At 41.2% G+C, this 288,358-nt stretch overlaps 1 protein-coding gene across 2 annotated transcripts; it reads left to right on the top strand.

Moving 5' to 3' along the window:
• Positions 1-114,524: 114,524 nt before the first annotated feature.
• Positions 114,525-267,732, top strand: STAC (SH3 and cysteine rich domain). 2 transcript variants are annotated; one of them, XM_036091329.2, is made up of 11 exons: positions 114,525-114,875; positions 174,206-174,452; positions 209,472-209,572; positions 211,169-211,250; positions 212,343-212,458; positions 225,015-225,093; positions 235,704-235,768; positions 237,628-237,716; positions 252,592-252,643; positions 252,746-252,883; positions 265,506-267,732. In XM_036091329.2, the coding sequence occupies exons 1-11, from the start codon at positions 114,765-114,767 to the stop codon at positions 265,602-265,604; spliced, it is 1,179 nt and encodes a 392-aa protein (XP_035947222.1). In that variant the 5' UTR covers positions 114,525-114,764; the 3' UTR covers positions 265,605-267,732. The 2 variants fall into 2 exon arrangements, with proteins under 2 accessions (XP_035947222.1, XP_035947221.1); XM_036091328.2 differs by having other exon boundaries at positions 174,173-174,452.
• Positions 267,733-288,358: the final 20,626 nt, after the last annotated feature.

Raw genomic sequence — 288,358 nt, 5'->3', positions numbered from 1 at the left:
TCTTTTTAAAGTTACATATATCACTTTATTTTTTAAAAAAATGCCTGCCCACCTGATAAACCAAAAAAAGGAGGCATACACCCTTTTCTTTGAATTTGCACTTTTGTGAGAACTACATTACTAAAATATTTTGAATTTGTACTACGTTAAATTGTGAATTTCAAGCTTTTTTCATGTTAATTTGTCATTTATTTTCTTTTGCAAACTGCTCGCATCTTTTGCTCAATGTTTGGTCTCTTATTAGTATTGTTGTTTTGTTGTTATTTGAAGGTTCTTCATGTAGTAAGGGAATGGATGGCTTGCAATGTGTATATCATTATGAGCTCTATGTGACCTTAAGAAGGATATTTACTATCTTAAGCTTCACCTTCTTCACCAGAAAAACTGGTGGGTAATAATAGCATCAACGGCCTTGAAAAGATTTCTTTTTAAGGACTATATAAGTACATAGGTGACATGTACATCACAAATATTTTCCCATTTTTCATAAACTTTGAGTACCAATTAAATGTAATAAGGGCTCATGTAGTTGATCAAAACAACAACAATAACAACAAAAAACACCATTTCTGCTACTAAACAAGTTAGCGGTCAGCCGTTAGTCAAAGCACCATGAATCCCCCTTCCTCCTATTTCATCTGTCACTTCATGTTATTGACTTCAGCTCTTCAACATCTTTCAGGGTGGTTCTTTCCTTTCCATCCCCAGGGTCACTGCCTGCATTCAGGCCTCCATCTTTCCTGCAGAATATGCTAATGGCTTCCTGACCAGTCTCTCTGCGTCCCCTTCCTTACTCTCCAATCAGTTCAACTTCCCACCACTAGATGGATCATTCTAACTGCAGCTCTGATTATGCCAACCCTCCTATTTCCCTCAGAGTGGATTCTGTTCATTTTATCAGATCACAAAAGACAACCAACATTTGATCCCTAGTTTCCCTCTGAAGCATCATCTCTTAATGGTTCCCAATTGGACCATAATATTTCAAAAGTTCTAAAATGCTAGCTGTTTCCTAAATGATCCATGACATTTATGTCATGTGACCCTGCATAAACTCCCAGTTCTCATCCCATCATAGTACCTGCATAATTGCACCTGTATCATTTATTCATTTATCCATCCAGCTCACTACTCTAGGATCTACTAATGAGCAAAGACTATGTCTTTAGATCATTATCCCCTGAGCCCAAATGATCAAACATGAATGAGTAAATGAGTAGAATAAAAGGAAAGAATGTAAGACTGTCATGTTTCTCAGCAACATTCTCAGGATGATTTTAATAGGAAATGAATACAAGTTAAGATTAAATTTTCTGGAGAGAAGAGATGAATCGCAGTAAACTCTACCCTCTATAGCAATGCAGAAACATCCCTTTCTAGATGGTTGATATATAGGTAGGTAGGTAGGTAGGTAGACGATAGATAGATACAGACTAACAGAGAGACAGAGAGAGATTTATTTCATACAGTAGGAAACAGACCAGTGCTTTAATTCATATGACCATTTCTGTAAGGGATTCAAATGTCCTAAGCTTAAGGGTACTTGAAGAATATATTTTCTTTGACAGTCCTTTGTTATTATTCTCACAAGACTGATTCATCCCTTCAACTTTCAAACTGCTCTTAAATCAGGACTATGAGGTTGAAGGAAAACAATCTATATTCTTTTGTAAGTAGTTGTAGAATGCACATTATCAATGGTCTCATAGCTGCTTTGGGAAGGACAGAGCTCATCACTTCTCATGCTGCCTAAAGTCTCTATTTTAGAGCTTATATAATTGAGGATTAGCTCACATAGTACAAATTCACCAAAAAGCTTAAACTGAGATCACATCTATGTAGCCCATAGAGAGATGACTTAAGGTTCTCTTCTCTTGTTAATTATATAGAGGTTCTGGAGACCTGATCCTGAGAAAAATGACTAGAGCCCAATCTACAAATGTAGATCTGCTTCTCCTAGGAATATAAATTACATGTGCATGGTATATTTATAATATGGATTTTTTTCCTAATGTTATTTACTCTATAATGTTATTTCTAATGATATTTTTTCTAATGTTATTTCTAATCCTAATATGGATTTTTTTTCTAAAATGCTATATAGCATTTTTTCTAATGCTCTAATGAGCATTTTTTGTCAGTGACCAAGTCATACTTATCTGAACCTCCCCTTCAATATCCGCTATACCACTTTTCACCTACTTGGTTCTCAGCAGATGTGGGTTTAAATTGATCCTTAAAACTTTTTATGAACCAGGAATCCAGGAAGCATCTGATTTTTTTACATTAAATATTCTAAGGGATAGCGGTCCCTGTCCCCAGTTTTATCTACATTCTTTAGATGTTCATTTGCAACAGACATTTGCTTCCAATTTGCTGCATGATGGATAGTGACAGCTGTACATAAAACAGCTCAGAGACCATGAGGGAAAAGGGGAGCATCCATTACCTCCAGTTGGTGCACATTACTGTCATTATCCTGCATTTGAGCATGAGCTGCAATCATAGCTTGTCAAAAAGTATGAAATATCCCCTATTTCCTTTAGTACCACTAGTTTCTTGTGACTCATGGTGTCATTTAACTAAGTTGGTGACATCTGTGTCTGTGCTGCCATAAAATATGTAGTTGGTGATACCCCTCATCTTTTTGGACTGAACATATTTATTTGTGTAATTATTGGTGAATATTCTCTGTGTGTGCATGTGTGTGTAAAGGCTTACATTTATATGCAACAGTCAGTACATGAGAGCAGCCATATGAAGAATGCTGAGAGTTTAGAAATAAACACCAAAATAAAAAAATCAGCATGTAATGGATCAAAGCAGAAATATGGAAAGTTACCTTAAAGAGATAAAATGATTCCAAGGCGTGCAAGATTTGACATCATCCTGAATGAAGTAGAAATACATCTAAACATGAATGGTCCAAGAGGAAGCAACTGGCTAGGCTAAGAAATAGTGGAGAAAACAGGAAAGTTAGGGAGACAAATATTGTCAGTGACCATCAAGCCCTCTCTAGGCAAGTGGGTACCCTGGAGAAATGATACAAAATGTCTACTTAGTATAAAGTGCTTCAGTCCCAGAGACCATAAATCTTGCTCACACACCATACTTACCAAACAATCTTCCAATTGCAAAACTGTTTTTCAAGATATCTCCACACCAGGAGAAAAGAAACCTTGGATTGAGAACATGAGTAGCCCCAACACTGCACATGGATCACACACATGCACATACACTTACTCATACACTCACAGAATAAGGTGGCCTGCTAGTTTATAGATGCACGTCCTGTGTATGTGTATGAGTTTACTTGGTATATACGTCTTGGTGTTTACTTCTCCAGAAGTCAGATCAGTTCTGAGATACTGAAAAGCCTGAGCACATACGAAGAGATGAACAAAAAGGTCAGAGTGGTGAGAGAATGGAAAATATTGTCAGAAGAAGATTGAGGCCATGGCTTGAGGGTTTCAGGATGGATAGATAAGAAAATAAAAATAGGAGATGTGAAGTACAAGTTAGAGGGGCCAGAGGATTAGGTGAGGTCAAAGGGTAGAGGACAAGGGAAACTCAGTGAACAGGCTAAAATGACTGGAAATTGTGATCAGAAACTGGAAAATCTAGATTTATGATTTAGAAGCAAAGGAACAGATTTCAGTGATTGTGAGGTTCAGGATTTGGCTATAGGAGATCATTAAATATGAACTCAAGATGGTGTCTGAGTCATTCAAGCATTTGACATCTAGCATCATGGCAGGAAGAGCATTAGACAGAAAGTCTATGAATTAGATGCCAAATTCCTCAAAAACCAAAGGCCAAATATTTTACCCACATAGCTACCTTATGTCTTCATATTTTGTTCATTCTCTTCCCACTTGATGGAATGCCATCCCTACTCCACATTGCCCTACCACATTTTCAGGCAGAACTCATATATTTCCCCTGGAATATTAATTCTTGCTGTATCCTCCCTACAATATGAGTTAATTTTTTTTTTATTTGACAGAGAGAGACACAGCGAGAGAGGGAACACAAGCAGGGGGAGTGGGAGAGGGAGAAGCAGGCCTCCCGCGGAGCAGGGAGCCTGATGCAGGGCTCGATCCCAGGACCCTGGGACCATGACCTGAGCCGAAGGCAGACACTTAACGACTGAGCCACCCAGGCGCCCCAATATGAGTTAATTTTTAATGCAATACATATAATTCAATGGTCAAATCTGTAAATGCTCATTGAATGAAGGAAACAGGAAGCAGCATAATCATGAGGATCATTCTACAATATAATCCAGGAAATTTATTAAAAATTTTTTCTGGCAGTATTAAAAGAACCAGGAGAAAGAGACAATACAGAGATTAAGAAAAATGATATTTTTTTAAAAATTGGGAAATATATTTGTCAACATGGAAGGCTTTAGTGATGTGGATGAGTGCAATATTGGTGGAACTGTCAGGGCAGGAATGTGAGTCCTCTGGATTGCAAAGGAGAGAAGACAGCTGAAAATAAGTCACTGTCCAGGGTACTTAACTTAGACACAGGGTTGTAACTGTAGGACTATTCCTAACAATTTCAAGTTTTTGATGCAATGGTAAATGGCATTTTTAAATTTCACTTTCAGATCATTTGCTGCTAGGATAAGGAAATACAGTTAACTTTTCTATAATCATCTTATCTCCTGCAAACTTACTAACCTTATTTATTTGTTCTGGTAGCTCTTTAGTAGATATGGTAGGCCTTCCTATACAATCATGTTGTCTTCAAATAAAAATAATTTTACTTCTCCCTTTCCAATCTGCATGCATTTCATTTAATTCTTAATGCACATTGCACAAGCTAGAATCTCCAATACAGTGTTGAATAAAAGTAGTGAAAGAAGACATTTCTGCTTTGTTCTTTACCCTGGAAGGAAAGCATTAAGTCTCCCAACATTATATATGATGGTAGCTATAGGCATTTTGTAGATGCCCTTTATCAAGTTAAGGACATTTTCTTCTCCTCTTGGCTTGATGAGAGTTTTTATCCAGAATGGATTATGGATTTTGCCAAATGCTTGTTCTCTATTGAGATGACCATATGTTTGTTTTTTCAGTCTCTTGATATAGTGACTTATATTGATTGGTTTTAAAATGTTTGATTATTAGCCTTGCATTCCTGGGAGAAAACTCACTTAGGATACAATTTCCTTTTTATATATTGTTTAATTTACTAAATTTTTGTTAAGAATTTGTACTCTGTGTTAATGAGAGATATTAGTATTTAGCCTTCTCTCCATGTAACATATTTGCCTGACTTTGTTATCAGGAAAATACTGGCCTTGTGGAATGAGTTGCAAAGTAGTCTCTCCTCTTAAATTTTATAAAAGAAGTTTTTTGAATTATTATTATTCCCTTTTTTCAGTGTTTGGTAGAATTCACCAGTGAAGCCGTGTGGGTCTGGAGTTCAATTTCCCTAATAGATATAGAGGTACTGAAGTTACCTGTTCCACTTGAAAGAGTTTCGGCCATCTGTGTCTTTCAAGGAATCTGTCGATTTCATTTACATTGCCAAATTTAATGCCATAAATTTTGTTCGTAATATTCGCCCATTATTCTTTCAATATCTATACATACAATCTGTTGTGATGTCACCTCTTTCATTCCTGACATTGATAATTTATGTACATTTTTTCCTTGATCAGTCTGAATACAAGTTTATCCATTTTAATGATCTCAAAACTCCAGGTTTTTGGTTTCATTGATTTTCACTATTGTTTTTCTTTTTTGTATTTCATTGTTTTCCGTTATTGTTTTCATTTTTTCCTTCCATTTTTTCCATCCTTTCCTTCCTTTTGCATCTAATTTGCTCTTCTTTTCCTGCTTTCTTAAGCTGAAAGCTGGGGTGGCTGAGTCGAGACCTCTTTTCTAATCTTAACACTTAATGCTATAAATCTCTCTCCAAATACTGCTCTAGCTGCATACCACACATTTTGATACGTTGTTTCCATTTTCATGTAGTACAAAATGATTTTTCATCTCCTTCTTGAGTTTGTTTGACCCATAGTTAACTTAGAAATATCTTTTTTTATTATTCAAGAGTAATTTTATTTTATTTTTATTTTTTTAACTTAAATTCAATTAGCTAACGTATAGTTCATCATTAGTTTTTGATGTAGTGTCCAATGATTCATTAGTTGTATATAACACCCAGTGCTCATCACATCACGTGCCCTCCTTAATACCTATCATCAAGTTACCCCACCACCCCACCCACCTCCCTTTCTGCAACCCTTAGTTTTTTTTCCCGGAGTCAAGAGTCTCATATGGTTTGTCTCCCTCTCTTATTTCTTCCCCTTCAGTTTTCCCTCCCTTCCCCTATTGTCTTCTGTACTATTCCTTATGTTCCACATATGAGTGAAACCATATAATTGTCTTTCTCTGATTGACTTATTTCACTTAGCATAATGCCCTCCAGTTCCATCCATGTCAATGAGTGGATATAGAAATATCTTTTATACCCTTCTAGATATTAGGGACTTCCTAGAGACCTTTCTGCTACTGCTAACTTAACTCTCCTTGTTTGCTTTGAATCTTTTTAAATTCATGAGACTTGTCTCATAACCCAAAATGTGGCTGTCTTAGTAAATATTCCATGTGGACTTCAAAACTTTGGGTACTTCTCTTGTTGGATGGAGTATTTATAAGTGTGAATTAGGTCCAGTGGGTTGACCATGTTGTTCTTATCTTCCATATACTTACTGATTTTCAATCTACTTGTGCTAACAATTTCTGAGAAAACGAGTTAAAAATCTCTGAAAACAATTGTCAATTTGTATATTTCTCCTTTCACTTATATCAGTTTTTGCTTAATGTATTTTGTAGGTTTTTATTAGGTACATAACAGTTTAGGATTATGATTCTTTTTTTCCATGGTAATATATTTTGTTCAAAAATATACTTTGTATCATTTAAATATAGCCACTCCAGCTTCCTTTGATTCCTATCAGCATTGACTATATTTTTCCAATGTTTTAATTTTAACATATTTTTCTCATTACATTTAAAGTAAATTTCTTATTAGCATCATATGGTAGGGGCTTGCTGTTTTACCCAATCTGACAATTTTTAACTTTCAATTGTGGTGTACAGACCATTTACACTTAGTGTTATTACTGATATTTATTTGTATTTAAATCCACCATTATTTGTTTCCTATTTGCCCCATCTGTTTTTTGTTCCTCTTTCTCTTCTTTTGTACTCATTGTTTTTATTATTTGATTTATCTCTTTTATTGGCTTATTTGCTATATGTATGTTTTTTAATTTGACAGAGAGAGATACAGAGAGAGATACAGCGAGAAAGGGAACACAAGCAGGGGGAGTGGAGAGGGAGAAGCAGGCTTCCTGCCGAGCAGGGAGCCCGATGTGGGGCTCGATCTCAGGACCCTGGGATCATGACCTGAGCCGAAGGCAGCCGCTTGACTGACTGAGCCACCCAGGCGCCCCTGCTATATTTATTTTTTAAGGTATTTCTGTAGGTTTATACTACATATCTTCAACCTATCACCTTCTATCTTCAAATAATATTATACCATTTCACATATAGTACAATAACCTTAAGACAGTTTACTTCTATTTCTCTCCTCCTGGCCTTTGTCCTATTTTGGGGATACATTTTACTTCTGCTTATGGTATTAATCCCCACATTACATTGTTATTATTGTTGCTTTTAACAGTCAATTATCTTTTCTAGTGATTCAAAAATGAGAAAGACCTTTTTTATCTCTATATTTACATACATTGTTTCCATTCTGGTGCTCTTCATTCCCTTATGTGGATTCAGACTTCCATTTGGTATTGTTTTTCCTTTTCCTTTTGTCTAAAGGACTTCCTTTAACATTTCATGTAGTGCAGGTCTATAGATGATAAATTCAGATTTCTATGTCTGAAAAAGTCTGGCTCACCTTTATTGTCAAAAGATATTTTCACTTGGCTGGGTGTTATATGTAAATGATGAATCAATAAATTCAACCCCTGAAACCAGTATTATACATGTTAACTAAGTAGAATTTCAATAAAAACTTGAAACAAAGAATTTTTTATTTTATTTTTTTTTTATTTTATTATGTTATGTTAGTCACCGTACAATACATCATTAGTTTTTTTATGTGGTGATCCACAATCCATTGTTTTCGTATAACACCTAGTGCTCCTCCTTTCCTTTCACATTTTTCTCTCTCAGTTTAAAGATGTGCTTTACCATTTTCTTGCTTGCTTTATTTCTAATGAGGAGTCTGCTTTCATTCTTATCTGTATTTCTCTGTATTAATATGTTATTTTCTCCTCTGTTTTTTTAAGATTTTCACTTTAATTCTGCTTTTAAGAAATTAAATTAAGAAGCATCTTAGTGTGACTCTTCATGTTGATATTTGGGTTATTTGAGATTCTGTGAGTTTATACTTTCTATCAAATTGTTTTAAAAATGACAGTTATTTCTCTTTTTTATTCAAGTATAATTAACACACAGTATTATATTAGTTTCAGGTGTACAATATAATGATTCAACAATTCTACACATTATTCATTCTCATCACAAAAGCACTCTTAATCTCCTTCACGTATTTCATCCACCCCTCCACTCATCTCTCTGGCAACCACAAATTTGTTCTCTATATATAAGGGTCTGTCTCTTTTTTTCCCTCTGTTCATTTGTTTTGTTTCTTAAATTCCACATATGAATGAAATCGTGTGGTATCTGTCATTCTCTGACTGACTTATTTCACTTAGCATTATATCCTCTAGATCCAACTATGGTGTTGCAAATGGCAAGATTTCCTTCTTTTTATGACTGAGTAGTATTACATTATATATATTTTTGAGTAATGTTTTTCTACTCCTCCCACCTTCATCCTTCAGGACTCTAATTAAGTGCATATAAGGCTGCTTGAAGTGTTTCCACAGCTCACTATTTGGGCTCTGTTCATTTTTTCCAGTTTCTTTTTTTCTTTCTGCTTCATTTCAGGGAACTTGTATTCCTGTCTTTGATTCATTAGTATTGTCTTCTGTAATGTCTAATCTGCTGTTTTCCCCATTCAGAGTATTTTTCCTCACAGGCACTGTATTTTTTATCACTAGAAATTTGACATTGTTCTCTTTTATATTTTCCTTTGCCTCTACTTAAGTTCAATAATTTTTCTACCTTCCTGAACATATTAAATATAATAATTGCTTTAATATACGTGTCTACTATTTCAATCAATAGTGTCATTTCTGCATCTATTTCTATAGATTAATTTTCTCTCCATGATGAATGATTTTTTTTTTCCTGCTTCTTGACATGCTTGGTAATTTTTCATTGATGTCAGACAATGTAAATTTTACTTTGTTGAGTGCTAGACATTTTTGAATTCCTGTAAATATTCTTGATCTTTATTCAGGGACACAGTTATTTGAAAACAGTTTGGTCCTTCAAGACTTATTTTAAAGTTTTGTTAGCCAGGATCAGAGTGGCCTTTATCCTGGGGCTATCCTTTCAGCATTACTGAGGCAATAGCCTTCTGAGTACTCCACACCATGAATTATGAGGTTCCTGGGTAGGAATATGAACTCTTCTGGCCCTGTGTGAGCTCCTGAGATTTTTCCTTCTGCTTCTTTTGGATGGCTCCTTCCCTGACTTTAGGCAGTTGCCTCACATCCATGTACTGATTAGAACTCAGTTGAGGACTAAAGGGGGTCCCTGAGTAAATCTCTGTAACTGTTTCTCTGTGTTTCTCTTTCTGTTCTGCAAACTAAATATTCTGGCCTCATTGGACTCCAAATGAAGATGATAAATGAAGGGATCTTTACATCCCCTCACTCAGGAAGAGTTCTAGGTTCCATGTGGGTTTCCTCTCTTAGTAGCAGGGAAATTCTGTCCAGTCACTAAGCTCAAGTCAATCAAAGAGCTCCCCTACTTTTTTTTCTCATTCTCATTTATTCTCAGGAATCACTGCCCTGCTCTGCCTTATGTCCTTTCAGCAACAAAAAGTGCCTGAAAACATGACTTTGTATATTTTGTTTGAACTTTCAGTTGTTTCAGGCACAAGGGGTAAATCAAATTCCTGCTTTTTGATTTGCTGAAAGTAGAAGTTTAAATATAGTATTTTAAAGTAACTTAAGACATTTTTCCTTTGGATTATGTTTCAGGTACGATTTCAGAACTAATGTAGCATTACAATTTAGCTAAATATCAAGTTTTTTCTGTTGGTCTGATTGAGTAGTCTATCACATCAAACAATCTTTGACCCACTTTGTATAGGGAAGGGTGGGTATGGTTATTCTCAAATAGGGATGCACCTTGACCCCTCTTCTCCACCCCATCCCCCAATGAAAGCTACATTACTGCTCTTTCACCTTACAGAGCACATGCAGAAAATCCTTATCAAGACTTTGAGAACAAAAAGACTATCACAAATACATCTACAGACTTTGGTTAACTGTTTCCTCGGTGTCTAGCACCATGTTGGACCTTGTCGAGTATAGAAGCAACTGACCTATTCCCTACACTCTAGTGACCTAGACTCCAGCAAGGATGTTAAACTAGCCTGTAAGGAAAAGCAACTGAATGGTAATCATAAGTGCTGAATATAAATCTAATAGTTCATAAAAAGAAGCAAACAGGTTGAATGATGATGAGCAAATAGTGTTGGTAGTAGACGGAACTTAGAGACAAATGGGTGGGAAAAAATGGGCTTATAGAAGGAGATAAAAGAGGTGTGAGCAAATCTGAGGGAGGAGCCTGCATACTTCACTGGGGATACTGCAAGGCCTGCCAGGATGAGACCCTAGAGAGCATGTGACAGGGAAGGTCACTCCTTCAAGGCCAGCCATGCTCCATCACATGGAGTCAGATCATTATTTTCCAAGCCTATCTTTCATTGCCACAATCTCCACCAAGATCTTTTCACAAAATAGAGGTTGGGTCCTTCCCACATCTACGCATGCACTTGCTCATAGACTGTAGTGGGTGTGGGTGGCACCCTATCCAGGCACCTTATCTGGGCACACACTGCTGGCCATGTGAGTGTTGGCTGTTAGTGGCTCCCAGCTGACCCTTTCTCAGGCAGGACTGCCTTCCCAGGGGACTGCATTTTCTTCTACCCTTTTCCTTCTGCCTCAGGCAGCCAGAGGCCAATGATTAACTGGCATAAGGTTACAAAAGTCAGGCTCCTTTATCTCAGATTGAGCCTAGTTTGGGGTGCAATTTGAACTCCCCAAAGGTCAGTCCAAAGCTGGTCTTTAGCCAAGACTACATCCTTGCTTGGTTCCTTCTCCTGCCCTATATTTCCCTCTCTTACTGGTTTCTTCTGGAAGGTTCCTCCCAATAACCACTTGTAGATGAACCCGCTTATCAATATCTTCCTCCTGAGAGCCCAACCTAAGACATATATGGATATACATTTTATAAACAAGTGGGTGTTTCTGTGTGAAAACTGAGAATTCCACAATATATCCTGACCTTTTAATTAGTATTTTTGTCAAACTCTGGTTGATGATACCCAAATCAGCCCTAATATCTTCCTCGCCACTCATGGAAGTGCCTCGGGCTCCTTATAAAATCATTCCTGGCCACAGGCTCCATGTCCTGGTCAAGTCTCCAAATCTACCTCTGTGTCCCTTAGGTTTGGGTCCAGTTCTCACCCATTCTCCCACCTTTAGTTGGGGCATCATGATTTCTGTTGTCTCTTGTGTTATGAACCCACATTGCCCTCAAATTCTCTATTTTCAGATCCCTTTATATATCTAGATATTAGCCTAGATCAGAGGTCTGGATTACCTTCTTGACCAAGTAAGGGTTCCAGAATTTTTTTTTCTCCTCAAGCCTTGGTTCTGGGTTTCCTACTCCTAGTCCTGAGTCCTAGAGCCAAGCTGCAGCCTTAGTGCCCTGCTTGTGCCCTGGCAGGGGCAGGCTCAGAGTCCTCAGCCTGCCCATTTGCTGGCTATGCCAGCACCTGGAATTAGAGTCTCAGGTCTTGATTGGGTCGGTGGCCCAGTGATCCTCTCCCAAATTCTCACATGGCAGAATCACAGCATGTTAATTGTAACCCACAGCCTCTCTGAAATCAACTTTCTTGCCACTATCCAGCTCAGGAAATGTCTCTGGGCACCCAGAAGCCAAGCCCCAGTAAGTAAAGTTCTCACTTGATCAGGCAGTCAACAGGTGACCTAGTTTGATTCAGTCATTCCCCCTTGGGATGAGGTGATCTTTTTCCATTTGACTCCGGTTTCTGGCCTTGCCTTCCTTCTTAGATCCATACATCCTTTTGTGTCCACCTCTCCAGACCTCCCCAGAAATAACACATTCTATGGAAGTAGACAGAATGGTTTCTTTTCCCTTGTCTTCACCACTTTTTCCCTTTTCTTCTGCTTTGCCCACTCACAAAATCCCCCTGCCCCTATTCTGTGAAGCTACCAGCAGAGTCTACATGGTTTCTCTTTCAGTCCCAATAATTCACTTACATTTTTCTGGTTGGAGATTCACTGGATACTCCTGAAATTATCCTTTAACTTCTTTTTTAAACTTTGTCTCAAAAATAAAAATTCTTGAAAATCAGGCAAAGGAATATAGACTAAAATTCTAAACTACATAACATTTAAGAGCATGAGTTCTGGACCCAAATGGGCAGAGTTTTTACCCCACCTCTTTTACATCCCAGTTCTGGGCCTCAGTTTCCTCATCTGCAAAATGGGGATAATAGAACCTTCTTCAAAAGAGCATTGTATGAGTAAATTGATAGATTAGATGTAAATCATTTAGAACATGAGCCAGAAATATAGTAAGTCATCACGAAATGATATATAAAGCTATTTTTATTTTGACTTTCTTTTGTGTTTTTCAGAGCTATGCATGTAGTCCTTACTCAAAAACTGATCTTCTGGAGAGAGAAGATGGCAGAGTAGGAGAATCCTGAGCTCACCTCCTCCCACAGATACAAGAAATAATAACTAGATGTCATGCAACTCACTCTGAATATGACCTGAGACTGGCAAAGCATATATTCTATAACTAAAGACATAAAGAGAAGGCCACATTGAGAAAGGTAGAAGAGGAAGAGGCACAGTGAGGAAATAAGCCCCCAGTGTGGCTGGGACCCACAAGTGGGAGGTATACCACAGGCATGGAGGTACACCCTAAGAAGCAAGGAGTTCAAGCCCCAAATCAGGCACCCCTGGCCCTGGAGATCTGCACCAAAAGATAAGCCCCCATAACATCTGGTTTGAAAATCAGAGGGTCTTGGCTCCAGGAGAGTTGAAGGGCTATAGGAAACTGAGTCTCCACTCTTAAAGGGCCAGCACACTATATCACTCAGTCCGAGGCCCAGCATGGAAGCAGCAGTTTGAAAAGTACCTGGGGTGCATGCAAAGAAGATTTAGTTACTAATTTTAGGAAGTGTGCCAGAGGGACAGGGATCTGCAGGAGCTTTCTCTGGGAATGAAGCTGCTACTAGGTACCATTTTTTCTTGCCCTCTTCAGCCTAGCTGGCTGAACACTTTGGGAAACCAGTTCTGACACTTTCCATCTACCTTGATAGTACTGGGACCCCTGCCCTGCCCAATTTGCCTGCCCCAGGAGGCACCCCTCCAAAGTGGCTCCTGCCCCCACCACACACAGCAGGCAGCTTTGGCCAAGATCTGTGCTCCCCAGAGCAAGCCCTACCCTGGGCAAAGGGGAAAGCAGTCCCACCCACCAGCATGCCCACAGTAGTTATAGCCCAGCCTCTCAGTCAGCAATGCCAGGGTCAAGCCCTGTCCATCAGTGTACCTGCAACTGTTGAGGCTGGTCATTGCAGACAACCAAGATAAAGTCTATCCCCCCTAGTACACCCAAAGCAACTGTAGCCAATCAGCTGCAATCTCAATCAGCTGCAGTAGGGGCAAGGCTTGCCCATCAATGTGCCCATAGCAGCCACAGCCCAGCCAGAACACAAGGGAACATGCAACCCATGCAGGCAACACCCCTGAAGCACCAGGTTCTGGTGACCAGGGGACATCGCACACAGGGCACCACAGGGCCTCTTCTACACAAGGCCACTACTTTCATCACCAGAAGACATAGGTTACCTACCTAATATATAGAAACAAACACAGAGAGTCAGATAAAATGAGGAGACACAGGAGTATGATCCAAACAAAAGACTAAGACAGAACCCCAGAAAAAGACCTAATCTAAATGGAGATAAGCAATATGTTAGATAAAAGAGTTCAAGTTAATAGTCATAAAGATACTCACTACAGTTGAGAGAGGAGTGGATTAATTCAGTGAGACCTTTAACAAAGAAATAGAAAAAAAAATTAAAAGAACTATTAAGATCTAAAGAATACAATAACTGAAATGAAAAATACACTAGAGTGCATCAACAGCAGATTAGAGGATGCAGAAAAACAATTTAGCAATCTGGAAGAAAGGGTAGTGAAAGCAAGCAAGCTAAACAGCAAAAAAAAATAATAATATTTTTTTAAATGAGGCTAGGTTAAAGAACCTCTGCAACAACATCAAGTATACTAACATTACATCATAGGGCTTTTAGAAGAGAGAAAGGGACAAAAAAAATATGTGAAGAAAGAGTAGGTGAAAACTTCTGTAACCTGGGGAAGGAAACAGACATCTATGTCCAGGACCCACAAAGAACCCCAGACAAGATGAACCCAAGAAGGTCCACACCAAGATACATAAGAATTAAAACAGAAAATAAATAGATGATAGATGATAGATAGATAGATAGATAGATAGATAGATAGATTGATAGATAGATGATAGAGAGATAAGTAAGTAAATATTCTTAAAAGCAGCAAGAGAAAAGCAAACAATTGCATACAAGGGAAACCCCATATGCTATCAACTGATTTTTCAACAGAAACTCTGCAAGCCAGAGAAGTGGCATGATATATCCAAACTTCTGAAAGGAAAAAAACCTACAACCAAGAATACTCTAACCCAACAAAGTTGTATCATTCAGCATTGAAAGAGAGATAAATAATTTCCCAAACAAACAAAAGTTAAAGGAGTTCATCACTACTAAACCAGCCTTACAATAAATGCTAAAGAGACCTCTTTAAATGGAAAAGAAAAGGCCATAACTAGAAGAAAATTATGAAAAGAAAATACTTCACTGGTAAAAGCAAACATAGAATAAAGGTAGTAAATGAATCACTTATAAAGCTAGCATAAAGGTTAAAAGACAAAAGTAGTAAAATCAATTGCATCTACCAAAATTAGTCAAGGAATTCACAAAAAAAGATATAAAATATGACATCACATATATAAAACATGGAGTAGGGAGTAAAAATGTAGTGCTTTCAGAATGTACTTGAACATAAGTAACCATCAAATTAATATAGATTTCTGTATACATAGGATGTTATGAACCTCATGGTAACCACAAACCAAAACCCTATAATATATACAAAAAATTAAAATAAAATAAAATAAAATAAAGATAAATCTGAGCATAATACTAAAGAAAGTCATCAAATCACAAAGGAAGAGAGTAAGAGAAGGGAAAAGGAACAGAGAAGAACTACAAAAACAACCAGAAAACAATGAGCAAAATGGCAATAACTACATACTTATCAATAATTATTTAAAATGTAAATGGTATAAATATTCTGATCAAAAGACATAGGGTAACTGAATATATAGAAAAGACCTATCTATATGTTGCTTATGAGAGACCTAAGGACTCACTTGCAGACTGAAAGTGAAGGAATGGAAAAAAATATCTCATGCAAATGGAAACAAAAAAAAGCTAGGGTAGAGATACTTACATCAGACAAAACAGACTATAAAACAAAGACTGTAAGAAGAAACAAAAAAAAGGAGGCATTACATGATGATAAAAGGATCAATCCAACAAGAAGCTATAGCAATTGTAAATATCTATGCATGCAACATGGAAACATGTAAATATATGAAACAAATATTAAGGGAGAAATTGACAATAATACAATAGTAGTAGGGAACATTAACACCCCAGTTACATAAATGGATAGATCATCCAGATGGAAAATCAACAAGAGGACAGCAGCTTTGAACAATACATTAGACTAGATGGACTTAAGAGATATACACAGAACATGCCATCCAAAACCAGTGGAATACGCACTCTTTTCAAGAGCACATAGGATATTTTCCAATATCGATCATGTTAGGCCACAAAATAGGCTCAATAAATATAAGATTATAATCATATCAAGCATCTTTTCCAATCACAACACTATAAAATTAGAAATCATTCATGTTAGAAAAAAAAAAACAGAAAGAAACACAAGCCACATGCTAGTAAAAAACCAGTGAGTCCATGAAGAAATCAAAGATGAAATCAAAAAATGCCTTACAACAAATGAAAATGGAAACACAATGGTTTAAAATTCTTGGGATACAGAGAAAGCAGTTCTGAGAGGGAAGATTATAGCAATACAGGGCTACCTCAAGAAACAAGAAAACAATAATATAAACTTACACCTAAAGGAACTAGAAAAAGAAAAACAAACAAAACCTAAAACCAGCAGAAGGAAGGAAATAATAAAGATTAGATCAGAAATAAATGAAATAGAAACTTTTTTAAAAAGTAGAAAGTATCAATGAAACTAACAGCTTGTTATTTGAAAAGACAAAATTTATAAAACTTTAGCCAGATTAGCCAAGAAAAAAAGAGAGAACTCAAATAAATAAAATAAGAAATGAAAGAGAAGTTACAACTGACACCATAGAAATACAAAGGATTATGAGAGACTACTACAAAGAATCATATGCCAACAAGCCGGACAACCAGGAAGAAATGGATAAATTCCTAGGAACAAATAATCTTCCAATACTGAATCAGGAAGAAATAGAAAATATGAACAGACTGATTACTAGTAACAAAATTGAATCAGAAATCAAAAACTCCCAACAAACAAAATTTCTGGACCAGATGACTTCACTGGTGAATTCTACCAAACATTTAAAGAAGAATTAAAACCTGGTTTGCAGGGAGGAAATAAGATGGTGGAGTAGTAGAGGGACCCAATGCTTGCCTCATCCCTGGAACACAGCTAGAGAAATATCAAATTATTCTGAACACCCAAAAAACCAATCTGAGGACTGACAGAACAAACTGCATAACTAAAGAGAGAAAAGAGGCCACCTCATGGAAGGTGGGAGCTGAGGATACATGATTTGGGGGAGAAAAGAATAGTCAGCACTGTAGAGGAGAGGGAGCCCTGATCATGTGGAGAGCAGCAGGAGAAGAGAGAGAAAGGGGGAGAGAGGGAAGGAGAGAGAGAGAGAAAGAGAGAGCAGTGCACAGGGGATTACACAAGAGAAACACTTCCCCAAAACCATTGACTGGGAAAACAAGAGAGGCTAATTATCATGAGTTTTTATAATCAGTGGAGCTCAAAGGCTTAAGTTTTAGAAGTCTGCACCATGATGAAGCAGAGCCCAGAAGGCAGAGGGGTGCTCCTGTGGAGAAGGAGAGCAGAGGCCCAGGAGTGGACAGCATGGTCTGAGGGTACTCTGGGATGCACTGGGAGAGACGGTTCCCTTTCTTGGAGTGCTTTGGGAGAAGGGGCATTGCTTCTCAGGGGACAAAAGAGCCAGCAGGCACCATTGTGCTGCCCCATTCATTAGCATAAAAGCAGAGACGCCTGCTGAGGGCAGCTAACCTAGACACCAGCTTTTTGCTGCCCTTTACTCCAAACTCCAAGCTGTGGTGTGCATTCATGCAACTACCCTTCTGGGACAAACCAACACCAGCCCCAGTGTGGTGAGACCCTCCCCCAGGGAGTCCCTAACTGCAGAGTTAGAAGACTTAAAAACTAGTCAGGCCAAAATAAAAAATGCTATAACCAAGATGCAAAACTGACTGGATGTAATGACCACAAGGATGGAAGAAGCAAAAGAATGAATAAGTGATATAAAAGATAAAACTATGGAAAATAATCAAGCTGAAAAGAAAATACTGGATCACAAAGGTAGACTTAGGAAACTCAGTGATCCATAAAATATAATAATATTTGTATCACGGAGTCCCAGAAGAAGAGAGAAAAAATGGGGCAGAAGTTTGATTTGAGCAAATTATAGTTGAAAACTTCCCTAATCTGAGGAAGGAAACAGACATCCAAATCCAGGAGGCACAGAGAATCCCATCAAAATCAACATAACCAGGCCAACACTAAGACGTATGGTAGTAAAACTGCAATATACAGAGATAAAGGAAGGGAAAAGAAACCCCTAACTTACAAGGGAAGACAAATAAGGTTAGCAGCAGATCTATCCACAGAAATTTTGCAGGCCAGAAGAGAGTGGCATGATGTAGTCAACATGCTGAATAGGAAAAATATGCAGTCAAGAATACTTTATCCAGCAAGGCTGTCATTCAGAATAGAAGGAGAGATAAAGAGTTTCCCAGGCAAACAAAAACTAAAAGAGTTTGTGACCATTAAGCCAGCCCTGCAAGAAATATTAAAGGGGACTCTTTGAGTGGGAAAGAAAGACCAAAAGTGAAAAAGACTAGAAAGCAACAGAAAAAAATCTCCAGAAACAACTTTACAGGTAATTCAATGGCACTTAATTCATATCTATCAGTAATCACTCTGAATGTAAATGGACTAAATATTCCAATCAAAAGACATAGTGTTTCAGAATGGATAAAAAAATAGGTCCCATCTATATGCTGCCTACAAGAGATTCATTTTAAACCTAAAGACACTGGCATATTAAAAATGAGGGGATGGAGAACAATTTATCACGCTAATGGATGTCAAAAGAAAGCCAGCATGGCCATACTTATATCAGACAAACTACATTTTAAACCAAAGACTGTAACAAGAGATGAAGAACGACACTATATCATAATATATAATAAAGGGGGCTACCCAACAAGAATATCTAACAATTGTAAATATTTAGGCCCCCAACTTGGGAGTACCCAAATACATAAATCAATTAATAAATAGCATAAAGAAACTCATTGATAATAATACAATAATAGTAGGGGACTTTATCACCCAACTTACAACAATGGACAGATCATCTAAGCAGAAAATCAACAAGGAAATAATGGTTTGAATGACACACAGGACCAGATGGACTTAACAGATATATTCAGAACATTTCATCCAAAAGAGGCAGAATATACATTCTTTTTGAGCACACATGGAACATTCTCCAGAATAGATCACATACTAGATCACAAACCAGACCTCAACAAATACAAAAAGATTGAAATGATACCATGCATATTTTCAGACCACAATGCTATGAAACTTGAAGTCAACCACAAGAAAAAATTTGGTAAGACCACAAATATGAGGTTAAAGAACATCCTACTAAAGAATGAATGGATTAACCGGGAAATTAAAGAAGAAATTAAAAAAATACAAGGAAGCTAATGAAAATGAAAACATGACAATCCAAAACCTTTGGCATGCAGCAAAAGCAGTCATAAGAGGGAAATATATAGCAATACAGGCCTGAAACCTAAAGGAGCTAGAAAAGAAACAGCAAATGAAGCCTACAGCCAGGCTAAGAAAGGAAATAATGAAGATTAGAGCAGAAATAAACAAAATAGAAACAAAGAAACAAAAAACAACAACAACAACAACAAAAACCAGTAGAACAGATCAATGAAACTAGGAGCTGATTCTTTGAAAGAATTAATAAAATTTATAAATCCCTAGCCAGACTTACCAAAAAGAAAAGACCCAAATAAATAAAATCATGAATGAGAGAGGAGAGATCACAACCAACACCATAGAAATACAAACAATTATAAGAGAATATTATAAAAATTATATGACAACAAATTGGGCAATCTGGAAGAAACCCATCACCAGCAAAAAAATTCAATCACTAATCAAAAATCTCCCAACAAAAAAAAGTCCAGGACCAGATGGCTTCCCAGGAAAATTCCACCAAACATTTAAAGAGAGGTTAACACCTACTCTTCTCAAACTGTTCCAAAACATAGAAATGGAAGGAAAACTTCCAAACTCATTCTATGAGGCCAGCATTATCTTGATTCCAAAACCAGACAAAGATCCCACTGAAAAGGAGAATTACAGGCCAAAATCCCTGATGAATATGGATGCAAAAATTCTCGACATGATTCTTGCAAATCAAATCCAACAGTACATTAAAAGAATTATTCACCACAATCAAATGGAATTTATTCCTGGGCTGTAATGGTGGTTCAATATTTGCAAATCAATCAATGTGATATACCACATTAATAAAAGAAAGGATAAGAACCATATGATCCTGTCAATAGATGCAGAAAAAAAACATTTGACAAAATACAGCTTCCATTTTTGATAAAAAAACCTCAACAAAGTAGGGATAGAAGGAACATATCTCAACATCATAAAGGCCATATATGAAAGACCCCCAGCTAATATCATCCTGAATGGGGAAAAAATGAGAGTTTTTCCTCTATGGTCAGGAACAAGACAGGGATGTCTACTCTCACCAGTGTTATTTAACAAAGTACTGGAAATCCTAGTCTCAGCAATCAGACCACAAAAAGAAATAAAGGCATCCAAATCAGCAAGGACGAAGTCAAACTTTCACTATTCTCAAACAACATGATCTTCTATCTAGAAAACCTGAAAGATTCCACCAAAGAATTACTAGAACTCATACACAAATTCAGCAATCGTAGGATACAAAATCAATGTATAGAAATCTGTTGCATGTCTATACACCACTAATGAAGCAGTAGAAATAGAAATCAAGGAATCAATCCCATTTATTGATGGGAAAAACCATAAGAGAGCCAGGGAAAAATCCAACCAAAGAGGTAAAAGATCTGTACTCTGAAAACTATAGAACACTTAAGAAAGAAATTGAAGAGGACACAAAAAAATGGGAAAACATTCCATGCCCATGATTGGAAGTAAAAATATTTTTTAAATGTCTGTACTATCCAAAGCAATCTATACATTTTATGCAATCCCCATCAAAATACCACCAGCATTTTTCAGAGCTAGAACAAATAATCCTAAAATTTGTATGGAACCACAAAAGACCCCAAATAGCCAAAGTAATCTTGAAAAAGAAAAGCAAAGGGGTGCCTGGGTGGCTCAGTCAGTTGAGCATCTGCCTTTGACTCAGGTGTGTATACACACACACACACACACACACAGCTCAGGTGTGTGTGTATGTGTGTATATATATATTTACACATACACACACATACACACACACACAATGGAATATACTCAGCCATCCGAAAGATCAAAATCTTGCCATGTGCAACAATGTGGATGAAGCTAGAATATATTATTCTAAGCAAAATAAGTCAGTCAGAGAAAGACAAATACCATATGATCACTCATGTGTGGAATTTAAGAAACAAAGCAAATGGACATAGGGGAAGGAAGAAAAAAAAGAGAGGGAAGCAAACCATAAGAGACTATTAACTATAGAGAACAAACTGAGGGTTGATGGAGGGGAGATGGGTGGGAGATGGGTATTAAGGAGGGCACCTGTTGTGGTGAGTGTTGGGTGTTATATGTTAGTGATGAATCACTAAATTCTACTTCTGAAACCAATATTACACTACATGTTAACTAAGTAGAATTTAAATAAAAACCTGAAACAAACAAACAAAAAGATTTAAAACCTATTCTTCTCAAACTATTCCAAAAAATAGGCAAATAAGGAATGCTTCCAAATTAATTCTATGAGGCCAGCATTACCCTGATACCAAAACCAAGCAGACACTACAAAAAAAGGAAATTACAGACAAATATCCCTGATGAATATAGATGCAAAAATCCTTAACAAAATATTAGCAAACTGAATTCTATTTTTTTTATTTGTATGTATTTATTTTTTTAAGTAGGCTCCATACCCAGCATGGAGGCCAATACAGGGGTTTAACTCACGACCTTGAGATAAAGACCTGAGTTGAGACCCAGAGTCAGACACTCAACTGACTGAGCCTCCCAAGGCACCCCAGTAAACTGAATTCTAAAACAAACTAATCACCATGATTAGTGGGATTTATTCCAGGGATGCAAGGATAGTTCAATATCCACAAATCAATCAACCATAAATATCACATTAACAAAACGAAAAACAAAAATCATATGATAATAGATAGAGAAAAAGCATGTGACAAAATTTGACATCCATACATAAACAAAATGGGTATAGAGGGAACACATCTCAACATAATAAAAGGCCATATGAGACAAATCTATGGCTAACATCATACCAAATGTGAAAAAATGAAAGCTTTTCCTCTAAGATCAGAAACAAGACAAGGATATCTACTTTTGCCACTTTTATTCAACATAGTACTGAAAATCCTAGCCACAGCAATCATACTAGAAATAAAAGGCATCCAAAATGGAAAGGAAAAACTAAAACCATAACTATTTGCAGACATGATCATATATAAAGAAAACCCTAAAGACTCCATCAAAAAAAGCCTCTTAGAATCAATAAATGAAATCAGTAAAGTTGCAGGATACAAAATAAATATGCAGAAATCTGTTGTCTTTCTATGCACAAATAATGAAAACTAGTAGAAAGAAAACAATCCCATTTACAATAGCATTGAAAAGAATAAAATATTTAGAAATAAATTTAACCAAGGTGGTAAATGTACTCTGTAAGCTATAAGACACAGGTGAAAAAAAAAAAAAAACTGAAGACATCACAAATAAATGGAAGGATATACCATACTCATGAATTGGAAGAATTAATATCATTAAAATGTCCATACTACACAAAGCAATGTACAGATTCAATGAAATCCCTATCAAAATACCAAAAATACTTTTAACAGAACAAGAACAAAAACCCTAAAATTTGTATGGAACCACAAAAGACCCTAAATAGCCAAAGCAATCTGGAGAAAGAACAAAGCTAAAAGGTATCATAATCCCAGATTTCAAACTATACTATAAAATTATAGTAACTAAAGAGTAATGGTACTGGCACAAAAATAGACATATAGAGCAATGGAAGACAATAGAGAACCCAAAAATAAACCCATAACTATATGGTTAATTAATTAATCTATGACAAAGAAGGCAAGAATATATAATAGGTAAAAGTCTCTTCAACAAATGGTGTTGGGACAACTGGACGGCTAGATGCAAAACAATGAAACTAGAGCACTTTCTTACACCATAAATAAAATTAAACTAAACTGGATTAAAGACCTAAATGTCAGACCTGAAAACTCCTAAAAGAAAACATGGATCTATAATCTCTTTGACTTAACAATATTTTGTCTTGGCAATATTTTTCTGGATATGTCTCCTCAGGCAAGGGAAATAAAAATAAACTATTGGAACAACATCAAACCAGAAAGTGAAGGAAACAATCAACAAAATGAAAAGAAACTCATCAAATGGGAGAATATATTTGCAAATGATACATACAATATACAAAATATATAAATAACTCATACAACTCAACACCAATATAATAATAATAATAATAAGAATTCAATTTAAAAATGGGCAGATGACCTGAACATTTTTCTAGTGTAGAAATACAGATGATTAAAAGACACATGACAGGATGCTCAGTATCACTAATCATCAGGGAAATGCAAATCAAAACCACACTGAGGTGTTACCTAACACCAGTCAGAATGACTATTATAAAAAAAGACAAGAAATAGCAAGTTTTGGCAAGGATGTTGAGAAAAGGGAATTCTTGGGTACTGTTGGTGAGATTGTAAATTGGTGCAGCTACTGCGGAAGACAGTATGGATGTTCCTCAAAAAAATAAAAGTAGAACTACCATATGATCCAGTAATTTCACTACTGGGTATTTACCAAAAGAAAATGAAAACACTAATTCAAAAAGATATATGCACCCCTATGTTTACTGCAGCATTATTTACAATAACCAAGATATGGAAGAAACCTAAATGTCCATCAACAGATGAATGGATAAGAAGATGTGAGATATATATATACATATATATATAGTGTGATATATATATGATATGTGATATATATATGATACACACACACAATGGAATATTACTCAGCCATAAAAAAGAATAAAATCTTGCCATTTGCAACAACATGGATAGACCTAGAAAGTATTATGCTAAGAGAGATAATTCAGAGAAAGGTCACAGGATTTCACTCATATGTGGGATCTAAAAAACAAAACAAATGAACAAACAAAAGAAACAGACTTATAAATAGAGAGGACAAATTGGTAGTTGCCAGAGGGGAGGGGGATGGAGGGATGGGTGAAATAGGTGAAGGGGATTAAGAGATACAAACTTCCAGTTATAAAATAAATAAGTTATGGGGATGAAAAGTACAACATAGGGAATATAGTTAATAATATTGTAATAATTTTGTATGGTGACAGATGGTGACTACTCCTGTGGTAAACAATGCATAATGTATAGAATTATTGAATCACTATGCTGTACACCTGAAACTAATACGTCATTTGTCACCTATATTTCAATTAAAAATAAAAAAGCTGGGGGCTTCTAGGTGGCGCAGTTGGTTAGGTGTCTAATCCTCCTTTTGGCTCAGGTTGTGATCTCAGGGATGTGAGATCGAGCCCCGCTTGGGGTCCACTCAGCATGGAGTCTGCTAAGACTCTCTCTTCCTCTGCCCCACCCCTCCCCCCGCCCCACACTCCTCTCCCACCCTCTAATAAATAAGATCTTTTTTAAAAATTAAAAAAAAAAACTGATCTTCCTTCCTTTATAAATTAATTCAGCAATAAAGAATGATTGTCTGTTTCATCCAAAACAACCTGCTATGATTTAGAGATTAAGCAAGATGAGTAAAAAGGCAGGTCTGACCTTTGTCCTCAGGTTACAACCTTGGTGGGGAGGAATTACAGGCAGATATGAAAGAGATCTTTCCACACAATAAGATAAGTGAAAACACAGATTTGCAATTAATTCATGGGAACACAAGCCTAACCTCAGGAAAGGCTTCATCACAGAGAGGGAGGGGGGAGAAAAGGAAATCATAAAGCAGGATCCTCAGGGCTCTAACTTTCCCAAGATGAAATGCAAATCTACTGTTTTTAATTTCAAGTATGTTGTAATAGGCAGGGCCAAAGGCAGCAGAACCTATTAAAAGTTTTAGGTATTTATTCCAACTGAAAGAACTACAGTTGGCCTCCTGAGTTAAATAACTCACCAGCTCTGGTTATTGCCATAGTCCTCGTTCCATAACTACTCAGCTTTTAATTTGTGTGCAAAGCCCAGGAGGGCACGAGGAGCAGCTGTTCCCTGAGACAGGAGTCCTTAAAGAGAAACAGATCAGATAACAGCAGAGACTGGCAGAATGCTGCCCTTCTCCAGGGAAGGCACGAAGCCTGTAATCTGCTACCTCGTCGATGTTGAAGAACTCAGACATACCCTAGTGACCGCAAAGTAGCCATTGTGTCCAAAGGTAAGAGTACAGGACGCCTCCAAGGACGCAGGGTGCAGGAAGGGCAGACCTCCAAAGATAAAAGTTATGCCTCCCAAATTAGGACAGAACTCTTGAATCTGGAAATGAGGACACATAAGAAAGATACGTTCCTCTCAATTTCAATCCCCTCCTCTTACGGAAAATCATACATCTCTGAGGAGTTGCGTAGCAGGAGAAAAACAAAGGCATCAGTATGCAGCAAACAGGATGCATGTAACACAAACCCTTAGACCCAATATGTCCCCATCATCCCCTGCCCAGGGTTTGGGTCCACTTGCCTTTGGAAAAGTACTTTTTTCCTATTTCTGGATATGGATTAGCCGGCTCATCTCTGGGGCACACATTTAAGATAACCCACAAATGAAAAACTGTAAGTCAAGAAGAAAAGCATGGCACATGGTTTGTTCTCATTGAAAATAAAAATGAACTTTGATCTATCTAAGCTTCAACAAAATATTTTTCTTGTCTTTAAATACTTGCTCCCTCACCCAATTAAAATAGAAATTGATAGGCAAAGCACTGAATCACAGCAACATTTCAGGGCTTTCACTAGTATGAAAAGTAAGATTTATCTGGCCAGTGATGTAATTCCCATGCTTAGTTTCCACTGCAGAAAGAAACAGGGCAAAAGGCTCACAGCTGAGATAGACTTTAGATCAGAGGCTTAAAAACAACCCTCCCATAGGAACTATTTTCTGGAGGCCACTGCTAAAATAAAATGAAGTGTTGTTATTTTTCAAATCTGCAAAAGAAACATAATTACTTTTTTTATCTTAATTATTTTCCTGTTATAAACTTTCTTTTAATGCTGATACCTGATACCATAAGTACTATAATTAGCATACAATGGTGTCTGCTTCTGAATAAATTTGTGTATATGGTTATGTTAATCTATTGATATTCCATGTTTTACTTCAAAGAGCTCCCAGATGTTCTGTCCCCTGATCAAATGTGATTTCTCAATTTGTTAGGAATCAGAAAGGGCTGCCGTACTAACAGATGAATCACTGGGGTTTTTTTTAGAGACAAAATACTCTTGTGCTAGCACTAATTGCTAGCACCTACTTAGCGTTTATTAAATGCCAGGCTGAGTGGTTGAATCTTCAGAGAAGCTAATATTAGTTTTTCCAGGGAAAAACCGAGGTTCAAGAAGTTCAATCACATGTTTAGAGTCACATTGCTGGGAAGTGCCTGAGCCTACATTCAGAGCCAAGGTTTTCTGGCCCCAGAGCCTTGACTCAGAGCCACACTGTGAGAAGCAGAACAATAATTACTACTGATGGTATGATCATCAGGATCCAGCCTCCGGACTGTCGGTCTTACTCACTGTTGAAACTCCATCACCTAACTCAATGCCAGACATGTAGTGTTTATTGAAGAAAATAATAATCTCAAGGTTTTAGCACTCAGAAAATCAGGAAATAGCCTGTGAGTCAGGCCACTAATACTGGAGGCCAGAGTTAGAACTGTGTGACTCAGAATTGCTTTACTTCCATTAGGGAGTTTGACCAACAGGACATGAGTAACATCCAAGGTAGATTTCCTCACAATTCGGGGACTATGTTTTTACTTTGTAACCCCCTTATAAGTAAAGACATCGATTCTTGGTCTTACCTTCCACAAAGGAACACCACTGTCTTGGATTAGGCTCTCCAGAAACAGAACCCATGACAGGAATTCAGATACAAATGATTTATTAGGAAGAACTCTTAGGAGAAATCTTAAGAGAAGGAAGGAGGACGATAGAGGGGCAGGAAAGAAACTGAGTACAGATGTATTCTCTGGAAATTATAGATTTGACCTGTTCCACAGGGAGCTGTAGAACATAAATATACTGCAGAAACACCCCTGCTTAAAGTTGGGGGTGAGGATGCTGGCTTTTGCACATCCGTATCAGTTAGGTATTGATGATGGTCAGCCCCAGGAGAAGAAATGCATAATCTCCTGTTCGAGGTGCTCCCAGTCTTCAGAGAAGAGGCAGCTGTGAGCCTTTAACAGCCAACACTACTGGAAATTGTGGGAGTGGGTTGTGGTTAAGGGAAGTTTGGCTGGGCACCCACAGTGTCTACTACAACTGTTCTGGAGACTTGATCTCTCACTGGATTCCTGTCCACAAAAGAACAAACATTACTGATTCGATGAAATACAAGTCCCTATCTATGCCAGGTCCTTGTTTTATGCTGAGCTTACAAAAATGAACAAGCCACTGTCCGTCCTATACACAGCTAATGGCGATACTATGTCTAAGTCGGATAGTTAAGAAGTACATATACACACAGGAGAACTTAAGGAGTACCATAAGGAAAATTAATCAGGCCAAGGTGAGAGAGTGACTTGTAGGGCCGTGACTGCTTTGGAATGGGTGATCAGGAAAGCCCTTCCTGTGGAGGGGTCATTTGAGCAGAGACTGAATTGAACAAGAGAAGGAAATAAGCCACCTGAAGATCCCCAGGCACAACTTTCCTGGCAAAGGGAACAGCAGGTGCAAAGTCTCTATGTTGGAAACAAGCTTGTCAGCATCTAAACATTGAGTAGAAAAGAAGCAACCAAAGCACAGGGAGAAAAATCTAGCATGAGCCCTAACATGCAAGTGGAAACTAGAGGAATGACCACAGTCAGTCAACACAGAAGAAGACTATGTATCAGTGAGAATTTTCTACAAAAGATGCTAAAAATAAAAAGATGAACAAGCCGTGGCGTCTGGCCTCAACGAGGCCACAACTTAATCCTGAGTTATATACACATATAACCAAAGATTCTAATTCACATGGCAAGTGTTGTGGGTTATGAATACACAAAGAGAAAAACTGGATTCTGCCTGAATATGGCAGTAAACACCCCCAGAGGGGATGGAGAATTTGAGTAGGGCCTCGAAGCAGGAGTAGGAGCTCACCCGAAGGAGAAACAGGGGATGTGACATTCCAGGAAAGAAAATAGTATGAGCAAAGGTACTAATATGTAGGGTCTGGAATATCTAACTTATACATATTATAGGCACTGGCAGGAAGACAGGGCAGGGAGAAGGTGCAGGAAGATCTGCCAATTTACCTGGAAAAGCAAACTCAAGCAGCTCTAAAGCAATTACCTATTCTATTATTTTCCTTTAAGTAAACAGCCCCAGAAAATATTAGCTTAAACTTGGCTCCCCAAGACAGCATTTCTCAAGTGTGTTGCATAAACCACCTTTTTAGAATCACCTCAAGTGTTTTTCAAAATGCAGTTCCCTGGACTCCCGCCCCCTTCAGCTTTTCTTAAAAAGAGAATTTCTGGGTTATAGTCTTTATCCAGATGGTATGGAAGTACTTTCTACAATTTAAACATGTCTTCACAGATAAAAATGAAATTGTGTCACCAATTCCGTTTATTTATAAGATGGACATATATTTGCTTTCCACCATATTCTACAACAGCAGTAAAAATTTTAGCCATTGTAAGAGCTGGGAGGAGAGAAAAATTGCTAAAGCCTGCGGCTGGGAGAAGTCAGCACCGTATATATTTCACTTACCCCCTCACAACCGCCCCCTGAGCTCTGGATTGCAATTACTCCTATTTGACACCGAGACTAAGAAAGATGAAGGGACCTGCCCAGGTTACAATGAAAACAAACACCTGCAGGAATTACAGGGCAGGGGGAGCCCGCCCCTGGAAATCTTTCCGAGGGGGGCTGCTTTAAAGTGGGACATTCAGTCCCCATTTGGACTAATTCCCCAGCCATCCAGGTTCCCAGGTGCCTCTTGCTGGAAGTACTGCTGCCAGTCAGCCAGCCCCCCACCCCCAGCAAGGCAGTCCACTTGCCCCCAGTTCTGCCATTAGGTTCAAGAGGTGCATTAGAGTAAGAGAAAGTTTGGAATTGGGACTAGCTGCCTGACAGTGTCTCCAGCTTCTCTAGCAATCAAGGCTCCCAGGTGTCCCTTATGGAGGATAGCCCAGCTGGTCAGCCAGGCCCCACCCCGGCAAGGCAGTCCACTTTCCTCCCACCCTGCCTTCAGCCTCTGTGTAACTTTGGGCCGGGAATTAGGCAGATGCTTTGTACTCCCAAGATCTGGCTAATGGGGACCAGCATCTCCAGTCACCTCTCTTGTTCCAGATCCCTCTCTTCTCTGACCTGCAAGGCCCGCGCATGAGCACGAGGCACCCAGTAGGATGGAGCTTCTTCCTCTCATCAAGCATCCTAAAGGTGGGAAATACTCCAAACACAGAAAAAGAATTAAGACACTGAGGGTCACATAAATACAAAGAAAGAACTGGTGATTGCCAGAGGGGAGGAGAGGTGAAGGAGGGGCAAAATCGGCATAGGCTTCCAGTTATGAAATGAATAAGTCAGGGGATTGAAAGGTACAGCACAGGGAATATACTCAATGGTATTGTAATAGCGTTGTATGGTGACAGATGGTGACACTTGTGGTGGGCACAGCATTAACATATAGACTTGCCAATTGTATACCTGAAACTAACATAACATTGTGTGTCAACCATACTTCAGTTAAAAATTTTAAAAGACACTGAGGGTCAAAAACAATTCACCCAAGTGTATTAAGATGTCACCTTCACTACTCTTCAGGGAAAACAAACTAAATAACAATGGAATATTAATGAACAATGAAATATTAACTACCAATGAGATGTTTTTTGTGCATTGTATTGGCAACAAATTTGATATGAATAGAGGGAAGTGAAGATAAATGAGCTATCGCACATGGTGCTGGTGGGCAATGTAAAGGAAGAAGGCGGTTGGACAGGACCTATCAAAATATAATATGTACCTACCCCTTGACATGGAAATTCTATTTCGATCTTGCAGAAAGACTACCACATCAATGGCTACTTAAATTCGGGGCCCAGTGCAAAAGGAAAATGCAGGAACCTTGTTTAAATATGATTAAGAATTTCAAGATAGTGACAGCAGAGCACTAGACCACAGAGAGACCTCTTCTGAGCATGCAGCCCTATGCAAAGGCGTAGATCTCAAGTCTATGAAAGCGTCCTGGCTATTGCACACGCATGAAATTACATAGTCAAGGATGTTCACTGTAGACTTGTGTGTAAAAGAAAAAAAAATGGAAACATCTTGAATGTCCATCAAAAAGGGAATATTTAAATTAATTTTGGAATGTCCACATAATTATGTTTCCATTAAAAAGAATGAGATATATATAACCTACTAACATGGAATTATTTTCTAGCCATGCTGCTAAATAAACATGTGCCTCCCCAAAACAGGTATCATATAATACTGTTTACAAGGAAAAAATAGAGAGATGTGTTCATGAACATCAATAAAGTGCAAGGAAAGAGGCTGGATGGGCACACATAACTACTCACAAGGTTGTCCATGAAAGATCAGGGACAGAGTGCAAGGATGTCTGTGTTCTATTCATCAGTATCATTGGCATTAAGAATGTGATTGGATACTAAATGTTTTTAACAGAAAAATTACCAGATAATTGGGGGGAATAGAGCTAGAAAAGTTGAGCAAGTAAAAGCAGAAAAATAAAGCAAAAAAAAAAGGCATTAAAAACAAAAAGTATAAAATTAAATAATAAGAAATCTAAAGATGTTGGAAGACAAAGATTCTCAGATAATGAAACCAACAACCATTATTCGTAACTTAAAAAAGGAGAAAAATTAGAAATAAATACCAGGCAAAAATAAATACATTTAAACAGGTAACAATGTTTGTAGGGATCAAATATAACTCAAAGCAAAAATTATTAGATGGATGTGACAAAGAATTATTTTATAATGAAAAGGTTACAAACCTCTAAGAAATACATAGATGTCATTAAGTTTTATGTTTCAAATATCCTGCCTTTGAACTATATAATGCAAAATTATTAGAAATATGAGAAAACTTTTCAAAGCAGCAGGATATCTTATGCAACTCTCTAGATTTCTGATGTAGATCAAATAAACATAAAGACAGACATACAGTAAAATCTTTGCAGTGAGAATGCACAGAGATAGCATAATACAATGGTGAAAACGTGATCCCACGGCCTGCAGCAGAATCTAGAATCTGCCACTTACCGGGTGTGAAACCTGGAGCAAATACTTATTCTACCTCTCAGGTTTTTCATCAAGTAAATCTATCCAGAAAGAAAAACAAGTATATAGATATATATTGATAGTAATGCTTAATTTAAACTGTATAATGTGCTATAATCATTAATTTAGAATTTTTGGTTAAATGTGTGAATTTTGAGGACAATATACATTATCAAAATTAACTGCAAAGTATAAGGCTGACCATTTACTGTAGGAAGAATTAGAAGATTTATCTCCCATAAAGAGCAGGCCTCAATGATTTGTGAATCCTTCAAACTATTCAAGGGTAAATGTGAAAGCTATTCGAAAGTAAGTGGACAGGGGATGGAAAGTTTTGAAATGCATATTTACAAATAAACTGATATGAAAACTTGACAAAGATATTTTAAAAAAACACATTTTACTTTCAAATGTTATCATAAAATTTCCCGAGGGGATTAAGAGTACACTTATCAGGATGAACACTGAGTAATGTATAAAATTGTTGAATCACTGTATTATACACCTGAAACTATTATAACCCTGTATGTTAATTATACTGGAATTAAAATAAATAAAAATAAATAAATACCTGATATATATTTTACAGATACTTTTCTAAATAAAAGAAATAAGTGACATAATAACACAAATTTCCTAATTAATTTAGGTAAATACATTCTAGCAGTATCTTAAAAGTCTAAAACCCCCATTACAGGTACAATTTATCCCAAGAAGCAAGCATAATTCAAATATTTAAACCCACTAATTTTATCACCAACTAGTATTTAATGTAAGACAAATCAAAATGACAATGGTGTTATTGTACTAAATTTGACCCAACAAATTGGTAAAAATTTAAAAGAACTGTAATATAGCGGACACTTGGGTGGCTCAGTAGGTTAAGCGTCTGCCTTCGGCTCAGGTCATGATCCCAGGGTCCTGGGATGGAGTCCTGCATCGGGCTCCTTGCTCAGCGGGAAGTCTGCTTCTACCTCTGCCTGCCATTCCCCCTGCTTATGCACTCGCTTGCTCGCTCTCTCTCTGACAAATAAATAGATAAAATATTTAAAAAAAAAAAAAAGAACTGTAATACATGATCAGATGGCATTTAAAACCAATGTACAAAAAAAAAAAAACAACGTACAAGTTCCTCTTAATCTAAACAATAAAGGATTACTCAAATTAAGCACATGAAAGAGGGAAATGGTGTTTGTAAAGATACCTGAGTGAAAGAGCACACAGCACTTGAGTGACTGCTGGAGACTCCCTGTGCCTGGGTTCCTGAGAACAAAAGGGGAAGAGATGAGACATGAGGTTGGCCAGGTAAGCAGGGCGGGGCCAGGCAGGAGGGCAGAGCTGATAGCAGATACTTCCCATGCCCAGCTTTCCAGGCACAACCCACAGTGGGATTTTGTATTTCTTTCTGTGTTAATGTTAAGGTAGGTTAACTGAACGTTTGAAGTTTGGTGCACAGTATGATTTTCCATTTTGTTTCAGTTTTTCACTGAACATCTTTACAATATACCCTGTCTCTGGTCATTGCACTTAAATGTTGTTTCTCGTTTCTGTTTTGCATGAAAGCCTTAATAAGTTATGAGCCGAAGTAGATGTGCCAAAGCCAAATCACCACTCGGCATAAATCGTGTCTGGAGTTAATTTTCCTAACTTGTTTTTGCAAGATTACTTGATGTTGGTATCAGCGTTTTATAAATATATAGATAGATGTATATAAAAGTATGCATGCAAATATATATAAATAGATGACCAGATACCAGATAAATGTGTACATGGAGTCAGCTCCATGAACATTCTTTAATGCACTGACGTTTATATCAGCCAGTTGCCATAGTTGTATGTGCCATAGTAAGCTCAGTTAGGCACAGCAGATTTTTTATGCTAGGTTGCACAAGTCATTTGTCAGATTACATTTACTCTTTCTTTATGTGATAGCCTTTCTTGCTTAGGGATGTCCCAGTGTTTGGAAAACAGGTGACTCAAAGGACCATTCCGGAAATAAAATGTGGGCTGCAGGTAACTGGCAATAAAGAAGTTGAAATTGGCAATTAAAAAACAAGAAACGAAGCACTTGTGTACCAGAATTTTAATGAGTTTTAACCTGTGGCTGCTGTGGCCCTAATGCAAATAGCAACCTGACTCCTACTGGTGAGGAATTAGAAAAATTAAAGCCTTGCAAACCAGAATTTGACTCTGAGGAGCACACCAAGCTTCCATTTATGAATACAGCGGTGTTCACAATGCAGTATTTCAGAACATACAGAATTCAGGGGGGGAAACTAATATTTTTCTTTCCTCCTTTGAGAGCCTTCTTTGACAATAAAGTTTTAAAAGTATTTAGTGATTAAATTCTTAAAACATTTCCAGCAGTTCACCCAGAAGATCTTTGCTTTCCTAATCACACTGACCGTTCCCGTATCATTCTCACTGCTTATTTATTGAGTCATATTATTATATTTTGTTTAATTTATAATCCATAGGTGAGAATTTCCTAACCAGGGGTCTATGGATTCCTGAAGGAGACTGTGGGTACATACTCAGGGGTTAAATATTTCAGTGATATTTTTTATTGAAGTATAATCAACATACAATATTCTATTCATTTCAGGAGTTCAATGTATGGATTCAACAATTCTATACATTACTCAGTGCTCACTCCAAGTGTAGTCACCATCTATCATAATATAACATTATTACAATATGATTGACTATATTCCCTATGCTGTACTTTTCCTCTCCATAACTTACTTATTTTATAACTGGTAATTTGTACCTCTTAATCCCTTTTATCTATTTCACCCTCCTCCCACCCACCTCCCCTCTGGCAACCAGTTTGTTCTCTGTATTTAAATCTGTCTGGGTTTTTGTTTGTTTTGTTTTTGTAGATTCCACATATAAATGAAATCATATAGTATTTGCCTCTCTCTGTCTGACTTATTTCACTTATCATAACACCCTTTCGGGAACATCCATGTTGTCAAAAATGGTAAGATCTCATTCTTTTTTATGGCTGAATTATACATATATCACATCTTCTTTATCCATTCATCTATTGATGGACATTTAGGTTACTTCTATATCTTAGATATTGTAAATAATGCTGCTATAAACACAGGGATGCATATATCTTGTCAAATTAATGTTTTCATTTTCTTGGGTAAATCCCCAGTAGTTGAATTACTAGATTATATGGTCATTCTATGTCTAATTTTTTGAGGAACCTCCATACTGTTTTCCACCATGGCTGCACCAATTTACATTCCCACCAACGGTGCACAAGTTCTTTTTTCTCCACATCCTCACCAACACTTGTTAGTTCTTGGCTTTTTGATAACAGCCATTCTGACTGGTATGAGGTGATATCTCATTGTGGTTTTGATTTTCACTTCCCTGATGATTAGTGATGTTGAACATCATTTCATGTGTCTGTTGGCCATTTGTCCTATGGAAAAATGTCTATTTGGATCCTCTGCCCATTTTTTAATTGGATTGTTTGCATTTTTGATGTTGAGTTGTATGAGTTCTTTATATACTTTGGATATTAACCCCTTACCAGATATATCATTTGCAAATATCTTCTCCCATTCACTAGGTTGCTTTTTTGTTTTGTTGATTGTTTCATTTGCTATGCAAAAGCTTTGTACTTTGGTGAAGTCCCCATAGTTTATTTTTGCTTTTGTTTCCCTCCAGAAAAGAGTTGCTATGGCTAATGTCAAAGAGATTGCTGCGTATGTTTTCTTCTAGGAGTTTAATGGTTTCAGGTCTCACATTTAGGTCTTTAGTCCATTCTGAGTTTATTTTTGTGTATGGTGTAAGAAAGTGGTCCAGTTTCATTCTTTTGCATGTAGCTGTCAGTTTTCCCAACACCATTTATTGAAGAGACTGTCTTTTCCCCCACTGTATATTCTTGCCTCCTTTGTCACAGATCAATTGACCATATTGGTGTGGGTTTATTTCTGGGCTCTCTATCCTGTTCTATTGATCTACATGTCTACTTTTATGCCAGACCATACTGTTTTGATTACTACAGCTTTATAGTATGTCTTGAAACCTGGGGTTGCAGTACCTCCATCTCTGTTCTTCTTTTCTGAGATTGGTTAGGTTATTTGGTTCATACAAATTTTAGGATTATTCGTTCTAGTTCTATGAAAAATACTATTGGTATTTTTATAAGGATTGCATTGAATCTGTAGATTGTTTTGTGTACTTGGACATTTTAACAGTATTAATTCTGCCAGTCAATGAGCATGGTATATCTTTCCATTTGACTCATCAAGAAAAAGACAGAGAGGACTCAAATAAATAAAATCAGAAATGAAGGAGGGTAAATAACAACCAACATCACAGAAATACAAAGGATTATGAGACTATTATGAAAAATTACAGGGGCACCTGGGTGGCTCAGTTGGTTAAGCATCTGCCTTTGGCTCAGGTCATGATCTCAGAGTCCTGGGATGGAGCCCCATGTCGGGCTCCATGCTCAACGGGGAGTCTGCTCCTCCCTCTCTCTCTGCCCCTCTCTATCCCTTGCTCTCTCTCTCTGTCTCAAATTTAAAAAAAAATCCTAAAAAAAAGAAAGAAAAGAAAAATTACAAGTAACAAATTGGACAACCTAGAAAAAAATGGATACATTTCTAGAAACATAAGTTGTTCTTTGAATACTATCTTAATAACAATCCATCAAAAAAAGGAGTAGAGGCAGACATAATTTGCAAAAGATGCTTTCAAGTTGCATGGAGTCAGATAGTAAGATGGCAAACTGTGAGGGGGTGATCATTCCAGTTACTTGTGGAAGAATGGAGTCATAACTCAGCCCACAAGAAGGAGAGAAAGCTAAACTGGAAGGAAAAAAAAAAAGACAACCACAGCAAGGCAGCCCAAGTTCATTCTGTGTGTGTCCATGCGGTTTCTACAAAACCATGTTTCCTATCATTTTAAATCAGTGTTGTTAACTTCATTTTAATTTACAGAGATTTTTACTTGCAAATTTAATTTGGTTTTTATATGAATAACGCCATAACTTTAAGAAGTATCCAAAACTTTCAAGATTTCTACTTGTTTATACTTATGCAGATAACATAATAAAACCATTTTAAATCAACCTGAGAGGTCTGAAATGCTTTCTTTTCCTTGGAAGGGGTCTCTGCACTCTTTGGGTTTAGAAGCCCTGCTCCTCTACCAGTGCCTGGGTGGCTCAGTCGGTTAAGCATCTGCCTTAGGCTCAGCTCATGATCCCAGAGTCTTGGGATTGAGTCCCACTTTGGGCTCCTTGCTCAGCAGGGAGTCTTCTTCTGCCCCTCCTCCCCGCTTGTGTACTCTCTCTCTCTCTTACATAAAAATCTTTAAAAAAAAAAAGAAGAAGAAGAAGAAGTCCTGCTCCTCTAGATGTGTCTTGCTACTTCAATTAGATCTGGAGCTTCTCAAGAACAAGCCCTTATTTCTGCCTTGATATCCTCCAGGTCAACAGTTGTGCACATGCTTGTTAAATTAGCAAGGAATGAATGAGACATGTTCTTAAAATCTTGTTTCATGATCTTGTGCATGTGAATGCTACTTCCTGGGACCCAAATTCTTACTTATGGGATGTTATGCCTTCCCATCATGTTCCACCAGTAGGAACATCTATGCTTGTCTTAGCAAATGTAGAGGTGAGACAAAATTCAGAATAAATTATCTCAAATGCATTATCCAGGTTTTTTTTAATCAATTAAATTTGTCCCCCATAGAAAACTGACTTATTAAAAGATCTAATTTGCCACATATATCGATTTCATGGGAGTAAAATTTTGAAAGTCAAAAAAACATGATCTTATATGCTTTGGTTTTTCTGGAAAAAAACTTGAACTGTGTCCTACTTGGCTTTACTATAATGACCCCAACTCCCAAAGGAAGGACTATATTTTGAAGTAGCACAACCTCTGATTCCAAAGTCCTGACACAAAATGAAATTTCCATGTGGAAAACTGAAAACCACCAATTAAGCACAGGCACAGAATAAAAATAACTTTTCAATCTCAGATATCATGCTGTAATGGAATATGCTAAAAAAAATTTCCAGAAAGTGAAATCAAAGTATTAGTTACTAAAATCTTAAGATGATGATATATGATGTAATATATAAAACTTTAAATCATGAGATCGAGTAGCCCCACTTATCAAGCCTAATTGGGGAATTTTGAATAAATTTCTGCAATTACAAATTTATCCACATTATACCCTGAGACATCAATAAAATACTCTGAAACAAATATTTTAATGAAATCAGAAGCCCACCACTCTATATAAACCTGCTGATGTGAAATAAACTATGATAAATAAGCCCTTTCTCAGTACCTAAACTCTGGTTCAAAAATTCTGGGTCTACTGATCAGAAATTTAAGTATGATTTTTTGTCTTGTTTTGTTTTGGGGTTTTTTTGTTTTTGTTTCTGTTGTGCTATTTAACTTAGTAGTATATTATAATAAATGTATAATTTATTTTATTAAATGTAACATATTCAAGGGCGCCTGGGTGGCTCAGTCAGTTGAGTGTCTGCCTTTGGCTCAGGTCATGACCCCAGGGTCCTGGGATCGAGTCCTGCATCGGGCTCCCTGCTCAGCAGGGAGCCTGCTTCTCCCTCTCCCTCTGCTCCCCTGCTCCCGCTCTCTTGCTCACTATCTCAAATACATGAATCAAATCTTTAAATAAATAAATAAATAAATATAACATATTCATCCTAAACATTCAGATAATACAGGAATAGATCACGTGAAGGTCATAGTTCCATCTTTTTCTTCTCTCGAATCCACTTTCTGGAGTTTAGCACTATTTACAGTTTGCCTTCTTCTAGCCAGACAACTGAGCGCAAATGGAAATTACTGTTGTAAAAATGGGATTGTATTATATGCAGCAGTTAGGGTCACAGCATGAAACAGATAACACCTTCAAATGGTGAGTAGAGTTTAACAACCAAATTAGGCATGAAGTTGTAGCAGTAGGGATGCAGGGAGGGTGCAGGAATCTGGGGCTTTACCAGTGGCACGGTCGCCACCCTGGGATGGAGTGAGCTGGTTGCAGACTGAAGACAGAAAGGGTACACAGAGAGGGCTGCCCCACAGGATTCTGAGTCATGGGACCCAGCCAGCTTGCAGGGAGGGGGTCAGGGATATAAACTCTGTCCTCTGCTCCTTCCCTCTACCCTTTCTGAGCGCCAGCAGAACCAGGGGACAAGAACATAGTTAGAGATCTCCAGCAGGTCTGGCCCCAAGCCCTGTAGTAGCCAGGAGGAGGGCAGGGCCTGTGGGGGCAGGCCAGCATGTTCTGCAATTCTTGGTTCTCATGATTGATAAGCAGGGGACATTTTTCCATATCCCTTCTATGAATGTTCCTCAGTCTTTCTTCGCTGTTATGAAGAATTCCGTTCTGTGGACTTATTCCAGCAGCCACTTAGGGATGGGCACTGGGCTCCTGGGTTGCACCAGTTCAAACAAAGTTGCAGGATCCATCCACATACGGCTATGTCTACAGACAGGTGGGAGAAGTCTGTGGCAAGGAGCTGCTGAGGCAAAGGGTCTGCTGCTTTCTGGAGAAACTAAGAAGTTTCCTCCCCTCCTCTTTTAGAGACTAGAGCTCCCAGAAAGCCGGTGTGCAGGAAACAGTGCAGCAAACTGCTGGTGGCATGTTGCACCCAATGCGGAAGAATGGCAGATCGAGCCAGAGGCAGGACAAGACACCACCCACCACCCACCAGGCCAGGCATCCCGGACACCGAGTTTTCATGGTACTCCTCTCTTCAGAGCAGTAGGACCCTCCTCAAAAGCTGTGTATAGGAAGTTCATTTTTTAACACTTTGCATGTGTAAAAATGCTTTTATGACTGGGTACAGAATTCTAAGTGGGAAACACTTTTTTCCCAGTGTATTAAAGGGATTGATCCAATTTAATCTGTTTTCCAGCCATGCTAACATCAAGTTAAGGTCTAATTCTTAAACATTTCTTTGTAATTTTCCCCTCCTAATTCCTAATTTTATAAACCATATCTTCTCACACATTATTGAGAACTAAGAGTAGATATTATCCAAATTTTTCTTTTAGTATAAGTGATTTTCACACGTTCAGTTTTTGTTTGCATATCTAGGGAACGTCCTCCCTTCTGCTATGTAAGAGAATCTCCCCACTAAGCCTCGTGTTAACTTTGTATTTGCATCCTCAGATTGGATGATGAGAGCTCTGATCAGGCCCTGCATTTCCCAGCACACGGTGTGTGTGTTTCCCGTGGTTCCTATCACCGTATTCCTGGGTGTTGCCAGAATCAGCTCTACTGGGAGCTCAGGGCAAGTCCTCAACAGGGCTCCTAACAAACGTGCAACACCACGTTGACCCATACCTAGGGCAGCTCTGCTGGCCCAAGTCTTCCCCTTCATGGCTTCTGGCTATTAGGAAGTTGACTTATTTTGAGATAATTACAAAAATCATGTGCAGAAAGCAGTATAGGGAGGTCTGAAATCCCCTTACCACACAGTTGCCAGGGGGCTTCCCGACACCTCCTCGCTGCTGCTGACTTGCTTCTCAGGAGCCACCGGTTACTCTCCACTTTCTCCCCTGCAGCTGCACGGCTTTCCTGAGGGCTGTCACCTCTGCAACACGTATTAAAGAGCACTGCTGGGCAGGAAGTGTGGAAGGACCACACGCCTGGGATGGCTCAGGGTGCTGCTTGGGGATGGGGAGGACGTTCTGTCCGGATGTCCGCTCAGCAGCATAGACCCTGGGTCTCTAACGTGAGGACATACCTGCGGGTGAGGTAAAGTCCTTCTCACTTTCCCTTGCCTTGACATGTTGCTCATTTAGAGATGTTTAGGAATGAGCAAACTTCCCACATTTCACAGTTCCTTTAGGAAACTTTTACAAGAAAATGGCCTATTGCCAAACAATATCCTTTATCACCTGTGCCATTACAATGTTTTATCTGTGTGTGTCTCTGTGTTTTCATGGATATTTCAATGCAAAGATCATTAGAAAGCTAAATCTGCTAAAGATTGCAAGTGAGGCATTCAGAGCTTTAGGGATTATTTGTTGCTTTTTATCATCCATTCCTCTGGGGCCAATAACCATGAACTAGATAAAGAGGAAATGCAATTATTTTTGTGCTTCTGTGTTGAAGAAACAAGCCTCTCCCATGGCCTTTCTGTTGGCTCAGTGAATCTTCTCTGACAATGCTCCTGGCATTAGGGAGTTTTATTTCTCCAAATGCCACAAATGGAAGGTTTTCCACTTCAGGCCATCTGCAACCCTTTGCCATGAGAGCCTCTCCCTTGTATACCTCAGGAGGAATGTCTCCAGGCATGGGTGGGAGCACCCTCAGAAGGATACGGGTAGGAGCATCCATCCATGATTCTGGCAAGAGCTGACCACGCACAAGGCCCCCCTGATGTCCTTTCCTTCTGCCTCCTGTCCTTTTCCCACAGTGCAGGGCAAGGACAGTAGACAGAGGTAGTACTAGAAGGGGAGGATGCCATTTCCAACATCCAAGATGAAAACAGGCCTCCAAACAAATTATATGTTGGAATGTGTTGTATTTAGCTGGAAAAAAATAGAAAAAAAATTATTATAATGGCAACATAGGTACAGATTATCAGTTTTAACATTTTCTTGTTCATTTGTAGTCCTTCCAAATGTGCTGACACAATTTTGAGAGTACTATTAAGGTTAGCTCATTCTTTCGTATTTTGCATTATTCAGTAAAATATTACATTTTAGGCAATTTTTCATGAAGCTATGTCATCTTTATGAGGATTGATTTAAATGTCAGCACAATAATTCACTAAGAGCCTGTTTCATGGACAATATCCTATTTGCCCTTGTTTGGGGATATTCAATTTTGTTTTATTTTCATGCATTAGAATAGCACCATAAATGATATACTCATGTGTGAGTAACATTCTTACAGTTTTTAAAATTTTTTTAGGTTCCCAGAAGCAAAACTTTCAGGTCAAAGGACTGAACATTTTTATAACTACCAAAATGGATTGTCAAATTGCTTGCTAATGCTGTTCATGTTCTCAAACTTTGCGGGGTCATTTCAGCTAACACCAAGTGCTTATTTTTTCCATGAGTGAATATTTAAAGAGACATATCTTCTTTGTCCTTGGCCCAGTGTTTGGTTCATTACTTGTTTGGACAACTACCATTGTTCAGATTTTCATCTCTTTGAAGTGATCCTGTCACAAGGAGAATTTGTTCTGGAAGCATGAGGTTCTTGCAAATACCGTGGGGACTGCTCACGCATTTCTGCCTTCATAAGTTTGGTTTTGCTTACATAACATGGAAGGGCTATGCAATCATGCAAGGTGGAATGGCTAACCATTCTGGGTACACCATGCTGGGTGCACGGGGAGTGGCTCCCTGGGCCATAGCCACTCTGCAAGGGACTCGCACCTGCTAGACTTGTGCATCCCAACCCTGGTTTTATGACCTTTTGTAGTCCCTTAACTTCCATTGAGCCTCAATATCATACCCTAGAAAATAAAGGTGGTTTGGAAAATCAAGCAAGAAACTACTGTCAAATAGACACGCAGTGAATTATGCTTCTCCCCTTTTGTTGTCAGGGAATGGTACTACTTGAAGGAATTATATATAAAGTATTTCAAATGCTCACACCCTCCCCTCCTGGTTATGTAGTAAATAAACTCCATGCTTCACCCTTAAAATCCAGATGCATGTATCCATGTCTTCCCTCCCCTTATTTCCTACCACCTGCCCCTCCCTCCTGCACACCCCAGCAGCACTGGTCTGCTCTCAGTACCTAGAACATGCCAGGCTTATCCTAGTCTGAGGGCCTCTGCACTTAGTATCTCCTGCACAAACACTGCTTACTGCCCACCTCTCTTGTCATAATGCAGGCGTCGGCCGGAAGTCCCCACAGCCTTCTCTGTCTGCCCTGGCTGCAGCCCCTTTCTTCGCCTAGGTAATCTCTACCTCGCTACTCGATTTTCATATCTTTGTAGACCCTATCACTTCCCAAAATTATGTCACTCACAGAGTTGTTTACTTGCTTGTCACAGAAACTTCGTTTACTGCCAAATGCCCAAGCCTAAAGCGCTGCCTGGCACGCAGCAGGTGCTCATCAGCTATTTCTCGCTTGGGAGCCCAGTTGTAACTCATGTGTTGCATCGTGAGCAACAAAAATTGTTGACCTTGCCAAATAATTTTTTTTATTCCTCACCAAGAAATTATATGTGGCAGTGCACTTAATCAGTGTATAGCCCTGGTCAAACTTTAGCTCTTGCATCAGGCATTCCAGATTCCTGCTCCTCTAAGATGAACCCCGTCTCCACACTGCAGATCATTGACACCAGAGAGAATGCTGACATTTACAGTGACCTCCTCTGAAGAGGGAGTGGTGATTTTTTTTTTTCTCATGAAGTCTGCAAGACTTTTAAATAGCTACACCTTCCCATAATTGTTGAGGGAGAAGCCATGGAATTCATGGGGCTTCTTTCTTGGGGACTTACTTTGAGATTAATCAAAGCTCTACTTCCGTTTGGTTTTTCGCTGATGCCTTCCCATCTCCTTTGCCATTACAACAGCCTGCAAAAATAGCCTGCACATAAATTATGCATCAAGTCTTTAAATATCCTGGTCTTTTTCCTTTCTTGCCCCTCCTCCACCCAAGGAGAAAGACTGCAATGCTTTTATGAAGTACCTGTTGTTTCTGCTGTTAGACCTTTTTTCATTATGCTAGATCATTTTCTTTTCTGAAAGAAATCGATGTTTGATGAGAATCTTTCTCCAAACAATACACACTAATGAAATGCATTTTTAAAATTCAATGTAGGAAGCGAAAAAAAATCATTATGGGAATTTGGTAAAGGATTGGCATATCATATGGGGGCATAGGGCAAAGTGGGTGCAAAGAGGACTTTCCTTTTATTAGTCATGTTTTAGGTCTTATATTTTAATATATGAAAATATAACAAAAAGTTAGATTTTTGAATTTTGAACAGTCGGTGTATAGGTATATTTTTATACTAAGTTTTTCCAAGTAATAAATTTTTACAAAGAAAAAAGTGAGTATTTTCACTCCATATCTCTCTTTATTAAAGTAGGAAGGTGGGAAGATCCACAGACCAACAATTTGAAAGCATGAGACAAATGAATTGGAGTTACTCTACTAGGGGAGCTCACACACATTAAGAATTTGCTATGTCCCTGGGGCTAAGCCAGGTGTTAGGAACATGACAGAGGAAGTTCTCTGCACATCAGTAAGGCAGAAGGGTCCTGATACAGGAGACAGAGAGAGGAGAGCATAATATTTCAAAGGGTGTAATTCTGGAACAAGAAACCCTACTCTCGAGGTTTAGGCACACGTCTCTGCCATTGCTCTAGATAAAGCCCAGAAGCACAGTTTGTGACACCAGAGGCCTCATCCTTGGTTTTTGTCTTAAGATGTTTTCTAATTATAAGATTTTTAAACAGCTACATAAACTGAATTGCAGCGCCTAAATGTGATCTTTAAAAATTACGGGAAGGACATACATGGGAACACAAAAGTTCAAATTGGAATCAAGCAGGAAAAAGACATAACCTGTGGATGCAATTACATGACTGAGTGCATTTTAAAATATACCCTAAATGAGATTTTCAAAGTCAATGAAAACCATTCAAATAGATACTTAGTGCTTTCTTATTTTGGAACTAAATGATCTCAATGGCAAAATTAAACAGAGGACTGTTATGGGTATGAAGAAATCATATTCTCTACATTTATGTGTGTATATACATATAGATGAGCATCTGTGTGTGTGTTTAACTTAGCTAAACTCAGAAATGTGGTTCAGAGACTTGTTACGTGGACTTTTAGCATAGCAAACAGCAATAAACTGACTTACTAGAAGGGAAAACAATAGGCCACATTTTCAAGTGCCCTCTCATCAGAATGAGAGATTTCTAATGAAATTCAGGGGGTCTAAACCCAAACATCCCACACTGCTGCCTTTTCTCAGCACGGTTATGCTGCATCATGGCTTCTAGAAGGAATCTGATGAGAATACCAGACCCAGAACCAGAGTGGTCAGTTAGCTCCAGGCAGGGGTGTGGCCTGGCTGGCTCTTCTCTTTCAGATCCGCATGAACCTCACCTCACTAAACCTCGCTGAGAGTAGTGCTGCTACATGCCAATCCTTGCTGACATGCCCTCCTGGGTGTCCGCTGTGCCCATCCTTCTAGACACTCAGGCTCCTTCGGCTGATTCTCAGCTCTCTCTTTCTCTCCTTTATCATGATTTGTCTTTGACAATTGGCTGATTCATAGGATCTATTTTTCTAGAGCAGATTTCTTTCCTAACTCTAGATCCACATTTCTAATTGTCCAGAGCTGGGGGTACCACTTTGAGAGGGGCGTGGTGGTCAGAGGTGATAATAAGCAAAGGCAGAGAGATCTGGGGGTCCAGCCTGTCCTTGCTATACACCTGCTCTGGGTCCAGCTCAGCTTCCCAGCGCTGGCCCACAGCCCAGCAGTGGCCCCAAGCCCATCACGGGGTCCCGGACTTCAGCCCACAGAGCTGATGCTTCCACAGAGGTGGCTGTTTCCATAGAGGCAGGCTCCACAAACTTCTTCACAAGTGTATCATTTCTCAAAATTTCCAGCAAACTCTGGTCCATATATGCTGGTGTCTCAGGCTGACTTGGTGCCTGTCTTTCTCACCTTACCACCCCTGTTTCCAGACCTTCACTTACACCTGCCAGATTCATGGAAGTTCTCATTCTCCTATGAATCACCTTCTTCCCGTGATACTTGTAGTGGCTCTCAGTTCCTGACCAAACCCTGAAGGATACACCAATTCCAACATGCTCGTCCTTCTTTCCTCATCTGACCAACATGTCCTTTCTGTTTAAAGACCCATCACACTCTTTCCTTCCCCTCACATCCAATCAGGCACAAACCCTCTCTATGGTCCCTTAGGTTTGTTCTTTCCTCTTCCTCTCCATTGCCACCTCCTCAGTTCAAACCTTCATTATCTCTCACCTGTCATTTCTTATCTGCTCAGCCCCCTCAAGGGGACACGGTCTGTTTCATACCCCTCTCACCTTAAATCCAGAAGCATGACCAGTACCATCTCACTCCCCAATGCCACTTGTACGTGAAACAGCTGCCCCTCTTGTTTTTAGGCACTCGGGTAATTTATCTCCATCACTCCTGCTCTGAACAAACCTCTGGTCAGCCACTCCATCAGCTGAAGGGTCTGTCACCTATTATACAGCACCCTCTCTCCCCCACATCCTGTCACCACCCTGGGTGACTTCAATGTCCACCGGGATGGCCTATGCAAGCATCCACCTCAGTTCCTTGAGTGACCCAATTCCAGCGATCTCCCTTCCACTTCCTCTTCAGCTGCACATCCCCTTGGCCAGAGTCTGGACTCCTGCTTTAAGTCTTCAATTATGATACCTCAGTCTTTCAGCTCCATCACTCAGTTCCTAAGGTTTCCAGAGTTCCGTAAACTCACTACACTATCATTTGTACAGTTCCTCCCTCTTTCTCAAGCTCTAGCTGCCCTCACTTACCTCCCTGTCAAGATTGCCTCCCACTTCAGACACCGTCTCACACATGTCCGTAATTCCCTTAACCCCTGCCCATGGGTCACATATCCCAGTACAACCCTGGTCTCCCTCTCAATGTCTACACACAGCAGAGGGATGCTACAGAAAACTCATGGGGACTGTGGTTTCCAAACTCGAATTTCCCAAACCAAAGATACCGACACCCTCATTCCGTGATTCCCTTCTGCTCCACGTCCCACTCCTGCTCCTGTAACCACCTCCACTGTCAAGTCTCCCACCTCAACACCTACCTTCTCACTATCTACTGCTCAAAGAAACTCAAATACAAAGCCCTTCAGTTCCCTGTCAACCTGCTACAAACTCAGGCAAGCACTGAGCTGGGCACTGAGAGTAAAAGGAGGTTAGGTAGGGCTTTGGGTGTGTGGACTGTGGTAGGGTCTCACAGTGGAGGAAGCACGGGCTCAAGCTCTGCTCTGCTGCATGCCCTGCCCCAACTCCTGAACAACTTTGAACTGGAGAACGGTTATGGATAATGCTGACCTCTTAGGGTACTTGAATGAATTACGTTAAATGAAACAACATAGGTATCTGCCTATCTCCATAGTGCTTATTAAACATGGTCGCCCTAGTCTTGCTGTGGAGGAATGCATAGGTCCATGTGGGTGACAGAGCCAAGCAAACCACCACCTGCGACGTGAGAAGTGCCTCTCAGAGGTGTGACCCACAATGATGGGAATTCAGGGATGGGAGTTACATGAGGGATCCCGCATATTTTTACTTTTATATCCCTAAACCTATGCATACATATGCATGGTGCTTCGAGTTTGAGAGAGAATTCTGGGAAAGGGAAGAGAGGGCTGCAGTTCAAAGATTTGCAGGAGTTTTTATATGATTCAGTTCAGGGAGTCTCAGCATACTTTCCTCAAGCAAGCATAACGTGATTAATGTAGCTTATTATTGGAGGAAGAGCTCTCCTGACACAACTGTTCGGCCCCCTCAGATCCTGAAAGTTGCCCTGCAGGAATCCCATCTTGGCTGGTAATTCATGAAGAAGAAATGCATTTATAAGTGGCAGCCTTGTTTATGAAGAATTCTCTCTGTCTGACTGAAGACAGTACCGCTCTACTTTATTAAACATTTTGTGAAGCATGACAGATGTTTTTAGAGGGACTGATACAAACCCTGTCTTTCTGATTGTCTGGCTTCTCTCAGAGTCCCGGGTGCCTCGGCTTGCCCAGTTCACACCTCTGATGGTGGCCTCCAATGGATCTCTGCAGGACAGGCTCTGTTCGAGGTACAGATGGTGACCAGAAGCTAGTTCTGCCCTCAGGCACTATACAGTCATTGTCCAGTTTGATGGATTGCATTTTTAATCAATTTCCAACATCTTACTTGGAACCTCACTAAAACTGATTGAAATCTATAAAACGTAACAAAGAATAGTGGTTCTGATTGGAGCCAGGGAGTAAGACCAGAAGCTGCCCTCTGTGGAGCAAAATTAGAAGGAAACAGGTCTGATGAGTGAGGGTTAAGATGCTGCCTGAATTTCAGAGAAAAAAAACACTGAAGAGCCCTCAGCATGGTTCCCCAAATTAAGATGTTGACAGGAAATAATCAAGTCAATCTTACTCCCTGCATCCCTTCCTGCAGATAGTGTCCCGTCTCCCCAAGTACACCTCCAGAGGAGGGGAGGTGGGGGAGCTGCTCTACCATGTGAAAGCTCTCCATTCACCCCTCTTCCACTTCTAAAGTTTGAAGGTTTATTGTATTTTCACTTTACTTGCCAATCTCCTTCGATCCATGTATGACCCTTGGATTCAAACTCTGCTCTGTGGAGACACAGTCTTTCCACAAACGTCAGTTTGTACTCCATCCACTGCCCCAGAACATCACAGGCCCTCCCACGAAAGCCCTAGCCTTCTCTGAGGCCACCGTCATCCCACCTAGGGTGACCACCACCCAAATTGCAGGGACTTCTGTGGTCTTTCAACTAAACATCTCACATTCTGGGAACTTGGACCTTTAACTTCTCTTCCACAGTGTGGACCAGGGAAGTGGGGATAGAACTCTCTCTCCTCCTTTCTCTGCCCCTGTTATCACTCCACTCTCTTACCTCACTATCCGGGATACCCAGCAGGAGCTCTCCAGTCCTGATCATTAGGAAGAGCTAATAATATCTACAACATCTGCCTTCTGTCCTGCAGAAATCCCCATGGCAGAGAAGCACCAACTCCGGTTACCGTTAGATAACCAACAAAGAAAGGAAACCATAAGAAGAATAGTCTAACTAATTAACTTACCATATACCCAAATCATCCAGCACAATGCCTGGGCCATGGTAAACAGTAACAACTATTACTTTTCCTGTGTGCCAGATGCAATCAAAGCAAAATAACACTCGGATCTCACCCTCAAGGGCCTCACACTGAGGTGAGAGAGATAGGCAAAAAGGGGATGAGTATGTGCGCTTTAACTTATATCTGACTCAAAGTATTAAAAACTTTATCTGGCCTGGTATGTGCAAGATGGACCACAGTTTTTTTGGAGTCGGGAAAAATTAATGGAAGAAGGGCAGAAGGTCTGCAGGATATGGGAGGAGGCCACTTGCGGCAATCTGTGAAGAAGTGTGTTCCTCCGCCCATGTATGTTCATATTTTATGGTTTCTCCTCAGGGATCGCTCCTGCTTACGTCGTTTCTGACAGACTTCTAAATCTTCCTTTGTGGTTAAAATGAAATCTTCTGCCTGTCTGGAAATGAAACGGGAGGTTATTTCTCTAGACGCTCGTTTTATTGATCTCAGAATGTGTTGTAGGGTTTGGGGACATCTCATCATCTATAGTTAATGGGGACAAGGTTTTTAAAGTGGCTTGTTCTCTTGCACTTTTCTAATTAGGTCAATAAACAAATACACTTAAGAAATGCTATCTCTGCAAGCTTTTGTTAGCAGTGCATCTAGAGATTGCCCTGGAGACCCTCACTTTAATTAGATTCCGTAGGGGGTCCAAACACTTTCATTGTCTTTAGGATTTTTTGGTGTCCCACTTGAGGCATGAGTTGAGGAAACAGTGGTTAACACAAACTCCAAAATGCAGCATATAACAATACAGATTTATTTTTTATCATTTGGACAATATCTTCACCAAAGCTCTGCTTGCTGCTCTACTTTTCAAATATTTATTTCTCAAGTTTAGGGAATTCTGTCCTGTTTGTCACAACTTTGTTGATAAGAGTAAAAATTGACAATAGCCTAGATGTGAAGCCACAGACTATGGGTAGTTCATCCATAGGCTACAGTACAGCCATTCAACATACAGACCTGGGCACACACCAACACAAGAATCAACTGGTAGAACGATACGTATATTACAGCCCTATTTTTAAAAATAAGGATAGACTATTAACAGGGATAGTATTTTTGTATCTGAATTATGGAAATCTGATGATTTTTTCATATCTGAGTATTCTATTTTCTGCATACTGGTGAATTACCGGTATGTGAGTAAGTGGCATAACTAAAACTAAATAAAATAAATTTGAAGATAGAAATGATTTTCTGTTATAGTGGAGAATTTTTACTGACTCCAGTGCCCCGTGGACCTGGAAAGTGACTCAACATGGCAGGAGGTGCTGGAATCAGAGCACAGCAGATCCAATGGGACCCTGGAGACCCAGCTGCACTCCCTCTCTCATGGTGAAGAGCTAAAGCCCCAGCAGCCAAATGTCTTGCTCGAAACCCTACCGTTCATTAGTGCAGTAACTGGGTTTCCTGACTCACATTTGAACTGCTTTCACATGGCTCACAATCTTAATGAGAACTGCTCACAGAAGCCCATCAGCTTCTTGCCTCACACACAGTTAGATGCTTTGAAGAATACAGAATAAATTTTCAATGCTCACAAATAAAAGGGTGGAAAATTTTAGAAATCCATGGCATCAGCCAGGTTTGGCTGGGTAGACTGACGTGTCTGGGGTTGGGCTGGGATGGCTGGGATGACTGGCTCCCTCTGTCCACACAGTCTCATCCTCCAGCAGGATTATTTGAAAATTTATTCTGTATTCTTCAAAGCATCCAACTGTGTGTGAGGCAAGAAGCTGATGGGCTTCTGTGAGCAGTTCTCATTAAGATTGTGAGCCATGTGAAAGCAGTTCAAATGTGAGTCAGAAAACCCAGTTACTGCACTAATGAACGGTAGGGTTTCGAGCAAGACATTATGATAATTGAGTCCCAGAGTTGGAATTTGGACTTGGGCAAAACAAGGCCAAAATGAGGCTCTTAGCCGTAATTCTTCACCACTCAACTCAAAGAGCAGCAATTCCAAGTTATTTCTATACCCAAGCCAAACATACCAAGCATCTTCCTTCGAGCCTCTTCGGCAGTATACGGTTCTTCTGTGATAGTCCTTATCTTACCTTACTAGGTAGTAAAGTCGTGTTTCTACTTTGATCCCCAATTCTTATGTTTAAGCTACTTGAGGACAGGGCAGTACCACTTCTCCACCACTGCATCTCCCAAAGCATCAGCACAGCAAGCACACGGAAATGCATTTGCTACACTTGAAGACATGTTTTTTTATTCGAGTATAGTTGATACACAATGTTACATTAGTTTCAGGTGTACAACATAGTGATTTCACAAGTTTATACATGATGCTATCTATGTTCACCACAAGTGTAGCTACCATCAGTCCCAATATATCACTATCATTATATATTATATATATCACTATATATATATAGTATATATGTATTATATATATCATTGCCTATATTCCTTATGCCATGCCTTTTATTCCTGTTACTTATTCATTCCATACCTGGAAGCTTATACCTCCTACTCCCCTTCACCCATTTTGCCTAACCCCCTCTCTTCCTCCCCTCTGGCAACCACCAGTTTGTTTCCTGTATTTATAGGTTTGATTCGGCTTTTTTTTCTTTATTCATTTTTTTTTTCAGATTCCTCTTATGAGTAAAACCATATGGTATTTGTTTTTCTTAGTCTGACTTATTTCACTTAGCATAATACCCTCTAGGGCCATCCATGTTGTCTCAAATGGCACAATCTCATCTTTCTTATGGCTGCATAATATTCCTGTGCGTGTGTGTGTGTGTGTGTGTGTGTACACCACATCCTTCTTATCCATTCATCTATCTTGGCTATTGTAAATAACTGCAATAAACATAGGGGCACATATATCTTTTTGAATTAGTTTTTTTGTTTTCTTTGGGTAAATACCCTATTGTGGAACTACTGGATCATATGGTATTTCTATTTTTAATTTTTAATTTTTTTGAGAAGTCTCCATACTGTTTTCCAGAGTGGCTGCACCAGTTCACATTCCCACCAACCAGTGTGCATGTATTCCTTTTTCTCCAAGTCTTCATCAACACTTGTAATTTTTTGTATTTTTTATTTTAGCCATTCTGATAGGTGTGAGGTGATATCTCATTGTGGTTTTGATTTGCATTTCCTTGATGATGCGTGATGTTGAGCATTTTTTCATGTTCCTCTTGGCCATCTGTATGCCTTCTTTGGAAAAGCATCTATTCAGGTCCTTTGCCCATTTTTTTGATCAGATTGTTTGGTTTTTTTGGGTGTTGAGTTTTATAAGTTCATATATATATATAGAGAGAGAGAGAGAGAGAAAGAGAGGGAGAAGATATTAACTCCTTATTGGATATATCATTTGCAAACATCTTCTCCGATTCAGTAGGTTGTCTTTTTGTTTTGTTGATGGTTTCCTTTGCTATGTGAAAGCTTTTTATTTTGAAGTCGTCTCAATATAGTTTATTTTTGCTTTTGTTTTCCTTGCCTTAGGAGACATATCTAAAAAAATGTTGCTGCTTTAAGACATTTGCATTTATATTTATAGCTGAATTTATTCTGTAGTTTTTCTTCTATTTTGCTATCTTTGGCAGGCTTTTTAAACAATGTATATATGCTTTATAAAGATAATTTGGAAACTCCTTTTTTTTTTTTTTTTTGTTCCATGAAATAATTTAAATATCTTTGGAATGATTTCCTCCTTAAAAGTATAGTAATATTCTCCTCTGAAACCATCTACACCTTATAGGGAGGCAGCCTTTGACACCTTTCTCTATCTTTCTATAATAATAAACTTGTTCAAATTTTCTGTTTCTACTGGGGTTTGTTTCAGAAATTCATATTTTTCTAGACAATCATCTTCTTTCAGGCTCTCAAATTTATTGAATAGATATGAGCATAATAGTTTCCAATGATTCTTTTCATTTATTTCCCTTGTATCTGTGTTTATTTCCCCATTATTATTGCTAATTTTAGATATTTGTGCACTAATGGTTGTCAGTTTTTTTTTCCAGAAGCATCAAATCTTGCACTTACATATTAGCTTTGCCATGTTTCCATTTAATGCAATACTATTGTGCAACATTATAAAATATAATACTCATACCTAAAGGTGAAATGTCATGAAATAATGTATACCATCATGAATTATCATTCAATTAAAATTTATGTACCCATCACTTAAGTCAAGAAATCGAACATTTCCAGAAACCCAGAGCCCCCAGACATGACCCTTCCAATTTCAACATTATCCCTCCCCCCTTAGAACTAAAGACACTGACTTTTGTGCTAATCATTCTTTGCTTTTTTTATAATTTTAGCAACTATGTTGGCAATCTCAAAATTTTAATTTAGCTTGGCCTATTTTGGCATTTCATATAGATGGAATCACACAGTATGTATGCTTAGATTATTTCATATAGCTGTGTATAACCAAAGACTGTTAATTTTATTGCTAAATAATATTTCATTGTATGAATATACCTTTTTTGCTTATTTTTTTATCTTTTAATGAGATGAGTAACCTTTCTAACTTTTTACTGTTATAAACAATCTTGTGAAATGTAGTCTTCTAACTGTACCCTAATGCATACCTCACAAAAATGTCCTTAACCCTTGGGTCCATGGATAGAATTCAGAGAGTCCATAAACTTGAATGCGGAAAAAAAATTACATCATTATTTTCACTAACTTCAATCTGAAAATCAGCATTTTCTTCCATTACAAATGTAGACAAAAGAAAAACAATACTTATACCTGTAACTTTGTCACAGGTAACTTTGTCACTGACAGAAATAACAGATATTTTATATCACACTATGGTTGCAGGTATCTAGAAATATTTGTGCTCATCACTATTTTGAAATTATGGTAGTTATTAAACCTACTAGCTATTGTTATATAATATGTTAATAAAGATGGAGAATTTTTACTATAGCACAAATTTGTTGTTTTAATATTTGACAGTTGTTTTCTGATATAATTATTTTCCTTTGTAAATTCTATGTATTTTACATATTTAAAAAAATTTTAAGTTACTATGATAAAGGATCCCTAGGCTTCACCAGACTGCCAAAGGGTACAGTCTGGTACTCCAGGGAATGTAAGTAAGGAAAATGGAGTTTGCGTATCAGTTAGGGATGAATTAGGCTAAGCTCTAGTAAGAAACAATACCCAAATATCAGTAGTTTAAACAGCAAATGTTTATTTCTCACACATTCTACATCTCGTTGTATCTATCTTAGGGAGCTAGGGACCTCACTGAGCAAAGTAGAAGGCTAGAGTTTCCATCCTCTTAAGAATGACTGGTTGCTGTGGCAAGGAAAATGGAAATGGCAAATTATGCATTTGACCTTAAGGCATTCACAGAAAAAGGAGTAATACATTTGCTTTTCCTCACATTTCATTGGCTAAAGCAAATTACATGACCAAACCTAACTTAAATGGGGTGGAAACAAAGAATTCTATCAAGTGTCCAAAAGGAGGAAAAACTAAAAGTATTGGTAAATAGCTTTATTGGCTATCTGACTACACAAATCTTCAATTTTATTATATAATGCTCAACATGTTTCAAAAGAAGTTTGTCAATGTACAGTCCCATTTGTACTGTATAGAAATTCATCTTGCTTAATATGTCCTCAACAATACTTGGTACTGTCATGTTTTGTTTTGTTTTGTTTTTTTAATTTTGGTCATTCAAGTTGTTTTAAAGTTTCTTTTCATAGACCTTTTTTCAAATGAGTATTAGCCCTTTGGATATCCTGTTTTTTTTTTAAAATGCCTTTTCAAATCCTTGCCCATTTTTTTAAATTACATTGTCTGTCTTTTTATTTTTATTTTTTCTCACATTTATTTAACTTACATTTTATCTTTTCCTATTGTCTTGTCCTCTGTTCCTTATATCTTTTGTCTCTTTGTGCTTACAGAGACATTTGCTTTGCTGATTTTTTTAATTCATGAAGATAAATTTTATTATAATTTTCTTCTCTACCAGTGTAATATAAATATTTTTTATTTGTAAATTTTCCCCATCCCTTCAATCATCTGTTGTGGTAGTTGTTTTTATTTTGTAGTATTTTGTGAAAGACTTATTTTGGGTCTTTTTTATTCATTGCTCACATGTGGATGAGATCAATTCTTCCTGGACCAGCTAAAAACAGTCAGTTGATTGAAAAGGTCATGTTACTGATGTTTAGGAGTTCTATGAAACAGGGTTTTGTGGTGCAAGTATAAATTTTATACTGGTTCTTCCCAGACCACCAAGATTGACACCTGTGATCCCACTGTGAACCTCTCTTTTTAAAATTGCCTCCTGAACAGACAGTTTCCTACCTAAGAGCTCAATTGTTTCAAATTTTGTACCAGTGGAAATCTAGGGATGCTCCTGCTGCCAGATCATGCACCCAGTGCTTGTTGTTACAAACAAGGGATTGTTAGTTTTGTACTTAAAGTCCTCGCACACACATAGGGAAGTGTTCTGATTTGGCTTTTACTGAGCACTCTCTTTGAATCTTCCCACACCTCTGTTATGCTATAATTGTTTAGCTCATTTGTGGTGCAAGGTTTTAGGTGTATTTTAGTTCCATTAAGGACTGAGGTTATCCTTCTATTTCTTATTGTCCTAACTTTTATGAATACACAATGGACAAACAATACCAACTTCATATCATCATTTTTAAGCCAGAAATGCATCAAAGGTTTAAAAATGAGTGATATGCTCAAATTTGCAATTTTTCGGAGGGAGGGAGAAGAAGAGAGAGAATCTCAAGCAGGTCCCATGCCCAGGGTGAAGCCACATGCAGGGCTCAGTCTCACAACTCTGAGATCATGACCTGAGCCCAAATCAAGAGTCAGAGGCTTAAGGGACTGAGCCACACAGGTGCCCCTCAAATTTGCATTTTAATATTATTCACAAGGAGGCACATGAAGAATGAAGACAAAGTAATGGCCAGTTAAGAATCAGTGTCAGTACTCATGTCAATTGATAATAATTTGTGGAGCAGGGCTATCACAGACAGCAATATTTAGATTGAAGAATCAATAGAAATTGAGGGACAGTTTATGTGGGACAGAAAAATTGAAAGGAAAAAAATTCTCATGCTCAAGGAATATTAGAAGAATCTAGATTTTTTTTCCTTGTATTTAGATCAGAGCTCAGTGTATATTTCCACGTATACTCTATAGTCCTCTAAAACGTGTATATTTACTGATAAGAAGATGTCAATACTAGCTAGGACCTGAGATATTCCAATAAAGACAATAATATGAGTTAAAACCATGATGCTGAAAGAGGTGTTACTTCTGTAATAGGGAACCCTTCTGTGGATTTCCTTCATCAGAACTCCTGAAAGATCAATGACTTTCCCTCCATCTCTGGAATACTCCAACCTCTGACAGTCTAACTACTTAAGTGAATCTAACCTTCATACTTACACTACATTAACATTTACATGTACTGACATTCCATTTAAAACATAAAGTTTTATCCCATTTCATAAAGATAGATGAATGCACAGATACACCAATGGGAAATAGATCAAAGAGTTCTATAAATGAAAAGTGTGGACCATGGTTATTTTAAAATTAGTAGGATTAATTCTGACTCTGAAAATGATGGAGTAAAAGGTCCAGATATACACTGCTGCCTGAAACAACTGAAAATTAAAAATAAATACACAAACAAAATAAATAAAATAACAGTTTTCAAGTCACTTCTCAGGCAACATAAAACAGTGATCCTTAAAAGATGGAAAACAAATTAGCTGAACCTCACAATGGCCCCAGTTTACAACCTTGAGAAAGTTTCTAGTCTGTGGTGCAGAGGGGAATCCAGGCAGAGCCTAACAGGTTCCCTAAATTGAAGGGATGGACCTGATATTCTGGAGAGATCAAGGCAACTAGAGTTTGCAGGACAGACCCACGAAAAGAGAGCTGCACAGAGACAACTTGAAAATCTTACAAAGATCCTGCCCCTATTCAGCAGAGATCACCACATGCATGTGAAGAAACTACCAGAAGCCAGGGAAGAACCATCAGAGAGGATTGCAGGAGAACCAGTCTCCAAACCCAAGGCTGAGAAGAGTCTGCCATAGCCCAGAGTAAAAAAGTTCATAAATTACAGAGCAGCAGGCAGAGTACACAGAGTGGTGGTAGGGAACAATTAGTCCTACATTAAATGCTGCTCTAGTCCCAATCCCACCTAACAAATCATAAAAATAAGACAGAAAAAGATCAAACTGTTTCTACAATAACTATGTCCCAGGACAAAGCTTAAGAATATTTACAGAAGTATAAAAACAAACATCCAGTACATGACAAGGTAAAATTCAGAGTGGCTCACATCAATTCTAAGATTACCAGGTGTGCAAAAACAAACAAATGAATAAAACAGGAAAATATGACTCAAATGAGGAGAAAAATTAACCAATCACAACTTAAAACTGACAAAGATATTAGAAATAGCAGAAATGGAGATTAAAATTATTCTAACTGAATTCCAGGTGTGCAAAAATGTAAAAAGATACATAAAAAATATGAAAAGGTCCATATCAAATTTCTAGAGATGAAAAGTATAATGACCAAGATGAAAAAAAAATATTTTGAATGGGTTTAATGGGAGATTAGATATTGCAGGGAAAAAAAGATTAGTGAAGTCTAAGACATAGCAATAGAAACTAATCAAAAGGAAATACAGACAGAACATCAAAAACTGAAAATACCTTCAGTAAGTTCTGTGGTCACTTCAAGCAATATGATATATATGGAAGGAAAGGACAGAGGAAACAAGAAAATTATTTGAACTGATTTTTCCAAATACGATGAAAGCTATAAAGATTTAAGAAACTCAATAAACTCCAAACACAAGAACATGAAGAAATCATAATCAAATTGCTAAGAACCAGTGACAAAGAGAAAAAAGAGGCCAGAACAAAAAAGCACATTATACACAGAGAAAGAAAGAGAAGACACGTTTCTCATTGGGAACTGCTATGAAGATCAATAGCTCCCCAAAGATTTCCATACCCTTATCTCTGAAACCCATGAATATATCCCTTTATAGTGACAAAAGAGGCTTTGCAGATGTGATTAAGGTTAAGATCTTGAGATGGTGAGAATATCCTGGTTTATCCAGGTGGCCCCAATCTAATTGCATGAATTCTTACAATCAGAGAAACCTTCCTGGCTATAATTGGAGGTATGAAGTGAAGACTTTACCTCCATTGCTAGTTTTGAAGGGAAGGAGGGAGACCACAAACCAAGGAATGCAGTGACTTCTAGAAGCTAAGAAAAGAGCTCTCAGTTCAGAGCCAGCAAGAAAACAGTAACCTTGACCCCACTAACTACCACAAAGAACTTAATTTTACAAACAACCCAAAAGAGCAATAAACTCCTTCCTAGAGCCTCCAGAAAGTAACACAATTTGCTGACACCTTGATTTCAGCTCAGTGAGACCACCAGACTTATGACTAACTGACAGAACTATAAAATTAGTTTGTGTTGTTTGAAGTCCAGACATTATGCTATTTGTTACGACAACAATATGAAACTGATACACAAACAGTACAAGTGAGAAGAGAGGGGAGCATTATATTCAAAGTAATAAAAGAGAGAAAACACTATCGACAGAGATTAATTCAATACCCAACAAAATGTGTCAAAAATGAACATGAAACAGATATATTCAGAGCATTCCATTCTAAAGCAACAGAATACATATTCTTCTCGACTGCACATGGAACATTCTCCAGAAGAGATCACATACTGCGTCACAAATCAGGTCTCAACCTATACAAAAAGATTGAGATTATACCATGCATATTTTCAGACCACAATGCTGTGAAACTTGAACTCAATCACAAGAGGAAATTTGGAAAGAACTCAAATACTTGAAGGTTAAAGAGCATCCTACTAAGGAATGCATGGGTCAACCAGGAAATTAAGAAGAATTTTAAAAATTCTTGGAAACAAATGAAAATGAAAACACAACTGTTCAAAATCTTTGATATGAGCAAAGGCGGTCCTAAGAGGGAAGTACATAGCAATACAAGCCTTTCTCAAAACATTAGAAAAGTCTCAAATACACAAGCTAACCTTAAACCTAAAGGAGATGGAGAAAAAACAGCAAATAAAGCCTAAACCAAGCAAAAGAAGAGAAATAATAAAGATGAGAGCAGAAATCAATGAAACAGAAACCAAAAGAACAGTAGAACAGAACAACGAAACTAGGATGTGGTTCTTTGAAAGAATTAATAAGATTGATAAACACCTGGCCAGACTTATCAAAAGGAATAGAGAAAGGACCCAAATAAATAAAATGATGAATGAAAGAGAAGAGATCACAACCAACACAATAGAAATACAAACAACTATAAGAACATATTATGAGCAACTATATGCCAACAAATTAGGCAATCTGGAAGAAATGGATGCATTCCTAGAGATGTATAAACTACCAAAACTGTAACAGGAAGAAATAGAAAACCTGAACAGACCCATAACCAGAAAAGAAATTGAAGCAGTAATCAAAAATCTCCCCAACCTCACCAACACTTGTTTCCTGTCTTGTTAATTTTTGCCATCCTAACTGGTGTAAGGTGGTATCTCACTGTGGTTTTGATTTGTATTTCCCTGATGGCCAGTGATGTTGAACATTTTACCATATGTCTGTTAGCCATTTGTATGTCTTCCTTGGAGACATTCCTTCCTTCCTTCCTTACATTCAGTGCAATCCCTATCAAAATACCATCAGCTTTTTTCACAGAGCTGGAACAAACAATCCTAAAATTTATATGGAACCAGAAAAGACCCTGAATAGCCAAAGGAATGTTAAAAAAGCAAACCAAAGCTGGTGGCATCACAATGCCAGACTTCAAGCTCTATTACAAAGCTGTAATCATCAAGACGGTATGATACTGGCACAAAAACAGACACATAGATCAATGGAACAGAATAGAGACCCCAGAAATGGACCCTCAACTCTATGATCAACTAATCTTCAACAAAGCAGGAAAGAACATCCCATGGAAAAAAGATAGTCTCATCAAGAAACGGTGGTGGGAAAACTGGACAGGCACATGCAGAAGAATGAAACTAGACCATTTTCTTACACAATACACAAAAATAGACTCCAAGTGGATGAAAGACCTCAATGTGAGACAGAAGTCCATCAAAATCCTAGAGGAGTACATGAGCAGCAACCTCTGTGACCTCAGCCGCAGCAGGTTCTTGGTAGACACGTCTCCAAAGGCAAGGAAACAAAAGCAAAAATGAATTTTTGGGACTTCATCAAGATAAAAAGCTTTTGTACAGCAAAGGAAACTGTTGACAAAACCAAAAGACAATCGACAGAATGGGAGAAGATATTTGCAAATGTTTTATCAGATAAAGGGCTAGTATCCAAAATCTATAAAGAACTTATCAATCTTGACAACAAGAACAAATAATCTAATCAAGAAATGGGCAGAAATCATAAACAGAAATTTCTCCAAAGAAGACATACAGATGGCCAACAAACACATGAAAAAATTCTCAACATCACTTGGCATCAGGGAAATACAAATCAAAACCACAATGAGATACCACCTCATTGGCTAAAATTAACCACTCAGGAACCAACAGATGTTGGTGAGGATGCGGAGAAAGGGAAACCCTCTTACATTCTCAGTGGGAATGCAAGCTGGTACAGCCACTATGGAAAACAGTATGGAGGTTCCTCAAAAAGTTGAAAATAGAGCTACTCTATGACCCAGCAGTTGTACTACTAGGGATACAAATGTAGTGATCTGAAGGGGCACCTACACCCCAGTGTTTATAGCAGCAATGTCCACAATAGCCAAACCATGGAAAGAGCCCAGATGTCCATCAACAAATGAATGGATAAAGAAGATGTGGTACATATATACAATGGAACACTACTCAGCCAACAAAAAAATGAAATCTTGCCATTGATGGCAATGATGTGGGTGGAACTAGAGGGTATCATGCTAAGCAAAATAAGTCAGAGAAAGACAATTATCATATGATCTCACTGATATGTGGAATTTAAGAAATAAAACAGGATCAGGGGAAGAGAGGAAAAAATAAAACAAGATGAAATCAGAGAGGGAGACAAATCATAAGAGACTCTTAATCATGGGAAACTGAGGGTTGCTGGAGGGGAGGGGGATGGGAGGATGGGGTAACTTGGTGATGAATATTAAGGAGGGCATGTGATGTAGTGAGCACTGGGTATTATATAAGACTCATGAATCACTGACCTCTACCTCTGAAACTAATAATACATTGTATGTTAATTAATTGAATTTAAATAAAACAATAAAAATTTTTAAAAAAACATGAAATAACATCTACTTCAGATATACAAAAACTGAATTCATCATAAGCAGACTTGTGTTGCAAGAAATGTTAACATAGGTTCTTTTGATTGAAATTTTAAGCCAGCCAAGAGAAGTGAAAAGCATCAGAAATGGTAACTACCTGAGTAACTATGTAAGAATATTTTTCCATTATTTAAATCTCTTTAAAATAAAATTGATTGCATAAACAAAAATAACATTTATGTTATTTATTATATTGTACATATAACATAAGCACAAGTAAAATATCTGACAATGATAACATAAAAGCCAGGAGAGAGAAAATGGAAGTAAATTCCTATAAGCTTCTTATTTAATATGTGAAGTGATATGATATCACTTGAAGATAGACTGTGAATTCCACATATAAGTGAAATCATATGGTATTTGTCTGTCTCTGACTTGTTTCCGCTTAGCATAATCCATCCACATGGTTACAAATGGCAAAATTTCATTATTTTTGATGGCTGGGTAATATTCCACTTATATATATGTGATATATATATAAATATATGGACATAAATTATATTTTATATATAAGATATATACATATATATATTATATATAACTATATTTTATGTATATAATTTATATATATAATACCACATCTTCTTTATGCATTCATCAGTCAATGGACATGGACATTTGGGCTCTTTCCATAATTTGGCTATTGTTGGTAATAATTAGGGTGTATGTACCCCTTTGAATGAGTATTTTTATATTTTTGGGTAAATACCCAGTAGTGCAATTGCTAGATTGTAGGATAGCTCTATTTTTAGCTTCTTGAGGAAACTCCATACTGTTTTCCAGAGTGGCTGCACCAGCTTGCATTCCCACCAACAGTGTAAGAGGGTTCCCCTTTCTCTGCATCCTCACCAACATCTGTCATTTCCTGTGTTGTTGATTTTAGCCATTCTGACTGGTGTGAGGTGGTATCTCATTGTGGTTTTGATTTGTATTTCCCTGATGATGTGTGAAGTTGGGCATCTTTTCCCATGTCAGTTGGCCATCTGCATGTCTTCTTTGGAAAATGTCTATTCATGTCTTCTGCCCATTTTTTTAACTGGATTATTTATTTTTTGGGTGTTGAGTTTTATAAATTCTGTATATGTTTTGGATACTAACCATTTATCAGATTTCTTATTTGTAAATATCTTCTCCCATTCCATAGGCTGCCTTTTAGTTTTGTTGATTGTTTCCTTCACTGTGCAGAGCTTTTTATTTTGATTTGTTAAGTGTTGAATCACTAAACTCTACACCTAAAACTAATATTACACTGTATGCTAACCAACTGGAATTTAAATAAAAACTTTAAAAAAAAGAAGGTAGACTGTGATGTTAAGAGGTATACTAGGACCCTAAAGCAATAAACAAAACAAAGCAAAAAGTTTTAAGTAATCAATCAACTCAGATAAAATGGAATCATAAAAGGTAGTCAATTGATCCAAAAGAAGGCAAAAAAAAACCCAAAAAAAGGGGGGAAAGGGGAACAAAGAGCAGATGAGACCAAAAAAAAGCAAAATGATAGTTTTGCACTTAATCATATCAATAATCACATTAAATGCAAATGATCTAAATACCCAATTAAAAGCCAGATATTGTCAGATTGGATTAAAAATCAAGATCTAGTTAATAATATATGTTGTGTATTTGAAAGTTGTGAAGAGAGTAGATCTTAAAATGTCTTATCACAAGAAAAAAAAAACTGTAATCATGTAAGGTGAGGGATGTTAACTAGACTTACTATGGTGCTCATTTTGTTTTTTATATACAAAATCATGTTGTACACCTAAAGCTACTATAATGTTATATGTCAATTATATCTTAATAAAAAAAATAATTTAAAAAAATCAAGATGTGGGGCGCCTGGGTGGCTCAGTCAGTTAAGCGGCTGACTCTTGATTTTGGCTCAGGTCATGATCTCAGGGTGTGAGATCCAGGTGAGGAGGGCTCCCCATTCAGGTGGGAGTCTGCATGAGATTCTCTCCTCCTTCTGCCCCTCCTTCTGCTCACATTCTCTCTCTCTCTCAAATAAATAAATCTTTTTTTAAAAATCAAGATGTAATGATATACTGTTTACAAGACACACTAAATATAAAGACACAAATGGGTGAAAATTAGAATGAAAAAGATATGCCATTTTAACACCAATTGAAAGAAAGTAAGAATAACTATTTTAATATCAAAGGGGATTTCAGAGAAAAAAAAAAAAGAATGTTACCAGAGATAAACAATGTAAAACCAAAAGCTGGCTCCGTGAGATCAATAAAACTGATTAAGTATCTAACCAGACTAATCAGAAGTAAAAAGAAAACACACATTACCCCTTTCAGGAATGAGAGAAGTGATATCACTACAGATACTAAAGATACTATCCATGGCCGGTTGCCAACGCTAAGATTGGCCCCCACCCCATACACACAGTCCCCGCTCGGGGAAGTAAGAAGTACCATGCCTTGAGGCTGGACATGGGGAACTTCTGTTGGGGTCCCAGTGTTGTGCGCATGACGTATTACTGATGTTGTTTACAACGCATCCAACAGTGAACTGCTCCATACTGAGCCCCCGGTGAAGGACTGTATCAGGCTCACTGACAGCACACCACACTAACAACAACGGGATAAGTTCCACTGTGCACACTGCCCCGGGCCACAAGAAGAGGGCCAAGCTGACTCCCAGCTTCTTGCAGGCATCGTGGCAAGATCAGGCCAGTGTGGCTGAGCAGATGGCAATCAGCTAGAGGGCTCTCGGAGCTAGAGTTCCATCTGAGGAAAAATCCAAACCTGGAAAGAATAAATCTTCCTCCCTCCTATCTTTGGTCATGTAATAAAGGTGTTTATTGCTCAAAACCAAACAAACAAACAAACAAAAAGATGCAATAGATAATGTGAATAGTCTAATATCAAAGAAACTGATTTGTAGTTAAAAATCTTCCTGCAAAGCAAATTCCTAGGTCCCTGGCTTCATTTATATCTCTACAAAATATTTAATGAAGAAATAGTACCAATTCTACCCAAACTCTTCCAGGAAATTAATCAGGAGAGTAATTACCCAAATGCCAATCAACTGTTACTAATTGTTATATAGTTACACAGTGAAATATTACACAACAATGAAAACAGAGGATCTACAATGATATGCAACATACTAATAATTCTTACAAACAATGTGTTGTGAAAGAAAATAGACTTCACACGAAGTGTGAATATATGTGTGTCATGGTTCAGTTCAGTAAGTACAAATACAGCCAATGCTCCTCTGTGCTGTTAGGAATCAGGAGAGTGTTACACTTGGGAGGTATACCGTATCACCTGGAAGAAAGCACAAGAAGACGTACTTCCTAGGGTCCTGGCAATATTCTACATCTCATGATCTGGTACCAGCTGAATGGGTGTGTTCATTTTGTGAAACTTGGATAAGGGAGACACTTAACAATAAATACATACACTTCTATGCATGTACATATGTTCAATTAAAAGTTTTTTAAATGGTAGATTTGCACATCCTTTTTTAGTTTCAGATTTTCTCTGTTGAATTGTGAGCATGTTTTCATTTTTCTAAGTATAAGGCAACAGATTTTATATCTTTCATGCTGTACAGAGAAGTGGGTCTTGCTTGAAAAAAAGCAACATTTCCCTCACTATCTCTGTAACTAGATGATCTCTCACTCCACAAGCAACACACAGAAAATTCTGTAACTTTAGTATTTTTTTCTTTTTCAATTTTATGGATAGTTTTATTTTCTTGCTTTGGCTCTGCAAGAGTTTGCTGCCACACAGCTGTGCTAAATCAAAGAGAACCTGCCTTATCTGCTCGGTAAACACAGACAAAACCAACACGGCTGATGTCCAAGTGTCACAGAGGGTGTTGTGAGTAAGAAATTTAAATCTAAAAATATGAAATAATAAAATGGCACATGAAATTCTTCCTATGGTTGATTGAAGACAAAAAATAATAATTGTGTTTTCAAACAAACGTTCAACTGTGGCCATACATATTTTAGCTGACTTACTTTGGATTTAGGTGGTGGTTTTGATGAAGAGGTGTTTGGGTCCTTTGCGGATTCTCAGCTTGACTCCCAAGGAGAACTACTGTGGCCACAGCCACCTCACTTCCACAGTCCCAAATCACATCTAGGTTCTATTCCAATACAAATGAGACTGAAAAGGTACAGAGAATAAAGCAAGATCAATGTATATAACTATGTGGCTTAGTGCTTAAATTCAGTGATCGATAAGCCCTACTATTTGTGTCTGAGCATTAAGGGCTTTAAGTAAATAGGTAGAATTATAGAAATACAATGTTGACTTCATTCTAGAAAGTTTGCTCTTTCATTTTGACATTACCATATTTTCTTAATATTATGTAATTGAAGTTTTAATTATATATTGGACAAAAGATTATGCCTGAGTCTTCATTCTTAGCCCCTTTACAATAATTCATAGGAAATACATGTTTGATCTTAGGATTTCCCTGTATTTTGCTATACTTTGCAGATGGTACTAAGATCTGCATTAGGTGTTCCTATATAATTTCTGGATTTTATAATTAATTGGGGTTTTCCTTGTTCTCCAGTTCATAACCCATTTTTTTATAAATGTCCTATAAACCATTGAAAAAATCAATTTTCTTTTAGTAGACAGCAGAATTTTGTGTTTGTATTGTGCGTGCATTTACCTCCTTTTTTTAAGATTTTATTTTTTTATGAGAAAGAGAGAGCATGAGCAGGGGGAGCAGCAGAGAGGGGGTGGGGGAAAAGCAAGCTCCCCAAGGAGCAGGGAGCCCGACACAGGACTAGATCCCGGGACTGGAGATCATGACCTGAGCTGAAGGCAGACGCTTAACCAACTGAGCCACCCCTGCCCCCTGCATTTACCTCTTTAAAACAATTATATAAGCCTTACTGAGTTTGTCTATCTTTCTATCATAGATATTTGTGCTAATGTCCAAAATGGCAATGGTGGTTTTGTTAATTTATCATTTTAATATGATGACTTTTATTTCATGTGTTGATATATTGTCATTTTACATAGAAGACTTAATCCTGTTTTCGTATTATTGTGGATTTGAATATCTGAACACCATATATAAAGGTACAGTTTTGGGGCGCCTGGGTGGCTCAGATGGTTAAGCGTCTGCCTTCGGCTCAGGTCATGATCCCAGGGTCCTGGGATCGAGTCCCACATCGGGCTCCCTGCTCCTTGGGAGCCTGCTTCTCCCTCTGCCTCTCTCTCTCTCTGTGTCTCTCGTGAATAAATAAATAAAAATCTTTAATAAAAAAAAAATAAATAAAAAATAAAAAAAATAAATAAAGGTACAGTTTTGAAAATAAAATTCTAATTTGACTAAGATTTAAAAGGTGAAACCTAGTTTTAACATATTTATATGGAAATAGTTAAAGGTAATTTTACTTCATTTTAGTCCTCCTTATTTATATAGACATTTTATTTATTTAGCAAGTCAAAGTAAACTTTACTTGATGACATAGACTCAAAATATATAAAGTAAAAATTAACAGCTCCACTAGGAGAGACTAACAAATTTGCTGTCATAATGGGAGATTTTAAGATAAGTTTCTCAATAAATAACATATCAAGAAAACCAAAAAACAAACGAAAATTTAAGTAGACAGTTTGAACAGCAATGTTGATAAGATTAGTCAACAGACATAGAAAATTGGATGCTACACATTTTTTTTCCATACAATTTACAATGATAGACTGCTTTATACCACAAGACAAATCTCAGTGAAAATGTATGGCATTGGAACTGATATGTTCTCCAATCACCAAACAATTAAATTTGACAATAATTTTTAAAAGGGTAATGAGAAAAAAGTACACACACACACACACATATTTGAAATTAAGAAACATTTCGGGCGCCTGGGTGGCTCAGTTGTTTAAGCGACTGCCTTCGGCTCAGGTCATGATCCTGGAGTCCCGGGATCGAGTCCCGCATCAGGCTCCCTGCTCAGCGGGGAGTCTGCTTCTCCCTCTGACTCTCCCCTTCTCATGCTCTCTCTCTATCACTCTCTCTCTCAATAAATAAATAAAAATCTTTAAAAAAATATTTAAAAAAATGAAATTAAGAAACATTTCTAAAAAATGGCTTAAAGAAATTAATATAAAAATTAGAAAATATTAGGATGAAGAATATAATTCAAATACTACATACCAAAATGTGGAAGAGACATAAAGCTTACTTTAAAAAAAAGAAAATATGAAAATTAGAAATTTACTAGTGTAATTAACAATGTATTTTTTGAAAAGAAAATATAGACCATTTCAATAGATGCAGGAAAAGCATTTCCAAAACGAGACATATATTCATGATTTTTAAATTTTTTGAAAAATAAGGATCAAAGAAAAAAAACCATATGCTATGGGCCGAATTGTGTGCCCCAAAATTCATGTTGAAGCCCTAACTCCTGCTCCCTCAGAATGTGAATATTTGGAGATAGAGCCTTTAAGGAGGTGATCAAATCGAAATGAGGATGTTAGGATAGGCTAGATCCAATCTGATCAGGGTCCTTTTAAAAAGAGGAAATTTGGACACAAGAGGAGACATCAGGGATGCTTGCACACAGAGGATGGCCGTGGGGGCACAGGGAGAAGGCAGCCATCTGCAAGCAGAATGCAACCCTGCTGGCATCTTGACCTGACTTCTGACCTATGACGAAATAAATTTCTGTCGTGGAAGCCACCCAGCCTGTAGTATTTGGTTATGGTAGCCCAAGAAAACTAAAACACCATGTGTTTAAAAAACAAAATAGAACAAATACCTTCCTTTATTTTGAAATATCCAAAGCATTCCCTTTCAGATTAGGAACAAGGCAAGGATAACTGCCATCAACCATTTTACTCTGTATTTTATCCAAAGTCCTAGTCAATGTCATAAAGAAAGAAACAAAATGGGCAATGATCAGAAGAGAAGACACAATGCTGACACTATTACAGAGGATAAGAGTTGCGTATTTGAAAAACTCAAATTCAAGCAAGTTATTAGAATAAATAAGAGATTTTAGCAGGACTGTTTAGCAAGAAAACAATGCCACATTTTATATGCAACTAACAATTGCATGTAATTTTATGTAATTAAAATGTAATTTTAAAACACAAATGTATCAAAAATATACTGTACTTAGGAAAAATACCATTAAAACTGTTAATTTTCAGAGACAATTATAAAACTTCAATGAAAGTCATCAAAGAAGAACTAAATAAACAGTGAGGTATACTTTGGTTCTGGATAAGAAAAATCAATGCCATAAAGAGGTCAATACCCCAAACTGTCTAATGGAGTTGATACAATTCTAATCAAAATCCCAATGCCCTGCCCCCACCCTCAGGTACTCAATAAGCTATTGCAAAATTTATAAGGAAAAACAAGAAGCAAGAACACTCAAGACATTTTGCAGAAGAGCAAGGAGGAAGACTTGCCTTATTTAAAATCAAGACGGATTTTAAAGCTATAATAATTGGGGCACCTGGGTTGCTCAGTTGGTTGAGTGTCTGCCTTGATTTCAGTTCAGGTCATGATCTCAGGGTCCTGGGATCAAGCCCTGCATCAGGCTCCATGCTCGGCAGGGAGTCTGCCTGAAGATTCTCTCTCTCCCTCCGCCCCTCTCCCCAGTTATTTACTCTCTCTCATTCTCGAACAAATAAATAAATCTTAAAAACAAATTAAAGCTATAAAAATTAAGACAATATGCTAAAAGTTTGTCCATCTTGATAAATGGGCAAATAGAACAGTATAACAAATAACAGGAGAGAATTGAAAGCCCATACATAGATTCACATATGTGGAAGCTTCCCATAATGCACGGTGAGCATTTCTGACCAGTGGGGAAATTATTGATTTCTTAATGGCCATGGGATAATTAGATATCTATGCAAAAATTAGAAAGTGGATTCTTTCCTGAGGAAAAAAAGAAGAAGAAGAAAGAAAATGGATCCTAATCATGGCACTTAAAAACACCTCCAAGTGGTTTAAATATATAAATACAAAAGTAAAATATGTTAAACTTACAGAGGTCTCTGGGGAGAAAGGGGCTTAAGATATAAAAAAGGAACAAATCACAATGAAAAAACTTATAAAATCAACTGCATTAAAAATAAGATTTTCTATATAATTGTTGGTTGACAATCTGGCCCCCATACACATAGGGCAGGGAGAGATGAAGAGGCAGGCTACTGCAGATCAGGAGGTGGCAGGTTTAACAAGCAAGGGAAATTACAAGGCCAGTAGATCTCTGCACCCACTGCCAGAATCCTAAAGGTTTACATAGAGGTCTTAATGGGACTCAGCCATATATACCATGTAAATGGTCTCGAAAACACCTTACACTATCAAGGCTATGACCTGGGACAGCTCCTGGTGTGGAAAAGGTAGGCATGGCATACATGCCAAGGACAGGGGAGGAGGTGAGGAGCCTGTGAATATCAAGGTCCAGCTCATGGGTCAACCGGGGGTCCCATCTTCTTGACCTCTTCCAACAATATTAGAAAAGGCAGAATATGTTTGCAAAACCAGAAATTGATAAAGGAATAGTATCATTATTAGAAAAATGTAAGAAAAAAATCAGTCACCTCAGAAGGAAAAATGTGTGGAAGAACAGATGAGGAAATTCAAGTGGCCAATAAACATATGATAAAAAAAGTTTTAGTTCATTAGTTCTTGAGGAAATGTAAATTAAAACCACAATATGATACAATTTCACTCTATCTCACTGGAAAAAAATTTAAAGTGCACTTATAAAAACTACTAACAGGGGCGCCTGGGTGGCACAGTCAGTTAAGCGTCTGCCTTCGGCTCAGGTCATGATCCCGGAGTCCCGGGATTGAGTCCCGCATCGGGCTCCCTGCTCAGCGGGGAGTCTGCTTCTCCCTCTGCCTCTGCTCCTCCCTCCTCTTGTGCTCTCTCTCTCTCAAATAAATAAATAAAATCTTTTAAAAAGCAAAACAAAAAAACTGTTGACATTCCCCATATCTTCAAACACAATTACAACCAGCTACATATACTATTAAAACTCCTAAAAACATTCATTGAGTGAGATGTACGGGAACGTTCAAAGCAGAAAAAAAAACTGGAAATCATCCAAGTGTCTATCAAGAGCAAAATGGATTAACAAATTGTGGTATATATGAAAATGAATGAACTATATCTACATGCATCAATACAGATGACACTTTAGAAAGTCAAGTAAACAAATGCACATCATAGAGGATGTATCTGGTTTTGTTCCATGTATATAAAGTACAACAGCAGGCAAAGACTGAGCAATATTTAGCTTAAAGATACAAACACATGTGTTAAAACCATAAAGAAAACAAGGGGATGAATAACACAACATTTAAGAAATTGTTAACTTGAGACAGGGGAGTAGGATAAGATTAGGGAGGGACATACATGATCTAAAGTTCTAACATTCTATTCCTTAATCTGGGTCATGAGTACACAGATATTCATCTTATTCTCTAAAAAATATATCATTATACAAATTATGAAAAAAGTTAAAGACCAACTGCCAACATTTACCAGGCACAGAGAATTTAGGAATTTAAATACACTCAATCTTTTAAGGAAAAGACAATGCAAACAAAATTTTTTCCAGAGTATCCAAAGAGTAAAAAAAGCTTCCAAAATATTTTTTAACCAAGCTTATTTGAATACCAACCTGTAAAAGGTAGACTAAAACATAACAACATAGAAACCCAACCAAATTCACGACTATTGGTACAACATATTCATTAAAATATCAGCAAACAAGGGGTGCCTGGGTGGCTCAGTTGGTTAAGCGTCTGTCTTCGGCTCAGGTCATGATCTCAGGGTCCTGGGATCAAGCCCCTTATCGGGCTCTCTGCTCAGCAGGGAGTCTGCTTCTCCCTCTCACTCTCACTCTGTGTGTGCACTCTCTCTCCACCCCCCCGCCCCGCACCCCTGCAAGAAAACCAACTAGCAAGTATCCATAGACAAAATAGCATTGTGAAACTCCCAGGACCTAGGAGTATGGCTGGAGCACTTTCTGGATAACTTTAATTTAAAGTGCTCACCTGCCATGGAGAAAGAGAAACAAACTAAAAACAGGCAATGTGTATCTGCTAACAAATTACAGCTATCATTATTTTAATACATTTGTTTTTTAACTTTTAAACTAGAGTTGTAAGTGAATTATGCACCACCATTACATTATTCATGAATGGAACTTTGACAATACATCTTCCATTATCAGTGAGTTTTATACATTTATATGTTTTCACAATGTCCATCAGCATCCTTTTATTTCAGCCTGAAGAATGCCCTTTCACATTTCTTATAAAGAAATTAAAACAATTTGTATGTGAATTTCATGATATAGAATTTTCATATATATAAGAGTTTTTCATTTGATCCTCCTTGTGTTTTCTAGGTATAGCAACTACTTCTCCAGGACTATCCGGTAGACATCTGTTATGGGCAACAAAAGTAAGCCATATATATAATTCAAAATTTCCTATATGTTGTACATATTATTCTATTCTAATTTTTAATTTACTTTGGTCTGTATATCATTCTTTTGTTCCTTATATAGTTGCTATCTGTTTTGTAATTTCCTAGACTGCCAACATTTTATCTTTGTCTTTCTAAAAGAACGTATTTTGGATACATTTTTTGTGTCATTTGCTTCATTGATTTGATGATTTGTATTTGTTAAGTTCCCTTTCTATTTTTTTCTTTAGTTTGCTTTTTTTATCCCCGTCACCAAATCCTTTCAGCAACCTTCCATTTTTATTACTTTCTAGAGAATGCATTAAGTATCCTGAACATGACTTTGGCATATTTCCTGTCGTGCACTTGATGGGCTCCTTCATCTGAAAAAAACTGCCTTCCTTCAGCTTCATGGCAACATCCTCTCCTCCTCTTCCTCTCCCTCCTCCTCTGACTCCTGGCTCTTCTTCTTGCTATTTCCATCCCTCAGCTACTGCTCTCTCCTCCTCTATGTCTGTTTTCATTAGATATTAGATCTTGTCTATTTGTCCTCCAAGCCTTTTAATATTTGTCTCTTCTGTTCCATCTTTTTATGGGGTGGCTCTATATTCTCTGATATTTCTCAAACTTGAGTAAAAACCATCTCTCTTAAGGTGACAATACTCAGGAAACACCAAGCACATACCCAGACACAGTTTAAGAAGCAGTCTGTTTTTAGGTCGATAACTCAATTGTCCATCATATGCATTTAGCCTTTGAGTTTTTTTTTCAATTTGTTGTAATCCCATGTCTCCATTTTCATAGTAGCCTCATTGGATTGTTTCATGGAGGCTCTACCTTCTCGATGTGCTCTCAAGATTCCATTTGGAATGTTTTTTAGGACTATTAAGTAGCAACCTCACAAGTTTCATATAATAAGGAATTTTGAAAAACAACTTTAAAAAGAAATGTTGAACACCAAACAGGGAGATAGAAGTGTGGCTTCAGGGACAACCAAACAGAGAGTCTCCCGCGCCCTCTACGCGATTTTGTCTTGTTTTCTCAAAGCCACATCGGCAGCCTGGCTTTCTTGCTATTAGGTGTAAACACAAGTCCTAAGCCTTACAAAATATAGGTAAGATGAAAGGAAGAACAAATGCAACAAAATAATAACCAGAGGGGAGAGATTAAAAAGAAACAAAACTGTCAACTGAAAATAAAACAGGAAATTAAAATAATTGGAAGAGAATTTAAAAAACAACAAATATGTAAGCCTAATTGCAAAAATAATATTAATAAAACTAGAATAACAGATAAAAAGCTGATCAGGTAAAAGCATATGATAAGAAAGTGAAATCAACAGAAGATAAAAATAGGTTCCAGAATATTAATTAAGAAATAGAAAATTAAAAGTTAAGGCTTAAGAAGCAAAGGGAAATGTAATATTTTTTAAATGAAAATGAAAATACAAGATGTCAGGGGTCCCCAAAACCATGCTCAGGCTTCATGATTCCCTAGAATGATTCATGGGACTCAGAAAAGCTGTTGTAGTCATGGTTATGGTTGATTATGGTGAAAGGACACAGAATAAAATCAGCAAAGGGAAATGTACATAAAGTCCAGGAAAAACCAGGAGCAATCTTCCAGTTGTTCTCTCCCAGTGGAGTTACAGCGATAGGCCTAATTCCACCAGCAACAGTGTATGAGGACGGGTGCAAAGGTGTCTAGGATTTTTACCGGGACTCAGCATGCAGCACCTGCATGACTGACCTTAGCGATCCTGTGAGTACCAAGGCCTCGGGCATACAACTACACTCTCATCAGGCAGAATATCCCAAGGGCTCAGAGCTCATTCTCCCAGGAACCAGCCACTGGCCAGTCCTGAAAACAGGTCTTTCTTGGGAATGTGCAAGGCTGGAGCAACCCAGGCCTGACCAGTTACCCCTTTCCTGCAGAGGAGGGTAGAAAAAAAAATACAAGAAAATGGGAAAGAAGCAGAAAGATTAAAAACCTAAGAGTTAGAAGAATTAGGTGATAAATCTAAAAAAAAAAATCAACATCTCAGAAACTGCATCTATTAAAGCATGACAAGATTCTCAGTTGAAATAATAATACAGGAAAACAAAGGAAAGAAGTGAGGGACATCAGTTATAGGCAAGCAAAGCGCTTCTTGCTTCCACCTCTCTCCAACCTCACATGCCCAGCAATGTCCTAAATTCTACTAGCACCCATCAAGGTGAACCCCCTGGTCAAAGAAGCCACCCTCTCCAGAGGCTCAGCCAGCAACCACTAGCCCATGCCCTGTGGTCCTGTCTTATGCTCAGGTGCCCACCGGCTACTAGGAATGTTGCCAGCTATGCTGTGCTTGGAAGTTAGGCAGCACATTCGTGTAGGCATCTTGGATGGCAAGCATATGGCTTGCTCCTTCACTAATCACCTTAGTTACATCTCGGCCATCTCCTCATAGTGCATCACCTGCTAGTCCACCCGTCTCCCCCCGCGCCATGTATCTACATATTGCAGAAACGCAGATTGCCCATTTAAGACAACAAAAAGCCTAATGAACATCATGTCACAGTAAATAGCAGATGTCTAAAAGCTTCCATGTTAACCTGTAGGAACAGGACAACAGAGAGAAAGAGTGCCACAGGCTTTTGAGAGCATGTAATACTCCACTGCAAAGTGAAAAATGCATTTGCTGAAAGCAAACTGTCACCACTTATGAAAAGCTATCAGGGCTCCGAGTCCAATTAAAGAGGAAAAAAATCAATAGTGATTCACTTCCTTGTTAGAAGAATTGATTTTCCTGATAAGGTTCACAATATTCTTAGAGTTTGTCTTAATCATTTTCTGGCAGAATGGCACAGCTCCAACTCTCCCCAAATTTATAGTTAAATTGAGATCAGTGCTTTAGCAATGCATGGAGTTACAAATCAATCTCATCAAAGAGGACAACACATCCTTCGGACAGAAGGTAAGCAAAATACCAGCCAGTCATCCTGCTCTTGCCAAATATTCAGTTGTTTATTTTATCTTTTTTAAGAATCTAGGTAAGGACCACCAGCTCCCATTTTCCATCAGACTTTAATATCAAAATAGATACCTGGTTTCATTTTTCTTGTTCTGATAAATAAAACTCTGCCCTTGGGTTTAGAAGAGCTAAGTCTGCAATCCAGCTCCATCTCTTGCTGGCCACATGACCTTGAGAAAATCATTTCATTTCCCTGAACTGCTTCTCCATCTTTGAAGAAGAGGTTGGATTTGACAGTGTGTGTGCTGGATATATATGTGGCTATAAAACGGTTACACGTTTTCCCCACTGTCCAAAAGCAGAGCATTCCTATGAAATCTTTCATAAGCTGAAATAGCATAAAGCAGAGTATCCCTTGGTTTTTTAAAGTTCACTTCACTTTTACAAAAGATCTATACTAGTACAGGAACAGCTTTTTTCACAAAAGTAAAAATCCTTTTCGGATTTCTTTTGGTTAGAGAAACGGGTACCAATGTACCTGTATGTGTAATTTAACATTACATACAATTAAGCATTACATGTCGCATGCACTGGGCTAATGTATCAACTCATTGAACCCTTCCAACCACCCCATGAAAAGGCTATTGTAATTCTTTTTTATAGACAAGGGCACAGGGGCTTAGAGAGGTTTAGGTACTTTGCCCAATCTTAACCCTCATCCAGGGTGATATGAAACACAAGCTCTTGACCATGAGGCTCCTAAAACAGGACTCTAGAAACACCCCCTCCTATATTCTCCTTTTGGCAATTTACGTTTCACATTAGCTTATGAAAGTTTCTGGGGAGTCCTGAAGCAAAGGACCAGTTTATCCCAGCATTTCTCAAGTAACTGGATTACAGAACTTGCTTTTTCATGTACGGTCTAGCAACATCCCAAAGTATAGAGGAAAGGATACGGGACTAAGAATCAGAAAATATTTCAGTTCCAATCCTAAACATAAGCTACTAAATATATCACTTTCAAATTGCTTAAACTTTATGGATTCCTGTCTCACATTTAGGTCTTTCATCCATTTTGAGTTTATCTTTGTGTATGGTGTAAGAGAATGGTCGAGTTTCATTCTTCTGCATGTGGCTGTCCAATTTTCCCAGCACCATTTATTGAAGAGACTGTACTATATGTTGGCTAATTGAATTTAAATTTTAAAAAAATGCTTAAACTTTATAAGCCTGGGATTTCATTATTAAATCAGTGGAACGCCTACCTTAGGAAAGCTGTACATAAATCAGATAGGATGCCATATGGGGAAGCTTTTTTTGTAAATAATATACTACACAGATCCTAGGGGATAGTATCATTAATTCAGTTTTTTGAACATGAAATGTGAGGAATGGTTTCCCAAGTAACACTTGTTACTCAGTCATTCATAAAACTTTTTTTTATAAGATCCATTTCTTTCTTTGTCTTTTATTTTTGTAACCATCTAGTCCACTCCAAAACATCCAAACAGCAAAATAATTGAATCTCATCAAAGGCCTTTTTCTCTTACACTCATTTGACATGAATCTCTATTCAATCTTGATAGTTTAAATGACTGCCCTAAAAAATTAATTCTATAAAACCCACAAGTGCTATTTGAGACTAAGTTCTAAAGTAAGCACATAGAGGTGATGGGCATTAAGGAGGGTACATGGTATGATGAGCACCGGGTGTTATATGCAACTGATGGATTGTTGAGCACTGCATCTGAAACTAGTGACGTACTACAGGTTGGCGAATTGAATTTAAATTTTTTTAAAAAGTAAGCCCATACATAAACCTGGTATTTTCCAACAAATTGATTTACACATTACCTGTGGATGGCAAACTGTTCCAGCAGCTCAGCACATCACATTTTTTACTCCTGTTGCTCATTACTTGTTTTTTTTCCCCCTATTGTTGCCATCATGTTTTATATCTCCTATACATCGTCTAAAATACTGCTATTTCACTATGGGGTAATACAACAAAATTGAGAATTCAGCATGAGAAAAATCTGGACTCAAGGAGTTTAATGTTCAAAGTACCATCAAGCATTCCGTGTGTGTGTGTGTCTGCGTGTCTGTGTGTATGAATTAGGGTCCACAGGCCAAACCAAATCCTGCCATCCTCCTAGTTTTGCACAGCCTGGGAGTTAAGAGTAGTTTTTACATGTTTCAGTGGTTGAAAGGGGAAAAAGGAAATACGTTGTGGTAAGTGAAAATCATATGAAACTCAAATTTTAGTGTCCTTAAGTTTCCCCAGAGCGAAGCACACCTTCCAGTGTAACAGCAGTTGAGTAGTTGGAACAGAGAGCTGAAGGTTTACAAAGCCTGAAATATTGACTATTCCGCCCTTTACAAAAAAGTTTGCCAGCCTCTGCCTTATGCTCGGGTTTTTCATCCAATGCGGTTTAGCTGAGAAACTGTAGTTACTCCACGGAGCAGACATCTGGGGACAGATCTGGGGGAATAAGCTTAGTTAGCTTTTTAACTTAACTCACAATGTAGGCAGTATAAGTTAGCATAAATCTCAGGGCTTGGGCCTGGACCTGCACCTTGACTCTGGTTTTCTCAGTTGTCTGTCTTAGGATATTGCCATTTGAATATCCCCATTCTCAATTTCCTTATCTATAAAGTCAGACTCATGAATTTAGCCCAGGACCTCCCACAAAGCAGTCTTCCGATAAATGTCAGGTTCCTCTCTCAGGTCCCAGCAAGCGCTACAGGGGACACATTACAAATGGACCCCAGCAATTCATTTTGTGGTCCAGACCACACAACAATTTAAAACTAAGGAGCAGACCAGCCCCCAGCCTGCTTCCTGCAGCTTATTCACAGCACTTTTCAGGTCTAGATCTTTTTCAGATCATTTAGCTTCGCCCTTCCTTCTTGGAAACAATTACTGAGCTGCATGGGCTTCTCTCTGGAAATGGGCGTAAATCTGGACCTCCAGCCAGCACCCTCCGACAGCCCAGCTCAGAGCAAGAACCGTGGACAACACTGGTGTACATCCCTACAAGTGGGGGGAAAGGTGGGAGGTGGGCACAGCTGGAAAATTGGGCCCCTAAGTGCTTAAACTAGTCAAATGAGATGAACACTCTGTCTCTGCCCCAACCTGCTCAGTGCTGAAGACAAAAGAACGCAAGGTGACACCTGAGAGCTTGAGGGCAGTAGGGGTGGTTAGAACAACAGTGGGGGGCCCTGTCCACTGGGGTTTGAGGGGGTCTTTCTTCCAATCTTTGACCCAAACTGAGTCCCCTGTCTGGAAGGAGTATACCTGAGACCCTAAGGAGGCTGGGGCCCTCTCAATGGTGTACTTTTGTAATTTATTTAGGGTGGCCCCCAGGGTCTGAAGCTGCTCCTTTATTTTTTATCTCCAACCTGATGTAAGTTTCCTGGAAGGCTCCCCAGGCATGGGGGAGGCCGTCCATATATTAATTCCAAAGGGGAGAAACCTAGTGTCCCAGGCGTGTAGCGGGCATGCAGGAGAGCTAAGGGTAGCAGATCCGGCCATGGGAGATTAGTCTCCTGACAAAACTTTGCTAAGGTTCCCTTGAGGGTGTGATTCATTCGTTCTACTTTCCCTGAGCTTTGGGGCGGGTAAGTGGTGTGGAGCCTCCAGGTGATGTTGAGAGATTTGGTCAAGACCTGTACAATGTTACAAATGCAGGTCCATTGTCACTATGGATTGTTAATGGCAGGCCAAACCGGGTCATGATCTCCCGCAAGAGGACTTTAGCTACTTCTCAGCTCTGCTCCGTCCTGGTCAAGAAGGCTTCAACCCACCCAGAGTTGTGCATACTATTTGACGTTAAGTTCTTGCCCCAGGGTGAGTTTGTCTGCCTCCTTGATGAGTAGGACTGTGGCTGCCAGCACCCTGAGGCACACTGGCCATCCCACTGCCACGGGATCTAGCTTCTTTGACAGGTATGTAACTGGCCATTGCCAGGGCCCAACAGTCTGGGTGAGTACCCCGAGCACTATTTTTTACAAAGAGATTGAAGGGTTTTTCTATCTGGTAGGCCCAGGGCTGGAGGCCACCCCAGCACGGTCTTTATCTCTGTGAGGGAGGCTTCTGCTTCCTCAGTCCAGGCAGGGAGTTCTTGATCTGGTCCCCCTAAGAGATCATAGAGGGGTCTTATTATTGCCAAGAACCGAGGGATCCAGATGCTGCAGAATCCTGCTGCCCCCAGGAATTCTCATAGGCCCTTTTTTTTGTCTGGGGCTGTGGCAGGGAGATGATGACTTTCTTTCTCTCCGGCCCTAGTTCTCTCTTCCCTTGGGTGAGGAGGAAACCATAGCAACCTGTTGTTGGCAGATTTGTGCTTTCTTCCATGAGACTCGGTATCCCGAGTCTGACAGGAGCTGTAGGAGGGTCTTTGTGCCTTTTGTTCAGTCTTCTTGTCTGTCACTGGTGAGGAGGAGGTCATCCACATACTGGAGGAGGGTTCATCGTATGGCCTCTCTTGGGAAGCTGGTGAGGTCCATGGCCCGTACTTCCCCAAAGAGGGTTGGTGCGTTTTTAAACCCCTGTGGGAGGCACGTCCAAGTCAGTTGCATCTGGTGCCCTGTATCAGGTTCAGTCCATTCAAAGGCAAACATTGGCTTACTCTGGGGAGCTAAGCAGAGGCAGAAGAAGGCATCCTTTAAATCTAGGCAAGATGCCAATCCGGTCCCCCTCAGTCTGAGTCTATTCCCGCAAGGCCTATGAGGTCCTCCTCTCGGGGTTCTTCCTTGTAGTGGCTAGGCTTCTGAGCCTTTCCCCGAATGGGACATTCATTTTTCCAATAGCCTTTCTCCTTACAGTAGGCACATTGATCCTTTGCCAAGGGGGTTCTGTGTCTCCCCCCTTTCAGTGGTCGGGGTCTTCCCCACCTTTGTGTCATCCTTTTCTTTCAGGGCGGCGGTGAGGAGGATGACCTTCTTTTTCATCTTTTTGTCAGCTTCCCTTTCGGCTATGACGTCCCTGTTCATGTAGACCTTATTGGCAATCTCTATTAGGTGGCAAAACCCTCTAGTTTCTAAAGTTTTTTTTCTGATCTCTGGGGTGGCCTGAGCCACAAAGGAGGTGTTTACCATCTGTTGGCTTTCCTATGCCTCGGGGTCAAATGGAGTGTATATCCTGGATGAGGCGATTAAGACCCTGGCCTGTCCCTGCCTATTACAAGTGAATTGCACCCAGGGGGGAAGGGTCTGGGCAATTGCTAGCCAGGAGTCAATGTACGGAAACTGGTCAGGGTGTCCTGGTTCTCCTGTTACGACTCGCCATACTCGACGAATCATTGGGACATTCAATGTCCCTTCTGAAGGCCACCTGACATTAAAGGTGGGTCATTCCAATTCACATAGGGTTTCAACTTGCCGAGGTCCATCCTGACTCCATAGTCTCCCAAAAACCCCTTCTTGAAATTTTTGATCATGGTCTCTGGAACCATAGGTTTACTCTGCCCTGACCCCATGGTGATGTTCCCATGTGTGGTGACATAGAGAAAGACAAGGGGGGTGGGTGCCTCCTGTGGTGAAGAGACCAATCAGATGCCCGTCTGGCCATGTCCCAAAGGAGCTTAGGCGAGGCTTAGCCATAGCAGTCTCAGCGTTGTGACTTACAATCTGGAATCTATTCCGATGCCGCCCTAGACTGTATGCCATTCACCACAGAATTGCAGATGGGCCCACTCAGACTCTGTAGGCTTCTGGGGACCTTAAGGGTGCCCGCTGGTGGAGTCACAGAATCAGTCCACTTGAGCAAGCCAGGTTGGACTGCACATTCACTCACACATTCACACTCCAGAAGTTATTACATTCCCTCCCTGGGAATCCCTACCTGTGAGGCCTCTAAGAGGTCTCTGGGAGGTGATCAGGCTCCCCTTCCACCCTGATGAGTAGGCCTCTCTGGATCCTGGGGCCGCAGGCCTTACGTTATCCGACCTCGGGACCAGGTCCTCACCTGCCAAGTCTCCTTGAGTCCAGCGGGAACAGCGGAGCGGGGCCTGCCCGAGATGACGGGGGCGGGAGACTGCCGAAAATTAGGCAGGGCGTGCCTTTTCCGTTAGGATCCCTCATTCCGTCAGCACCCCACTGTTGCCCCAAACCAGTGGCAACAATGGGCCAGCGCGGTTGGGTTTCCCGGTCAGGGAACCAAATGTTATGGAACCTGGACTGGATTGCCCAATGGGAGAACCAAGTGGCACTCAGAGATCTTGGAGGATCGGAGGTTTATTTAACATTGGCAGGCTCAGAGGAGAGTGATCTCCAAAAATCTGAGCCCCGAGCACAAAGGGGGTAATTTATACACTTCCACTTCCACATACTTGGTACTTTTGGTGCACTCGGGAAGCAGAGCAGAGAGAAGAACCCAGAAGAGCCCGGGTGCAGGGGCTGGGACTCCCTTGCTGGCTCGGTTAGCCATCTTAAGACACAGATTTCCCTTATCAAGGTCACCAGGACCAGCCCTAGCACCGGAACCAGCAGACTGGGATCCACCCATGAACACTTCACTCAACACTCAGTGCACATTTGATTGATTACAGGGCCAGATTCGGACATGGGTGGGCTGAGGAAAAACTAGGGGGCCTCTAGGGATGAAATTCCAAGACTGTTCTTTGAAATTATAATCTTGGCGTTAACGCCTGAAGGGGTGGTAACGGCTTAAAAGCTGGCACAAAGAGAAAGATGGCCCTTTTGCAAGGCGAGGCCAAGATGAGGGCCAGGAGAGCAGGCAATTCAGAACAGCCCTGGCAAGGGTTGAAGGCTTACAGAAATTCAGCTTACCCCATGATCAACCCATGATGCTCTTTGACCTGAAGTGTAGCACTAACCTGGTTAATAAGGGGACTGTGCCAAGTCCATCGGGAGTGTAAGAGGGTAGAGGAGAGAGAGCATTCTCCTCCCCTTCCTTCACCAGGGGGAGAATGATTGGGAACAGTGTGGCGACCGTGACAACCAGGAGGCAGCCACCATGTCATTATGTCAGTGCCACATGCATTCAAATCGCCAGCCTCATCAAGGTGACAGGAAAGGCAGCCGGCACTTACTCTGCAAAGATAATTTAAAAGCCTTGAGGTGAGACTCTCGGCCAGATTAAATGGGTTTTGCTTCAGTGGCTTATGGCTGATCAAGCAGTCAGGGAGTGGAGGAAGTTTAAAGAGGATGAAAGGGGAGCTATGGAAATAGTCTGTCATAGTAAAAGGAATTAGGCTTCAAAGGCAAGTCGGGGATGTGTCTGTGAACCCAGAGGAACCATGCAGCGATGGAGACTGAACCCATGACAGAGGACTCAGGTGGGAGAAGGAGAAAATGAGTAAATGTGAGGAGTCCCCTGGTTTCACTGACATGGGGAAATTGACAAAGGGCCAGCTTGCCAGAAAAACCAGAACTTGCTATGGTGTTGGGTAGAATGTTGGTTACCAGGTAAATCTGTAAATGTAATTCTACACTAGACTGCAAAGGGCAGGAACCTTTTGGGAAGGTGAAAATATTCTAGGTCTTAATTGCAGGTTAAGATTTGTCAAAACTAGATACCTGTGCACTTGAAATGTGTCAATTTAAAAAAAAAAAGTGTCAATTTTATGGTATATAAATTATACCTCCATAAAGTTGTTTTTTTAAGTTTATACAGTGAATATATACTGGAAATGTGCTAATAAATGATTATTTCACCTAAAATACTAATAAACTAATCAGTTACTCACAGTATAGATTAAATCTTGGTCTTGAGATCACAGAATTGTACAAATTGCACTGCTAGCTAATTGAGTAAAAAAACTAATTTTCAGAGATATCAGTTTATTTGAGTGAAAATGTACTATTTTCATTTTTTACTAATAAGCTACTTTTTCCTAAAACTTCTTTATGAAACAAGTGTATATATGTGAACTGGCAGGAGAAATAGTTTGCAATGTTTGGACAAAATGTGTGAGAATTTTGAAAACTAAGTTTTATTATTTCCAGAATGGCTTATAGTCCTCAAGCGTACTGAATTGCAGTGGGCACACAATGGAATTAACTAGAACATCATTATTTATCACATTTTTTTTTTTTAATTATGAACTCTGTGTGTTTTCAATCATTGTTTCCTGTATTTCAGGCATAAATTTGTTTTGGAAAGAGATTTGTTGGACCAAAGCTGAAAGAGACGGAAAGAGCATATAGATCAGGCATCAAATGGCATTGTGTTTTGAACAATGGTTGTCAACACGATTTTTTCCTAGCAGAACGTTGGGAAGAATTTTTCCCATCTTTTGGCCTGCTTTAGAACCTCATACTGAAGTCAGAAATTCTGTGGCTTCTCTAGGAAAAGGTGATTTTAAAAAAGCAAAAGTTTTACAAATACAAATTGGAACTGTTTTCTATTTGGAGACCTAATGTTAAAAATCTTTTCATGGAAACCAACAAATTAAAAGGTATTGGAAATATGTGTGTCATAAAACTTGGAGAGGTAAAACTAAGAAATTATTTCTCCTACTGTTCCAAATTGGATTGGGAAAAATGTTTTTGGCATTTTTGTGGGCATTAATCTGTTAAAAGTAAAGTTACTGCAGAATATAAAATTGGAAGGGCCCTAAAATTTATTTGACTTTTAACCTTAAATTATTTTGCTCTTAGGTGGAATATTAGTCATGGTTCTCTAGAGAAACAGAACCAACAGGGTGTATGTATATATATAGAGAGAGATTTATTTTAAGGAATTGGCTTCTGTGTTTGTGGAGACTTGGAAAGTCCAAAATCTTCAGGGTAGGACAGCAGGCTGGAGACTCAGGAAAGCATCTCGGTTCAAGTCCAAAGGTGGTGGTCTACTTGCAGAATATCTTCTTGCTCAGAAGAGCCATATGTTTTCTATTAAGGCCTTCAACTCTCTGGATGAGGCCCACTCACATTATGGAAGGTAATCTGCTTTACTCAAAGTCTACTGATTTAAATGCTAATCTCATATATAAGAGTGCATTTACAGAAAAATAATGTTTGACCAAATATCTCAGTACTGTGGCCCAGCCAAGTTGACACATAAAATTATCCATCACAAGTGGGGAGGAAGGAAAAAAAATTGAAATATATCAAAAATGACTGGGAATCACACATAACAGTATTGGCGGATAGCTAGATTTTAGGTAAGTGTAGAAATAGAACTGAAATATGATATAGCCACTTGTACTTGAACTTTGGTGACATGTTTTTGGTGGAACACTGCACAGTCAAGGTCACAAAGAGCTGTAAATTGTATTATGAAAACATTCCCACCCAAAGTCTTCTCATTTTAATATAGGCTGTATTTCTCTGACAGTGGAATAATAATAGTTCTATTTTCTGATACTTTCAAATTTGGAATACTTGGCAGAGTGAAAGCTTAGGTAATAGTTACTCTATATACATATATCAGGGCCTCTAAGAAATTGAAATTCAACACTAAACAGTCTGCAATAATTATTTTTTAAAAATTGATAGTGATAGTGGCACTAGTTAAAAACAAAACAGGGATGTGGAGGGAAAGGTATAGAGGTGGATCCATTTATTATCAAACCCAAACAATTGCTCAGTTTTAAAGGACCTTCCCCAGAGGCACCATGTGATTCCTGTTCCTCACGGTGGACCATGAGAGAGGAGAGAAGAATTTATCTGCCAGTTCCCATCTCCCTTTGATCAAAGGTTTAACACATAGCCATTAACTCCCCTGCACTTCCAGCATGTGGGTGCCAGCTGTCGCCGATGGAGTCTCATGTCTCCACAACAAGGGGAAGCCAGGGGCAGCAGGTGGCAGGCACGAGAGGGTGTGTGGTCAGGAGAAAGGTGCTCAGATCCCACAGAGTAGCTGTCACAGGTTGGGTTCCCTGGGAACAAACCCTGAGATGGAGATTTATGTACAGGTGGTATGTTGGGGTGGGGGATGCTCTTAGGGACAAGACTGGAAAGTGAGTGAGGGAAGCAGGGTGGGGCTGGGGGGGATCTGGGCAGCATGCCACAGCCTACATTTCAGACTCTTGTCTGGAGTCTGGGCAGGCTGAAAGAATCTGCTGTGATGCATTAAGAGATGTGTGATGAAACCAGTCCTTATACATTCAGATACGCTCATACTCCACCATTACATCTGGCTCCTATGCTACAATATTATATTTAGGGCCTCTATTTTTTTTTTTAAGAGAGGAAGGTGGGGAGGGGCAGAGGGAGAGGGAGAGAGAGAATCTTAAGCAGGCTCCACGCCCAGCACAGAGCCTGACACAGGGCTCTGATCTCACAACCCTGAGATCATGACCTGAGCCAAAATCAAGAGTCAGATGCTTAATCCATTGAGCCACCCACATGCCCCAGGGCCTCTATTTTTGACAGAACATACTATCACTTCTTCTCTGAGAAAATACAATTAAGCAGCCCTAAGGTTGACTTCAAGGTTGTAGACAACCTCAATCGTGTAAAACAATAGAATTAGTGGGAATAAAAGCTACAGTTCCTTTTGCTACAGCATGTCCCAAAAGTCAAACAAATATTTATCACTGCCCTTCTTCCCCACCCATTCTGGATGTATTTAATCTCAACTGAGCACTTCAGCTAGCCTGAGTTGCTTGCCTGCTGGAATGAACCAGAACTTAATTTGAGCCTTTAGTTGCTTTATCCTTGTCAAGTGGTGGTCATCCTATTTCTCAGTTGCTTTTAACTTAAAAGCACAAGAGACATAGCACTGAACTCTCTATCCAAGACATAGTCCATCCAACCCAACTGTGCAGCAACAAGCCTAGCCTAGCCCCTTGTGGAAATAGGGTTGAGCATGCCTCTTTGTAGAAGAAACAGACAAATGGAAACGTACAGGAGCCTGAGCCAGGTTCTATAGCAAAGACAATTCATTCTGGCTCCTGAACAAACATAACAGATTCTCAAAACTCTATAAACTTCTCCAGCCATCTTGCAAACAATCTATCAATAGTGACCTATAATAAAGGGCTCAGTGTTTCTTCAGACTGTGTCAAAACAATTACCAGTGAAAAAATAAATTAGCCAAAGGCTGAGGACCTGGCTTCTCTTGATTGCAAACCACTCCTGGTGACTCCTGGCTCTGACCGCCCCCCCCCCCCCCCCCGCCCACCTCCCAGGAAGAAGAGGCAGAAGCCGACCAGGTTAGTGTGGCATAAACGTAGTGTGCATAAGGAAATGAGGAACCCTAACAGTGTGGTTGGTCACCAAGAAGAATTTCTGGGTTTTATTCTTTGGCATCAGCTCACCTGGATGGAAAATAAAAAGTTCAAATTACTTGAAGGAAGCCATCTTTTTAAACAAGTAAATTCAAGACAAAACAAAACAAAAACAGAAACTTGAGGCAGGAAAACTCAACACAGACATATTACAAGAAAGTAGCATGTGTTCAGAGATGTGTGAGCCCACCCAGAAGAGAGGATCCACGGAGGTCAAAGAGTGACAATTTGGTCATAAAAAAGGAAAATAATCATTACAGCCAGAGGTAAGAAATATCTCCTTATGAAGGAGATATTCATCCATAAGTCTATCAAAAAAGAGAGATCGTTCAAAAGGAGTTAAACAATGATTGTTAAGTCACACATTTTTGATATTGTTCATTAAATATGTTATGAATGGGTAAACCCAAATTATGAGTTCTACAGTAGTTTTCACCCCAAAAAAATGTTTTACAAAAAAATTTCAAACATACTAAAAACTTGTAAGAATTTTACAGTGACCATCTGTACACCTAGATTCTACCATTAACATTTTCCTCTTCTTACTTTATCATGTATCTATCCTCAATCCCCTATACCCTTAACATTAGTTTGCTAGGGCCACCAAAACAAAGTTCTACAGACCCGGTGACTTAAACAACAGAGATTTATTTTCTCACAATCCTGGAGGCTACAAGTCTAAGATCCAGGTGTTAGCAGGGTTAGTTCCTTCTGAGGGACTCTCTCCTTAGCTTGCAGATGACTGACTTCTCTCTGTCTTTACATGGTCTTCTTCCATGCTCTATATCTTAATACACTCTTCTTATTTTGGATTAGAGCCTACCTAGTTAAATTACCTCTTCAAATACAAAGTCCCAATACAAAGTCCCAGGTACATTCTGAGGCACTGGGGGTTGGAAATTCAACATATGAATTTGGGAAGGACATGATTCAGCCTGTAATAACATCCATGGAGTCTTTTTATGCTTTTCAAAAGTCTTTTTATGCTTTTCAAAATAAATTGAAGGCATCAAAACTCTCTCTCCTATGATGGACTGTTGACCTAAAACTAGCTTAACAAACCTAGAAGGGTTTCACGTGGACCAAACCCTATTTGCTGCCTTTTACAACTTTTTCACTTCCCTGACTCTACTGAGCTTCCACTCACCCTCCTATTGTCTCCCTTTAAAATGCCCAGTCACCTCTGTACAAGTCAAAATTGAGTCCATTCATTTCACACTCTTTTCACTATCATAATAGTATACTATTAATTAAAATCTGTCCTTACCACTTTAACTAGTGCCCAGCTATGTTTATCTTGGACAGAGGGTGAGTTAACAGTTAACAGGTTCTGTCATAAATGAGGAGTATGCTATTTTTTTAAAGATTTGATTTATTTATTTGACAGAGACATAGTGAGAGAGGGAACACAAGCAGGAGGAGTGGGAGAGGGAGAAGCAGGCCTCCCACTGAGCAGGGAGCCCGATGGGTGGTTTGATCCCAGGACCCTGGGATCATGACCTGAGCCAAAGGCAGACGCTTAATGATTGAGCCACCCAGGTGCCCCTGGAGTGTGCTATTATTATACAGGAAAACAATACTGAGAGGTGGTGTTGGGGAACAGTAATAGGTGAGAAACAATCATAAATAAAATTCTTTTTATAGGAAGAAATAAATTTAGAAAAACATGGAGAAATGAGTTCTGTTGAAAGGGCTGTGATAATCAAAACAGGAATTTATTTAATTGGAGGAGTAGAAGAACTTAAGATCACTTAGTAAAAATTAAGTTCAAGGAAATGGGTTGGTATGTTCAAAAGAATATGTACAGGTCACCATGGATGTTGTGACAGGCAGAACTGTGTACTTCCCAAGTTCATATGTTGGAGTCCCAACCCCCAGTGCCTCACAAAGTGCCTATAAACAAAATAAAGAAGGAGCATTGTAAAATGTTTTCATTTTTGTGATTGTAGAAGTCAGATGTGCCAAGAACAGTCTAGATATGACAAAATGAAGCAGAGGGTCCAACTGAGGCAAAATTGAGGATACAGCACTACCGATTCGATGCAATGAGCCTCCTCTCCATGCTAATAACCACATAATAGGGCGGAAAACACTAGTTCTGGGGACTGGATTGTGTGCCCCCAAAGTTCTAACACTCATGTTCTAGGATTCTCTCAGTAGTGTCTTGTTCTTAAATAGTTGTTAGTAGTTCTTCTTGTGAGGGACAGTGAAGTTAGGAAGAACCTATGTTGCCATCTTGGTGACATCACTCTCAGGATTCTTGATTGACAGCTTTTCATTCCTCCAGCGCTTTGAATATGTCATTCCACTGCCTTCTGCTCCCCATTATTTCTGCTGTGAAGTCAGATGCTAATTTATTGGGTTTCCCTTGTTAATAATGAGTCATTTTTCTCCTGCTCCACTTCCAGATTTTCTCCTTGTCCTTTGCATTCAGTATCTTTGCTATGATGTGTCTATTTGTATATCTCTGCTTATTCATTCTACTTGGAGTGTGTTGAGCTTCCTGGATGTGCTGGTGTTTCTCAATAAATTTGGGATGATTTTATCCATTATTTTTTACAATATTTTTCCTTTTCTTACTTCTATTTATTTATTTTATTTCCTGCTCTATTTTTGGTACTCCCCTTATGTAAATGTTGGCACAGTTACCACACCAATGTTCCTCTAAGGCTCTGTTCATTTTTCTTCATTATTGTTTCTCTCCTCTTCAGATTGAGTAATCTCTATTGATCTGTCTTCGAGTCTGCTCATTCTTCCTTCTGCCAGTTCAAATCTACTGTGAAGCCCTTCAAGTGAATCTTTTGTTTCACTTATTCTTGTTTTAACTCAAGAAATTCCTTTAATATGCTTTCTAGCTTATTACTGATATTTTCTATTTGATGGAATATTATCATCACACCTTCCTTTACTTCTTTAATCATGGTTTTCTTTAGTTCTTTAACATATTCATAACAATTTTTTTTAAAGATTTTATTTATTTATTTGAGAGAGATAGTGAGAGAGAGCACAAGTGGTGGGGGGGGGGGGAGAGGGACAAGCAGGCTCCCACAGAGTAGGGAGCCCAATGCAGGGTTCCATTCCAGGACCCTGGGATCACGACCTAAGCTGAATACAGATGTTTAACCAACTGAGCCACCTACGCACCCCTCATAACAATTTCTTTAAAGTCTTTTTCCATTGTATCTGACATCTGGTCTCTCTCAGAGGCAGTTTCCATTGCCTGAATTTTTTTAGGTGTATGGGTCAAACTTTCCTATTTCTTTGCATTCCTCATAAATTTTTTTGTTGGAAACTGGATATTTTAGATAATAACAATTCTGGACACTGGTACTCTCCTTCTGGTACTTGTTATTGTTATTTGCTTTTTTGTTTGTTTAGTGATGGTTTTTGTTTTTTAGTGAAGTCTATTCCCGCATCCCACAGTATTGGTTCTCTGATGTTGGCCCTTAGTGGGATGAAGAATTGGGTACACCCAAAATTGCTCTGGAACAAGTGTGGTTTTGGCAGGACTCTCTTTGACTGTCTCTTTCCCTGACCACACCCATGAGCCCCATGTATGCCAGACACATTCCAATCCAGGGCATTTCACCTTTGCTTCTCCCCTCCCCCACCCCGGAAGACTCTTCCTCCAGATATTGTGATTTCTTACTTTCTCATTTCATACATATTTTGAGTCAAATGTTATTTCCAAAGAAAAATCTTCTCTGGCATATCTATAGAAAATAGCAGTCCCTCTTGGAGTGCTTCCTTGTTTTATTTTTTCCCACAACACTTATACTGACTGGCATAATAATATGATTTATTTTTATTGTCCATCTCATACACTAGAAGGTAAGATTCACAATGCATGAATTTTGCCTACCACATTCACTGTTATATTATTTCTAGGGCCAAAGACAGTCCTTGGTATATAGTAGGCACTCTCCAAATATTTGTTAAATAAATTAATTTTTTAATTAATTAATTAATTAATTAATACTGCTCACCCTATACTAGGCATTAAAAGTAGGGGGAAGTATGCTCTGGAAAGAAGACTAAGAAAGAGAAAATTGTGGGTGCAGACACACCAAAGTCAACCTTCTCACCTCTGCCTTCCTGGTCTTACTCCTCTGTGTTTTGGGGGAAGTTATTCCTTATTACTTTACTCAAATTTCACACATCTCAAGCTGCAAGGCAGGAGAGAGGAAGAGCTGGTACAGAAGGAGAAAATAATTTGACTGTGATTAATTTTCACAAGCATACTCATTCCCAGGGTTAGAAAAATATGTATAAGAGCAAGTGCAAAGGGCCACAACCATGCAGGTGGAAATGTTACACGTACTTTTTTCAGAATGCTTACATAGAACTTTACGCAATCAGTTTGCTTCTCTGGTTCAAAACCTTCAATGATTCCCCTATTTCCCCCAGGAGAAAGAACCCAGATCTTTCATATGATTAAAAGATCCTGTAGGAACTGGTGTCCTTCCTCTCTCAATGTCTATCAGGCCACCTGCTTCCCAGCCTTGCTGGGCTTTCTTCATGTCCCCAGATAGTTTCTCAGCATCTATATATACATGGTCCTGCACCCTGAAAATGTTCCCCTTTGGGCATGGCCTAGATAATCTTAATCATGTTTCAGGTCTCAGCTCAAATGTCACTTCCACCAGGCTTCTTCTGACCCTAAACTTAAATACTCTCCTATGGTATTTAGGGTAAATCCAGCTGCTGTAATAAATAGACTTCAACACTAGAATGGCTCAAATCCATAGAGGTGTGCCTCACTCAGTAGCAGTCCGAGGATAATTCAAGCACAAAGGCTGATGTGGTCTCCAACTTCTTCAATATATGGCTTCTAGGATCCCATGATTATCTCCATTCTGGTCAGCTGGGCCAGGGTAAGAGTACAGAGGAGCATATATGGAGGTTTTATGGGTCAACCCAAAGTTGGCACACAACACATCTTCTCACATTCTACTGGCTAGACGTCAGTCATGTAACCATCCTAACAGCAAGAGAGATTGGGAAATGTAGTCTAGCTGTATTTCCAGAAAGAAGAGAAGCATTTGGATTTGGGCAAAAAGGTAGCAGATTCTGCCATAAGGTCCCTTTCTCCTCCCCTTCCGTTATTTTATAGCACTTGATATTTCTCTATCACAAAGCTATATAAAGTCTAAAAAGGCAGGGAATACCCCCACTATATCCCTTGCAAGCCTGGCACATGGTTCTCAGTATATATTATATTGAACTGTGTGAAATTGCTGTCTTATTTGTCATAAAATGTCTAATATCGGCGATTTCAAAAAACAAGCTTTGAGGCACACCTTTGATGACCAGTTGTTCCGCAGAGCCTCTCCCACAGGTTAACAGAAACTCAGAACTCAAAGGCTTTCTAACTTGTTTCTTTCCTCTTATCTTAAGCCTTGTTATGTAATTTACCTCCTTGCCAGGGAAACACTTGTAGAACAAAGTGTTCTATGGACTACCTCTGGGCCATGCAGACTGTGGAAGTCTGGGGGAGGAGCAGGGGACTCACATGCAGACGTCCTCTTAGGCTGAGGAGAATGTTTTGTCATGCGTGTTAATGAATGACAGACCTTCTGTTCTATCCCAATTAAGCAAACATTTGTTCAGCATCTACTATGTGCCAGGCACTGGATCCAGAGGCAAGGACACAAGGACGATTACTTCCTTTGAAGAGCTTATGGACTTGCAAGGGGCTCACAGGCAGTTTGTTTTGGAAATACCCCTTTGGCAGTTTTCCGAACAGGCAGAAGAGAAAGGAAAACCATCTGGGAGATGATTTTAATAATCCAGGCAAGAGATGGTGTCACATATTGTTTTCCTTCACAGCTCTTTCTTCCTGTTTTTCCCTTTAGGGGGAAAGAGGGTGGGAGGAGAGGTGGTCATGGGAAGGGTGAAGGGGCTGGAGAAGAGGACTAGTCAAGGAGAAAGGCAGTTGTCCTTCCCCTGCTGATGAGGGAAGCGGGTAAGCCACAGAAAGGGGCAACCGCTGTGTAGATAAATATCGGGGATGCCTGGGCCTTGTTGGGATGGTGCTTCAGCTAAGAAGTTCCCACTCCTTTCCAATCCCCTAAAATAGAGACATCTGCCTCTAAAATTCGGAAAAAATTGGGATCACAATGACTTCAGCAACTGAGGCTGTTCAGCCTTTCCTGGCATCCTTAATCTTTGGACCCCGCCTTAATCTTTGTGAATGTAGGGTTGAAATAGGAGGGAAAACCCACAGCAGAGTGTGTGCATGCCATCATTTGTCAAGCAGGAGCAGTGGTTTTGCCGGGTCTTTGTTGCTCACGGGCTCGGAGCTAAAAATAAACGTTCCAAAGAAAGCTCCCTTTAGGTGGTCCTACCAAGGCAATTTACATTATCAGCTCCTAGCTTCAAGACTAATTTGGAACACTCCTGCATTTGATGTGCTCCATTTTTTTTCAGGGGTGGCTGCTTTTTCACAACAGACTCCAAGGAAGTGCTCACCACAGGGATCTCAAATCTTGAGTCAAGAATTAGGACAGGAGGTGGGGAGTGGGGGGTGGGGTTAGCACAGTTTTAGGTGTCAGGTAGACTCCAATTGGATTCCCTGCATAGGGCTATCAAATTCTTCTGCCCCATTTTTTTCTCCTAGGTGAAGGTTAAAAATGTCTGCCCACATAATTATACTCCTCTAAGCTTTGTAGTACACCCAGTAACTTCGTGGGGTCACAATTCCCTTTTACCATGCATGCTGGAGAGTAGTCTGCAGTTGTCACTGTCAACTTAGAAAGAGCATTCATGTCAGAGCACAGAGATCCTCAAGGCAGTCCTCAGATTGAGTGGCATGTCATATGCAGGTCATTCTGAGCAGTGTCAGGGAGCCTGAGCCTGAAACTTGGGGGCATGGCTGCCTGCACCATCGCAGAGACCGTGGAGCCAGGAAGCAGTGGGCAAGTGCCTGAGCCATCAGGAGGTGATAAGCTGTCACTGTTGACCCTGCCCAAATGACCCCTTTGGTGGCACAACTCAGACAGGTCTGACTTCTATTACCAAAGGGCATGTGTATAACCTGTCACATTATAAAGAGAGCTTTCAAAGACAATTTTATTATTTAGCCATTTTGACAACTTCAGGGAATGACTTAAACTCTATAAAGATGAGGAAATGAAAACTCAGGAGGGTTAATTGACTTGTCCGAGTTCAAACTCACCAAAATCTCAAGCATCAGAGTACGGGAAATAAAACTGATGCTTGTTTTAGTGACGTTCAACATCTATTTGGCAATAATGCCTTACCATCCAGAAGCAAGATACCTCTCACCGTCCATTAAAATCTCAAGTTTTGTCCTCCACTTACTGACTCAGCAGCTACAGACTAAGTGCATAGTTTGTGTGTCAGGCACGTGCAAAACAATGCAGCTTTTGCTGTTATTGTTTTGCTTTATTTCATTCATTATATATAAGTTCTGCATAATTTTATAAAGTCTATTTCTTAATATATTTTTAAAGTATTCTTGCTATTTGAATGCGGTCTTGTTTGTATTACATTTCTCCTTTACTATAGGGAGAGAGGAAAGCTGCTGCCATTTCTGCTTTAATTTTCACACCAACTGCCCAATTGAACTCTCTAATGAGTTTTCATAGTTTCTAAGTTAGTTATCTTGTGCTTTTCAAGTAGACAGCTATGTTATCTGAAAATAATGATACTATTAATTTAAAATTTTCCTGGATCTTTCCCTCTTACCTCCTTCTCTTTCTCTCTTCCCTTAACTACCTTCTTTAATTGGACTGTCTTAAATTGGTAAAAAGAAAAATGCTCGCTCTGAGTTGGAATGAGGGTTGAGATTCAGAGAAAAGCTCCAAGTTTCAGTATCTCAGTGGCTTTTGGGAATTGAGGGGAGGCACTACACCTGCTGTCGCCAGGCTCTGAAAAATAAGCTTAGAAAGGAAGGTCTTTGTGGAGGAGCTGGAGGAAACAGCCTATTCTGTGCACAGCTCTGATGGACCAGAGGACAATAAGGCCCTCAGCCACTGTTGCTCCCTTCAGAACCAGAGAACATCCATCCCCTATGCAGAGGAACTCTAGCATCAGCCCTATGCAGGACTGCCCAGCAAAAGAGCACCCCCCTTGCCTTAGCACCACATAGACCACTTCTCCAGATGTTCACATCAGTTGGCTTATCTCATATGTCTCTTGGGGTTGGCCCACAAGATTAAGAACCACCCTCCAAGGGTGCCTAGGTGGCTCAGCCGGTTAAGCATCCAACTCTTGATCTCAGCTCAGGTAATGATCTTAGGGTTCTGAGATGGAGCCTCGCCCCTGTCTCTGTACTGGGTATGAAGCCTGCTTAAGATTCTCTCTCTCCCGCTCCCTCTGCCGCCACCCTCTCTGTCTCTCTCTCTCCCTGTCTTAAAAAAAAAAGAACCACCCTCCATTGAGGCAAAATGTGACACTGTGGGGCGCCTGGGTGGCTCAGTTGGTTAAGCGACTGCCTTCGGCTCAGGTCATGATCCCGGAGTCCTGGGATCGAGTCCCACATCGGGCTCCCGGCTCAGCGGGGAGCCTGCTTCACTCTCTGACCCTATCCCCTCTCATGCTCTTTCTCTCTCTCTGTCAAATAAATAAATAAATAAAATCGTTAAAAAAAAAAATGTGACACTGTGACATGATGGGTAGGCACATGAGCTCTGGAGCCCATCTGTATGGGTTCAAACCCTGGCCCCGCCATTCCCTGCCTGTGAGACCACTTGGGAAAATTACCCTTCTGTGCCTATTTCCTTAGCTATAAAATGGAGTTAATATTTGTACCTACCACCCAGGGCTTTAGGGAGGACTAAATTAGTAAATATATGTAAAGTGCTGAGAACAAAGCCTGGCTAATAGAATGTGCCCAATAAATCTTAGCTAGAATAGTGCCTGGTGAGTGAGCTCATTAGAACTAAGGTTCTGGCATGCTCTGCTGGCAAGACTTTGGGAAAGATGCTTAAAATTTCCCATTAATCTCTCTGAGCCTCATTGCCCTCATCTGCAGAGTTAAGAACACCTTCTTTGTTTAAATTATAGGAGAATTACTTCAGAAAAGGTATATAAAACAGCTGAAATGGCAATGACCTGAAGCTGGTTTCCTTCCCATTAAATATATTTATTATATCATAAGTTCCATGAGGAGAGAGACTCAGCTCTATGCCTAAATACATCAGGGACTTAACTAGATCCAAAGAGGAAGCAAGGTTCTGCCCTGAATAAGAAGTTGTAGGATTAAATTCCATCCATCCTTCACTCTACAACAGAATCATTTTTTTAGAAATACCTTGACCTTGGTCTTTTCAGTGCTCCTTCAGTAGGGTAATTGAAGGAGGGTCAATTTACAAAGAGACTATTTACAAAGCTATAATGAGATTTGAGGATCTCCCAGGGATAGTAACACAGGGCTGGTAAGACGAGTAGGGCTGTTTCTATTCCTCAGCCTACAGAGTCAAAGGGAAGCACTGGTCCCAAGAACCTGGAAGGAGGGAGTCCCATAGAAAGAGTCTCTGTGAGAAGCACTGAGCTCCAGTCAAGAAACAAAGCCAGCCCAAGGTCACCTTACACAAAGGGAGGCAGAAAAATACTTTGAACTCCCTCCCCAATCTTACATCAGTCTCCTGCTGGAGCTTCCCAGTGGTGGAATTCAACCAGAAACCAGGTGTGATGAAAGTAGGGTTGCCAGATTTAGCAAATCAAAAATGCAGGACACACAGGTAAATTCCAATTTCAGATAAACAGCAAAGAAATTTTTAGCATAAGTATATCCCAAATATTTCAGAGGACATACTTATGCTAAAAACTTATTTGTTACTTATCTGAAATTCAAATTTTAACCCTTCACCCTGTTGATGAGAGATCATTGATGGTTTCCATATAGGTCAGCCTCCCTGAGCAGAGAGCAGGATGGAAAGTTCAGGAAAGGGATGGAGGGTGGATGGAGGATGAGAGGTAAATGCAAAATAGTCTGACACACTCATTAGCTCACTTCTTTTGCCCCAACATATTCAGTATTTTTTCTTGTCTAGAAAAGTTTGAAACACTAACATAGAAAATACATGAAATCACAAGAACTGCCATGTCATCATTGGATCAATTATGTCATAGCCCTCTCCAAAACTAGCCTCCAGAACTGCGAGAAATACATTTCTATTGTTTAAAAGCTACCCTGTCTGTGGTATTTTGTTATGGCAGCCCAAATAGACTAAGACCACCATTTTCTTTCTCCACTAACTGGTCCTAGGAAACTCCCCATGAAGCCATAGCTGTGGGTTGAGGGAGAGACAGTGAAGGTGTCGAGAGCATTCTATTTTTAAGCTGGATCATCTATTTGTACATGAGTGTTATAATTAATATTTTTATTTATAACTTCCATTTATGTTATATATCTTGGTTGTATTTATGCAAACAAGAAAAAAGAGAGGGGTGAGGGGAGAGAGGGAAAACAGGAGGGAGGATGAAAAAAAAGATTTAAAAAATATACTGAAGTAAATAAAATATGACTAGTTAGTTAAGCAAGTCGTGGTTTCTAGTTAGTATAGAAAAATTGACTTACTTGGGGTGCCTGGGTAGCTCAGTCGTTAAGCATCTGCCTTTGGCTCAGGTCATGATCCCAGGGTCCTGGGATCGAGTCCCACATCGGGCTCCCTCCTCGGCGGGAAGCCTGCTTCTCCCTCTCCCACTCTCCCTGCTTGTGTTTCTGCTCTCTCTATCTCTGCTCTGTCATATAAATAAATAAAATCTTTAAAAAAAAAAAGAAAAATTGACTTACTCTTTGATATCGATCTGAGAACAATGTTTTAGTCACTCACTAAATTTCAATATCATAAATTTTAGACTGTAATTCATAGAACCTGGATTGCAGGTTTGGGAGTGAGTTTAGAAACAAAGAATATACAGAAACTAATACATATTGGAAGCATAAAACAATTGCTTATTAGCAATATTAAGAGTTCTTAACAATGTATCATTTTAATATATTCTATTGCTATAACACACTTATACCACGTGTATTTGTTTCAAATTAATAAGCTTAAAATGTCTGATGAATTTAATAGTATAGTCTCTCTTGATCTTATGGTTCTTGCAAACAAAAGATAAATTCTAAAATTGCAAATCTCCAAGGATCATAAAGTAGGAATTACAAGGCCAAATACTTATCAGCATTTTAGTTTTAGTTTTAGAGGTTATATCTACTTTTTAAACTTATGCAATTTTACATATCATCCTCTGGGAATTAGTCATTGTCTCTATAATTTTGGTAATGCTAATATCCCACTTATGTGTTCTGTGAATGAATACCATAATTCGGGCACCCACACAGAAGAATTCTAAAGAACTTCAATAGCACTTTAATGTAGTTAACTAATAAGAAAATGGGCACACAGGAAGCTCACATGGGAAATTCTTTGTAATGACACTTAAGGACTTTTTTAAGATTTCAACTAGACAATTCACAAAGTAGATAGTTGTGGGTAGAGAATGCAACAGGGAACAGGAATAGAATCATAGTGCAAGAGGGATATAAGTAGAATATCAGAGAACATCTCTCTGAAGGACCTGATTTGACCAGAAAGGAAACGGGTACCTGAGACAATGAATAGAGGTGCCAGACCATGGCAATTATTTTTGGCTTTAAGTACAGCTCTAAAACCCTGTCTAGAACCTTTTTAACAAGAGTGACAAATACTCTGGTGAGATTTTAATAACACTTGAAGAAAAGATTGCATGTAAAATAAGAACATTTGACCTGGTGATACTTGGATGTATGTGCTCCAGGAAAAAGAAAAAATGTACTTCTAGAAGTGACACCAATGAAAAGAGCATTCATCCCTAAAGTGAAGGGTAGAGGATTCTCTTTGATGTTTTTCTGGCATGCTTCTTTTTCCTGCTCTTGGTTTAATCACTGGGGTCAGGCTTGTCTGGAAGATTTGGGACAGTAAATGGCTACCATAAATTCCCACAGGTGACACCAGTTGATCCCACCAAGATAAGAAGCTGTGCCCCAGACACATGGCCAAAACCAGCTTTAAAAGCATCCAAGTTGGGGCGTCTGAATGGCTCAGTCGGTTAAGTGACTGCCTTCGGCTCAGGTCATGATCCCGGAGTCCTAGGATGGGGACCCGCGTCGGGCTCCTTGCTCAGCAGGGAGTCTGCTTCTCCCACTCCCTCTCCCTCTGCCCCTGGTCCTGTGCATGCTCTCTCTTTCTCTCACTCAAATAAATAAATAAATAAGATCTTAAAAAAAAAAAAGCATCCAAGTGATATAATGCAACAAAATTACAGGGTGGCACCAATGGCAATGTATGCTTCCAGGGACCTGGAACTCAACAGTTGTGGTTTTCTGGAAAGGAGTGGTAGATTGAAAAGAAGACTGGAGCAGTAGCTAGAAGATCTGGATTTTTAGGCTCTTCTCAACCTTTCACTGGATTTGTAAGATTGAGTAAGGCACTTGGCTTCCCTGAGTGTCAAATCAGGATCAGAATGGTGAGATTAGGCTTGGCACATAGTAAGCACTCAAAAGTGTTATTTATAATCATTTGGATTTTATTATAACCTTGCAAGACTACTGTGTTACATAAAAATGCATATATGGAAAATTGCAATGCATTATGTACACCCCAGGAGCTATGTAATTTACTGTAGATTATGAAACTCGTATCCTTTCTAGCAGTTGTTACTTGGACCTTTAAAATTCAGGCGATTGAAATATTTTTCAGGATATAGTGAAAATTTTAAGACATCCACCAAAATCATTTCCTTCACAATGACTGCAGCTAGGGGAAAAAAACCTCCTATGTGTATAGGTAAGGAATGAACAGGAATGTGGGAAAAATGACAATAATTAGATTTGCTAATGGTAGTAGAAATGTGACTTATTCTTTTGTATTTCTATGTACTTGAATCTGTTCTCTAAATTAAAATAGCTTTAATTCAAAAATAATAAAATGCAAAAAGTTAAGCTAAACATTGAGATTTACACGAGGGAACTCTGATATCCTAAATAATCCTAAATAATACTAATATAACAGTTATCCATTTTGCTGAGCACCTCCCATGGGTTGGGAGCTGAGTGCTTTCCATGCACAGATCTGTCTCATTTTCCCAACAATACTGTGAACTGTAGGATACACATAAGGAAACTGAAGCTCACAGATTCCCAGCTTGCCAAGGTCTCCCAGCTGGCAAATGTAGAGTACAGAAGTGCTTTGTGTTTAACAGTTCAGAATAAATATTGGTCCCTTTAATCCGGGGAATACAGATGGGTTTGAGTTCTATTGGCTTTTTGGTGGTATTTGGAGCACTGAAGAGAAGGTTAAGTCACTGATCATGAGTATTTTTCACTTATGACTCATTCACTCCTACACTAGTGTGAGTGCACCAACTTTCCATGGCTTCCTGGTTGCCTGCACACACCTCCAGTGTGGGCGAGGACTATTCAAACAGCAGATGACAGATGAGGAGCAAGGCCCAGAGAGACAGGGAGGAGTCCGAGGTGGGGGGAGAAGAGAACTGAAATGGCTTTGGAGGCCTCCTAGAGCCAACATCAGCTACTAAAAAGAAGGAAAACACAAGCAAAGCAAAGGTTCTAAATTTAGCCCTGGGGCCCTCTGGGCAGTATTTCACAGGGCACTGCTATTTCCAGGAAAGAAGGAGGGGGCTTCTGAGAACCTGTTTCTCTTAAGGTGCTGCGAGCTTCCTTCTTAACAGACAAGCTGGGGAACCTCGGCTGCACCCCATCCTCGATGTTACCAAATTGGACGTAAAGATGGTTCTAAATGCCTTTCTTGCTCTCTGCATCTAATTTGCATTTTTCTAAAAATTAATGTTGCTGATATTATGGGAGAGAGCCAAAATAAAAAGAAATAGAGTACTCTTCTAGAAGTTGGGGATCAAAAATAAAATTTTTATTATTGCATTTTTCAAGGGATTTGAGGACATTTAACTGAAGATGATAACAGTAAGCATTGCTAACTCTTCTGTGACGTCAGTTATAACTGAAACAGCTGATTACCAGTAGGTAAATTATCATGACTTTCTTTAGCAAGTCGTTTTTGAGCACAAAACCTGTACCAAAAACTGGGCAAAGCATTGGGGCTATAGATAATAATTAGACATAATCCCCGCCTAGTCTAGAGAGTGAACACTATATTATGATAAATGATTCATTATAATGTGATAAATACTCTAGTGGATGAATGCGCAAAACAGGGGTGCACAGAGAGAAGCAGTGGGAGTTGGAGCAGAGCAGGGGTTTATCAAATAAGAGAAGGCAAGGTCCCTCCAAATGGGACAGTATTCTTGAAAACTATGAAGGGATCCTTTTTTGAGAGGCACTGTAGGATCAGTATTAGGGACAGACAGAAGCTTTAGAATCAACGTTCAGAGCCTGGCTCTGTCACTTACTACCTAATGTAGTAGATTTCAAAAAGCAGCCAAAATCCTCTACTTCCTTCACAATGTGAAGCTCCTCCAATCAAGAGGGGGAGAGTCTTCTTTACTCCTTCCATCTGGCTTCGCCATGTCACTTGCCTTTTGAACAAGCAGAAATCTGACGAGCCTTGAGCATTACATCATGTCCTCTCTGGGTTTGTCGACCAGAGATCACCACATGCACAGCCTGATTACCCATTGTCAGATAAGAGACTCTGAGACCTAGCAGGTGACCTCAGGTGTGTGAGTGACCCCAGGAAGACCAGCGGTAGAAGTGCCCAGCTCAGCCTACACCGATTGTTTACGCACAGACTTCCGAGCTGTAGAAATGATTGCTATTGTAAGCGCTAAGTTTGGACATGGTTTGATATAAATAAAAACTAATTGGTACATTCAGTGGCTCTGGATAATTTTCTTCACCTCTTTAAACTTGGTTCCCTCGTCTATAACATGGAAATAATCAGAGGAGTTGTCTCTTCAGTTGCTGAGAGTATGAAATAAGATAATGCATACAAAGAACTTACAATGTCTGACACCATAGAAATAGTGACTAGATAGATAGTGATTAATAGTATGATTACATGCTTATAACCAGAATTGAATTTTTCCAGAAGTCAGGAGTGGCCCAATGGGATGTTGTATGCTCTATAACTACTAGAACCATAACATTTCCTGTGATATGTTTTGAAAGTAAACAATGGGGGGGGGTGCGCCTGGGTGGCTCAGTCTTTCTGCTCGGATCATGATCCCAGAGTCTTGGAATTGAGCCCCATATCCAGGCTCCCTGCTCAGTGGGGAGTCGGTTTCTCCTTCTCCCTCTGCCCCCTCCCCCCCCCCCCCGCTCATGCTCTCTCTCACTCACGCTGTCTCTCTCAAATGAATAAATAAAATCTTTTTTTAAAAAGTAAACAATGGGGATTCTTGTTTGTTTGATGTTTCAGCTTCTTTGGGTGTTTCATATACCAGTCAATAGGTTTTTAAATGCTATTTGGTGAAGTGCTATGTATTTGTGGGGTTTTTGTCCTAAATTCAACTTCTACTTTTTTTTAACCATTGCCTCTGCACCACGATGTTGAGCAGCTGAATCTTCTGCTTTCTCTGACATATAACGTCTTCCTGATTCATCTCCCATGGGGGCAGCAGGGGGAATGTAATACTTAACTACATCATAGGAAGGATATGTGGGTTTGCTAATGGCCTCCTGAAAAAATTAAGTGTTAAGTGGTTCGATTCTTTCTACTTCTCTATTTTAAACATCAAGTCTAACAGAATTTCCTAAAAATTACAATTCTGTCCTAATGGAACACAATTAGGAAAATACATGAATGTACCCTTTTCAATAATGTAGATTTAATTTCTTTCAAGTAACTTCAAGTAATATCTAATAACCATAAGTGTTTATGTTCTAACTGAAGTCAGAAATTGACATAAATTTAAACTAGCTGCAATTACTGCATAATACTTACATTTTGAAATTGTGCCTTTTTCTAATTAGTCATATGCTAGTGTTTCACACCTTTGAACTCGGCTCCACCTGGCCCTCAATTCTCCCCTCAGTTGTGGTAACCCTGAAATACAAAACCTTGCTCGAGGTAACATGCTTATCCTTCCTGATAGAACTATTGAAAGAATCTTCAGTGATGCATTTATGAATGGCTATTTCCTGGTAGGCAACAGCATCATTACATATCCATTCTGAGTTCTAGCTGAACCTAAAACATGCATGTTTGTAAGAACATGCGTCAGGGCTACGAAAATCAAATTGCCAACCACAAAGACACTTAATGAGAGAGCTTTTCAATCACAGCCATGTTTATGTTAGTAGATCAGTTCCTCCAATTTGTTTGAACTAATCTATATCGTAGGCTATAATTATATGGGCCTATAAATGAAAGAAAGATAAGGTGTTTAAGTCACAAGGATATATCTGATTTTCCCACTTGTATTTTTAATCCCAGCAAGGGGCTCAGTTTGGAGACAGTCTAACATACAAGAGCTTGAGTCTGTAGTCAGAATGCCTTCACTTAATAGCTCTGTGCTCTTGGGCAAGATGTGTCACCTCTCTGGTCCACAGGGTCCTCACCTGCAAAGTGGAAATAATAATATTTCTTCCTAGACTTCAGTGAGACAATGCACGCAAAAGCACTTGAGGGGTACCTGGGTGACTGTCAGTTAAGCATCTGACTTTGGCTCAGGTCATGATCTCAGGGTCCTGGAATCGAGCCCCGTGATGGGCTCTGCGCTCAGCGGGGAGTCTGCTTGTCCCTCTCCCTCTCCCTCTGGCCCTCTCCCCACTCGTGATCTCCCTCTCGCTCTCTCTCAAATAAATAAATAAATAAAATTTTTTTTAAAAAAAGCACTTGAAACAGTGGCTGGTGCATAATAGCACTCAGTACATGCTTGTTGAATTTGACCTTTGTGGAATGTTTCTTGTGATGGAAATGGCATGGCTTAGATCACTGTTTATGGGTAGGATGCGATAGTCAATGTTAGTGCTATATACATGGCTCCTTCTTAATAAAAATAGTATTTGAAACCAAGATTTGGGCACTTGGTGTGTTTGTTGCTACTGGTTGTACTTTCTTGTAGGTCCTCTACAATAGCAAAAGACAAATATGTGTGCATACCACTCATGTACGTATGTGTGTGTGAGTATATATACGTATATATATATATGTGTGTGTATATATATATATGTATATTAATAAGGTATATTTTGGGACACCTGGGTGGCTCAGTCGGTTAAGCGTCCAACTCTTGGTTTCGGCTCAAGTCATGATCTCATGGGTCATGAGACTGAGCCCCTCGTGGAGCACCTCATCTAGCTCCACAGTCAGTGGGGAGTCTGCTTGAAGATTCTCTCCATCTGCTCCTACCCCAACTCATGTCCATGAGTGCACTCTCTCTCTCAAATAAATAAATAAATCTTAGAAAAACTAAGGTATATATTAATATAAAGTATAAGGTATATGAGGTGTGTGTACATATATATATGGTATGTATATAATATACAAGCTTGTATATGTAACCATGTACATATGTAACCATGTTACATGTAACCATCCGTGTCTATATTAGGTTACATATGAGTTTAGATGGCTCCAACTTTTAATCCATTACCATGTGGATCATTCTCACCTCCTCCCTTATGCATCTATAAATCTCATACCAACAGTGGGAAACCTGGCTCTCACCAACCGCTATCATCTGCTATCCATTAAAGTAATTGTTTAATTTCAGTATGCACGTATAACACTATCAGAATTGTTAAACTCTCCTCATGTGGGAACAACCTTATCAGCTAGAGCACAGTGCTTATGCCCACAGCTCAGACAGGGCTCTGAAAAATTGTTTCCCTTGGAGTGTTTGACTTTGTTATGGAGATTGCTCTGGGCCTATGGCAAAATGGTTATTTTTCCATCTCCCTGCCCAAAACAGGAGAAAATTTTTCTGTGATCTTCACTGTAAGGATCAGGTGAGTTTCCTAAAAGTAAAGCCCATGAAAGTGTAGATTCCCCCCAACACTGGGTCCCAGGAGTTTCTCACTCTCAAGCTAGTCTACCCTCAGCTTCCAGCAATTCATAAAAATTTGTTTCCAGTCAATATTTCTATAAATTTATGGCTCCAGTGGCTTTGGTTCCAAAGAAGCCAATCTTATCTGTATACAGCATTTTTAGTGCTTGCTCTATGTATTACATTATATATACTTGACTTATTATAGTCTACTGGTGGTGTCATTTTACTAGTTTGAGTGAAATATTAAAATTTTACCTTTTTTACATCCATATACCCTCCCCCATTCATAACAGAATTGTCTTAAATATTACCTGTACATACCTTTAGAACCATATCACAGTGTTACTATTTTTGCTTCAGCAGTCAAACATAACTTATAAAACTCAAGAAGAGATTCAAAGCCTGCTCTATTTACTGATAAATTTTGCTTGCCATGTTTTTCTTCCTTCCTTGTGCAACACGTTTGCTTCTGTTATCATTACCTTTCCGTTTAGAGAACTTCCTTTAGCCATTATGTATGGTGACCTTCTAGTAACACATCCTCTTAGCTGTTTTTCACCTGAGAATGTCTTGATTTCCCCTTCATTCCTGAAGGATATTTTCACTGATCATAGAATTCTGGGTTGATGGTTCTTTTCTTTCAGTACTTGAAAACAGTGCTATTTCTTTCTAGCCCCCAGGGTTCCTGGTGAGAAATCCTTGGTCATCTGAACTATTTTTTTGGTGTGTTTTTGTTTTATTTTGTTTTGTTCTCCTATGGATAATGTGTCGTTTCTTCTCTGGATGTGGTCAAGATTTTTCCTTTGTCTTTAGTTTTCAGAAGTTTAATTATGAGGTGTCTTGTCATGGATTTCATTGGATTTCATTTTGGGGAATTCTCTTAGCTTCTTAAATCCACAGTGTTATGTCTGTTGCTAAATTTGGTATTTATTGGTTCAGTCATTGTTTCCTTGAGTACTTTTTTAGCCTGACTCAATTTCTCCTCTCCTTCCAGGATTCTGATGATGTGTTAATCTTTCGAATAGTCCGGTGGGGCCCTGAGGCTTTCCTCACTTTTTCCATTTATTTTCTTCTGTTGTTTACACTGGTTAATTTCTATTGTTGTAGATTACACTTCACTGATTCTTCCTTCTTTCCCCTTCTTTGTGCTGCTGAATCCATGCATGGAGCTTTTTAAATTTTTTTATTTAAATTCAATTTAGTTAACATATAGTGTATTACTAGTTTCAGGGGTAGAAGTTAGTGTGATTCATCACTTACATATAACCCCCCCATGCTCATCCCAACAAGTGCCCTCCTTAATGCCCATCACCCGGTTACCCCATCCCCCCACCAACCTCCCCTCCAGCAACCCTGTTTGTTTCCTATAGTTAAGAGTCTCTTATGGTTCACTTCCCTGTTCTCATCTTATTTTATTTTTCCTTCCCTTCCCCTATGTTCATCTGTTTTGCTTCTTAAACTCCACATATGAGTGAAATCATATGGTATTTGCCTTTCTCTGACTGACTTATTTCCCTTAACATAATACCCTCTAGTTTCATCCATGTCATTGCAAATGGCCAGATTTCATTCTTTTTGATGGCTGAGTAATATTCCATTTTATTTCAATTTCTGTATTTTGTATGTCTGGAATTTCCACTTGGTTCTTCTTTTTGTCTTCTATTTGTTTACTGAGATTTTCTATTTCTATGCTGAGCTTCCTGTTTTTTATTTGTTTCAAATGTGGTTGTAATGGTGTTTGAAGAATTTTTGTTGTGCTGCTTTAAGATCTTTGTCAGGTAATTCTAACATCTCTGTCAGATCACTGTTGGTGTCTTTTGATTGCCTTTTTCCATTTATCTTGATATCTTCCAGTTTCTTAATATGATGAGCAACTTTCTGTTGAAACCTAGATATTTTTGCATTGTGTTATGAGATTGAATGCTATTGAAGGCTATGTTCAAGCCTTCTCTTTTAGCTAGTTTTTTCTGTCCATGCTCTTGCAGAGGAAGGTGGGGCACCACCTTGTTATTGCCAAGTTGAAACTGACATCTAGATCCCCCAGGCCAGGTTGGTCCTTTGTTACTGCTGGGTGAGGGTGAAAGCCTCACCCCCTTCCCATGCAATCTCCACCAACACCAATGGGCCGGGGGCGGGGGCTCATTAGCAGCTGATGAAAATTAAAGTACCAGATCCCTACTTTGCTTTCTGACACCCCTCCCCAGCAGGGATGTCAGGGCACCTCCCCACAGCCTAGTAAAAGTGGAAGCCTGGGCTCCCCACTTGGCCTTTGCTGGCATGGCTCAGGGTACAGTCTCAGTTTTTTATGTGGCATTGGCTGCAGGAGAGCAGTTATTGTCTAAAATTTGTCTACACTGCTGGGTTGACCCTTTCTTGGTCCTTTGGCTAGAAGGAGCAGCCTCTGGTTGGCACTTTTTTTTTCTTGGTCTGTCCCCACTGGCATTTCTGATTTGCAAGCCTCTTCAGTTCCAAGTCTGGGATATATAAGACAAAAAGAAAGTCCAAGGAACTCACCACTGTGTCATTCCTTAGGTCCTGAAATCTCAAGCCAGTCTGCCTCCTTCTCTCCACCTTTCAGAGTATTCCTACGTTTGGTTTACATAGAACATTTAGAGTTTTTAGTTGTACCTAGTGGGAAGACCAGGGAAAAGTATATCTTCTCCATATTCTTATAAGGGGAAGATAACTCACTTTTACTTGGATTGTTTACCTTCCACTTATAAAATTCTTATATGCTTTATTGAAACATAACATATCTACAGAAAAACTCAGTGATTGTTCATGTGTAGTTCAGTGAGTTACCACCACCAAAGGTGAGGCAGGAGAGCTCCACTGGTACCCCAGAAAGTCACAGTACTTCTTTCCAATTATGAACTGTCCTTCTTTCCCAAATATGGCCATTGTCTTTGAACTTTACGTAAATTATATAACATAGTATGTACTCTTCTGTGTCTGGTTTCTTTTACTCTATGTTTGTGACAGTATCTGAATGTCCAACAAACATATGACAAGGGGAATTATTAGCCATCAGGGAAATGCAAATAAAGCTACAGTGATGAAATAAAAAATAATGCAGTATCCATGTTGGAGAAAACAACTGGAACCTGTAATTATGCCTATGCATTAGCACCAAAAGTCATATACAAGAATGTTCAAGCAGCCCTATTCGTGATAGGGAAGAAAGGAAAACAACCTAACAGTCCAGCCACACATCATGGATTCAATATAGCAGATTCATACAGTCAAATTCTATACAGCAAAGAAATAGAACAAATAATCTTTGCATATTTTCCTTTTAAGTTACTTTTAAAAATGAAACTGTTTTTCCTGAAATAAGCTAGAAAGAGGAAATATGCTATAGCACAATATGTTTGATGCAACTTAAAACACTTATACACACAAATTAACTGCATATATTTCTCAAATAGGCATACATGTCTAAGATAGATATTTTCAAAACATAATAGTGGGGGTCACTGAAGGAAGGGAATTTTGAGCAAGTTGAGGGTTGCGTTTGGGACAATTAATAAAAGAAATTAAAATGAAAAAGGGGAATTACAAAGATTGATGATGACAATTCTAGGTCCTTCCACTTCCTCCAGAGTAACAATAAGAAAATAAATAGCCACAGAAAATATAAGCAGAGAAATAGGCTCATATTAAAATGCCAAGAGTGGCCTTCTTCTTCTCCTCCTGGAAAATTGTGCCTCACATTTCAATGATGATAATGTTTTTCCCCTTGGTGAGCCTTCCCCTAGCTCCTCAGTGGAATTAGCCCTTTCCTGCCCTGGTTGCTATGGTCTCTCTTCAAACTCATGGTTATCATTTGTCCCCAGTTCTGCCTTCCTCAATAAGCTGAATTTCCCTTTGGGTCAGGGAAGAGACATATATCTCTCTATATCCCTGGATCTAATCAAGGGCTTGGTACATAGCAGGTCCCAGCAACTAGCAAATAAATCAGCAAATAAAGTGAGGACTTCATTTATTTAGACATCTCTGCCTTCTTTTGTAATGATCTCAAATATCTTAAGTTGAATAACTCCTTACTCCCAGGACCACTCAAGCAGTAGAAGCAATAGGACATGGTGACTCACTAGATGAGGTGGTTGAGGAAAAGCAAATAGTAAAATGCTGCCGATTTTATTTAAAATCTGGGTGTTTCTCTCATTGCACACATTAGCAGCTCTACCTGCAATCTAAGGAACTCCGGGATTCCGTGACATACAAAGCTACCGGCCAGGTTGGGCATCCTCAGAGCCCTCGGCCATTGCTTGGTAGAGGCTGGCATTGGGGCAACTTGCATTTCAGGGAGGAAATGGGACGAGATACAGCCAACAACCTCCTCTAAGTGTTTGTCCGAATAATGCCACCACCGATACCGACCCCTACTGTACTCCGCACCATCATTACCTGCGTCAAGTTGTCAATATTAACTGAGGAGACAAAATCCCCATTTTCCTGGCCAACTCTACAAGAATAAAGACAGATGAAACATAGGTATGTTTCCCAAGTCCAGGCTTTTTGGATAAGTTGGCATCAGCTATGGAGGGAAGGAAGTGGAATTTAAGGCTTAAGGCCTGAGTCATCTTTTCCAGGCCAGTTGTCAAGTGTCTGATGGATGGCTTACGGCTGCCAAGTGAGTTACTGGAGGAACAGAGAGGGTTACAGAAGGCAGAAGGACAAAGAGGTAATATAACCCCTCCCTGGAAAACGGTAACGAGAATTTGTGAGATTCATTTGCCCCCAGCATGACACTAAAAGCTTTTAGAGCATATTTCAAAGTAAGTGCAAAGCTTTAGGGATAAGGAGCAGGAACTATTACCCGTTTTTGCTGGAGTTCTTGTTTTTTTGTTTTTAAGAGTCACTCTTTACTGCTCACTTATAGGGATGTTGTTTAAGATACAGAAGGATTGGGCGCCTGGGTGGCTCAGTTGGTTAAGCGACTGCCTTCGGCTCAGGTCATGATCCTGGAGTCCCTGGATCGAGTCCCGCATCGGGCTCCCTGCTCGGCAGGGAGCCTGCTTCTCCCTATGACCCTCACCCCTCTCATGTGCTCTCTCTCTCTGTCTCAAATAAATAAATAAAATCTTTAAAAAAAAAAAAAAAAGATACAGAAGGATTAACCGAGCATACCTTGAATATCTATCATCCTCTAAAGGTTGTAAGTGTGCAAGGGACATGCGTGTTTGAATTGTAGGGCCCTGCAAACGGAATACGTTCCTGCCTCAGAGGGAGCCAAAGCTCTCCGTGTCTGGCTTCCAAGCATGAAGAATCTACGTGTGTCTCTCAGAACTCTGGGTGCTGGCTCTTTCTTACTCTGTGACCCATGAAGCCCTCCAAAAATCCTCATGATGCTTTTTTTCCCTCCCTTCGTTACTAACCAGTGCTATTCCTCCCAGGCTGACTGGGATCCAACTTTCCCCATGGGCCATTTGTAAAAGTACTCAAAATGATTATTCAAAGGATTTCTCCAACATTTCCCTTTTTTGAGCATCATGTGTGTCATCAGTAAATCTTACCAACAAAGAGAAGAAACTGTAGTTTTCTAGGAACCAAACCTGAAGAGCCCTGCATGAGAACACACGGTGTCTCTATCAATACTGAACATTCTGCTCAAGATTCCTTCCACCAGGGGCGCCTGGGTGGCTGAGCTGGTTAAGCATCTGCCTTTGGCTCGGGTCATGATCTCTGGGTCCTGGGATTGAGCCCCACATAGGGCTTTCTGTTCAGTAGGGAGTCTGCCTCTCTCTCTCTCCCTCCCTCTGCCCCTCCCCATTGCTCGTTCTCTCTCTCTCTCTCTCTCTCAAATAAATAAATAAAATCTTAAAAAAAAAAAAATTCCTTCCACCAAAACCATAGTCACCTTTCAATTTCCACAAGAACCTTCCTAAACAAACTTTCCACTGGTGGACTTCATCCTCCCCGGCCTGTGCTCTCAGATCATGTTGCTCAAGCCCCTTATACAGCAGTGATCACACTGAGTGTCACAGTTTGCTTACATGTGGCAAGGAGCCTGAGGTTTAAAGTCTGAAGTTGGGAGCTGGAATCTCTACTCTGCACTTACCACTTCCCATCAGGGAAAGTCATAAAGCCTCTCAGGCTTCTGATTACCTCATCTGCAAAATGGGTCTAATGGTACTTACCTTGCCAGGTTGACATTTAGGAATACAAGAGATGATGAGTTTTTAATTGCCCTCTAACAGTTCCTAACAAAAAGCATAAAAGCTCCCTCATAAATAAATAATGGCACATCTGTACAATGGGATGCATGCTCATTAAACAAAAGGATAATATATACTTATATTTATTGACACAGAACTATCTCTATGAATTATTATTGAAGACACCAATACTTGGTGTCCTGAGATCACTTTATGTAAATATATATACATTTAAAATATACCCATATATACATGTGCTTTGAGAAGGCAGCTTACCAAAAATCTAATGGTTATTACAAATGGGTGGTAGAATTTGGGAAGATTTTTAATTTCCTCAGGATTCTTTTTGATACTGTTTGAATCATGATAAAGGTGTTGTTTTGGAAAAGAGTATTTAGAAATACTTTGCATAATATAATAAATTTGAAAACTGAGGAAAGAAACATGTGCTTTTGGTAGTTTGGTCATATATTCCAAATCTAAATATAGCAGTGAGCATTGGGATTGGTAAGCAAGTAAACAGTGATTCATTGTGTCACGTATTAATTGACTTTGCACAAGTATTTAACCTTCGTGAGTTTCAATTTTTCCCTCTACAAGAGTTTTTCATCGGACCTGTAAGTTTCTCTACAGACTAACATTTTATCTTTCATTCATTTAACAAGTACTCACTGAGCACCTATTATAAGAGCACCTAAGCTCCAGAAATAGATGATGAAGAGGAGACATGAGGTCCTCAACCTCACAGAGCTTAGATTCTGAAGGACACCAAATAAGGAAATAAAGAAACAAGATTCTTTAGATGGTAGACTCTGAGGTCCGAAACTGGAGGAGAGCTGTCCATGGGGAACAATGGTAAGGGATTCTCAGACTCAGGAAATGGCAACAAGCACCAAAACTAGTAGAAAGAATAGACCAGGCATTTTGAGAAACAAAAAGGCCAGGGTGAAGTGGTTCTCATATCTCTTAAACTATTACCCTGAACCCACAGAAGAGGATATGTAAAGTCACATGCTAATTACTAATCAAAGGACCAAAATCTGTCGGAAATTGCAGGTATCTGTCCCATCTGAAGTTTCCCGGGAGGAGCTATCAACAGTTTTAGAAATGTGATACCTCCAGGTTGTTCTTCTTTCTCAAGGTTGATTTGACGATTCAGTCCTTTGTGGTTCTATACGCACTTTAGGACTGTTTGTTCTAGCTCTGTGAAAAATGCTGCTGGTATTTTGATAGGGATTTCATTAAATCTGTAGATTACTTTGGGTAGCGTGGACATTTTAACAATATTGGTTCTTCCAAACCATGAGCACAGAATATCTTTCCATGTTTGTGTTGTCTTCTGTTTCTTTCCCCAGTGTTTTATAGTTTTCTCAGTACAAGTCTTTCACCTCCTTGGTTAAGTTTATTCCTAGGCATTTTATTTTCTTTGGTGCAAATGTAAATGGGACTGTTTTCTTAATTTCTTTTTCTGCTATTTCACTAATAGTGTATAGAAATGCAACTGTTGGACATTGTACATGCATTTGGCTGTAATGAACAGAAAACCCAACTCAAAGTGAATATATTTGAGCAAAAGCATACAACTAATGATGATGATAATAATAATAATTAGTAGTAGTATGAGACTAGCTTTGACCAGGCATTTAATCCTCTGATGCTTACAGAACCTCTATGAAGTAGGGATCATTATCTCATTTTAGACTCTAGGAAACCAAGGCTGAGGCAGATCAACTCAATTGTTTAAGATCTTGTTGCATTTAAGGGGAAGAGCTGGGATGTTTGAACTTCAGCCTCATGGCCCTTCCACTAAATGTAAAGACTCAAGTTCCCCTCCATCTCCCAGAGGTTATAACCAACTAGAAGCAGCCCACAAATTTGCTCATTAGAGAACAGAGGCAGATCTTAACCAGAAACTAGTTCTATGAGGCTACCTTTTCCAGGTCCCTCCAACGGGAGACCATTTCAATGCAGTCAAACAGTGCTATTCAAATATAACCTACCATTATTGTTGCCATCATTATTATTAATTGGCATTTCCAAAAACAGGTTAAGAATGCGTACACTGGATCTCGTCCGCCCTGATAATAGGAGCCTCCAAATTAAATGATTAGCTTGGATGCTGAGGAGAGACCAGTCAGGAGTTGTGAGGACCACAGTCCCGCATGAACAGTTGGCTCAAAGTAGGGGCTGGTGTGGTTACTGGTAGGACTCTGGGCAAAGCATTGGGTTTCTCTGGCTTGCAAGTAGGTCCCTCAGGCAAGGTGGCCAGAGGCGACAACTAATACTCCTTCACAGGTTGAATGGCCACAGTTGGTGCCTCCTGCCATGTTTGTCTTGACTTCTTGGCTATCACCTCCAAAATGTACATCTGGTGATTATTCACTCTTAAGATAAAAGAATGGAGTGGGCAACTCTTCATTCTTTGAGGAGTCTCCCTATGCTTCTCTTAGGCTTCTGGCTCTCGATCTGTATCACTCTGCTCTTTAAGGCCTGCAGCCTCTTCACCAGATCTGGGTTCCACATTTGTGTAAGGGTCAGCAGAACAAGGTGGCCAAAGCTTGGCCCAGGGGCAGGATATATCTGAGTCCGAGTCCCTGTTCTCACACTCACTGTAAATCCTAGCATAATCATCTTATTAAATAAAAGATTAAATGAAACAACACATAGAAAATGCCTACAACATGGCAGAAGCCCCCAGTGCAGGTTAGCAATTATTATCAGCATCAATTTAATTGCCAAACCCCATACCCTTCATATATCTCATTACTCAAAATGACTCCGATGCATCAGACAAGGAGAACCAACTTATTGAGACCCCTTTCTCCTTTATCCTTGTCACTTCCCCATCCCCTGGTCATTCTGCTTATCTTCTCTTTTCCTTTCCTTGCTATTCTTTTTTGTATCCTTCATAAGTGTGGCATTTAAAAATTTTAAATAGTCTTGATAGTATCTTTCTACCAAATGGCTCTTGAGCATTTACTAAAATGAAGGGTGAGATCATACAGCTGCTCTTCAATTCTTAAAAAAAAATAAAATAAAATCCAAAGATGAAAAATTCCTTGTATTTAAGTCAGTGTGCTTGCCCACCAAGATTGGAACTGCCCATTGACCGATGCGGGGCGGGGGGGGGGGGGGGGCGGAGGGTCTTCACTTCCTCAGAAGACCCTTCTCTGGCCACACTCTTGTTCAGTCCTTGCATTTGTGCATACTCATTAGATTCTTATACTTTTATTTATCACAGTTCATAAAATTTGTGTGTGTGTGTGTGTGTGATTTAATTAATCTCTGTATCTCTCTCAGCAGGCTCTCTATTCCAGGACAATAGACTGAATCTATCACTGTTTTCTCTCTATCATTATTTTCTAGCACAATGTCTGGTACAGAAGAGATGCTTGATAAAGATGTGTTGATACTGTTGTTCTTGTCATTATGCGCTCTGGTTATTGCTCTTGTGATTTTGGCTATTAGAATTTTGTATCTACTGAGCCATTAGGAATTGTGTTTTGAGGAGGAAAAAGCTGTGGCATTTTGAGTTAGCCAATCTGGCCTGGTCAAATGAGAAGCTAAGGGCCACTAGGGTATTTGGAGCTCTCTGAGAGCCAAATGCCCATTAAGAGCTTGGCACTTAGAACAGGAGCTTTCAATTGATGTCCAGGATAGAGGGAGTAATAGGTTCTTTCCAAAGACATGAGCTAAGACAAACATGCAGGACCAGATATCTAATTCACAGGGTCCAGTTCAAAATGAAAATGCAGAGCCCCTTGTTCAAATATTATTAAGAATTTCAAACAGAGCCATAAATACAGAGAGAACAAACTGGTGGTTGCCAGAGGGGAGGGAGGTGGGAAGATGGGCAAAAAGGGTGAAGGGAAATGAGAGGCATAGGCTTCCAGTTATGGAGTGCGTAAGTCACAAGGATGAAAGGTACAGCACAGAGAATATAGTAAGTGGTATTGTACTAGCATTGTACGGTGACAGAGGGTAGCGACGCTTGTGGTGAGCAGAGCATAATGAATAGAGATGTCGAATCACTATGTTGTACTCCTGAAACCAATGTAACACTGTGTATCAACTAAACTACAATTGAAAAAAAAATTAAAATTAAAAATAAAAGAATTTCAAGATGGTGATAGAGAGCATCAAACCAAGTATAGGGTCCTGTCTGAGACTGCAAAAGTTGCATACCCATGAAGCTGGACTTGCAAAATTTACACTTAATCAGGAAAATCTGGAACATAAGTTTACAATTTTCTGTTAGACAATCAAGGGAGTTTTGTATTTATGAAAAAATAAGATCTTTTAAATATCCAGATATATTTCCTTTCCCTGCATACTGAGGTTGTGTCTTCCAAAAATAATGGCTCCTTCTGTCCCTTTATCCAATGGGGCCATCTCTATGTTTCCAAAGGTTCTATTAAGGCAGACTGGTTTGCCCCTCCGTGAATAGCCCTGAACTCCTTGCTATATTGAAACACCCCATTGGCTCTTCAGCCATGCAGAGCTGGCCTCCATCTGAGGCTTCAGAGTCCAAATGGCATGGATTTTGAAGCCAAAATGGGTTCCAATCCCAGCTCCACTATTTATAGTTCAATGACTTAAAGCAAATTACTTAGCTTCCCTAGAATCTCGGTTTCCTCATCTATAAAATGTAAGTGATGCTATCCAGCCCAAGAGGTTGGCCTTGAGGATTAAATAAGGTTAAATGCTTAGAGGGCTGAGCACAAAAACACACAACAAAATGAGGACACAGCCTCGTTGCATTTTGCCTCTGCTTTAGTCCAAAACTGAATGGGGGAGCGCGAAGTGCCTTCTAGCAGGGGAACCCCAGCTCTCCCCGCTCTCCGTCACTGAGCCCTATAAATAACTTAGCTAAGTCACCGTCCCCCTTGGAGTCGCTGTTCCTTAGGGTGAGGAAAGAGGGTGTTGTTGCAGGTGGTCCCTCTTGGCTGAATCCTTCCCGGGTTTTCTCTTCCTTCCACTACCCCTCCTGGGGAACCCCTCGCTGGGTTCGGCGCGTGCGCGGCCTGGCTACAGGACCCCCTCGGCCGCGGGCCCCCACTCGCCCCCCGCCTCCCCCCTCCCGGCTGTCGCCGCGCAGCCCCGCCCCGCCCCGCCCCGCCGCCCCGCCTCCCCCGCGGCCCGCGAGCGCTCTCGAGCCGCCCGTCCGCTGCCGGCTGCCAGTCCCGCCAGTGCGCTGGCAGGCGAGGGGCGGCGGGCGCGCGGGACGGGCGTGCGCACGGGCGAGGTCGGGGGAGAGCGCGTGGGCGGCGGGGAGACGATGGACCTCCCTGGGACCCGCAGCTGAGCTAGCACGAGCGGCGGGAAGGCCAGCCTCGCTGTTCCTCCGGGAGCCCAACACCGTTCCCGCGCCGCCAGGATGATCCCCCCGAGCGGCGCCCGCGAGGATGGCGTGGACGGGCTGCCCAAGGAGGCGCCGAGCGCCGAGCAGCCGCCCTCTCCAGCATCCACCAGCAGCCAGGAATCCAAGGTACCGCGCACACTTGCCCCAAGAAAACACGAACTCACTCTCCTCCTGTCCTTCTCTTGGTCCACCTTAGTTTCCCCCGAACTGGCGCGGAGGCTGGCGGGAGACGTGCCCCTAATGGGACCCGGGCTCCCCTGAGACTTGAATGTCGGGCAGGACTCGCTGTAACGCTGCTGGACCACGTCGCGTGGACCCAGCCTCCTGCCCACGCAGACCCGAGGCTGCGCTGGCTTCTCCCCTCAAGCACACGCCGGTTAGTGCGCACTGACTCCGGGCTCAGAGACCGCTTTCCTGGGTGGTTGGTGGCTTGGTGGTTCTGTGCTTTCAGCCTGCTGGTGCCCAAAGCACGTGTAGGTGTTAGCTGCTTCTGAAAGATGATAGCGAGGGATACACCTCCAGAAAAGCTAGGGCGCTTGCGGCCAGTAAAGGGTTGTCTGTGTCACAGGAGTCCCCGAGACTCTGCTTAATTTAAGGACTCACCCCTAACTTCAGAAAAGCTAAGCAAAGGGAAAAGCCGCATTCGTGGGAAAGTTGAGGTTCCTCTTGTGGAAGTTAATACTTGGAGAACTTACACTTGCTTTTATGAGTTACACTAACACACGCACAAAGCCAGCTCCGCAGCACTTCTGCCACGGTTCCATTTCCTCTGAGACTCCCGTGGGGGCCGGGCACAGGTTTGGAAATCTTGAAAGAGGATGGAGTAAAATGTGCTGCTAGCAGTGACATGCCAAATGGCATCTTAGCCTGGGGTGAAAATCATAAAATGGAGTTTGTGGTGATATGGATTTCTTTAAGTGCAGGGCTCCTGGCTATTTATACAGATCTCCTTGTGAATTCCCCAGGCATCTCTGGAATGCTGGGCAGTTCCTGTATAGGAGGGAAGGGAAGGTGGATGCCAGTTTGGAGAGCAGGGCAGATGGGGCAAAGAAAAGTCCCATCCCTCTCTCCCTTTAGGTACATCCCTAAAAGCCATTGACAAATCAGCAGGATCAAAATCACAGCCAAGTGGCTCTTGGTTTAAGTGATGCTGGGCACTCTACACATCTCAGCCTCTGGAAGTTAACCATCAAAAAGAGCTTTGCATTATCTTTAGTCTTTTTTTTTCCCCGATAAATGTCTGATCTGGGGCATGTGTGTGTCAACTTTTCTAAAACTCGGTTGGAAATGGGGGCAAAAGCCCCTCCTTCCAGAGTCGCTGTGAAGAATACATAAAATGAACCAGGGCAGTGTAAGGACTCTATGTTTATCCTTTTCCTTTCTGAGATCAAGGGGATCCACCCCACCAGAGATGATCCACTCCTAAGCTGTTTCATAACCTGCACACACATACGACCTCTCCTCTGACTGGAAGTTTCTGGGCATCTCATCATTGTCTGTCATCGACCATCAGCCACCTAAGGCATATGGGTTAGTGGCCATTTTGAAGATGATCTCGTAGATTGTAAATGAGCGCAGCAAAACTCAAGAGTGAAACTGGTACTAAACTTTTTGAAATGGGCCTGTTGCTCTGCAGTAGGTGTGTTCTGGAAAGAGCTTAGCATTTGCGTATATAGTGGCATGGTTTAAACACACTATATGGGTTTGCTATTTATAGATATCCTGATGCAAATTCTTTGGCAGAGCAAAAACTACATATGTAATACCCATAATTATCCACTGATTTATCTGACTATGCTTTCAAATTTGTACATGCCAATTTTTCTCAAAGTGGTCTACACACCTCAAGTGTGTGTATATGTTCTGAAATTTGTCATGGCTTAGGTGTTCTTAATCAGTGGAGATGGCCTGGGGGGGAGGGGATGGGCCATGAACCCCAGGAAATTGAATGCAAAATAGCGTGCCTGAATGTCAATTTTTATGGTGTAGCATTGGTGATGTTCTCAAAGGGGTCCAAGCCCTCAAAAAAGCTCAGCTCCTGGTATGGAGGAATATGTGGTAAGGGGTCAGGAGGGCATGAAACAGGAGCAGAAGAAGGCTGTATTTATTCTACACCAGGAGTGCCAGATTTGAAAGCTCACTGCTGTTTATAAGGATCTTCCACCCTGAAGATGAGAGCATAGTAAGGAAAGTATGAACAAGGTAATAGTAGTCATTCCACCTTACTCCTCTCAAGTGGTCTGTTTGTGAACATACAACATGGGTTAGGCCTCTCTGGGCATTAAACTTCCGCAAGAAAGACTTTTAAAATTACCTTCTAAAAGACTTTTGTTCTCTGAGTATAAGGGTAACAAAATACTCTTTGTAGAAATTTGAAAAGCCCAGACAAAAATAAAGGGGAAGAAAAAAATGACACATTGGCTCACAATCCAGCGACAACTACTGATAACATTGTGATCTATATCGTACACCTTTTTTATAAGATCTATTTTTATATTTACACAGTTGAAAGAACTCTGGTTAGCATCTACTGAATGCGTGCTGCATGTCAGGTACAACTTGATTCTTCACAATAACCCTATGAGGGAGATTGCCTGTTTCTTTGATTTTATGAATAAGGAAGCAGAAGCTCAGAAAGGTTGGGTGACTTGGCCAAGATCACATAGCTAGTTGAACGACACAGCTAAGACAGAGCCCTGGGCAGCAGAGCTCTGGAGCCCAGCCCTCCACCACAACTATCTGTCATGCTTGTGTATTGTTTCACTTTCTCCTGGTTCCCCTAACATGCTAAGCACGTATTTCACACGCCGCTCAAAGTCATTTACAGCAGTATTTTGGTCTTCTCTTAAGAAATCTTTGAAAACAAATTGAGCCACATGTGAAATGATTAGACCAATTTTTGTCTCGCTTCTTTGTGTTTGGTTTTGCTACTCTTCCTCCAAAAATATATTTATGGAGATAATTAAATGTAATGTCACAGAAATATCTGGAAAAGGAGGCCACAATAAACCCTTTAGTGCAGAGTCCATTAGGAGAGGAGGAGGATGGTTCAGTGCCCAGAGCCCATAGCATGTTTCTGGAAGTCCATTTCCTTTGCAGATTCTTTGGAATGCTACATCATAGATTATTGGAGTTGGAAACATTAGAGATCATCTAGTTGGAGTACTTTTTAAATTATAGATAATTTTTATTGTGTAAATTTATTTTAGTATGGAAAATTTCAACAGACACAAAAGTAGAGAAAACAGTATAAAGAATAGTCATGGAACTAATCACCTGGCTTCCCCAATGACAAATTCATGGATGATCTTGTGTCACCTGTTATCCCCCCTACCACCACCATCCCTCCCCAAATACACTGGATCATTTGAAAGCAAATTTCAGACTTCAATTCATTTCACCCATAAATATTTCAGGTTGCATCTCTAAAAGATAAGGGCTTTTTGGCAAACATGACTACAGTTCCATTATCACATATGCCAGGTGTTTTCAGTCAATGGTTAGTATGTTCTTTGGGGGTCCACGAAAAATCTTTGGAAGATCCATGAACAACCAGAATCCGCACTCAGAATTGTGCAGTTACGCGCAGAGTTGCATCACCTGGGGAAAGGATCCATAGCTTGTATCAGATCAGTGAAGTATCTATAGCCCTCAAAGTTTGTCGAAATGGCTTCTCTTTTTCTCTTGAAATCAAAGCCAAGAGAGAGGCAACGACTTGCCTAAAATCACACAAATTGTTAACAGCAGGACTTCTGTTTAAGAAAGCTCTCTTGGACTTTGGATACCCCAGGACAATTTCCTCAGGGCATATTCCTGTAAACCGAAGTAGTAATATAGTTTATCTGGTTTTTTTTTTTTCATAAAATTAGTTGAATCGAAAGAATGTGAAAGCCACCCCTCTATCTTTCCACTAACTATTCCAGAAAGACCACAACCTCATTTTTTCTTAAGTGCTAACAGAGACTATTGAATACTAAGAAAAATGTCATGTTTCAGCATCCCTTATTTCAATGAATATCCCTTCTCCTACTGACTTACTGACAACATGAACTCTTACTAGGGTCTAATATGAAGGTTTTGTGTGGATGCCCTTTGACGTCACTTACATGACCCAAGATCACATTTTGATACCGTGGAGAGATTATAGGTTTTGAGGTCAAACAGACAAGAGTTGAGATCTTTTCTTATCAGTTGCCCTGTGACTCTGGGCTAGTTGCCTAGCCCCTCTGAGCCTCAGCTTCCTAATCTCTAGAATGGGGATGCTTATACCCAGCTGACATGCGTTTTTTGTAAGGCCTGTGACCTAATATGTTATAAGCATGTATAAGCATGTAACATTATTTACTTTCTCTTCCTGCTTCACATTAGATGACTTCTATCCCTAGCCAACCCCAATTGTCATCCCTAGAATCATTTCAGTAACAAAAACTGATGTTCCAATAGTATAACTGAGTTTTCCTCCCTTTAGATTTTACTTATGCTGTTGAGTGCAGTTTTCACCTTAGCTGTTTTGCATCCCCAGGAAGATAAGCCATTGACTCACCAGCCTGTGGCTTCATTTTGGAAGGGTGTTATAAGCTACCCAGTGGCCCATAAGAGCCATGGACCAAGGAGTCCCCTCATTCCATGGTTCTCTCTGAATCTGGACTACCATCCAAGCTAGGGAGAAGAAATCTCTTAACCATAAGGATGTGCCTGGCATCCTCCAGAAAGGTGTGTGTCCTCCAATAAGCAACTGTTTATTGAGTGCCTACTTTGTGCCCAGTGCATCTCATACATATATGGGAAGCTATTATTGATAAGGAATTTAACTTCTACTCAGGGGAGAAGATGAAAGAAAATGGAACCTTGGCTTTGCATTCAGATCCCTTAGGGATTCCAGTCCATCGGTTAGACTACTAAATGGGAATCTCTGAATGAGGGTCCCAAGCATCAGTATTGTTTTAGAGCTCCCCTAATGATTTCATTTTGCAGCCAAGTTTGAGAAACACTGATTTAGACTATTAGAATTGTAGACTGTCAAAGAAATTAAATAGAGAATAAGAATTGAGTAAGAATTGTAGACTGTCAAGATCCTCTTCTTTCTAACCACAGTACCTGAAGGAATCATTTGTAATTAGTCTGTTTTCTTTCCCTTCCCATTTATCATTCAGTCCAAAGGCATGGTTCTGGCAACAGTGACCGGCTGTTGACCTCCATGTTGCCAAATAATCTTAAGCATTTCTCAGATGCAGCTGGATTTACAAGGGTAGCTATGCCCTTATTAAGTTATTTTCATAATCATATAATCATAAAAATAATAAGTACTCAATGTAGAAAACTGGAAAACAGAAAATTACAAAGAAAAATTTCTTTATCACACAACAACCTGGAGATAAGGACGGTTATATTTCTTGCTGTATTTCTTTCATTTACATTTCCTTTACACATGCACACACACACACTCGAAACAAAATTGGAACAGTATATACATAAATGCATGCTGTACTTTTTCTTCTACCTGATGTTATGCATAGTTTCTGTATACTCTTAGATAATCAATAACATGAATATTCAAAATGGTATAATATTCTACTTTGTTGTTATAGCACATCTATTCCAGCAGTTCCTTCTGAGTATATATTTAGGTTCTTTCTTACTGTTCATATATTTTAAAATATTAAAATTTACATCCTGATACATAAGTATTTGATTATATTTCTGACTAGTTTCATAGGAAGGAGAATTGCTGGGTCCAGATATAAATACTTCTGAGGTCTTTTATTCTCATTGACACAGTGCCCTCAAGAAAGACTATACCGTAGCTTTTTACTTCTTAGTAAACTTTGATTGAAATATGACATCATACCAAAAAGTGCACACATTACAAATTCCAGCTTAGTGAATTTTCAGAATATAAACTTTGGTTTTAAAGATTTTTTTTATTTATTTGAGAGAGAGAGAAAGAGAGAGAGAAAGCACAAGAGAGGGTAGGGTCAGAGGGAGAAGCAGACTCCCCGCTGAGCAGGGAGCCTGATGCGGGACTCGATCCTGGGACTCCAGGATCATGACCTGAGCTGAAGGCAGTTGCTTAATCAACTGAGCCACCGAGGCGCCCCTAATTTTCAGAATATGAACTTTTGATCTGTCTGCAACCAATGCAAAAATCAAGAAATAGGATGTTACCAGCGCCCCAGAATCTCCCTCAGACCCCCTTCTGTCCTGACTTCTAACAACATAAATTAATCTCAGTTATTTGAACTTTATATAAATGGAATCATGTAGTGTATATTCTTTTATGCCTGGCTTCTTTCACTTAGCAGTATGTTATGAGATTCATCTATGCAATTGCATGTAGCAGTAGTTTTCCTTTTCCTTGCTGTATAGCATTCCACTGTATGAATAGTTCACTATTGATCTACTCTACTGATGATGGACATTTGGATTGTTTCTTGGTTTGGGTGGCTACAAGTGGTACTGCTGTGGTCATTCTTATATATATCCTTTGTGGCACATCTGTTGGGTGTATACCTAGGAGCAACACTGCTGGGTTGTAGGGCATACATATAGATGCTGTCAGCTTTCCAAAGTAGCTGTACCAGTTCATACTCTCACTAATGGTTGTTACGTTGTGTTATGTTCTGTTATGGTTGCTAGGCCTTTCTGTGTTCTGTTTATGAAATCTTCACTTACCCCAAAGATATGAAGATATTCTCCTATATTATTTCCTAGAAAAGTTGTTTTGCCTTTCACACATAGGTTTATAATCCATTTGGAATCACTTTTCTGGTATGGTGTGAGGTAGGGGTCAGGATTCAGGATTGCACTCCTGCCTTTGCTCTTCTAATAATATATACCACTCAAGAGGGTTTGCTGGGTGGCTCAGTCAGTTAAGTGTCTGCCTTCGGCTGAGGTCATGATCCCAGGGTCCTGGGATCGAGCCCCGCATTGGGCTCCTTGCTCTGCAGGGAGCCTGCTTCTCCCTCTGCCTGCCGCTCCCCCTGCTTGTGCTTGCTCTCTCTCTCTCTCTGACAAATAAATAAATAAAACAAAATCTTTAGAAAACAAAAAAGAAAGAATGTTTGCTTCTGCAATTATCCCAGGGCATCATTAGTTGAGAACCTAATTTTATGTTACTTTTTCAGTTTGGGGGTTCTCAGACCAAATTGTGTTGTATAAATTTGGGCCTCAAATCTATGTGAAGGCAGATCAGTGATTATGAATTCTCAGGAAATATGTATATATGTATGTATGTATATTCTGCTTTATGGCTATGCTAAGATTTCTTTATCATCAACCAGAGTTGGTGAGAAATTTGTTTCTAGTTCATTCTTTCTTTTTCAAGTCTCCACTCTATTTAGGCATCAAAATCCAATCCCCCTAAGTTTTTTTTTCTTAATTTGTGATAAAATATACATAATGTACTATTTACCATTTTTACCATTTTTAAGTGTACAGTTCTGTGACATTAAATACATTCTCATTGTTGTGCAACCATCACCACCATCCATCTCCAGAACTTTTGCATCTTCCCAAACTGAAACTCCGTCCCCATTAAACAGTTATTCCCCATCTGAAACTCCAAACTGAAACTCCGTCCCCATTAAACAGTTATTCCCCATCTCCTCTTGCCTCCAGCCCCTGACATCACCATTCTACTTTCTGATTCTCTGATTTTGACTACTCTAGCTACCTCATATCAGAGGAATCACATAATATTTGTCCCTTTGTAACTCGCTTATTTCGCTTAACATAAATCTTCAAGATTCATTCATGTTTTGGTATATATCAGAATTCCCTTCCTTTTAAAAGCTAAAATAATATTCCATTATATGGGTATATCACATTTTTTGGAGCTAACAAATTTTGCTATATTTTCAATAGGATAATATTTGATTTCATTTATAAATTATTATTTTTTATTTTCTCACTTTCTGAACTTCTTTTTTCCCAGTTACACTAATCCACTTACCCATCAATGGACATTTGGGTTGCTTCCACATTTTGGTTTTTGTGAATAGTGCTGTTACGAACTTGGGTATGCAAATATCGGTTCAAGTCCCTGCTTTCATTTCTTTCAGGTATATGGCCCAAAACATGATTGCTATGTTACATGGCAATTCTTTGTTTAATTTTTTGAGGAATCATCATATTGCTTTCCCCACTGGCTGCACCATTTTGGATTCACAGCAACAATACACAGGGTTCTCATTTCTCTACATCCTCTCCAACACTTGTTATTTTCTGGGTTGTTTTTTTTTTTTAATCCTAATGGATGTTAAATGGTATCTCATCATGGTTTTTGTTTTGTATTTCCCTAAAGATCAGTTGAGCATCATTTCATGTGCTTATTAACCATTTGTATATCTTCTTTGGAGAGATGTCCATTCAAGACCTTTGCCCATTTTTTAACCCAGACTGCTTGGGTTTTTTGGTTATTAAGTTGTAGTATCCTAGCCTTTTAAATCAGAACATTTGAAGGACGAAAATATATGGAATTTTCTTATTGTTTTAATTACATTTATTTACACAGAGGATTATTTTTATGTTTTAAACAATATTTGTCTTTTTTCTTTTGCATGTTATCTGCTCGGGTCCTTGTCCATTTTAATAGAACATTCATCCATTTCCTATTGATTTTTTTAAACTTTTTTATAAATATTAAAACCATGATCTTTCATATATGTTGCTAACCTTTTCCCAGACTGAAATTTGCTTTTTGATTTTATGACATTTTCAATATAGAAGATTTCTTTTGTCATGTTGTTAAATGTCTCAGGTTTATTTAGCTATGGTTTCTTTTTTCCATTTATATTTAGAAAGGTCTTCCCCACCCTGGAAGCAGATAAATATTAACCTGTTTGTTTCTCTAGATCTTTAATATATACTTGTTACTTTTATCACCTTAATCCATCTGGAATTTTTGGTGTTATGTGGTATGGGAGAACTCTAATTTTTTTTCCCAATGATTACTAAGTATTTCTAAAACCGTTTATTGAATAATTCATTCTTTTTTCACTGATTTGAAAGGTTACATTTATTATGTAATAAATGCTAATATGTACTAGGTTCTCCTTTAGAGTCATCTGTTATATTCTAATGATTTTGCATGTATTACTATACAGTGCTTTGGCATTACTATTATAACATTTTAATCATTGTAGCTTTATAATAGATAATTGGTAATACAAGTACCCTCCTGGGAATTTTATTTATTTAGCTGCACACCTTTTTGTTTTTCCATCAAGTTATAAAAATAATATTTTGGAAGTAACTGCATGAAACTTTTAAGATAATTTCAGTGAAATCTTTACCAGTAATGGGATTTCTCATCCAGGAACATAGTATATATCTTTAGGTATCGACATGCCTTTTATGACACTCATAAACACTTGGGAGTTTTCCTCAAATACTTTTTGCCCAATTCTCTTTAGCTATTGTCTGGGTGTTTTATACTCTGGGTTATACTTATGAACCATCTCTTATATTTTCTAACTGCTGAGAGCTGACATATAGGAAATTTGTTTTATATTAGTTTTATAATCTAAGTTCTTCCATGTTCCTTTTCTTATTCATCAATAAAGAAATACAGTGTTGCTTAAAGGCTCAGAGCATGGGCTCTGGAGTCAGAAATAGCTGTGTTCAAATCCCACAGTGCCACTTTGGGACACCACTTAATAAGCTTCCCTGCCCTTGGCTTTCCTGAGCTTCACTATTCTTTCTGTAAAATGAGCATAATAATGCTCTTCTGTAGCATTGTCATTAGGGTTAAATTAATTAGTGTATGCTAAGTGCTTAACACAGTGCCTGGTACATAATAAGTAAATGTTAGCTATTATTATTAGATTATCATAATATCTGCAATAATAATTTCGCCTCTCTAAACATAATTCTCATTTTTGGAGATGGGGGAGTAGAGTAGGTTTGGAACAGGGGCTTATTGCACTCCCCAAATATGGTAAATATTAGTGGAGGTATTGAGCTAATACCTGGCTTACTTTAAATGCCAACAATGTTTTGCTGTAAGTGTACATTCTCTATAAGTGTTTATTGTACAGTGTTGGTACTAAGGAGTGGCCTTAGCTCTCTTGTTTATCAACCCATTGTGGAAGCTACTGCAAATTTACACATTGAGTCTGAGAAACATAAGGCAGTGCTTTGCAAATTTAACTTCAAGACAAATTCATTTCCAACTAAAGCATTCCTTAAGATCTCCTTCTACACAAATTCCAGACTTCCCACTCATGTTCACAATTAAACTGAGACAGTCTTTCTTGTGTTAAGATAGGTAATGTTCTTAGCTTACTAAGAATTTCCATCAAGAATGGATGTGGAATCTTTTCAAATCACTTTTTGGCAAGTATCAAGGTAATCACGTGATTGTTTTTTGTCCTTTGGCCTCTTTATGTGATGGATTATATTTATAGATAGCCTAATATTAAACCCTTCTTACATTCCTGGAAAAGGTCCTACTTGGCCATGAGGATTTTCTTTTAATAAACTGCTACAATTTGATTGCCAATACTTTATTATTTTTACATCTATATACATAAGGGAGATTATTCTGTAACTGTTACTTTGTGTTCTTGGTCAGATTTTATTTTTAAGGATATGCCAAGTTTTAAAAAACAGTTTGGGAAGATGTCCATAGATGCCCTCCTTTGTTTTGTTTTTGTTTTTGTTTTTTCCATGGAGCAATTTGTAGAACCCAGGTCCCCTCTTTTAATGTTTGAAAAAAACCTGCCAATAATATCTAGACCTAACACCTATTTTAAAATAAGTTTTGAAAACATTTCTTCAATTTTATTATTCTATTCTTTTTTTTTTTTTACAAATTGGCATGATTCAGATTTGTTAATTTGCATTTTTCCATAAAATTATTCATTTCCTTTAAATCTTACTAACATCCCTGGATGAGTTATAAAACAGCCCTGAACCTTCCTTCAATCTCTTCCCATTCTCACTTTCTCTAGCGGAATTCCCATGTTCTCCTAGGCTGTGCGCATTAGCCCCTTAGATCTGGGTTGGAATCAGGAGAGTTAAACACCAGTGCTCCCTCCTTAAATCTCTCACTCCATTGATTCTCTTCCTACTACTGGAACAGTTCCTCTCTGGTCCTTCGGGCTATCACTTCCTCCTGCAGCGGTCACTCAAATGTTGGTCTTCTCCAGCATCCTGTTATCAGCCCTCAGCCCTTCTGACTCTCCATAATCTCTCTACATCTCTACTGGGACATGTTACTTATTTTAATTTCACCCACCAGCCGATAACTTCCGAATCTGAATTCAGCACAAATTTGAGCTCTAGACTGATCTATCCGGCTGCTTTTTGGACAGCCTGGCTTGATGCCCTCCATACCTTTTAAATTCAGCCGACTCTCAACCAAACTCATCATACTTGACTCAGATGCCAGCCCAGTTCTTCATGTGTTCTCATCCATAGGTGAGCATCATACATGAAGTCAACCAAGCCAGAAAACCAAAAGTCATCCTTGATGACCCCCAGGGGGCCTGAGCAGAGAGGTTGCTTGGCAGCAAGTAGACAAGAGACAAGATGTCTGTCAGCCCCCAGAGGGTGCTTCACTGATCTGAAAATGTAACTTGCCCGTGCTACCTTTTGGTAATGGCCCCATAGCTGATATTCTGGTCAGCATGTTTTCCTCAGGTCTGACAGCAGCTGTGACCACAGCATAGAGGACTGAGGTCAGACACAAGAGAAGGAGGCAAGAGGAGGGATCCAGAACACCCTGGGTTCCCGGGAATGCCACCATTCTTTGCCCTCCAAACCAACATGAGGGGAAGTAGTAAAAAGAGATACTAGAGGTCCGTGTGCCCCTGGCAGGACCCCCTCCCCCCGCCTCCAACACTCTCAGTTTTATGAGAACAGGGTGACTTGGAGAACTTGGAAAAGAATCCCAACAACCCCTCTTCCGCAGTGATGTTGGTCACCAGAAGAAGCACGAGATGGCAGAGCACTGTCCTCTCACAGCGTACCCTCCACACAGATCTGCACATCTGCTAATCCAGCCTGTCTGCCACCCTCCCTGGGGTCAACATCCCCAGTTCCACCCTCTGCAGCTCACTGTTCAGCAAAATCCCAGGCAGTGGCTCTTTTCTCCTTCCCTTGGCCTGGTAATTGGGGAGGCAGCCTCACTACTGCTTCCAGACCCTTGTCACTCATCCTCTGAAGCTCATAGCTTTAAAATCCAAGTGCTCAGGCTCCTCCTCCCACTGCCAGCATCCCCAGTCTGCTGCCAACCCCAGCAGGTCTCTCTCTTCCCCACGATGGCAGAGCCAGGCCCTCTCTTGCTCATTCCACTCCTGCCCTGATTGTTGGTGATGTTCATACACTACACATGACTCTTCCAAATACCCTTAAGCTTTTGTCCTCCTAAGGTCTCGTCTTCCATTTTCTTGCACATCGCCACCCGCTTCCGCATAGACTTTGTCTGTGTAGTGGTTGTACCTCCCTTGCAGGCTTCCCATTCTGTGACCACCATCTGGCATCTTTCCATCTAATTCCTTCTGACACCTCTACTCTGAGAATATTTCAACCCCACCCAAGTATAAAATCCATTAACTGGGGAGCCTACTATCTTTTCTTTGTCCCCCACCCACTTTAGGTTCTCAGATTCCTTTTTGTCGTGATTGTATTTACTCCCTTGCAAACACCCTAAACTCCCTTGCCCTTCTGTGCCTTTGTTCAGAATCATCTAGAGAAACCTCAGCTCTGCCTAAAGCAGGTTCCCACCTACTCCATACCCACATTTCTAGAGAAAATAGAGAAGACAGATAATAAACAAGGTGAAAAATGCATATTATTTCAGGCAGTGATAAGGCTACTTAGAAGAGAACAGTGTGGAAGCGGGAGCATGAGGAGCTATCTTACTTCTGAGATCAAGGAAGGATTCTGTGAAAAAGTGACTTGAGTCAGAGACTGGAATGGAGTGAGCGTATGAGCTGTCATTTCAAGATTGAAGATAAGAGGAGAGTAGGGAGGAGATCTGGGCAAAGCCCCGAGGTGGGAACAAGTTTGCATTTCTGAGGAACAGCAAGAAATCTTGGGTGGTTGTTCCTGAGTGCTGAGTCCAGAAAGCTAGACGCACCTCTAAAGAGTCTGGGGACTAGAATTGTATTAGAAAATCAGATGCAGGATGGGACGAGGTCCAGAGTCATCGATATGGTAGCCATTAACCATGTGTGGCTACTTAAATTTAGATGTATTAAAATTAAAAATTCAGTTTTTTAGTCATACTGGCCACATTTCAAGTACTTATAATCACCTGTGGCTAGTGGTTAGTACATTAGACACCATAGATTATGGAACATTGTTCTCATTGTAGAACATTCTTACAGACAGGTCCAGCTAAATCCTATGGAGATTTAATGGCCATGCTAAGGAAGCTGGATTTTGCTCTAAGTTTGAGAGACCACCACTTGAGAAAGCCTGGGAGGAAGTGGATCTGGACAGTACGTGATTTACATTTTACCAAGATTTCTGTGGGTACTACCTGCGGTGGCACTGCCACCCAGCAAGAGTGGAAGTAAGGAGGCCAGTGAGAAAGCTGTGGTAGTCCAGATTAGGGGGAATGGTGTGTTAGACCAGGTATTATTTAGTGGAATAGTTAAGAAGTGGTAAGTTTCAGGATATATTTTGAGAGTAGAATCAATGAGACTTGCTATGAATGCGATACGAGGTATGAGGGAGAAAGAAGAACCAGGGATGCTTCCTAAAAAGTGAAAGGGAGGAGCACAACCTTTTATGATCCACAAAGCCCTGTGCAAACATGACTGGGTAGCAGTCACAGTAAACTTCAAAAACATGGGGCATGAATTTAATCTTACGAATGACCTTTCAAAGATGGAGACGATATGATTGGTTTGACTGATTCTGTATACAGGGAAATTGACGAGGTCGGATGAACGTCTTAGAAGCTGGGCAGAGGGAATCAGATTTGAAGAGTAGAGACGAGAGGAGCCATTAATGTTGCCACAGTAAAGTGAAAGATGGATTGTCATGGAGGGAACTTAAACCAGGGAGGTGGGCAATCCAGTCTCAAGAAAATACAGAGGGGAAATGGGAAGGAAGAGGAAAGAGCAAGCCTGAGAGGATTTTCAAAGACAAGGGAAAATGCCTGGTTCCTCCAGAGAGCTGTCTTCACAGAGCTTGCACAAGGTTGGAAGCTGGGTTCACCCAGGAGGACCTTTACCTGGCCAGAGATTCCACAGTCAGAGTGAATGGCCAGAGTAAATGAGTAGCAATTCCAAGATCAGAGCTAGAAATATGGAGTCAGGGAACATCCCAAAGGGTGGGATAAGAAGGCAAGAGAGCATAGAGCTGAGGCTAACAGTGAAGAAAATCAGATGCAGGATGGGACGAGGTCCAGAGTCATCAAGAATCAAGATTGTGAACTTCACTGCTTCACTGAAGTTCCTCTCTGCTATGTTGCCTGGGCCATGGAAGTTATCAGACAACCGTTAGTTGTGAGGCTTGGTTGTTAAGTCACCATGATCTACATTCATATCTCGTCATGTGACAAGAAGATCACCGCAATATACAATGGAATATTACTCAGCCATCAGAAAGGATGAATACCCACCATTTGCATCAACATGGATGGAACTGGAGGGGATTATGCTAAGTGAAATAAGTCAAGCAGAGAAAGACAATTATCACATGGTTTCACTCATATGTGGAACATAAGGAATAGCATGGAGAACATTAGGGGAAGGAAGGGAAAATTGAAGGGGGGGAAATCAGAGGGGGAGATGAACCATAAGAGATTATGGACTCTGAGAAACAAACTTAGGGTTCTAGAGGGGAGGGGGGTGGGGGGATGGGTTAGCCTGGTGATGGGTATTAAAGAGGGCACGTTCTGCATGGAGCACTGGATGTTTTATGCAAATAATGAATCATGGAAGACTACATCAAAAACTAATGATGTACTGTATGGTGACTAACATAACATAATAAAAAAAAAAAAAAAAAGATCACCATAAGGGCCAGAATCATCCAACAAGAAAATACTTTGATTTTTGGCTTCCATAAGCATGAGCCATCTCTCCGTAAAACTAACAACAGCCAGGTGAAGGGCAAGGAGAAAGACCTTGGGTTCGAATAATTTCCTTCAGTCAGGGAGTCTTTCTGGTAAATAATCGTTATTATCTCTGGAATAGAAAAATCTCCCTGATTATAGTTTCAGCAGAAGCCTGTTTCCTCCCTTCCCCCATTAATCTTACTCTAAAAGCACAATGGAGGTCTCCACCCTGAAGTTTAATAAGCTTAACAAGATTTTCAGACTGGTTTCTTTAACTACATCATCTTTTTAGAAGATATTAAACCAAAGTTTCTTCAAGTGAGGTATAGGTGACCTAGATATATGTACAAAAGCCAATAATTATAAATTGGGTCTCTGCTCATCGAACAGTATTTTCCTACTGACTTTTATTAAGAAATCTGAGATGAAGTTCCTTGGAAAAATAACAATAAAAAATCACATGATACAAATGCAATCTTTTAAACTTGACTTATGATTGAAAAACGCTAGGGATGATTTTCTGATAACGTTATTACTACTATGCAAATTAGTTACTACTTTTTCTTCCAGAAGTATTTTCTTGGAGTTCCATATTTTGGAGAAATGAGTTCCTTCCCTCTCAAAGAAGCACCAGGAAACCTTATCAGGCAAGGACGCTCAGAAAAGGAGTCATCCTGGAGAGTCAAGCCTTCCTGATAACAGAGAACATGTCTTCTGATGTGCTAAGCATTTCCCAGTTGCAAATCTTTCTGTAATCTGGTTCACATTTCCCTACTTTCAAAAGCAGAATATGCCACATGGAATTTCATTCACATATAACAGAGCTGCAAATGCTTTGTTAATTTCAAAGCAATTATATTGTTTTTGTAATTTACTTTTCCTAATTACTCAGGATTACCATTTTAAACAGCAGTTATTGAACTTTATGCAGATAGCAGAGTTTTTTTCCTTGTACCAACAACTCCACACTGCTGTGCTCTCCTGGATCTTGTGTCTAATTCTGACATTTTTCTAACTCTCCCTTCACCAAGACCATTTCTCTCTGCAGACTACTTTGACGCTTTTAACTTGCTTCTTCTAATTTGCTTTTGTATTGGAAGCTAAATCATCAGACTAGTTGGAATTTCATTTTCCTTAAAACGGAATGGAAACTGAACCTAGTGGACTACCAGGATTTTTGGTTTTTAGGGTTTTTTTGTTTTGTTTTTGTTTATAGTGATTGGTCTGGAAGTTCATCAGGATTTGCTTACATATCCCAGTTCTTGGCTGCATTTTCTCCAAGTCAGTTGCCAAGTTCCTGATAGGTTTGCTGTTTCTTAATTCTTGTTTAAAGGGCAAACTGGTATCCATTTGTTTCATCAACACATTTTTACTGGATGCTTCGTACGTTGGTCAGTTTGTCGGTGATCATCCTCAGTGGAGCTGATCTTCCAGTTAAAACATTTGAAAAGATAAATTCCTAAATATAGGGTTTCATTATTGTCAATTTCTTTAGAATGGATTTTTTTCTAACTGCTATATTGGACTGTATCTCTTCTACCCAGCTATATAGCCTATAACTGACATGATCAAGATAAATTTCCATGAATAAGTTACATGAGGCAAAAAAAAAAAAAAGAGCAAAAGGAAAAAACATCCAGCTTACAAAATTTAAACATGCAGTTATGGTTCTTCTGATGCATATAAGGAAGAACACAATATAAAATCAGGAAGCTTCATGTCGGATCATGACTCAACCCACTGGAGCCCCTCAAACCCTCAACTGTGCAGATTCTTGCTGTGAATGATCTTTTTTCTAGAAGGAATAACTTTAATTGGTTCCGATAACCCAAGTGCTCTAGAATTTCATGGGTTTTATGAACTTGTCTGAGAAAGCAATATGCACTGTTTCATATGTGACTGACTTGTTCTTATGGTTAGAATTACTTTGGCAAAGTTCCTTTCATAGACTGCCAATAGGATGATCTTTGCAGACAGAAGGAAGTAAAAAAACCTGATTCTTTAATTTAATAAATCATAGGGTCAAAGATGGTAGACATTTTAAATTTATATATCAGGAGCCAAGAGCAAAATGCCAGGCCTTCCAGCTTCATGGCAGGGCACCTTCTGGTTCTTAATTGGACCTTCACTTACAAGTTTGGCCACAGCCTGGTTGGACGCAGAGAGCCTAATCTCTTGAGAGTCTTAATGCCCATGCATCTGGCTCCCAGGCTCTGGACAGCAGCTGTGAGACGGACAGAGGCCCATTAGAAGGTACCTCTTTGACCACATCCCCAATGGTGAGACTCAGCATGTAGAGCCAGCTTAGGAGAAGCCTGCTACCAGCTCATAATGTTGCTGTAGCTGCTGAAGTTACCAAGCTTCTATTTTTTATTGTTCCCTTATCCTTCACCTTAATTTGGGGTCTCCAGGAGGTCCATGAGGTTCAGAAGCATGTAATTTATTATTTTTATTTATTAGGGGAGGAGGGGCAGAGGGAGAGAGAGAAACTTAAGCAGGCTCCATGCCCAGCACAGAACCCAAAGCGGGGCTCCATCCCACGACCCTGAGATCATGACCTGAGCCGAGATCAAGAGTTGGACACTGAACCAACTGAGCCCCCCAGGCACCCCCAGAAGCATGTAATTTATTGAGGGCACACTCTCAGGAAAAGCCTACAAGGAGGAGAGGAAGCAGGAGAGGGCAGGAGACAGGGCTGAACAAGAATGTAGTCTAAGGTGAAGTCTTCCCTGATCCACAATGGGGCTCTGGAGCACAAACTGCACCACAGAGTTGTCCCTGCCTTCACGCAATAGGACAGGACTGTTTTACTCTGTATCAGTCAGTCTTTGGCCCGAGGTGGAGGTGAGGGGTGGGTGTGGGTGCTTGCATAATCTCCCAGGGGACACAGTTCCCATTAGCTGAGGCCAATTCTCAGAAGAAAGAGCCCTCCGCCAACCAAAGCAGCTGGGAGATGGGTGCAGGGGCCCCAGGGGAGAGGACTTGGGTGGGGTACCGATGGCACCCACCAGCTCACCTCTCTACCTATGTTGTTTCAGCCAGGGCAATCATTTCCCTCTTTCGTGCTCCATATAATTAGGAATTTTGCGAACACTTTTGGTCAAAAAAAGAGTGCTACATTTGAAAAAAAGTCTGATAGACACCCAGTGACAACAGATGAGAGATGCTGCCTGTGGGAGCTCGTTGCTCACTCCTAACGCAACACGCATCATATAGCAGGAGAGAAAGCCAGGGATCTTGGTGGGGATGCACCCTGATGGAATCTTGTATACCACGCCCCAGAAAGAAACAGCATTTTAAGGAGAGGGATGCCACTTGTTGAGATTCCAGTTGGCCAATTTGAAGTGCAGAAATGGCTAGGGGACAGGTGGCCCAGTTGCCTTGCTCCTCCAAGACCACCTTGGTGGTCTTATCCTCTAATATGGGCATCCTTTGGCCTTAGGATAAAGACCCCCTGAGAAACTTGCCAATATGGGGTAACTAATGCAAGAGTCTTGGAAAGATTTTAGTCAAATTGATTCACACACATTGGCAGGTTTGTAGACAAGTTCTTCCAACTGACTTTGAAGTCATAGACGAACTAAAGTCTGACTGGAATTAGTGCCTGGACCGATCTGCCTGGACGGTGCCTCCAGGTTCGGTGGGTTTGAGCAACCACCGTCAGTTCGGTGCCTCACACAGCCCCACAGAAAATAGGAGCACTCATGCTCAAGTGCCTTGCGGGCTGTTGGGGGTGGGGATAGGGGGAAGGAAGGGCTTGCTGTGCTGTAAAAGGGGACAGAGATAATGCTCAGGTCTATGGGTGTAAGGCAGCAGGGTATTAGTGACTGCCCTTTGGAAGCTTTCAAGCTCCAGGCCCCGCACTAGACACTGTCATTCATCATCTCCTCCCCTGCGAGGTAGGTGATTTCCCAATTTGACAGATGATAAGTAGCTGGTTAAGTGTCAAATTTAGGTCATCTGACTCCATACCTGGGCTACCATGTTCCAGATCCAGATTAGACAATAGAGAGGTAAATAGATACAGAAATAGAAGTATATAAATAGATATGTTGTAATAGCTGTTCATCTGCTGTCAAATGACCCTTCATCCACGTGTTATATAACTATTTGGGAGTGTTACTGGATGACTTTGAATCCTGGAGCATAGAAAATATAATGTAGAAAGATCATTTGAGATCATCACAGAAAATCCCATGATTTTAGGGTTGGGGAGACTGAGGCCCAGAGAGGTTGAATTCTTCTCCCATTTCCACAACAATCACTACAGCCCAAAGTCACAGGGCAGACCATTTAGGCACTCACATTGGGTTAGGAAGCCTTATGAATACCTCCAAAGAATGCCAGAGAGCAGTTGGTTGCAAATGTGATGTGCACCAGAATCATCTAAGGGAGTGTGTGAAAACAGAGATGACTAGACCCTACCCCCAGAATTTCTGATCTGGTGGGTCTGGGATAAGGCCTGAGATTTTGCAATTCAAATACGGTTCAGGTGATGCTGGCACTGTGAGCGCAGAGAAGCTTCGAGAGCTAGTTCCATTGAAGTAACTGCCTACTCTGAGGGTTTGTGTACCCGTGCTCTGCGTATATCGCCTTGGCTGTAATTATATACAGATGTTCTCTTGACTCAAGATGGTCTGCATATACGCAAGGGCGCCAGCCATAGCCTCTGTCAACCCACAGAGAGCCAGAATGAATTCCAGTGGCAGGAGGGAAGCACCAGGACCACGGTGGGCTGACCTAGCCTCTCTCGACCTCCCATACCCACTGCCTCCCTCCCCATCTGTGGACGTGGATAAAAGAGGAAGAGGAGGTCAGCTTCATAGGACTGAGATTAACTTGCTGAAACCTCCAAACTTGTGCATTCATTTTGAAACAAGCAGGAAATCAAGCCTCTAAGAAGACTTCTATCCCTCCATTTTGGAGTTATATTAGCTTGTGAAAACCAGTCTCCCTCCCCTCTGGAAATAGAGGAACAGATGGCCAACTGAAGGTTTGTGAAGGAGGCAGGGGAACCTCCTAGCTATGCATTTCCTTGGCGGGATTTCATGTCCACGTCCACGCACAGCATGAGCCTGCCTTTCCCAGCATATTCATAGAGGGTTTTTTTTATGCTCAGGAAATACTCACTCCTTTTAAAGTCATAAACAAAAAGGTAGTAAGGTGCATCACTTCCAAAATCTGGCAGAGAGGTACCTTAAGAACCCGGACAGAAAATAGTAAGTGTGTCGGGCTGGAGCTAGGGTCCCAGCTGCTGCAGGGAACCCAAGGCAGCCTGCACGGAACCCAAGGCAGCCTGCACGGGCTGCTTCCAGGTCATGGATGGAAATGGAGCTGGAAGAGGGGCAGCCACAACCAGCTGTAGGACTCCAGGGCTGCTTCCTCCAGGCACCTGGGAACCTGCTCCCTCTGTCCACCGGGAGGGCAGCAGTATGGATTCTTCCATACATCGTATCACAGTGAGCAAAGCCAGCCACGTAACTTATGGGGTCTAGTGCCAAATGAAAGCAGGAGCTGCTTGTTCAAACATTATGAAGAATTTTAAGACAGCAACAGCAGAGAATGAAACCCTTGTAAGTGCAGACCCTGCATGACCACACACAGGCCCTGCAGCGGAGCTTGGCGGGACAAGGGAGGGGCACGGACATTTCCCTAGCACTTGCTGTGCAAGGTGATGGATGCACAGCCTTTCATTTATCCTCATTTTACAGATGAGGAAACTGCAGATGCCCAGGCTCAGGAAAGGGAACCAGCTCATCTGGAGGCATGCTGCTGCTCGGGGCCTCCGCTGAAATTCATATCCAGTTTCTGGTGCCAAGTCCCAGTTGGCTGGCTGATTGGTTGGTTGGTTGTACTTTTTCCACATCCACTTTCTTAATGCAGTAACGGCTTGTAGGGAAAGCTCTTAACATGTTTTCAAATGTATTCCCTCCAAAGCCAAAGTAAACGTTCCATATAGTTTTTTTAATGAGTAAAAAGATGAACAAATGGTGCAGATCTGGGTTCAATTAAAAACAACAACGACAGCAATAATAGTGGGAACACCGGAAAAGAAGACAAAAGAAAGGAGAGAGAGAGGGAAAGAGTGAGTAAAAAGGGGAGAGAGGGCAGGAAGGGGGAAAAGGTGGCATGCATCCACCTGCCACGTTTTATTTAATCCTCACAATAACCATCCCAGACAGACCTTGTTTCTATGCCACTTTACAAATGAGAAACTTACAGCAGTCGGTTAACTTGCCCGAGCTCTCCGCCCCCCCCCAGCCCCCATAGTCCGCATGTAGCTAATGCACCTCAGACCATGTGTCCTGTGTCAGTGAGTCTCACAGCCCAAATAGTGGCCTGTCTACTCTTCCCCTCCAGCGAGGCACATCGAAGTCACTGTAGTGCAAATAGTAATGGCAGGTGCCATTTGCTGAGGCCCTGTTTACTGATTGCCTGCCATTCACCAGGTTCTTTAAATCCTGTTTTGTAATCCTTAGAACAATTCCCATGGTGTAGGTTAATAGTCATTCCAAATGACAGGTGGCCCAACTGAGGCTGACAAGGTAACTTGTCCAGGCAAATCATTTAAATGTCATTAAAGGCTCATTATTCCAAAACCGGACCAGGTGTAGGTGTTTCATTTTCTTTCCTTGCAAAATCCCATTGGTGTAGCAGAAACTATATGTGAAAAGATGACATTGATAAGAGGATGGGACAACCAGAAAAGATACCATCAGCAGGCTGGAATTTGTGAGGAAATTGTGGAAGATGTGAAGCAGAAAGCATTGAGGTGAGGGAGAAACCAAATGAGAGAAAACTGTTGTCCAAAGCAGGTTGTGGGGCTGGTAGTTACAGACGTGAGCACAGATGTTCCCAGCAGAGCCCCGGAGACTGAGTCAGCAGGTGCAAAGAGCAGGGGTGGTCTCGGCAGGTCCCCAGGCAAGCCATGAAGAGCTGCCCACACTACAGAGGTCCCATCATTCCTCCTCATTCCCCAGGGATGCAAAGAGCTAGAAGCACAGGCTTCCACCCCAGGTGAACGCCTCAGGAGCTCAGTCTAAACAACCCAAAGCATTGACCTAGGAGGTCCACCTAGAATGGATTCAGGAGCCATGCAGAGGAGCAGAGCCCAAGATAATTCCAGACTTCAAAAATCATAACTACAAGAAAATAACAAAAGAGAGCTGTTTCCAGGAATAAAATATATGAAAGCCTTCAATCCTCAAAGTAGAACCCTCCATACATTGGCATTTGTGGGAGCCTCCATCCTGCCTGCTTGATCCCCACCAAAGCAGCAAAGGCTCCTTGTCAGCATTCCCGAGTCAGACAGACTCAGGGTACCACACCCCAGCTACCTATATGATCAAGCTAGTTCTTCACCCATAGGTATGAACAGACAACTGAAGCATGAACAAGAAGGACCAGTGTACACTAACCCAGAGAAATGATGTTCTCACAAGGATTATGGCTACCCGTAAAAACTTTCCAAATGGTATCTTCAGAGAGATTAAAATGTATTGTGACAATACCAAAAGAACAGGTTTCTATTAAAAAAGAATCAATGAATAGGAATCAATTTTTGGAAAAATAAGATTTCCAAAATGAATTAAAAAAAAAAAACAATGCAAGGCCTCAAAAGTAGAATAAACAAACATGAAGACTGGATCAGTAAGATGGAAGATAATATAATCTACCAAAAAATATAGCAAAAGAAAGGTAATTTATAAAAGAAAAGTCTCATATTGAAAGTAGAAACGGGAGGCCAACCAGTCATTGCCACCAGGAGAGGGCAGCTGAAATGGAGTTGAGATAATTAAAGAAAAGGATATAGAAGAAAAAACTAAGAACAAAATGTTAAAAAATGAAAAGTAAAATGAATAGAAAGTTAAAAGAAAATTAAATTTATATGTTCAAATTGAAAGGCCCCAATAAAGGCTGAGCAATGCAAGTATTTCTCCTAACCAAGGAGAATATACCCCAAAAAAGTAAGGGCAGTGAAACACAAATAAATAGGTAATCCCCTTCTTTGATAGAAAACAGGAGAAAATTGCCTGGACTCTACTGGTGCAGAATCAACTGGAATTCCTGATTATCACAAAGATCCCTAGTAAGCTGGGATTTATTTACTTGTTGAAGAACACCTACCAGAAAACTGCGGCGATCACCCCATGAGTCCCTTTAAAGTGAGGGACGCACTCATGCCTGTGTTACTCAGCATCGCTCTGGAAGTTCCAGGATGGGAAATAGAAGCAAGAATAAATATTAGAAGTGAAGAGACAAAATTGTCATTACCAAGCAGTTGATAAGAAAGGCTGTTTAAAAGAATCAGTTGAAACTCTTACAACTCATAAGATAATTTGGTATGCTACAAGCTCAAAACCAAAATGGAAAATCCATTCATACTCTTTGAACCAGCAATAACAACTATGACATACCTAGGAATGTCTTTAACAAGAAACATGTAATCCAGCGTGAGGAACATGCAAGCATTATGGAAAGACAAATGAGGATATTTAAATAAACGAAAGGACATGACATTTTTTAGATGAGAAGACTCAGTGTTGTAAAGATGTCAGTCCAATTCAATCACATAAAAACAAGATGTTTTTTAAAAATGACAGCAAGTCCATTCCACTCTCCTTCCTGGGGAATTAGTTGCAGGTTACTTAAACTCTCTTAGGCACAGTCTCTTCATTTGTAGTATTGGGATCATAATGAAACCTACTTCAAAGAGTAATTGTAAGAATTAAATGAGTAACACATGTAAGCACTTCAGCACCGTGCCCAACCCACAGCAGACCCCACAACTGTTAGTTTTTATTATATTATTAAGTGTACCTGTGCATTTGTGTATCCAAATATACATATGGTAATGTTCATTGCAGCAGGGCTTACAATAGCAAAAATTAGGACAGCCCCAAATTGCCATCAATTTTATAATGATTAAATACAACACACTGTATCCATAGCATGGAAAAATATTCGTAAAATTTATGACGTATATGTCTGTAAAATCCGACATGGAAAAAGCAAGTCACAGAACAAAATGTGTAGGATAATTCATGTATTTAAAAATATTGAAATGATAGATCAATAGATGATAGATATTTTTAAGTACAAGTAAATATTAGTAAGTTCACAGAAATTGTTCTGGGATTATCCACACCAAACTGTTGCCAGTTATTGTTTGGTGGAATATTAAGAATGGTGATAAAAATTATATAAAGTGATTTTCTTTCTTTATAAGAGCCCCAGTGGATACCTGAAACTGTGGGGAGTACCAGACCCTTTCTATGCTATGTTTTTTCCTATACATGCATATGAATGCCAAGGTTTAATTTATAAAATAGGCGCAGTGAGAGAGCCATAATAATAACTAACCATAAAATAGAACAGTTATAGCAATTTATTATAATAAAAGTTATGTGGATATGGTTTGTCTCTCTCAAAATTTCTTATTGCCCTTATTTCTTCGTGTGATGATGTGAGATGATAAAATGCCTACATGGTGACATGAAGTAAGAATGACATAGGCACTGCGACATAGCGTTAGGCTACCCTTGACCTTCTGATGATCTGTCAGTAGGAGGAACATCTACTTCCATGCCGCAGGGAGCTGAAACCATGGAAAGCAACACTGTGAATAAGGGGGGACTACTGTACAGCCATTTTATTTGATTTTCTTTTAAGATCATCTATTACTTGTTTATTTTTTTAAGACTGTGAAATAGAAAAGCACAGACAGTTTTTTAAGGGTCTCATTGGGCTTTAGGAGGTCTTGATGCCAGGAGAGCAGCTCTTGCAGGTCTTTTCCTTCCTTAATCCCAAAGGCAAGCCCTTCCAGCCACACACTCGCTTTTCTGGCTTCTCTCCATTCTGATCTGAGCTTGCTGTCCCTGACTTACAGTGTCACTCTCCAAGCCCCAGCCTTCCACTGTGTCATCTGAAATCTGGAAGCATGGGGACCATACTTCTACTGTGCGGGTCTTCATATTTCCTCCATCCAGTGACTCCCTGGGGCCAGACTTGCCCCAAGACACACAGCTCCCTGCAGCCCTCTCGGCGGACCTCATGGTCAGAAGGTGGAGAAGGGTCCTGCAGACCCCCGGGGCTGCCTCTTGGCGGTTACTCCATCCTTGGATGTAAAACTGCTTGCTTTTCGGAGGCTTACGTGATCTGGCCCCTGCGTCTCTCTCCACCTCAGATTCAGCTAATTCCTCAGCCACACACCACACTCCTGCAACTATGAACCACATCTGGTTCCTGGAACCTATCATGTGTTTCTTGTTTCCGTATCTTTGCCCTTGCTTTTCCTTCTGACTAGAAGACTTCTCCATTTCTCCTGCAGCCCCTCTCCCTACTCACCTGCTTACATCTGCTTCCCTGCACGCAGACTTTGAGATGGAGAATCACCTGCAGAGAGTTTCCTGAGAGGCTCTCTTGAGGACAGCCCCTGGAAGAGACCTGAAAAGCAGGAGTGAGCAGAAGGAGATGTTCAGCTTCAATGCAGTGATAGCAAAGGCCTCCCCTGGCTCCTTGGGGAGCACTGAAGCCAGGGTGGCTCATCAGGGTTGTTCCGAATTGAGCAAAGAGTGTGGGGCTTCTACCCTCACATGTTTCAACCGTGCCTCAGGGGAGAAGGAAGGCCCCTAGATGAAGTAGATCCCTTCCCTGAGAGCCTGCAGCCAGCCGCGTCCCAACAGCAGGGGGGATGAGGCAGCTAACCAGGCTGTGCGCCACAGCTGCTCACCAGACCAGGGGTCCGCACATGACAGCCCACAAGCCAAATTCAGCCCACTGCTGTTTTTGTAAGTAGAATGTTATTGGAACACCATCCATGCTCATTCATTTACGTATCATTTGTGGTCACTTCACGCAATATCACCGAGTAGCTGTGACAGATATCATATGGCCCCCAAAGCCTAAAGTGGTTATTAAATGGCTCTTGACAGAAGAAGTTTACCAACCCCTGCTCTTTATCTTACATATCACACCATACCTGGTGCCTGGAAATGGAATTTTGGATGAATGACAAATGAATTCATGGATGGATGGATGAGTGAGTCAGGTGGACTTGAGTTTGATTCTTGGTTGTGCCATTCAAAAGCTGTGGGCTCAGGCCCATTGTTTAACCTAAGTCTCAAGTTTCTCATCAAGAAGATGAGATTGATATTATTTCCATTTCAGGGTTGTGGTGAATACTAAGTAAGAAAGCCTATGTGCAGACATCTGGGTGGCTCAGTTGGTTAAGCGTCTGCATTCGGCTCAGGTCATGCTCTCGGGGTCCTGGGACTGAGTCCACATCGGGCTCCTTCTGCCTGCCGCTCCCCCTGCTTGGGCTCGCTCTCGCTCGCTCTCTCTCTATCTGACAAACAAATAAATAAAAGCCTTTAAAAAAATTAAAAATGAAAAAAAGTAAGCATGTGTTGATTACCATCACAGTACCTGGTATTTACTCTGTGTTCACTTAAGTGAGAGCCATCGGGTCTATTCAAAAAGTGGTATGACATTTTTTAAAAGCCTGGAATCCTACTTGGTAGAGTAGATGTTAGTGTGTGTTTGTTTTATAAAAAATTAAAATAAAATAAAATAAAAACCTTAACACCTGCCAGAAATGCAGAACCTTTTCTGCTACATCAATGTTACAGATAGGGCTGATGATTCTCAGAGGTATCATGCTTTATGTATCTGGCCCAGATTATTATTAACTGGAGCAAACCAGAACCTAGAAATGAAAAGGGATGTAATTTGGAGGTGACAACTAATATGTCATAGCTGTTCAGAATTCCATTTCATTAGCAGGTATAGCCATGCTGCAGGCCAGTCCCAGGAGACTGTCCCCATGATGAGATTTCCAGAGGAGACAGTCCCTAAACATTTGATGGGGCTTTTACTGCCTTTATATGAGCAACCTTGTTAATACCATTGTATTTGGATAAGGTAGCAGCACTAGCTGCTATGAACCACCAAAGCTTAATGGCGTAACATAAAGAATAAGTTTATTTCTTGCTCATCCACAAGTCCAAAGTGGGTGTATTTGTTTCTATTGCTGCATAACAAAATACCACAAATTTAGGAGCTTAAAACAAATATTTATTATATCCCAGGTTCTCTGGGTCCCAAGTCTAGTGGGTTCCCTTGCTTAGCATCTTACCAAGACAAAACTGAGCTTTCAGCCAGCTCTGCAGTCTCATCCGAGGCCTGGGGTCCTCTTCCAACCTCACTGGTCGTCGGAAGGATTCAGTTCCTTGCAGGTGTATTTTCTTGCTCACCACAGGCCAGGGATGCTTCCCAAGGTCAGCAGGATCACCTCCCTCCAGTCTGCTAGGATGGAGTTTTAGATAACAGAGTAATTCTGGGAGTGATTGTCCCATCACCTTTCTCATATAATGTGTCCTAGCCAAGACAGTGACCCATCATATTCACAGGCCCTGCCATACCCCGGGGAAGGGGTTATGCACTTGCACCCGTAAGGTTTTGCCTTCCTCTTCTGCATCTCCCCTACTTCCATCATTCTCTACCAGGGGTCTCTGTCTGTTTAGGAGGCCTGTTGGTCACCTACCCCAGAGTCATTTACTCCTCTTTCACCTTTCTAACAAAATGCTAATACTGCTCTAGTATTCACCCTTCTCTGTGCAGCCCCATTCTTCGGGAGACCCTCTGCTCTGCGCAGGTACCAAGGAGATAAATCCTGATTGATCGAAGCCAATCATGGCAGTTTCATTCTCCTTGTCAGTGTTTGGTGTAGGAGGGAGTGTGTCACTGTTCTGGCCAAGAAGAGGAGGGAAGTCTGATGACGAGCTGCTGGGAAAGGTTCTCCAGGCCAGGGGGACATAAGGGAAGATGCCAGTACTCTTCTGCTGCTCAAGGTTTGCAATCAGGCAGCCCTTTTTTGACTATGAGGGAAGCCAACTTTAAGGCTGGGATGAGGAAGGCAAAGTAAAATGATGAAAAGAACTTGAGATCTTCATGCTGTCGTTGTGCTGCTGAATTAGCCATCCGTAGTGTCTCCCTGCGTTACAACCTCTTGTTATATGAAGCAATATCCTTATTGTGTAAGCCAGGTTCAATCTGGGTTTCCTAATACCTGCAGTTGTAGGTACTAAGTAATCTGTGTGTGTGTGTGTGTGTGTGTGTGTGTGTTAGTCTTAAATTGTGGTACCTACCCCAGATCATAGTGAATCAGTGCAAAATACTGTATTTCCTTTACTTAACATACTATATTTGGAAATATTAATAACCATTGTGATGATGATGATGACAACAGGTACCTCTGTCCAGGGAATGATGTCAAAGTCACCAGCATGAGATTTGCAAAATCCATTGCTGCTGATTTTACTGAATGGCATCTAGAGGATATAAATACAGATTTCGCTTATTTCCTATAGTCTTCCAGATTCAGTGCTCCCCAGTTTGAAAATCCAGAGTAAGTGTGCCGAGACAGACTTTGGAGGAGCTGTTAATGATTTGGTATTTAGATCTTGATGGAATGCCTCCTTCCAATCCAGATCAGGGAAGCACAGTGGTCCAAATTGGAATTTAGTTGGTTTATGCATATTCAGGTTGTAAGGAGGTGAATAGAATTCATGCTCAGGCTCTTTTAGCATTGGGCCAATGGTGTTGATTTTCCCAATATAAAATGTATTCTAAGTGTTGTAGTATTTTGATTTGGGGGGTATTTTTGCTTTTATTTTTGCCATAAACCTATGCATCCCAGCAGTATGGATGATGTGAACCAGGTAGTCCTTGACCCAGAAAGTCAAGCAAACTCTTGGGGAATCGTGTCCATCAAAAATTCAGTTGGCTTATAGTACTGAGAGCAATTCATCTGCTTCTGCACAGTGACTGTGACTTGTGTATATCTTGTATACACTCAGTTCATTCAGGTGCATCTGGAAGAAAAAATAGAGACGGCAAGTCACACATTAAATTATCAAGGTAAAATACTCCAGGTAAATAGCTCCATAAAGCCAAACAGAATGAGCATTCAGCTGGCAGAATATGGAGAGAAGTGTCAGCCTTACATTTATATTTTATATAAATCCACTAAACAGATGAGGCAAAACTAGGGCATTTTGCAAAAGAAAAAAATATTTGTTCATTTTCATAGAGTCGTATTGCTTGGGAAAGATTAGCAGTAAATCTCTAAAAAGAATGGAATTTTTCTTGTCAAGGTGTATGGAAATGAGAATTGAGGGTAAAGATCATCCGGGGTGGTCTATTTTTAGAGAAAGTGATTTGCTGAGGGTATTTGTCATCCATTCAGGAGAACAGCCAGCTGTGAACCACGGCAGGCATTGGTAGTAAAAGTCAGCTCTTGGGGAAAAAAAAAAAACTTTCCATTCTTGAAAAGCATTAAGAAGGAATGTTATCAAGTCAAAAGCAGGTGAGACAGCCAGTGAGGGAATGAGAAACTTTAAGGCATTTTCTGTATATATGCGTGCATGTTCTATAGATGGAGATTTACTGGTGTGTGTTTATCAGTGCATGGATGTGAAGATACGTGTTCAGTGGATTATGAGTCTCTCGTGCATGTTCTATAGATGGAGATTTACTGGTGTGTGTTTATCAGTGCATGGATGTGAAGATATGTGTTCAGTGGATTATGAGTCTCTGTATTGCATGCTTCTGTGAATGTAAGTAAATAATGGCTCATATTTATTAGGTTGATACTTTGTCCCAGACTCTGTGCTAAGAGCTCAGTGGAGATAATGTCTTTGAATTATCCCCACAGCCTATGTTTTCCATTCACGAAGAGGTTAACGAAGCTATTAGGAGTGAAAACCAGAATGCAGACCCCGGCCACTTGACCGTTTGGGAGCAGTCCACTCCCCAGGGCCCTTCCAACTGATTCCATTACCATGCTGCCTAACAGCTGTGTTTATGGGTGTGTTTGTATATTTTTTGTTTGTTTCAGAGAAAATCCTAGAGGGGGGCAGTTCTCTCTATTGTCTGCAGCAAAATACAATCAGTACATTTCTCAGGCTGAGGCAATTGACCAAAGAGTATCTTTTTGGTCACATATCGATGGGCTCAGCTGCAAAATGAGTTGAAAAGCTAAAATCTCAGGATGTGTGTTTGTAATTGCCGACTGATATTTGTCTTCATCTTCATCTTCACATCTGATAAACTATCCAGTTCACTCTGGAGCCTTGCCATCTGGCCTCTGGCTCATCAGAACAGTTTGGGATGATGTTTGGGACTGTAAATTTAGGGGATTTGAACTCTCTGATTACCACATCTTCACCTGGGTATCTAACAGTCATCTCAAAATTAACCCAGCAAAAACAATTGCCCTGTACCATCGCTCTCCCCCTCAGACATGCTTCTCCCCACTGTCTGTCATTACAGTAAATGCCACTCCTTAAATGGTGACAGCTCAGGACAAGACCTTATCTGTATCTTGTTTTCCTCCTGTCCTTCCCTCAGGCTGTTCTGGTCACTGATGCTCAAGCTCCTTGGCATTCCTCAAACACACACCATGTACTCCCATCTCAGGTTGGGAGGATGCCAAAAGCAAAGGGTGCTGGTAGCAGATGTTTTAAAGGTGCTTTTAAAGAAATGTGCAGGAAAGGCAGGCAAGGAGCTCCTGGGTGGCTCAGTCAGTTAAGCAGCTGCCTTCGGGTCACAGTTCCGGGGTGGTGGGATCCAGCCCCCCTTCGGGCTCCCTGCTCAGCGGGGAGTCTGCTTCTCCTCTCCCTCTGCCCCTCCCCCCCACTTGTGCGTGCGCTCTCTCTGTCTCTCTCTCTCTCTTTCGCTTGCTCTCTCTCTCAAGTAAATAAATAAAATCTTAAAAAAAAAAAAAAGGTTGGCAGTATTTGGCCAACAGAGTTTTGCCCCCATTGTAGGAAGTGAGATCATGGCAGCTAAGCCCAGGAGAGAGTCTACTCCGGGGTGAGGTCTTCAGAGGTCCATATGTCTTCATGAGGCCAAGGGATGTGGGCTTTGCAGGCAGCACACACTGTGCTCATGCACGGGAGGGCATAAACATGGGCTTTGAGTCTTGAGGGACCTGGGTTTGATTCTTGACTCTGCTGCTTGCCATCAGTAGACACTTGGCCTCTCTGAGCCTCAGTCTCTTCACATTTCAAAATTTTGCAGTGATTTGCTTTCCTGCAGTAATATTTTGGGTTTGCCAAAAATCTGCGTATAATCTTGGGAGTATGGCATATACACGCTGTACCAGTTACATATATCAGCTGGATGAGCTAAAGATAATTTTGGCTAAAAGTGACAAAAAAAAAAAAAAAACCCGACTTACAATGATAAACATATATGGGTTTGTTTTTCTCACATTGCAAGAAATCTAGAGATAGAAAGTTGCTGGCCTTGGCCCAGCTACTCAGCAAAACCATCAGGATTTTCCTCTTCTCTGCTCTGTCACCATGGCCTATTGGCTTATGTCCTCTTGTTTAGGGTCCTGAGATGGCAAGACGGTGCTGTAACTTTAGACATCACGTCTATAGGTAAGACAAGAAGGAAAGAGAGAAAGGCAGGGCCAAACAAGTCTTCCCTCTTTTATCAGGAAGAGAACTCTCGGGAGACATCGGTACCGGATGTACATTCCTTGGCCAGAACCATGTCACGGTCATTTCCAGCTGTGAGGAAGGCTGGGCACACTGCTGTTCCACGCCAAATGGAGATTTTGTAAGAAAAAGAGAAGCAGAAACCGGAAATTGGGTACATAGCTAACAGAGTCTGCCAGCTAAAAGTCCTACAGGGAAAAAAGACTGAAAACTGCTTTGGGAGAGGTACAAAGTTGATTGAGACCTAATCCAGTCTATAAGGAATTTACAAATCTTGCGGTGGGGAGACATAAAAAGAGAGTGGATTATAATATCTACATGGTAAAATAAGAATTGTCATTGGAATACAAGCATTATGTTATAGTAGACCCAAGAAACAATTAGTTCTTGTTGGAACAATGGAAGAATCTTCATTGATCTGGGCAACAATGATCTTGGAGGACTTCCCGTGTACCAGGCATTTCAATGTTAATTGCTAATGTTAATTTGGCCAACAGAGTTTTGCCCCCATTGTAGGAAGTGAGATCATGGCAGCTAAGCCCAGGAGAGAGTCTACTCCGGGGTGAGGTCTTCAGAGGTCCATATGTCTTCATGAGGCCAAGGGATGTGGGTGAACGAGGCAGAAAGCCTGCCTGCCTTTGTGGAGTTCACATTTTATGAAGTGAGTGAACGAGGCAGAAAGCCTGCCTGCCTTTGTGGAGTTCACATTTTATGAAGCATAGACAAAAAACAATTCCAACTGTGACCAGCCTGACATAGCAGGTGGCTTACTGAAAGGCTGAGAGGGTGTTCCCAGGCAGAGGAACAGCATGAGCAAAGCTCAGAGGCAGGAACGTGCACCCTTGCTAGTCACTTGTAGCTAAAATATAGAGTGTGAGGATGGAGGGGCATAGTAATAAGACTGGGCTGTCTGCAAATGTCCAGCTTGGTGAGTGAACGAGGCAGAAAGCCTGCCTGCCTTTGTGGAGTTCACATTTTATGAAGCATAGACAAAAAACAATTCCAACTGTGACCAGCCTGACATAGCAGGTGGCTTACTGAAAGGCTGAGAGGGTGTTCCCAGGCAGAGGAACAGCATGAGCAAAGCTCAGAGGCAGGAACGTGCACCCTTGCTAGTCACTTGTAGCTAAAATATAGAGTGTGAGGATGGAGGGGCATAGTAATAAGACTGGGCTGTCTGCAAATGTCCAGCTTGGTCAGAGTGAGCAGAACTGACTCCTGGCTTCACCACTTCCTTGTACTGTGTCCTTTCCCACTCTGATGCTCAGTATCATCATCTATAAATTGGAATAGTAATATGTCATAAGAGTTGTAGAGTGAGTTTAGTGGGAGTGTGCATGTAATGTGTCTGCCACACAGTAACTTCTCCATGAATGAAATCTGGTTACAAGCAATAGTGCTCTGTTCATTGTTCCTTTTAGTTTGAAAACTGCTGAGTTAGCCGTCCCCACTGAAGCCACCCTTTTCCCAGTTCATAGAACATGTTCAGTTACATGTTCTTGAGTTCCTTATATTGACTCTTACATTTTTATATTCAGTGTTTCTACATCTCATTGGTTCTCTGTGAAAGCTTGTTTATTCCTGCATCATGCTAATGTTGTCCCTTAATGCTTTAGGATCTTTATTATGCCTGTGTTAAACATGTAATGGTATAAGACTGCACAATAAATGGAAAAAAACTAACTCATGCTGATTAAAAGATCCATTTGGACTAACTCGCTTATTCATTCTTTCACTCAGCATCTTTTAGCACCTGTAATATTCCACTCGTTACTCTAGACAAACACTGTCCAATGAAAATATAATGCAAGGCACATATAGAAGTTTAAGTTTTCCAGTTGCCACATTAATACAAGTAAAAAAAGCAGATGAAATTAATTTTAATAATGTATTTTTACTTAACTCAATATATCCAAAATACTATCATTGCAATATGTAATGGATATAAAAAATTACTGCTGAGATGTTTAACGTTCTTTTTTTTTTTCCCTCTGCACCAAGTCTCCCAAATCAGTGTGTATTTTAATGCACCCCGTCTCAGTTCAGACCAACTGCATTCTGAGCACCCCACAGCCATGTGTTGCAATTGGCTCCATATTGGGCAGCACAGCTCTGTGCACTGAAATGAACAAAACAGGCAAAACTCTGCTCTTGAGAACTTCACATTCCAGTGAGAATAGCCAGGCTTGCCTCTCTGGATTTTTTTTAAAGATTATATTTATTCATTCGAGAGAGAGAGATAGCAGAGTGAGAGAGAGAGCACGAGTGGGAGTGAGGGACAGAGGGAGAAGCAGACTCCCCGCTGAGCAGGGAGCCCAATGCGGGGCTCGATCCCAGGACCCTGAGATCATGACCTGAGCCAAAGGCAGACTGTTAACCAACTGAGCCACCCAGGCACCCCTGGATTTTTTTTTATTAGTTGGGGTGCAGACTTTATGCAAGGATTTTAGTATGGTGACACCAAAACTACACAACAGAGAACCTGTTCTTCATCTCCTACTATTTCCAGCAGAGTAACCGGCTCGATTTTAATTAAAATTCTAAATATTGATCCACCATTTCACTATTAGATATTTATAGCTCTATTGTACAAACAGAATCCCCCAACCTCTTGCCAGACCCCTTGCAATTAATACCAGACCTAAGCCACACTAACCTTCTCTATTTTGGTGTGCTAGTTGTCCTGCTCTGTTGTGTAACTACAACCCCCAAACCTCAGTGGTTTATCCTCACAAATGTTTACTTCTCACTCACATCAAAGAACAATGTCAAGCAGGTGCCAGAAATTGTTGTTAATGTAAAACCCACCAATATTGTCGCATATAGTTTATGATGATTGGGTCTGTTTAAGAAATTTTCCCTACCCAGGTGCCAAGATACTCTCCTCCATCTTCCTTTGTTAGCTTTCTACTTCCACATTTAGATTTTTAATTCAACTGTGAATATATGTGTGGTATGAGGAGAGGAAGGAACCAAATTTGTCCATCCATGTGTAGTGCTAATGTTTTTCTAACAAACCGTTGTAACACTCACATGGTTCTACACACACCCACACCCTGTTTCAGGGTTCTGTGTTTAATTTGAGTCCTTTGCTTTATATAGTTCTACATAAATATCACATATCTTTTTATTCCTGTGACTTTGTAGTATGTCTTCAAATCTGGTTGGGATAGCACCATCTTTACTCTTCTTTTTTAATAGTGCCTTTACTCTTTATTCTGGTCTTTTAGTCTGTGGGATAACGTCTATATTCAGATGTTAATTTGTTCAAAATATCCTATTGAAATTACATTGAATTTTTACAGAACTTGGAGAGAATTAACTTAATAAAAAATGTTAGGTCATGCCATCCATGAACATGGAATACCTTTCTATTTATTCAGGTATTTTTATATGTCCTTTAATAAAACACTTTAAATTACCTACAGAAAAGTATCCTTGCTGCTATCAACCCTTCTCTTGAGTTCCTTATATCGACTCTTACATTTTTATATTCAGTGTTTCCACATCTCATTGGTTCTCTGTGAAAGCTTGTTTATTCCTGCATCATGCTAATGTTGTCCCTTAATGCTTTAGGATCTTTATTATGCCTGTGTTAAACTCAGATTCTATTCTGGTCCATTAATTTTCTTCTTTGTGTTTTTTTTCCCTGTGAGCTAATATTATCCTGGGAATATTTGCTGCCTTGGCTGGTGATCTGTACCTGATGGGAAGTCCATCAGGTGCAAAAGCCCAAACTGTACAGCATGTCTCTGGTGAGTTTTAGGGGGGACGGATACATCGAGAGCAGCCAGCCTCTGGTATTGTTATCTGGACTCAACCATTCTCTGTTTATAGACCCCTCTCCCAACCAGGTCACCCTGCTCTTCAGGAGACTCCCCCGCACCTCCACACAGAGCACTTCTTTTATACCAAGAGCTGCTGTACAGTGTACACATAGAGGGGAAGCCAGGGAGGAGTTTGGGCAAGACTTTGGCTTGCCCCCCATGGTACCAGGTATCCAGAGATCCTTGATGTTACCCCATGTCCCCTAACTGGCCCCCAACCTGGCATTGCTTCTTCAGTCTCTGCATGGATAAGAGTGTGGGGACAATGAGCTTCCTAAAGCCATGTAGGAGAGGAAGAGGGCCTAAAAAAAAGTGGTTCCTTATGTATCCCATGGAGTTCAATTCTCTTCCAAATTTAAGCTATTTTTTCCAATACAGTGGAACCCAAAGACCTACTGGTTTCTATATTTTCCTTTGTTGGGGGAGCCTTCTGCCTCCTTCCCGTGTGTTGGCATATCCAAGGTTTGATTCAGGAGAATCAGGTAGCACAGTCTACGTTTAGTCTTCATTTGGTGAGACATAGTATATTTTATGCACACACATGGACACACAGTGATACACACTCACAAAAATTTTCTATTGTTTACTTTACTGTTTATGGCCAGAATTTTTCAGAACAATATAAGTAATAGTCTGTTCCTAGAATAAGCCCTCTTTGACCACAAGATAGAATCCTTTCAACACATAGATTTATTTGATTTCCTCAAATTGTATTTAGAATGTCCCCCTCTGTATTCAGAAATGAAATTAGTGTGTAGAATGTGGATGTTTATACACTTTGGGGACCATTCTCCTCATAAAGTTCTAGCAATGATATTTATAATACAGTGAGGAAAGAACGAATTAGAAAGTCACTTATTTGTATCTATGCTATGATATAGGTTATAAAGTATAGAATTTATTTGTTCCTTAAATTTGGGGGGGGGGAACTTGCCCATAAAACATTAAGTCCAACCACATTTTTGCAGATGATTATTTGGAAATCATTTCCCATATTTCCTATGGCAATTGAGCTAATTCGCTATGCTGCCATTTCTAAATCAATCTTAGCAACTTATATTTTCTTGGAAGTTATCTTTTTAAATTTAACAAAATGCTCAAGTATATTATTCGTAAAAGATTGCAAATCACTTGCATTTGTGATTATGTCTCCTTTCTCATTCTACATTTTGTCTATTTAGTGAAGATATTTTCTTTTCCTCTTGATTAGACTATTTCCTATTTTCATATTTTTCTTGAATTGGTCTATTCTCTGATTTTTCTTTAACTTCTGCTTTTATCTATTAAACACTGTCTCCTGATTTCTTCATACTCACTGCCTTGTTCTTTTTATTTTTTAAGTTACATTCTTATTTTGCTAATTTTCACTATTTTATTTGTAACAATGAGATCTTTTTTTTTAAGATTTTTTATTTATTTATTCATGGGCGACAGAGAGAGAGAGGCAGAGGGAGAAGCAGGCTCCCCGAGGAGCAAGGAGCCCGATATGGGACTCAATCCCAGGACCCTGGGATCATGAGCTGAGCCGAAGGCAGACGCTTAACCATCTGAGCCACCCAGGCACCCACAATGAAATCTTTATGGCTTTGGAGTCACTCCTTAATGTAACTGTGATTATACCCCCTAAATTTTTATAATTATTAATTTCGTCATTATTTTCTGAGTACTCTAAAACAGAAGCAGGTTATATGCACCTGCAAGCTGATGAGATGGTGGGGATTCATTTCCAAATGTTTGGGTGTTTTTATGTTGTTATTTATTTATCTTCTGGTTATTAAATTCTTGTCCTATAGCTCTGTGTTCATTACCTATGCCCTGTCTAGTTATCTATATTGAGGAGCTCATTGAGGATTCCTTTGTGGTTGCTTATAAGATAATGTTTGTGTTTCATGGGCCCCTAAAAAGGAAATGTTTTTACTAACATGTAGAGAACTTAATACTCTCAATTAAATCAACAATATACGTTTAACTGTTCAGAAATTTTATGCTTTCTTTTACAATGTTACATTTACCATGGATTGAAGAAAATCAGGTATTTAACTACTGAATCATTTCATTCTGTTTCTTTTTACAATTTAAAAATTTTTTATATTCTAATGTCATATTATTTGGTGCATAACAGTTCACAACTATTTATGCTTCATTATGGATTGCACCAGTCACCAGTAACTTCTCATTCTGTCCCACTAACTTTTTTTAACCTAAATTCTCCTCTGTGAGACAAACCATAAGAGACTCTTAATCATAGGAAACAAACTGAGGGTTGCTGGAGGGGAGGAAGGTAGAGGGATGGGGTAACTGGATGACGGACATTAGGAGGGCATGTGATGTAATGAGCACTAGGTATTATATAAGACTGATGGATCACAGGCCTGTACTTCTGAAACCAAGAATACATTATATGTTAATTAATTGAATTTAAGTTTTAAAAAATTCTCCTCTGTGTAATATTAATACTGCAAATATCCCTCTCCTTTGCTGGCATTTGCCATTCTCTTTGCTCATTCTCTTATTTAATCTCTAGGAATTTTTATCTTGGTGGGGCTCTTGTAAAGTATATTTTAAATTTATTAAGAAGAACAGAATCCATTAGCATTTATTGATATATGTGTGATTTCATCTTTGTCATTCTATTTTCTGTTTCTGGAAGTTTTCATGCTCCTTGTCATTTTTTTTTAACTATTCTTTACTATATAAATTATTTTTCTAATAAGTTGAAGATAATACAATTTTTAGAATGTACTAATGGTTACTTTTTAAATTTTGCTAACATTTATTGAAATTATGTGCTTTGAATTATTACTATTTAGAATAGAATAGCACATCAGTCAGTTCTCCTTTTTATCCTAATTGAGGATAATAACAATAACACCTACCTTATAGGGCGGATTGGCAGATCAAAGAGATGGTAGGTGTAAATTTATGTGACACATAGTAAGACTCAAATGTCAGCTATAACTAATACCATTGTCGTCTGTATTACTTTTCCTCCATATAAAATGAGGAAATTAACACAACCTGATTTCCTCTTCCACCCCCCACCCCACCATCACTGGCCTCCACTGTCTGTTTTGTTACTACAAGTCGTGAGAGTTTTATTACTGTTAAAACACTTCTAGGGGTACCTGGCTGGCTCAGTTGGAAGAACATGTAACTTTTGATCTTGGGGTCATGAGTTCGAACCCTACATTGGGTGTAGAGATTACTTAAATAAATAAATAAATAAACTTAAAAAAAACACTCTCAATTATGTGTCATCTGTTTCATTATGTATTTATAACAGGTGAATTTTCTCTGTGAACTGTTTATACCAGTCATTTTAACTTAACCATGTTTAAATTATTTCAAGCACAAGTCCTTTTATGCCTCGTGTTTTCCATATTTTCCCATCCTTTGTTTTCTGTGCTCATGAAAGGTAATCTGTCTGGGTTTAAGAATACTTGGATCATAATTTTGTCTTACAGTGTTTCATGTGGTAGAAGAGAGATTTGAAGTGAGACTGAGGTCTCTTTCTTCAGGGATGACCCGTTTTCCTGCCTGTAAGCTTGATGTCCTTCTTTACTTTTGACACCCTACTGTTCTGACAGGATACTTCAGCATGCTGGCAGGAGGAGAGATGTGTCTTTTCACTAGGCTGACCCAGCACATGGTGATTCCCTCATTGACAGATTTGGATCTGTTTTCCTCATTTACCCGGGAACTCTCTCTTATCTTTGAGCAATGCAGCTGCTCTAGCCATTCTGGAGTCTTCTTCAGGATTCAGTTGCTTCTTTATAGCATCTCTAATATGATCTTCTCTAATGGTTTTCAAATTACTGTATCCTCACTTTGTATTGTGTGGGAGATTATCAAACATATGCCCCCACATCACTGGATCACCCTTCTGCAAAGCTAGTTTTTCTTGCTTTTACTTTTCCTGTTGTTTTGAATTTTACTGTGCTCTTACTGGTTGCTGCAGATTCTTTCCTTAACTCTTCCAGATCCCTCCCTTGCTAATCTAGTTTGGTCACTTCAGTTTGCATATCTTGTTTTGCAGAGATTGTATTTCCTCAAATGTATTGAGAGCTCAAAGTAGAGAGTACATAAAATTTACTTTTTATTCCAGTAGTAAGCATTTTTGTAATTATGTTCTTCCTTTACTACCTGAGTGTTACAGTTTTACTCATTTTGTGTTTTAGAAGTTTTCAGAGGCACCGTATTATTCGTTTGTGTTTTACGTCCTTTCATTTCCAAATGAAAAGAGTTTTTCAAGATCTGGAATTTGTACCTAAACTTAGTGAGAAAAGTCTCCTGTGATCCACTTTAGTATTCCTGTTGATGTTGTTAAAGTCCTTATATTATATCTTAAGCTAGAAGGGAGTTCAACGTAAGTATATATCATGAATTAAGTGATACAGCAGCCTCAAGGACCACAGAATAAGCAAATAGTTAAGACCTCAGTACATGCTGGCCATTGTCAACAAGAGAGGATAAACTTGACTCCAGAAAAACTTTTAATTCATCCACTGTAAACACATTCTGTGAATAAAGTCAAAGATAAATGACAAATGGAGAAAAATGTTTGCTACACAAATATAAAGTAAATTTATAAATCTGTAAAACATTTACATGTCAGTAATGAGATTCGTAACCTACTAGAAAAAAATTATCTTGAGTAGTTAGTGTCTGCTCATTTATTCCAAATAAATCAGCTTATCAACATATAAAAAGAAATTTAGTCCCACTGACATTAAATATGGAAAGTTTTTAAAGTTCATATATCATTTGTTATCCATATAATTGGCAAATACTTAAAAAATATAACAGGTTTGGCTACGGTATGGAGAAAAAGACACTCTCTTATAGCAACCAACGGGACTGTTAATTTAAAAATACATATTTGGCCAAGCAAATCTTCTTCCAGCACTAAAGCTCTTAGGTATCTTTGTGTATGTGTACAAAGATGTATGTGCAAAGTGTTCACTCCAGTATTGTTTATAATTGAAAATATACTAATGAGGGTAACAATAGACTGCTGTAACAACGAAGCCCAACAAATACTCAGTGGCTCAAGAAATATTTATTTCTCTCTCGCACAGGTTTCAAGGAAAACTATTCAGGTAAGCAGGGCAACTCTACTCCTTGTGGTCATTCAAGGACCCAGTCCTTTCAGGATGCTGCTCTATCATCCTCTAGCATGGCCATTATCTCCATGGTCAAAGCAAGATCAACACCATGTCCATATTGCAGTTGGTGCAGAAGGGAAAGAGAGGACAGAGCAGGCAGGCACACGGCCTAAAGGCCTAGTTTCAGAAGTGACACATACCATGTCATTATATCCCATTAGCAAGAATGCTGTCCCATTTGGACAATTATGTGCTGAAAGCTTTGGGAAATGAAATCGAATCATATACCCAGGAAGAAAATGAAAATGGATTTTGGTAAACAAATGCAGGTCTCTGCCTCAAGAAGATGCTAGAAACAATCAAATGTCCATCAAAAGAGCAACAGTCTGGTACCTCTATTTGATGGACTATTAGACAGCAAGTAAAGAATGAGTTGAAGCTCCCATACTGTTAGGTACGTATCATAGAAAGATCCCAACACACATTATGAAATGGAAAAGCAAGATACAGAAAAATGTGCACAATATATTCACATTTGTGTTTTTCAAATGAGGATGTCCTACACACTTACATGCAGATATATACACAGAACATTTCTGGAAGAAGAAGCTATTAAGGTTCAACTCGGAGTTGAACTAGGGATCTAAACTGAGAAGAAAATTTACTTTTCAGTAAGTCCCTTTTTGTATTGTATGATCTTTTTTTTTTTACCATAGGTATGCATCATTATTAATATTGCAAAGTGTAAATATATAAATATGAGTAAGTTCTTCCCTTGCTTAATACTTGCTAGCAGTTATCTGTTGCTATAAGATAGTGTCCAGACTGACACATTTTTCAAGCTCCTTTCTTTATTTTTCAGGTCCCTTTGTACCTTCTTATGCCTTAAACTTGAAGCTCCCTTCCTGTGCTGTTCCTTATTTTCCTACCTTCGCTCACCAATAGACTATCAGCCTAAAATACTCCTCCAAAAACCCTGGTACCCTGTATTTTACATTATTCTTTCTTTCTTTCTTCTTCTTTTTTTTTTTTTTTTGGTATGCAAGACTGAGTTGTTTAGTGTCATAAAGCTAATATCATGGATCTTTCCGTGTATCTCCCCAAGATGAAAACGAGGACAAGGGGCGATGTTGTGCCCCTCCCCATCCCTACAAATAGCAGGGAGTCAATAAATATGTCTTGAAGTGAAAAAATCATTTCAGCACTTAATTTAAAAAACATTTATTAAGTGACTGCGAGATTCCTCTCTTAAGTAGCTTCTCTGCTCCTTAATTTTTTTTCCAATTTTTCTCTTTTGTCCTGTGTATTTTCTTCCAACTAATTTCTGTCCCCTCTTCCTTGAGGATACTAACTTTCAAGTCCAACCATGCACCTATTAACCAGGGGGAAAAAAATGAAACATATTTTAATTAGTAAAGGAGTACATCTATATGAAATCATGGATTTTAATAGCTATACAGATAGAAAAAATAAATGTAGATATGTGTGTATGGGTATATGAATACTCAGGAATATATCTCCTAGTTCTGTCCACTGAGAGAACCACAGGTCAGTGATACCACAGTAACAATGAATACATCTAGCACCCAAATACCAGTTTGTAAGAACCATTACAAAATAAAACTAACCAGGCTTCTTTGGAGAAATGACTGGCTACAAGGCCAGAACAGGGAAATTACAAGATATGTCCAGAGCCCTGTAGTGTTAGAAAGTAAAGAAGTGTTCAAAAGTAATTGGGGCATGTTGAAAAGGACACAGATGCCAATCTAAAGGAGCTCGCAATGACCAAACCTGGGACAGTTTGAGCAACAGTAGCAAATTGTAACTCATAGAGTATAGCACATATCCATCACCCCACACTAACAGAAATGAGTAACTGAGTGAATAAATAAATGAAGGAGAATTCTACAATAGACTGCTAATGAATAAATATAGGACTGACGGAAATGAACACCACCATTAGGCAAATGCCAGGTAATAAGTTTTGCAGGCAAGAATCACCAATAGGTATTGATATTAGAAGGCAAATGTGTGATGAGAAATAGGATATTTGCACCATCACAATGTATTTTCCCTACACGAAACTCAGTCATTACAAATAGAAAAATATGCAGTAATTTTACAGTGGAGCAGTCTGGCCAATAATACCTTAATCCAGTGACCAAAGTTAGTATCGCCAGCAACAGGACATATTTGACATCAGGTACCTCCTAATATGTTGCACAGAGAGAACACATCATTTTTGTCCTATTGTTACGAACAATATATAAAGTCAGTCTAATGAGAAAACATCAGACAAACCCAAACAAAGACATTCTACACAATACTGGCCAGTAGTCTTCAAAAGGGTCAAGGTCATGAAAGACAGACTGAGAACCTGGTGTGCATTGAAGAGACCAAGGAAATATGACTAGATGCAATATGGAATCCTGGATTGGATCCCAGACCAGAGTAAAAGACCTTCCAGGACAACTGGCAAAATTCCAGTAAGGTCTATAGATAGTTAGTAATTTTATATTGATGTTAATTTCCTGGTTGCAGGCAGTTTTACTATGGTTATGTAAGATGCTAACATTAGGGAAAACTTGGTGAAAGATATATGGGGGACTCTACTAATTTGCAGCTTTTCTGGATAGCTAAAATTATTTCTATTTTTTTTCTTATGAAACATGGTTTATTTTTTTATTATGTTCAGTTGGCCAGCATATAGTACGTCATAAGTTTTTGTTGTAGTGTTCAATGATTCTTTAGTTGCGTATAACACCCAGTGCTCATCCTAGCACGTGCCCCCCTTAATACCCATCACCCGGTTACCCCCTCCCCCCACCCCCTCCCCTCTGTGACTGACTGATCCCCCCAGGTGCCCTGCTAAAATTATTTTTAAATAAAAAGTTGGAAAAAAAATAGGTCGTGCAATTTATCACTGGGTTACTCTCTGGTAGGTCAGGGGATCCAGAGCCCTGATAAAGTGGAAAGTTCAGAATAATTCTCCAACACCTAATGGCTAATGTTTAAAATCAGTAGGTTTTTTTTCCCTCATTTGGTGTCATCTAACACTGGGGTTTTTTCTTAATTGTCCAGAAGAACCAACATCTTTGTTGTTCATTTGGCAAAGGGAACTGCCCTGATCTAATCTTCAGCTAGATACATCGCTAAACCCAGAGAAAGCGCCAGATGAGGCTCATAAACGGAGTTGGGATCCTTGCTGCTTGCTGCTCTGATTCTCCAAGCTGCCTTTAAAGCTGCAAGCTGTTTAATCAAAAACCATTTATTAGGTTCCTGTAAATCTAACGTGCCGCTTTAGAGGTGCTCTGCAGTGGTTGGAAAATGAAAAGTCAAGGATCATACTCCGTGTGTGAAATACACAAAGGATTCAGCATATAAACTGACTTCATCTATTAGCCACTTTTTTCAAGGCTTAAGTAAGTTTTTCCTGAGTAAATCAATACAAAAGAGCAGAACCAGGCTGTGGGAAAGGTGTTCAGATGGGAACTCAGAACTTGGGTTCAAGTTCTGATCCTGCTACTCATTATATGGTGTATCTGAAAATACATCTCAAATAGGGATAGAATACCCGTTTATGAGGTGTGCTGAACCCCGCAGGGTGCCCTCAGCTATTGGTTTTGTTTTTCTTCTTACCCTCCTCTAACATAGTTGGTGGGAATTCTGTTCATTGCCTCTTGACAACATTTTGGGCAGATGTCACGGCTTTCCTTGTTAGTCATAAGAGTCTTATTTTCAGGTAATAAGAGTTCACTCCATCTGAAGCACGATGTCAGTCTGACCGTTACTTCACTGCCCTTCTGCTCATCTGCCACCAACCCCCTCCTGGCCTCCACCCACGAACACCCCAGCTAAGGCCTTGCGAAGACTTTGGTCGAGAAGCTGCCTTGGCAAGATGAGCTGTGCTCTCTCCTTTCAGTCAGCCTCCATCTTCCTGATTTCCTCTCCACCTTTCACCCTTACTCTCCCACTTCTGAATCAACAGGGAATTTGGCACAGAGGAGCTCTGGGAGGCCTCAGTCATGTCCCACTCTGAAAGGTGAGGAGTAGAGCCAACCCTCCTCATGCTCTGAGGGCTGATATGACTGATTGGGAAGTCTGTGAGCCTGTGGATCACCTCGCCTCCCTCCACCGCTGTGAGCATCACCGGGCATGACTGCCCGCCTGCACGGCCTCCCACGCCCTCCCCACACCAGCAACACCATGGCTGCCTGGGCTCTGCTCTGCACAGCCTCCAGTTGGCCAAGGCAACATTCCCTCTGGGCTAGCCTTGGAAATAAGTGCCTGAGAGCCCCCAAGGATGCACTTACAGGCCTTATCCTGGCCACTCAAGGTGCCTTGAGGCTGCCTGGCATGCTGTAACTGCTCAAAAATATGTAGGATAAGGAAAATTTTCTGGAATTCCCTGAAGGATGCTGGGGTAAGCAGGTTTTTTTCTGGTGGTAAAGTGCACCCGAGCTTTAGAGCCAGCCACACCTGGGATCATTCTTTCAATATTTCTTGAGCACCTATCATGTGCCAGGCTTTGTTTGAGGTTCTGAAATACAGAGGTTAATAGAACAGTGAAAATTCTCTGCCCCTCCCCCCGCATAGAGACTGCCTTCTGGTTTGGGAGGCAGTCAACAAGTAAATAAATGAGTATATAATATAAAATAGAAAGTCAGAAATAGGTATCGTATGGCTCCTGATATGATCTATTGAGAAGGTCACAGCATCACTTTTGTAATATTCCTGCCAAAAATGTGTAACCCAAATCTGTGAAGAAACAGACAAGCTGAGATTGAAGGACATTCTACAAGGCAGTTGTTCTGTACTATTTAAAATAGAAATGTCACAAAAGACAAAAGCTAAGACACTATTCCAAATTAAACGAGACTTAACTACACTTATCACGGTGAGCACTGAGTAATGTATGGAGCTGTTGAATCCTTATCTTGTACTCCTGAAACTATTATATTATTGTATGTCAAGTATACTTCAGTAAGAAAAAAATACATGAAAACCAAAGCGGTGCATAATCTTAGATTAGATCCCAAAGCAGATTTTTTCATGCCCTGAAAAATATTATTAGTATAATTCTCAAAATTTGAATATAACTTGCATACAAGGTAACAGTATCACATCAATGTTAATTTATCATATTGAGTATACATAACAAAATATCTTTGTTCTTGGGAGATACACACTGAAATATTTAGGGATAAAGGGTCATGACATCTGCAGCTCATTCCCAAATAATTCGGTAGTGAAAACAATAGCACCAATGACAACAATCATAATAATATCTGTTATTGTAGGGAGAATAATAAAAGGCAAATATTGCAAAACATTAATAATTGGCAGACCTGAGCATAGGGCATGATCAGTATTCATGGAACTATTCTTGCCAATTTTATGGGGGTTTAAAGGTTTTCAAAGTAAAAAGCTTAAAAAATAAAACAGCAATAAGCATTCTGAAGAGAGTAGGGGAGACGGAGCATGGGGGTCAGGGAAGGTCTCTTGTGACATGACCTTTGTGCAGAGAGCTGATGGAAGGCAGGAGTTAGTGAATTCTGCAGAGGGAACAGCTCTGCAGGAAGAGAGAAGGACAGCAGCCCTTATGTGGCAGCATTCCTGGGGTCTTTGTGGAACAACATGGAGACCAGGGGCTCTGGGGCACTGGGGAGGAGTAAGTAATGAAGGACAGTGGTAAGAATGGTCCCAGGTCAGCTCCAGGAGGGCCTGGGAGGCCACAGAAAGGATGTGAGGTGTGTTTGAAGTGTGATGAGACACTACGGTAAAATTCTGAGCAGAGCAGTAAAATGGCCTGACTTTCATCTGCAACAATCACTGTGGGCGACTTTGCAGCAAGTAGAGTACAAGGGGGCAAGAAAATTGACTGCAGTTGATACATTTTTCAGGATGGCCTTGAGGAAGCGGGTGTGCGGGTGAGATAGGATGTCAGATTGGTCTGGGGTAACGGTGGTGGAAGTGACGTGAAGCAGCTGGATTCTGCACGTATTTTGACAGTCTTGTTGGCTAATGTATTGGCTCATGGACTGGATATGAAGTGTGAAGGAGAAACTGGAGTCAAGGGCAATTCCTAGGTTTGAGACCTGATAAAATTAAATAAAGTGGGGCATGCCATTTACTGACTGGGAGCCTGGTGAGTGAGGACACTAGCTGGAGGACTGTCTCCTGGGCCCTCGAGGGCACGAGGGTCATCAGTTCAGGGCCTTTCTCTAGAAGAATCCAGCTCTTCCCTATGTTTTGCCAAGACCCTACCATCAACCTCGGTTCCCAGTGCCTTCCCCACACAACACTTGAGAGGGAGTTTGAGCAGACAAGTGCTCCCCATGACCTGCAGCCACCCTGGCTTCATCCACCACCAGGGGGCAGTCTGGGAGTGCTGGGGTACATTTTAGAACCTACTCAGGGTCTTCACTGCTCTCTTTTTCCCTCTGTCTGGCCATGAGGGCCGACATAGATACTGTAGAAGATGCTCCCTCCCCTTGCATGTCCTTCGGTCATCTTAGGGCTGTCTTCTGGTTTTCTGAGTGAGGAGTAGAACTTTTCCTTTGGCTTCGGGACTCAAGGTCAACAGAAACGCACTCATCTGTTTCCTTCAGTTCCAAACCCTCACACTGCGGACTGGCCTGATGTGCTCCCATGCCCATTCTGGTTCTTTGACCCCCGCTCCTACCAAAGCCAGGCAGGCAACCCTACCTAACTGCTAGAAGATAAGCCTGCACGAATAGTTTACGAAGGGAGAGACTAGAGGCCATAACACAGGGAGAAACATTCAGAGTTGGTGCGGTTTGGAGAGAAGAGGGAATACAGGAGACATTTTCAAAGGAAAAGGGATTAACCTTGGTTACTGGCAGAAAATGGGGTTTAAGATTAGAGAGAAGAAAAACTCAAGGAGTCCTCGGCAAAGAGATTGTTCCAGGTCAAAAGATTGAAAGGATGACTCCTCTTTCATTTTGTCACTACTAAATGAGTAGAACTCAAACACATAAGGCAAGACATCATTCATTCAATCACTTATTCGACACAGAATGCCCATCCCAGACCAGAACCCCATACCATTGTGTGAGAGTTACGAACGTGAAAACTGTTGACCTCAGTGAATAGAATGAAAGTATGTGGAAGGTTGGTTGTGGTGATGTGCTTCTGCTACAGGTTACACACTGATGATAAGACTCCCAGAGCTCCACATAAATGGAGTAGTCAGGGAAGACTGGGGACTGCCCATGGGAGGCATCACTGGAGCTGCGACTTAGACAATGAGCAGAAGGTCCCCAGGAATGTGTGTGAGGAAGGACATTCCTGGCCAGACAGCACGGACAAGACCATCTACCCAGGTTTCCATTCTCATTACCCAGCGAAACGCTTGGCTGGGCATATTGTCATGTGGGACGTTAGAGACCCTGCAGGAATGGCCTCAGTGCAGCTCTTTCTGATTGGAACTGACAGCTCTAGGAGCACCGTATTTCACCCTGACTAGCTTTAACTGAGCATTGTATAGTTTGCTAGCATTGCCATAACAAACTAGGACAGATGGAGCAGCTTCAGCAACTGAGATTTCTTCTCTCAGAAGTCTGGAGACTGAAAGTCTGAGACCAAAGTGTTAATCTCTGAGACCTCTCCTCTTGGCCTCTCCTCTTGGCTTGCAGACGGCCACCTTCTCCGTGTGTCCTCCCATGGCCTTTCCTCTGCACGCATGCATTCCTAGTGTCCATGTGTCCAAATTTCCTCTTCTTGTAGAGACATCAGTCAGATTGGATTAGGGCCCACCGTGAAGGCCTCACTTCAACTGAATCACCTATTGAAAGGCCCTGTCTCCAAATACAGTCCTGTTCTGAGGTATGGAGGGTTACGGCATCAATATATTAATTGGGGGGACACGATTCAGCCCCTAATAAGTACCTACTATTTGCAAGGCACCATGGGAGGTGGTATTAATAAATGAGGCCCAGCACAGTTAAGTGTAAATACTTTTGTTTCTTGGTCCATCACTTAATCAGTAGAATCATTTAATATATGAATCAGAATCAAGAAGGATCCCCATTCTAAACTCATTTGACCTTGAAACAGTTTTTCCCTTTTAGACAGCCAGCATTTTTCCATTTTCTCTGGGTTCATTGGCCTTCCTAGGGTCCATCCCTCTCTCTGCTCATGGGAATAAAAAATAATAATAATGTGGTCCCTGGGGCTGTATCCCTCCTCCCAAGTTGTCACAACAGTGACAGCAGCAGCTGAGAGGGGACTGGCCACTGCTGGACCTGCTGAGGAAGGGTGGCCACAGCATCAGACAGCCCTGTGGGACTCCCACTTGATGGGCCACATGGTTCAGCACCAGTACTCTCAGTCCCAACCTCTGTGGCTCCTGGTCAGGCAGGCCGTCTCTCTGTCAGGATTCCAGAGCTAAGGAGTATCCTCCAAAATGGGCCAGAGAATCCATGTTAGTCCAGGTGCTGATGCCCATGTCAGCATTCCCCCTGAAAAGGTACCCGCTCATGGGGTGTCTTGATGGCTCAGCTGGTTGAGAATCTGACTCGTGATTTTGGTTCAGGTCATGATCTCATGGGTTCTGGGATCAAGCCCCTCATTGGGCTCCACACTCAGCAGGGAGTCTGCTTGGGATTCTCTCTCCCCCTCACCCTCTGCTCACCTGTGCTCACTCTCAGATAAATAAATCAATCTTTAAAAAAAAAGTACCCGCTCACTAAAACATTAGTGAAAAATGTACACTTTACTGAAGATTTTGAGAAGAAGAAAGAGGAGGTTTATATTACACACCCTATTCAGTAGCTGTCTGACTCAAAAATCCATACCACCTCTAAATTTGTTTTCTCACTGCCTTCTTGCACACCTCCCTCATGGCAGCCCACCCCCTCTCCCGACTTAACTCCAATATACATTGTAGCACAGCTCTGTCCCTCAGACAGCAAACCTCACCCTTCTCAGTGCTTCCCATAACACAGTGCTGTGTTTTATTATTATTGTCATTATTATTATTATTATTATTATTATTATTATTGAGTTTGGTCTTTGAGGTGCCATCTTCCCTTGCCTTTGGCTTCTCAAAGTATTTCTTCTGAGCACATATAGTACTCTTGCCCAAGAGGAATCTTGACCCATCCCTGAAGGTGTTGCAATGGCCCCAATATTGTTACACTGGCATCCACACACAGGGGAAGGATAAGAACCATGCTCCCAACCTCATGACAACCAGAAAGGATGGTGGTGTGCTGGGGATTTTGAGGCATTGAGAGGGTGTGGCCCCTGAGTGCCAGGACTATGCCAGGGGCTTTAGATGTTTATCTTATTTAATCCTCACAAAAAACCTGCAAGGAAAGTGTTATTGTCCCCATTTTATAGGTGGGGAAGTTGGGGCTCAGAGAAGTTAAGCAACTTTCCTATGTTCACACTGCTGGGGCCCTCAGGCCGGGAAGGGCAGCAAAGAAGTCTGTCTGACCCCAGAGCCTTGAGTGCGTCATCCTCAGGTTTGAAAGGATATTCTGTCCCTGCGCCTAAGATGATCCTTAAAACTCTTCCTCCCCATTAAGCATTTCATCCTCTGTGGACCTTGGGAATGTCACTTCACATCTTTTGTCCCATTTTGTCATCTGTAAAATGGAGGTAATATTTGCCCTGCTGCATTCACAGGGCTGTTTCATGGAAACGTATGTCACATAAACATGCGTGTGTGTGTGTGTGTGTGTGTGTGTGTATAGCTGTATCAAAAAAATGAAGTATTATTCTCTTGATGTATGCCATTAAACAAGATCTAACCAATGCCACCACGCTTGGCTTAAACAATCTAGGTGAGGACTGTTTTCAGGATAAGACAAAAAAAAAAAAAATTCAACAACATTTGAAAGGAACATGATGCCTCAGGAAATTGATGATCTTGAATTTCTCCTCAGAGAGCAGGAGGTGAGAAGTAGCCAGGAGCTCCATGCTACTACATTCTCCCTGTTCTAGCAACTGTGGACTTGGGAGCTACACAGAAACATCTTTGGAGGAAACATGGCAGCCAGCCTTAGGGCTGGAGGGAGCAGCTTACTAATTTGTCCATCCCAGAGTATGTCTCTGATGTGATTCCTTCTAAGACACCCAGGTCCTACCATGACTTGATCATCAGGACTTGTTTCTTCCTTCTGGAAAACCTGCAGTGGGTCTCTGTGATTACCATGCTTTACACTCTTTCCACCTGGCTACCGTCATTATCTGGGACACTTACCCACACACACCCATGCGCATTTCCTTCATCACCACCGTTTGCTTCTCATGCCAGCACACCTAGGGTACCAGGTAGGCCAGCTTTTCAGTTAGGGTTTGCTGCACAACTTGTATGTTTAGAGTCCGGTTGTAAGCACTGCTGAAATCCTGTGGGGCCCCAGAGCACGTGTTCGTGGTGCACTCATCCCTGCCTTCATGTCCAAGTCTTCAATCTGGCTGGAGCTCCTCCTGTTCATTCAGTCCATCCGTCAGTCTTTCCAGCAGTCATTTAACAAATGTGTATAGACGCGAAGAGCTTGGATTCTGAAGTCAACTGGTGCTTGGTTCTAATCCTGACTCTAACACTTTTTCTGGGTGTATTTGGGCACGTTATTTCAGGGTTAGCACAAAGATCAAAAGATAACTTATGTAAACCCTTAAGATGGAGTCTGGTGTATAACAAGAGCTGAATAATTATTTGCTAGTCTAATTAGTATCATTACTATGTGCTAGGCACTTGTTGGGAGTAGCCTAATGGTCTGAAGAGGAGCCCAGAGCAGAGGGCAGGAGGAACAGTGACACATCTCCACTCTGCACACTTGGGTCACACAGGAGAGAAAGTCCCTGTCCACCTGCAGGGAAGGTCAGGCGAGAGGCCAGACAGAAGTCAAGCAATCAAGGAGAATCAGGCATTTTCCAAGTAGACTGGAATGCCACTTCCAGGCAGAATAAAAAATTTTGAAAATCATTGGGCATCATTGAAAATCTTTGGACTTCTCTTAATGTGTCTGTGTGCCTGGGATGGTGGAGGGGTGACTAGAGGTCTACTGGGCAGGTGTATGGCCCTCATCCATCAGGAAGGTTCTTGTATCACACAGGGAGGAGACTGGGTATAACCTAGATGTGAGGGGGGCCATCAAAGTGCTTAAACTCTTCAGTTATGTGTTTTAAAGTCAATTCATTCTTTAAGGTTTGAAAGAATGTCTCTGATTATTCCAGCCCCCATTGATAACTCCCTTTTCTGACATATTAGAATAGGCAGTGATCAAAACACTCTACTTATCACTTGATAATATAAATATAGGGTCTTGTGTCACCCTTGGATAGTCTTAAGCATTGCTACTTGTCTCCAGAATTAGATCTTAGACTTCCTATAAGTAGAGACTGTTCCGAGTCTTTTGTATTCCCTCACTGTGCTGACTTGTCAGAGCAGAAAGGGAACTTAGCAGTCTCTCAGCTGTTCCTCTCCGTTTATGGATAGAATCCAAGCTAAGGAGCTTGAGGGCCTGCCCAAGCTAATTGTATCCAGTAGCTCTCGCTTTACCAACATATTCATTAACAACAGTTTTTGCAGCTGGTTATGACAAAGCTAGGTAGATGTAAGAAGACTATTTCTGACTTCGAAGTCCCATCCAAACGGAAGCCAATCAGGACCTGGAATATATTGTGTCTTAAAAGAAATCAGGCTGTGAATGGGTAAAAGGTTGGTGAGAAGGCCCTCATCACAGGCGTTACCTTTCTCAGGACCCCAGCACTCCCTCTCTGCCTGTGGAGTCACAAATAAAATGTTATGGGTGAGCGTGGGAGGAACCACAGCATCAGCCAAACATGGAAGAGAGGAAGTGCATCTGCGTGGCTGGTGGAGAATGAAGGGACCTGAGTTTCCGAGGGAGTGGGTGGGACTGTCATACCACACAGGCAAATAACTCATTTCCCCGAGTCTTAGCTATCAGCAATTGGTTTAATAATACCTTTTCAGGAAAAAAATTAAAGAATGAGTATTTCAGGGATGCCTGGGTGGCTCAGTCAGTTAAGCATCTGCCTTTGGCTCAGGTCGTGATCCCAGGGTCCTGGGATCGAGTCCTGCATCAGGCTCCCTGCTCAGTGGGGAGCCTGTTTCTCCCTCTCCCTCTGCAGTTCCCCCTGCTTGTGCTCTCTCTCTCTCTCTCTGGCAAATAAAGCATTTTTAAAAATAAATAAAAATTTTAAAAAGAATGAGTATTTTAATTAGGACATATCCTTATTTTAGAAAAGTCAAAATATGAACCAAAGATGTAGATCACATGTGCATACCAAAGAGGAGGCACGTGCTTGCAGATGACCTCATTTCGATCCAGCAGCAAAAGCCAGCACATTATTGGTGGGGCCTCAGATAGCAAAAGAAATGTTCATAGAGGAGACTTAACAGGAAACCAAACTGACACGGTGACTGTGCCTCCCAATTTATGCCTGTGTGGGCAGAGATGCGTTTGCTCCAGAACCACCTCTTTCCCACACAGTGCAACTTCAGATCCTGGCTGAAATGACCAAGCACATCCTGGCTAATTAACTTGATGTGCTTCTGCAGAACAGACTAGTAAATCACACACATGCCACTGCCATCACCTGCAGGCTGTAATTCTCCGTGTTCCATTGCTCTAATGATGCCTGATTTCTGTGTTCCGCAATTGATTGCCATGCGCAACATGGCAACCACATGGATTATTGCTAAAATTCCAGCTGGTATCAGAAGATAGAGCACACCAAACAGAGGACTTTTACTAAGAGGAGGTCAAGGGTAGGAAACCTTATGTTTTGTTTTGTTTTGATTTTTTAAAGATTTTATTTATTTGTCAGAGAGAACAAACACGAGAGAGCACAAGCGGCAGGCAGAGGGAGAAGCAAGCTCCCAGCTGAGCAGGGAGCCCGAAATGGGGCTTGATCCCAGGACCTGGGATCATAACCTGAGCTGAAGGCAAATCCTTAACCGACTGAGCCATCCAGGCGTCCCAATAGTAGGAAATCTTATGAAAGTCTGTTTGAGTCTACGGCCATACCACCCTGAACGCGCCCGATCTCGTCTGATCTCGGAAGCTAAGCAGGGTCGGGCCTGGTTAGTACTTGGATGGGAAAGTCTGTTTGGCTTAAGGAGCTTTGGAGTTACAGAGCCCTGTATGTGGATCTTCATTCTGCAACTTACTAGCTATTTAAATTTGGGTTTCAATTGTCTCATCTATAAAATGAGGTAATAACCTGAAACAGACCCTTTGTACCACCCTGCATTGTGCATTGTGCTAATGCACTGAAACAGCTATTCTCCATCTTCTCACTTCCAGATTCCAACTCCCTCCCTTTTCCCCTCACTCGGGAGATAGACTTGTTTCTGTTTTCACTGAGAAAAAAAAGCAATCAAAAGAGAAGATCACATCCAACTAGCACCAACTTCACCAGCCTGTCTGCCTCTCTCTCTCTCTCTCTCTCCCTGTATGGATCAACCACCTCATTCCCGGCTAAAGTCAACTGTTCCTCCAGTGCACCGGATTTCACCTCCTCCCATCTACTCGAGGACATCCTTCCAGCATTTCCCCACTCTCTTCTGCAGCATCAGATTAATAACATGCTGAACTAACTCCCATGCTGAAATAAAACCAAACCCACCCTTCATGCTGCATCCCCTTTCCCTCTCACTATCCCCCTCTAGAGCAAAACTGCTTGTGCTCACCACCTGCATTCACTCCCCCAACAACCGCCATTTTTTCTTGAAATTTTGTCAGGTCTTCACCCCTACCACTTCACTGCACCTGCTACCATTAAATAAACACGCCCCCCCTCCTTGGAGCACCTGGGTGGCTCAGTCATTTAAGTGTCCAACTCTTGGTTTCGGCTCAGGTCATGATCTCAGGGTGATGAGACTGAGCCCTGCATCAGGCTCTGTGCTCAGCAGGGAGTCTGCTTGAGACTCTTTTCCTCTGCCTCTCCCCCCACCCCGCTCTGTTCCTCTCCCCCTCCAACTCTCTCTCTCAACTAAATAAACCAAAAAAAAAAAAAAAAATCCCCCAAAGACATTCCCCCTAGCCCTCACATTACTCGATGTGTAGGCATTATTTGATGATGTTGGTTCTTCTCTCTTCCTTGAATCATTTTATTCCCAGAGTTTCCACTCCTTTCTTGCCAGTCCCTCCTTCTCAGATTCCTTTGTTTTTTTCTTAATCATCTTGGCCTCGAAATATTTCCTTAATCTTCTTGACCTCCAGGTCTCCATCCTCAGAGCACTTCTCTTCAGTGTTCGCACTAACTACATAGTGATCTCATCAAGCCTCATAGCTGTAAGTACCATCGATGTCTTTGTGACTCCCACATGTATTTCTCCAGCTTGGACCCCTCACCTGAATCCCAAGGCCATATACCCAGCTCCACATGAATTCCACATAAGCATTTCAAACTTACTTTCCCCAACTCAACTCTTCATCCCCACCCCACTGCCCCACACCAACTTGCTTCCTCTCCAGGACTCTTCCTTTGAGTAAATGGTCCCTCCATCCATCCACTTGCTCAAGCCCAAAACCTTGAAATCATTCTTGAGTCCCCTCTTTCCATTGTACTCCATATCCAATCCCTCAACAAGCCCATTTGGTTCTACCTTCATACTGTACCCCATATTCAACCATGTTGTACTATAACTATGGCAGGCCAAGCCAAAATGGATTCTCCCTGGGATAATTGCAAGAGTCTCCAACTTGTCTCCTGGCTTCCATCTTGCCCTCCTGTAGTCTGTTTTCCACAGAGCAGCCAGAGGAACCCTTTTAAAATTCTCTGCTCAAAACCATCACCATTAGGATAAATTCCAAGGCCCTTGCCATGGCCTGCAAGGCCTGGCATAAAGCTGACCCTTGACTTCTCTGCCCCTTTTCTCCTTCAACTTTCTGCCCCAGGCACACCCACCTTGTCAGGGCCTTTGCCTGTAGTTTCCCCCACTACCCAAATTGTTCTTCTCCAAAGTAGCTCATGCCCTCACTTCTCATGTGTCTCTGCTCCAATGTGACCGGTCAGAGAAGCCTTCCTTGTCACTTTCTAAAGCCTGGCTCCAGTTTTATTTCCTTCATGTCTCTTATCCTTACCCAAATTTATATTATATACATCTTTTATTATTTATTTACTTTCTATCTCCACCCACTAGACCTTAAAACCTTAAGGGGAAGGATTTTACTTTTTTCCACTGCTATAACCCCAAAGCCAAGGCCAATGCCTGGCTCATAGTAGTGACACAATAAATATTTATTAAATGAATTATTGAATGAATGAATGATCTCTTACTCATCAGATCACCAGGATGATTACATGAATTAAAATATATAGAGCAGTTTCTAGCACATGGCAAAGTACTTGAGAATGTATGTTCCTTCTCCCATTATTATTATAAAAAAAATGGAGTTGGGTTGTGCCAGTGTTGTCTGGAAGATAATCATTTTGTGACATCTGCTATTATCAGGGTTTGCTTCTATTTCTGTATTTTATATGTTCCCATCTGGCCTCTACTCTTTGGGGAATAATTAGAGAAAGTGTGTTCCTTTGAGCTCACTGCTCAGACTTTGTTTAACTTGTAGGCCTTTCTTTTAAGCTACCCACTTGAATAAGAAATGTTACATTGGCTTCCAAGGCAAATTCTCCAACTCTGTAGGCAGGCAGGCTCTGAAAGTCTGACACAGTTTCCAGCCACATCCCACAGGACAAGGAAAATGCTACAGGTGTCTTGGCATCATGCTAAACTTCAAAGGAACACAGAATACCATATATGGAAGTTTCTGAAGGCAGAAATAAAGCACACGAGCACAGGAGGGAGACCAGACTGGACGTACGTAGGCAGCACCCCATGACCTTCCCTGGCCTAGCAACAGAGTCCACGGAGTCTGTCAGAGGAGCCTTAAAAGGAAGTCTGCTGCTCCCCTTTGATAAACAGCTATGCTCCTTTATTATTTTTAAGAAATTTGAAATATATAAAATAAGGGAAATAGCTCCCCAAAAAGCAGATTTGCTTTCTCACTGCACATTCTTTCCCGCTCTCACTGTCTGCCAAAAGTAGTTCTGTCCCCCCGAGGGTGAAGGGTAAGCTCTCCTCCATTCCCTCTCCATCACCTGTCCACCACTGCCAATGTGAAGAATGGGGGCTTAAAGGAAGGTAAATTTAATTCTGAACCCTGGGCTTGACTCACGTGAGCTGTGTGACCTTGGGCAAGTCCCTTAACCTCCCTCAGCCATTTCTACAGGAGTAAAACAACAGTGTCTTCACTGGATGGTTGGGAAAATGAAGAAGGGTCACCTGGGGATGCACCTGCTATTATTATAATTAGGATAGATGCTTTTGTTCCGCTTCTGAGACAAGAGTAGCCAATTTATTGAACCATCTGAACTCCATGACAGGATTTTATTTTTCTATATGATGATATTTGCTCTGATAAAGCACCCTCGCCCTGGGTTGCCAAGCCCACGACAAAATCTTAGCAGATTCCTTAACTTCCTGGTCACTTTATTAAAATCTGTCCACAATAAAACTCTAGTCTTATCTATTTAAACCCCCCTTCCTCCAGCACCAGCCCAGGCAATAACTGGAAGGATGCGAAGTAAGGAAGGTCTGTTCTTCTCCTTTATGGCTTTCTGGCCCTCACCCTGGTGTGGCTCTGTCTCAGTGAGTGCTGTCTCATGCCCGCTCTCACTTAGCTTTGCTGGAGATGGAGGGTCCTCTTCACAATAAATGCAGGGCTCCCAAGGATGCATGACCCTGCTCCCCTATATCAGTCAGGATAGGCTAGGTTATGGTACAGTAATGAACAACACCAAAATAACTCACCAGCACCTCCTTCTCTTCCTTCTTTGGTGGCTATAGCGCCTCTGGTGGGTTTGGGCCATAGGGCAAAGGGAAAGAGACAGTGTTCTTGGCCAACCCACTGTTTCTGACCTTTAAATATAGGGTGTTGCTGGTCTCTGGCTAATGATGCCTCATCGCTGGCTAAGTGGAGCTCCTCTAGAGGGCCCCAACAAGGCCTCCTCCCCAGATGGCTCCCTGAAGTGGGGAGCTGGCTTCACACAGCCACAGCCAACCTCACAGGGGGAAAGAAGTAAAATCCAGCACATGGCAGGAAGGTGGGGAGAAGCAATGTATTGCTGTGTACACACAATAGATACCCAACTTAATGGTTTCAAACACCAGTCATCTCTTTAGTTGATGGTTCTGTGGGCTGACGATTTGGATGGGACTCAGCTCGACAGTTCTTCTGGTCTCTTCTAGACCCTTATATTCCCTGCAGGGAAACAGGGTAGCCCTGCTTCGGTGGTCTTACTCATGTGATGGGAGGTGACTGGACTGTGTGTCTCTCATCATCCTTCAGGCTACATTGGGTTGGTTCATAAGGCAGTTTGGCAGGTTTCCAAGAGGGAGGACAAAACATGCAAGGCATCTTGAGGTCTGGGCTTGGAACTGGCTTAAAATTTCTTCTGGCACCTTTTACTGGTCAAGTTCCCCAAACCAACAAGATCCAAGGAGTGTGGAAACATGCTACCTTTGATGGGTGGGGCTGCAAAGTTACATTGCAGAGGTGAATGGGGAAGGGAAATGGAGGAAAATTATAGCTTTTTTGCAGTCTACCCCAAGCACAAAAGACCACATCTTCCTGGTCTTCCGAGGAAGAGGTTGGAGGGTTGACGCAGAGGTGACGCGGCTCGGCAAGGCCAGATCAGCTCATCTTATGCGTCCTGGAGAGGTGTTTGACTACACTTGATCGGGGCCTTTATTAGACTCGTGTGCTTAGCTCCTTTTTGTCTGCAACTTTGGGTCAAAGACATTCCAGACAACAGGCAGAGTCCCCATGGATAGTCAATGACAAAAGGAAACTACCTTGAAGGTAAAGTGACCTGTTGCAGGTCATGCAGCTACTAAGTGCTTTATTCCTTTATCTGGGCAAAGGGAGAAGTATGCACAAAAGGGGTGGCAGTGAGAAAGCATAGTAAATACCACAGACTTTCAAAGGGCCACTGTAGCTGGCGTGGACAGAGCAAGGTACACGTTGCTACAAGCTATCATGGGGACCCAGAAGCTGCCAGTCCCTGGAGCCCATGACAAGGAGCTTTTCTTTAGATTTAAGAACAAAGGAAACCTTGTGAAGGATTTAAACATCAGGCTCACATGCTCACATCTGTATTTCCAAAAAACCCTGCTAGCTCCAGTAAGGCTGGATTGGTGGTGCAGACCGCACCAAACCCAGACCTTTCAGTAATTAGTTCTCCAAACCCAGGTTTTAATTCTTCATAAGTTCCAAGGCAAAGGAGAAATGATCCAGTTTGCCATGGCCGAAAACAAGCAGCAAGGCAGGGAGAAGAGCAGAGAAAGTCAAACAAGTAATCCCACGCCGTGTCCTCCGCAAACACACACACATCCACACATATTACTCATCCATATGCTTCAGACCCAAGCAGGCTTGAGAGTTTCTGGTTCCCGTTCTGTGGATAGTTCACCCAGATGGATTCGAGGCAGACAGTGGCCTCTTCTGCTTTGCCATGTATAGAGACAAGGAGCTGCTAAGTGACCATCAGAGAGAAAGACTGGCAGAGGCTCTGGCATGGCAGACACAGCCATTGAGCCCAGAAGGTCATTCACCTAATATTTCCAATGATTCCGATTCAGAAGGCAAATGGTGTCAAAAGTTCAGTGTCATGGGACACTTTGACAGCACATTGGTAGGACCTCAAGGAGGCGGGGAGGAGGAGCAGGGGCAGAAGCAAAGGCACCTTGGGGCCTCTCTGGGCAGTCTGGCTCAGCACGGGATGGAGAAGGGACTGCCACATACCCTTTAGGCACTGACCTTGCCCACCCACACAGGGACATTTGTGAGCCTCCTTGGGGCGGAGGGTGTCAGCTGGAACAGTGCAGTGCCTGGAGCAGACCTCACCCCCCAAGCATGAGTCTGCATGATCGATCGTAAGAGAGTGTTCTGTCATTGCATTGCAGCTCCAGAAACTAAAACGATCACTTTCTTTCAAGACCAAGAGTTTACGGAGCAAAAGCGCTGACAACTTCTTCCAGCGAACCAACAGTGACGTGAAGCTGCAGGGGGACATGCTGGCTGAGGTCAGCCCCAGCTCCAGCCCACTCCCCACCTCTGGAAGCCTGACATCCACACCCACCAGGACCGGCCTGTACCCAGGGGCTGGCAGCAAGGCCCACGCCTTTCAGGAGCATATCTTCAAGAAGCCCACTTTCTGTGATGTCTGCAACCACATGATCGTGGGTAAGGCCTCCCCCACCCCTACCTCCAGGTCCCCGCACCCCCGGGAAGGACAAGGGAGAGTGGTGTAGCCCGAGTCCAGGCCCCAGGACAGATTCTGAGCCTCAGAGATGTACATGAGGGCAGGTTGTTCGGGAATGTTCTGGAGAACAATCGTTGTGCACAGGGAAGGGAAAGCAGGACTGGGCAGAGGGAGAAGTTGGATGGTGATACAGTTGCACCTTCAGCTAATCCCCCAAGGGCCCTGGACAGTCATCTGCATTGAGGCTAGAGGTCTGGGCCTTTGTAGCCCTGCCTCACCTCTCACTGTGTATAGGCAGCCCCTGGGGAGAGGGCATAATCCTGGACATAGCAGCTCTTTTCAGCCAAGGGCAGTGGGCAGAGAGGGAATCAGTGGGAGGCAACCAAGACGCTGGGCAGGTGGGCACGGAACACTTCGGTACCGCGGGGGGACCTGAGTGACACGTCACAGCATCCACTACAGGGCGCATGGCACTGTCTTTCTGGGGTAGCCTGCAGAGGGAGTCTGTGGCTGGGTGAACTATAGGGGAATGACCCGGACAGACAGGCGTGGGAGGGATGATTCTGGGGGAGGCACTGAACCGGGCAGGAAAGGTGATTGAGCCACCATTACAAGTCTGGACCAGGCACGGACTCACTCATGGTACCTCAGAGAAATGGGGGCAGCCTGAGAGTCTTAGGGGTTGTGCCCAGATGAAGAGAATGATCCATAAAATGTCCCAGCTACAAGGAAAAAGTAGGCCATTCAGAGCCACCCGCACAGAACTTCCACAGTTCATACTCTTCTGCCTCTCCAGTGTCAGGAACCCAGTGACCAAACAGATGGAGGAAATCATAAAAGCAGTTTGGGTGGGATTCAGAGTGAGTTTAAACCAGTTGTTTCAAGAGCAGCACTAAATCCTGGTAATTGACCAGTGGCCACGGAACACAGGCCTGTGTTTGCTCTCAGGGGGCATGAGGATGTAACCCCCCCCCACCCCTCCACCCCCCGCCCCTGGTTAGGAGAAGTTTAAGGGTATCACGACTGGAAATGAGGTTGAAAAATGAAAAATGCAGGGCTGATCCAGATCCAGATGTGGACTGTCTTCCCGAGATGGTGCTGACCCTCCAAAAGTGTAGCCCATCGAATTCCTGGAGCGCCTGGAAGCACCCTGAGGCCTTCCCCACCTTGTGGCGCCCGCTCACAGCCCGGATGCCACAGCGTCCGGCTTGGCATGAATGCTTCAGGGAAGGACACTTTTAAGATCAAGCTGGGCCCAGGGCCCAGCAACGCTCCGGGGAAAAGCCGGTATGCCCTCTAGTCTCGTCTTCCAGCTCCTCTACCCTGACACATGCCTGACACACACCATCCAGCCCCCCCGTTTCCCCTCCAGGACCAGCTTCCTATAGCCTGGCATCTCTTCTGAGGCTGACTGTTGTCTCGGGCCAGCTTCCCTAGAAGCACAGCCTGAGAGGGGAGTTGGGTGCACGTGATGGGTTGAGGGGGCGCTCTCAGGAGAAGGGAGAGGGAGGAAGCGGATTGGGGCAGGGAAGTTGCTGAATACAAAAGTGGTCTCAGTGGGCGTCTTACTTCAGCCAGCTCTGGAGGAGCGCTGGCGCATGGGTCGCACAGCTGGTCCTTCCTTGAGGCCAGCCTTTCGTAGCCTACTCTCTGTGGGCCTCCCTCCTCCTCCCACGACGGAGGCCCTTTCAGGACCCCCTGGGCCAAGTGGCTCATGTTCTGTTGAAGGCAATTTTCTGGAGAAAGGGGTAGCTGTGAGTCATTAGCAGCCAGTACACACACCTCCGGTGTATTAGTGGCTTTTTGCTACTGTAACTGAGTATCACAAATTTAATGGGTTCAAACAACACAGATTCATTATCTTATACTTCTGGACGTTGAAAGTGCACAGTGGGTCTCACTGGGCTAAAATCAGGGCGTCAGGAGCTCCATTCCTTCCTGGAGGTTCTAAGGGAGAATATACGTTCTTGCCTTCTCCAGCTTCTACAGACGGCCCCCACCTTGGCTTGTGGCCCCTTCTGTGTTCAAAGTTGTAATGGCAGGTTGCATCTTTCTCACACCACCTTCTCTCTGGTCCTGACTCTCCCTCCTACACCCACCTGGATAATCTTTCCATCTCAAGGCCACCTGATTAGCAACCTTACTCCCTTCTGCAACCTCAATTTCCCCTTGCTTTGTAACATAACATGTTCTTTGGTTCCGGGGATTAAGAGGTGGACACCTTTAGGGGGCCATCCCTCTGCCTGTGCACACGCAGTAGGGGTATCTGGGCAGAGCATCGACAGTGTCCACCACAACAGTAGAAGAAAACTCTGGTTGAAGATCACAGGACTGGCCTCTGTTGATTCCTTTCCATCCTGGCTTTGATGCCAATCATGTGATTGTGGCACTCTGATGGCTTTCACACAGCTGATGGCTGTGTCATGTCACATGGTGAGAGGCATTTCATTCAGAGTGGGCAAAGAGGCACCCTTCTCTTCAGTGCACAGAGTGGGGACAATGCTGACCCATGTTTTGCTTGTGGCTACTCCCATGACATAATTAGCCTTTCCCTTTCCAGATAAAACAATGTAAGGGATTGAGGATAGTAGAAAGACCATGTGCATGGAATCAGGCTGGACTTGAACCCCATGCAGCTGTGTGACCGAGTGCCAGTGACTCACCTTCTCTGAGCCTGGGTCCTCATTTTATATGGAGATGATAATACCACCCTCAGGGGTTTTGAATGGATTAGTGAACTGGCGGAGGGGAAGTACCAGGCATGAGTACTTGGTACAATGAGCCCATTGGAGTTGGTATTATCACCATCATTATTAGAGGAGAAAATAGTCATTACTCTCCTGAAGCAGAGAAATATATTCAGAGGATAAACCGAATTAGTTTTACAGAAAAAGAAATTAAACTTAATAGGCATAAATAATGGGAAAAAAATAACATCCAGGTAACAAGAAGTAATTAGTCCCTCATGTACATGGCAATGTTTTAGGTGCACGTCAAGGATTGTCTATAATTCTGCATTTCATATTTTATGAGGGACCTGGAGAAGCAGGTATGTGTCTGGAGGAGAGTGATCAGAATGGTGAGTGGTGTGTCAAAATAAAAGAATGAGGAAACTCTGGGAGTTTGGCGTGGAAAAGATTTAGGATGTGCGGCTGTGTTTGAAAGTACCATGTTGGAAGAGTTAAGAGACTCATGCAATGTGGCTTTAGAGGGGAGGGTTGGGAACAAGGGGTAAAGTTAAAAGGCAAATTTCAGTGAGAATATAACCACTTAAGCCATGCACTTGACTGAATGAATGGCTTTCCTTGTGAGTAGTGCGTGGTTTAACTTGTGTCAGGCAGAGGTCATCTGAAGGTCTTTTCTTCCTTAATTATCTGATAGTCTTTGAAATGTTTGTGCTTCCCAAAGAAGCCAACGTCTGTCATCACTGAACTGGGACGTATCAGTGGTTTCCAGTACAGCCAGGAAGGCGGGATCTTGTCGTTCCCTTCACCCCTGGCCAAGACCCAGTTAAGGGGTGGGATGTTCAAACGGGGAAGCAACGTCTGCCCATCTAGCGACCATAAACACAAGGACTGTCCTCATCTTTAGAAAACCATATTCTATTCACACTCACTTTCTAGTCACGGTCATTCACGCTCTTCCTGTGACCAAGCCCCATTTCAGAGCAGTGTTTGTGTCACTCGTCGATTCCACAGTATTGCTGGGTAACGAGTGCTCTCGAGCCCCAGCACTTAGAGTAGCTTTCTTTGACTCTTACTCAGGCTTCCTTGGATCAGCTGGGGTTGGGCTGCTATCACATGTTCTATTGCTCATCTCTTACCCTTTCCTTGGACAAGTGGGCTAGCCGGGGTGTGTTCCTCCCATGGCAAGGACAAGGGGAAACATACCGAGCTTTTAAGGTCTCAGATAGGAGGTGACACGCTATCCCATCTGGTGGCATTCCTCCAGAGTGTGGGTAGGCCCAGCCCATGACAAGGGGTGGAGAACTACACCTCCAATAGCAGGGACTGCAGAGCCACCTGGCAAAAGACATGGGTACGGGAGGGGTGAAGTTGAGGTCAATCATCCAACCTACCGCAGTACTGAGGGTGACCTCTGGATCATTGAAACTTTTTTGTTGGGTAGATGGCACCAAGTCTTGGGGCTGTCCCACCCTTCCACTCCACTTCTCCATCTGGAAGTGATGCCTCGAATCTGACTGTGAGCATGGCGGGAAGAGGGTCTCATGTCCCGTGCTCAGGATATGGAGGCAGCTTGGCCTCCAACCTCGTTTTCCTGTCTGCCTAGCTGTCTTCCAAGTCTGCTGCGTCACTTTCAATTCCCTATAAATTCCCACCAGGCCTTTTCAAGGCAGTGCTATTCATAACCCTTAAATAGGTGATGATGTGTCTCTATTTTAAATCTCACTGTGACGAGTGTGAAAAGACAAAGGAACGTGTGTTTTTAAAATGAGTAACAGAAATGAGTTTGCCTCTGAGGAATGTCACAATCATTATCCTGGGGAGCGGGGGGCTTAGAAACTTCTCAAGTACCAGCCACAATTTCGAAGGACTCCATTTTGAAAATCACAAAAAAGATGCGCCCTGTGCTAAAGAGAACCTTACTATATCTTCCCCCTTATTAGAATTAAATTTATATCCTAGTTGCCATTTTATCTTTAAAAAGACAGAGGGGAAAAAAGAGTCAGCCAGGCACTCTGCTCTTTTCAAAGATGAAAGTGAAGGAAAGCAAGCAGGCTCCTTCTAGGAAAGAGGAAGGAGAATTAGTGAAGAGCTCTATGTGAGGTGGGAGGAAAGGGGAGAGGAGGTGAAGAGAGCAAGCAACGTGTGAAGCAGAGACTGGCAAATGTTCTAACTTCCCGAAAGGAGGCAGGGGTGACGCTGGTCGGTGATCCCAGAGCACAGTTGATCTGCCCTCCTTCCCTTTCCTTGCTCTTCAAATTTAGCCTCCTGTCTCCACAGGTATTACCTGCAGATTTGCTTGCTTCAAGCCCCAGCTCTTCTTCATATCCCAAGTTCTAGGGAAAGGCCACCTGCTGCTCTCCCCTGAGAGTGACATTTTAGAAAATATATTAGAGCAGTTTTTGTTTTCCTTTCAATTGAGAACCAAAGGTTATACAATGATGGCCAAGAAAAGTCAAAAGTCATGTGTGAGGTTCCTAGATGATGGATGTTTGTTTAAAAATAAAAGGAATCTGGCGTTCTCACTGTCTAGGATTTCTGAGTTGGAATGGACACACAGAGTTCGGTTGACAAGCCTCACATTTGTTCCTCGCCTGACTGCCTGAGCCCTAAAGCTGGAAAGGCTACACATTTGCCACAAGAAAGTGACTAAGAAAAGTAGACTAGGACGCCAGTCTCATTCCCTGGCTCCAAGTTTCTAATTTCCTCAGCTCTTTCACTCTATAACTCATTCCCTGTTGCCAGCTTCGCCCTTCCCCTTGGATTTGCACCTCCCCCACCAATGTGGCCCCCAGGCCCTTGGGTTGAGCAGGCACTGTGGCAGGCTCTTCTGCAAGTCTAATCTTGCCTCCAGGACATGGCTACCCCTTATGATAACCTCCTTAGACTGGCCCTTTCCAGAAAACTTAGCTATGCAAGCCAAAGATGGTCAACCCAAACTTCCATGGAGAGACAAATAGACAGTTAGGTGTACCTCAGCCCCAATGCTGGAATTCCCAGCCTTTGAGTCAAGAGGACTGAAGACCCAGTCTTAGGCTAGGAGAATCCTCCTGGCTTGATGGGCATCCTTTATCCAGCAAGCAGATCCACTCTTCTAATCCTTAAGCCTTGGCGATGGGGACTGTTATGGGTGGGGACTCCTTTTCATTGTACATCAACTTAAATGTATTTCATCTATGGCACCCTCATTTCAGGAGAGCATTGAATTTGCTTGTGGTAATCTGCCTCTCCTTGAAATATCAGAGACTTGAACAAGCCAACATGCACTATTAACATAACTGACTCAATGTATGAGTCTACTCCATCAATTAAGGAGGTTTTTCCAAAGGACTCAATCCTATTTACTGTCAGATACATTGTTTCCATAACGATTTTTAAATTAACTACATGTTCTTAGTTAGCATCTACTTAGAAGACAGCATGTTAAATGGGCTCATATTTCCTAAACAAATATTTAGCAAAACAGCTGGATTTCATTGCTTACAATTTCAAGTTGCTTACAGAGTCACTGCACGAAGAATCATTCGCTTTCAAACTCTCCAGGTGGCAACCACAGAGGAAAGTAATAATGACTTTGTTTCAGGTCAGCATCCCTAAAACAGAGCCTGAGATAGAGATGCTTGTGAAAGTGGTTTTTTGTGGGGCGTGCCCTCAGGAGAGGATTCAGATTCTGCTGCTCTCAGCAGAAGAGGCAGGGGAAGGAGCCAAGCAAGGATGTGCCCTCGGTTGGAGTTGGCTTCAAACTGATACCACCCGTGGGGAGCTCTGGGACACAGATTGCTATTACCTAGTAGTCCCACCTTGGGGTGAGGGGGCCGGCCTGTATCTCCTGTCACTCAGTCTTCAGAACGGTTTATTCTCTGAACAGAAGCACCTGTGAGCCATTAGCAGCCCACAGTCACAACATCAGCATGATAAACCAGATCTGGACAAGGCACCAGCAGCATCACGACATCTGTAAACGTAGATGCAGTATAAAAACATCCTCCATTATGAATGAATATAAAATGCAGAGGGACCTTGGCATTGTACCAGTAACATTGTGTTACTATCATAATGAATGGTAATATGGTAACATTATAAGATGAGGAAATATTACATTACACTGAGTCCAGGACCTTTCTGCTATGCTCTTGTTTGACCACTAGTTTAACTGTTTCCTGACCTCATCTGATTGCTCAGAAAAGCCATAAAACCTTAACCAAACCTTGAATAGAAAAAAAAAAAATCATACACACATTCATACATATGTACATAAAACTAAAAAGACAAGGCAGTGTTTGCCCACCAATGAAGTTGTCTCTTGATGGGAAAGGCCAAACAGAAATCAAGGGGAATATTGAAAAGCAAATGTCAAATCTGTGTATTCTCAGAATAGAATTAAAACTCTGAGGTGCCATCAATCACTTAGCCAGACAATTGTTTTAGAAGTTGTACAGCTAATAGATAAGAAAATACAAATGCTCTCTAGAAGCTTTTTCTTAAGTTTCAAATAGATCCTTTCCTTTGGGTCATGGTATGTATCCATGTTGAAATGCAGTACCCAGACCTCAGTGCTTTGTCGGAGAGGATTGTTCACTTCTGGTATTTTGACTGCTTCAAAGTAGCACTAACTTAACTGCTACTTTTCTGTAGAGGACAGAATGGTAGTATAATGCCCAGTCCAATAGAGGTAATTCTTTGTCTTCTTTGCTCAGCTGACCCGCGTGAGAGAATCCTGTTGACTCTAGTAACAGAAAGTCAGTAAAACTAGCGCACAAGCGGGGTAAGGAGATTGTGATCCTACCAGATGAGGAATGTTTGCAGGACGTGGCGACGTTTGGCGTGGAGAGACTTTGGGGAACATGGTCAGTGTCCTCAAACGGCTGAACAGATCTCATCTGGAAGAGGGTTTAAACTCACCCAGTGTCCCAAGTGCCCAATGATGGAAGACTTTAAAAGGGAGAGCTTCTAAAAATAATTCCAGAAGCTCTACAGATTTGGGGAGTGGGGGATTTTCCACAATAAAGTATATGTTTGGAAAATGCTGTACACTGTATTCCCTTTGGATATTGACAGCACACGTTAGCATTTTGAAGTCCTGCTATTCTGAAAACTACTGAGTGTTATCAGTGGAGAACAGACAGTGGATCAAATGGATTATAACTACAGAGTTCTCTCTCCCAACATCTACTTTTCCCTAATTCCACTTGGCTGTTGTTTAACAGTTTTTGGCTTGTACCTCTTTAGTGTACATAATTCAGAGAGCCTTTTCAATGCTTGCAAAGGCAAATTCATTAAAGAGTTATTAAGACTTCAATTCAGGTCCAGTGTTCTCAGAGAACATCGCACCCAGCGCCTTTCAAGGAAAGGGGCACAAAATACTTTTAAGCTAGCGTCTTCTGTCAGCTTCCTAAAATGTGATGCCTGCCGCCAGGTGCTAAGGATTTTATGAAATCTCTCACTGGAAATTCCTTACATGAGAAAGTAATCCACATTCCTTCCAGCAAAGACTGAGCAGAAATGGATGCTGGTGGGCTCCAGGAAAGGTTTTTTGGAGTCTCACACAGAAGTAGAAGCAACTAGGGTCTAAGGGCTAGTGTTCAGCTCTGGAGCATCACATGGGGCCTGCACATCATCACCTTTTTAAAATGTAAAGATCCTTGATCAGAGAGAAGATAGAACAAGAGGAGGGAGGTGGAGAGGATGTTACCATATTTCTCACCACCCTCCCTCAGACATCCTACTCCCTGGGGAAGGTCCTAATAAGTGTTTTTGGAGCCCATTTTCCGTGTGCTGACATTTTGCCATTCCTTGTGGAACATCCAAATGCCCTTCTTTCCTGCTTCTCTCCATCAATTCTGGTCCGAAATCTATCCAGAGCCAGTTACAGTGCTTCCTCGAGTTCTTTGGTGACCACTGTTTCTCTGAACTTGCGTATCATTCCTCAAACAGACTAGACATCGGTAAGCAACTTGAAGACATGACCAGGTCTCATTTATGTGCCCGTTCCCATGGCAGCTAGCACACAGCCGGCACACACTGAGTATTTAGAAAATGGTAGTTCGTGGGTGGGAAAAAGACCAGTCTGCCTTCAAATACCAACCAACAGAAATAGAAGCCAACTAAAAACAAAATAGGAGGGACGCGTGGGTGGCTCAGTCGGTTAAGCATCTGCCTCTGGCTCAGGTCATGATCCCAGGGTCCTTGGGTTGAGCCCCATGTCAGGCTCCCTACTCAATGGGGAGTCTGCTTCTCCCTCCTCCTCCCTCTGCCCCTCCCCCTACTCATGCTCTCTCTCTTTCTCTCAAATAAATAAATAAAATCTCTTAAAAAAATAGGGGAAGAACATGGAAAATTCCTAATCCCTCTGAAAGTTATTTCCAGGTATATTGAGGCTACAGCCTGCCTAAAAGGAAACTTGACACAGAAGCCCTGTTTCCTCCTCCGTGATCTTCCTCTTCATTTCCCCTTCGTGTTGCATATTTTAACACAACGTTACTCAGTGCACAAAGGGTCATAACAGGGATATCTTCTTCATTTCGAATTATATCCAGATACAAATAGAGTGCCATCCCATTCTGTCTAATACTAGTGTCCTGAACTCCCACTGTTATGGTCATACTTCCACCTTAGTTTGGTTTTTGTTTTATATTTGCCTTTACCTACTTTTGACTTTAAACGTTTTTGGTCATGTTGTCTAAATGCTGCTTTTGCAAATAAACATAATTGGATTTTCGATTTCCTTTATTCCCCAACCTGAATTTTTATTCTAAAATAAAAGAGATTTATGGATTCGTATTCATTGCTGTGAGTGAAATATTTGCCTTTCCTTCTTAAAGGAAGGGAAACAAGAAACTATTACTATGTAGTTTCTATTTTGTGTTTTCTGTGTCCTTCCATTTCATGTGTGTATGTGTGTGTGTGTTAGTCATGTGTGGTTTGTGTGTTCTTTCCTTTTATAACCTCCTGTGTTTTGGAAGATATATAATATACTCTTCTCCTACTGATTACCTTTGAATAAACACTCTTTATTCTACATTTGTCAGGTTATTAAAAAGTAAAAATAAATCTGGCATTTTGATTTCTCTATTATTCCAGATAACTTACCAAACCTTTTTTTAAAGATTTATTTATTTATTTTAGTGAGAGAGAGAGAGAGAGAGAGTGAGCATGAGGGGAAGGAGCAGAGGGAGAAGGAGAGAGAAACCCAAGCAGACTACATGCTGAGCACGGAGCCCAACATGGGGCTTGATCTCACAACCCCGAGATCACTACCTGAGCTGAAACCAAGAGTTGGACACCTAACTGACTGTGCCACCCAGGCGCCCCATAACTTAACCAAACTTTTAACCCTGACTCAAGTATGCCACTCTTGTTAATTCAGACTTTTATTGTTATTCCAATGTTTTACAAGTCAGACCTTTGAGAATAAATATTAAGATAGATATACATTTTATAATAAGATTTATACATCTATTTAGACATTTCTAGTTTTAACTGATTTCAGTATTTACCACCTGTTCTATTGTTACATGACATCTCTACTCTTCAGCTCTTGTTTGTTTCTCGGTTGTTCAGTGTGTATTTTCACTACCAAAAGCATATGGGAGTGAATTGCCAGGGGCCCCACTTGCTTGGCTAATGAATCTCTTGCAGATTGAGGCAGATTGGTGAGCAACTCAGCGCTTCTTGTAGTTTCTATGAAATGTCCCTCAGCCGTGTCCTGTGTCTCTGTCTCGCTGCCCACTCTGCTTCCATTGAAGCTAGTGGTACACCCTCTCCTTTCCTCTCAGTCTGGAAAGTCCAAAAATCTGGGAATTGCTGCTTTATGACAGTAATTAGATCATCGGGAGTGGCAATTCTGTCCGGTACCACCTCTACTAGATGGTGACATTTTATTTCTTGCTTCCCTATATCCCCTACACTATTCTTCCAGGGTTTTGTTTTGTTGTTTTGTTTTATTTCTCCTCTTGACTCCTTTATCAAAGTATCAGGATTTCTTGTATTTTGTTGTCAACCCAAAGCAAATGCTGTTTTTAACTGTCTTTTGTTTAATATAGTATAATCCTCCAAAGTGTGTCTTTCCCTAAGGCCTTGTGGAAAGAGGGCAGGTTATGGAATGCGGTCACGTTCATTGACGAAGGGCAAGTGTGACAGCATAACTTACAGAGGATGAACGCTGTGGTGCGTGCGTTCTCTGCAGCGTCCTCAGCACCAAGCTGTAGGGGTTGCTCAGTGCAAATTTATTAAATGAGTGAATGAATAGATAAACGAGTCCTCAACCAATCAGAAATAATAGTATCAGAATTATGGCTAGGATCATTTTTGTTATACACAAAGCAAAATATTCAGAAATAAGAAGGTAGAACTGCAGGTAATCTCAATAACCATGTGTCCTTTAGACACTGAGCACCAGCTGTGCGCCAGGCCCAGTGCTGACATCTCACATCTGCATGAATTCAAGTGAGGAGCCTGGGAGGTAGCAAAGGAAAGGGGATAGACGTTATCCAGAAACTGGAGGAATTGAGAAGGAGCCCTTGCCACTTTCAGCTGAAGGCACTGGGCCTCCTTCGGTGACAGACTGTGGTGTTTGGTGGACAGGGTGGGTTTAACAGGCCTCGCGATGCTGTCACTAGCCTTCCAGGGCCTTCCCCCCACCCCCATCCAGGGGACCCAACTGGCATGTCCTGAAGCCAGATCACTGTTGGGAGAATATTTGAACCCCATTTGGGGACCAGTTTGGGGAAGTCAGGAAGCCAGAGGAACTATCAGAGTCTAATTTGTCTAGACATGAGTATGAGGTTGGTCATACTTAGGCAGATGTTCCTAAATCTGTTTTTCATGATGTACACATAGGCTGGTATTAGGAAAACATGGACACTGCCTCCCTCCTCTATCCCATCCTTAAACATCTCATGACTAGGAAGAAAAAGAAAGGGACCAAGTGGTGAAGGAAGAATCTTTATATGCATAAAGGTCTCCAGAAAATAAAAATTTCTCAAGTGCCAGATACTGCCACTGTTTAATCAGTGTTACAAAGAAAATGTGAGATTTTATTCCTGTGAAGTGTTTATTTTACTAGTAATGGACCAGAGTCTTACATGTTACAATCTGGGGGGAAAGTCAGACAAAGGACAGAGACTGTCCGTCTTAAGTTATAGATCATGATGTCTGCAAACGGTTTGGTGATTTCTTGAATCATGGCATAGCAATGATCTCCCAGAAGAATAATGTTTTTTGTGCCCCAAAGAAGAGATTTGTATTTTAGGAGCCTTTTAAGATCATAATTTAGCAGAAAGAAAGGGCAACACAGGACAGTATTTTCCCTGTGTAAATAACCCACTAGAGCGGTGGAGTGATAATTTCAGGTGGTCTTTTGTTTAATTTTTAGGCCTTCCCTATGTATCGCCAGCTAGGTATAGTAATATCATAGCAAATATATTCTGAATATGTGTGTTTCCGTGTTCTCCCAAGACCCACTGTGCTTCATACATTTTCTCCTTGACCCATCCACCAAGAAATAAAAAAGGTGCCCAGGGCAGAAGGAAAGAAGGAGGAATCATTGAAGGCAGAGTTTGAGCAGTCAGAAAGTGGACACTGCTGTGAATCCTGGATATGCTTTGAGAGTTTTCTAAAGTTGAAGCCGCAGAACCTTTTCCTGACTATGATGCTGCTGATTCATGCCTTCCTGCTTGAGGTTCAGACCAAGCCATGACAGACAAATGTAGAGAGGCCGCCTGCCTTTGGACCCATTGTTAATTCTGTGTTTGGAGGCTGGGGAACCATGGGAACAGGCCATCTTCAGGTGAACACGGGCGATGCAGACCTGTTGGAAAATGTGTAGCCCGAACTTCATTCAGCCGCCTTAATGGAGAATGTTCCACTGACCTACTTTAGAATGGTCCCGTTGGTTGTCAGCCACAGTGGATACTGCATCATAAGATGACAGAACTAGGCTGGTAGTAAAATATAGGGCAGCTCCTTGTGTGTGTCTGGGGCTCAAAGCATCAAGCAGGGTGTGGTGTGTGTGTGTGTGTATCGGAGACACCTGTGCATTGTGACCTAGTTACTCAGGACTGCGGATGGGGTGGGGGGGGTGAGCAAGGTGGGGAGACCTACATGGCTAAATACTACTAAAGCAATTTCTTAGTAGCTTATCAAACACCACCTGGTTGCTGAAGGAGAAAAAACAAAGCATAGACTGTTTTGTCACATGCTAAACTTACCTGGAAAGAAAATCCAAAAGCCTCTCATGACCCTTTCCTCCACACCCCAACAACATAACAACAAACAAATGAGATGTGGGAGTGCACACATGTACACACCACGCATGCATTCATACCTTCAGTCAGGGAAATGCGTGCTTGCATTGCCACAGCAAGAATGTTGTCTGAAGAATTCACGTCACTTCAGCCTGCCCACGACATCCAGGCACCACCTTTACCCTGTTCTAAGGCCATAGAGAGAAGTAACCAGAATGACTTATTAAAACTGAGGAAGGACAGTGAACCAGCCTGACTCAGTTTGATCCAGAAGGCCTATATCACTTTGCATGAGATCAGCCTACTATCCCTGTTTGAAAAGGACATTTTAAGGAACACTTTCTGGGCATCCATTTTCTTATTTTAAAGATAGAAATAAAAAATGCCGATCTGGTAGGTTTGGTATAAAGATTAAATGAGACAGTACCCAAAAACAGTAGTGTCCACTTATAGTAACTTTCCTTGCTTCTCCCTGTTTCCTCTCACTTCAGCAGCCAGAACTTGGCTGCCCAGATGCCTTGGCAATGCTGACATGCTTAAATATGTCCACAGTGGCACAGAGCAGCTCCTTTCCTCATAGAAGCTGTCACATCACTGAGGACCTCTCCTGTTGGGGCAGGTGGCACCTGCATGCTCTCAGCTCCTGGCCAGAACCTCCAGGCCATCTTTGACTCTCCCCTGGCCCCTTCATCCAGAAACCCCATCCATGCACGCACTCTGTGACTTCTCTGTGGTCAGGTCAGGCCCCTCTTCTCTCCCCCATTGCTCCCACCCCAGCCCAGGCTTCATCCAGCACATCTCACATGAACTGTTTCAAGAACTACCCCAGTCATGTTCTTTCTCTCCATCTCTACCTCCTCATCTACTTTACACACTGCTGCCAAACCTCATCTGAAAACAAACTGACATCGAATTACTGCTTTTCTCAGGAATGCTTCACTATCTCATTGCCTAAAGAATTACACTCACGCTTCTCTGACTTGACACTTACTCTAAAACCTCCAGGAGCCAATAAAAGCAAAGAAGCAATGAGGTTTTGTCCCATCAGATTTGTAGAAAGTGGTACTTTGTTCATTACCCCTGGCAGTCGTCATCAGTGGTACGAGCGAACATCTGTAAGAGAATCTTTGCAAACAGACTCAAAATGTGGACCTGCGGGAGAGAGCAAGAGAGAGGAGGAATGGTGCGGAGGAATCGGGTGGGTATGGCATTCTGGCTCTGCACTTAGCAGATCGAGTGACCTCGGACAGCTGATGGACCTTCTCTCAATCCCAGTGTCTTTCAAACAGGATTGAAAATTACAATACCTATCTATTTCTTAGAATTTACTGACAACTACATAGAGTGACCCACGTGAATATTCTTTGTGGACTATGAAACTCAAAAACTGGTCACTGTTATTAAAGCCATCTTTATGTACAAAAGGTTGATATTAACAGTATGCCAAATTCCTAGGCAAACACTTTGGGGATGGGGAGAAGGAGTAGAACCTAGACTGGCCTATCAATTCTGGGGAGACCTAAGAAGAAGTGCAAATTCTCAAGCCTTAAGCTAGAACAGTTCTGAAGAAAGCAAACGGGACTGTAAAAACGTCAGACCCCAGACAAGGGAGATGATCACTCCCTTGTGCAGTGATTATCAGTAGGGTTGATAAGGGTGTCAAGTTCAGATAGTTCCCAAATGGTCATGGGAAAGTGATCATTGAGGAGGATGTCTTCTCTCAACATTTGAAGCCAAACACACTTAAGAGAAGGAAATTTTGGTGGCCATGGTATTACGATGTGAACTAATGACCCAGAGGGCAAAGGCTATGGTCTCCAAACACAAAGCCCCGAGCCAACCCAACTCCCATTGCTATTTTTAAAGCTCGGTGCGGGTGAGGGGCGGGGGAAGTAGGGAGAGTTTTTCCACTAGCAGTCAGGAACCGAAATAGGAAAGATCAACAGAAGCATTTATAAACAATGAATGCCATTAATTTTTTTTTAAGCTAAGAGGGGGTTGGAAAGATGTAAGTGTAGCAAGGAGTGGAGAATATAGGCAGGGAAAGATGGCCGAGGGGTCTTCCCATTTTTTAGTGGCCCTTTCTGCTTGCTTAATGGCATTTCGAGTCACTGGTAAATTACTCTATTAGCGAGTTTCCCGGAAAACTTGGAACCCATCTTGTTCAAGTGAAGTAAGGGAGAGATAGGATGGGTTATTTTTAATCAGGGTCCCATGACTAGAGTTCAACTGTGATGGAAAATATGTTCCCTTTTTTCCCCGTTAGCAGAAAACTTTCTAAGTATTGAGTGATATCCAAAGTTTGGGGGCAGTTTAAGCTGCCTTGCTCTCGGTCCAAAGCTCAAGCTCTTTCCAGTACACCACATTGTGAGGACAGTGACAGGTAACCTAGGGCTCTTTTGGGGATGGTGAGAAAGAATTGTAGGTCCTGGGTTGAGCTATGTCTGCCTAACTTCCCAGCATGGTGAGACAAGAACATTGAACAGGGGGCTGGGCACTCGGAGTTTAACACAGCTCTGCTGTGAAGGAACAGTGTAATGTTTGTCAGATCACTTTGCTTCTTTAAGCCCGTTTCCTTATCTGTAAAATGAGGGAGTTGGGCTGGATCAGGGAAGGGGGGGGTGCAAATTGGCTTCCATACTAATTGATTGGCAGTGATTGCCCAGAGAAACTTCTAAAGCTGCTCAGTGAGAAAATTATTGTGATTGATGAGTGGTGTCTGCCATGTATACAAAATGAAGCGCTTCTTCAGTACATATACTATATATCTGCCGTCTTTAGGCTACTGGTCTCAAAGGCAGGACTTCGCAGAAATTGAATATGCATGCACATCACCTGGAAGTCTCAGTGAAATGCTTATCCTGATTTAGTGGGTCTGGTTGGATCCTGAGATTCTGCATTCTTCACAGGGTCTTAGGTAATGCCAATTATACTGATCTGTGGGCCACATTTTAAGTCACAAGGCACTAAGGATCTTCCTGACTAAATTCTGTGATACTCTTGGGGTGCCTGGTGGCTCAGTTGGTTAAGCATCTGCCTTCGGCTCAGGTCGTGATCCCAGGGTCCTGGGATCAAGTCCCACATCAGGCTTCCTGCTCAGCAGGGAGTCTGCCCCTCCCCCTGCTCCTTCTCTCTCTCTCTCTCTCATGCGTGCAAGCGCTCATTCTCTTTCTCAAATAAACAAATAAAATCTTTAACAAATAAAAAAAATTTAAAAAGAACTATACTCCCAACAAAGGACACCTAAAAAAGAAAAACAAAAATTAATTAGTTAATTAATTCTGTGACACTCTTAACTCAGCAAGTCACTAAGATTTATGTGGGAGGCCTTGCCATAGGTACCTGGGAAAGAGAAATGAAGTACAGAAATAGAGAAAAGAGCTCATTTTAAATTTTCATAAGATTTCTAACTTTGTCTCTTGCATATGTATGTATCTTTCTTTCCATAGATAATAAATATGGAAAGCTTAATAAATAATTGGGGATACACATACACTTGTAAATACATGCACCAATGCATATTAAAAGTTCCAGGAAAACCCAGCTGAGGGACCAATAGTTCTACCTGAGGAGGAAGAGGTCAATGAAAGTTCCATAAAGAATGTGGCCTTTGAGGTAGGCTTCCTACCAAACTCATTATAAGTCTTAGACCTCCCCATTGAGTACAAAGAGCCAAAGTATGCCATATTTTCTTTTAAAAAAATGTTAACGGGGAGTCAACTCTTAATGTCTCAGAAACTGATGATAAAGCCTGCAGATTTGTCCAGGTTAACCACTGCCTCTCTGTTTTTTTGATAGACTTCTCACATGGCAGGCACCATATCCAAAAACAAACCAGGTGGTTACACTACTTGGTTTTTGCCTGAAATAGTATTTGAAAAGAGTTCTGACGGGCGGCTGGATGGCTCAGTCAGTTAAGCGTCTGTCTTTGGCTCAGGTCATGATCCCGGGGTCCTGGGATCAAGCTCCACATCGGGCTCTCTGCTCAGGGGGGAGTCTGCTTCTCCCTCTCCCTCTGCCCCTCCCCTCTGCTCGTGCTCTCTCTCCCTCTCTCTCCCTCTCTCAAAATAAATAAGTAAAATCTTTTTAAAAATGAAAAGAAAAGAGTTCTGAACCAGTTCATCCTTTTATCCCTGATTTTTAAATGTGATGGATCAAAGATCTGGTACCATGATGCAACGAGAAAATATAGCTAAAAGATTTCAGTGAAACCTAATTGATTGTGGGGAAGAAATAAATAAACAAAGGACATCAGCCAGAGATGCAATGTTGAGTATGCATTAAGTCAGACCTGCTTTAGGATTGCAGCCCTACCACTTACCAGCTAAATAGACTTGGGTAAATTGCTTAAACTCTCTGAACCTTAATTTTCCATCTGTTAAGTGTGGAATAATAACTAACTTGAAGGGATTGTTGTGTTACAGAGAACATATGGCAAGAACCTAATTCTTGGTGATCCTGAGCACAGGCTACATATCCAGGGGTTCTGATCCCAGTGGTCTCTCAGTTTTCAGCCTCCCAGGAGAAAAGACAAGTAGCTCTGTGTGCAGAAAGGAAGAGGGAATTTGTAATCAGGATAACTGGATTCAGATTTCCTCTCCACCCTTGTCTCCATGAGGACTTAAACCTTAAACTGAGGACTTCCCTCCCCAAAAGCTTCATTTTCCTCAGCTATAAAAGAGGGCTGAAAATAGTTGCTGCCTTTCATCCGTGGTTCTCAACTAGGGGGCGATTTTACCTCCCAGGTAGGGATTCAAGATTTAGCAAGTAAAAAGAAATTTGAATTTCAGAAAAACAACCAATGATTTTTTTAGTGTAAGTGTATCACAGGCAATATTTGGGACACAGTTATCCCATGCAATATTTGAGGTATTCATATATTAAAAAAATAATTTGTTAATTAAAATTTAACTGGACTTTATTTTATCTAGCAGCCTTATCTCCCAGGACATTTGACAAAGCCTGGTGTTGTTTTTGGTTATCACAGTTCTGGACAGAGGGTGCCAACGGCACCAGGCAAATAGAGGGCTGGGATGTATTAACCATGCCCCAGTGCACAAGACAGCCCATCACACACACGCGCAGCAAAGAACTTACAGGCTGCAAATGTCACTAGTGCAGAGACTGAGAAACTCTGCTCAAAAAACTTGGATTTGAAAAAAAAGACTTTGAGGGGCCCCTGGGTGGCTCAATCAGTTAAGTGTCCGCCTCTTGATTTTAGCTCAGATCATGATCTCAGGGTCCTGAGATCAAACCCGGAATGGGACTCAGTGCTCCGCAGGGAGTCTGCTTAAAATTCTTTCTCCCTCTTCCTCTGCTCACCCCCCACTCATGCCTGTGCATGTGCACTCTCGCTCTCTATATATAAAAAAAAAAGACTTTGGAATCTAGAAAGCAATAAAGCTATCCACTAAATTTTGAAAAAAAAGGAGGGGTTGGGGGTGGGGAGTCGATGAGCACTTTTCCCTTGCCAACCAGAGGTAACTGAGATGGAATAGTCTATGAGGTCTGCTGCAGAATGTGCTCTGAGGAACCCGGAAGAAGGCCCCACCTCGAAGGATGTTGTTCCAGGAAAGCAAAACAAAGCCCGCCGTGCATGTCAGCATGCACAGGGCGTGCGGCATGGAGCGAGTGAGCAGCTGGCACCTGGCGGAATTGGCAGGACTTGGCCTCCAGGATAACACTCTCCATTCTACTGAGGCCAAGGTCGTGGTGCGTGGAGATGGGGGAGAGCTGCTGTCACCTTTTTTGCCCCAAGCTCTCACGCTCCGGACCCCAACCACAAATTCCCCACAGTGGGAACTCCCGAAACCACACCACCAGGGTGATTCCTCTCATCTCAACATGACCTTATTTTTATAATTCTTCAAAAATAATTGCACTTCCTTTCAAAAATATGCCGTATCTTATTTCTCATTACAAAAGGGAAATGTACTCCATATAGAAAATGAGGAAATACAGATAAAAACAAGAACTAAAAAGTATTTATAATTCCACCACCCAGATAGAAATACTATCAAAGTCTTGCATATGCCCTGCCAGACTTTTTGACATGTATATAATGTTCATTTTAAATGAGGGTTTTCTAAGCATTGTGGTATATTACCCATATTTTGACACTTTAACATTATACTGTGAGCATTCTATTATGTCAATCGTTATTAAATCAAAAATTGCCTCAGTAGCCAAAAAGGATTTTGATTATGGGTTTTCCAAGCTTTTATTAACTAATACCTTATTCTGTGATATTTTAGTTATTATCCTGTTTTGTGATATTCACAAAGCAATGGCAAACGTCTTTGTAGTTAAATCTTTGCAGACATATTTAGTTATGTTTTAAGGCCAATTCTGAAATTGAAATTGCTGTAGCAAAGAATTATGCATCTGTTTAAAGTTTTTGGTACATGGTCCCAAATTAACTGGTGCATGTTCTTAAATTAACAAATTAAGCCCCCAAATTAAGGGCTACCATTTCCTCCCTCCTAGCAGCAGTGTGTGGGAGTGCCAATCACCCCACAGCCAAGCACTGATGGTTTTCTTTTCCATTTTTTAAATCTTTTCACATTTGATAGAGTAAAAATGGATATCTTGCTATTTTTATTTCCAGTTCTTTGATTACTAATTAAGTCTGCCACTTAATAAATGCTTAACTTTTAATTCCGTTTCTTTTTTTTTTTTTTTTATGTTATATTAGTCACCATACAATACATCATTAGTTTTTGATGTGGTGATCCACGATCCATTATTTTCATATAACACCCAGTGCTCCATGCAGTACGTGCCCTCCTTAATACCCATCACCGGGCTAACCCATCCCCCCACCCCCTCTCCTCTAAAACCCTGTTTGTTTCTCAGAGTCCATAGTCTCTCATGGTTCATCTCTCCCTCCGATTTCCCCCCCTTCATTTTTCCCTTCCTTCTCCTAATGTCCTCCATGCTATTCCTTATGTTCCACAAATAAGTGAAACCCTATGATAATTGACTTTCGCTGTTTGACTTATTTCCCTTAGCATAGTCTCCCCCAGTCCCATCCATGTTGATGTAAAACTTGGGTATTCATCCCTTCTGATGGCTGAGTAATATTCCATTGTATGTACGGAATATTCCATTGTATATATTCTTTATCCATTCATCTATTGAAGGGCATCTCGGCTCTTTCCACAGTTTGGCTATTGCGGACATTGCTGCTATGAACATTGGGGTGCATATGGCCCTTCTTTTCACTACATCTGTGTCTTTGGGGTAAATACCCAGTAGTGTAATTGCTGGGTCATAGGGTAGCTCTATTTTTAACTTTTTGAGGCACCTCCACACTGTTTTCCAAAGTGCCTGTACCAGCTTGCATTCCACTTGCATACCAACAGTGTAAGAGGGTTCCCCTTTGTCCACAACCTCTCCAACATTTGTTGTTTCTTGCCTTGTCAATTTTTGCCATTCTAACTGGTGTAAGGTGGTATCTCAATGTGGTTTTGATTTGAATTTCCCTGATGGCTATGATGTTGAACATTTTTTCATGTGTCTGTTAGCCATTTATATGTCTTCTTTGGACAAGTGTCTGTTCATGTCTTCTGCCCATTTTTTGACTTGATTATTTGTTTTCTGGGTGTTGAGTTTGAGAAGTTCTTTATAGATCTTGGATACCAGCCCTTTATCTGTAGTGTCATTTGCAAATATCTTCTCTCATTCTGTGGGTTGCCTCTTTGTTTTGTTGACTGTTTCCTTTGCTGTGTAGAAGCTTTTTATCTTGATGAAGTCCCAAAAGTTCGTTTTTGCTTTTGTTTCACTAGCTTTTGGAGATGTATCTTGAAAGAAGTTGCTGTGGCCGATGTCAAAGAGGTTACTGCCTATGTTCTCCTCTAGGATTTTGATGGACTCCTGTCTCACATTGAGGTCTTTCATCCATTTTGAGTTTATTTTTGTGTATGGTCAAGTTTCATTCTTCTGCATGTGGCTGTCCAATTTTCCCAGCACCATTTATTGAAGAGACTGTCTTTTTTCCATTGCATATATTTTCCTGCTTTATAATCCCGTTTCTTTTATAAGCTGTCAGGTTATGTCCTTGCGCAAGATATCTTTTGGTTTATTTATCTTTCCCTTTTAATTGGTAAGAAATGCTCATCAATCCAATATAATACAGTATAATATCCTGAATTTTATAAGGCACATATTTTTCCCAATTTATCTGCCTTTCAGCCTTTTTTATGAGTGAGTATATTTTAATGTAATCAAATTTATCAATCTTTTGTATATTGTTTTCTCTCATAAAATCATACTTAGAGCTTCTCTATTCAAGAATAAATAAGCTAGCTTTATATTTTCTTCAATTAACTTAATAGTTTTAACTTTTTTAAGGTTTTATTTATTTATTTTAGAGAGAGAGAGAGAGAAAGAGCAGGGGGAGGGGCAAAGGAAAGGGGACAGAGAGAATCTCAAGCATACTCCCCACTGAGCATGGAGCCCAACACAGAGGGCTCAATCTCAGGACTCTGAGATCATGAGCTGAGCTGAAATGAAAAGTTACATGCTTAACTGACTGAGCTACCCAGGTACCCCTAATACTTTCAACTTCTCTGTAAATTCCTTAACCCATCCAAACTTTATTTCAGAATATTTTATGAATTAAATATCTGATCTTTTCTACCAAATAATTTACCAGGTGATTCACCAAAATTTGTTGAATAATCCTTCTTTTCACTGCTGATTCAAAAGTCACTTTTATCAATCATTAAATTTTTAAAGATACCTAAGTATATTTCTTGGTTTTCAATTCACTTTATTGGTTATTTTGTTTGTTTGTTCAGCACCAATAGCTCTCTGGTTTAATTATTCTTGTGGGTTATCATAGATTCTTTTTCAAAAATGTTTTGCTATTCTCAAGCATTTATTCTTCAAGATTAATTTTAGAATCACTTTAGGAAGTCCCCCACCCAAATCCCATTGAGACTTCAACTGGAATTCTGGTGAATTTGCAAAACTATTTGGAGAAAATTGGCATCCCTTCAACACATATTTTTTTTCTTTTCTTATTTAATAATACCATGCTGAGTATTCATAACATCAGGCATCTTTGTCTTCTTTCAAACTTAAAAAGAATTCATTCAACAAATATTTGTGGAGTATCTCCTCTCTACCAGGTTTTGTTCTAAGCCCTTAGGATGTAACAGTGAATAAACCAGGAAAAGATGCTGGCCCTTGTAAAATTGACATTTTCGTCGGAGAGACAATGGATAGGATGGATGGTTGGATGGATGGATTGATGAATGGATGGATTCATGGATGAGTTTTCAAGGTTCCAAGTGATGTGGAAGGAAGAGCAATGTAAAGCAAGGTGAGAAGGATCAGGAGTTCAGAGGCAAGGGACGGATTGCAGTATCACAGGAAGTGGTCAGCATAAGCTTGTCAAGATAAGACCTGAGCAAGACTTGTGAAAGGTGGGAGAACCCTGGGGAAAGGGCATTTCAAGTGAAAGAAACAACTAGAACTAAAGCCTAAGGAAGGAGTATGCCTGGTAAGCTAAGTAACAGCCCAGTAGCCAGTGTGAATGATGGCAGAAGAAAGTGTAACTGTAGACCATTGAGAGGACTTCAGCTTTTACTCTGTAAAGTAATTATAGGACTTTAATGATATTTGCAAAAGGTTTCTTTAGCTGCTATGTAAAGAATAGTGGCTTCTAAGACTTTGGAGGGATGGGGCAAGGATTGAAGCAGAGAGGACAGTCAGGAGGCTGTCAAAGCAGCACAGGTCAAGATCAGGGAACAGCAGAAGAACTGAGAAGGGGCCAGACTCGTGATGTATTTTGAAGGAAATACCCAGCAGGATTTTCTGCATGTGGGCTGCATGAGGAAATTAGCAGACAGGAATGCTGCCAACAAGGCTTCTGGCCCAAGTAACTGGAAAAATGGAGTTGCCATCAAGTGAAATGGGGAAACTGCAGGTCGAATAGGTTCTGGGGCAGGTGTTGAAGGGAAAAGATCACTAATTCAGTTTGAGACACGTTGAAGTTTGAAATGAGAAATAACATAATGTTTATCTTGTAGCCAAGTAGGAAAATGTCAAGAAGTCAGGAGATAGGGAGTTTGAGGGGCCTTTCCTAGGTAGAAGATATAAATACTGGCGTTGTAAGCATGTAAATAGTATTTAAAGGGATAGGGTTGGATGATATGACCAAGAGAGTAAGTACAGACAGAAGAGAGAAGAGGACCAAGGACTGAGCCCTGGGGCCATCCAATCTTAAAAAGTTGGGTATAAGGGGAAGAACCAGCAAGAGACCGGGAAGAAGTGCCTAGTGTGGTAGAGATAAGCCAAGAAGATACACCATCTTAGAAGCCAAGAAAGAAAATGTTAAAGAGAATGATCAACCTTATCAAATGCTGCTATTGGTAGATAGATCAATTATGGGATGAACTTTGACTACCAGATTTAGCCAGATGTTGGTGTCTGGTAACGATGAGAGCAGTTTACTGGTGAGAGAGAGTTTCTAATGTTTCCTCATTAAGCATCAGACAAACTCATGTCAGATGTGTATCCTTTATTATATTATAGAATATCCTTCTATTCCATCTTCACTAAGAGCTTAAATCAGAATGAGAAATCTATTTCTATGAGTAATTAGATTAATAGCTATTTCTAATAATAAACTAGACTGTGTACAATGGAATATTCAGCCATAAAAAGGAATGAGATACTGATACATGTGGATAAACCTCAAGACCAAACTAAGTGAAAGAACCCAAACACAAAGGTCACAGATTGATGATCCTATTTATATGAAATAGCAAGAATAGGTAAATCCATAGAGACACAAAGTAGATTGATGGTTTCCAGAAGTTGGGGGAGGGAAGAGTGGGACATAATTGCTTAATGTGTATGGGATTTCCTTTTGGGATGATGAAAATATTTCAGAATTAGATAGGGGTGATGATTGCACAATATTGCGAATGTACAAAATGCCACCGAATTCTTCACTCTACAGTGGTCAATTTTATGTTATGTGAACTGTACCTCAATTAAAAAAAATATTGGGAAAAAGAAAAAGCTGTGGCCCACTGGCCAAATCTGGCCCACTGACTATTTTGAACCACGAGATAGGAATGGTTTTTACATTTTTTAATTGTTGAAAGAAAATTTAGAGAAGAATATTTCATAACACATGAAAGTTATATGAATTTAAATTTCAGTGTCTCTAAATAGAGTTTTATGGAGACACAGCCATGCTCATTTGATTACTTGTTATTTGTGTCTGCTTCATGCCTCAACGGCAAAGTGGAATAGATGCAGGAGCAACCTAAAATACTTACTCTCTTGCCCTTTACAGAGAGAGACACGTTTCTGGCCCCTAGTCTAACTCCTCAGGAAGAAAAAAACAAACAAAAACCAAAAAAACAAGAAAACTCCTTTATGGCCAAGCTTTGCATGGTTGACGAGTTTTCTTCTGGAGAAATCCTCCATTCTGCTACCAGAATCTCCAGATTCTTGAAATATAGTGTTTTTCAAAGAAGGAGTTGGGGGTCATCTGCCTTCCTCCTGGTAATTATGCCTTCACTTGATTAGCTTGTAAGCTACATTTTAAAAATCCTACACTAGATGACAAGAAAGCATTTCTAATGCTGTGGTGAATGTTGTAAAAATGTCACTGGTGGCATGCTCAGCATGGGCGAGATTCTTACCAGAGAGTAAGGCCAGACAAGTAATTCTGTCCCCTCTCCATCCTGAAAGGGTAAACTCCAGAGAAGGCTAAGCTCCATGGTCCTCCCCAGCTCTCAGCGTCTTTTTTCTCCCCTGCTCCCCTAAAATCAAAGTGGCAAGTGAAGGCAAGGGAGGACCCCACCCATGTCAATAGAACTGACTTTCTCAGTTCTGACAGCTTCTCTCCACAATCCCTGCCAGAGCTTCCCAAATCCTAGTCAGATCTGAAATGTGAAACTTAACATCTCAGTGGCCCATCTTTCTAGAGTGTGGATGAAAGTGCCTACCCATTCATTTGTCTTGTCTTGTTTGGGGGATGTTTGTTTGCTTGCTTTAATATTCTCTCCTCAAATTCTTAATCTCAGGAAACAAACTGAGGGTTGCTGGAGTGGTGGGGAGTGGGAGGGATGGGGTGGCTGGGTGATAGACATTGGGGAGGGTATGTGCTATGGTGAGTGCTGTGAATTGTGTAAGACTGTTGAATCACAGACCTGTATCTCTGAAACAAATAATGCAATATATGTTTAAAAAAAAAAAAAAAGAAGATAGTATGAAGGGAAAAATGAAGGGGGGGAAATCGAAGGGGGAGATGAACCATGAGAGACTATGGACTCTGAGAAACAAACTGAGGGTTCTAGAGGGGAAGGGGGTGGAGGGATGGGTTAGCCTGGTGATGGGTATTAAAGAGGGCACGTACTGAATGGAGCACTGGGTGTTATACGCAAACAATGAATCATGGAACACTACATCCAAAACTAATGATGTAATATATGGTGACTAACATAACATAATAAAATAAAATTTAAAAAAAATATTCTCTCCTCAATCTCAAACCTTTCCCAGTGTGGTCCTTTGATACAGATCCTCCAGGGATATATGTGGCCCTTTAATACAGAGATGCTCCAGATGAAGGCCCAATTTTGCCCTGCAGACATTCTCCTAGAAAGCTGAGGGATCAATGTCATGCAACTGACAGTCCACATGGGCTTTAACCTTTGGTTCTAATTCTCTCCCGTTGGCCACGGCTGCTAAAACTTTCATCAGCTTGGTCTGCATCAGGTGCTAGAAGTCCTTAAATGGTTAGCTTATGACGTTAATACATAACGAAAATATAATCATTATATATTATTATATTTAAATGTTTAAGTATTATTTAAATAAAGTAGTAACATAGTTAATAAATAAGTATGAATCTTATTTATAAAAGATCGATGGAGCGAATTCTTCTATAAATAATACGTTTCTTTAGTATTTGATGCTGTATTCGTGTTTCAAATGTATTGGAGGGGGGCGCCTGGGTGCCTCAGTCGTTAAGCGTCTGCCTTCGGCTCAGGTCATGATCCCAGCGTCCTGGGATTGGGCCCTGCATCGGGGTCCCTGCTCCGCGGGAAGCCTGCTTCTCCCTCTGCCACTCCCCCTGCTTGTGTTCCCTCTCTCGCTGTTTCTCTCACTGTCAAATAAATAAATAAAATCTTTAAAAAAAAAATGTATTGGAGGTAAACCTTTACAGAGCAAGGGTCACCTTGCTTATTTGTACAGTGAGTGTGGGGATTTCGGTGTAGTACACACAGGAGAGTAGAATGTAGACGGTGCTCTATCTGGGTCATGCCTCATCGAATCCTGAGTTTGGAATATCCAGCTCAGCCTTAAGGAATCTGGAAGTCGTGACCTCAGGGAAAGCCACCATTTAGAGCTACAGGTGATACACTTTCTAGTCCTGTTACCATTTACTTTTGCATGTTAAGTTGTGCTTATTAAAAAGAGGGTCCCTTGGTTTTTCCACTTTGTGCTTGTGACACCCTTTCTCAGATGGGGAGACTGAGATCAGAGGACAGGTGCCCGTCCAAGGTCTCAGAGCTAAGGACTAATATCTCAGGCTTTTGATACCTTAAGTCCAACTTCTTCCACCTCACCATGGTACATCTATGTATTATGTGCGCATGTATATACACACATACCCAGATCGAACATACAAATATAAGACAATTTACGTGTGAAAGTTATAATAAGTTGTAGAACAGCTATCCTGCTTTTGTACTTTTGTATTCTTACATTTCTATTTCTCCACCTTGGCTCCACTCTTCCTTTTAAAAAGAATCAACCAAGATGAGAACATTTATGACATCAGTGTCATTTTCAAAACAAAAATAAGTCCCCAAATAAGGACATATGAAAACTAGAAACAGCAGTGTACACTTATATTGGCTAATGCATTTGCAGCCTTGATTCCTAATGCATTATTGATTGCATGAGTAATTGCCAGCTTGGCGGGTTTGGCAATGTCTGCAATGGGAAAGACTCTGTATTTCCCACACTTTTCTTCTGCGTGTGTTCAAGATCAGTGGAGCCTGTAATATCTTATACATATCTGTTACATGGACCTGCATCTCTGCAGTGGCCGGCTCATCCAAAAAATTCTTGTTCACATCTGTCCGCTATGAGAGCCTATCTGTTACCCATCGCATATGTGATCAGAACGCCTCTTCCAAAGAGGATGTTGGGACAGGAAATATTACTGACATAACATAATAGCCCCTTCTCCTCCAACCTTCCAACCTTATATTCAATGGCTGTGGTAGCATACTTGTATTTTTATTCTATGATTATCATAAACAGAGCTGAGAGGACCGTGAATGCCTTTGTAATTTTTCTCTTTCAATTTCAATAGGAGAAATCCAGATCAGGTGAGGGTAGAGATGTGCTGATGTGCAGATGGCCGGCAGGAGGCAGTGGGGACGGGATGAGGGAAGAGAGGCAAGCTTCCAAGTTGTATAGACCTGGACCCTCGTCCCGTCTCTGTCCTCACCAGCTGTGTGTCCCTGGGCTTCTGTTCACTCCCTGTAACAATGAGAGAACAAAAGTCCTTACCTCACAGGACTGAGTGGATAAAAACAGGGGGAAAATTGCAGTATTGAGTTCACAGCTAGTGAGTTACATATTCACCCCAACTCAGTGTTTGTCCATTCTTTGCCATCGAAGTTATCAGTTACCCCCGCCTCCTTCAATTAAAATGATACCTTGCATATAACAGGTAACAAGTATTAATAAAATGAAGAAACATCCAGGAAACTGCCTAACAGTGCACAAGAGCTCGATAATTTTTAATTCCTTCCCGCTTTCTTTCCTTCCTGCAGGATCAGGGTGAGAATTCGTTTCTGACTTCTAGTACAATGTTCTTTCATCTCAAAAGTGTGTATGTGTGCACACACGAGGGTGTGTGCGCAAGTGTGTGTGTGTGTGTGTGTGTTGACCGCCAAACTCCTCCCATCTTAATTGTACTGATTTTTTCCTCCATCCATTTGTTTTTCTCTCAAGTCCCCCTCTGTCCTCATGAGAAGAGAGAGAATCATGCCCAGTGACTCCATTTAGCTTAGTTGGCTTCGTGTGGCCTCACAGTCTTAAAGATCGTCTCCACACCATTACTTGACATCAAAAAGAAGTAGCATGTGAAAGTCACGGAAATACTTCCCATGTTCTGCATGTATTATTTTTAATTCCACTATGGAGCATTGACTCTTCCAAATCATCCTGTTATTATTTAGATGTTGAAGCCACAGTTTTTAATAATGAAGCCACGGAAGATACAGAGTTTAAGTATTCCCGTACTGAAGGCAATCATGAAGGCAATGGGGGAAATCTTAAGCGTCTCTGTCGGGACAGCAGAGCACTCAACAGACACTGTTGTAGGGTCCTCTGGGAGGTGTCATGGGAGCTCATACCAGGAGGAAGACTCAGAGGCCAATGTAAGCTGTTTGCTACAAGGAGTCCACAAGCAAAGGGACATGAGTCAAGGGGCATGACTAATCTGATTCCAGTCCAGATAGTTTTCAGCATCTGCTCCAAGGAAGATATGATGAGCCAGTAGCAGACACAGAGACAGTGATTCCCAGAATCAGCTTTCAGCTCACTTCCTAGGTCAGGCAGACATCACATGGAACAGTATCTGGCCTGGACTGTAGGGCCACGCAGGACCTGGGAGGTCTGAGTCCCAGCAAAGCCGGATATAGTCACATTGAAACAAGGGTATGAAAAACAAGACCCAGCCAGGTGGGGGCCCATACAGTGCGGATCTGCAAGTAGAGTAGAACCCAATAGTCGCACAAGCCTCCAGGATTTGGGGCCACAAGGAGATATCTAGCTCTTTCCACAGAATGAGTGGGGTGGACCCCCAGCATTCTCTTAGCTTGAACACTTCTCTGGCCCAGGCCTGGGTGGCTCATCATTCCTGATGGACTGCAGTGTCCCAGCCAAGGACCTTTCTGGCTGCAGAGGTTCCAGAGGTGAATAAATTACCCAGCATCCCATGCTGAGGACCTGCTATGAAAGGTACTCTAGGAACAGTGAGGGAGCTGTGGAGAGTGGAGGGTCCTGTATAATGGAAGAGGGTAGGGTGTGTGTGCAGGCAGCTTCAGAGAATATTTAAAAGGGGTTCGAGATGAGAAGCTGTTTAGCAACTGAACAAGAAAGGCAGAAGAGTTTGTGTGAGCAACCCTTAAGAAGCCTAATCCAGCCCCCGTTGCCAAGAACCACAAATGATCTAGGAAAACAAAGGAGGTCAAGGTGGAATATACTGAAAATGAGACAAGGCAAGTGGGCAGGGGGTTGCATCACAGAGGGCTTCTTAACAGATTCCCCCATAATTCTGTCCCATCCCTTGTGTCGTGTTCATTTAAGGGTAGAGGGCCCATGGACAATGTTAGCTGCATTATAATGCCCGTCTTTATTATCCAGTAGAGATTTTTTTGTTACAGCCTCTCATTTAAAAACACTGTCATCTTTCCACTGTTTGCATAGTTTCTAGCCCTTAAATGCCTCTGGTTTGCCCAGGCACCAAAAATTCACTTATTGCTTTTGCTCTCATCTCTCTGGCTTTGAGAACCTTCTGTAACATGGACTTCTGGTCCTCGCTAGTGTCTGCACACTCTTGATATAAGCATCCGTGCAGTTTCCTCTCCCAGCCATGGTGTGGCCCCCTGCACTGGGGAAGGGCAAAGGTGGCCCCAGTACCTGAACCCACAAGAACAGGGGCTGGTATGTCTTTGAACTTTTTGACCTGTATTTATCTCTGAATTATTTATAGGTATTTTATGTAATCCAAGAAATATTTATGGAACTATTTATAGATACTCTATTTTTATGTATATAGTTCTAAATTTTTTTAAGTTTTTTCCCAAATCACAGTAAAGAGTCTTTTTTATTATCTGACATTAATTTTAATCAAATAAATTGTAGGAGTAATTCCATAGTTGTAGACTCTGAAAGCAAACTAATTATTAATAATAATTACAACGATTGTTCTCTGCGGAATTAAGTACTGTATTATGATTCCATTTCTTTTTCTACACAAATTTATTTTTACTCATTCTCCATATTATTTTCCTGGTTAAGGGGTCTTGATTGTAAACCCTTGGTTTATCCTGTTTTATCTTTAACTGATACTATATGAAATTTGGCTAAGGAGTAAACAATGCCTCAATGGCCAAATGTTATCAAAACGATTCTGGCCAGCTATTTTGTAGATATGTGTAATCAATTTTATTTTTCAAAAAAAGGAGCCTGTCATCCAATGTCGTTGAGTAGCCATTTGCATTGAGAAAACCCCTTTTATATTTCTGCCAGTATCTATATAGAGACTCCTTTATTCACAAGAGCTTCAACACTTGGTTCCTCTAGAGACAGCTCACTTATCCATAATGGTAAATCCTACCATGCTCATAAAATAGCCCAGTGCCGGACAGTTAGTCAGTGTTGATCCATTCCAAATTCCATTTGAGTATCATAACTAACATCCTTAACAATTTTCCACCGTAACTCATAGAACTATCTTAGATTTATCCCAGAAGTTCAAATTCCAGGGAAGAACTGATGGTTATGTGATAAGCTGGCTCCATATTTTCCCTGTATCTCCATATACCACAGACCACATCAATCCAAGGGGCTGATATGACCCAGCTTCCAGCAGCTTCATTTTTATTTGCTTTTTGCCACAGTAGGACATGAGAATAGTTTAAATATGGTACAGATGGTACTGAGAATACTTCAGTGGAAAACTTCTCATCCTATAACCATGACACTTCTGAAAGGCAGCTACTTTCATCCTCTTTAATTGTTTCTTCTGGCATTTATTTCAATATGTCTAAATGCTGCACTTACTATTTATTGATTAGTGAAACATTTATTGGCTTCTGGTTGTCACCCCTCTGGCACCCCCGCTCGTTCCCCTCTGCCTTGCTCTCACCTTCCTACAAGAGTTACAGCACAATCTTTGCTGTTCCTCTGTTCTCATCATCACAACTAGTTCCGTCACAATTTTGTGTGAACTTGATAGTGTATACACTATTGTGACTATTGCTAATTTCTGATTCAAATATTGTGCTAGGATTACATTTCTTTCCTTACACAAGTTTTATATTTCCTCAATTAGAAATCACCTTTTTAATTCCCTTGACCTTTTATGCACCTATAATTATTTTTTTTTTCAAATGCTTTCATGTATCTGTCAGATGCCATATCTGTTACAGCATCGAAACCTGAAAAGCATCAATAAACTTCTAAGTTCCATGTTTCCCCCAGGGGTATGGCCTTACTTCATCTTGTAGCACCTGTCTAGGGCTACTGCAGAGCTGTCCCAAGGGCATATCATTTACCTTTCCTCTGTGTCAATTCCTCCATTGTGCGCTGGATCCAACAATTTCTTCTTCCTCAATTTATTCCCTGATCTTTCTAAGGCACATTTTTCATTAATGTTCTGAGAAAGGGTGTATGGAAAGCAAATATTTTGAATCCCTGAATATGTGTTTATTCTGCCTACATAATCGTTGGTTATTTGCCTGGGTATACAATTCAAGGTTGGAAAGTCTTTTCTCTCAGAATTTTAAAATTCCGCAGTTTTTGAGGGTCCCTGATCTTCCCATTTCCAAGTTGTTATTGGGAAATCCAATCTCCCCCCTTTTCTGCTAAATTCCTTGCCATTCCTCCAGTTGCTTTCTATCTTCTGAATACATGTTGAACTCTCTTCTACACTTGCCACTCTTCCCAGTAACCTTGTTATTTGGGGTTTATACCACTTTTTATTATTGGCCTGACATTTTAGTGGGCTTTGGTATGAGTAAATGGGACTCTCATGTGGCCAATCCACCATGTTTATTCAAAGTCCAGTGACATCTTTATGTTTATGAGTATTTAAATCCATGCAATCCCCTTTGCATATATTTCAACACTACTACTGTTAGCAACTCTGGGAGGACTTAGAAGTATTGCCATTTGATGAGGAGACAGCTGAGGCTCCAGGAATGATAGTAGCTTTCTTAAGTTTAAAGGGCCAGCATGAGACAGATTCTAATTTAAAACCATGTTTTTCCCACTCTTACTGAAGCCTAAGGGTCACATTCAGTGATGCCTTTGTGATGGAGGTCACTAGTAATGGGTCAGACAATAGCTTTCCCATATCCTGCTACAGTAAGCTAACACCAGTGAGTGATGTGATTTATCCCTTTGAACTATTCTATGAGCCACAGAATACAAGCTTTCCTCTTCAGTCACTCCTGCTATTCCACAATAGAAATTGGAACACCTAAAACCAAATTATTGTTGGTGATCTGATTCATTCAAATAGTGGAGTGTATTAGAACAGACAAGGAAAACTGAAATTACAGTGTTCGGGCCTGAAGGAGAATATACCTTAATATATAACAGTGCTATTTCAGAGTCCAATACACAATGAAATAACTCTTCTTTGAAGCTTTTACTTATTCTCTCATAGGGCACAAATAGCATTCTCTAATTTGAAAACAAAAAAATAAATGATTGCTTTCAAAGTCCAGTGTTTGGAAGGCATTGCAGTAACCACTCTCAAAAAAGGAAAAGAGCCTTTCCAACTAGTATTTATGAACAAGCACACATACCCAGTAATTTATGGTTTGTTTATATGTCACTTTGCCTTTTTGTGGTTGTAAGAGCAGACACACTTTGTGTTAAATGATACCTTCTCAAAGGGAGTTTGCAGGTAATACCTCCTGAAGGTATTGTGGATCTTTGTCCAGACAAGAGTTTGCCTGTGGCTTTTCCCAGCTGAATATCTTGTACTCTCCTTTATTTTAATGTCTAATTATCCCCATTCATATCTTCATGTACCTTATCCCCAATAAATGGAGGAAGTTTTAGGGTCAAGCAGAAGAAAAGTGATACTAGGCAGGACCTCTTCTGACCTGGACCCTCAGGCTTCTCATCTGTGGAATAAAATCATCCCTATAGATGATCTTCAAGTCCTCTCTGACCTCTTGAATGCTGCTTCTACACCATCAATGAATCAACTCCACTTAATTATCTCAGTCGGTCACCCTTGCTTCAGTACATGTATGACTGTGAGAGAATTTGTTGATTAACGTATTTAACACATATTTATTGGACATCATACTCAGAGCTGGGTACCCAGTGGCCGATGAACAAACACAGCCCTTAGCCTCATTGGGTTCACAGTCCAGGAGGAAAGGCATACAAAAACAAACTCTTGAATGAGTAATTGCGATAAATGCTGTGAAAAACAACAACAGAGTGCTATAAAAAAGAAGAAGAAGAAGAATAAAGATAATTTAGACAAGGAAAGGGGGAATGTGGCCAAGAAAGCTTCATGGGAGGAATGACAAGAGACCCAAAGGATGAGGATTGGCTAGCCAGGTGAGGAGTGATAGAGACAACATTCCGGGCATTTAGGGCAGTGTGTGTGAAAGACCCTGAAGAATTAAAGAGCTCGTGCCTTCAGGGAACTTGCAGAAGGCCATGTGGCTAGAGTATAGCGAACAAGGGGGTTAGCTTGAGATAGAGGCAGATATGGGCTCCACCAAATCATACAAAGCCTCCCCACCATGCTGCGCATTTTGTATAACACCAGAAAGGCAGGGAGAACCTACTGAAAGCTGTTTACACAAGAAAGGGAGGTGATTCAAGTCTTGTTTAAATGATTGTTCTGGTTACTGCGCACGCACTGGAGGAAGACAAAAACAGAGAAACTAGTTCAACTAGGAATGAGTCTGGACAAGGGCCAATGGTGGTTTGGATGGCGGAGAAGAGGGTGGTTTTCACATACGATCTTGGGGTGTCCTCATTTTGCTTCTGTAGTCTGCTGCATATGCAGCAGGATACCTGTGGCCTCATGTCTCTGGGTATATGTACATATCAATGCCTATGAGATGTAGGGAGTCCCATTGCCTGTCCAGTGGTCTTCTTTGTCAGCATTCTTTATGTGGGTATAGCCACAGCCGTGTGTCCCACAGACTCCAGGGGACATAAGCCAAGCTTTTAAAATAACCCCCTTGAATCCTCTCTAAGTAGGACTGAGTAGAGAAGGTCCAACCCCTGTCACTGTGTGGGAGGAGCAGGATGAAAGGAGTAGGACCTCAACAGCTCCACAAAGAAACCCTCCCCAGCCCCCACCTTCTTCACTTTTCTAATGTGCTTGATGTGCTTAGCCATCTAAGAGCTATAAACTCCCATTTTGGCAGCCCATTTTTGGAGGCCTGTGAGGAGCCTATCAGCTCACTCACTCTGTCTCGCACCTCTTGTCTTGGACCAATTGGAGACAGAAAATGTCCCACTCTGACATCCTTGCCTCGCCTCCCTCCAGCTGCTGTGTAGAACATGAATGCAGGTGGCCAGCATCCCTCCCATGTCCCTGAGGCCCCCTGGGCCCACCCTCTTGTCTGCCCCCCAGCACTGCTGCCCTGAGCCTCACTGAAGCAGCACAGGGTCACCAAGGAGCCCCTCCTCCTCTGCCTCCTTTCTTCCTACCCCATCAAGGCACCCTGTCCCAGGAGGCTGGGTGACTCTCTGCAGCAGTGCTCTCATGGCCACCCACCTCCTCTTCCTCTTCCACCAGGCAGGAGCTGCTGTCTGATCCAGCCCTCTGTCCCCACTTTAAGTATCCTCAGCCCTCTCTCACACAGACCATGCCATTCCCCCTTTATTGGCCATTTTCCCAAGAGTCCCAATAGCTCAGACTCTGTGACAGAAACTCAGATAAAAAATGGGCAAAATTTCAGCACTTGCACTCCTTGGCAAGACATACAGAAGAGCAGAAACGGGCAAAGAAAGTGGCATTTGCTAGCTTGAATTGAGTTGAACGGTGACATGGAGGAGGCTGAGATTTTCTGGAGTAATGAAGAGGAAAGGAGTAGGAAGAAACCAGAGCTGATACCTTAAGTGGTACCAGATGTGGGAGAAGGTCAAAGAATCTACCATAAGATCTTGTCTGTTTCGAAAACATCATGCTAAAGTCACAGAGAAGAAGAATGACCTGGGTTTAGGGAGTAACCACTCTTTTAGGGACTTCATGCTAGTCACCAGGTAAAGGCAGGTTGTATCCTAACCAAAGCTCACACATGTCTGACAGGAGCAAACGCTAAGCATGGGCTGCGCTGCAAGGCCTGTAAGATGAGCATCCACCACAAGTGCATGGATGGCCTAGCACCCCAGCGGTGCATGGGCAAGCTGGTAAGGGCTGGTGCCAGGAGTGAGCCCAGAACCCCCTGCCCATCCAAACTCCTTCCCCGTGGCACCCTGATAGCCAGACACTAGGAAAGCAGCCCCCAAATCCCTGGCCTACCAACAAGGTTTCCTTGTTGGCATAGTGATCAAGCAGAAGAGGAGCTTTATCAACCTGAGAGACAAATGCTCCCCATGTGAAAAGGACTCCATGTCCTTAACATGGTGACCAACTTGTCCCAGGTTGGAACTTTTTCAATTTTAGCACTGCAAGTCCCATATCCTGGGACTGTTCATGTTTTAAAGAGGAAAGTGTGGCATCCCAGGAACCTTCCCAGCCCATAAAAACAAGGGTGGCTGGTCACCTCAGTGCTAAATTGGCTGACGGCTCGCTGGATGTCAAGAAGGAGAGAGATATTAACCACACCCCTAAAAATGGAGAGAATAATAAAAATCAACGCACCACTTTAAGAGATCATGGTGGCCAAGCCAAGGAAGGTCAGATGGCCCTGGCCCATTCTAGTTCTGGTCTTAGCATCTTGGGAGCGTGGGCTTCAGTACTGGTGCCACATGTGGATAAAAAGCAACCCAGAGCACTTTTGAGGGTATCGATACTAGGATGACCAGAGAACTATCAAAGGGACCAAGAATGTCTACCCTAGAGATACTTAGGCTGTGACAGCTGTCTTCAAAAAAATTTAAGACCTGTCATACAAAAGAGGAATTCTCTCCTGTCCTGTGGCTCCAGGGAAAAGACCTAGGATCAGTAGATACCAAGTCTTAACAAAGAGCTAATGTCACTGAAGACCTGCCTCCATGGCTAGTGGGAGCTCCTCCCACCACCACCACCACCACCCCCCCCCCCAGCAGTGGCAGTGTTCAAAAAAATGAAGATACCACTTGCCAGGAACATGGGCGAGGATTCTGAAATTCCAGTAGGGGCCGGGCCACAAAGTTCCCTTCCAACACTGGCATATAGTAACTCAAGGTTCTTAGAGAGTTCATCTCCTTACTCTGATTGGCAGTGTCCTCTTCTCTAAAACCCCTGCCGCACCTGTTCCCCCTCCTCCTCCTCCAATGATTTCCACAAGCCAAGGCAAAGACCATGAGTGAGAGATCAGAAAAACATAGCAGAGAGTCTAGAACACAAGGCAGATGACTCTGTGGGGAGCTTATCATATATCCAAGGTCCTTTTGGCCTCTCTCTGAGGTCTGCTTCCCCTTGCCCAGGCCTTTTATGAGTTTAATAAACCTCAATAGTAAACCGCAGTGAAATAATGCGTGCCAGTCCATTTGTATCCTGGGAGATAATGAGGAGCCTGGACACAAGGGAGGCTGCTATGGTCTGCACACGGAAGAGAGGCAGGAAAGGGAAGGGCAGGGCTGGGGCTTGCTTTCTGGGAGGAGCATAGCTTGCTTATTGCCACCTGTACCTCCCATCCTGCCCCCCCCCCAGGGATAAATTCTAGGATAAGCCAGCATCTTCAAGGGCAACAGAGCGGTGCCCCCTGGAGAAACCAGCTGGTATGATTTTCAGAGCTCTTGTGTGGTTTTCTCCATCTCCTCAGTGACATTAAGCCTTTCTCTTTCTCATTCTCTCTCCAGCCAAAAGGGTTTCGGCGTTACTACAGTTCCCCCTTGCTCATCCATGAACAGTTTGGATGCATTAAAGAAGTTATGCCCATCGGTGAGTTGGGACGCTGATGGGTTGAGCTGGGTTTTGAGCAGCAATGTCAGCATTAACAGCTGTTGCTGTCTCAGGACCGCAGATCTAGCAGGCTATGTTTGTGCGTCTGTCTGGTGGCTGATGGCATTATGATTGTTTGCTTTGCTGGAGAGGAAACATAAGGAGGAGCAAATTCTCCCCTCCCCGATGAAGCTTGAAAAACACTCATGTCCCAAAGGCTGCTGATATGCTATACCATCCCTCAGCATCATGGCAGAGTGGGAAGAGCATGGAGCCTAGCATCCCACAAACCCGGCTCAGACCCCAGCTCCCCCACTGACCCACTAACTGTGTGTCTGGACAAGTTACTCAAACTGTCAGACCCTATAAATGAAGAACAGCAAAAGCTGCTTTTCATAATTGTTGCAAAAAAATAAATGTAAATTATAGACCAATGCTTGGAACGAACTCTGTGAATATCAGTTTTTCTTTAATGAGGACCAAAAAAATGTCTTATATTTATAGATCTTTCTGGCTTGAAATTTTCTTTAACAATATCTTTCAGTTTACTTCTATTTTTCTCTCTCTCCCTGAGAATCTCCATCTCTTTTTGCCTTTGGAGGGGGCAAGCTTTAAACTAGAAAGCTTTTAAACAGAAATTCATGAGGCCTGGTAATGTCAAATTCTTTCAAAAAGACTTGCCTCTTACTGCAAACTTTTAGTCTCGCTCAAGGCTTTGTCCCTTGGTGAGCAGAACCTCACACTAGGGGAAATAAAGCTGGTATCGGGCAGAACCTTGACATTGGAGTCCTGAGGATGGATAACAAAAGAGGAAAACCAATAAATCAGGAAGCGTCTGGGAGCAGAGAGCTCTGGATGTAAGTGGTGGGTGCACGGGAAAGACCTGGCCAAAGGGCACATATTGTGGGGGGCCCACCTGCCGGGAAAGCTTGACCACGCACAGCTCCGTTTTCCCAGGGGTTAGTGAGTCTGTGGCACAGAACCTTCTTCTCAAGTGCCGCTGACCCAGGAGGTCTGATAAATTCTTGGCTGCCTTCCTGATGGTGAGTGGAGGAAACCTGTCACTCAGATGACCTTTCTCTTCTGTTGCAGCCTGTGGCAATAAGGTGGACCCTGTCTATGAGACCCTCCGCTTCGGCACTTCCCTGGCCCAGAGGACCAAGAAGGGCAGCTCCGGCAGTGGCTCTGATTCGCCTCATAGAACCTCTGTAATTATACTCCTCCTCCCTCAGTCCACCTGCAGTGCTCTGGGAAGGGCAAGCCTCAGGGGCTCCCCATAAATGCATCGTGAGGCCAGGTCTTTGGGAGTCAGGCAGCCTCTGAAGGGAAAGCCCAGGTGCCTTGGGCCACTAAAGGTTAACTTCCTGTTTGTTGCCAACACCCAGGGATCATTTTACTTTCATCCTCAAAGACCATGCTCTTGGCCTCATGATCCTCGACTCTCCATGTACTCCCCCTCCCTGCCCTCCCACCAATATTTGATTGCATGGCAGTCAACATAGAAAGGTTTCACCCAAACAGTGGCAGAGGCAGGGAAGTCCCAGCTGTGGCCAGTTTTCCAAATCTCCTTCCGGCTACATCCCAGTTCAAGAATACAGCTCTTTCTCACATTTTCTCAGTCTTTTCTCGCTAAGACAAGGTACTCCCATTGGTTTCACACAAAAGCTGCCCTCCCCAGAGCACTGGACCTGTCTCCATGGGACACTCAGCCTCCCAGACACCTCTCCCACATTATATTTGGTCTAAAATGACTGCCCCGTGCATCTCTGTGACATGCTCTCATCATCCTATCTCTGGCTGTCCCAACCAGAATTTCTATAAATACCCCACAATGCCACACAACTCTGCCACTCATGCTGAAGGCCAACATCTCTCCTGCAGAGACAAGGACCTTCCAGTTGATGTTGCCAATTAGGATGGCTTGCACCCAGTTACTGGTTCCATTGTTGCAGCCCCTATTAAAATAAGGATTTCAGGGCAAGGCACAGATGAGCCACCAGGTGGTCTGCCCAGCTGGGTCCTGTCAACATCAAGTGATTAGGGTGAATGGAGAAGGGGGATGCGTACCGGTCAGAGGGGTTGTCAGGGGCTGAGTAGAAGCAGCTCCTTCAATGGGTGCAGGTCAATCCACAGGATAACTGAGATGTTATGTGGGTGGATGTGTAGGTCATGTGGGTGAGTAGGTAGGTTTGAAGGTCTTCAGATTGATGCCACATGGTCATCCTAGATGCCACCTTTTTTTTTTTTTTTTAGATTTTATTTATTTATTTGAGAGAGAGAGAGCATGAGCGGGGGGGAGGGAGAAGCAGACTCCCTGCTGAGCAGAGAGCCCGACGTGGGGCTTGATCCCAGGACCCTAAGATCATGACCTGAGCTGAAGGCAGATGCTTAACCAACTGAGCCACCCAGACGCCCCTAGATGCCACCTTTAAACTCACTGAAAGCCCTGTTCTTCGTGCATCCCACTAACTTCTAAGAAGGAAGAACCAAAACATATTGTACTCTTTTTCCTTGCTGACCCTAAAATTGATGTCAATTAGTTCTCTCTTTTACTCAGTTAGCAAACATGAATTAAGTGCCTTGAGTTCACCAGTACTGTAGAGGACACAGAGGAAGGGGAGGACATGACTCCTTACTCTCAGAATTCACAACTTATTTCAGAAGAGCAAAGCAGTAGAGCACAAAGCAGATGATGACAGCATTATTTGGCACTTTTTAAGAAATACACTTTTATCTGTCTTGTGCTATTTGTATTAAGAATTGGAACATAACATACATGTTAAGTGTATTATAATAGCTATGGCATAGGAACACAGCAGGATTTCAGAGTAAAGAAGGAAAATGTTTCAGTAGACATTGCCCTCAAAGCAGTGCAGGTATAAGTTGTGACATTTTAAGGTACCTGATCCTGATGATCTCCCTAGGGAGGCCATACATCAAGTTGGCAGTCCCAATGATAATGTTGGTTCTGGCGACATGGGTTGGATGATAACAAGAATATAAGGAAAGTTTCTAGCACAGAGCCTGGCACTCAATAAATGGAAGTTGCTGATATTTAATTTTCATTAAGCATTTAGCCCTTGGCTGGGTTTGAATTATGACAAAGTGAAACAAGGGTGTAATCCATTAGAAAGGTAAATATGTTCTCTGAGGACATTTCCCAGGCCATTCATGGGGCTCATTCTTGGGCTCTGTAAGAGGTTGGACTCACTCCAGGATTCCACCCTGCTGTCCTGCTCAGCCTGTCTTCTCTCATGTGTCCTCCAGTCACTCCTTAAGTCAAGGATGTTCCCAGGGCTCTGCTTTGCCTTGGCCTTCCTGTGCCACCAGTTCTTCATGGTTGTCTCATTCACATTCCTCTGGTCCTACCGCCATGTCCAAGCTGATGACTCCTTAGATACTTCTAGTCCTAACCTCCAGACGGGTCCTACAGATATCTCTAAATTGGCATGTCCAAGCTCAAATGATGCGCCACTGGTGATCAGGTCCTCTAACTCAGAACCCAGAAATGTATATCAAAAGTGCCCTTCGTCTCTGTCCCCAGTGCTGGAGATTTGAATCTCATCATCTCACCCAGATTATTTCAAAGAAATAGCTGTGTTCCCCTCTTCCTTTTGAGTCTACTCTTATCAATACCTCCAGATTTATCATCTTTTAAAGAAAGACCTTGTGCAGTTTTCCAAATCGAAACACTGTATTGACTTGCTTATGCCCGAACGACGATGCGTAAACTCCAGCATGGCATGTGAGGCCTGTCACTGCCCTGAAGACCCACCTTCCCTTGAATATGCCAAGCTCTTTGACTTATTCGTACCTTAGGACATGCTGTTCCCCCAGCTGAAGTTCTTTAAGAACAGCTTGGTTTTGACACAAACCATGAAGAGTTCTCAGACTCCCCCAAGCACAATGAGTTGCTCCTCCCACAGGCCTTCAAAAAATTCCTTTCTTATAAGATAGAGACGATTGCAATGTAATTTTCTGCTTTTGCCTCTCTTTCCTAAACTAGATACTGAGTGACTGTACAGCGGGGCCGTGTTCCCTATTCGTCTCATTATACCGGGCCCTGGCACCTAGTGGGTGCTCAAGAAATGCTTGAAGAGTGAGGAAAAAGTAACGGGGATTCTTAAAGACTGACTTCAGAACCCTCAAAATCAACCTGACCTTTTGATGCTCATGCCCCCAGCCCCATGCATACTTTGTAGCTCTCTGGACCACCATGTTCTGCCCAGTTACTGGGCCTTGCCCCCATCTTGTTTCTACCTCTATGAAGACAACATCTCTCTTCCTGGTCTGGGTAGGGTACCCCTTCCCTGGGCTCCCATAGCAACCAATTCATCAATCATAGTGATTTGCAGATTACTTGGTATTTTTCCCTTTTGCATTTCACTTTTCTCTCTCTCCTATAGTTTCCTACCCAACTAGACAAAGCTGCTCAAACACGAGGACTCTTGGTTCCCTTCTTATTTCTGTTGTTTTATACCAGTGATTCTCAAACTTTGGTGGGGATCTGGATCCACGGAAGAGCCTTGTAAAATTAGAAAGATCAAGGCCCTGTCCTACTACAACAAGCCTGGGCCTCTGTGTGCTTGATTAGCCCTCCAGGTGATTCTGATGCCCACCAAAGTTTGAGAACCACTGATCTATAGATCATGTCCTTCACCCCACATACCACGTTACATTTTTCTTTTGTAGGAGCCTGAGGAGGGCCGTCACTTCCCCCAGAGCCACATAGAGCTGGCTGTCAGCCTGTAGCCATCACCCCTTACAAATCAAGACTTTCTGCCCAAAAGAAGAACACGAACTGCTCTGGCCACTTGCCCTGCATGCTGAGTGGGCCTTTCTCTTGTCTCTGGGGAGAGCCGGTATTTCCTCAATCCGCTTCCAGTGCCTGCATCTCTCATGCTCGTCTAAGGCCGGCATTCGTGGAAAGGCAAATGGAAAGCCAACCTAGGGAGGCAAGAGCAGAGATGGGGGCTCCCCAGGGATGGCCCTGATGTTCCCACCCCAGCAGCAGATGGCTGCCCCTGCATCCTGAGCTGTGTCAAACTCACAATGTTCTCAGACCCTCCACAGCAGACAATGACCATGTTAGCCTCCAGAGTTTGTTCTCATGGTAGAAGTAGCAAGAACATCAGAGAGACAATTTAAGGATGTCCAGTTTGCTTTTCTGTCTGAAATGGTTTTGTTTCCAGCCATGTCTGGCCCCTACAGACTGGTTCTCAGGGCAGAAGACATGGTTTTCTGAATGTCAATAAGGTATCCATTCATCACAGTCCATTTAAACTTCCTGACACTGGTTCTATCAGTAAATATTCTCGGAATTGTGCTCTGTGAAGGCATTGTTCTCAGGGCTGCAGGGAGACAAAGACAAATCAAATTGTACTTAAATATCTGTCACTTCACTCTTTCCCCAGAGTCCCACTTGCTTCAATGAAGAAAACAGAAACAATTGATTGGTACTTTAAAATGATTTTGCTTCCTTCCTGCAGGGTCAAATGGTAATGAACTTCAGCCACTTGCCATTCTTGCAGTTTTGTTATGTCCTAAAGTTAACATATTCCCACATAGCAAACTCTGTCCCACGCATTTATTTTCTTCCAGGGCTGTCAGGGCATTGGCCTTTACATTGTGGGGAAGTCACCGCCTGGCTGTTTCTAAATCGTTATGTTTCTTTAATGTGTTTTCAAATATTCTGGAATATAAAAGGCTGGATGGCTTTGGTAAGGCCAGCAGAAACCAAATTCAAAAACTTTCTGGAAGTCGGCTGGCTAGTTTGTGAATAATCTTCAGTTTCCTAAGATTAAATTAACATAATAATAGCAACCTTTTTTTGCCCATAAATTCTACATTTTATTTTATTTTTTTAATTTTACTTTATTATGTTATGTTAGTCACCATACAATACATCATTAGCTTTTGATGTAGTGATCTACGATTCATTGTTTTCATATAACACCGAGTGCTCCATGCAATATGTGCCCTCCTTAATACCCATCACTGGGCTAATCCATCCCCCCAGCCCCCTCCCCTATAAAACCCTCAGATTGTTTCTCAGAGTCCATAGTCTCTCATGGTTCATCTCCCCCTCCGATTCACCCCCTTCATTCTTCCCTTCCTTCTCCTAATGTCCTCCATGCTATTCCTTATGTTCCACAAATAAGTGAAACCATATGATAATTGACTTTCTCTGCTTGACTTATTTCACTTAGCATAAACTCCTCCAGTGTTGATGTAAAACTTGGGTATTCATCCCTTCTGATGGCTGAGTAATATTCCATTGTATATATGGACCACATCTTCTTTATCCGTTCATCTGTTGAAGGGCATCTCGGCTCTTTCCACAGTTTAGCTATTGTGGACATTGCTGCTATGAACATTGGGGTGCATATGGCCCTTCTTTTCACTACATCTGTGTCTTTGGGGTAAATACCCAGTAGTGTAATTGCTGGGTCATAGGGTAACTCTATTTTTAATTTTTTGAGGCACCTCCACACTGTTTTCCAAAGTGCCTGTACCAGCTTGCATTCCACTTGCATACCAACAGTGTAAGAGGGTTCCCCTTTGTCCACAACCTCTCCAACATTTGTTGTTTCTTGCCTTGTCAATTTTTGCCATTCTAACTGGTGTAAGGTGGTATCTCAATGTGGTTTTGATTTGAATTTCCCTGATGGCTATGATGTTGAACATTTTTTCATGTGTCTGTTAGCCATTTATATGTCTTCTTTGGACAAGTGTCTGTTCATGTCTTCTGCCCATTTTTTGACTTGATTATTTGTTTTCTGGGTGTTGAGTTTGAGAAGTTCTTTATAGATCTTGGATACCAGCCCTTTATCTGTAGTGTCATTTGCAAATATCTTCTCCCATTCTGTGGGTTGCCTCTTTGTTTTGTTGACTGTTTCCTTTGCTGTGTAGAAGCTTTTTATCTTGATGAAGTCCCAAAAGTTCGTTTTTGCTTTTATTTCACTAGCTTTTGGAGAACTATCTTGAAAGAAGTTGCTGTGGCTGATGTCCAAGAGGTTACTGCCAGTGTTCTCCTCTAAGATTTTGATGGATTCCTGTATTGAGGTCTTTCATCCATTTTGAGTTTATCTTTGTGTATGGTGTTAGAGAATGGTCGAGTTTCATTCTTCTGCATGTGGCTGTCTAATTTTCCCAACAACATTTATTGAAGAAACTGTCTTTTCCATTGCATATTTTTTCCTGCTTTGTCGAGGATTATTTGACCATAGAGTTGAGGGTCCATATCTGGGTTCTCTATTCTGTTCCATTGGTCTATATGTCTGTTTTTGTGCCAGTACCATGCTGTCTTGGTGATCACTGCTTTGTAATATAGCTTGAAATTGGGCAATATGATGCCCCCAGCTTTGTTTTTCTTTTTCAACATCTCCTTGGCGATTTGGGGTCTTTTCTAATTCCATACAAATTTTAGGATTGTTTGTTCCAGCACTTTGAAAAATGTCATTGGAATTTTGATCAGTATGGCATTGAAAGTATAGATTGCTCTGGGTAGCATAGACATTTTAACAATGTTTATTCTTCTGATCCATGAGCATGGAATGTTTTTCCATCTTTTTGTGTCTTCTTCAATTTCTTTCATGAGTGTTTTGTAGTTCCTAGAGTATAGATCCTTTACCTCTTTGGTTAGGTTTATTCTGAGATATCTTATGGTTTTTGGTGCTATAGTAAATGGAATCGTTTCTCTAATTTCTCTTTCTACAGTTGCATTGTTAGTGTATAAGAAAGCAACTGATCTCTGTGCATTGATTTTGTATCCTGCCACATTACTGAATTGCTGTATGAGTTCTAGTAATTTGGGGGTGGAGTCTTTGGGTTTTCCACATAAAGTATCATGTCATCTGTGAAAAGAAAGAGTTTGACTTCTTCTTTGCCAGTTTGAATAACTTTTATTTCTTTTTGTTGTCTGATTGCTGTTCCTAAGACTTCTGGTACTATGTTGAACAATAGTGGCAAGAGTGGGCATCCTTGACATCTTCCTGATCTTAAGGGAAATGTTCTCAGCTTTTCCCCATTGAGGATGATATTTGCTGTGGGTTTTTCACAGATGGATTTTATGAACTTGAGGAATGTCCCCTCTATCCCTATACTCTGAAGAGTTTTAATCAGGAAAGGCTGCTGTATTTTGTCAAATGCTTTTTCTGCATCAATTGAGAGGACCATATGGTTCTTCTCTCTCCTCTTATTAATGTGTTCTATCATATTAATTGATTTGTGAACGTTGAACCACCCTTGCATCCTGGGGATAAAGCCCACTTGGTCGTGGAGGATGATCCTTTTAATGTATTGTTGGATCCTATTAGCTAGGATTTTGTTGAGGATTTTGGAATCCATATTCATCAGGGATATCGGTCTGAAATTCTCCTTTTTGATGGGGTCTTTGCCTGGTTTGGGGATTAAGGTAATGCTGGCCTCATAGAATGAGTCTGGAAGCTTTCCTTCTGTTTCTATTTTTTGAAAGAGCTTCAGGAGAATAGGTTTTATTTCTTCTTTGAATGTTTGGTAGAATTCCCCAGAGAATCCATCAGGCCCTGGACTCTTGTTTTTTGGGAAGTTTTGGATCACTGCTTCAATCTCGTTACTGGTTATTGGCCTATTCAGGTTGTCAATTTCTTCCTGTTTCAGTCTTGGGCGTTTATAGGTTTCCCAGAAGGCATCCATTTCATCCAGGTTGCTCAGTTTATTGGCATATAGTTGTTGATAATAATATCTAATAATTGTTTCTATTTCCTTGGTGTTAGTCGTGATCTCTCCCCTTTCATTCATAATTTTATTAATTTGGGTGCTTTCTCTTTTCTTTTGAATAAGTCTGGCCAGTGGTTTATCTATCTTATTAATTCTTTCTAAGAACTAGCTTCTAGTTTCATTGATCTGATCTACTGTGTTTCTGGTTTCTAATTCATTGATCCCTGCTCTAATCTTAATTATTTCTCTTCTAATGCATGGCATAGGCATCGTTTGTTGTTTTTCTCTAGATCTTTAAGGTGTAGAGTTAGTTGGTGAATTCAGGATTTTTCTATTTTTTTGAGTGAGGCTTGGATGGCTATGTATTTCCCCCTTGGACCACCTTTGCAGTATCCCATAGGTTTTGGACCGATGTGTTTTCGTTCTCACTGGTTTCCATGAATTGTTTAAGTTCTTCTTTGATTTCCTGGTTGACCCAAACATTCTTGAGCAGAGTGGTCTTTAGCTTCCAAGTGTTTGAATTTCTGCCAAATTTTTTCTTGTGATTGAGTTCCAGTTTTAAAGTATTATGGTCTGAGAATATGCAGGGAATAATCTCAGTCTTTTGGTATCAGTTGAGACCTGATTTGTGACCCACTATGTGGTCTATTCTGGAGAAAGTTCCATGTGCGCTCAAGAAGAATAAGTATTCTGTTGTTTTAGGGTGGAATGTTCTGTGTATATCTATGAGGTCCATCTGGTCCAGTGTGTCATTCAAAGCTCTTGTTTCTTTGTTAATTTTCTGCTTAGATGATCTGTCTATTGCTGAGAGTGGAGTACTGAGGTCTCCTACAATTAACGTATTGTTATCAATATGATTCTTTATTTTGGTTAACAGTTGGCTTATGTAGATGGCTGCTCCCATGTTAGGGGTGTAGATATTTACAGTTGTTAGATCTTCTTGTTAGATAGACCCTTTAAGAATGCTATAGTGTCCTTCTGTGTCTCTAACTACAATCTTTAGTTTAAAATCTAATTTGTCTGATATAAGAATTGCTACCCCAGCTTTCTTTTGAGGTATGTTGGCATGGAAGATGGATCTCCATCCTTTCACTTTCAGTCTGGATGTATCTTTAGGTTCAAAATGAGTCTCTTGTAGACAGCATATGGATGGGTCCTGTCTTTTTATCCTATCTGCAACCTTGTGCCTTTTTATGGGAGCATTTAGGCTGTTCATGTTAAGAGTGATTATTGAAAGATTAATTTATTGTCATCATGTTGCCTGTGAAGACCTTGTTTTTATAGATTGTCCCTGTAAATTTCTGTTGTATATCACTCTTGGGGTCTTTCTCCTTTTATAGAACCCCCCTTAATATTTCTTTCAGGGCCTGCTTAGTGGTCACATATTCTTTCAGTTTCTGCCAGTCTTGGAAGGTCTGCATCTCTCTCTCCATTCTAAATGACAGCCTTGCAGGATAAATTATTCTTGGCTGCATGTTCTTCTCGTTTAGTACCCTGAATATGTCTTGCTGGGCCTTTCTGGCTTGCCAGGTCTCTATGGATAGGTCTAACGTTATTCTGATGTTCCTCCCTCTGTATGTAAGGAATCTCTTCCCCCAACTGCCCTTAAGATGATTTCCTTGGTTCTAAGAGTTTTACTGTGAGTTTTACTATTACATGCCGGGGTGTTGGCCTGTTTTCCTTGATCTTGGGAGGAGTCCTCTCTGCCTCTAGGACACGAATGTTTGTTTCATTCCCCAGATTAGGGAAGTTCTCAGCTACGATTTGCTCAAATATATCTTCTAGTCCTCTCTCTCTCTCCACCCCCTCAGGGATTCCAATACTTCTGACATTGAACGTTTCATGGTGTTACTTATTTCTCTGATTCTATTTTCATGGATTCTGAGTTGTTTTTCCCTGGCCTCCTCTTTTCCCTTTTTATCTATTAATTGGTCTTCTAGGTCACTAATTTGTTCTTCTGCCTCGTTTACCCTAGCTGTTAGATTATCTAGATTAGATTGGATCTCACTGATAGCATTTTTAATTTCTGCCAATTCAGCTTTCATTTCTGCCTTTAGAGATTCTATGTTGCCATTTATCGATTTCTCCATTCTAGCTATTGTCTTCACAATTGCTAGCCTGAATTCCATCTCTGACATCTTGGTTATATCTGAATCCATTTGTAAATCTGTGACATAAGTCATAATCTCTGAGTCTTTCCTATTTTGGAAATAAGAATGACGACTCCTAGTCATTCTGTTGAGGGGTGGTTGAGGGAATGTATGGAGTCCAAATTATTGACCACAACCCAAGCAAGATGCACCCATTTTCTAGGGACCTTAGGGTTGCTGGCCTCTTGTTTTCCCAGGCTGTCTTCTGGGGTAGGGGCCTGCTGTGCTGTTACTCAGGCAACCCTGTTTGGGCAGAGTTGCCCTGCCCCCTGTGGTGGGGGATGGGCTCAGTGGAAACCAGTTTTGGGGGGCTTTTGTTCTCTGGCGGCTTTCCACATCTCTTCTGAGAGTCAGAGCAGAAGAGACCGTTTCCAACCCTCTGCCTCAGAGCAGAGAGATCACAGTCTGTTCTTCAGTGAGCTCTCCAGGCCACACTATCTCCATTTCTGTCTGTGCTGCTATGAACTGCGGCATCCTGGGTTGTGTGCCCCTCAGCTGCGCTCCCAGTCCTCGCCTCCAGGTCGGGGCTCATCTCTGCCCTTTGTGCTTCTAAAACCACCAGCCACCCCCAGTTTCCACATGCAGCCCCACTGCCCTAAAGTCCTTTCCCCGCCGCTACCGGTCTGCGAGTCTGTGCCTGGTCCCCAGCACTGGAGGCTATCGCTCACTGGCAGTGTTGGATCCCCACGGCTAGGCTCCCTCCCACTGCCGTTTATCCTCCAGTATCTGCCCACGGAATCACAGCTCCCTGCTTCATACCTCAAAACCAACCGCCTGTGAGATTATGTTTGTAGAGATCCAGATCTGTCTTCTTACATCTCAGGCTGATTTCGTGGGTGTTCAGAGTGGTCTGGTAGATACCCAGCTCAATTCCGAGGACCAGTTGGAATAGAGTTCCCTACTCCTCCGCCATCTTTTCCCCAAAAAATATAAATTCTACATTTTAGATAAAACAGACAAATTACCCAAAAATCACCAACTATCAAAAATCACTCAAGAAGAAACAGATAACTTGGATAGCCCTATATTTGTTAAAGAATTTAATTTGTAGTTAAAAACTCTCCCACAGGGGCACCTGGGTGGCTCAGTCGGTTAAGTGTCTGCCTTCGGCTCAAGTCATGATCCCAGGGTCCTAATAATAGCAACTTTTATTCAGAAATAGTGAGCTTCAAAGGAGCAGGGTATAAGTGACTTAGAGATCCTGTGACATTTTTTTTTCTTCTTTCTGATGTGTCATGAACGTAAGAATGGCTGGGGAAAAGCTTAAAGCCAGATTATAACAAAAATCAGCCTCTAGAGGGTGGTGCTAAAGTGCTCTAGGGCTGACTAAGAGGGCTGGGAAGGCAAACTTGCTCCCCTGAAATAAGTTGTAAACAAATTGTTTTCAAAATGCGACCCTCTTCTGAGGCCCCCTAAATTCCTCTTCCAAAGAGGTGGGAGCCACGCAGATGAAAGCCGGGGCATCTGGTCCTTTGATAGAGGCAATCAGTGGACTGCTGATAAATGTTTAACCACCAGCTGGGGCCAGACCCTGATCTGCAGCATTTGCCAATTTCCATGGTGTAAATATTCCCACCCAGGCCTGTTTCACGCTCCCAATGTGATGGCCCTGAAGACTCTCAACAGCCCATTTGAGCCTCTCCAGCACAAGTGCATGAGCTCTGGAGACAACACTAGGGGTTCATACTCCAGCTCTGGCACTTAGTAGCTGTGGGACCTCAAGAAGGGTTACTGATTCCTCCCTGGGCTCCACATTCCTATCTGAAAAGTAGGTCTGTCACAGGATTACTGTGAAAAATAAATGGATACATCAATTGTACATAAAACAGCACATGATAAATGATCAGTAACCATTAGCCATTTAGAGTGATGTTGTTATTTCTGTAACCAAAGCGGAAGAATGGCTATGGCTTCTCATATTAAAAGAAAAGAAAAGGCAGAGTAAGTATTACATAAATAATTTTGCAGCAAGGGAAACAGCATTTAACTCATACCTAGGTAATGCATCTCTCAATTGTTCCCTATAATTAATACAAATCTTCCTCAACTTATAATGGGGTTACATCCTGATAAACTCATCATAAGTTGAAAATATCCTATGTCCAAAACGCATTCACTACAGCTAACCTCCCGAACATCATAGCTTAGCCTGGCCTAACTTAAACATGCTCAGAACAACTGCATTCACCTACACTTGGGCACAGTCATCTAGCAAAAAGCCTATTTGATAATAAAGTGTTGATTCTCTCATGTAATTGATTGAAACTGTGCTGAAAGTGACAAACAATGGCTGTGTGGGTGCAGAAGGGTTGTCAGTGTACTGTTTGCTGTTTGTCCGCCCTCATGATCGGGTGGCTGACCCGGAGCCCTGGGCACTGCTCGGCATCCCCAAAGAGGATCGTCCCACATAACTCCAGCCCGGGAAAAGATCCAAATTCAAAATTCAGTGTACAGTTTCTACTGAATGCGTACGGTAAGGTCAAAAAATCATAAGTCGAACCATCGTGGGGACTGTCTGTATTTAAAATTCACCTATAAAAGAGCTCTAGTGTTAGTGAGAATTTGACATGACAGGGTATGGGCAGGAATTCTGATTTCTCCCTATTGCGTCTTCCTGGGAAGAAGCCTGACTATGACCTGTGCATCTAGACATTCATTCAACACTCACTGAGTGCCTATCATGTGCCCCCTGCCCCCCAAACCTACAGACACACCGGAAGGGAGCTACAGCACCCACGAGGGAACACACAGCCTCTCTGAAGTTAGCCAGACAGACCAGAGATCAGTGATTGGATTCCTCAGACAGTGTCAGGCAAATTCTACCTTGATTCCTCTACGGATGTCGAATTTCTCTGCTCAGTTGGCCCACTGAAAGGATTTTGCTCATTCCGTGTTGTTCCCTCTTTTCTCTAAGACTTCAGATCTCGTGGAGGTTCCTGAAGAACCTGACGGGCCAGGAGGTGGGTATGACCCACGGAAACGCAGCAACAGTGGTGAGTGAGCGAGCGGGGGCGGGGGAAAGTCATACCCCCAGCAGGGATGTGAAGGGCACTGCTCATCCTGGGCCGTGGCCAGGGAAACTTGACTTCCAGTTCTCTTCTTTCTCTGCTAGCTCTGGAATTCAGTCTGAGCAGGTGTTCAGTATTCTGGAGGGAAACTGGGCATAATTCCTAGTGGATCTCCGTGATTTGACTGCAACTTTCCCTGAGTTCTCATCCCTTGTGGACTTAGCTTCATTGGGGTCTAGGAGTCACTTCTGGACCTTTTTGTTAATACATCATTTCCCCCACTGACCTACATTAGATTAGCAAACCATTCTGGAAAGAAGCCACTCCCTTGCTACAGCTGAAGTACCCCAGACCAGGTGGGTGGTGAGGTCACCAGGTGAGTACCGGCCTCACACGTGGCTCTTCCCCAGCACAGATAACTAAGACTCAAAAACTGATCTGTATGATCTAGCCAAATATTCTATATAAATGTTATTTCATTTTTTCATGGCTTAGGCCCTTGTTAACAATCATTTCTAGAATTTTTATTGAATGCTAACTACATACTGTTGCTTGCTAACGTTAAGAAAGAACAACCTCTTAAACCAGAGTTTAAAGAAACAACCAGCCCCTTATGGAGGAATCTTGCCGAGCCTCTCTGATGTCAACAACTACTTAATCTCCACTCATTTATGCAAAAGGTATTTATGAAGTATTTACTATGACCGGCAAAAGTACATGAGTCACCAGGCTCTCCTCAGGTCTCTCATAACCTAGCCAAGTTGCGGGTTCTGATTTGCGTTGTTAACCTGGGCTGAATGCGTTCTCCTGGTGGAAGTTATCCCTGCATGGGAAGCATGGGGATGTGCAGCCTTGGGTAGATTTTTCACTTGGCTAGTCGCCTCTGCCCTTTCCAGACTGGAAGCAGAAGGTCTGCATTCAGTACCCCAAAGCTGCCTTCTCAGCAACTGTCTTATGAGGTATCTCTTCCATTTCCTTAGCTCTAGGAGTTCATTTATGTCTCTTCTCTAGTTAGGATGGTGTCTCTGTGATTCCCACATGAGAATCTTCTGTGATTCTCCTTCCTAAATAAGCATCAATGTTCACCATGGCCCCCTTGCCAAGCCCACTCACATCTGCTAGAGTGCACTGCTAGGCTAAGGATTCTTTGGCATCACATAGAGAAAACTGCACTTTCAGATCAATGTAAACATTCACTGAGCACTTAGCAGTGTCATTAGAGAGACAAATTAGAGTGCCGGCCACCAGGGGAACCTCACAGCGGGGCAGTAATCCTACAGGGCCACCCAGCCCAAGTCTGTCTAACACCGCAGATACGGCAACTGAATTTGGCCAGAATTCTTCAGCATCTGAGCACGAACTCACCAGACACAGGTATGAAGCCAGATCTTCATGTTAACACTTCAAGTCTGGTCAGCTGCTCTGTCCTCTGAGTCTGACTTCTGCCTGCATCCTTCCCTGACACGTCTCACCAAATTGCTCATCACTAACTGCATGGACATATTTGGTCCTCAGCCCCTCCTTGCTCTGGAGGCTGACCACTGGACTTCACTCAGTGGTCACATGGCGTCAAAACAATGACCTGGTCTCTCTGCGTCAATCTCCTCATCTCTGAAATGAAGATAATGATAGTACCGAATCCATAAGGTGCTGTGATCATTAAATGAAATAATGAATGTAAATACTATACATACATTGATGAATCTGAAACTTCAGGCCCCTCTGCTGCCTCCAGATGCCTATCGCCCACTGGACACGGCGATCTGAATGCGGAGCAGGCATCGTGACGTTAACACACCCAAACTGGACTCTTGATTCACTCACCTACCCACCCACCCCAACCGGCGCTTCCCCGTTTGTCCCTGCTCAGTAAATAGGAACTCCGTTCTGCTAGTCAATCTTACTCCAGGTCAGAACTTTTGGCATCAGACTTGACTCCCCCCTTCTTCTCACATCTTGTAGCCAATCTGTCAGTAAATCTTACTTTCTACTCTTCAATCATTCCCGGTATGTGCCCACTGCTTACCTCTCTGCCTCAGGCATCCCAGCCAGCGGTATTGGTGCTCTTGCTCACCTCTTCCTAAGTAGTTAAGGTCTCTGTTTGCCCTGGAGATTTCTTTACTCAGAAAGTGGTCTTCGATAAGTTTTTATGTGAAGGAGTTATATTTGAGAATCATCAAAGTGAAGCATGTTTGCTTGTAATAAACTCATCATGAGGTCATCAAGTGTCAAAGGTGCAACCTAGAGCCTCTCCACTCTCAAGTGTGGCCCATGGACCAGCATCCTGGACATCACTAGAGAGGCTGATAGAAATGCAGAACCTCAGGCCTTTCCAGAGCTGCAGAATGATAATTTGAATATTAATCTTATTAAAGTTCAAGAAGCAGGATGAGAAGTCATCTAGTCCAACTCCCTCCCCTCCAATACACACAACACCCATACATACACACACAAACACATACTGTGTGGATAAGGAAACTGAGGCAAGATGTAATACACTCAAAGACACAAAGTTGAATGTTTGCCATTTCTTTTATGTTAAGAGGCATTTTTAGAGCCTCATTCAAAGAAATCTGTTGAAAGAACTTAGCAAGCAATAAACCTCTGTAAAGCTTTGGGGATCTATTAGCTATTCCTTTGATCAGCAATCGCTTTCTTTACAATGCACCCTTGGAAGCTGGAGGGATTAATTATGCAGCAGTTTGCTTCAAAACATGTTCTTGTGATTGGATTTAATCCCCTGTCCATGCAGTTTGGGAAACAACGCAGAGAAAACACCCTGCTTGTGTGTCCAGGCTCCCACTGGTCTCCCCACAGTCATGGCATGGAGGGTGCTGGCTTTTCAGAAGCAGCACTTGGCTCCCGGTCACAAGCTGTTCTGCATGACACGTTTCATTTATGTTCTAAAAATTACACAGTGCATACAGGTGTTGTTTCTGCCAGCCAAGTGTCATGTCAAAATCCTTGAGGAGGATTTCCAAAGGCACCTTGGAAGAGGTTACAGTTCATACTCCTTTCTTTTTTACCAAGCATGCAGTCTCTGTTTTCTCTCTCATGAAAGATGTTGGGCAGGTCTGACTGTTTCTGGTTGTTGTTTTCAACACTATTTGTGGATGCATCAGAGGGGAGGGTTGCTCTCTTCACCTTTGGCCAGAAACTCCACTTGAAGCAATGTGATGAGCAAAGGGAGAAGTAAAATCTAGGCTGCCTATTTCAGCTCAAAATGCCAAATAATGACATTATTGGCTGCCTTCAATAATTGCATTTCAGTGTGACTTCTATGTGATTATAAATTTCCTGGAAGAGAAGCAGAGGGAAGAGAACATAAGTAAGACAAATACCTAGAAATATTCTTCAAAAAGAACGGGGTTAATCACATCCACTGGAGGATATTACAAAGCCCAATGATACCTTACTTTTCACTGAAGCAAAGAAATTTTGCCCAGAAAGGAAAAAAGCAAGCTCGGATTTGGAAAATTTATCCTTGCCTTTAACATACACTGATTTTATATCTCACATTTTGATTTGTCACCCAGAAAAGGAAGCAAATATTTTAATGCCTTCTTTGACAGATACCCTAGTATCTAGATGTCTCATATCTAGAGCAGGTAAAGGTCTTTTTAAAAGCATAGAGGACTCTCTTTCCAGCTATGTGGAGGGCTGGATGTTTAGAGAAATTTTTTTCTACTTTAGCACACCTAAAATTGCTGGGAAAAAGAATTAAAAAGAAAGTTCCAGTTAATGCGTGCCTGAGCTGGCAGCAACATAAGGCAATTCCTTAGAGTCTAGAAATGACAATAAAGCATGAATCCAGAGACATAAGCAGGTGAAGGCTATTGTTTATTCTGCACATCCCTGGGGCCTCAGATTGGGGAAGAATAAGCTCCTTATATGGTCAATAGGGAACAAGACCTGGCGAGCAGGCAGAGTAATAGGTTCGATGAGAGGCCCTTTGGGAAAATGCTGATACCCCAAAAGGCACCCTTAGTAGCACTAGGAAAAAAGAATGCCCTGCAGAGGAATTTAGTAAAGAAAAATGCTATATTGGCCTTAGCTCAAGTGGGGAAGAAAAGAAAGAAATGGAATAAGAGCAGGAAGGAAGAAAAAGAGAAAACAAAGGAGGGAAGAAACTCTTAATTTGGTTTAGGGCCTGAATTCATACTACCTCTGTGGACAAAGTAAAATAATTTAAAATTTTAGTTGAATTTCTTTAAAGTAGCCCAGTTGGATAAATGCACCAGACATTTGGCAGAAGTAATACAAATGGCCTCTGGAGGAAGAGAATTTAAACCCAGACCTCAGAAGTTTCCACAAATGAACTTCCAAAAGACATGAGCTAAAAATTGAAATACACCAAATACATGAGAAAATGAGCTACCATGTGTAAGAGTTAGCCAAAACCACCTTTTTTATGATCAGACTTCAGAGATTATATATGTTGGAATTATCAAATAAAGAAATATCTTACTAGGGATGCCTGGGTGGCTCAGTCAATTAAGCATCTGCCTTCGGCTCAGGTCATGATCCCAGTGTCCTGGGACTGAGTCCCACATCAGGCTCCCTGCTCAGCAGGGAGTTTCCTTCTCCCTCTCCTTCTGCCTGCTGTTCCCTCTGCTTGTGCTCTCTCTCTCTCTCTGTCAAAGAAATAAATAAAATCTTAAAAAAAGAAATATCTAACTATATAGTTATATCTATTTAAAAATATAAAAAATGGACTAGAACACACAACAAAAGAGTAAGACACTATCCAAGTTGAACAGGCAAATTTTAAGAAAACCAAACAGAACTTTTAGAAATTAAAAAAAGAAGAAGAAATTTGCTTGTTGGATTTAATAGCATATTAGATATAGCTGAAGAGAGAATTCGTGGCATGGAATACACAGGCAAAGAAATTTCTTACTGTAGAGCCAGGGAGACAAACCAATAGAATTCATGACTTGAAAGAGACACAGAAGATGAGCAGGAAAGTCCAACATGCATCTAATTGACACTTAAAAGGTACATAATGAGAGAATGGGAGAGAGACAATATTCAAGAAGATAGTAGCTAATATGTTTCAAAATTTATTAAAGACACCATTCCTCAAATTCAGAAATTTATACCTAGACCCATCTTAGCAAAACTGCAGAATTACAAATGTTAAATGCAGACTGAAAGACAGATTACCTGCAGAGGAATGAAAACTAGACAGACAACTCTTTCTTGTAAGTGACAATAGAACCAAGTAACAGTAGAACAGTATCTTCAGTAATCCAAAAGAAAAGTAACTCTTAAGATAGAACTGTAAATGGAGCAAAAGCAAAACTTTCAAAAATATATATTCAGACCAACACTGTGTCTACAGAGCAGTGAAGAAAGATCCACTCAAGAAATTTCAAAATGATGTAGTTCAGAGAAGAAAATGTGACCTCAGAGGAAGGACTGAGGAGCAAGAAATGAAGCATGAAGAAAGAACCAAGTGAACATTGGCTACATAAAAACATAACGATGTTAGCAAAAAGTTGTTAATAAAACGTTTTACTAACTGAAATACTGGGTATTTAAGTAAGAAATGGGCATTCAAAGATTTTCATATTAACTAGAAGGAAATTAAAGATATTCTTTCACTTTAGATTTTGTTAAGTTAAATATACCTCATAAAATTTTTAGACTAACCACTAGAAGATTAAAAAAATAGCTTTAGCCATATAACCTAAAAAGAAGAAAGGGGAGAGGGCACAGAAGTAGAAGAAAAAGCATAGAAAATTGGAGACAAATAGAAAATACAAAATAAAATGCTAGAAGAGAATCCGAATTTATCAGTAATCAAAATTAATGTAAATTAACTAAGCCCTAGATAAAAGAGCTTTACACACTGGATTGTTTAAATGACTACTTATAACAGTCTAAAACATGAGGATATAAAAAGTTTAAAAGTAAAAAAATACATATATTTTAAAAGGCAAAAGATAGATTGTATAGCTGTATTAATGTCTGAAAAAAATGGACATTAAAATCAGAAAAGCATTACTAGGGGGAAAAAAAGCATCATTATATGATCATGTCCACTTCATCAGAAGATATAAATTCTAAACTCGTGTCTACTTATATAGCCCCAAAGTGACAGGAACTCAAGGAGCAATTGATAGAAGCATTAGGGAAATTGACATTCCCCTTCACAGTGAGAGGTTTTAACATGCCTCTCAAGTCATTGGCAAAGCAGATGCATAAAAAGATTCAGTATTTAGAGAATCTGAGGACACATTTGACAATCCTAGTCTAATTGACTTAAAAAGGGCACTCCATCTAACAAATGGAGAATTCACATTCTTTTTAAGGACACGGAACAATTATAAAAATTGATCACCTGCTAGACCATAAAGAAAGCTTCATAAATTTCCACAGCATTAATATTATAGAGAACACACCTTTCTAACTATAATGCAAATAAGATAGAAACCAATCACCAAAAGATATAGGAGAACCCATCATTTCGAAAATTAAAACATACATTCAAAAAGCTCATGTGTCAAAAAAGAATTTATAATGAAAATTGGAATATACTTAAGTCATAATGAAAACACTACAGATCAAAATTTGTGGGATGTAGCTAAATTGAGACTAGAATATTTTGCTTTAAAAGTATTCTATGGGCACCTGGGTGGCTCAGTCAGTTGAGCATCTGACTTTGGCTCAGGTCATGATCTTGGGGTCCTGGGATCAAGCCCCGCATCAGGCTTCCCACGGAGCCAGGAGTCTGCTTCTCCCTCTCCCTCTGCCCCTTCCCCTGCTCATGTGCTCACTCTCTCTCAAATAAACAAATAAAATTTTTAAAAAATAAATAAAAGTATTCTATTAAAAAATAAAAAGCCCGAAAAGTAATAACCTAAGCATCATATTTGAGAAGTCAAAAAAGAGAAATAGAATAAGCCCCCAAAAAGCAGTAGGAAGGCAATAAAAAGGTCATGATCTCAGAGTCCTGAGATCAAGCCCCACGTCAGGCTCCACACTCAGTGCAGAGTCTGCTTGAAGATTCCCTCACCCTCTGCCCTCCCCCACTCACATTAGTGTTCTCTCTCTCTCATAAATAATCTTTAAAAAAAAGAAATAAAGAAAACTCAAAATCACTAAGAATTTTTTTTTTTGAGAGAGAGCACGAGCTAGAAGAGAGAGAATCTTTTTTTTTAAGTTTTTTTTTAAGATTTTATTTATTTATTTGACAGAGAGAAACACAGCAAGAGAGGGAACACAAGCAGGGGGAGTGAGAGTGGGAGAAGCAAGCTTCCCCCTGAACAGGGAGCCTGATGCAGGTTTGATCCCAGGACCCCGGGATCATGACCTGAACCGAAAGCAGACGCTTAATGACTGAGCCACCCAGGCACCCCGGGAGAGAGAGAGAATCTTAAGCAGACTCCACAGCCAGCACAGAACCCAACAAGGGGCTCAGTCTCATGACCCTGAGATCATGACCTGGGCTGAATTCAAGAGTCGGGTTGCTTAAGCAACTGAGCCACCTGGGCATCCCTACAATCACTAACAATGTTTTTAAGAATAAAAGAGATGAAGCAAAAGGCAATAATGAAAAGGGATGACTATGACAGAGATTGAAAGGAAAATAAAAGAATCCCATGACCAATTTCATGCCAATAAATTTTAAAACCTTTTTGAATGGACGCATATCAAGAAAAAGATCAATGACCAAAATCTGACTCAGGAAGAAATAGAAGATCTGAGAACTTAAATTTGCTTCTAGTCATAATAGAAAATGAGTCAATATTTTAAATTTTGCACAGCGAAAATACCAGGCCCAGACAACTTTAAAAGTAAACTCAACCAAATATTTAAGGAATGGAAAATTTCCAGATTATGTAAGCTCTTTCAGGAAAATGAAAAAGTTGCAGGGAAGAACGGCTGCTATATTCTTTAACTTAGTTTATCAGGCTAGTCTGTGACCTCAAAACCAATTGAAGGCAGCTTGAGAAAGGAAAATCACTGGCTAGTCTCCATCCTGAATATGGATGCAGAAATCTGAAACAGAATCTTAGTAAACTGAATCCAATAATTTTTTTAAAGATTTTATTTATTTGAGAGAGAGAGAGAGAGAGAGAGAGAGAGCATGAGCTGGGGGAGGGGCACAGGGAGAAGCAGATGCCACGCTGAGGGGGGAGCCCAACGCGGGGCTCGATCCTGGAACTCTGGGATCATGACCTGAGCCAAAGGCAGACACCTAACCTACTGAGCCACCCAGGTGCCCCCGATAATTATTTTTTAAAAGTAATGCATAATTAACCAAGTTAGATTTATTCCAGGGATGCACATATGTGTTTGTATTAGATAAGCAAGTAACATAACTTGTACATTACCAGCTTAAAGAAGAAAAACCAGATAACCATCTCATTAGAAAACGAAGTGGTGGACATGGTCTTCACAGGACTACAAAGTGAAAAAGAATATGAAAAAGGAAAAGAAGAAAGTCCTTTGGGGATGTGGCAGAAACTAAAGATTCATTTGCTTCCGTAACATTAGAAAATATGTCTGCATAATGGATATATTCTCTGAGTACTTGTCCTGGGTGAAATCAGCAACCTAATAATTTTTAATAAAACAAATTTAAAGCACCAAGCAGAAAAAGTATATATTTGTAGTAAAATAGTTACCTTTCTTTATTCTTTTTCCCTCAAATCAAAGTCTTAGAAATAGCCCATAGGAATGGGTTTTTAAATCTTTTTTTTTTTTTTTTTTTTTGCAGTGGTCTGCTTTCAGTCATATAGTTAAAAATACATTTGGAGTCACTTCAAATAATTTTCGGCATAGTTCACAAAACTGGTACATATTTTGAACCAGATGGTTAATGGATATTCAATAAAAAGCTTAAAATGTGAAATTGCAAAATTGTAAAATCAGTTCAAACTGATATGTAGCCTATGAAGTCTCCCTTTTTAAGTCCAATCAAGAATTTTCTAGGAACATACTCTACGTTTTTCCTGCAGATATTCAATATTCTTTTAGAAGTATCCAGTTTTATATACTTATGGGATCAAATATTTACACCAAGCTCTTAGGGAATCACATAATCCCAAAGAAGAGTATCATTGGCCTCCACTCAGTTCAAATTAGTAAGGTGAGTAGCCAGATATTGAGGCAGACAAGGCCCATAGGATCATTTTCCACTTACCTACAAACCAGAGTTCCTCCAATGACTGCATATTTATGCCTAGGCTTCCAAGGAATCATGGAATTTCATGCACAGGCTCTGGAACTATAAACTGTGGAGAATAGATGTTTACTGAGCATCAGTACGTTTACAGAGGCTCTTGTTCTGAAGCATGTTTTCTGCATCACAGTTATTGAGTTCATTTTAAGGACAGTGGAGATGTCAATGCAGTAACTAAAATAGGTTATAGAGTTTTCTGTGGTGTGTGTCTCCTCCTTTACTGGTATTTCCTTATAATCTGAAAGGAGACCAAAGGGAAGAAGAAAGCAGCAATGTGTTCTTTTTAAATGTCAAGTCATCTAGCTGGTAGGTTAGACACCAAAACTCTATTGTACACACTTGGAAACACTTGCCACATTTTTGTTTGAGGCAGATACATGCGGTGAGAATAAGGCTGTCACGTTGGTCACTGGGGTGAATGTGGCTGACCGAACTAGCTAAGGCAGAGCCCCCCAATACCCATCAGAGATCTCCGCCAGCTGTGCATGTGGACAGTGAAAACTCCTGCCCATTTGGGGAAGCTTTGTTCTTTATTAAAGACCACAGAGTGGCTGCTTCAATGCAAAAGGAAAAGAATTACATATTTCAAAACAAACTAAATGAGAAACCACTACTTGTTTTTTATTGTGAATAATAGTCCCAATGCATTGACAATAAGTGATCCAGGAAATATTTTGCAGTTTAAAACTAAAGCTTTAGGGGCGTCTGGGTGACTCAGTCTGGGTGACTCAGTCCATTCCATTTGGACATAGGTCATGATATCAGGGTGGTGAGATCAAGCCCCACATGGGGCTCTGCACTCAGCACTCAGTGGGGAGTCTGCTTGAGATTCTCTTTCCCTCTTCCTCTGCCCTTTCCACCCCCCTCTCAAATAAATAAATCTTAAAAAAAAAAAAAAAAAAACTAAAGCTTTAATGTGCAAAATAGAATATAGATATCAAGAAACTGGAATCAAGATATTGAAAATAGATAAAAGAATCTGGTATTTAGAAAAGGTCATTCAAATACAATTAGGCCATCCCTCACTCACTGTTCCATTAACAAATGATTTGATACATTCAACAGATGAATAACATTGTTTCAAAGATGAATGAAATGCGCTGCCAAATAAGGCCAAGTTGTGAACACAACTGCCAAGTATTCAGGAGGATGCATGCTCGCTGGAGGCATGGACACGGGTGTGGGCATGCAGAGGAGGTGGTGCGGAATGCCACCTGGGGGCGCAGGGGAAGCCTCACGTGGAAGATGACGTGAAAGCTGTGTCACTAAGATGAGGAAAAGGCAGTGAGGAGGAAAGTAGAAGCTAGGGAACAGGGAACACATAAAGCCACATCTTCCAGGCATGATTCCAAAACATGGTGACTGGATTCATAAAGCACCTGCTTTTTCTTGTCTCCTTCAGTTTTTACTTATCCAGAAAATGGCACTGACGATTTCAGACACCAAGCAAAGAACATAAACCACCAGGTATTTATCGCTGTGTTAACCTTAAAAAATTGTTTTACCGGCAAAATATAGGTTTATTCAGAAACAGCAGAAAATGTCAATGCAGGACAAGTAAGCTAAGGCAAAACCATAGGCAATCCCACCAAGCAAAGAAGGGAAAAGCTGTTTTATAGAGAAGAGGGGAATAATTGGGGAGACTGTTATAAACAAAAAGTCCATTGGAGGAAACTAGGCGCGCTAAATATAGTGGATTTTCATTGGCTGAGCTGAGTCTGTCTTTCATTGGCTGAGCCGTTTTCCTTCCCTCCTCCTGCTGGGATAGTAAAGTCGTAGCTAACGTAGTGTCCGGAGCAAGGTCTAAACTGACGACTACGAGTAATGGGGCGTAAGAGCTCCCCTGCCCAACCTCCTGACTCCATTTTAGTGAGAATTCCCTCTGTTAATTTTCGCAGATGTCGCAGAAGACAGACCAGGCAGGGTCCTTAGATCACACTGCAGGTCACTACCTAAGTGGGTTGTGAAATCAAGTTAGTAGGTCCTAGAACAGAATAGAGTGTAGAACAGAACAGAAAAGAATAATGTAGCATGACGTGCCATAGCACAGATAGCATAAAACCGATAGATGTCGCTGAACAGAACTATCACAGGGCATCGAAGGTAAGAAGGATAAGTACTGTGTTGTATTCTTTTTGTTACCATTGTATATGTTATATACAAATTGATATATAACGTAAGGTGTGTAAATTACATAATTACGTAATCTATTATGACCATATTTTATAGTATGTAAGTATATATTTATTACATTTTATGCTCATTTATATATGATATATAATTATAAATACCTATCTATATAATTAGAACAAGATAGACTGGGACAGAAGTATATAACATAAGGTACTTGAGCTTTGGATAACAGAGTGAGTCAAAGTTGTTCACAACTTTTCTTTATGTCTTACATAGTATATGTTTATCATATTTTTATGTATTTAAATATATTATACAATTATATGTTGTATATATAATTTTACATACACATATATAACGTGTTAAATAGTGATATGTGTATATATTGCTTATGTTATATTGTGTATTATAAAATAGTAATATACATTTTGTATATTATATAATTTGTGTTTATTATATATTACAAAGTGAAAACATTTATATAGCATTGACATATATTTGGATAATAATAATGGGTAATATTTATATAACACTTATAAGACTCTTGGATAACCTATAAATTGAGAACAACAATGGGGGGCTGTTGTGAGGTTCAAGTGTGCTAATGCGTGTAACATAATGCCTGGCACACACAGTAGGCTATCAAAAATGGTAGCTTTTATTACCGTTATTGCAAGATTTCATGGTCAGGAGATGGTGCTTCTTTGATAGAAACTAAATCGGTCTGATGTCAAAAACTATGCTTTTTTCACAACATGCTTGAACTAATTGCCCCTCACTATACCGGAGTCCCTTTGATAGGCTAGATACCAAATTTTAGGCTAACTGATAAAAAGTCAATTTTAGGAAGTGGAAGTTGTTTACTATTCATATGTCCCTATTTCTATAGCGCGAATATTCCCATTCTTGGGGCTAAGCCTGTCACCTTTCGTGAACAACAGTAGCAAAGAAAAAATTTATTTGAAGAATTCGTAGTTATTTCTGACAGATTTCTACATAATTGGTTGTGGTTTCTAATGAAATCAAACTTAGCTAAGAAATTGAAAATAAACCTACGGTTGAAACAAAGCCTCGAATAATAGTTAGGTATTTTAACACTCATGATCCGTACCCTAGAATTATATTGCATTCACTTAATTCATTTTCTGTTTTCCTCCTTCATTCTCTCATTGGTCTTTTATTTTCTCTTCCAGGGATCTCTCTCCAAAGAACCATTACAGATGAACACCTATGTTGCCTTGTACAAATTTGTACCACAGGAGAATGAAGATTTGGAAATGAGGTAAAAAAAATTTTTTTTAAGAAAAAAGAAAGAAAGACAATTTAAAGCCAGTGTTTTCCATGTGAAAAAAAGAATTCAATTAGTGCTACCTCCTAATGCTATGGAGCAGTGATTCTCACACGTGAGTGAGCATCCAGTGACCTGCCGGGCTCGTGAGCTCGTGAGCAGGCAGATTACTGGGCCCTATCCCTGCAGTTTCTGATTCTGCAGGTCTGGGGGGTTAAGCTTGAGAATTTGCATTTCTAAGTGGTCAGCAGGAGGTTCTGATGCTGCTGATCAGGGACCCACTTTAAGGAGCACACTTAGTGCATCAGCAGCAGAACCGCCAATGAGTGTTTGCGTGAAGCTTGAGCGTCGAATGCACTTGGCATCCTGTGGGGTCTAACAGGGAATCAAAATCAATTGTCTTTAATGGCCAAATTGACATGGATTAAAGGATCAAACTAAAACCGTTCGTTTATCCTGGCAGCTCCCCACTGCTGCCCGCCCTGAGCTGTGCTTTTGTTTCAGGATCCATCCCACTTCATGGTACCTGAAACACAGGGGAGGATAAGGTGAGCTTTGGGACCCTTGAGCAATCCGAACACAGTTTAGGTTGTTCCTGTTTCAGGGATAGTGAAGCTGGAGTCAGCACTGAGTTCACATGCTACTTGTTGTGTGACCTTAAGCAATGTGTAAACATTTCATTGCTCTGATTTCCTTACTTATAAAATAATAACAATGACATGAGGTATTTTTGAGGATGAAATGAGTAATGTTCATTAAGCATATAGCACAGTTCCTCGTCATCATAAACACTCAGTAACTGATAGTTATTACAATTTTTATAATGTGGTGTTCACTGGCCTATCTCAGAGAAAATGCTTTATTCCTTTCCTCCATGCATGACCGCAAAACATAAGGGTTTGGTGTTTTTTAGCCCTGGAGCAGGAAAGAAGGGGCTGCTTTTCTAGTCACATGTTCCCTCAGAGATAGGTTCTTTCCTCTTCTGAAAAGAACAGACAGCTAAAGTAGCACTGAAAACTATTGAAAGGCCAGAGCATTAGGGATATAGCCTCCATTTTGAGGTAGACTCCACTTGTCTGAATATCATGGAGGCCAAGTTACCAGTTGCCAATCACTGCCTTCACATGGCTTCTGGAAGGTGTTTTCTCTCAACCCTGAAGCTCTTTGGGCTTCTCCTCCTCAGACTGTGCCATTTCCCAGGCATGGTCCCTCTCCCGCTTGCCTGAATGTGGTTTCCCACTTCAGTGATATCTGCCTCTCCTCTTTCACTTTACCCAAAGCCCCATAAAAGGAAAGAGCTACCAAAATGTCTCCAACTAGCCCCCCTTTCCCAGGTTCCATGTGCCATGAGGTCAAGCCCAGCAGCGTGGCTGCCCCTCATCCAGCAAGACTTGATAGCCGATGTGTGTATCCTGACAGAGTCTGGCTTGTACCCAAGGTCAGCTTGGTTTCAGTATTCATTTGCCATCTTCTTCCAAGTGATTCTTGGGCCTTTCCAGAGCAGAGTTTAGGGCCTGAGTCCTAGCGTCTGGGATTTGTTCAGACAAGTAGGCTCTTATAATCTGAGTTTTCTCCATCACTGAGTAAGAATTGCCATGCTGAACTCACTGGCTGGAGCTATAAACAGACCCAAACAGTCTGGCATCACTGCAGGAGGAGGTGACGGCATTTACCGAGGGAAGCTCTGTTCTATCAGAGCTAGAACCGGCCCGAGGGGTTGGAGCCTGCCTGGGAGTCATTGCTGGGGGCTGCCTTGCCTTCAGCTGACTGTCCACAATCAGCTCTCCGCTGAGGAAGACAAGGGTGATATCTGTTCACATTGCAGTGAATACGGTTTGTCATGTCCTTCCTGAGACCGTCATTTGGATAGCTAGAATTTAAACTGGAACAACTTCCCAGTGTGTCAGTCCCACCATTTTATACCAGAAAGTTATTCTGAAGTCAGCATATGAAAGGAACAATTCCAGAGAAATACAGGATGTTATTAGGGTACTGAGGAATGATGTCTAGCTGCCTGGTGGTGGTCATAAATTTTTGTGCTTACTTTAGACAGTTGCAGGTCATTAAAGGTCAAGTTGTCTGGTCACGAATCAGACGTTTACAGTCTGCTCTGAGGCAAACAAGACTATTCATTCCCAGGAGTGAAATGCCTGTGTTACATAGACTGCAAGATTGGAATGATAAATCATACTTTTTCCTTTTTTTCTTCTTCTTTTTTTTTTTTTTTTTTTTTTTGCCAAGAGATTGTGTGTTCCCAATTTAAAAAGCCAGGCACCTGATTTAGAATGTGTAATACAATGCTTTGGGGATTTGGTATAATTCCTTGAATGAACTGGCACTTTGTGAATTATCCTTTTATCCTCATACCGTAAGGTAGAAAAAAATTCCTTTTAACAAAATATCATTCTTATCCACCTACGTTCTCACCCAGGGGAGCACGCGGTATTGTCCTCAGGGCAGAGGACACATGCAGTGAGAGCACAGGGAATGTTTGGAGTGTAAGCTTGAGGGCAAAGAAGACCCAACTGGCAGAGCCAATAGCTGTAACTCAGAGCGGCTGAATCATTGCTTCACCAAGCATCCATTATGTATCTGCTCAGGAACAGGGAAAGCTTTTCTGCCAACAGCTAACAATCCAGACCTTTCTACTGACCTCCACAGATCTCAACTCAGAGTTCACTTCCTCTGTACACCCTTTCCTGATACCCCCAATCTGGGTGCAATTCCTCTGTTATCTCCTTTCACGACACCATATTTCTTTCCTTTAAAGCAGTCACCTCAACTTGTATTTATATATTTCTGGAATTATCTGGTGAACCTCTATCTCCCTTATAAACTCCATGCGAACAAACCTGTCATTGCAGCTATATATCCCTGTAGCATAAGACAGTTCTTGAAACATAGTAGACGCTTAATGAATACGTGATGAAGGAATGCATGAGTATCGTGGAGATGAAATCAACTAATGCTGGGCCTGCCATGCACAATCAGCGGGCACATCAAGTACGTGATAATATAATGGAAATGATAAAAGGGGAAGCAAACCAAGCTCAGAGGGCTTAGCCAGGACCTCTTTCCTGGAGGAGATGGGCCTTGAACCTACGATGAATATTATTTGTCAAGAAGAAATGATAGAAAAGTAGATCAAAGGGTTTCAGACAATTTTGAAGAAGCCCCGGTAAGCCCTTACTGAGCACTCACGGTTTAGGAATGGAGGAGTAGGCCTCAGAAAGGAGCCACGAGGGCGCTGCCCCCTCAGTCTTAGGGCAGTGAGTCCTCCTCTTAGAAGTGCCATGGTCCCATCATTGGTCTCCAAATGCTGTCTAAAGGCAGAGGCTTTCAGTGCAAAATAAATGTCCTTCATAAAGTCATCCATTACCTCCCCGAATTGCTGGAGCTCTCATGGATAATGCTCTATCTGTCCAGCATGGGCAGAGAGCAGGACAGAACAAGGCAGCAGGGCAGAAAAGAGCACTACTGGGGAGTCACAGAGACCTGGATCTGCCTTCCAGTGCTGACCCTTCCCAGCTGCATCTATTTGAGCCAACGATGTAATTTCTTGGGGGGCTCAGTTTGCTCCTTCCTTAGGGATACTAAGTATTAAACCAGATAATGTATATAAAAGGTGGGATTTCGTGCCCAGTACAAAGCGAGGTGACCAGTGTATTTTAGATAACTTCTTAATTTGCATCTTTTCACCATATGTCTTATTTCCAAGTCCTCTGGATCTCATCAATACTACCCTAAGGATATAATAGTTGAAAAAACACAGCCAAAGACTCTCTCTGGCCTTTGAGCATATCCAGTGGGACTTCATCTAATTTGTCCAGCCAAAAGGAGACTGTGAGACCCCGTCCCTCATCTTCTGAGTCTATTTTGCAGTTGCTGACTTATAGGTATGACATTTTACCACTGACATGAAAGACATGGTGCCACTATGCACAGGATCCCTGAACTGTCACTGACCATTTAAGGTCTGATAACAATAAAGAGCACCCCATTCCTCTGTCTGAGTGTAATGAGCTTGTATAGTAGATAAACTTCTGAAATTCGGGTCTTAAACAGTTTCCACCAATAACCCTTATTATCAAATTTTTTAAGAGCTTTGTAAATTACACTTTATGGATGGCCAGCTTAATATATGAGCCAAGCTTTGTAAAATGCTACTTGGAACACAAACTAGAGAACCCCATTATAATCCGCACTGACACTGTTGTCATATACGCTGCCTCGTGAGTGCACATAGGCCGTGTGCCCAATCACCCTCCTAGCCTAGTGGGTGAGACACTTACATATGCACAAACACTCCCACATGCCCACAGATACACACACACACACACACACACACACACACGTTCATACACCCGTGCACACTCAAATACACATTCATTCACGCACACGCACTTACACACACACATAGTTAGCAAGAGCTTGGTAGCACATGCTTAGCTTTTTGCCTTCCACATTTACAATGTAACCAGTCTCATTATCCTCGCTGATCTTGGGCTCAGAAGTCTGCAAAAACAGTCTTAGAGCCCTTGCTTATTATTCACACCAACATGCCTTTTAAAAATCATTAAGAATAGTGGCATCTGGGTGGCTCAGTGGGTTGAGCATCCGACTCTTGGTTTCTTTTTTTTTTTTTAAATATATTTTTTTTAATTTTATTATGTTATGTTAGTCACCATACAGTACGTCATTTGTTTTTGATGTAGTGTTCCATGATTCATTGTTTGCATATAACACCCAGCGCTCCATGCAGTACGTGCCCTCCTTAATACCCATCACCAGACTAACCCATCCCCCTACCCCCCTCCCCTCTAAAACCCTGAGTTTGTTTCTCAGAGTCCATAGTCTCTCATGGTTCGTCTCCCCCTCTGATTTCTCCCCATTCATTTTTCCCTTTCTTCTCCTAATGTCCTCCATGCATGGACAACTCTTGGTTTCAACTCAGGTCATGATTTCAGGGCCATAGGATGGAACCCATGTAGGCTCTACACTCAGCACAGGGTGCTCGTCCCTCTCCCTCTGCCCCTCCCAACCCCCACACAAACCTGTGTGTGCATGCACTCGCTCTCTCGCTCTCTATCTCTCTCTCAAATAAAAATCTTTTTAGAAAGTAAAAATAAAAATCAATAAGAATAATTTTTATGGCTTCGCCATACCGGTATATCATGGAAATAAGCAGCAGATGTAAATAACTCCCAAGTAAACACAAACCCCTAAAACATCTTAGGGACTCTGAAATAAAGGATGGGGAGTAAATAAAAGACTGATGGGTTCAAATGCATATTCTAGTGACCATATAATGCCTATTCCAAAGAATCCATTTTGGCTTCCCACATCTAAGTCATTTTCATTTTTATTAGTTCTCCCCAAACAAATTTATATGATAATGGCCATGTTTCATAAGGGGGAAAGAAAAAGGAAAAAAGAAAAATGCTTAGGAGCCAGGAGAGGGAAAGAGGCAACTGCTTTTCCAATATTATTAAATTCTAAGATACAAATTAATTTCCACTTCAGTGTGTGCCCGAACATCTAAATGGGGCAGGGGAGGGTGGGCTTAAAAGAAAACTGTATTTTCTTTTGTAATCCCAAATAAGTATTTAGATTCTTGAATCGCCAGCCTCTTTCTTGGAATCAGCGAGTCTCGGATTTTTCCGTGGTTGAGTCTGAATGAAACCAGGCAACCATTCGTCTCATTAGCTAATATTCACGAGAACCTCTGGAGATGGGATGGCCTGAATTCATCTCTTTCTGTTTTTTTTCAAAGCACCACTTGAAATCTAGTTAAAACTGATTTTAACCCTTATGTGGCTGTTCTCAGGATTTGAATCTCTTCACCACTCACCACATGGTGAATGAGCATCGACTTAGTGAACAGTTCGCAGGCCCTGCCCACGAAGAGCTCAAGTGGTCCTCGGGCTAAGGGGGTGGGGGGGCGCAGAAGAGTAGACAAGAAAGCACGCTTCAGTGTGAGGTCTTTTGGGTGGGGAGGTAATTCAGGATGTCGCCACAGCACCTCAAGGAGACATCAAAGCAGCCGTGGGAGGCCAGGAAAGGCTTTGCAAGGAGGTAGCATCACAACAAAGCCAAGTCTCCCAGCAAGAGGGGACCCAGATGCCTGTGCAGCTTGGTTAGTGGGCAGTCATTCTCCCTTTCCAGTAAGGAAAGGATAAGGAAGAATGGGTTCAATGGCAGAACATGAGAATGACTTTAAGAGGTAGGAGATGGGGGGCAAATATCAACCCCATTACAAGGAGGTGGTGCAAATTCACTGCCTGGGTGGGAGCATGTTTTCATAACTACATGCTTTCCGGTCCTCATTCTGGAAAGACTAACTTCAACTTCAGTAGAACTAAGTGAATGGACACCTAGCTGTTTTAGTTCATATTCCAATGAGACAGTTTATAGTTCTTTACCTTTTGGGGGGCCAGGTGGGAGAACCAGGGCCAAGAACTGTCAGGTGGAAAGTAGAGGCTCAGGCTGGAACCCAGGGAGGCATACTTCCAGTCCACTGGTCTTTTTCTTACCCCACACTTTTCATCTTGCATTGACTATGTGGATGTGCTCTCTAATGAGGTTGACAATTCCTTCTTTTTTTTTTAATTTTTTTATTGTTATGTTAATCACCATACATTAGATCATTAGTTTTTGATGTAGTGTTCCATGATTCACTGTTTGTGTATACAATTCCTTCTAATCAGCAGATTGAGACAATGTATTAATTTATCCCGTGTTGGCCATTCATATCCCTTCTTAGGAGTTTATTAGGATTGTTAAGTCTTGTTTTTAAGATCAGGAAGCTTGTGATCTATAGAATGTGTTCATGAAAAGTCACTCTAGTTCACTAATAATTTTTTTTTAAATTGAGGTGAAATCATGAGTCTATACAAATATACAATGAACACATGTCAAAATTTTTATTTGACTCATTAATTAATGAGAGAACTAGCATAATGTCCCATCTGGTACAAAGGAGAATTCAAACATCACACATACGTAGGCAATCAGGAGCGCTGACATGAATTTACAAATGCGTGCCAAACTGGTCAGTCCTCAAGGGCAACAACTGGTTACATCCCACCAGACACAGTTCACTTGCATTTCTAGGGACGAGAGTCATTTGCATCATCACCAGTTTTCTACAAGTTGTAGAAAATATGTAAAATAGCTCAAAGACAATGAAAGAGGGAGATGGTAGGAAAGATGAGCTAAACACCCAGATCTGTAATATTTGTACCTGTTTCAAAGTCTTTCACAATTTTCCCAATTTTTCCTGACATCTCCTTGAGTTCTTTTCACAAATCTGTGAGGTCACCCAAGAAGTTCGTATTTGATAGAGGATAAAACTATGGCTGGGATTGTTAAACCACTTGTCACCAGCCCTAAGAACCTCCTGGAGAATATTATTAAAATAGAGATTCCTGGGCTCCCCCCAGGCCTACACGGTCAGATCCCACTTGGAGATCTGAATGGCTAAGTGTTCCCCTGGCTTCTGAGTATCTGCCAGACTTCAGAACAGCTGTGACATCTGAAGATACACAATGGGCCAGTGACAGACCCAGGGCCATAAGGCAGGTTTCCTGATGCTTGGTCACGTTCGGTACTCCGGTCCGCATCAAGGTTTCGGCCAGCCACTTGTGTGGCTGTGTCCTTCACTCTGTGAGGCTTTATAAATCCTTCATAAAATAAGAAAAGGAGAGCCCTTGAGACATAGTAAGACAGAATAAGACTGCCTCGGTGTCTCGTTTCCATTCTCTAAGTGCATTACCGCTTGGCAAATGCATCAACTTAATTAAAACCAAATGTAATTCTAATGCACCAATTTGATTTAAAAATAATCTTCACAGTCACCAGGACATCAAAATGCAATTAAGGCTATTTGAGGAAAGTCTCTGATGCATATTATGTTCTGAGGCTGCACTATGTCAGGAAGTCCAGACCCTCCTGAATGCCACTAATGTGCTCAGCAGCAATCCTTTCGCTCAGATGCCTCTTCCAATTAGGTTCTGGAGAGCATGATCCGGGACAGTTCAGGAACATTTACCAAATCCCATCCAAATGGCCCTTTAGCTGAATGCTTTTTCTCTGAGCCACTCCCCGGACTTGGGGAAGCGCAGACAGTCTCACGGATGCCAGGATTAAGACAAAATCAAACTGCGGATTCAGGAGTTCCTCGTTACCTACCCGTGTGCTCAGACTGTAAAAGGCTCTGGACCAGGACTATGGAAATTGAGAAGCGGGTCTAGCGAAAAATTAAGCAATCGATCTGAAGTTAATGGAGCAGTTTGGCTCCTTTTTATGTTCCCCTGACGTGGTTTTTCCAGGACATCTCTTCTGGCTGAGTGACTCTGGTTGCCCTAAGACGGATTTGGTTTTTGTTCCTTTGTTTGGTTTTGGTTGGTTGGTCCTTTGGGTTTTGTTGTTGTTGTTTGTTTGGTTGATTTTTTGTTGTTGTTGTTCCTAATGAATAGAAAAGGGTAAGAAATACTAAAGATATCTGAAAAATACTTGGCAGAGTCAAATGGGCAGTTCTGATGAGTTTCATAGGGCTTGGGTGGTGTAAGAGGCAGCTTGATTTAGTGGTGTTAGTAGTGGATTCTCATCCTGCCTGTAACTGGTGAAGTCTCTCCGAACCTTCTCACTTGTGTGCAGATGCAGCTGGCCATGCCTGCTTCATTCAGTGACCCTGCTGTCCCTCTCCAGACTAGTTGGCGGGCCTCCTCCACTATTCCAACACCTCCGTTGCAATCAGCGGCTGGAGCTCCAGCCCCCAGCCCTTGCCGCACCTTTCCCGTCACTACCTGGGGTGGAGGGCAAGAGGGAGGGGCAGATGTAAAGAGAGAAAAGCTTTTTCAAAGCTCTGAATCACACTGAAGCCGCTTGAGAGGCCAAAGATGATCTCGTGAACCAACCATCCCTGCCAAAATCCTAAGGGAACACCCATTTGAAAGGCAATAATCACTAATCTTCTCATTTCCAAGTGAAAAAAAATTACACTTTCAGGAAGAAATTAGAACTTTCGAGCCCTTAATGTATATCAGTCAGGGCGAAAGCCTTCCACATACGCATTCTCATCCAATCCACACAGCAACTATGCAAAATAAATATAGTTTATTAAGTATTTGCTATGTATAGTATGGAATTAGATAAATATCATTGAGGTAGCTGAGTCTCAATGAAGCATATATGTTGGGATTTGGGGGGGGCGGTCAATTCCACACTTGTTTGTCCCCTCCCCCCCACCAGCATGTTTCTTCTCATTCAGCGAAGAGCCTTGGTGTAAATTACCAGCTTCTATGTCTTTCCCCTTTAAGGGTACCAGCATCAGAGCACCTGGGTGGCTCAGTTAAGCATCTGCCTTCGGCTCAGGTCATGATTCTGGAGTCCCAGGATCAAGCCCCACATCTGGCTCCATGCTGAGCAGAGAGTCTGCTTCTCCCTCTGCCCCTCACCTAGCTCATACTCTCACTTTCTCTGTCTCTCAAATAAATAAATAAAATCTTAAGAAGAAAGAAAAAAGTACCAGCATCTTACTAGAATAAAATCTCTTAACTATTTAGAAGAAAAAAAAAAGTACCAGCATCTTGAGGGCAGTAATTATATCTTAACAACAATACCAGCCACCATCTGTTCTGGGCTTATCTAAATGTGCTGTAGAAGTATTACCTCACCTAATCCTCAAAAATATTGATTAGCTAGATACTATTATTTTCCTCACCTTACAGATAGGAAAACCGATGCTTAGAAAACTCTTCTCATTTTGTACACTCAACACACACCCAAAACCTACCATGTCACAAGCATTCAAAAAATACTCGGATGTCCTATAATTTCCTTTGGCTCAATAGGCAGAGATGGAGGAATAAAGAAAGACAAATGTCATTTGCTTTCCAGAATATTCAGTATATCCCAAACATTGTGAAAACAAAAAGGGCCCAGAACATCCTTCCTTGTCCCTGTGCCTCACAGTGGAGGGCCAGTCTAAAGTCTCAGGTTGTCTGAGACAGTGGAGAAGGGGCTTCTCAAATGCAGTGACCTCGTCAGGAAGGTGTCGGTGTCTGCACCACAGAATCTGTGGTCCCCATGGAGAATGGAGAGACTGGGCAGGGGCCTCAGGACAACTCCCCCTCCACCCTCCAAAAGCCCACCCCTAGAAGACCAAACCATGGCCATAACACCTTGCAGAAGAGCTCCCTGAAGCTGGCTGGGCTCAGCTAGCATCAGCCATATGCTCAGTGATACTGTGCCCTCTAAGTCCCCAAAACCAGTCTCCCTTGTGGTGGGAGAGAGAGGTTCCTATGTCCAAATGCAAAACTGAGAAATGAGGGAGGCAGAGGACTGCTGAAAAGGAACCAGATAGCAGCCATCCAGTTCCCACCCACGGACACAAACACACACATTCACGGATCAACGTTGTCCCCTTGCTGTTGAGTGGTGATTCATCAGTTAGCTGTTCTTACTCTATTCCTGCTCTTGATGGTAGCGCACAGTTCCCTCATCACGTGAAGACTTTCCAAAAATCATTATATAACCAACCCGAAAATCATCCTCTGGATCCAAGACCAATGTTACTGAGCAAACCAAAAGAAAAGGCCAGCTGCGGTGCTCTGATCAGTCTGTGCCAAAGAGGAAACTGATCCCTTTACTGTTTATGATGTACATTATGTTGTGTACATGTATCATTCTTGGGTAAAGTACAGCAAAATGCTTACCTGAACTTAGGATGCTCTGATTGAATTAAGCAAAGGGAATCTTTTTTTAAATATTTGGGGGCCTGACAAGTTCATCACCAGGAATTTGGAAATAGAGTTAAATTATAAAATCTGCACATTATGGATCAGGAACATAAGGTCTCCTGAAAGAAAGAGAGGGACTATTAGACCAGAGCAGGACTTTGGAGTGTGAGACCCCAAAATGAGAAAGAACTGTTCCGTGGAGAGGGGCCTGGTGGGCCACAGAAGCATGAAATGGTTGAAGGCAAAGAGTCATGCACTGGCATGCCAGTGTCCATCCTAGGACCAACCGGGGGAAGGAGGATTTTTAGGTATTAGGCCTCCATTCCTCCAGGAACGATGGACAGGCTCTCCCTATGTGCAGCGAGTGAGCAGAATGTTTGCACTTAGTTCTTTGATGGCAGGACATAGTGCACCAACACCATGGCTGGGAGAAGAAAACGAAGTTGAGAACCAATTGAGTAGAGAACTTACGGTTGATAGTGGAGGGCAGCCACCCAGGGCCACCCAGGCTTGCAGCTGGGAGTCAGGGGAAGAGCGCCCTCAGGCTGTAGGGGCAGCTTACATATGGCCAGCAGCTGGGGTTAGCTGGTTTCCCAGGCTCCCTGTGGATTAGTGAATTTGAATAATTTCACAGGTTCCAGGGCATAAGGGCTGTTGCTCGTTGTCTGGTACCTGGCCCCAAAAGCAGGTAGGGCTGGGGCTGGTGTATCATGTCCTGGACTATGAGAGTCCTAGGGGAAGTGGTTGAGGTGTTGACTTAACCAGTTGCTTAAGGGGAACTGACTGGCCTCTAGCTAGAGTTTCAAAACTGAGTCAAGACACCTCTTAAAAATAAAGGGGTGCCTGGGTGGCTCAGTCGGCTAATCGTCTGCCTTCGGCTTAGATCATGATCCCGGGGTCCTGGGATCGAGTTCCCCATTGGGGTCCCTGCTCGGCGGGGAGTCTGCTTCTCCCTCTCCCACTCCCCCTGCTTGTGTTCCTTCTCTTGCTGTGTCTCTCTCTGTCAAATAAATAAATAAAATCTTTGAAAATTAATTAAATTAAAAACATGACATTACCCAGAGTGGTTTTATCTTGCTTGCCTACTCGGATGCACAGGCCTGGGCCCCATGAGTGCAGGTGCCATGGAACAGTGCCGAGATTGATGGGTGATGCGGGGCAGGGGCAAGGGGCAGGACGAACCTCACGGGCCACGGGTTTGCTGACCGAGATGTCAGAGCGTTGCTGTCTTGGATTCAAGTGTTGCCTGGGGCAAGATCTTGCCTGCAGTGAAAAAGAGACATTAGCTGTCTCCACCAGATGATTAGAGTAGTTGGCTAATATCAATCGTCTACCCTTATGCTTTATAACTGCATCCCATCTATTCTCTTCATAGCCCTTATGATAATTTGTGATTATATATTCATCAGAAATACAGATTACCTTCTTCTTATTATTTATAACCTTGTTAAACGTTGTGTTATATATTTGCTTATTTGTGTCCATTTTTCTCACTAGAACATTAACTCCAGTGAGGATGTTATTCTCCAAAGAATACCCAGAATCGGCAATCTGGAATATTTGTTGAATGAGTTGGTAAACAAACAAACAAAAAGGAATAAATAGTTGAATGTAACTCTCCTCCCTCACTAAGCAATTTTCTGGTCCTGGCAATGTTCTTTTATAGGATAAGACAATCCCCATCACACTGTCAAGAGGGTGTCTGGTATTGCTCATAAAATTTTAGCTTGTGTTCCAGTGAGTGCCTTATTCTTATATGTGGTTTAGTTACCATGGGCCATATGCTCAGGGACAGCCCACCTTTGGCCATGGTAAAGAGTGAGTCTCTATCTAGACTGTAAATCCAGCAGTTGGATCCAGGCAGCATCCTTTTTCACTCTTAGGAAAAGGTGCCTCCCCCCACCTCCAGCTTTATTCCTTACTTCCCGTTTCTTCCAAGCCATCAGCAAAGTCATTGGACTTGATGCTAACACACGGTTTCTTTAGGTTATTAAGTTAAGTAAAATCTGCTGGAGCTAGAAAGATTTTTCTACATCAGCTTTCATCTTTGCTGCTTAATTAAATCCCTCACCTGGGAAAAGAGTGATTTTCAGCCATCTTGCTTTCTGTGGCATCAGCACGGAACTGTGACTTGAAATACCAAAATGCCACTCATGTTTAATGCTTCAGGTGCAACAAGCCTGTTCTATTTGGAATCCCCTACAAAGATAGATATTAACTGAGAATTGAAAATGACAGCAGAAGAGACTGAATCAGAATGGCAAAATGAGCCCACGGATCTACTTCCTCTCTTGCTCCAATCCCTTAAAATATCAGAAAATATATTTTTTTAAGAATACCTCTATAACAGTACTAGAAAACAAGAAATAATAGTATCTGAGACCCCAAAATTGTGAGAAGTTCCTGGCAAACTACAGCAAATAGGGGCACATTCAAGGAGACTGAACTTATAGCAAATTCATTGAAGAACATGAGGGTGTCTCTAGTGGCTTGATTGCATTAATGACCCAAATTCTTCACCGTTTCCTGTACTGCCCTTTGCCATGGGACTTTACAGTTCCTGTCACCACAGAAGTGGAGACCCTGTCCCAACCCTTGAGTCTGACCAGCCTCATGACATGCTTTGCCCAATAAAATGAGGCAGAAGTGACAATGTATGATTCCGAGCCTGGCCTTGGAGGCCTTATGTGTTTTGCATGTTTCCATTTGCTGCTCTTAAAATTCTGGCATTGCCATGAATGTGCAAATTAGCCTTCTGGGGTATGAGAAACAGGAAATAGGGCAAAGTCTCCCCAGTCATCCCAGCCAACAGCCAGCCAACACCCAGGCATGTGAGTGAGCCATTGTTTTGTGGCTGTCTGTTACCCAGCATTATCATGGCAATATATGACTGATACAGACTCCCAGCTGTGTTCATGACACCACATTACTGCTTATAATGAGCAATAGGCAGCAACGGTGTTTGACTCCAGAATCAAAGGAACACCTAAACTCAGAAGAAAGGGAACCCATGCCTAAGGGAGGGCTCCTATGTGAGCACAGAAGTCTGAGAAAGACAAAGAACTGTGTTTCAATAACTCTAGACCCCAGACCATCTAGAGAGCGGGGGGGGGGGGGGAGAGGAAGGAAAAGGCAGCTGTATTTAACAGGAGAATCAACTGACCTCTCCCTCACCAAGGTTAAGAGAGAGCCCTGCCCTGTTTTAGCCATTGGAGTATGGTAGGAGACTCCAGGCTGTTTGCCTGCTACATTTTCAAGCATCTAAAAATGAGATGCCCCAATCGACACACCCTGCTCTCTTAAGCAGAGCCTGAAAGTAGTCCTTGTACTTGGGAGAGAGACACAGTGCAGAAGCAGATGCATGTAATAGCAGAGAAGCTCACCCAGCTGTCCACACCCATCTACCTCTGTGTTCAGCCATTAATGTAAAGAAACAACCAAGAAATACAGATGTTGAAGAAAATTCCTTGACAAAAAGGAGAAGCGATAAAGAGGAGGCCAACCAATTCTAGAGGAAACAAAGAATTCAATAAAGGAAAGAAATATTGTTTTAAAAACATAATAATATCCTCAGCCAGATCTATTATAATATGACATCCATAACCGAAAGTGGCAAATATGAATAGGAACCTTCCAGAAATAATAAAGAACCCTTCTCTATATGTAAAAATAAAGCTAATATTGAGGCAACTATGTGGCTCAATCAGTTAAGCACCTGACTCTTGATTTCAGCTGAGGTCATGATCTCATGGTTATGGGATCAAGCCCCGAGTCAGGCTCTGTGCTCAGCGTGGAGTCTGCTTGAGATTCTCTCTTTTCCTCTGGGTCTGCCTCTTCCCCTACGCTCACTCTCTCTTTCTCTCTCTCTCAAAATAAAGAAAAACTTTCAAAAAATAAAGCTAGTATTATTTTTTAAAATACAGCACAGAAATAATACTTGTTTTGAGTGTATAACAAAACTATTTTCATGGGTGGGAAGAACTGAGAAAAAGTCATGTTTATTTTACTTCTGTTTATTTTAGGATTATTTGTATACATGAAAAACTATTACGTGACTCTGAAGTGTCATCTTTTTCTCTCCCCCCCTCCCCACCTTCCCCACTTAACCCGTTCATTCTTCATTATAGGCCAGGAGACATGATTACTCTTCTAGAAGACACCAATGAAGACTGGTGGAAAGTAAGTATTTCTCTTTCTTTAAAAAAAAAAAAAGAATCCCTGGGTAACTGTAATTACAACAAATGCTACAATTGTGGATGCATGCCTCTTTTTTCCTTTCAGGGGAAAATTCAAGACAGGATTGGCTTCTTTCCGGCCAACTTTGTTCAGAGAGTACAACAAAACGAGAAGATTTTTAGATGTGTTAGGACCTTTCTTGGGTGTAAAGAACAGGGGCAGATGACACTGAAAGAGAATCAGGTGAGTAAAGCATGCAAGCACATACCAGGTACGACAAAAACAGAGAAATAGTCACTAACAAACGTAACAATACACATAAATCTGAATGAATGGGGTCATATTCAAAGTGTTCACTTTGAGAAAAGATAATACTCTGGTGGTATTATGTAGTGTAGTAGAATCTAAACCTGCAAAGCCAGAATGTTAAGAAGCTCCTTTGGTGGTATCTGTTCACAAGAGGAAATGTACATAAAGTTATAGCAGCAGCGTAAGGACATCTATCTGGTCCTGGTCCTTTTCTCTGAGGACCGCTGGTCTCTGATGTGGACACCTACTCCAGTTTGGGCTCTGTGCTGTTCTCCACCAATGCGTGGTTAATTTTTCATAGTTTCTTGGGAATACTTTGTTGTTACTTGCTGAGGATTCCACAGTTCATTGTATTTGCCTCTAGTCACAAAGGCCCTTCTAAGTAAGGTCTCCTTGTCCAGACTCTAAGCTTCTGCCTTTTCACTGGAATCCAAGACACCTTCACATTGCTGCATAAAACATAGTCAGGACATAAGTAACCAGAGACTGTCTCATACCAGTGCCCAGATGTCTCTGTACATCTAATCTAGAGGTGTCTGGCGCCATCTTGCTCTAGTGCCATGTTGAATGTGAGGTTCAGCATGCAACGGCAAATAAATGACACTGTCAATTTCCTGAGAAGTGAGGTATGAACCCCTTGCACATGTATGTCTTCAAGCTCCATGCTTCTTGCTCCCCCATCTCACTCCTGGAATATTGACAGACACAAAAGGACAAGACACACGGTCAGCTCTTTGTCTTAACTCTGCCTCTCTTTGCCTTCTTTCAGCAGAGAGAGGGCTTCCTACTGCCCCTTCTTCTCTGACTCCAACTTCCTCATGTCAGATCCTATATCCTCACTATAAAGTATAATAATACTCTAAGACCTCCACGTTTGCTCTTGGTGTATTTGGGGATGATTTGAGAAATCAGACATTAGAAATTTCTTCTGTCTCCTAATAAAGTCTCACAATTAACTCTGATTTCCAATTTTGGAAGCCAAAGCCTTGACTTTCTTTCTGTCTCCACTTTTGGTATGATAATTCTAATACTTCCTAAGGCAATTAATGCCTCTGGTTGGAAATGGTGAGGTTCACCCTACAAAGAGGTACAAAATGAAAAACATATTAATAATTTTAATACTATCCCAGGGTGCCTGGGTGGCTCAATCGGTTAAGCTTCTGCCTTCGGCTCAGGTCATGATCTCAGAGTCCTGGAAAAGAGCCCACATCGGGCTCCCTGCTCAGCAGAGAGTCTGCTTCTCCCTCTGATCCTCAGATAAATCTTTAAAAAATGATAATAATTTTAATACTATCCTTGTTCAATAGCATTGCCCAAAACACATATTAAATATCATTTTTGTAATTGCCTACAAAGACAGTTTCTAAGTCCCATAAGACTTTATATTACTTTATATTTACATTACTTTATATCTGATTTATAACCTTTAAGAACTGGTTTACCTAACTGGTCAACAATTTTATATGCCATATAGAGTGCCAAATGCTTGATCATCTTCAAACTAACAAGTACACCCCCAAAGAATAATGATTTACCTTTTCTTTATGGCTATTTAAAAGAAAATTCTTTATATCTAGCCCCTGATTCACAGAGAAGAACAAATTAATACAGTCCTAGATATTGCCACAGTGACAATTATTAAAAGTATCATCATTATTATTACTTACTATTTATGTCATACATATATATTTATAAAGTATATAACCTATGACATTTTACTTGAGATCCCATACATGCCCTAAGAATTTTATTGATTAATTATTCACTATTTATATTTTATAAATGATGAAACAAAGGCTCATAGAGGTTATATACCTTACTCAAGGGGGCAAAAACCTGGTAAGTATCCAGGCTGGAACTTCCTTTTTTTTTTTTTAAGATTTTATTTATTTATTAGAGAGAGAGAGAAAGAGAACGAGCAGGGAGGAGACAAAGAAGCAGGCTCCCCGCTGAGCAGGGAGCCCAACATGGGGCTCGATCCCAGCACCCTGGGATCATGTCCTGAGCCGAAGGCAGACACTTAACCTACTGAGCCACCCCGGTGCCCTGAGGCTGGAACTTAAACATAGGTCTGCAAACTCCAAGCCAGTGCTTTCCACTGAGCCATGTGCCCTGGACAATGTGGAACCAGCTTTGAGCAGTACAGCATCATTTGCATAGGTTGGCTCCCAGGGAAGGCAAATGTTATAAAGGCAAGTATCTGAGGACCAGAGAGCCCTTTGGGAATAAATTCTTGCTTCTATAAGTGGGTCATCCTTGAATCCAGGCAATGGATTCTCATCAGATGGAGACCCCATCTCTAATGCCACACACATACCCCACACAGCAAACAGGCACTTTTCCCATGCCAGTGCTTCTCCAAATGTACTCAACTATATCTTCCCTGTTCCAAAAACTTGGAAGGTCTTTTGAATGAAATAAATTCAAGAATAATACCCATCTTTATTGGCAAAGTGTTATTAAATAATTTTGCTAGCATGTTTGATTTTTTTCCTCAGAATAATCTTGTGCTTCCCCACTTGAAACTAAACATTGTTTTATGTTATTAATATACAAGTCAGTGAAATCAGAGGCAAATTAAAATTTGCTCAACTTGATCAATTTCTAGAAGCAGAACATCCACTCAGTGACTCTTACCAATTCCTTGGCTGTAGTCCCCAAAATTGTCTTTTCTGTGAATGGGCTCACACCTGCCTTTTCCACTCTCATGGTTGAACTGCCATCTTCCAGGATGGGGGTGGGTAGGGGAGAGGCAAACAATCCAACCTCTTCAATTAGACATGTTCAAGACACAACACAGTATTTCAGCCTAAACCAGGAACCAAATGGATCTGCCCATAATCCTTTTAGAAAAGTTCCATAAGCCCTGATATTTCTGAGAGTGTGGTTTGGACCACCTGAATCATAATCACCTGGGAGCTTGTTGAAAACTGGACTCCATCCCAGACCTGCAGAAGCAGAACTTCTCAGGGAAAAAGCAGAGAATCTCTCTCTTTATAAATTCCCCAGGATCAAAGCTAAAGTTTGAGAATGATCTTCACTTCCATTCTCTCACTTTTAAATCCTGTAGTAGTCCTGTGACAACTGAAGGCATTTTTATGTCCAGTTACATATGGATCAACAAAAGGCACTGAGGTCTCTAGCCCTACACAAATTCTCTATTTTCAATCTTTGGCATCAACATGGCAACCAATTTTGGAAAAATGTCAGCCACTTGAAAGAAAATGTACATTTTAAAGATCTATTGAGAAAAATTTTTTAAAATTTGGCTCCACTTTAGTGTCCTACTAAACCTTTTAGGTGTAAAATTTCAAAACATGTTGGTCAAAATGAGGAGAGTATAACATAGTAGCAAGAACACAGATTCTAATGTCCTACAGAAATGGATCCATATCCTGTGTGATTTTGGCAAAGTAATCCCTGAATGTCAACATTCTTATCTGTAAAATCGGCATAGTAGCACCTCCCTCTTGACATGGGGTGAGGGTTAAACATGATCCCCTGTGTAAAATGCCAGCACAGTGCCTGGCTACCACCAATGCTTAGCAAGGTCCCCATGCTACCAGCATCATTCAGAGTGAGTTCCAGATTCATCTGCAATGGCCAATGCCACCTAAAATTACCTAGTAAGCATCAGAAAATAGCCAGTATGATATCTGCAACTCTAAAAATATAAAGAGACAAATGCTCTTTAGCAGGGAAATAGAAGAAATTTGATTCTGAAAATAAATGCAATGCGTCTCTTTGATCAAATCACATTTCTGCCTCTGGAGTTAATTTGTCTTATAATTATTTTATTATTTTTTCACAGAGCTCTTGTTTCTAAAGAGAATCAAGTAATCCTTCTGTTATGAACACAACTAGAGTTTGCACTAATGCCATAGTATGTTTTTTTCATTTTTAAAATTCAAAAAATGTCCTTATTAAATCGACTTTAAATACCATAGAAGTATTTCTTGAAATTCATCCATAGTTCTGTCATCCCAATAGAACTGTTTTTATTGATTCTTTGTGTTATGTCAAAGCTTTAAAGAAAAATAAGCAAATTTTTTTTAAATTACAAAACTCAAATGCATTTATTGTGGAGAAAATTTGAAAAATACAAAAAAAGTATAAAGAAGAAAATAAAGATAGGTAGTTCAAGCATCAGGTTATTATCGACATAAACAATTTGGTATATTTTCTACCAAAATTTTCTTCTAATTAATATTTTGGTGTATCATATTCTCTATAGTGTTCTAAGTTTGTTTTTTTTTTAACTTAGTCACTAAATGTTTCTCAAACAGTTTTTAACAGTTCTGTAACATTTTATCACATATATCAGGGTTTGGCAAACTATGGCGTATTGACCTATGGTCAAATCTGGTCCTGTTTTTAAAACAGAGTTTATTGGAACAGAGCTACATTCATTCATATGTGTATTATCTGAAGCTGCTTTCACACTGGAACAGCTGAGTTGAGTGGTGGCAGCAAAGACCATATGGCCTGCAAAGCCAAAAATATTTACTGTTTGGTCCTTTACAGAAAAAGTTTTTCAACCCCCAGTCTAGATGTACAAGAATGTGCTTCAGTATTCGCCTGTTATTGGATATTCCATTTTAATTTTTTTAACTATTAATAATTGCAGCGAACATGTTTAAACCAAAATCTTTTGCCATAATTCTGATTATTTCCTTAGGATAAACTTTAGAATTTATAGACAAATAGATAAAAGATTTTTACAGTTATTGATACATATGACCAAATAGCTTCCAAAAAGGTTGTGCCAATTTCTACCCACATTAGTTGTTTATGAGAATACTCAGGTGACCACCACATCCTTCCCAAAATTAAACATTACTGTTTTTGATGTCTGTCATTTTGATAGCTCAATAACATTTCTATTAATCTGCATTTCCTGGATGGTTAAGGAGGATGAAGTTTTATCACACATACTCAGACATTTGTATGTCTTTTATGAATAATCTGTTTATGTAGTTTGCCTATTTTCTTACACTGTTCTCTATCTTTTAAAAATATTTACATCTGGTCTACCATATGTGGCCAAAATTTCCCCAGTTTATCATTTGCCTTTTTATCTTAATGCTTCTTCCTTTGGGAACTTAATTCTTTGGTTGGATTGGCTCTATTTTACCATATTTCCCCTCTAGTTTTATTTTTTTTAATTTTTATTCTAATTCAATTAATTAACATATAATGTGTTATTGGTTTCAGAGGTACAGGTCTGTGATTCATCAGTCTTATATAATACCCAGCGCTCAGTCACATGCACTCCTTAATGTCCATCACCCAGTTATCCCATCCTTCCACCCCCACCCCCAGCAACCCTCAGTTTGTTTCCTGTGATTAAGAGTCTCTTAGGGTTTGTGTCCTTCTCTGGTCTCATCTTGTTTTATTTTTTCCTCTCTTCCCCTGTGATCCCCTATAGTTTTAACCTCTTGATTGCTTTCCACTTCATCACTCTCTACTTCTTCCTGAGAGAACATTTTCAGAGAGTGCCCCACTTCCTTTAATATTCTGAAGTTTCAATACAGTCTTCCACTGCTGCTAACATAGATTGAATTTAATGTGTATTGTCTGTAATGTTTTCTTCTCAACCAAACCCCTTCCACCCACAGAATGTTTTGATCCTTTCACCTTGTGGTAGGCAGAACAAGAGCCCCATGTCCTCATCCCCAAAATTGAATATGCCTCACATGGCAAGAAGGACTCTGCAGATGTGGTGAAGTTAAGGATCTTGAGATAGAAAATTATTCTGGATTATCCAGGTGAGCCCAGTGTCATCATAGGTCCTTAGAACAGGAAGACAAGAGGGCCAGAGTCAGAGAAGGAAATGTGAGGATAAAAGCTGAGGTCAGAGAGAGAGAGAGATTTGAAGATGCTATGCTGCTAACCTTGCAGATGGAGGAAGGATCCAGGAGCCAGGGAATGCCTCTTAGAAGCTGAAGGTAAGGAAACAGATTCTCTTAGAGCCTCTAGAAGAAATGCAACCCAGCCTTCACCTTGATTTGAGAACTTCTGATCTCCCAGACTGCAAGATAACTTTGTGTTGTTTTAAGCCATCAAATTAGTGGTAAATTGTTACAGCAACCATAGGACACTAATCCAGATTTCATGCAAAAGGGACTTTGCAGTTGTGATTAAAGTTATGGGCCTTGTGATAGGGAGATGTCCTAGATTGTGTGGGCTGGCCAGCTCCAATAACTTGAGCCCTTAAAAGCAGTGAGATATATCCAGCTGGAGTCAGAAAGAGATAGCAGCAGAGGGCAGAAGAGAGATGAGGCAGAGAGGTAGGTTGGAGAGAGATTAAATGTGAGGACTCACCCCACACTTACAGGATCTGAAGATACAGGAAGGGGCCACAAGTCAAGGACTGCAAGCGGCCTCTAGAAGTTGAGGATGATCCCTGACTGACAGCCAGCAAGGAAACTGGGACTCAGTCCTACAACCTCAAGGAACTGGATTTAGCAACAGCCTAAATGAACCTGGAATTAATCCTCTCTTAGAGAAGTGGAAGGAAGGAAGGAAAAGAATAGGGCCCTGTTGACTCCTTGATTTTAGCCTTATGAACCCCAAAGCAGAGAAAACTAGCCAAGCCTACCAGACATCAGACCTACAGAAATGTAATAAATTGGGTTGTTTAAAGCTGCTGAATTGTGGTAATTTGTTAAAACAGCAAGAACGAACTAATACACATCTCAGGTTACTCAAATTGAGTCAATCTCATAAGGTAGATTTTACTCACATAATGAGAGGTCTGGATACAGGGAAGTTCTGGGATTCATAATTCAGCAGCTTGATTCCATGGTCAGGGATCTAGATCCTTCCACCCTTATGCTCTGCCATCCTTGAAATATTAGCCTCCTTTTCTAGTGATCACAGATGGCTGCAGCCACTCCAAGAATCCCTTCCAGATGAAGAAAGAAATTTTTTTCTTAATGTATCTCTTTTAAGAGGAAAACAGACTTTCCCAGAAGTCCCCTAGAAGATATTCCATCCTGTTTCATTAGCTAGAACTGAGTCCCATGGGAATCACTAGCAAGGAGAATCAAAACAGACTTGGGACAGTTAGGATTCTCTTGAGTCATGTAGGGTAGGGATGGACAACTGAGCAAAAGTCCAGGCTCTGCTGCATGGGAAAGGAACAGATTATGAGCATTGATATCAACCGGCAGTGTCTGCCACAAGTGATTTACTTATCCTAGAACAAAGAGTAGATTGGTGCAGAGCGGAGGATTCCCAGCTGAAAGATGAGTGGATCAGAGTGGGTCCAACTCAGCATGCACTCATGGGTTTTCAGGTATCCTCAGCTAGAGGAGCAGGTAATTACGCATGGCTTTTATGCTAACTTCTGTTATCTGAGAGGCGTTTATCCAATGTTGGTCTGCTGGGTCAAGTTAGGATTTTCCACTGTCATTGCCATTGCCATTGCTTTTTTCCCAACATTCTCAACTCCTGGAACACATGCAAAGCTACCTCCTCCTTCATGCAAGATCCCATGGTCTTTCTGTCTCCATTCCCACCCACTGTTTGATTTGCTGAGACCTTACCTCCCAGGAGACACTGGTGCCACCTAATGTGCCCCTACTTCCTGTCATTTCCTCTTTTTGGAGGACCACAGTTTCCCAATAAATGTAGAAAGAGAGGCATTGGTTAGGAGGAGGGTAGTGTAAGAAGGAAAAGGTATATTTTGACTATATTAGAAAGTAGAGCCCGTAGTAAGAGAGAAGTGACTGCCCAGCTTTCTACTCAGGGCAGTTGTGGAATCTCTGCACCTGGGGCAGACCTTGGATGCGGAGCTGTGTTTTAGGCTGGAAGATTCATCCTAGATCCAGCAGTACAACTTGCTTCAGTCATCAATTGAGTTGAGCTCCAGTGGTTGCAGGGAAATGCCTGTCAGCCTCCGGAATGGCTGCCAGTCCCAGTGCTCAGTGTTAGAACATTCAACCTCCCCACCCCCTATCTTTTCATAGGTAATTTGAGGGAAGACAGATCAGAACGCTAGGCAAGAAATCTTTTCAAATAAAATGACTGCTCATCTAGTTTAAGTGGCAGCCCATTTGAATGTTAATGAGTTTGGAGGCAAGGCCTGGGAGACCTTAGATGTTATTAGCATATGTGCTCCCAAAAGTGGGTTACACTATAGGGATTAAGCCAGGTAGGAAGGACCAGGAAGGGACTGAGCTAAGAGGGGCACTTAACTGGCAGGGAGCAGAATTTGGGGCAACATAAGAGAAGCAGAGGGCTGGGGAGTAGGTCAGCAACCAGATATCAAGTGGAGACAAGAATGGGGAAAAGCTGGTCCACTCCTATAGTCCTGAAGAACTAGGGGGAGTGAGAGCAGGAGGGTGGGTAAAGCCATAAATGCAGAAACCAGAGCAGAAACATGTGTGATTGGGGTTATCATTAATAACAAATACTAAGTGGGACACCTGGGTGGCTCAATCAGGATTGAGTGGCTGACTCTTGGTTTTGGCTCAGGTCATGATCTCGGGGTCCTGGGATTGGAACCCCTATTAGAGCTCCACGCTCAGTGGGGAGTCGGCTTCAGGGTAGGATTCTCTTTCTCCCTTTGCTGTCCCCCCTCCTTGCAAGTGCATGTGTGCTCTCTCTCTCTCTCAAAAAAAAAAAAAAAAAAAGACACTAAGTCTGAGTGATGCCCTGGGGCTGGCAGGAGTCAAGCTGGATGGCTAGGTAAGCACTAGGCTGCTGGAGGTGCTGTGTCGAGTATGGTGGGTGCTGTTGCTGCTGTTCTGTGTATGCTGCACCCGCCTCGGTCCTGAGATGCCCAGGCCATCCCTGCTGCACACATGATGTCCCCCAGGCAGTCTGCAACACTGCCAGAAAGCAGGGTGGACAGGCCAGGATTTGTCAGCAGTAGGAAGGAAATCAGTCTAGTCTTCAGAAGTCTGGCTGTCCAGAGAGCAAGAGAGGAAGGAAGGAAGAGAGGGAAAGAGGGAGGCAGGGAGAGAGGGAAGAAGGCCATCAGGTAACAAGAGAAGAAGGGAGAGGAGAGGACAGGAGAGGGAAAAAACCAGTTTATATATATCTGGCCATCTCCTTCCTCCACTTAAAATCCTCTAACACCCAACTGTTGGTTAGTACTAGTAGTCATCTCTGCCTTTTTCCCCACACTGCAGAGGCCTGATTTTTGTTCTCTTGTCCATGTCTTCCTTCCATGACTCAGGTGAATCCTAATTGAATTGATCCTTGCTGGTAATGATTTCAGTAGTTGGACAGTGCCCCAGTTCCAGTCAATGAGATAGGTCAGAAGGTCAGCAAAGAGACCCTCTCCCTCATGAGTTCAGAAACTCATTCAAAAATTGTTAATGATTTGGGGCGCCTGGGTGGCTCAGTCGTTAAGCATCTGCCTTCGGCTCAGGTCATGGTCCCAGGGTCCTGGGATGGAGCCCCGCATCGGGCTGCCTGCTCAGCGGGAAGCCTGCTTCTCCCTCTGCCACTCCCCCTGCTTGTGTTCCCTCTCTCGCTGTGTCTCTCTCTGTCAAATAAATAAATAAATAATCTTTTTTAAAAAATTGTTAATGATTTATATAGTCAGCTTATTAAATGTTGTTCACTAAGTAATCAGTGATTAAAACACACAAGGCCCTTGTGCTCATCACACATGTCTGTTCTCCCAGTTCTCCCCAATAAGCTCCATGAAAGCAGAAATCTGCCTTTTTTTCCCCAGCTTCTGGAGTGGTAGCTAGCACACAGTAAGCACTCAATAAAAACTTGAAGAATGAATGAATGAGCAAATGAATGAATGAATGAACACAGAAAGTGGGGAATTAAGGGACTCAGACATTGGGGGCATCTCTCACGTGGCCTGGCCAGTAAAACATTTGCTGGGATAATCAACTGTCTACTTTGGGACTGAGAAATTTCCTGAGATGTAGGACGTTCAGTGCAAAGACTGAGAAAGTCCCAGGCAAACCAAGACAAGTTGATTACCCTATTCATGACCCTCCAAAGCAAAGGAGTTCCTCTGATTCTCCCTCACCTCCCACCCTTCTCTACCCATAATCTTCTGGGTTCATCTTTCCATTCCACCTCAAAATGAAAGGAAATTTTTCCAACCTGGTTATTGCTTCCTAAAATGGCAGGTTCTCAAGCCTGATGAGCTATCTATTTGTACCATCAGAATTTTAAATCCTAGACCCTTCATTTCTGGGAAGAGTACAGGCCTATTTTCAACCTTTTGTATTCATCTTTTTCAACTTCCTTTAGCTTCCTCATCTGTTTACCCTTTGTCTGCTCCCAAGACTGTCCAAGCAGTGCATGGTGGGTACAGAACTCCTCGTCCTTTGGAAGGTCTCCCCAAATCAAATCACTACAGGGATGCCAACTAGGAGGTGCAGAACAAGTCAGTACATGCAACAAAGCATGAACATTTGTGCATCTTAGCCTCCTATTTTTGAGACACCTGCCAACAACTCTTCCATTGCCTCTACCAAGCACTTTTTCTCTTCTACAATGAAATCTTTAGAGAGAAAAAGGGAAAATATAGGTTTGGAGTGTATATGGACACGCATCTAAACTGTCAGTGGGCTCTTACTAGACAAACTGAAATTTACTGTTAATGTAAACCAGGAAAACTCTGAAAATGACCAAAAAAGCTAATGGAGACCCAAACTGCAATCATTTTTTTGTTTGTTCTATGGCTTGGGGTAATGGTGTAAGGCTGTGAGCTCTCGCCAGAATTTCAGTTTTCTGATTCCTTGCCCAAGTGTTCTCTGTATTCGACGTCAACATGATACAGCATCTATGTGTATATATGTCAGTAAATTATTTTCATATTCATTTCTCTATTTAAATATTTCAATTGGACATTTTTTAAATAAGCATCTAGAACAAATCTGCACAAGGGAACAGGTGTAAAGTTTTTTACTGATGCAGATTGGTTGGACTATTTAGTAAGGATTGTTGAATTTGGGGCATATTTCAATAAGGAAGAAACTCAGTCTTTGACAGGTTTTAAAGGTAAATCCTGCTCTCAAGGCATTTTTATGGGTTCTTCTATGACCTATACTGGGCATTTTTATGGGTTCTTCTACAACCTGCCTATCACTAGGATCCCTTGTCTGTGGTGTTCCTGGCATGCGCAGTGACAGGTCTTAGCCTTTGAAAATCAGGTGGTTCACCCTCCTTTTGGCAGCCACCTTACCCATCAGGCTCTAGCAGGATCTAACATGGCCCCAAGGCTATTTCTTTCCCACAGCTCACCTCTGGCCTTTGGGAAACAGTCAACACATCTTCTGTTTTTACAAATTAACTCCTCTTTACTTCCCTGTGTGAGCCTCTTTCCAGTCAAGTTTATCACAGTTAAGTTTCTGAAACATGAACCAGAAACCAGTCCGTTGTATGTCCCAAACCCCAGGAGTCACAAATGAATCTCTTTAAGTGTCCTGTTAAAGCCCCTTATTCCATGTGATATGGTTTCTGTTGATGCTCTGCCCACATCCCCTTCACTAGGTGGGTACACCCATCTCCTGGTTGCTGTGTCAACTAACAACTCACAGCTGCCCCTTACCCAGCTAATGCCCCTCCGAGGACCAAGAGCTGCCTCACCTGACAGGTCACACCTCTCACACCCACGTCAGCCAGTGGCCGATGACTGACATGGGGCCCAAGAAGCCAGACCCCTTGCCTCGAGGTGGGACCACTCCACGGGGTACTTCATGCTCCAGAGCTCCCTGTGGGATCAGGCTGAAGCTCATCTCCAGCTGAGACCTCACCCTTGCTCAGCTCCTTCCCCTGTCCCCCGTGCTTCTCTCACTTCCCACCTCCTGAGAGCATGCCCTCAACAAGCCACTTCACAAGGATTCATGTCTCAGGCTCTGTTTCTAGGGAATCCAACCTAAGACATAACCCACCACCCATGGAAGCAGGTTGAGTGGGTGAAACTCACAACACCCTATCAGCTATTTGCAAAAACCCTATGTCCATCTGACCATATCCACACTTCATGCCCTTCAGTGGTAAGTGGCAGTGATAAGTGACAAGGGTATCCAAATAGATTTTAACCACTTTCTTGTTAAATCCAGCACAGGTGGGTGAGGGGAGATGGTAGCATCTGTTTGCTTTGCTAGGGGCCAGGAATGGAATAGCTTCCTTTGACTTCCTGATATGATATGTATAAACTTCCAAGCACATGACAGGAGCCAGCTATTCATCTAGATCTTTAAAATAATATATTGAGGACTCATTGCATGCCACATGCTAAGTTCTCTGGTAAGCATTATATCATTCTGTCCTCATAGGGACTCTTCAGGGGGGACACAATATGATTAATCCTATTTTATTGATCTTCATTCATAAAACTTCATTCATAAAACTCAGAAAACATTCAGCACCTAGGCCTAGTTCCAAACCGAGGTTCTGCCTAATATTTATTCAACCTTTTTCTTACAGAGCCAGTCTCCCCCCTCCCTCCCCCACCTGAAACTGCTCTCCCTTTTCCAATTTGGTGCTCCTGGCCTCAGTCCACAGTGATTCAAGCAGCTCCTAATTTCCTCCTTGTTGACACTTTGATGTTTTCTTCCTTGGCATTCAGATCTGCGTGACTTCCGAAGAGGAGCAGGATGGCTTTATCAGAGTCCTCAGTGGAAAGAAGAGAGGCCTCGTCCCCCTGGATGTCTTAGAAAACATCTGATTGCTGGCCCTTCCTGCCTTTGCAGTGGCCGGGCTCCGCTGCCATGCCTCATCTCACACTGTGTCCACGCAGAGGAGCTGCCGCACTGACCCGCCCCCCCGGGAAACAGACAAGACTCACGGATCTGAGACTGGGGTACCAGCCGCAAGACAGAGGCCCCATCTCACAGCATTGCCGGGCTGCCCACGGTGGGGGCGGGGCCGAGAGAGCTGAGTGCCGTGCAGGTGGTGGCGGCGGCAGGGCGGTAGCCACAGCTGTCCCTGAGGACCCACCTCATCCCCGTCCATGTGATGTAAGTTAGCCCACTGGAGTGTGCTCCAGCTCGCGGCGTGGGCCCAGGGCGAGGCTCGGATCCCCACAGCCAAGTGTGATTCTGGTTCCAGACGCGTGTCCCCAATGCTGGCCCATCCGCATCATCACGTTTGCGGTCTCTCTGCAGAGCATCAGGAAGTCCTGCTTCCCAGCCCCCAACATGCGAGGGCTCCCCGCAGCCCCCTCACTTTGTGATTGCGCTGTCTCTTCTGTCCTCCGAGTGAGTCCTAGGGGTGCCGTGAGATGTGAGGGCTGAGCTGGTGGCACCAGCTGCTATTCTAATTACCGACAGAGGTGCCAGAGAAGGACATGAGGCACTGATACAGAGGGCAAAGTGGGAGTAGGTGGGGCAGAGAGCCTGATTTATTGAAGATTATGCAGCCCCTTCAGTTAGGAAAGCATTTCCCTGCGGAGATGAACCTGGGAAAGAGAATGGGGCAAAAAGTCCCAGCAATGAGCCCATTTCATTTCACGTCCTCTGTACTAGGGGCAGCATTTTCCCTCATGCCATCCTGGAGGAACCCCTTTTGGAGGCTGAGCCCACCCTGGAGAGAACTAGAAACATGGAGGAGAACCAATAGCATCTTAGGAGAAAAGTAGCCAAATCAAAATCCATTCTTCTTTAGGGCAGTATATTATACCCTAGCAGATGTAAAATGGAAACAAATCCTTAGTGCTTCATCCCTCAGAAAGTAGAGGAACTTGGGTCCTATTTAGCATCAAGTAGGAGAGTCTCTCTTACTCTATACTTGTACTAATGTTTACAAGCATTCGATATACTGTGATGCCTCCCTCCGCAAGCCTCCTCCTAGCATTCAAACTTGCATCTGATTACTTAGTCATTAATATGGTTAAACTTCAATTCATAATGACCTTGGGATCAATGTCAGCTCAATTTATTTTGTTACAGAGCAATAAAAGCATTAGAACAACTGGTTTTTAAAAGACTTAAGTGGGTACATCTTATGCATGTAAGCATTACTTCCCAAACCCTAGTATCATTAATCTCCATTTATTTCTTTTGTTACTGCTCTGCATGATGTTGGGAGCTGAGAGGGGATGGCTGCTGGTTTCACAGTAGTTTGGTTGCCTTACTATCATTTTAAAGCCAGCATCCAGAATTTTCTCCCTCTCCAGTACAACCTGCAAAACTGAGTGTACAGAGTCAAGATGGGTTCTCCGAGAACCAGGGTGGATAATATGACTGCCATTCTCTAAAATGGAATGCCAGAGTACAAACACTCTCTGCCTCTAATTGAGTAGTCCATTGAATAAAGACAACACAGTGGCTGGAAGGAGCATAGAAAACGTGTGTCCTGATCTTTCTGGTGGAGTATCCACTGAAGTTTTTGGGTACAGTGGCGTCATATCCTAGACAAATTTAACTTGCATTACAAAATCAGTTTGCCTTTGGAAACCAAATAGAAGGAGGCTGCTGTAGCCAGCCCCCAAGGTGGTCCCCCAGTGCTCCCCCACATCCTGATATTCTTGCCTTTGTGTAGCCCACTCCCACATTGAATCAGGACTGATCTTATGTGACCAATAAAATACAGCAGAAGTCCTACCACATGACATCTGAGGCTAGGCAGAAGAAGTCCTTGCAACTTCTGTCTTGCTCTCTGGGAACACTCGCCCTTGGAACCCTGAGCCACCATGTAAGTTTATCTACTTTGAGGCCACCGTGTGGGAGAGGCCCAGTGGACAGACCATATGTGTCTGCAGCTGGGATCCCGGACATCAGCAGCCATCCCTGCTGGGCCTGCCCGAGTGATAGATTTATGAACAAAATAAATACGATTTGGTGGTTTTTAAGTCACTACGTTTTGGAGTGATTTGTTTTACAGAAATAGATATCTAGAACAGGGACTCGTAATTTGAGCCAATGTTAGAAAGAAGAAAAAACACACATCCTGCACAAGGAGGCCCAGAATTTTTACAAACATCAAGTACTGGTGGACAATGAACCCTCCCAATGCAAGGTATCTGGTGTTCCTTAAAGATCTGGAGTCTTGCAGATATCAGAGAAAAAGCTATTCTTCAGTGCAGATTGCCACGGATATTCACACACACACATATACATACCCAGACTTTAGGAGCCACAGCATTTATTCTCCTCCTGCCTGTCTGCAGAAATGGCAAGAACAAGGACAGCTGTGACCTACCAAAGTCCTGAAGGTTTCCAAGATTCAAGAAATGGCGGGGAGAAGATCCACAGTTTGGGAATGGGAGTGAGATGAAGGCCTCAAGAGACAGATTCTGGAGAGGGAGAGGGTTGGAGAGGAAGTGCTAATATGAAGGGGAAAAAAGGGGGGCCTGAGGGGATATTCTTCATAGTGTGAGAGAACAGCCTTATGCCCCCTCACCTCCTGCTCCTGCCTGCAGCTAAGGGAGGGCATATATCTAACTGGAACAGGGATGCTGTGCCCTATATTCCATCACCAGTGCTGTAGGACTTGGATTCTATAGAGGTGAATTTGAAGTGAAGAACTGATTAAACCTTCCTCAGGACTTCAGGATGTAAAGAATAGAACTTTTTTTTACCCCATCACCAGCAGATAACTGAGACTCCTTTAATGTGGGCTATGGGCTACAAAGAGAGCCCATGTGTAGATGTCCAACTGACTACTAGTAGGGTTGATTTCACAGACCACCTCCTTCCTCACCTCTACACACCAAACACACACATACGCATGCTCCTGTCAAGAAGAAGAGTCCAGCATCTGGGTCATATATTTAAAGCAACCAATGAGATGGTACATGGTAGGCACTTTTTAGAGTTAGTGTTCTTCACTATTAAAGGGGGAAAAATAAAATCAAGGGGAAGGTCATGGTACTTGTAAATAGTCTGGTGTCAAGTACTGCTAAAAGGTAAAAAAGCAGCAAGGAGGCCCAAAAGCCGGTCGAGGTCTCTGAAAAGGGTCAGGAAGGAAACCTACTGGTTGACCTTAGCCTAGAACCAGGTGCAGGCAGCTGTAAAAAAGTGTTGTGTGCTCAACTAGCTTAGATTTAAATAAAATAAACCAGGCTTCTTTACTCAGGATTTCTCAGAGCCTTTAATTTCCTAATTTTCACAGTAAATCTATAAAAGGGGATTTAGACCCATGGAACACCTATTAGGATCAACTAGACTATTCCAAGGCACATAGTTCGGAAAATGCTGTGGTAGAGAATTCTCATATAATATTGGATCCATCTAATACCCTCTCTCTCTTCCTACATCTCACTAAGATACCCATGAATTACTGAAAAGGACAAAAGTACATTGTCAACGTCTAGTGCGTTGGGGTCCCTGGGTAAGGGTCGCGAAAGAACCAGGACACAGGGGATGCAGAGCAAAGGCAGCACTTGCAACTGCATACTGCCGTTTATTTCCCACACAGCTATATACTTGCAGTAATCAAATAAACATGACAATATGTACTTTTAGCTAAGAAAAATGATCACATCAATATCTTTGAAAGAAAGCACACGAGGCACAGCGAGAACAATCTAAGACATGCAAGAAGAAACAAGAACAAACTATATCCTGTTTTGATCAAGCCTAAACCCGGAACGATTCTGGCCACCCTCCTTCTGGGAACAACACGCCCCTATGAAAGAGTATACGCAAGAGCCGCTCCCTGCAAAACCGGGCATTCAGAACTTGCAACGTGAGTTAAAGGGGAAGAGAACATTTTCTCCTCCTAAACCAGGCCTGCCTGATTTTCCTTAAGCCCACTGCAGTTCTCAAATAACCTCGGTTGCAAGGGGCTTACAAGCCTAAGCCATCTCAGTACATAATCATAGTAAAAATGGAGGCTGAAAGACAATCTACTCTGGAATCAGTATTTAGGGAGTAGGAGAAAGTGGGATCTGTGTCCCCAGTGGGTGAAAAGCTCAGGAAGAAGAGTAACTTTCTCATGCTCTAATGGCTTTAGCAAATACTGAGCAGTAGGGCATAGGCTGGTATAAATCTGGGAGTAAAAGAGAGTTCAGCATTGCCCAAAATAGCCTCCCCAGGAAACTGAGTGAGTAGGTGTGTTCCACAGCTTTAACACAAAACAAAAATCCTTACGAACAACTCGGACCAAAAAAAATTAAAACTGGTTTAATGATATCCCATAACGGTGTCTTAGATTTTGCTCAGTTGCAATTCTGTTGTGTGTTTTGTAGAACACCTGGTGTTTTTGACCCTTAGAATATATTTTTTTTTCCTTAGCTTCCAATAAGGAGTTTTAAATAGTCCTCAATCTTCCCCTGGGTAATAGAAATGTAACTGTACCTCAAAACATTAACAAGATAATAGCAATTTATTTTCTAGTTCCTTTTTAAAAATGAAAAAGTAGCAGGCTTTTTTATCATCTCACCATTAAGTTTAAACAGCTGTCAAACATCTTCCCTGTGTTCATGGAAGTCAGGATGTACTGAAATCCTGAAAATACACCCTGGAAAAATACAATACCTATTTCCAAGAAAAATGGTGGATCCTCTTTAGATTTCCTCCACTGGCCTCATTTCCTCAGGTTCTCAGGTTACACCTGACCCCATCTGTTTTTATGCATGGCAATATTTTTCTTTATCTTCTCCTTTTAAACAAGTTTCCTAAAAATTGTTTGCTTAGTTTACTTTCATTCTTTACTAAGGTAAAAAAAAAAAAAATCATCCAAGGTTATGACTTTTCCTCTGAGTTCAGCTTTGACCATATGAAAGTGTTCCCATTTCCATTCATTTCTAAATACTCTGTAATTAGAGTTTTGATTTTCTCATAGATTTTTATTTTGTGTGTGTATATGTGTGTGATTAGAACCATTGTGCATTGTGGTCAGAAAATATGATCCACAGGGTTTCTGCTTTGAGGAAATTAATTGGCATTTTGTGCTCTAATATATGACTAATCTTTAGAAATGTCCAATGGATGCTGGTAAAAAAAGAGAACTCATGTCTATAGTATATAAAGTTTAATATGTATCTGCTAAATAAAGTGTTCAGGTCATCTGTGTTCTCATTTATGATTACTAATGTGCTCTCTCAAAGACAAGGAAGTCAAGAGTAAACAACAGTGGACTGAAATAAGAGACATCTTGCAAGGATCTCCAGTTGCTTGTTTGGTGCCAGCCCTTGGAGGGAGGAAATACTCTTCACCACAGTTTCCCCTTTTACATTTAGGTTGAATCACTAATGTCAGTTCTTAAGTAAACATTCTCTTTAACTCCCTGGAGGAAACAGTAAAGGACCCACTTTTAAGTGAAGAGGTTCCAAAAATATTCTCAGAAAACTTTAATATTGGGTCAGGGAATTTTGAGAGAAAAAATTACAGTGAAATCAACAATCACTGTTGGGCTAAGACCTCATCACAGCTCCAGTGTGTGCCACCCACAAGACTGGGAAGGGTGGAAATCACATCATAAACTGATGAAATGTATTCATACCTAAGAGTCTAAATCTCAACATGGTGAATCACAAGCTGCTGGTTTCAAACATGGATGTTTCTTTGGTCATTAGATGCTTGTCGTTTTTGCAGTGAACTCAACAAATACTTGTTGGAGTCTACTGGGAATGACTGTCATCAAACAATAGTACTGAAAATGTATAATTAGTGCTATAATAGAGAAAGAACAGTGAACCACAAGAATATGCTAGAATTATGCTGCTTCCATTAGGAACAGGGTCTACAAAAGTTCAAAGCTCTCATGCCAAAAACGTTCTGGCTTTCCAAAAGGCAATTTTAGACTGAATGTGGTAAAGCTGCTTTTCAGGTCTCTTTTTTATAATTTACCAACACTGGAAGCACTCTAGTTTCATTAGAATTTATGGATGATGAAGGAGGATATTTTGTGGAGATAAGTTGTGTTAACCTTAAAAAATAAAACTACCAGTTATTTTACCATCAAAAATGGATTTATTCAGGAACAGCAGAGAATTGCAATCCCAGATAAGCAAGCTACAGCACAAAGGAGAAGACTGCTCTTTTATAGAGGAAAAGGGGAGGGGCAGTTGGGGAGGCTGTAATAAACAAAAAGTCCATTGGAGGAAACTGGGAGTTCTAAGTATAGTGGCTTTTCATTGGCTGTCAATCATCATGACTGTCTCTACTTACCTGAACCACTGCTACCAGGGGAGGAGGAAGCCTGCCTTCCTCCTGCTGGGATGCTGCGGTAGCATCCAGGTGCAAGATTCTGGCTCTTCCTGTTGGGTCTGCAATTGATGAGGAGTGTAGGGCATGACAACTTTCCCTGATGACCTCCCAACACCATTCTAAATAAGATTTCCTTTTACTAATTTTCTCAGGTGAAGCAATATTTTGTAAAAGTGAGCCAGTTCTTCAGCAGGGTGCTCCCTTCAAGCTCTAGCGTTGAGTGTTTGTGCAATATTAGCAGTATTAGTAGGAGATTGGTGGGAGATAGAGGAGCTGGTGAGGAGGAGGGGATAAGGTTAGGTGAGCCCATGGTGTGGTGATAGAAGGAGAAGGCTGCTTACTTATCTATGCTAACTCTTATTCCAAAGAGCATTTAGGTTCTTGAGCTCATCCCCAGAGAAATGCCCCAAGGAGAGAAAGCCATCTGGTAAGACCTCATTCATCCCACATCAATCTTGATGTCTAGGACCCTAGAAAAATAATTCAGAGAATAATAAAGTTTAAAACATCTTCAAAATGGAAACACAATAGAGACTTCTTCACAACAGGGGAAACAAGGATTTTTTTTAAATCACAGATCCTGTAATTTGGGCCAGATTCCTACCTTATACATGATGAACCTCACAAGAGCCTTCCTGCTATAGAAAGACCATGAAAAAAAAAAAAAAAAAAAAAGAAAGACCATGAAATTGCTCACCCTAGTGCTGTAGTTGCTTTTCCTTTTTTCAATCACAGGAAAAAAAAGGTAAAATCTTAAGTATTCAGAAATTGATTTTATAGAATCCATAACTCTTACAGACATGTGATATTAAAACCATAAAATTCAATGCAATGAAGCAGTGCAAGGCAAATCTTCTTGAGCCAGTGCTGGAAATAAAGAAATCCATGGGCTCTGGGGACCAGGAAATGTTACTTGTACCCAGGAGGATCACCATTCGAGGAGTATCATGAACTCTCAGCAAAGGGTATTGGGTCAGTGAGTGTGCCAGGACTTGGCCAGAAGGGAAGGGGCAGGAAGCAGATGAGATTCCAGTTGGGGCACTTTGTAGGGTGGGGATGAAGCAGCAGCAGGCTCTAAAGGATCACTAACAAAGTAGCAGGTCCTTGCAGGCTATGTTTCTCAGAACTCTGTAGGGGAGATCTGTGTTGGCAAAGGGAAGAAATTCTTTACAAGCCCTAGGAGTGTGAGACCCTCAGGAATGAGCTGAAGTCACAACAGATTGATATTAACCTGACTTTTAGAAAGAGTAGATCCTGATATCTACAGAGCTTTACTTTTGCTCCTGGAGCCTGCAAGCTGGACCCCCAGGGAGCCTCCTTGAACTTTAGAAGAGAACCCTTGGGCCCTACTCCAATGAGACCCATTGAGGACTTTTAACCTCCACACTGTAAAATAATAACTTTATATTGCTTAGGCCACTAAGTTTGCATTACTTGTTCCAGCACCAATAGAAACATATGGCATCGCACCACCTCTTGGGAAGGTGCAGAGAGAATGGGGAAAATCTAACTGAATGTCATTGTTTCACCTTAAGAACATGGCCAAGGAGAACCAAAGCCTGCAAACACAGATTAGGAACAAAGAAACAGCTCCCAAAACTCAGAAAAAGCCAACCAAAGAGAAGAGGAAAAATGCAATAGTAAGGTAGTAATATGCAACCAGTGTGGGAAGCTATTATTTCCTTTCCTGGATAGTAATAGACCAATTAGCCTCTGGGGATGAGAAAAGTAAGAAAGATGTCTTAGTTTGGCCAGTAAGAGTACATCCAAGAGTGTGTGCATGTGTACACACACACACACACACACACACATTCTCAGATTTAATTAATATTATGCTGTGATACAGATTTAAGCAGTTATATGTTCTTTGATTCAGTTCATTGGTTTCAAAGCTTTCCCTTACTAGTTTTATTCACATGAAGCAGAGTCTCATTGTGCAGGTCTCTGGAAGGAGCCCCCCTGGACCTCTCTTTTCTTGCAGCTGGCTTCAATCCCTTCTTCCTCCACTGTCCCCATCACCACCACCACCCAAGACCCAGTCCCACTAGAAAAAATCCAGCCTCCTTAAGGAAGTAACAACTCTCTTGTATATTGTAAATTTCATAGCCACCGGAGATGAATGTAAAAGATTTTTCCCCCTCCCAATTTCTATTTCTCCCAGAGGGGAAGGGTGGATTTTGGTTTCAGTGACCTCGGCTTTGTGTGATAAGGAGGTAACAAGAGCAAAGGTGAACTCCAGTGCCATGAAAAGGAGATGGTTAGATGTTGGGAACTCCACTCCCAGCTCTAATTTGTTTTTCAAATGCACTTTATATTTCAAGACAGATCAATCTTGAATACAGTAATAAGTAATTTATAAAGCATGGGGAAAGGAGATGTCTAATCAAAAATGGATTGTGGAAAATAAGAAGAATATAACACAACTGGGGTGAGTCAGGCAGATGAAAAAACCCTGGGAGGGTTATGAGACATCATAAAATGTGGGTGATATCAATATTCTGTAAGGGTTGGGGTAAAAACAGAATTGGTACTGGGAGAGGTGAAATGGAAGGGAAGACACTCCTAGGAGCAAGAGAGGGGGCAGGCTACAGATGAGGGAGGCCCATGTCTGAGTGGCAGAGCCTGTAGCCATATAGGGCAATGACAAGGGACCCGTGGCAGTGCAGCAAGGTCAGCCAGCCTGCTTGGCAGCCTCATCCTGACACTGTGTGCTCAACAGCTCCCCCACCATTGCAAAACCTTTTTTGGTGGTGGTTCTTCAGAGGCAATCTCAAAGCCAGAATCATCTTCCTAACGCATCACTTTGATCCTGTTGCTTCCCCACTCAAAACCCTCCAGTGGCTCCCCGCCCCTCCCCGTCCCCCCATCCCGGTCTACAGAAGCAAGTGCAGCCCCTACAGTGGAGTCTTCTCTGATGACCCCAGACCAACCTCAGTACCCCTGAAACTACACAGCCTTGACCAGATGCACTCAATTGGCATCTGTCATTTCTTGTCCAACCGCTGGCAATTTTTAAGGTTTATTTCAGTAAATAGACTCTACACTCCTTGAGGGCAGAATGCTAGGCTGGATCGCCCTGGAGAAGGAAAACACTCTCTTTGTGATAAGTTCAGGGTACCATGGAGTCATTACTCATCCCCAGCCCCGTCCACCATGACCAGCACACCATCCCACCTCTTAGCACATCAGGGTCATGGCACTGGATGACCATGACCTCTGCTATAAGAGATTGGATCGGTCAGCAAAGCCCACCAAGATAGAGATCAAATTCGAGACTTGGACTAGAGCTTGGGTTTTGTCCTGTCCCTTGGCAGGGAATGCAGCTGCAGTCCCAGTCACAAGGTAAGGGTGTGATGTTGCAGATCCATCACCACCTCCTGAGAAACAACTTAAAGAGCACTTGCTGACAGGGCTGCCTCCACAAGGCCCCTTTGTACATCTACTGCCCTCCACCTCCATCACGTTTCAAGACAACTCAGGTTGTGGGACAATGAGGGGAAAGAATAGGAATTGTTTGCATTTTATGATTTTTAAGTCTCAAGTTATGAGTGATGTTAATAGCAAAGTGTATTGAGTAAGTCTGTGTCTTAGATTAATAGTAAGACTTGCATTAGCACCCAGAAGGAGAAACTGTGAGCCTTTCACCCAGATGTTCCCACAAATTGTCCCAGGCCTCATGCAGTGTCGTGACAGGTAGCGGCTCTGCACTCAGACTAGCTGTGTTCCCATCTGGCTCAGCACCTGCCAGTTGGGTGAGCTTACAGCCCATTTCCTCAATTGTAAAATAAATACCAAATAATGCCCATCTCATTTAGACTGTTTAGAGAATTAAATAGGAAGATCTTAGCACAGGTTATGGTACATAGTAAATAGTCAGTAAAATGTATCTATAAATATACATCACGTATGTAGTGAGGATAACCTCCTTGAATCTACTACCCATTTAATTGATTGCTCTCTGGCTCTATATGCCTTCCCAAAACTTCCTACCTCATCTGCTTTATAAACTAGATGCTTACATGTCCCTCTCTCTGACTAGATTATAAGCAACTTAGGGGAAGGGACTGATTTTTCTCACTTTCAGCAACACAATGTGAAATGTCCAGCTGAATCTCTTTTCCTTGCACTTGAGACAGTTCTCTACATATAGTGAATGATCAATAACTGTTTTTCAGGTTAAACTGAATTTGTCTCCAAAACAGAGGTGCTCTCTGAGGTCTTTTCAACCACTGAAACCCATAAAGGGTTACTAGGGAGTCTCAAGTCCATGGCCCAGAAAAGTCTAAAGCCTCCATTACCAGGAATATAACTGGTACAGCTACATTGAAAAACAATATGGAGGTTCCTCAAAAAATTAAAAATAGAACTACCATATATGATCCAGCAATCCCACTTCTGGGTATAGATATCCAAAGGAAAAGAAAACAGGATCTCAAAGAAATATCTGTACCCCCATATTCACCACAGCATTATTCACAATAGCTAAGACATGGAAAGAAACTAAATGTCCATCAATGGATGAAAGAATAAAGAAAATATGGTATATATATTCCATATAATACCATTATAGTTCCAATATTCCAATAGCATTCCATTGTGTGTCTGTGTGTATATGTGTGTGTATAATTGAGCCTCCATCACAATCTCCAGAAATTCCCAAAGTCTATGTTCTTCTGGACTCCCTTTGCCTCCCTATTCCCTTGCAAAGCTGTTTCTGTTTCTGCACTACCTCAGGCTGGATGCTGAACTCTGTCTTCTCACCAGTGTTTACAAGAAATCCACTCCCATAAACCGTGGGCTGAGGTTCATACACTTGACACGATGATGTCAGCAAGAGACCCAGAGAGGAGTCCCAGCCCATGACACTCCATCAACTCACTGTCCCCTCCCTGCTCCTTCTGCTTCCTCTCGCCTCCCCCCAGAAGCTCCAGCTCCTTCACTTTGCATATCCAAATGCTCAGAAGCACAAGAGGTCCTCTTTCTGACAACACCTACTCTCTGTAGACAGACTTAGATGACATAATAAAAAAAGAAAGAAAGAAAAGGAAGACTTAGATGACAGTTAAAATTATAATAATAAAAAGTCAATCTTTAGTTACCAAGGAAAGCCTCTATTTAAAACAACACATTCGAACAGCTCCAGAGGTTTCTCCCCTCCAGGTCTGTGGCCTGCCACTGGCCCTAGAGGATACAACTCCATCCTCAGCATCTTATAAGGACACTTCATACATTCTCAATTTGTGCCATGTGGCGAAGCCAACTGGGATTTGTCTTCACTGTTTCCATGTCATCTTTTTAACACTTACTTTTTGAAAGGTTTCGCATGTGATCTCCTCAGCTGACTGTTGATGTGAGTGAAGTGTATGCTCATTTGTTTATTAATGCCTTCCTTTCAAGCTGAATACAAAATGATTTTCACTGGGTGTCTGATTTGAGATCTGGATAATTACTGCAAACAGACTACTTGTGGAATGTCATCTTTCCAACATACCACAGACAAGAAACAGTGAGGGATTCTTGGTGATGCTTCACTCTTGGAGAAATAGAAATTAGACCCCTGACTGAACAGCAGAAACGGGATGGTCTGAAACACCATGATTTTACTGCACAAGTAGGCTTTTAAAAAAAAATAATAATGATGATTCTGGCTTTTTTTTTTAACATGTGTATCCTTCAGTTCCCTGGAGCTTCTTTCCCAGAACTGGGTGTATTTGGCCTCCCTTTCATAAGAATTCCCATTAACACAAACTTTCTTCCAAGGAGTATAATCTGTTTCACAAATGGGCAAAAATAGTGACAATATTTTTGCTCTTTTATAAGTCTAGGTGTGCTACTGATCCAACTGTGTACTCTAAAATATATTAGCTATAGTCCAAAGATTTTTGTCTTTACTTCTATTACCACCTCATCACATAAGAACATAGTCAATGCTTAATAATATAGCTGTTGACCTAGAAGACAACTATTACTGTTTGATAAGAGTGAGAGAACATGGATTTTTTTTAATACAAACAACCTAACTTGGAACCCTGATTTGGTTCCTTCCTAGCTTGTGGATAAAATGCTTAATCTTTCTGAGCCTCAGAGATAATAATACTTACTTGGAATAATTGTTGAAGGGACGAAGGGAGATATTTATATGAAAGGGTATAGGGTAATGACTGGCACATGAAAGGTTCCACAGTTCTTGCTCTTGTCCCCCAAGAATGGTATTATCCTAGTAAGAGGTTGTTGCCCAACTGTAACCTGTCGACTAAAAGGATCCTCTTCTGTTATAAGATATTATAACTATTTTTGGAATATCTTTGTTCAGTACATGAATAGTTAATAGTTAATAACCCAGCATAGTGTATACTGATCTCTAATTCTCCAGTTAAATTTGTCTGGACACAACTGTAAACAGAACACACCAAAGATTGGCCCACACCCCTGTTGATTGACCGCTGCCTCCTTCAAGAGCTATGGGCAAAATTCTTTATGCTTATATGGTCCCTATGTCTGAAACACTCAAAGCATTTTTCCAAAGATTAAATCAGAGGTTTCATGTGACCCTGGTTAATAAATGTCAAGTCTCCAATGTAAAACCTCAGAATATCCTTTTGAGGAAGGTGGCTGACAACCTTATCTCCCATACAAATAAACTGAGGCATGGAGGAATAAATCAGAGGGCTTATTACAGATTCTTCCCTCCTCATTTACACTTTTAGTTTATATGTGAAGACCAGTGTTCATAGGAATGTACAGAGTGTCAGCAGGGATCCCCAAAGATCCTGGTTGTGATTTCTTGGAGGAAAAATAGTCTAGGATTCTCTTAACATGGCTGAGAGGGTTAGGGGACATTGGGGGGAGGGAGGCAGTGTTGAGGCAGGGGCTTCCCTAATTGGGTAAAGAGTCTGAGTCAGTGATGTCAGCATGAGCAGATAAGCCAGAACTCCAAAGGTGGGTGGTTGTGGCACCTTTCATGGAAAACCCAAAGTTTCCATTTTGAGCTAAGTTCCTGTGGCTACTGTAAGCCTCTACCTAGGAGGAAAGAAGAGCTCAAGAGGGGCTAAGGAGGAGGTCCTTTGTGCACAGAGAGGGTGAGAATGCTCTGATGAGCAGTTGTGAAAGGACTAAGGTCCAAACCTCCATCTTAAGACAGTGTCAGCAACTACAACAGAAAGAAACAGGATGACTGAGGGCCGAGCAAGATGGCTAGGGAGTAAGAGACCTGGATTTTGTCTGGTCTCAGGAATTCAGCTGGATAGGGATCAAACCATTCTGAACACCTACAAACTCGACAGGAGATCAAAGAAAAGAATAGCAGCAACCCTTTGAACAGAAAAGCGACCATTTTCTGGAAGGTAGGACTTGCAGAGAAGTGAATCGGTGATATTCGGGAGGATAGATGGTGGGGGAGGGGGTCTCCGTCGGCCACTTCTGGCAAGTGATAGAGCCGAGGAGCACAAAATCAGAACTTTTAGAAGTTGGCTCCGCTGAGGGATGTCACCCCAGTGGCTAAGCGGGGGGTGGAACCCTCACAGGACAGTGTGGTCTCAGGACCCTCGGGGTCACAGAAAGACCGGGGGGTGCCTGAGTGCGGCAGAGCTCCCAGGGATCGGAGCTGGGAAGCCGGCTGCAGAGACAAAGCTGAGGCGCGGGCTCTCAGCTCAGGTTTGCCATAAACCATGATCCGCGGCACAGTCAGGCCACTGCTCCTCCAGCAGGGACCCAACAAGCGGCAGATCCGGGGAGACTCCCCTTCCTCCCCCGGGAGGAGCAGTGCGGGAGTGCACCGCAGGGATCTGCTGGGTTTGGAGACTCCCATGGGGTCAGGTGCCAGAGATAGAAATGCTCAGTCACAGGCCGGGTGAGCATAGAGTGCGGCCAGAGACCGGGGAGATGGGAATGACTGACTGCTTTTCTCTGGGGGCTCACTGAGGAGCGGGACCCCAAGTTCTCGGATCCTCCCCGGGCGGAGATTGGGAGGCCGCATTTTCAGTCTCGTCCTCCAAAGCTGCACGGAAAGCTTGCAGGGAACAAAAGCTCCTGAGAGCAGCAAACCTGAGCAGATTACTTAGCCTGGACTGGCAAGGATGGGGCAATTCTGCCTCCAGCAAAGACATTTGGGAACCACGTCAACAGGCCCCTCCCCCAGAAGATCAGCGAGAACAGCCAGCCAAGACCACGTTTACCGATCAATGAGAACGGCAGAACTCCAGCGCTAGGGGAATAGTGCACATAGAATTCATGGCTTTTTTACCATGATTCCTTAGTCTTTCCAAGTTAATTTTTTTTAACTGTTTTTTTTTTTTGAATTTTTCTTTTTCCCTTTTTCAACCAACATCGTATCAATCCCCTTTTTAAAAAACATTTTTATTTTTCATTTTTAGAGTCATATTCTATCCCTTCGTAGTAGTTACCCTTATTTTTGGCATATATATATAAGTTGTTCTCTCTTTAAAATTTTGAGATACAGTTTCTTCTAACAGATCAAAATATACCCTAAATCTCTAGTGTATGGTTTTGTTCTACTCTCCTGCCTGATCACATTCTCTCCCTTTTTTTTTCTTTTTTTTTAAATCCTCTTCTTTCTTTTTTCAAACAACTTCTTATCAATTCCCTTTATAAAATTTTTTATAATTTTCATCTTTACAGTCATATTCCATCCCTTCATCCTATCAACCCTTATTTTTGTACATATATAAGTTTTTCTTTCTTTAAAATTTTGGGAGGCACTTTCTTCTAACAGACCAAAATACACCCAAAATCTAGTGTGTGGCACTGATCTATGCACCAGCCTGATCATATTTGATCATATTCTGGTTTTTTTTGTTTTGTTCTGTTTTTGTTTGTTTTTATCTTTTTCTTTTTCTTTCTTTTTTTTTTCTTTTTCTTTTTTCTTTCTTTCTCTTTCTCTTCCCCCAGCTTCAGGTCTTTTCTGATTTGTTTAGTGTATATTTTCTGGGGACATTGTTACCTTGTTAGCATTTTGTTCTCTCATTCATCTATTCTCCTCTGGACAAAATGACAAGATGGAAAAAATCACCTCAACAAAAAGAACAAGAGGTAGTACCGACTGCCAGGGACCTACTCAATATGGACATTAGTACGATGTCGGATCTAGAGTTCAGAATCATAACTAAAGATACTAGCTGGGCTTGAAAAAAGCATGGAAGTTATTAGAGAAACCCTTTCTGGAAAAATAAAAGAACTAAAGTCTAACCAAGTAGAAATCAAAAAGGCTATTAATGAGGTGCAATCAAAAATGGGGGCACTAACTGCTAGGATAAATGAGGCAGAAGAAAGAATCAGTGAGATAGAAGACCAAATGATGGAAAATAAAGAAGCTGAGAAAAAGAGACATAAACAACTACTGGATCACGAGGGCAGAATTCGAGAGATAAGCAATACCATAAGACGAAACAACATTAGAATAATTGGGATCCCAGAAGAAGAAAGAGAGAGAGGGGCAGAAGGTATATTGGAGCAAATTATAGCAGAGAACTTCCCTAATTTGGGGAAGGAAACAGGCATCAAAATCCAGGAGGCACAGAGAACCCCTCTCAAAATCAATAAAAATAGGTCAACACCCCAACATCTAATAGTAAAACTTACGATTCTCAGAGACAAAGAGAAAATCCTGAAAGCAGCTCGGGAGAAGAGATATGTAACCTACAATGGTAGAAACATTAGATTGGCAACAGACCTATCCACAGAGACCTGGCAGGCCAGAAAGGACTGGCATGATATATTCAGAGCACTAAATGAGAAAAAATATGCAGCCAAGAACACTATATCCAGCTAGGCTATCATTGAACATAGAAGGAGAGATAAAAAGCTTCCAGGACAAACAAAAACTAAAGGAATTTGCAAACATGAAACCAGCCCTACAAGAAATATTGAAAGGGGTCCTCTAAGCAAAGAGAGAGCCTAAAAGCAACATAGACCAGAAAGGAACACAGACGATATACAATAACAGTCACTTTACAGCACTACAATGGCACTAAATTCATATCTCTCAATAGTTACCCTGAATGTAAATGGGCTAAATGCCCCAATCAAAAGACACAGGCTATCAGATTGGATTAAAAAACAAGACCCAGGGGCACCTGGGTGGCTCAGCCGTTAAGCGTCTGCCTTCAGCTCAGGTCATGATCCCAGGGTCCTGGGATCGGGCCCCGCATTGGGCTCCCTGCTCCGCGGGAAGCCTGCTTCTCCCTCTCCCACTCCCCCTGCTTGTGTTCCCGCTCTCACTCTCTCTCTCTCTCTCTGTCAAATAAATAAAATCTTTAAAAAAAAAAAGACCCATCGATATGCTGTCTGCAAAAGACTCATTTTAGACCCAAAGACACCCCCAGATTGAAAATGAGGAGGTGGAAAACCATTTGCCATGCTAATGGACACCAAAAGAAAGCTGGGGTGGCAATCCTTATATCAGACAAATTAGATTTTAAACCAAAGACTGTAATAAGAGATGAGGAAGGACACTATATCCTACTTAAAGGGTCTATCCAACAAGAAGATCTAACAATTGTAAATAATTATGCCCCTAACATGGGAGCAACCAATTATATAAGGCAATTAATAACAAAAGCAAAGAAACACATCGACAACAATACAATAATAGTTGGGGACTTTAACACCCCCCTCACTGAAATGGACAGATCATCTAAGCAAAAGATCAACAAGGAAATAAAGACTTTAAATGACACACTGGACCAAATGGACTTCACAGACATATTCAGAATATTCCATCCCAAAGCAATGGAATATACATTCTTCTCTAGTGCCCATGGAACATTATCCAGAATCGATCACATCCTAGGTCGTAAATCAGGTCTCAACTGGTACCAAAAGATTGGGATCATTCCCTGCCTATTTTCAGACCACAATGCTTTGAAACTAGAACTCAATCACAAGAGGAAAGTTGGAAAGAACTCAAATCCATGGACGCTAAAGAGCATCCTACTAAAGAATGAATGGGTCAACCAGGAAATTAAAGAAGAATTTAAAAAATTCATGGAAACCAATGAAAATGAAAACACAACTGTTCAAAATCTTTGGGATGCAGCAAGGCAGTCCTAAAAGGAAAGTATATAGCAATACAAGCCTTTCTCAAGAAACAAGAAAGGTCTCAAATACACAACCTAACCCTACACCTAAAGGAGCTGGAGAAAGAACAGCAAATAAAGCCTAAACCCAGCAGGAGAAGAGAAATAATAAAGATCAGAGCAGAAATCAATGAAATAGAAACCAAAAGAACAGTAGAACAGATCAACGCAACTAGGAGCTGGTTCTTTGAAAGAATTAACAAGATTGATAAACCCCTGGCCAGACTTATCAAAAAGAAAAGAGAAAGGACCCAAATCAACAAAATCATGAATGAAAGAGAAGAGATCACAACCAACACCAAAGAAATACAAACAATTCTAAGAACATATTATGAGCAACTCTATGCCAGCAAATTAGATAACCTGGAAGAAATGGATGCATTCCTAGAGATGTATCAACTACCAAAACTGAACCAGGAAGAAATAGAAAACCTGAACAGACCTATAACCACTAAGGAAATTGAAGCAGTCATCAAAAATCTCCCAAAAAACAAAAGCCCAGGACCAGATGGCTTCCCAGGGGAATTCTACCAAACATTTCAAGAAGAATTAATACCTATTCTTCTGAAACTGTTCCAAGAAATAGAAATGGAAGGAAAACTTCCAAACTCATTTTATGAGGCCACCATTACCTTGATCCCCAAACCAGATAAAGACCCCATCAAAAAGGAGAATTACAGACCAATATCCTTGATGAACACGGATGCAAAAATTCTCACCAAAATACTAGCCAATAGGATCCAACAGTACATTAAAAGGATTATTCACCACAACCAAGTGGGATTTATCCCTGGCTGCAAGCTTGGTTCAACATCCACAAATCAATCAACATGATACAATACATTAACAAAAGAAACAAGAATCATATGATCCTCTCAATAGATGCAGAAAAAGCATTTGACAAAGTACAGCATCCTTTCTTGATCAAAACTCTTTAGAGTATAGGGATAGAGGGGACATACCTCAATATCCTAAAAGCCATCTATGAAAAACCTACAGCGAATATCATTCTCAATGGAGAAAAACTGAGAGCTTTCCCCCTAAGGTCAGGAATGCGGCAGGGATGTCCATTATCACCACTGCTATTCAACATAGTGTTAGAAGTCCTAGCCACAGCAATCAGACAACAAAAAGAAATCAAAGGCATCCAAATCGGCAAAGAAGAAGTCAAACTCTCACTCTTTGCAGATGATATGATACTTTATGTGGAAAACCCAAAAGACTCCACCCCAAAACTGCTAGAACTCATACAGGAATTCAGTCAAGTGGCAGGATATAAAATCAATGCACAGAAATCAGTGGCATTCCTATACACCAACAACAAGACAGAAAAAAGAGAAATTAAGGAGTTGGTCCCATTTACAATCACACCCAAAACCATAAGATACCTAGGAATAAATCTAACCAAAGAGGCAAAGGATCTGTACTCAGAAAACTATAAAATACTCATGAAAGAAATTGAGGAAGACACAAAGAAATGGAAAAACGTTCCATGCTCATGGATTGGAAGAACAAATATTGTGAAGATGTCAATGCTACCAAGAGCAATCTACACATTCAGTGCAATCCCCATCAAAATACCATCCACTTTTTTCCAAGAAATGGAACAAATAATCCTAAAATTTGTATGGAACCAGAAAAGACCCTGAATAGCCAGAGGAATGTTGAAAAAGAAAAGCAAAGCTGGCGGCATCACAATTCCGGACTTCCAGGTCTATTACAAAGCTTCATCATCAAGACAATATGGTACTGGCACAAAAACAGACACATAGATCAATGGAACAGAATAGAGAGCCCAGAAATGGACCCTCAACTCCATGGTCGACTCATCTTTGACAAAGCAGGAAAGAATGTCCAATGGAAAAAAGACAGTCTCTTCAACAAATGGTGTTGGGAAAATTAGACAGCCACATGCAGAAGAATGAAACTGGACCATTTCCTTACACCACACACAAAAATAGACTCCAAATGGTTGAAAGACCTAAATGTGAGACAGGAGTCCATCAAAACCCTAAAGGAGAACACAGGCAGCAACCTCTTCGACCTCAGCCACAGCAACTTCTTCCTAGAAACATCGCCAAAGGCAAGGGAAGCAAGGGCAAAAATGAACTATTGGGACCTCATCAAGATAAAAAGCTTTTGCACAACAAAAGAAACAGTCAACAAAACCAAAAGACAACCGACAGAATGGGAGAAGATATTTGCAAATGACATATCAGATAAAGGGCTGGTATCCAAAATCTATAAAGAATTTACCAAACTCAACACCCAAAGACAAAGAATCCAATCAAGAAATGGGCAGAAGACATGAACAGACATTTTTCCAAAGAAGACATCCAAATGGCCAACAGACACATGAAAAAGTGCTCAACATCACTCGGCATCAGGGAAATCCAAATCAAAACCTCAATGAGATACCACCTCACACCAGTCAGAATGGCTAAAATTAACAAGTCAGGAAACGACAGATGTTGGCGGGGATGCGGAGAAAGGGGAACCCTCCTACACTGTTGGTGGGAATGCAAGCTGGTATAGCCACTCTGGAAAACAGTATGGAGATTCCTCAAAAAGTTGAAAATAGAGCTACCATACGATCCAGCAATTGCACTACTGGGTATTTACACCAAAGATACAAATGTAGGGATCCGAAAGGGTACGTGCACCCCAATGTTTATAGCAGCAATGTCCACAATAGCCAAACTGTGGAAAGAGCTAAGATGTCCATCGAGAGTTGAATGGGTAAAGAAGATGTGGTATACATATACAATGGAATGTTATGCAGCCTTCAAAAGGAATGAGATCTTGCCATTTGCAACAACGTGGATGGAACTAGAGGGTATTATGCTGAGCGAAATAAGTCAATCAGAGAAAGACATGTATCATATGACCTCACTGATATGAGGAATTCTTAATCTCAGGAAAAAAACTGAGGGTTGCTGGAGTGGGGGGTGCGGTGGGAGGGATGGGGTTGCTGGGTAATAGACACTGGGGAGGGTATGTACTATGGTGAGTGCTGTGAATTGTGCAAGACTGTTGAATCACAGATCTGTACCTCTGAAACAAATAATGCAATATATGTTAAAAAAAAAAAAAAAGAAGAAGATAGCAGGAGGGGAAGAATGAAGGGGGGGAAATCGGAGGGGTAGACGAACCATGAGAGACGATGGACTCTGAAAAACAAACTGAGGGTTCTAGAGGGGAGGGGGGTGGGAGGATGGGTTAGCCTGGTGATGGGTATTAAAGAGGGCACGTTCTGCATGGAGCACTGGGTGTTATGCACAAACAATGAATCATGGAACACTACATCAAAAACTAATGATGTAATGTATGGTGATTAACATAACAATAAAAAGATAAAAAATTAAATTAAATTAAAAAAAAAAGGAAGCAGGATGATTTCCACCTCCCACAGAGACCACCTCCACCTCACACATTCACCTCCAGAGAACCCTTGGGGAACACCACCCACTGTCCCATTACTGGTTTTCTCAGAAACTGTCTGCCTCTCATAAACCAACCTCACCAATATGATGCCCACTCTTTAACATGTTACATTGGCTTTATAGGCTTTGAGCTGTAACAATATAGCTAAGCTGGAACCACATCTCCCAGAATTCCCTTCCCTGAATGGTTCCATGTCAGGGTAGGACACAAAAGAAATTTTGCTTAAGATTTGAAAAGCAGAAAGAAAATGACCTCCATATTTTGTATGCTTTGAAGGTCAGGATAAGGCCACAGGCACTATGGCACCTGGCTCACATTGTCATTGTCACTTGCTCCAACTCCTACTCTCTCTCCTCCTGCGACTTCCCTATATGCACATGTGGCATCTTGGGGGAGGGCACCGGCTTCCCCTGCAAGTCAGCCACGGCATGAAGTATGTGGGATGGTCCCCGTTCATCCTCATGGGTTCCAGTTTGTCTTTACTCATGACCACATCCAGCTTTCTTAGCTTACTGCCAACCTGGTTAATGCCACTACAGCCTCAGTGCTAGATGAAGGGACAAGAGCCCAGCAAAAATGCCTCTGCCAGTTTCTACAATCGCAGAGTCCAATGCTTACAAGGTTTGTTTTTTCTATTACTTAGAGTAGTCCTGCTTCTCTGATTGAACCCTGAGTGATACACATACACTGTCTCAGTGAATCCTCACGATGGTCCTGGAATATAGACACTTTTATTATCCCTATTTCACAGGGGAAAAACTTGAGAAATGAGGAGATTGTCCTTTGTTGCTCAGCTAGTGTGTATGTAGTGACATTGAGATTTGAACCCAGGGATTCTGATGCCAGAGCCTGAGTTTCAACTCTTTACACACTTTTTTCCTGAATTCCATGTAATCCAGCTTCTGTCCTTGTACTTTTTTTCCTTAAGAGATGTGTTTTCAACACTTCCAAAACTTACCTTCATTTTCAGAAAACTTTCCCCTACCCTTTTCCTTGTTGACCTGACATTCTTTTTTGTTCTTTCCCTCTGACTATCTGAAGTTTTCTTTTATATTTTCTTTCCTAGTTATTTTCCTGTCTTCTTTTGTGTAGCACATTCACACACAGGTGTGACTGTGCCATTCTGGCTTCAAATCGCATGTTCATCTCTTCAGACTGCTTGTCCAATAGTGATCCATCAGCCCCTTTGGCCAACCCAAACCTCTGCCATCTCCCACTGGGGGCTTCCAGAGACCCCACACCTGCCACCCTAATAGTAAAAGAGATCAAGCATAAAACACACAGAAGGACAGAGACCAAATGGGAAAGGGACAGAACAGAGAAATGAAGAGAGGAACCTGAGAATATTAGCCCAAGTAAGGCTACCAGAAGAGCAGGGCAGAACTGAGTGAAGTCTTCAAAGACAGAAATAACTTCCAGAGGGGAAAAAATGGCCAGGATGCTTTTATGGGTTTCATAAAGAGAAGGGGCCAGGTCATAAACCATGGAGACCAGGGGGAAAAAATTCCCAGAGAAGAAGAACCAGAAGGACCACAGCAGGATTTTTGGCGGGGTCAACTGAGCAGTAAGAACAGATGTAAAGCAAGACTGTTGAATCACAGATCTGTACCTCTGAAACAAATAATACAATATATGTTGAAAAAAAAAAAAGAAGAAGAAGAAGAAGAAGAAGGTAGCAGGAGGGGAATAATGAAGGGGGGGAAATCGGAGGGGGAGACAAACCATGAGAGACGATGGACTCTGAAAAACAAACTGAGGGTTCTAGAGGGGAGGGGGGTGGGAGGATGGGT

This window comes from Halichoerus grypus, chromosome 1 (assembly GCF_964656455.1).
Source record: "Halichoerus grypus chromosome 1, mHalGry1.hap1.1, whole genome shotgun sequence".
NCBI classification, from domain to species: Eukaryota; Metazoa; Chordata; class Mammalia; order Carnivora; family Phocidae; genus Halichoerus; species Halichoerus grypus.
The sequence above is the reverse complement of the archived record's forward strand: the minus strand, read 5'-3'. Positions and strand labels throughout refer to the sequence as shown.

Bases quoted from the DNA above. Each gene is read 5' to 3' on its own strand.
- STAC (XM_036091328.2), top strand. From the start codon at position 114,765: ATGATCCCCCCGAGCGGCGCCCGCGAGGATGGCGTGGACGGGCTGCCC. The intron at 211,251-212,342 runs GTGAGTTGGGAC...CTTCTGTTGCAG, and splicing joins TAAAGAAGTTATGCCCATCG to CCTGTGGCAATAAGGTGGAC. The intron at 212,459-225,014 runs GTAATTATACTC...CTTTTCTCTAAG, and splicing joins ATTCGCCTCATAGAACCTCT to ACTTCAGATCTCGTGGAGGT.